We start from the raw sequence: 240,119 nt of genomic DNA on the forward strand, positions 1-240,119 counted from the left end.
GCCTTTTCATTTTGTCTTTCTTTCTGTGAACGTGGTTTTCGTTCCACAGACTGCAAGATGGTAGTTTTTCTTGCTTCTGCTGTCTGCCTTCTGGTGCTGAGGCTATCTAAGAGTGTTTTGCAAGCTTCCTGATGGGAGGGATTGGTGGTGGGTAGAGCTGAGTGTTGCTCGGTTAGGCAGAACTCAGTTAAACTTTAATCTGCTTGTCTGCTGATGGGTGGGGCTGAGTTCCCTCTCTGTTGGTTGTTTGGCCTGATGCAACCCAGAACTGGAGGCTACAGGCTCTTTGGTGGGACTAGTGATGGACTCTGGGAGAGTTCATAGCAAGGAGTACTTCCCAGAACTTCTGCTGCCAGTGTCCTTGTCCCCGTGGTGAGACACAGCCACCCCCCACCTCTGCAGGAGACCCTCCAACACTAGCAGGTAGGTCTGATTCAGTCTCCTGTGGGGTCACTGCTCCCTCCCCCTGGGTCCTGATGCGCACACTACTTGGTGTGTGCCCTCCAAGAGTAGAGTCTCTGTTTCCCTCAGTCCTGTTGAAGTCCTGCAATCAAATCCCGCTAGCCTTCAAAGTCTGATTCTCTGGGAATTCCTCCTCTCACTGCCGGACCCCCAGGTTGGGACGTCTGACATGGGGCTCAGACCTTCACTCCAGTGGGTGGACTTCTGTGGTATAAGTGTTCTCCAGTTTGTGAGTCACCCACCCAGCAGTTATGGGATTTGATTTTATCGTGATTGTGCCCCTCCTACCATCTCATTGTGGCTTCTCCTTTGTCTTTGGATGTGGGGTATCTTTTTTCGTGAGTTCCAGTGTCTTCCTGTTGATGATTGTTCAGCAGTTAGTTGTGATTCCGGTGCTCTTGCAAGAGGGAGTGAGCGCTCGTCCTTCTACTTAACCATCTTGAACCAATCTCCTATTAACTTCTGTTAAGATAATCCTTATATCCCTGAAGAAACTTAAAGTTTCCTATTAAAGCCGATTCTTTACTCTCCAGTTGGTTGAAGTTCAAAAAGATAAAAGTTGTGTGTAGTTATTTTATATTAGGGTTATGGCAGAGAATCTAATCTTCAATTACAACATTTTCTTTAAAGGAAATTTGATTGGTTTTGCATAATTTTGACTTATGGAAAAATGGCCAGTCCTAAATAAAAGCATCCTCTGTTCCTCTCATTAATTAATGTCACTCATTAATTTTTTAACATCTATTTATTGAGTGCCAGTTATATGCCAGACACTGTTCTAGTTAAGGCATGCTTCCTACTTTGAAAACAAAAGAGACCACCATAGTACATTTTCTTACTAAACAATCAAAATGAAGTGAAAAGATAATCAGAATAAGTAAATTAAGGTAGTTGACAGTTTCGATATCTTAATAGTTTACAAAGCAACTAAGTCTAAAAGGCTTCTGAGTGTGGGTCCTCTCAAGTTCTCTTTGGGACGGTCCCATCTCAGAGCAAAGTGCTTGTACTCACTGCTTCCACCTAGTGGCGGCCCTTCTTCTCCTGAGGCACTGCTGCATGTGGAGGGTGGGGCCATGAGTGACCTGTCCACCTCTAATCCTGTGTCCTATCTGCCTCCTGGCTTTCACCATATCTGGGTTTAGATTATTATAGCATTTACAAATTAATATCCTTGTGATTTTGGAATGAAGAATCAGAATTCTCAGGAATTCTTGAAATGACGTGATTATGTACTTCTAAAAAATTCTTTATTTGCATATTTTAAATTAGTAGTGAGTGACCATAATAATGAACAAAAGTCGTTTTTTTCTCACAGGGTTTTACTAAAAGTTCAGAGGTTTTCTTTATTATTATGAAACAATATATTGGAACAAAATTATATATTTTAATAGAATGATCTCTACCTGATATTGACATTTTATAATAGAATACACTGAAGTAAGAGAACATAAAAACAAAACAAATGTCAAATAAAAATTATTTCAAATGTAAGGATTATACTATATACATTTAATGTTTAAAAGTTAAAATTCTTGAATTTTAAGATTCAAAGCATTATCCAATGGTCTTGATCTTTGTTTCATGACAAAAATTGCTTTCATTCTGTATTGACGTTTGTTCACTTGTCCAAAACCATCTTCAAGCTGGGTGTTAGAATACATATTGCTTTCCGTAAGCTTATTTCCTTTTTAAACAATTTTGAGGTTTTTGTTGTTTTTGCTCATTCAGATTTTAGATCAGTTTCTGATTTCCTAAGGGTATATTCTCAATAATATTCACATATTCTACTCCTTGTATTTTTTCTTTTAAGGTATTTACAAGGAACTGTGGCCTACAGCAAATATTCAGACTCTGGAAAATGCTAGAAAATATTGAGTAACATAACATTAGAATCTGCTAGCAAGGGCCACAGTATTGCATAGAATCAGCAGTTGAAGCTGCTAATTTAAGGACTTAGTTTGCTTTCCAAATGTGTTAGTTCTCAGCATACCATTCAGAGAATTAGTTTAAAGCATGTATACTATGAGGATAAAATCACTGACATTTATATTATTTGCAAGAATAAGTCACTGTTAGCAGCAAACGGGGCCATGCACACCCATTTTACAACATGACAAATGATCAGATCATTCCTGCCTCTCTCCTCCAGGTTCCCAGAAACGCTGGTTTTAACCTTCAGGTCACAAATGTCTTGCTTTCAAGGAGATATCAGTGAACTCCTTGGAACCAGTAATGCCTCCATGTTGATTGTTAGCCTCACAGAAGAATTAGTTTTTCTCTTTTCCTTGATTTCTCAACTGATTTTTTTTTTGAGATTCTAAAATTTCTGAGACATATGGGAAATTTCCACACTGAAACACCAGTGCAGAATACCCTGGGTTCTGTTCCCACCATTTCTGCTAGAACTTTCCCACACATCTCTTATGTTATCAGTTTCCTCATAAATCCAACCTGTTGGTCTTTTGTATTTCCAGGATTTGTCACAACTTCCTATCTATTATATTTCTTTTTTTTGTTTTTCAGCATGGCTGAATATCCTTTAAAATGTGTTTTTTTACTTCTAGGGGTTTGGCGTGAGAGGGAAAGAGTGTGTCTTTTATACCATCCTGAAGTGAAAGTTTAGCATTTCCGTTTCTGAACTTCATCACGGCAGTGGTAAGTAGATCCCCTTTGTAAATACAGTGTTGGAAATGAAGAAGAGTTAGGATTCCCACTTGTTTGAGAGAGAAATTGTGCTGTACTGAGCTATATTAAGTTCCTGTAGCCTGTGCTGGGAAGTAAGTAATTTGATCAGCAGTGATTTGGTTCTTATTTTTTAATGTTTATTAAAATGAACCATTCTCATTGCAATAATTGCTTTAATATATTAATCAGTGCTTTCTGATAAATGCTATATTCCATTATATTGTGCTATTGGAATGACAGGCTCTATGATTACAGAGGTTTCCTCTAATGAGCAAATCTTGCTTCAGATGTGTTAACTGCTCACATCTGCCTTCCGCATGGCCTGGACTTCTCCAATTAACATGTGATTGTGAGGATATTCAACTTTGGCTTTGATCCTAATGATCTTTATGATGCCCATTTCTTTGTTATAATGTTTTTATTTGTGCAGTGAAGGCCTTACAGGTAAAAGAGCAGAGTTAGGGAGAGAGAGAAGAGAGTTTCCCTCCATGCCCCTGCCCCCTCCCCTCCATAACAGTTTCTATCAGCCTCAGTTTGCAGCCGGAGAAGGAGGAATTAACTAACTCCCTCATGAAGGAGGACTTGGGGCATCAGAAGTCATTGACCTTAGTATGTTCATAGTGGGATTTCATAAGTTTGAAAAATGAGCATTGCAAGCCATCAGTTTGTCATGCTGCCTGCAACCCAGCAATTTAACTTGACCCAGACAATACAGGTACCATGAGGATGAAACAATGAAAAAAACTATGGTATTTTAGTCTTATTTTATTAAAAATTACAAGTTAGAAAATTGAAAGGGAACAAGTAACATTACAATTGAGATAAAGATGGAGTTCTTTAAAGATACTTAAATGGTAAATCCTAATCTATTCATAGCTCTTCAGTGAGGTGTGTAATTGAGATGGATAAGAATATGTTCAAAATGGTGAAAAGTTTTATTGTAGCGGACATTTGTCACTTTTGGGTGTCTGGTATCCAAGTGTCCTGTTGTATTAATCTGTGTTCTCTGGAGAAACAGAACAGAACTGATAAGGGGTGCGTGTGTGTGTGTGTGTGTGTGTGTGTGTGTGTGTGTGTGTGTATGTGTATCTATATCTATATACACATACGTATTTATTCACTTATTGTAAGGAATTGGCTTATGTGATTATGGAGGCTGACCAGTCCCCAAAATCTCTAGCCGGCAAGCTGGAGATCTAGGAGGGCCAATGGTGTAGTTCCTGTCTAATAGCTGGCAGGCTTGAGACCCGGGAAGAGCCAATGTTTCAGTTCTAGTCTGAAGGCAGGAAAAACTGATATCCAAGCTCAAGGCAGTCAGGTAGGTGTAGTTGCCATTACTTGCAGGAGGGTCAGCCCTTTTCTTGTACTCAGACCTTCCACTGATTGGATGAGGCCCACTCACGATAAACGGGCCTCATCATCTGCATTGGATCCACTGGCAGGGATGGGAATGGTCTTTAAATGCTCATTAAATATATAAATTTCTGACCTCTACCTTTTAATTTTTTCAATCTTCATCTCTGCTGAGTGGAGCCCTAAAATCTATACTTTTAACAACCTCTCTAGGTATATTTGTGCCCAGAAACGTTCAATTACTCCTGTCTATTTAGACTAACAGGATGATGGATAAAATTAGGTGCCTGGAAAAGATGTGATCTCCACTGCCTCCCATCCCAAGGGGAGGTGGCCTTGGAGCATGAAATTGCTTGGACTGTTGAGTTTGTGTTAAGAATCTCAGTTGCCAGTACTGTTAAAGCTGTGTCAAATGATCTCTACCATCAAGGTCATAAAAGAACGTTTAACATTGTGAAGTACTGCAAGGACCCTCCTCCAGAGGGAAACTGCTGCATGACTGCAAATGTAGTCAGGATTTGAAAGTGGTAGCTGGGCTAGGCTGGAAGGTCCAAGATGGCCTCACTCTCGTGTTGGTGGTTGTCACTGGCCGGAATGCTTCATAATGTCTTTAAGTCTCTCTGAGCCTTATTTCATTGTGATTTCTACTCAGTATTTCTTTTCCCTTTCTTTTTTGTTTTCCCAAAGGCTGTTGTCACATCGACTTACATTTAACCATATGTACAAAACTTGTAAAAATATGATATATCAAAAGTAATAGGATCCTTGAAATTTGTGCTTGCTGTGAGCTAAAAACTGAAAGCAGAGTTTGTTTCCAGATTAATAAACATCACATTTTTCAAAATGTATATTGTTTGATTCCTGTAATTGAATATATAGTTAGAGGAAATAACATTTTAAAAAATGCAATAAATTCTGATGTAAATTTAAGGGCAATTTACAGAACCATATTTTACATAATTTGAGACGTGGAAAGGGGATGGAATTAACACTGCTACAATTTTGGTGTTATTTTCCTCCAATTTTTAATCCATGTGTTTTATAATGTTGTCATAATCGTTCCAAATGCTGCCTTTAAAATAAGCTTATGCCATAAATATCTTCTTTTCAAATTACTATATCATATTTTAAAATATTTTTAATAGAGGGTTAATTTTGTATCTAATGAATAAACTATAATTTATTTAACCAATTCCACATAAATGGACATGCAGGTTGTTTCCAATTTTGTTGTTGTTGTTTTGCTTCTTTTTCATTATTACTTGAGGCCAGATTCCTATAAGGGCAGTCAGAGCTTATGAACATGTTCATAAGACATTGCTAACTTCAGTTACAAAGAGTTGCATCAATTTACTTTCCCATCAATAATACATGAGCAATAGTTTCTGTCTTCCCTTTCCAGCATTTCCAGTATTCACAAAATGTTACCCTCTCGATAATTTATTCAAAAATATTTATTGAACACTTTACTATGTGCCAGAGTCTGTATATAAAAAGGACGATGCTTAAAGGAGTTTGTGATTAAGTAGGAGAGATGGATACTTTAAAAGTATATATTTCCAGTTCAATTTTAAAAGTCCAATAAGAGAGATTTTCAGTCAAGATGGCACTAGATAATCATGACGGTAATGCCCCATCTGCTTCACATATATAACAACGATAGGTAAAATGTAAAAATATAAAATTTAAAAGGCGTGGCTAGATGAAAAGCCAAATACAGCTGAAGTCACGAGCCTACTAGCCTCCTAGTCTTTGATAATTAAGTATCTATGGTGTTGGTGCTGGGGGAAACTAATGTGTTGACAAATCCTTTCCCCAACCCCAATGAATAATACATCCTCCTGTCAGTGCGTGACGTTTTACAGAGAGAGTCAAAGGTGTTAATAGGTCCTTTAGCTCCACAATGGAAAATGCAGCCTTTTCCTTTTATTTTGTTTAATGCTTAATTCATTAAATTTAAAACCATTTTGTTATAAACATTCACTTAAACACTGAACACTCACAATCTCTCTAAATATTTTATACTACTTACAAGGCTAATCCATCAATACTTACAGAGTTCAGTTAAAAATATCTCAAATATTTAAATGATTATGAATATATTTAATTTTACTCTTCTAAATATTTAGTTGAAATCAAAACATGAAATTTTCTTAAAGGCTTTAAACAATTTGAAGAGTGGAAAACCCACACATAAAATATCATACCAATTACAAATATTACAGTAAAATTAAAATAGTTGTAAAGGTAATGATGAAAACACATAACTACATTATTAATGATTTCATTTTATATTTATATTCTTGTTTTTAATCTTCTGTTTTGCTCTCCCAATACCACAGTAATTTTACCAGATGCTGATTTTTATACCTCCTTAAAGTGGGAAATATTCTGTCCAAACATCAAAGTAAAAGAATACTCAGACTTGTCAAGGTCTAGGGTTTACATTCTTGATACGTTGATTCTCAGTAGAGTTGCATAACCCAAGCAGTCCAAAGTGACGCAAAACTGAGCCACTTACTTGGGATGAGCCCTTTCTAATAATGAATCTGCCTTGTTTGGTTATAAGAACTTCAGTCCATGAATTTTATGAAATTTTGTGTTTTTGAAATTCTAGGAATAATGTACATTTTAAAATGAACAATAATACTAATTCACTGTCCTGTCATTATGAGATTTTTTTTTTGTCAAAAGCAGATTTACATAGACTTTTGTCTTCCCTCTCTATGGCTTGGAAAGACCTACTCTCCAAGATACCTTGTTCCTCTTCAATCCATAATAGTATTAAAGACCAAAAACTGGATTCTGGATACATCTGGGTGGTGGACATAGGAAAACATTAATTTAGCCTCTTTGAATTGGTTATACTCAGGTAACTCTATGCTAAGTAGCTGCTGGGAGCTGCAGCAACCCCTCTAAAGAAGTAAATGAAGGCAATGGTCTCACCAGACCCAAGATCATGGAGGAGGGCTGAGCCACTGTTGAAACCACAAATGAAGCACCACCTAAGACAGGTGCTGGGGCTGCTGAGAGGCTGATACGCAGCACGTGAGGAGACTCTTTACTGCAGGTGCCAGAAAGATGAGGATGGAGTGCTGGCTCTCTTGGCTGAATCTAGAACAGGAAGCAAATCCCCTTTCCCCACTCCTGCCTTTCAGATTTCTGTCAGTACTTCCCATGGGTAGAAACTAACCAGAAGCTCGCTGGCAAGTAACTGGGAAAATGGGATATGCAGGTCCCTGGACTCTTAAAATACATAGCGGAACGTAGAAGGGCAGAAATGGGAGCCAAGAGCAACAGGCAAATGATCGTTACAACCTATTTCTTCTCAGCGACTTTGAGTGGCTAAAACACATCCCAGGAGGTCATCTATTTGGCTTTTTGAGTATATGTCTTTTCTTTTTGAGAACTCAGATAGGTGTGGTACCTTTTTATCCTCCTTTGGATTGGTTTTTTTCCACAGGTTTCTGTATCTCCACCAGGTGGAGTTAGAGGCTAGTTTATTAAAGGGTTAAATTTAGGAAGTAAATTTGCTTGAGGGTTTCAGTTTCAGATGGGATAAAGCAAAGATAAACAATACGAAGGGGACTACTTCTTCCCTCTGATGTTCCCTTTTAGGATGTTACCTTGTTATTATCATATTCTCTTTGACTATTATGTCAATGTGCCCCATTCTCTGGCTGTGACTTAGGATACTCCTGCTGCAAGGAATAGAGGCTCATTCCAGCTGGCTCAAGAAAAAAGAATCCTATATAAATACACAAGAAGGAATATCACAGACATTTTTGGAAGAGAAACAAAACACAACCAAGGCGTACCAGGAGCAGAGGCTGCTCTTTGCTTCTTTTAGGGAACACACTGTCACTCTTGTGTCTGCTTCTCATTTATTCATTATTCATTCTTTGAATATGCACCGAGTCTCCACTCTGGTGCTGGGGACTTGAGATACAGAGGTGCATGAGGCATTAAATGGGAAGAGAGTCATTAAACAAATAAATACACATGCATACAATTACAAATTGCTATAAATATTATGAATAAAATAGGCAGCTTTAAAATAGAGTGTAACATGGGAACTTAATTACAATTAGGCGGCTAGGGGAAAAAAAATTTAAGTGGCATTTAAGTATAGACCTAAAAAGACAACTAAAGGTCAGCACAATTAGAGTGGAACAGGAAGTTTGCTCAGCTATAAAGTGTTTCAGGAAAAATTTAACCATTTCCTATTTATACAGGGGCACTGGGTGTATTCTTTAGCTTATTATTTTAATATGGGTAAACATATTTGTGGTGAATGAAGTCCTCTCAGAATTAGGGGAAACAGTTGTAGAAATCTGTGAAATATACATAATTCTCTTCCATTCAGATTGGTTCTTCATTTTATATTTGCTTTATGTAGAAATTGAAGGTAGAGATCATAAATTTGTTATCAGTACAATGTTTCCCAACATCTGCTGCTAATGTAATTTAAAAGTGCATGAAAATAACTTGCCTTGCATTTTAAGTTGGCCAAGCTCCCAGCTTCTTGGGGGAGTTTTATTACATTAGCTAGCAGATCTGGTTCTTTATCTCTCCACTGAAATGGCACAAAGGCAAACTTGAGCCAGGCACATAAACAATGTCCTTCCTACTGATGATTTTTCTTTTAAATCAAGTCGTTGAGAGCCCCAAGACACTACCTGACATGCATCTGTTATCGCTGTGTCCACTGATGTGGACTGGGCTGTCAGAGGTCTGACATACAGTCCTTGTCCTCTCTGACCCCTCACATGTAGCAGGCTAATTATGAATTAGTGGGTTGGCCACCCTGAGTCAGAATGTTACTGGTGGCTTTTTCCCCCCAGGTCCTGATTTCACAGACAACAGTCTCATTTAAATCCATTGATTTAATACACCTTCAGTGACAATTCTGATTCCTATGTTAATGTCCCTAGGAACATCTGCTTACTAGATTTGGGATAGTGACTGTAGATAAAAAGAAAAAAATTGAATAACAAGGAGCAGATCCTAAACGTCTACTGGAGTAAAAGAATGAATATAAAATGATCACTATTGTCTCCTAGCTATCTAAGCCTAGCAAATGGACTATTTAAAAACCCTTCCTTTAAAGGAACTATTCCACTTAAAATTTTCTGAGAAATACCTAGAAAATATAACTAATGTAAATTTACTTGCATTGTTTGAATGATAGAATTGAGAATGTAAATGAAAACTTTCTAGTAACCCTGAATGAAGATCTCTCACAGGTATTTATTTAAAGAAGAGGAGACTTCCAGGTTTGCTTTTTTGCCTGTTGTTAAGTCATTCCAATAAAAACAACTGGATGTATTTCGTCTCAGTCAATAGTATTTTATTATCTTTAGGGACTTTTTTTGGTCTCCACACAGTTAAAGGTTGGACTGCCAACAAGATAAACCAAGATATGAAACATTCTATTCTTCAGAATTAAAAATTATTTTCCCTAGATATATGGGCATGACTCCCAACTGAATCATCCAAAATAAACTAGATTAATTAGTTCCAGGATGGATAAGATAGATTATCCGCAAAAAGATTACACTTCATATAAGCTTATAAATATTCATTCTCTTATGTCAGTAGTTTCAAATTTAGTCTATGGGTGTGTAAAGAAAATGAGTGAGCCTAGTAAGACTTAAAAAATTCTGTTCATCTCAGTGCATTGATTAAGATGACAGGCCAGCATTCAAATTCCAGCATTACCACTCACTATTGTGCAGATTTGGGTCAATTACTATTTTTTTAAATTAAATTTTATTTTTTTTATACAGCAGGTTCTTATTAGTTATCTGTTTTATACATATTAGTGTATACATGTCAATCCCAATCTCCCAATTCATCCCACACTACCACCCCCACTACTTTCCCCCCTTGGTGTCCATAGGTTTGTTCTCTACATCTGTGTTGCTATTTCTGCCTTGCATACCGGTTCATCTGTGCCATTTTTCTGGATTTCCCATACATGTGTTAGCATACTGTATTTGTTTTTCTCTTTCTGACTTACTTCACTCTGTATGACAGTCTCTAGGTCCATCCACGTCTCTACAAATGACCCAGTTTCGTTCCTTTTTATGGCTGAGTAATATTCCATTGTATATATGTACCACATCTTCTTTATCCATTCATCTGTTGATGGGCATTTAGGTTGCTTCCATGACCTGGCTATTATAAATAGTGCTGCAATGAACATGGGGGTGCATGTGTCTTTTTGAGTTATGGTTTTATCTGGGTATATGCCCAGTAGTGGGATTGCTGGATCATATGGTAATTCTAGTTTTAGTTTTTTAAGGAACCTCCATACTGTTCTGCATACTGGCTCTATCAGTCTACATTCCCACCAACAGTGCAAGAGGGTTCCCTTTTCTCCACACCCTCTCCAGCATTTATTGTTTGTAGATTTTCTGATGATGCCCATTCTAACCAGTGTGACATGATACCTCATTGTAGTTTTGATTTGCATTTATCTAATAATTAGTGATGCTGAGCAGCTTTTCATGTGCCTCTTGCCATCTGTATGTCTTCTTTGGAGAAATGTCTATTTAGGTCTTCGACCCATTTTTGGATTAGGTTGTTTGGAGCTGCTCGTATATTTTGGAGATTAATCCTTTGTCTGTTGATTCATTTGCAAATATTTTCTCCCATTCTGAGGGTTGTCTTTTCGTATTGTTTGTAGTTTCCTTTGCTGTGCAAAAGCTTTTAAGTTTCATTAGGTCCCATTTGTTTATTTTCCTTTTTATTTCCATTACTCTAGGAGGTGAATCAAAAAATACCTTGCTGTGATTTATGTCAAAGAGTGTTCTTCCTCTGTTTTCCTCTAAGAGTTTTATAGTGTCCAGTTCTACATTTAAGTCTCTAATCCATTTTGAGTTTATTTTTGTGTATGGTGTTAGGGAGTGTTCTAATTTCATTCTCTTACATGTAGCTATCCAGTTTTCCCAGACCACTTATTGAAGAGACTGTCTTTTCTCCATTGTATATCCTTGCCTCCTTTGTCATAGATTAGTTGACCATAGGTATATGGGTTTACCTCTGGTCTTTCTATCCTGTTCCATTGATCTATATTTCTGTTTATGTGCCAGTACCATATTGTCTTAATTACTGTAGCTTTGTAATATAGTCTGAAGTCAGGGAGTCTGATTCCTCCAGCTCTGTTTTTTCCCCTCAAGACTGCTTTGGCTATTCGGGGTATTTTGTGTCTCCATAAAAATTTTAAGAATTTTTTGTTCTAGTTCTGTAAAAAATGCCATTGGTAATTTGATAGGGGTTGCATTGAATCTGTAGATTGCTTTGGGTGGTATAGTCATTTTCACAATATTGATTCTTCCAATCCAAGAATATGGTATATTTCTCCATCTGTTTGTGTCACCTTTGATTTATTTCATCAGTGTCTTATAGTTTTCTGAGTACAGGTCTTTTACCCCCTTTGGTAGGTTTATTCCTAGGTATTTTATTCTTTTTGTTTCAGTGGTGAATGGGATTGTTTCCTTAATCTCTCTGTCTGATCTTTCATTGTTAGTGTATAGGAATGCAAGAGATTTCTGTGCATTAATTTGTATCCTGCAAATTTACCAAATTCATTGATTAGCTCTAATAGTTTTCTAGTGGCATCTTTAGGATTCTCTATGTATAGTATCATGTCATCTGCAAACAGTGACAGTTTTACTTCTTCTTTTCCATTGTGTATTCCTTTTATTTCTTTTTCTTCTCTGATTGCCTTGGCTAGGACTTCCAAAACTATGTTGAATAATAGTGGTAAGAGTGGACATCCTTGTCTTGTTCCTGATCTGGGAGGAAATGCTTTCAGTTTTTCACCACTGAGGATGATGTTTGCTGTGGGTTTGTCATATATGGCCTTTATTATGTTGAGGTAGGTTCCCTCTATGCCCACACTCTGGAGAGTTTTTATCATAAATGGGTGTTGAATTTTGTCAAAAGCTTTTTCTGCATCTATTGAAATGATCATATGGTTTTTATTCTTCAATTTGTTAATATGGTGTATCACATTGATGGATTTGCATATATTGAAGAATCCTTGCATCCCTGGGATAAATCCCGCTTGATCATGGTGTATGATCCTTTTAATATGTTTTTGGATTCTGTTTGCTAGTATTTTGTTGAGGAATTTTGTATCTATATTCATGAGTGATATTGGTCTGTAGTTTTCTTTTTTGTAGTATCTTTGTGTGGTTTTGGTATCAGGGTGATGGTGGCCTCATAGAATGAGTTTGGGAGTGTTCCTTCCTCTGCAATTTTTTGGAAGCATTTGAATAGGATGGGTGTTTGTTCTTCTCTGAATGTTTGATAGAATTCAACTGTGAAGCCATCTGGTCCCATTTTGTTTGTTGGAAGATTTTTAATCACAGTTTCAATTTTATTACTTGTGATTGGTCTGTTCATATTTTCTATTTATTCCTGACTCAGCCTTGGAAGGTTATATCTTTCTAAGAATTTGTCCATTTCTTCCAGGTTGTCCATTTTATTGGCATAGAGTTGCTTGTAGTAGTCTCTTAGGATGCAATATTTTTGCAGTGTCCATTGTAAACTCTCCTTTTTTATTTCTAATTTTATTGATTTGAGTCCTCTCCCTCTTTTTCTTGATGAGTCTGGCTAAAGGTTTATCAAGTTGCTTATCTTCTCAGCGAACCATCTTTTAGTTTTATTGATCTTTGCTATTGTTTTCTTTGTTTCTATTTCATTGATTTCTGCTCTGATCTTTATGATTTCTTTCCTTCTACTAACTTTGGGTTTTGTTTGTCCTTCTTTCTCTAGTTCTTTCTTTAGGTGTAAGGTTAGATTGTTTATTTGAGATGTTTGTTGTTTCTCGAGGTAGTATTGTATTGCTATAAACTTGTCTCTTAGAACTGCTTTTGCTGCATCCCATAGATTTTGGATCATTGTGTTTTTGTTGTCATTTGTGTCTAAGTATTTTTTGATTTCCTCTTTGATTTCTTCAGTGATCTCTTGGTTATTTAGTAACGTCTTGTTTAGCCTCCATGTGTTTGTGTTTTCTACATTTTTTCCGTGTAATTGATTTCTAATCTCATAGCGTTGTGGTCGGAAAGGATGCTTGATACAATTTCAATTTTCTTAAATTTACTGAGGCTTGATTTGTGACCCAAGACGTGATCTATCCTGGGAAATGTTCCTTGTGCACTTGAGAAGAAAGTGTCATCTTCTGTTTTCAGATGGAATGTCCTATAAATATCAATTAAGTCTATCTGGTCTATTGTGTCATTTAAAGCTTGTGTTTCCTTATTAATTTTCTGTCTGGATGATCTGTCCATTGGTGTAAGTGAGGAATTTACGTCCCCCACTATTATTGTGCTACTGTCAATTTCTTCATTTATAGCTCTTAACATTTGCCTTATGTATTTAGGTGCTCCTATGTTGGGTGCATATCTATTTATAATTGTTATATCTTCTTCTTGGATTGATCTCTTTATCATTATGTAGTATCCTTCCTTGTCTCTTATAACATTCTTTATTTTAAAGTCTATGTTATCTGATATGAGTATTGCTACTCCAGCTTTCTTTGGATTTCCATTTGCATGGAATATCTTTTTCCATCCCCTCACTTTCAGTCTATATGTGTCCCTAGGTCTGAAGTGGGTCTCCTGTGGGTCTTGTGTTTGTATCCATTCAGCGAGCTTGTGTCTTTTGGTTGGAGCATCCATTCACATGTAAGGTAATTATCGATATGTATGTTCCTAGTACCATTTTCTTAATTGTTTTGGGTTTGTTTTTATAGGTCCTTTTCTCCTCTTGTGTTTCCACTTAGGGGAGTTCCTTTAGCATTTGTTTTAGAGCTGGTTTGGTGGTGCTCAACTCTCTTAGCTTTTGCTTGTCTGTAAAGCCTTTTATTTCTCGTCAAATCTGAATGAGATCCTGCTGAGTAGAATAATCATGGTTGTAGGTTCTTCCCTTTCATCACTTTAAATATGTCCTGCCACTCCCTTCTGGCTTGTAGAGTTTCCGCTGGGGAATCAGCTGTTAACCTTATGGGAGTTCCCATGTATGTTATTTGTTGCTTTTCCTTTGTTGCTTTTAATAATTTTTCTTTGTCTTTAATTTTTGTCTATTTGATTACTATGTGTCTCGGCATGTTTCTCCTTCGGTTTATCCTGCCTGGGACTCTCTGTGGTTCCTGGACTTGGGTGGCTATTTTCTTTCCCATGTTAGGGAAGTTTTTGACTATAATCTCTTCAAATATTTTCTCGGGTCCTTTCTCTCTCTCTTCTCCTTCTGGCATCCCTATAATGCAAATGTTGGTTCGATTCATGTTGTCCCAGAGGTCTCTTAGGCTGTCTTCATTTCTTTTCATTCTGTTTTCTTTATTCTGTTCCATGGCAATGCATGTGAGAAGCACCTGCTTTGTGTTACACTTTCTTAATGATGCCACCAATTTGCTCTTGGTGACCCTGAGGGTTTTTCAGAGTCTAACACATGGAGCATCCCTCAGGGACCCTGGCTGCCCAGGCAGCCATGACTGCCACAGAGCTTCCTGAGAGAAACTTTCTTTAAAAGACTTTGGGGCTCTAGAATCCAGTCCCTAGAAACCAATATTAAGACATTAACACAAAAGAGGGCCTATCTATATTACTCTGTTTTGCTTGGAGAAGACATCCAGTCCTTCTCAGATTCACCTGCACAGAATATGTTCTTGATAATTATCTGTTGAATGAAGGAAGATGGGGTGAAGCCTAAATCATGGCTCCAATTTGAGATGTGGCGTTGGGATGCAAGGGGTCCTGTAGAGTGCTGAGTCACACCACCGTGAACTGTCCGGCCTGTTTAAAGAGGCGTCAGGGGATCGATCCAGTCCAGAAGTATTCAACCTTTTTTCTAATCCTTTTTCAACTAAAAACCTGTTACATACTATGTGAACAGATGCAGAAGGAGATGCTCTGGTTGGAGCTGGAGGGGGCAGGGGGGTTCTCCAAAGCTCTGGAGCTGGCCCGTTATTGCCTTGCCTTGCCTCACAAACACCCCCTGCCCTGCTCCATCAAGAGGGCCTGTGAGGCAGTTTGCAGAAACCAGAACCAAGGCACTAAAAAGGGGGTTGTCACTTTAAAACAAGCCTCTATCCTATTGAGCCAAAGAATGATAACCCCTTAGAAGTCAGCACATCCAAATTGAGCTGTAAGAGGCATTATACTAAAAGAGCAAGACTGGTTGCACACAGGGTGAGCTGTCACCTTCAACTGGAGCAAAATTAAGCAGGTTGTTGGTGTGGGGACCTCGGCAATGGGAAAGGGGGTGAGGAGCCAGGCGCATGCAGTAAGCAGCTATACGGGCACATATGGCCTCATTAAGGCCGCGGGGAAGTAAGAGCCAGGCAGACAGCGTGGGGAAGTGTTAGCAGTTCCTGGGGCCTCGAAGGGACTCACTAGAAGGTCCTTGAAGGCTGAACACCCCTGACTCACTAAAGGGTCCTTGAAGGCTGAACACCCCTGACAGGTGCCCCAGACAGAAGAAGGAAGTGACGGGGGAGATTAAGAGGCATTTTCTTTGTATAGGAAACCTCACAAGAAGACAACAAGAAGGATGGGAGGGGCATGAGAAACCTTTGGGAACTGCTGCCAAAAACCCCTTTTTACTCTGGACATGATGCTCTAAAGGCTTCTTGCCTTCCCGGAAAGAACAAATCACTTTAGGGCAGCCGTCCAAATTGGATTTCATGACCCACGATGACAAACCTGGGAATGTTACCTGTTACCTCCTCCAGTGGCTTAAAAGGCTGGTCCTCCAATCCTCCCAGCTCAGGTTTGTTCCCACTTCTGACTTCTAAGAATGGAATAAGGTGTATGACTATAAAGGCTGCAAGACTTCAAGCCCCTTCCCTCATGAAAGTGTTCTGGGTTCTGCAGGCTAACAAACTTGTATGAAAGAATGAGTTTGGTCAGCAATTCATTAAACAAAATTGCTCCGTCAGATATATTCAGAGATTTTGGTAAGTCTTCCTCAAACAGGAAAAAAAGAGAGCAAGGAAGAATTGATACAAACTATGACTTTATTTTATGATAGAGATGATGAATTTCTCTCCTCTTCTCCACAGTGGGTCTGTCAGTTCTGGGTCCACGTGGGGAGACCTGTTCAGAGCAGCACTCACTGGGGACAGGTGTGTCAGCATCACTCTGTTCCTCACCCTGTATCCCCTCAAGAGTGACCCAATTGCTCCACAGTCACTCCTAGACATTTATCCTGCCTTATGTTTCTTAGCACTCATAACCAGCCAAAAAATATATACATATATATATATATATTTTTTTTTTGGTACGCGGGCCTCTCACTGCTGTGGCTTCTCCCATTGCGGAGCACAGCCTCCGGACGCGCAAGCTCAGCGGCCATGGCTCACGGGCCCAGCCACTCCGCGGCATGTGGGATCTTCCTGGACCGGGGCACGAACCCGCGTCCCCTGCATCGGCAGGCGGACTCCCAACCACTGCGCCACCAGGGAAGCCCCAGCCCAAATATTTTTTATTTATTTATTATCTCCCTCCCTCATTAGAGCATATGCTGAGTAAGAGCATGGAATTTCTCAGTGTTCTTTGCTGTGTCCCCCTCATCTGGAACCTTGGCCAGCATATGTCTTGCCATGTGTTCTAAGTGTTTCCCACGATCCTGTTTAACTTTCTCAAACAATGGGCTAGGTACCATCTTTATCCCTACATTCCAAGTGACAACTTTAAACTTAACTTGATCAAGGTCTCACAGTAAGAACTGGTGGAATGAGGATTTGAACTCACAGCTGCCTGGATTTAGAGCCTTCAGCTTTTAATCTTACGTTCTTCTCTGCAAAGTTCCAGTCGAATTAAAACCACTTTCTTGATGAGGAGATTCTTTTCAGGTGTTTCATTGCCAGTTGGTTTTGTGCCACTGTCTTGCCGTAAAACAAGTAGTGGTCCCAGTAACTGGGGGCCTGGGTGTGGTGGTGTAGGTCTGGGGTCCTCATGACTCAGAGGGCTGGGCCAGAAGATTCTTTTGAGCTCAGGAGTCCCTATGGGTGTGGAGGTTTGAAGAAGGAGCAGGTAAACAGAAGAGCATTCAGAAATAGGGCAAACAATAAGAGGAAAAAAAAGGTAAATTAACAAATGAATGAGTAAACAAACCCATGAATGAAGAAATGACTGAATTAATTGGTGGAGTGAAATCATGTAAGGACAGAGGGAGAGTACTGTTTTATTCTTAGTAATCTGGCTGGTTACTTACTCGGGGCTCTGATGACAGAATAGAAAAGCCTCAAGCCTCCTGTCCCCTCATTATTTATTTTTCAGTTTTATTGAGGTATAACTGACAAATAAAAATTGTATATATTTAAGGTGTGCAATGGGATGATTTGATATATGTACACATTGTGAAAAGACCACATTCAAGTGAATTAACACATCCATTACCTCACAGTTATCTTTTTTGGGGTGGGGGGTGGTGAGAACATTTAAGATCTACTCTGTTAGCAAATTTCAAGTGTACAATATAGTATTATTAATTATAGTCACCATGCTGTACATTAGATCTCCAGAACTTATTCATCTTACAACTGGAAGTTTGTACCCTTTGACCCATCTTCCCATTTTCCCACCCCTGGGCCTGGAAACTGCTATCCCACTCTCTGGTTCTTTGAGCCTCCCCACCTGCCTGCACCCCCATTCTCTTTGCTCACTTCTACCACAGGCTGGCTGTTCTAGATGGTTCAGGGTCAGACATGTCTATTTGGAACACTTTAAGAAGCTCTGGAGAAGGTCTTGTGTACCCTTTTTTAATCCGGTGAGGGCAACTCCCTTTGAACTCATCGCAATCAGAGTTTGAATGCCAGCTTCACAAGCAAATGGGCTTAGGATCTGGAAGAAATAACTTATCCTCTTTGTGCTTCAGTTTTTTTCATTACATAATGAAGATTCTTAATTCCCTTGTAACATCATCAGGATGATGAGAAATTGTATAGAATACACATCTACATATACACCTACACACACACACAAACACACACACACACAGCCTAGTGCCATTCCTATAGCTCAATAAATATAGCTGTCATTTATTATGGTTGAGAAGGCAAAAAACAAAAACAAAACCTGGGAGGGGGGATATGTCCCAATAGAATTGCCCTGATTAACATGATTAATGTAGGCGAATGATTTTCTGAGTAGCAGCTTGTCTTCCTCTTCCACTTATGTTCTAGAAAGACAGCTTCCCAACATCCTGTATTTTCTTACTGAAGGATGGGGCCATTTGATAACTTCTGTACTTCTTTTACCCTTGGGTTTTTCACAGTGCTTTGTTTCAATTAATATCTAGTTAGATAGTTATAGATTCTTCACTTTTTCCTGAACTAATTTAGAGGATTTAGAGAATCTTGTTTTTCTGACATATCGATGCTGGAGGTTGGAGTGGTTGTTCACAGATTTAGATGTTCTGTTTGGCAGTGAGGTGGTGGAAGCACACAGATGTCTCTGGGCTTAAGTGCAGTTTCCATACATGGAAACCAGGTATCCACAAGAAGAAGAAATGAATGCCTGATGAACTCTAAGTTAGACTCATCAAAAATTTTCCTCTTCTAGACCTTTTGATAATAACTCTCTGTTATGGGGTGTGCATTGCTATAGTGAGGGGAAGATTGGGAAATACACAGAAAAATGGCTGAGCTTATTTAATATTTGGAAAATGTACTCCTTTGAGGTGGCTTTGCAGTATAATGCATTTTCCTGTGATGGTGGCAAGGATTACAATGCTAATACAATTTCTTAAAGTTCTATAAACCAGATTATGTGTGTAATGCATCACTTCTGGGCTGAGGCAGTTGAAAGCTAGTGTGCCTTTTCCATCTACCTCTTCCCTTAAAGTGGCTACCTTGAAGGTCCTGTGTTCCAGATGGCAGAGCTGAAAGATGCAGGAAGGCTGCAGTACTCACATGAGACTTTATGAGAGTCTTCACTGTGCAAAGCCTTTGCGATTTGGAGGTTTATCTCTTATTGCAGCACATTATGGCCTATCCTGACTACCTCAGGGCAGTTAGGGAAATGCTCATGAGACAAAGCCATGGGAAAAGAAAAGGAAGTGCAAAAAGAAAGTCAGAATAAAGTCATGCAGAGATTGACCTGAGTTTGAGTCCAGCATCCGTCACAGCCTGTGACTTTACATACCACCGCTAAACCTTTTTTCTCATCCATAAAGTGGGAATAAAAATAGTATGTACTTCAGAAGGTTGTTGTAAGAATAAATGAGGTAATTCATGCAAAATCACAGTGTTTTGCATAGTTCCTGGCACATAATAAGCACTTTAAAAATGTTTGAAAACATCTGAGATTTGAAAATATAAAATAATACAAAAACTCATCCTGGCTTATGTAGGATGTCAGTTAATATTGTGAAAGCCAGTTCAGGCAAAGCGCCAAAAGACAGGTTCTTACATTATAAGACCTACAGATGGATTTCAGAAGGTAAATAAACCCCATGAAATTGTATGCAAAATTGTGTGTATAAGTAAATGTACTTTTATCTAAATGTAGTGAATCCCAAGTGAGATTTATTGAGAGCCTCACTTGGTGTAACAGACTATAGGAACAGAGAACTAAGTTTAGATATAAAAGATATTGCAGTGAAAATACTGACAGGAAATGAAGACTGATTAGATTATCGTGAAGCTCAAGGATTTGAAAGACTTAATCATCTTGGAGTCTGCCATGGTAAAAGCTCGCGACTTGGATCTGGTCAATTTGCCTCACTTGAGACTGCTTCAATCTCCATTCATCCCTCCTCAGTCAAACTTCCATGCCCAGAGGGACTCCGGAGCTCTAAGGAGTATTTCCACCCTGCCCTCTGAGTAATGAAAACTCTAGGCTCACCACCACTATACCCAGCTCCACAGCTACTGTGACCCTACTGGCAGATTTACGATAGGATGATGGGACTGAACCAACTGATAAGAAAATACTTGAAAATAAGACCCTAATCATTTGTTTTATTTCAGTTGAAGCTTTGGAAATGCAGAAGCAAGCAATGAGAATGCTTCAGAGAATGAGCTCTGTAGTTAGGTCACTTAACTGAAACGTCCAAAGGTAGTATCTATTCAGGTATGGCTAAATTCAAGAGTGCAAATGGTAATGTCAAGACTCTGTCCATCTACTGGTATTACTTTTCTTTGTGAGTTGACTTCATTACTATCTAGGTTTCTGCCATAGAGGGTGTGATTTTATATGTAGTTAAATAAAAGTTTCAGCTGAATCACTGAGGTTCAATATCTGTTGCCTTACAAAGGAAGTGCTAAACCATATACGAATTTGCAGAGTTAACCAAAGATGAAATATACAATGCTAAAAATAAATCACCTTTAACAAAAGGGTTGGCTTATGCAATATTAAGGAGGAATTAGGAGAAAGATTTCTTTGGAGAAAACTGTTTGTGAGAAGGTATGAGTGGGGAGCTTTAAAAAAATACTCTTGAGAGCTTGCTATGTGCCATCTACAATCAGTTTCCCCTTCAATTCACTACTATCTGACTCTCTCCTGAGGAATCTAGAGGATGAGAGAAAAGTTGACTAGCTTCTCTAGAAGTAGAATGAAGGAGAATTGCTGCTATGCTCAGCTTGCACTTCCAAAGTTTGACAGCAAGAGTGATGCAGAAGTGTCTCCCTTGGACTGTGTGTTAGTTTGCTAGGGCTGCCCTAACAAAACGCTATAGACTGGGAAGCTTAAACAACGGAAATTCATTTTCTCAGAGCTCTGGAGGCTGAAATCCATGATCAACCGTGTTGGCAGGTTTGGTTTCTTCCGAGGCCTCTCTCCTTGGCTTGCAGATGGCCACCTTCCTGCTGTGTCCTCACAAGGTCTTTCCTCTGTGTGTCCGTGTCCTAATCTCTCACTATAAGGAGACCAGTCATATTGGCTCACCCTAATGGCCTCATCTTAACTTTAACTGCCTCTTTAAAGTCCCTTTCTTCACATACAGTCACATTCTGAGATACTGGGGGGTTAGGACTTCCACATATGAATACGGAGTTGGGGGGCACAGTTTAGCCCATCACAGAACATGTCGGGGCTATTCATAGGAGAGGGTTGTCAGGGTAGCTATCAGATTCTGTCAAAAAGAAGCTTGACTTGCAGACATTTTGTGGCTGTGGTTAACCTGGATGAGGGCACGGATGATATGAGAACTCCAGCACTGGAGTTTTCCAAGAACCCGTGAAAATGCCCACTGGAGAAAGTCAGAAGCAGAGAGCACAAAACCAGGACACCACAGTACCAGGCACGTAAAACCTTTCCTGCCGCCATGCTGCTTCCTCCCCTTCATCCCTCCCTACCTCCATCTCAGATTTGACCCTAAAGGGTAAGAAAGCTGCTTAGCAAGTTGGGGAAGAAGGAGATAAAGGTGTAAACTGGGGGAAAAAAAGAAATAAGAAAAAAAGACCATGTCCTCACTCCTTTCCAGTCTGTAAGTTTTCATCAACCACAAGCTCTGGTTAGGGGAGGAGAAGTAATGATGACTTTGAGAAAAGGTAGACCTTTGACTAACAAGCAGGCCTTGACGTTCTAAATGCTGAATTACTTCTTAAAAATATAAAGAACTTTTTATTCTCCAAGAGCGAGAGAAATTCATCAGTCTATTGAAGTTCTCATGTAGGATTTGGAGAAATTCTCCTACTAAATATATTTTAAAAGGACAGTGGGAGATTAAAAAAAAAATGCCGTGTACCATTTAGATCCCTTAAGTCTCATTTATTCTATATGCCAGGTGTCTTAATAATCAGGCTCTGTATTTCCAACAATGGTCTCAGATAGTGTTCTGACTGGCTTAGCTGGGACCATGTGCATAACTGGACACCAATCCCCAAGCCCAGGAAGATAAAAACTCTGACCAGACTTGGATTAATGCCCATCCCTAAAGTTAGAGGAAGTGCATGGGTTCCCATTTTCCCAAACCATATGGAGTGAGAGTGGAGAAAAGCTGGTTCCTCAAACACATGCTAAGCTGGAAAAATGAAACAATGACCAATAACATGTGACCAGAAACTTTCAAGTCAATTCCAACCTGAAGATGCAAATATTTTATGTTTAGAAACATGACAGGTAGAATGATACTGGGAAATGTACCAGTGCACAAATTAGCAATCCTGGATTTTAGTCGTGATGCTGCCACTAACTAGCTGTGTGATAGCAGCCATCCCACTTAACATCTCTGAGCCTCAGTATCTTCAGCTACATAATGATAGGTGTGGGCTAGATCCTTTTCACTTATAACCCCATCTATGGAGGTATAGAAGGACTTTGTTTCTAGAGGGAGGAGCTTGACTTTGCAGTCTTTTTTTTCTTTTTGGCTGCACTGGGTCTTTGTTGCTGCGCACAGCCTTTCTCTAGTTGCGGCGAGCGGGGGTAACTCTTCGCTGCAGTGCGCGGGCTTCTCATTGTGGTGGCTTCTCTTGTTGCGGAGCGTGGGCTGTAGGCACGCGGGCTTCAGTAGCTGCGTCACGCGGGCTTGGTAGTTGTGGCGCATGGGCTTAGTTGCTCTGTCATGTGGGATTCTCCCAGACCAGAGATCGAACCCATGTCCCCTGCATTGGTAGGTGGATTCTTAACCACTGCACCACCAGGGAAGTCCCTGCAGTCATTTTATTCTGACTTCTTCCTCTAATCTATGGCAAACAATCTGTTACAACTTAAAAAACCCTGGAAAGTTAATTGAAATGTGGATGACTTACAGAAATGTAATTTCATTGCTTCCCTTTTACCCACTAGGTATAATCATGTCATAGCTGCCTACATTTCTGTGCTTCTAAAGCACCTTATAAACCAGGAGAATATCAGATGGGACTTTTATAAGCCCAGCAAAACCACTCTCTTTCTTTAAATTGCACCATCTACCTTATGGGAAAATCCTACCCAGTTTTCCTCCTCCAGAATGCAACTCAAAATGATTGGAGAAAATAAAGTGATACCACAACAATGGAGAGAATATCCTACAATTCTTTAATATCCTCTGCATAGTCATTTTCCACCTGTTCTTGCAGTTTGAGATCACAGGATTCTTGACAACCTAATAGCACTTCATGTCAATAAAGTCGAGACTGCCTTATGTTTGATGTTGTGCAGAACATGCAGTTATCCAACGGCAGGTTGTAGCTAAACATTTTTATCTACCCCAGCCCTTTCTGCCCGAGAGAGAGACTATGACAGACCTCTCAGTTTCAATTATATTAACTGGCCCGGAATTTGCAAGTTTTGGAGATTTTACCTTTCAGAATGCTGTATGCTATAAATCTTATTTGGAGGAGACTTTTTGGCTCTTTAATAGTGACCACTTTGCTTCCAATTATTATTTTTTTTGGATGAAAGATCTAGAAATTTCCATAGTGTCCCACCTCCATCACCATTCAGAATTTCTTTTGAAGCTTCTGTCCACCTTTTAGATATGAAGGGATTTGTGATCAGATTCTCAAGTCCTGAGAGAGCACTCTGTGGGATGGAGAGATGGCGCTCTCCAACCTGCTCCTTCCGTTCTTACACTGTCGCCACCTACCCTGCTCTCTGCTCTGCTTAGTGTTAGAAACACTAAGAGAACAAAGAAGAATTAGGAGGTCAGCCTTCTGAAGGGAAAACAAGCATCCGTTTGGGGGTGATGGTATGGGGTTGTCATTCCAGTGGCATTGAGCCCTGTATCCCTTACCTGCACCCCTTCCCCATGCAGAACTAACTCCATGCAGCTCTCCTTTGACATTCCTGGCCAATATGAAGGAGCAACGTCCCCAGGCCTCTGTGCGTAAGCACCACCTTCCTTCCTCCTTTCTACCCTTTCCCCAGCAGTGAACTACTGTTCTTTGCCATTGCTGCTTCACTGGCACCTCTGGCTTGAAAAGTACAGTGAGATCAAGAATGATTAAGGATGTGATGAGATCAAGAACGATTAAGGATGTGAGAGTGCTGTCTAGGAGCCTGGAGTAATAATATCAGAAGATTTCAGCATAGTCTTTGCACCATTGCACCTTACCTGTCTGAACTTGAGCAAGTCAGTAAATCTCTTAAAAGTTAAGATTTCTTATGTATCCAGTGGGATGACAGTTCCTTCCCAGCTCCCCTCAGGAGAGGTTACAAGAATCAAACACAATAATGTGCCATATAAAATGCAACAAAAATGTTAGCTGTCACGAAGGATTGTACCACTAATGATTTCACGGCCAACTTTTATGAATCACGGACCATGGGCTGTTCGTTACTTACATGGATTCATTCTCACAACCCTCTGAAGTTTTCACTGTTATGTCCCCATTTCACTCATGAGATGAAGAAAGTGAAACCTAGAGTGGTTATTTTACTCAAAGTAGCACAATTACTCACATCAGGTTTCAGAGCTGGCTCTTTGAAGCAAGTCTGCGTGATGCCAGCTTTCTTGTGCAAAATGTCTATGGTATTTCTTACAAGGATTAGCATGCCTGCCTGTGGTAAGGAGGGTGCATTTCTGATCTGCTTTTGTGATTCTTCTCCACCTGCAGCCTGTGCAATGGGCTCTGGTTCTGTTTTGGCCTCCATCCTCTGATCACCGGTGTTCATATCTTTCCATTATCCCCAGATTTAGGACAGGAGAGAGCAAATGGCAAAGTCCAGTTGTGGTAAATCCAACATATATGTTTTACATGTAAAAACAATTTTTTGAAGTGTAACCAGAGCTTGCAAAAGACCAGGAAGCTAAGCAGCGTACTGGATGGAGGAATGTAAAATAAAAGCACAATGTCAAATCTCAGGCTACCATTTCTCAGTCCAGTGTGAAGCAAGCAAGTAAACAGAGGGTTACAGTTGAGAACAATGCATTCTAGGTGAGAGATTCACTGACCGATTAACTGTAGGACAGATAGGAGAGCCAACTAAATAGAAAAGTGGTTGAGAAAAGTGTGTGGGAGGGAAGACTTCTGGATTGAGGTGACCCTGATCTAAGTCTTAAACAATCACCCAAGTTATCATTATAATATAATACAGTTATTCCTCCCTCTTCAGTGTCTGTGCCTACAATCTCCCTGGGCTTTCATTTCTTATTTCTCCAAATCTTCCCTTGATTTTTTTCCTTTAGCCATAATTTAACTATTAAAAACCTTAAATCTAAAGATTTCTTCTTCCGTCCTTTTTCCTTGAGACTTGATTTGCCTTAAAACTGGCACATCCTTTGTTGTTGGAGTAGATGAGTCCTAATAAAATTCTTTTATCTTTAAAAATCAGCTGAGAGTCGCTTAAAAGTCTTGAAACGTTATAGATGTACCATAATCACTTCACTTGGCCTAAGAAGACCTTGAACGCCAGACCATTGCTTTGACCATCATTGGGCAAAGAAATATTGGGGTAAATTTTTGGCTGGTAGGGCCAATGAATGAGAGAGATGACAGCTTCCCTAATGTGCTAATGATATTCTGTAATTTGTGATTGCTTGACTGGGCCTAATGCCTAGTTATTATGGTATATTGGTTCAGAATGAGGGGGATTAAGCAGTTAGACTGCCTGGCTTTGAATCTTCATACTACTACTTACTAGGTGTCTACTTTTTTCAAATTAGTTAAATTTTCTGAGTTTCGGTTTTCTCAACTACAAAATGAGGAAAGTAGTACTGGTCTCATATGACTGTTGAGAGGAGGAAATGAGATAATTTTCTGAGGGCACTTAGAATAGTGCCTGGTGTGAACAAAGTGTTCTGTGAGGGGTGCTGTATTCTGTGATGTTCCGTGATGTTCCTTGGTGTTCCGTGGTGTCCCGTGGTGTTCTGTGGTATCCAGTGATGTTTTGTGGTGTCTGGTGCTCTGTGGTATTCTGTGATATTCTGTGGTGTCTCAGTGTTCTGTGGTGTTCTGTTGTGTCTGTGGTGGTCTGCGGTGTCTGTGGTGCACTGTGGTGTACCATGATATTCTGTGGTGTCTCAGTGTTCTGTGGTGTCCTGTAGTGTCTTGGTGTTCTATGGTGTCTGTGGTATTCTCAGGTGTCTTGTGATGTTCTGTGGTGTCTTGGTGTTCTGTGGTGTCCAATGGTGTTCTGTGGTGTATTCTGATGTTCTGTGGTCTCTGTGGTGTTCTGTGATATTCTGTGGTGTCTCAGTGTTCTGTGGTATTCCATGGTATTTGGTGGTGTTCCTGGTGTTCTGTGTTGTTCAGTGGTATTTTGTGGTGTTCTGTGGTGTTCAGTGGTCCTGTGTGTGCTGTGGTGTTCTGTGACATTCTGTGGTGTCCTGGTGTTCTGTGTTGTACTGTGGTGTGTGTGATGTTCTGATGTGTTCTGTGGTGTCTGTGGTGTTCTGTCTTCTTCTGTAGTATTCTGTGATGTTCTGTGGTATCCCATGGTATTCTGTGGTGTCCCATCCTGTTCTGTGGTATTCCGTGATATTCTGTGGGGTTCCTGGTGTTCTGTGGTGTTCAGTAGTCCTGTGGTGTGCTGTGGTGTTCTGTGATATTCTGTGATGTCTGTGGTGTTTTGTGGTGTCATGTGATCTGTGGTGTTCTGTGATGTTCCATGGTGTTCCGTGGCAGCTGCTCCTGTCACTCTGCAGGGTGGGTCTGGAGAGCTTCTGAGTGCTGTGGTTGGCTTAGCCTAATTCAGCAGCTGTGGGGAGAAAGAGACAGGCTCAAGTGGAGACAACCCACCTTCTTCTGAGTGGGGGAGCAGCTGGAGTGGACCAGTCTTTTGGGCAATGTGAGGACCAGCACGTCAAAGTCCTGAGGCAGAAGCCCCATGTTTTCTACCGTAGCCTTTCTGGGGAGGAATCATGAGTGGAGATGTGTGAAGAAGACACAGGAGATTGACAATCTCCTGATCTGTTGTGCTTGCCTAAGAACCGAAGTCACATGCTCTCATATGGGGGTCCTGCTCTGTATTCTTCAAGGCTTTGTTTCATTTCTGACATGGGTACGGGAAGATTTGTCCCTTCTGCTTTCTCAAATCTAACTCAGAACTTCAGAGGAGATTCAACTACCTCTCTAGAAGTAGAAAAATGGAATATTCTATGTTTCTGCCAACAGATCTTCCTCCTGTTCTCCTGCCTTTTCATTGTCATTCTATATTCACACTTGGATGGGGCACAATAAGACACTTCAACTCTACTCAGAAGTTATTACAGAAAATATAATAATAACTCCCCCTTTAGAGACTTGTATCTTAAAACTTGCCAAGACAATTCCCATTAGAAGTGGTAAAATTCAATCATATATTTTACACGACTATAATTCAATACACACAATAACTTGGATAAATCTCCAGAGAATTGTGCTGGTTGAAAAAAAAAGCCAATCCCCAAAGATTGCATACTGTATGATTCTTGAAATGGCAAATTATAGAAATGGAGGACAGATTGCTAGGGGTTAAGGGAGAGGTGAAGGTGGGAGAGACATGGGTGTGACAATAAAAAACAACATAAGGGATCCACAAGATGACGAAAATGTTCCTTATCTTGGCTGTAATGGCATCAATGTTCTGGTTGTGATATTGTATTAGAATTTTGCAAGATGTTACCATTAGGGAAAAGTACATGTGATCTCTTTCTACTATTTCTTACAACTACATGTGAATCTACAATTATTTAAAAATTAAAAGTTTAATTGAAAAAATCTCAGTGAATTTACCATTCATTTTAAGATTTCTCTTTGTCACATTTTTATGACTTAAGTTGGAATTCAAGGTTTCCATGGTCTTGCCCCAAACTGCCTGTCTAGCTTTATCTCCCAACCAAGCAGGACTTCACTTTCCTGCTTCATCTGCACTTGTTCAGGTCCTCCTCTATGTCAGCCTGGGTCAGATGCTGTCTATTCCACAAAAGTCACTCCAGGGAGAGACCATTTTCCTCCCTCTAAACAACTGCAGATTTTTGCTATCTATCTTTGTATATTTTGTACATTCTTTTATTTCCATGATTTTGTGTATATTTCTCATTTCCTCTATCAGATGTAAGGATTGAGTGAGTAGGATCTTTCACTTTTATTTGAAGCAAATAACCTCTTAAGTCACTAGAATTGTTTTTTCACAGAACAAGGACTTAATAACCATTATTTCTTTTGCAGTCCTTAGTTATTTTGTACACAATAGACGTCCAATAACTGTTAAATCAATAAATGTGCCAAATTTTTGTTTTTGTAACTAAATCAAGGCACTTTGCTGTGTAAGTGATTGAAACTAACTTGCATTATTTGAAGACTTATTAAAAAGCTATCATTTAGAGTTTTTCCTTTATAGACAAAAGGAATAAATTCCAATAAATAAAATACATGCAAACAACATGTAACAATGGGTATTATATAGCTTCATTTTTTTTAGACATAAGGAATAAAATATAAAAAATAAAGTAAAATGATGGATGCTACATATTTAATCAAGTATCAGTTAAATATCTATAGTGCCACATGGGACCCAGGCAGTAGCACAGAACTAGGAGTTAGAATACAGAGGGCATTAGCCAGACTCTGCCAATGGTAATTTAGCGACCTTTCAAGTGTCTCGATTTTTCCATGCCTCTGTGAAATGAAGTTATTGGGCTAGAATAGAACACTAGGTTCTTTTCTAACTCTGACATTCTGTGGTTACATGAATTTGGGATGACTGAACATTGAACACAAATGCTAAGTCATGTGCTTTTAAGTCCACTAATCCTTCTCATTGAATTCATAGGGGCTGAGTCTCTGAATCAATCACTGGGTAACCAGTGTCATTGTGGGCTCCTGTGTGGTAGTCTGAAACCAGTCTCTTCTGTTTGTCTTTGCTTAGTCCCACTGTCCCTGACTATTAGCTTAAAGATTAATCATGATGACTGGCAACTCAGGGATGAAAGACAGTTGAGTTCATTTAATTAGAACTAATTCCACTTTGAAATTAAATATATTCAAATTTCCAACCTCAGCTTTAGAGCCAAGTTTTTGTTCACATTCTTCTCCATCCTCTTCTGACTTTGATGGTAAATGTTAACCTTTATATGAAGGGAATGATTTTTTTTTTTTAATTTGGTTGCTCTGGGTCTTAGTTGCAGCAGGTGGGCTCCTTAGTTGCGGCTCACCGGTTCCTTGGTTGTGGCATGCGAACTCTTAGCCGTGGCATATATGTGGGATCTAGTTCCCTGACCAGGGATCAAACTCAAGCCCCCTGCATTGGGAGCACAGAATCTTAACCACAGCACAGCCTGGGAAGTCCCGGGAATGATTTTTTTTTGGGATTGGCATATCACAATTATGGGGTCCTAAATGAAATTAGTTTAGCATCTAGGTCACTGGAAGACTGAGAAAAAGAGCGTAGGGAAAATACAAAGTCAAGATCAAGAGAAAGGTACTTTCTTTCCTGTCTAAAGACACTATTATTTTTGTTGACATCGTTATAATTAATCTAAGCTATCAGTAGATTAGTAATGTGTTCGGCGCTTGTTACATCCTAGGAACCCTGCAAACATTTTACAAACATTATTTCATTTAATAGAATAAAGCAATTAGGTAAGTACCATTATTTATCTTTCTTACAGATAAAGAAACTGCAGTTTAGAGAGGTTGGGTATCTTGTCCCAAATCTTAAGGCCAGTGAGTGCAGAACAGGGATTTGAAACCAGATTGCTGGGGTCCAAGGGCCTTGTGATTATGTAGAACATTATATTTCTTCCCAAATATCAATAGCCACCATTATCTCTTGAATGAATGCTAAATGAGAAAGGTTTAACAATTGACCTAGGATAATACCACTATTGAGCAATGGAACCAGAATTTAGAATCTTTTTTACTCCAAAGGTCAAGATCTTTATATCCCCATTGTACTTTGAAAGGAAAGTCATTTAATATGCTTCTATGTGGTTAGGGATTTGTAACTAGTTCAAATTGAAGTACCTCCCCAGATGTCATCAGAATGTAGGCAATCTGTTATTAAGAAAAAATATTCAATTAAGCTGGGAAATAAAATGAAAAAGGGCAATGTTGCAATAGTACAGACAAGGGACAGTCACTAATATCCTCAGGGGAACATATAGCTTTTCTTCAAAATTGTCCAAGAAAGAAGGTATATTTTCTAGTTTATAAATATCCTTGTCAGTTCATCATGGAGGATGGTAATTAATAATCAAATCTTGAAGTATTTATTCTTTAACACTATTCAACCTGCTTTTCTCTGATTCTTGTTAACTCAATAACTTTGAGTTTTGTGTGTCCTTTAGGATTCTCTCCAGGCCAACGACACAACCTGACTGAATATTAGGTGTGTGTATGAGGTATAAAGCCATTGTCAAGGAAGAGCAAACAAAAGGAAGCTATGGTAAGTAAATGCAATGCATGATCCTGAATTAAGTTTTGGATCATGGGGGGAAAATGCCATAAAGGACATTAGTGGGACAGTTAGAGAAAATTATATGTGAACTGTATATTAGATACTAGTATCTTGTCAATGTTAAATTTCCTGAATTAGATAATTATATTGTGGCTTTGTGAAAGAATTACATTATTTCCAGAAAAAGATACTGAAATATTTTGTGGTAAAGGGACATGATGGCTAAGAGTTATTCTTAAAAGTTTGTCTCAAGAAAAAAATGAATCTGTATAGAGAATTAGAATGAAAAAGTCAATGTGGGAAAATATTAAAAATTATTAAAATTATTAAAAATGATTACTCAGCCATTAAAAAGAATGAAATAATGCCACTTTTAGCAACATGGATGGACCTGGAGATTATTATACTGAGTGAAGTAAGTCAGAGAAAGACAAATATCATATAATATCAGTTATATGTGGAATCTAAAAAAAAAAGAAATACAAATGAACTTATTTACAAAACAGAAACAGACTCACAGACTTAGAGAACAAACTTATGGTTACCAGGGGGGAATGTTCGAGGGGAGGGATACATTGAGAGTTTGGGATTGACACGTACACATGGCTGTATTTAAAATAGATAACCAATAAGAACCTACTGTAAAAAAATTTTTTTTTAATTAGTGAATAAAAGATATATGAGAGTTCTTTGTGTTGCTGTAGCAGCTCCTCCAAAACTTTGAAATTATTTTAAAATAAAAAGCTTAAAAAAATAGTTGGCAGCCTAATCAGATTTGTAAAATATATTTTCCAAGGCCTGATGAATCTTTAAGTGACTCAACAAAAAATTAAAAAACCTAAAATCCTGAAACGCTAATGAAATCATTTCAGGATAGTGCCATGTCAGCCTCCTATGAACTTTTCTATAAAACTCAGAGATGTCCATTAAAACACAACTAAACTAAACAAAACAAAACTAAACCTAAATGCTCGTGAAACTAGTTGGCACATGACACTAAAGTAAATGTGCAAAAAAACATTGCAATACCTTTGCCATAGATAATCTACTAGGCAATAAAGTTGACTTTCTAGGGATTTTGGAATTATCGTAAGTGTTTATAGATGTTAATGGATGTGACTATTATCCCCTGGAATAAAACCACCACCCAGAATCTAAAGACTGATTTAAAGACATGGTCTAGAGCAATCTCAATCACCCCTGGTAATTTTGTGGCCTTGCCTTCGGAGAGAAATGCCATCTCTTCTCCCCTACAGTATGTCAAAGGGATAACTGAGCTATTTCCCTCTCATTTGTATCTTGACTCAGGATGATATCTTCCAGACTACCACAGTCCCAGCATGTTACAAGAGTGGGCTTCCATGCCCTCCTGGTAGTCACTGAATTTTGGTATCCAGGGAATTTAGCTATCTTCTCTTAATTCTCCTTCCTATATATTCTCTCAATATAAAAAAGGGAAGCCTCAAATCCATTTCCAGAGAGCATTAAAAAAAAAAATCCAAGGTGAATCAGCAAATCAAAGTCTAATTGGGAACTTATGCTTCATGTGAAAATGTAACCTAGTTGTTTGATATACCCTGCAAAAGTCACCAGAAGATAAGAGTTTCATTGATGGTACTTGCACACTTCTAAAAGTCCAAGTGAAATTAGATACTCAAAAAATTACATGCATTGCCCAGGGAAAGGTGTCTTTGGGGTCCATTATTCCCTCCTGAATTATGTGAAGAAATGACTAAAATTTCCTACTTTGAGTTAACTCTATTTTTAGTTGACCACAAGAATTTAAGAAAAATATTTTCTCGCTATTTCTCATTGGTTATTTCAAAATAAACCCAGAAACATGTATCCTAAAAAATGAAAAAAAAAAAGATGCTAGACATTTGAGAATCCATATCTGACCTCTGATATTGACCTCTGATATTGCCTCTGCCTAAACAGTTACCTCCAACTTTGGTGTTCCTAGAGGTGAAAATACTTCTGCCAGGTGGTTTGAGACAATGAGATCACATTTACAACTGCAGAACTGAATTCTTTATGATAAAATTCCTTATTGTACTTCCTGTAGTCATGGGCTAATAAGATACCCGTTAACTTTTCAAGGTTTTAAGAATTATTGCCAGTATGGCTTTAGAAATCGGAGAAGAAGGAACACAAATAATGTCTAGAGGGTCAGGATGAGCCAATATTAAACAGATTTTTTTTTGTTGTTTAATCCTGTAATGTCTTATTTATACCAGGAAGATTTAATTTTCAAATATTTAAACTTGCTTCTGGCTTTTGTCTTGTTTTGTGTTCATTCCTCTTTGTTCTACATTTTAAAATGTTCTGTTGGGTTGCCATTACAATATTAACTTGTCTACCTATTTATTTATGCATCTTTTCATAATGTAGACACTGTCTGGTTTTTGGAAAACACAACCTTCCTCTGTATTTGGCTTTTTTCCCTTCTCAGTGTCCTAACATCTTTCAGTTCTCCCTAGACTTTAATTCTTCCTGTTTTCAAAATGGTCATTATGTCCCAAATTGTATAAGATAGTCCAGATGGCAAATTTTATAGGCCCATACAAGTTAGAGAAGCTCTTGCAATTGGGGGTGAAATTATTTCAGGTCTAAGAAGCTAATAAATTTCATTCGTTCACACATTGTTGCACTTGACTATGACAGCTATTAGAATGTCCTAGTAACAGTGTCACTAACTAATCTGTTAATGTAAAATGACAAACTTAATCATTTATATAAAATCTGGATCTGAAAAAGAATGTTATCCTAAAGATTACTAGGCTTAAATTTTAAGCTGCTGAACTAACGGTTTTAGAATATGTATAGTAATATATAAAAAACATTATACTTGGGCTTAAGTCACTTCCCACATGGGAGCACAACAAGAAGAGGCTCTTTGTCTAGGGCACAAATATGTAAATATGGTCCAGTTAGTTTTACAGATGACATTTTCCCAGCTGCTTCCCTTTGATCCCCAGATCTCTGCTCAGAACACTCAGTGCTACCTCGTTGCATAGAACAGCATCTTCCAATGTGGGTTTCTTAATGTTAACTGGTATTAAATGAGGGTGAGGGGAAGGCAAGGCCTCTGGTTAAACAAATTTTGGGGAAAACTAAAACTAAACAGTTTGTAGGACTTCTCAGAACTTAGACTATGCCAATGTGCAATCTGCAACTCCAACAGGGGAAAATATTATATAGAATTTTTTTTGATGGAACATGTCCAGAGGGAATATTTTGTAGGACTTCTTTCCTCTTTATTCACTGCAAATCTGCTCATCAGGTTCATATCCAGTCAAATTTCCTTCATGAGGCCATTCCCAAGTCCGTCAGTTACTGGTATCACTACCCTTTGGCATATTACTATAATCTTATGGTTCTTCGAATTCTCATTTCCATCATATGCGCCATCATTTTTTTCAGACAGTGTCTTTGTTCTCCACATATTAAAGCATTTTGGATAATGGACCATTCACTATTCACCTATTTTCTATAACACCTACCATAGTGCCCAGAGCTTTGTAGGAACTCAATAAATGCTTGCTGAAGGACTGAAGCCATCTATCTCAAATGTTTGCTATTGATTGCAAGAATTCCTGCAGAAAATAAAATTTGTTTCTTTACCTATTTGAGAATAAGTAGATTAGACTTTTATTTTTAAATATATCTTTATTCTCAATTTAACACTGCTTTTGAGTGACAGGGAGAGTAAATAACCATAACCAAGACTCTATTTAAAAAATTCACACTGAACAAGAATCATGCAAGGTTGTTTTTATTAAGCTTTATGTTTAGATTACATCTAAGTATTTCAGGCATTACTTCATTTGACAAGCAGACATGACATTTTAGGAAACATTTCAACAAACTCCAAGGACTTCACAACTATGGGGAACAGAGCACATCTAGTCTGCAGGTAACAGGTATGGTAAGTACTTCAAGGGGTGGTCAAGGGAAAGAAGCTAGATGATAACTGGTCCTCTTTCATAAAATGTTTATCCTAGACAAGTAGCTACAAAGAAAAGCACATGACTGTTACAGAGCTAGAGAGATCTTGCATCCAAATCCATCATTTTCATTACGGGTAGGACTTGGGTGTCACATATCAGGAGACAGATGATTCCTTCAGAATAAGCTACATATCAAGTTTTCTATGTGTAGTATTAATGCTAATATGATTAGCTCATGTTTAAAAAATGAAAGAAAGAACAATTTTGCATTTAAAACCCACTATGATATATTAGCCACTGAAGGAGGTGCTTAGCCATTGAGGAGTCATCTCTGCACTCTTGTAGTTTATGAGTTCTTCTGAGAAATTTTGATTGTGACCGTCTTGACCTCTGTGTATTCATGGAGACCATATTCTCCTCTAGAGAGAGGGGGAAAAATGAACAGAATTTAGCAGAGCAGTACAAATATACTATGGTCAATGATAATCGAAGTTTGTTCCTGCTTATCTGGCTAGGGACAATGGAAAATATTTTCTGTGTACAGAACCATTTCAAATAGTAGCTAGCCAACCGTAAGATATCTGGTCTTATATAAATCCCCTTGTGGGAAAATAATTTTTTTGCATTTCTAAATGATCATGTACCCTCAGTAGACTTTCAAAGAAATTGTTCAATTTTGACATTTTTTCTGCTTGACTATAAAAGGGCTCAACACACACGCACACGCACACGCACACACACACACACAAATCGGCCCAACAAGAATTTTATCATATCTAGCTTAGGTTCAAATAAATAAGAAGGCTATATTACTATAGGAAAAGTAGTAATGTATAATTACTTGAGTAGTATAGAACAACTATAAATTCAAGTATAGCTCAGTTTAGTGTATTTACCATGTCCAGTTGGTCCAGAAATGAGGAAGGGGCTAAAAATGACCAGGCTTCTATTTTCACTCTAACTGGCCCTAATATGGCTTAAAACAAAATATTTTCTAGCTGTAGTTCTAATATCTTTTGTTCTTGATTCTTGGCAAAAACAAAAACAAAAACCCCCCAAAACCAAAAATCTGACCTTAACTGTTACAACTTTTTATTTGAGGGTGGGGTTGTTTTGTTTTGTTTTGTTTTAAGAGGGGGAGAGGGTTCATTGGCCTAAAATTCAGGGCTTTTGGGCTTTCTGTGGTTGTTGGATTTTTCTATTTATGCAACCTCTGTCATTTGCTTATATAACTCTTAAATCCAACCCAGATGATCAGGAATTAACTTGAGTCAGTCAATTAAAATCCTTGTATCTTGTTATCAGGTTTATTGAGACCTCCTATCAGTTTTGGAAACTGTGATGTACCCTTCATTAAAGAGATAACTAAAAAGATTAGGCTAAATTATTCTCTATATGGTTTTGATGAAAGGATTAAATTACATGTACATAAGAGTACTCTTAAAATCATTACACTCATGCACATGTAGGCTTACAGAGGAAAAAGATCTTGATCTTTTTCTACCCCTCTCCTTTGGTGAGGTAGACAGGTATGTAGAAGACATCTTTTTCTCCTGGGTAACCTAATCCTCTTACACTGATTATTTTCTTGGGCCATTAAGCTTCTGAAAATACCTTCTAAAAGCTTCAGTGAGCATGTTCTTCAAAGTAATTAAAGGGTTTAGCCTCAGTTGTCTGAAACCCATTAAAGGATAATATTTTAGTAAGTATTTTATCTCACAAAGTTAGATATATTAACCCATGATTTTTGCCAATAGGCTTTCCATTGTATTTTGGGTTACATGGACACTTGAAACTCTCAGGAGAGTACAAAGTGTGATAATTGTCTTACTCAAGTTGAAATAGGTCCTGCTTCTTAGTGTTCCGATGTATACAAATTCCTATGTCTATGATATAACACAAAAACATCTTTATATTTCTCTTTATGTCACTAGCCTATGAGTTATTGGTTCTGTGCTTCTAAAATTGTCAATGTACCAGTCACCCGGGACCTGATGCAAATGCTGATTCTATTTCAGCAGGTCTGGGGATAGGCCTGAGACTCTGCATTTCCAACATACTTTTACGTGATACCCAGGCTTCTCATCCAGGGTCCACACTGGAGTGATAAGATGCTAATAACAAGTTATGCCTGTTTTTCACTCTGTATCCAGAAATGAGCCTGGCACTAATTAAGTAGGCACAGGAAAATGTTTGCTGAACTGGTTTGGCAAATATAATCAAGCAAAAACTACTCACGTTAGCCCACCAGTTTATACCACTTTATCTCTCCCCATTTCTGAAGGGGACAGGAAGAAAGAAATATCTTGTGAGGTGTTGAGAGCCAATTAAGTTTGAAATGGCATACTAGTAAAGTCTCAAGTGATCTATGTTAATCTAAGTAAAAATTAGTGCAATTACACAGAGAGAGGGATTTCTACCATTTAACTCATTCCAGGGCCAGCACCATGACCTGAGATGCAAATCCTGGTTTGGGCACTCAGCATCACCACCACATTGGGCTGCGCATACTACTATTTTCAGCTCTTTGAGAACTCTTTCCAACTGATCAATTCTACCTTTCTATCTTTGAAGATAAACTGTAATTGAACTCTTGGGAGTCATTTGAGGTTATTGCTTCAGTAATTCTCTTTAAACATCTTGCAGCAAATGACTTATTTATTAAATTTGCCAAATTTGGTTTCAGATAGACATTAACACTAGCATCCTCAGCTGGAAGTTTTGAAGTAAAAATTACAGTATAACTTTTTCCTTTATATTTCAAAGAAGCAAATTATCTATACCCACAGTCCAGATTTTTAAGAAATTACTGATGGTTGATTCTTGTTTTCATCCCCCTCTTTATTTGCTTTCCATATGTCTAGAACATAAAGTTTGACTAAATTGTATTTAACAAAATTGATATGTTTAGTCTACTTTAATTATTTCATCCCTTCTGATTATTTTATCTATGACATTCCTAAGGAAGTGTATTAGATAGCTGGGCCAGCAGTAATCTGATCTTCAAAATAATCTAACTTTTGTTATAGCTCTTTGTACAAAGTAATTAGTGCTGCCAAGGGACTCCCCAATAATGGGTATTATAAAGACAAGGAGCTAGGGAAGGATGAAACCATTTGTTGAGTCCCCACTTTGTGACAGATACAGTGCTAGGGAATGAAGGCGTAGTATGTTTCCTAACTCTCACAACCATCTTAAGAGGAATATTAACATTTCCCTTTTAAATAGGAGAAAATAGATGTTCAGAAGTTAGGCAACTTGAACTGGACTCTGTGGCTAGCAAGAGGTGGAGTCAGAGTTCACAGGCAGGCTGGTTAGTCTCCAGTTATGTTTACTATGCCGTGTGCACCTTTGACAAATTGATCTTTTGGCCACTCCACCTCTCCATCAACATTCTAAAGCTATCTATCGCTTTCCCTGCTCCACTAATATATGTAAGCCGATTTTCTTGAATTCAAGTCTTCTTAATCTGTATTCTATTTAACTCTGAAATCACACTTCTCACCCCCATAAATCCCCACCTGTCAGGCAAATTCACTAACCCCTCAACATGCCACATAGAACATTCCTTCAAGAATGCCCTCTTATCTGCTTCCTAACATCCTACACTTGTTACATGCCCTAGATCAAGTCCTACCTTTTCTGTTAGGTCTTCTCTTATTCTATAAACGGTCTTTAAGTTTTTATCCGTTGCATTTTCACCGGGGTTAAAACCACAGAATCTCAAGCATGGAAAGGAGCTCAAAGACCTTTTACTTTCTTCTCCCACTCCTATCCCCACCACAAATGCTGAACTTGTCTGACAGATGGAAACAGTGAGAGTTAGCGAGGTGACGTGAATGTTATAGTCTGGTGGTGCCCAGATTTTCCGTCCTCTGATACTGCGCTCTGCATTTTAACTGCTTCTCTACCTTCGCGAGGCACGGACTCCCAGTCTGTTACTACTTATTTCATAGTGTGTGTTGGTTATTTTGCTCTCTCTGTATTTTTACATGTTCCTCCTGCCACCACGATTATATGGAAGGTGGAACGTGGTACCGTGTTTCTGGGGCTCCTAGGACCTCATATACATAGTAACTACTTAATGAAAGTATATTGAGAAGGAGAGTGGATCATTTTAACGTGCCCTCTTTTCACTGACTCCCCAATGGTAGTTGTTTCAATGTGATTTTGCTGATTTATTTAAATGACAAGTACCTGGCTCTTTAAGGCACTCATGACCTTTAGAAGCTGAGACTCACTTTTACTTGCTGTTTACAAAATGAGCAGCTTTACTATGTTTGATTCCATAAGGTTTGAATATAATGTGTCTTTTCCTGATGATTTTTTAAATTTATTGATAAACATGAGAAAATTTTAAGAAATAAAATGGTTAAAAGTGCTTGAACAAAATTGACCAAACACATTGCCACTACTTTCTGTGTGTAAATATGTGCATGTTTTTAAAAAGTCAATATTTCCTGGATTGAAAAGCAACTGAAGGCTCATAAATGCATTTGTATAATATATATATCCTCAATCTAGTCATGACTATAAAACATGTTTTCCTTAGTTAAATTTTCTTTCAGTTTAGATATTAGTACCAAAAATAACTCATTCAGGTTATTTTAGAGTCTACATCAAAAATATTACAACAAATGAGAATCATTACTCCTACATTGAAAAGTTTTTTGATATAAACACACCTAATTTACTTATGTAAGAGGCATATTCAAATAGCTAAACTCTTCTTATATTTGCACACTTCTTACAATCACCAATTTGTAGTTTCCACCTCCTTTCTGGAAATGTTTCCCCAATATATTACATTCATGTATACAGTAAACAATTCTAAAAGTAAGCAATATTTCAGTAACCAATGTAAAGTGCTTAGTATGATCCCTTGTGAATTGTAAGAGTTTAATAAATTGTATTTCCCTCTGCCATCACCTGTTTGCACTTTTTGGGGTAAATCCAGCATTTAAAAAGCTGTTTGACAGTATTAATCTCCAGGAAAGAACAGAGGCAGGTTTTAATCTGAGTAGTAACTAAGGATTAATTCCTTGAGAGTGAGAACCATTTTTATCAAGATAAGTATTTATCTTAATGAAAGTTAATCTTACAGTTCTCGACCATTTCCAGACATCTTGAATCCACCAAAGGGGCACTGGGCAGATACCACACTATAGCAGTTAACCCTGAAAAGAAAATAAGTACGTTATAGGTCATACTTAACCTATGAAATAACTCCTAAATTTGGAATTTTTGAAATTCAGCGAGTTCTTTAACAACTCCATTAATTTTAATATTACGTAGTCATTTTTGAGCAAAAGTAGCACTATAAATTAGAATGCAGGAGTATAAGTATATGTATATATACTGCCTAGGAATTTTAAAAAAATGGTACAACTCTATGTGTGGATAGCCATTTTGGCAGTACATCATGTCCCTGAGAAGTTATAGCTTGAATTATAAAAGATAGACTACCCAACGTACCATAAGAGGAAGGCTATGGTCTGTGAGAGACGAGTTTGTTGGATGGGTGTTCTTTACTGCCTATACTCGTAAGCTTTGTAGTTCTCTTGTGGGTTGTATACTTAACAGGCTAGAATTAATTTTCTTTTATAATTGTAATATGTCTCATATTACTTAGTTTACTTTTTTCATTAATTAATTCAAAAAATTGCTTAGACAGAGGGCTTGACAGGAGTTGGATTTCATTATTAATTTGCTTATCCCTTGCCATGTTTTAAAAAATGTTTCAAAATGCTTTTATGAACATATAATTATAAAAACATGAATAATTAGAATTTAAAAAAATTAAAAGACCTACATCCAGACTCAGTCACAGACACTGATATAATTGGTGGGTTTGACATACACCCTTCTCTACCCAAATCAGTGTAGATATTTTTAAAGCTCCCCAGACAACTCTACTGTACAGCCAGGGTTGAGAATCACTGCTTTAGAGTCTGAAATAGGTCTGAATCTCAGCTGTCATTTATTTCATGATCTCGATCAATTATGCAACCTCACTAAGCTTCTGTTTTTCCGTCCATAAATTTGCCATACCAATTAACAGTTGTAGCAAGGTAACATGAGATAATGAATGTGAAGACTGCCACGTGGTGCTTAGCGTAGAGTGCATACTGACTAAATCATGAATGTCCCTTTGCTTAAGAAAAAAGATTCTAGAGCTATCAAGAGGGGCAAGGATTTCTTGGCTGTCTCTCAAGGATAAATACTTTTCAATGTCCAGTGGATTTGGTTGTGACATTATTGGGAAGAAAATAATCTTGGGCTGTTGATGGGACTGAGGGGACAAAGTGAGGTCTGGTGGAAAAAAAATTAGTAACAAGGCAGTCCAGAGATGGGGGGCTGGGCGGGGGATGTGACAGTTTGAGAGGCATAGCCTTGGCACTTATATACTCTAAATTAAAGTGTAAACATCAGAGATATAAACCAGGTCAAAAATAAAACAGACATCTCAAAATGCAATATGTTCTTCCAATTTAAGACCTTCAGACATCTCTAATAGTCCCAGAGTAAAAAGCTGATGTAAGAACTAAATGCTTGTATACATAAGGGCACTGAATAAATACTGTCTTACTATCTGATTATCTTGATTAAACAGAACTTTTATCTCCCTTGTGTGTAGCATAGTGCCAAGTGCCTAGAAATTATTTATAATAATAATACATATTGTATTAGCCAAACATCAATAAAGTATTTTGGGCAAGTAATTTCAGAAGGCTGGATAGAGTTAAATATATATATGTGTCTGTGTGTATATATATAGATAGATAGATATAGATATGTGTGTATATATATATATATATATATATGCTATATCTATCTATCTATCTATCTTCTATGCTGTTCTAAAGTTCTTCCAATACAGCAGGATTTTTGTTTGTTTGTTTGTTTTATTTTCAAACAGAAGGCCATGTGATTCCAAACAAAAAATCAAAGTCAGAAAAAATTCAAAGTAGTCTGTTAATGTGGTTAACATTGAAAAGGTGGTATTACATAGGTTTGACTTACCACACTGTCCCGGCCTGCAGAGCAGAGGAGACTGTGATGGCTTTATCAATATCTTTGGTAAAAATTCCTGCTGATAAGCCATAGAAAGTATTGTTTGCTCTCTTGATTACATCATCTAAAGATTTAAACTTCATGATTTGCTGCACTGGTCCAAATATCTATACCACAAGAAATGAATGAAATAAATCAAAGTAATAGGTTACAACTAAATATTTATTTTGTATTATAGTTATAAATATAAATCTATTAATATATAAATAAAATATCTATATTTATTATATTTCATGTAAATATACTTATGTTTTATATTGACTATAAGGTACTTGGCACACAGTGAGCAGTCACTAAATGTTTTTTTATTATCAATAAAAACAATCAAAACTGCAGACCAATATCCCTTAAACCACAGGCCAATATCAACTACAGCAAATATTCCTTAAAAATATTAGCAAACAGTGTTCAACAATACCTACAAAGAATTGTACACCATCACCAAGTGAGGTTCATTCTAGAGATGCGAGGCTGGTTCAGTATTCAAAAATCAATCAATATAATACATCATATTAATAGAATGAAGGAAAAATATCATATAATCATCTCAATTGATGCAGAAAAAGCATTTGACAAAAATCCAACCTCTTTTCCCCCTTAACAGATTAAAAATAGAAAGGCACTTCTGAACCTGATCAAAGGCAGTTATGAAAAATCTTACAGTTAACATCATACTCAATGATATGATACTGAATGCTTTTCCCCTAAGATAGGGAGCAAAGCAAGATGTCCACTTTTACTACTCTTATTCAACATAGTGCTGGAATTCTAGCAAGTGAAAAAGGCAAGAAGAGGAAATAAAAGGCATATAGATTAGAAACAAAGGAATAAAATTGTCCCTATTTGTAGATGACATGATTGTCTACATATAAATTCCCAAGGAATATCCAAAAATCTTCTAGAATACCTGAGCTCAGTGATGTCACAGGATGCAAGAAAATATACAAAAATCAAATATACTTGTATATTTGTATATACTAGCAATGAACATGTGCATACTGAAATCAGAAATACCATTTACAATCACTCAGAAAATACTTAGGTAGAAATCCAATAAAACACATATAGGACTTGTTACCAGAAATTACAAAATGCTAATGAAAGAAATAAAGGAAGATATAAATAAATGGAGAGATCTACTATATTCAATAACTGGAAGATTTAGCACAATAAAAACATTAATTCTCCCCAAATTGATATATACACAATTTTAACACAACTCCTCTCAAAATTTCAGCAAGATTTTTTAGTATATATGGACAAGGTTATTCTAAAATTTATATGGAAGAGCAAAAGAATTAGTTAGATAAAACAATTTTGAAAAAGAAGAATAAAGTGAGAGGACTCAGTCTTTCCAATTTCAAGACTTCTCATACAGCTACCAAAATCAAAAGAGTATACTTAATATTTTGTAATAACCTATAAGGGAAAAGAATCTGAAAAAGAATATATATATATATATTCATATATATATGAATCACTTTGCTGTACACCTGAAGCTAACACAGCATTGTAAATCAACTATACTTCAATAAAAGTAAATAAATTTAAAAAGAGGGTATAAGTAGAGAAATAGACGCATAGATCAATTGAAGAGTAGAGAACCCAGAAATTGATACACACACAAATATGCACAACTGAACTTTCACAGTTGCAAAAGTAATGGAATGGAAGAAAAACACCTTTTCAACAAATGATGCTGAAGCAATTGAACATATCGGCAAAAACAAACGAACAAACAACCTTGACTTAAATCTCACACCTTGTATAAAAATTAACCTAAAATGGATCATAGACTTAAGTGTAAAACATAGACTATAAAGCTTTCAGAAAGAATAGAAAAATTACACGGAAAAAAGTATTTTTGGATTTAGGAGTAAACAAAGAGTAGTTCATAGAGTTGACACCAAAAATACTATCCATAAAAAGAAAAATGGATAAATTGGACTTCTGTAAAATTAAAAACTTCTGTTCTGAGAAAGACCCTGGTAAAGAAGATGAAAAGACAAGCTACAGCCTGGGAGGAAATATTTGTGAACCACACATCCAAAAAAAGATCAGTATCAAGAATGTATAAGGGGCTCTCGAAACTCAACAGTAAAAAGCACACAATCCAATTAGAACATGAGCAAAAAAAATGAAGAGACATTTCATCAAGGAAGTTATCAGATGGCAAATAAGCTCATTAAAGATGTTCAATATCACTAGCCACTAAGGAAATGCAAATTTAAACCTCAGTGAGCTATCACACCTATCAGAATGGCTAAAATAAAAAATAGTCACAACAAATGTTAGCAAGGATGCAAAGAAATTAGGATCATTCATACATTGCTAAGGAGAATGTGAAATCGTTCAGCCTCTCTGGAAAACAGTTTGGCAATTTCTTAAAAAGTTGCATCTACCATATGACCTAGCATTATACTCCTGGGCACTTATCCCAGAGAAATGAAGACTTACGTTCACACAAAAAACCTGTAATACTGATGTTTATAACAGCATTATTAAAAGTAGCCCCAAACTGGTAACAACCCAAAGTTCTTCAAAGGGTGAATTGTTAAACTATGGTGCACCCGTACTATGAAATACTACTCATCAATAAACAGGAACAAACTATCCTTACGTGCAACAACCTAGACGAATCTATAGAGAATTACGCTGAGTGAAAAAAAGCTAATCCCAAAAGATTGCAGGAAGTATGAATCCACTTATGTAACATTCTTGAAATGACAAAATTACAGAAATAAAGAAGAGATTAGTGGTTAAGAGAAAGCCAAGGGTTGAGGATGGGATGGTGTAGGAAGGATAATAGATTTGGCTATTAAAGGGAAACATGAGAGATTCACGTGGTGATGAAATGCTCTGTGTCTTGACTGTATCAGTGTTAACATATTTGCTGTGATATAGATTTGTAAGATGATATCAATGATGGAAACTGGATAAAGAGTACATGGGATCTTTCTATATTCTCACAATGGCAACTGAATCTACAATTATCTCAAAATAAGGACTTTAATTTAAAAAAAACAGCATATCACTTTATTCTTTTCTAATTATTTTCAAATATATTATTTCCAAAGGAGAAAAAGCAACAATGAACGTGGAATTGTATTTTCTATTACCTTAAATCTGTGAAGGAAGCACCTAGAAATTGCTAAGCATCCTGATCTGCAGTCGACTGGAAGTTCTTGGCTTGCCCAGTGAACTCCTGACTATTTTTAGTCTTAATCAAAAATAAATTAATCCTTTATCAGTATTAGAAATGAGAAGTAACATTTATTGGGAAAGGTGTTCAAAGAGCTGAGAATGTTACAGTAATACTTTGTATACATCCACACAGACAAAATACGGCAACAAAGGGAACAGAACAGAATGAAACCATTTACCTCCTCTTTGGCAATGCGCATCTCATCAGTAACATTAGAGAAAACCGTGGGCTGGATAAAGTAGCCTTTATTCCCCCATGGACCTCCGCCACACTCCAGTTTGGCCCCTTCCTTCTTCCCACTTTCAATGAGGTCAAGTATTTTTTCATATTGTTCCTTATCAATCTATTTGAAAAATATCACATGAAAAGGAAAAAAAATAGCAACTCGTAAAGATAATACTTTGCCCGGCCTGTAAATAAAGGTTTCAAAATGCTAGGCTATTGTTATTAAGTTAAATATTCAACCTAAACAGCTGACAGAGGCTCAGACTTATTGTTGGGTATATTTTATCTCAAGACTTTTCTGGAAAGAATCCTTGAAGATAAATATTTGTATTTAGTGTTTGTTTCACAGCCATGTAAGAGAAGTGTATTGGCACTGCAAACGTGTAAACCTTTTCACACAACTGTCATTTATTTACAGGAAGAAATGTCTGTTAATCATCAACCACACTTAACCTGGAAACTGTAATCCTAAATGAAATTAAAAGGTGAAAGAAGAAAAAGAAAACTTTGATACTGGGTTAATTAGACATGGCAGTTGGAAAGCAGATGCTTTGTGACTTTAGGAAGATTCCTCGACCTCTGCTTCTCTTCATCCTGACCATCCCCTTGTGGCAGGGTCCATGCTGACCACAGCCTGGTTATCCCACCCAGTTTAAGTCCCCCTGGGGCAGTGAGTAGGTCTGGTTCTAATTTCTGACCTGTCCCGATTGTTGCCAACCTGCTTTGTTAAATGGACCACATCTAAATATATTACAAGAACTACAGAACTTAAATGGTTTATTTTTACAAGGAAAAGAATGACTACAGAGTTCTAGCTGGGAACGTCAGGAGCCCATACCTCTCCTCCATACATTGGAATTGGGACTACCTATTGCCTCGGTTCCTATTTGGGGGGGTTGAAGGACTGGGTGATTCTTGGACTCCAAATCACTGGTGAAGACTGCCTTGTCTCAGATGTGGCTAGGGTTAGGTTTTAAAGGAAAAACATTGGAGATCCTGGAGTTAAGGTGTGAGCCTCTTGTCAATTTGCCTTGACTCTTCTGACTACTTAAAAACTGTTGTTCTTTATCGTCCTCTATGACTCTGTAATCTCCCCTATCTTCTAAATCCCAGGAAAAGTTTTCAAAGTTCTCACTGCACACAGTCCAGCTCCATATCCAATTAGATTAAATACTATTTATACATATAACAAATTCTTCCTTGGTAAAGTCCTTTTCCAATCTGATTTCAAAGACCAAAATATACATTTCCTTAAAAAGTTGGAAATAATCGGTATTTTCATTTGAAAAAGAAGTTATGATATCCACATATATATATAATTTTATATTATAAATTAGAATATATATTAAAGCTTAGTAAATGAGTGTCTCTTTCCATAAGCTCTTTCTTATAACAACAAGTGAGTATTTCAAAGGGTAAAGAAGCTTCAGGGGCTTTTTGGTCTTTTACTCAAAGTCCCAACGTATCTACTTTTTCTACTTATTTAGTGCAACCTGTGACAAAAATATGTTCACTTATCAAGTTTAAATTATTATGTTAAGTAGTTAGATCACTGGATTATTTACTTAAGAACGCTATGAATGGAAATTTTCTTAAAATGAAGCATTCTAGCTCAATTTTTGAGCCTCCGGTTGAATTGTGCAGATCCCCTGATGGGGGAAAATATTGCCCAACAATGTTTAATATTAAGTATCTTCTCTTCCCTTCCTCTCTCTTCTTTTCTTTCCTCTTCACATATATATTTCTTTCTATCTATCAATCTGTCTATCTATCATCTGTTTGATAGATGTGTATCGCAAATGGGAAACGTGCTTACTTTTACATAGATAGATAAATAGACAGATATTTAGAGAAAGAAACAATCACAGCTAAAACCTTAGAATCCCATCCTTTTTTAGAATGGGAGACCAAGTCAAAATTGAATTTAATACATGTCTTGGCATCCATTTGGAAAGTTACCCAATGTGATCAAAATTAGCAACTATTTCTATGTGGTTACTAAACACAAAGATAAATACAAAATATAACAAGATTAGACTTAACAAAACGTATTACTTCATTTACCAGTTAAGTTATTTTAGGGCTTTTAGATTTCAATATTTGGTATTGCCTAAGTCCTAAAATTTTCCTACTTGGGTATCTTGTCATGAGCAGGAAAATCCAAGGCAGCCTTTTAACTTTCTAGACTGTAAGCTCTATGAGATCAGGTAGAAACTCTGCTCTGGATCAAGACCTCAAAGGGCAGGGGTAAATTTAGAACCAAAGGTCCAGGAGCTTGAAAGCAGACAATGAACAGAGAACTGTGTAACGAAGAGGGAAGGATGAGCTTTGGATAAGAGAGACACTCTTGTTGACAGTGGTTCTAAGCAGACAGAAGAAAATGGGAACCCTAGGGGATCATTGAGCTTTAACAACTAAAATGGGAAGTTTGCCACAAAGCCAGGAACTCGGGACTTTTTAAGGCACTCATGCTATCTTTAGAAGGTCGAGTGACTAAAGACTTTGGAGAGAATTTATAGAGGTGTGCCAGCTGCCTGTATCTGGAATTGGAAGCTGAGAAAAAGGATTGATGCTGAGGAAAGAATAAATGATAGGATTGTTTAAGAACTTCCAAGTGGATAGGAACTGTAAATAGGGATTCAGAGGTGTACAGATTGAGGAAAACAAATTTACAGCATTCGTTATTTTTCCTCACATCTTTAATTTCCAACATATCTCTTCAACTGTTTCTGGATGTGATAACCGGGCAACACAAAACCAGGATACTTTCTTTACCATTGGGAGTTAGATTCATTATTTTTTTAATCACCAAACTGATACAGTATTGTCACCTGGGAAGATATGTGAATGGGAAGTAATTGTATTCAAGTAAAAGCAGGTCTAGAGAAGATACTTTATTCTTGTGCCTGGTGAACGCTGTTCCGTCTATTTTACACTCACCTGAGGGCCTTGATTGACTCCTGGGGTTAGAGGATTTCCAAGAACATACTTTCTAGCCTGCTCAACACTCTTTCGAACAAACTCATCATAAATTGATTCTTCTACAAAGAGCCGGGATGCAGCTATACAACATTGGCCCTGGTGGTAGAATACCCCGTGGTGTGCAAATGCAACAGCACTGTCCACTGCAAAGAAGACATTCATGTTAAAGAAGAGATGTTTTCTAAAGATTATATATTTTTATACATCTTTCTCAGAGGTGATATGGTGGTATAAAAAAATCATGAGTCATATAGTCATAGATTCAGTATATTCTTCCTCATTAGCCAGGTGACACATTAACCTTTCTAATCCTTTATTTGCTACTAAAATGATAGTAAAAATAGTAGACTCTGAAATAATAGTGGTTATTAATACAACTTTAATATGTGCAATTCCAAGAATGTGGAAACTATCCTAAGATCAAATCTCACTGCAAGTGATTTTTATAAATATCTCCATTTATAATTAGACGACTGTGAATATTTCTTTCAGGCCTCAGGTTTTAACTAATGACAAAGAAAATATAAAATATCCATTACAATAAATAAGAATTTTAAAACATTCTTAGATACCCTAATCAATAGAAAAAGTGATATTTCTGAAAACAAAAAAAACCCATAAAACCCCCCAAAACCTCCAAACAACTAATATTCAGAATTGCCCACCCACCTTACAACCCTATTCTATGAGAACATTTTTCCAAATTTATGTAAAGTGTGCCATGTTATTTCATATATGCCTATAAATTCTTCTTATCTGTTTATTTGAGATGGTTATGTGGGTCTTAAAAAGAGGAAATAGTTTGCTTCATTAGTAGATCCTAAACAACCAGAAGAAATTTTTCTTTGCATTTTAATTTTCTAAAGGCAGAAGGTTTAATTTAACATTGTAGCAACTGGATATTGTTATCTTTATTTTGTGAACTAATCACATCCGCTTAGCTGTAGTGAAAGCAGTTTACAGGAAGATTTGGTAAAATCAGAAATCTTGTCATGTCTGTAGAATGTATAAGATAGTGTGCTCTAAAAAGCTTCAGGTAAGATCACAGTAACAACATAAGTCATCTGTGTTGATTGCCTCAGACCAATAATGCAGCTCTTAAAGAGACAGATGAATGTTTGACCTTCTTTCTCTGCTGGAAATAATTGAGGGATTCTACTTGATAATATAATCAGGATGAACCTAGGAATATTGTATAATGGAGTCACATCATAATTAGAGATTTAATATATATAAATTCAACTACACCTGCTAGAAAAAAATGAGAGAAATTACTTAAATAGTAGGCATCCTTTTCCTCTTGCCATTTTATTCAATGAGCGTGTGACCCAGAGAGAAGGGAGACACAAATGTGCAACTTGCTGTCTCTCCAGCTGGTCTCAGTCCAACGTGTCTGAGGGTATCTCATCACGCTTAAGGTGATGCTAATATTTAAAGGTATGGAATTAAGAATATACATTACGGCCCCTAAATGCAAAATAGTTAGTTTCTCTAGAGTTCAGCTGAGAAAATAGCAATCTATTCCAAACCAAGAAATTGTGTCTGTGTTGGACTTATCTAGGCGTTATAACTTTAGGACAATTTAAGAGATTTTTAAGAGTAATTTTGGACTCTGGTTAATGCCTTACACCTTGACGTTAGAAGCAAACCCTTCACTGTATGGCATTACCAGACACCAAAAAGAAGGGTGAGAAGTGAGCAGAGTGACTTTTACTCACGGTCAGCATCAGCAAACACAATGCAAGGACTTTTTCCTCCGAGTTCCAGGGTCACCCTCTTCAGATTGCTTTTCCCAGCAGCTTCTTTGATCATTTTGCCAACCTGAAATGGAGCATTACAAAGGAGGAGGCTTAATCTGCTCTCATGAAGGCAGGTTTCTTTAGCGATTTAAATTTATACGATGTTTGTGCCACAGTTACGTTTCATTAGGGAGAAATGGCATTTTTGCAGATTTGGCACTTTCAGATACCAAAGACTTCTCCATCCAAACATAAACATATGATGGATCATGAAAACAGATATATTGAACGTGATAGCTGATCTTGATGTACATGATCTTGATGTACATGGCTAGACAGGTTATTTTTCATTTTAATCAGAACTTCATCATTCTTCTGATCAGTCTGACAAATCATGATCCAACCATAATTTATCTATTTTGACTTTTCATCCTTCTGTTGAAATCCAGAAAACTCTATCCAGACAAAGTGGCGTATTTACCAGCCTCGAATCTCTCTCTGCTTCTCATTTATAATGAGACCCAAAGGTCTTACCCCGACTTGGGCTGCCTCCATTCCTACCCTTTCTTAGGGTCCAGCTCGTATCTTAGCTCCTCTTTGAAGCCATCTATGACAACTCAAGGTGAACATGACCCTTTCTTTCTCTGATCTCCAATAAGTGCCCTCATGAGGACTCGTTTCAGAGTTTCTCTTGGATTGTATTATTTGTATAAATATCAGTTTCCCAAACAGATGTTGCCTCCCTGGTAGCAGTGACAATGTCCTATCATTGCATACCTTTTCTCAGCACTGTCTGTCAGAGTGGGCTCACTTAACTATTGATGAACTGATATCCCCTCTCCCCCATGGCTCTCGCTCTCACTTTCCCTCTTTCTCATGCTGTCCTCCACACCTTTGAAGAGTGGAGTTTGGAGAAAGAAATTGGGTCTGTGTTCTGTGCTGCTACTTCAGTTAGCTGGAATCCTACTGTTTTTTGTTTTTTTTCTTATTAATGCTAGTGGCCTCTCTTCAGAGAAAGAGTTTTCATTTTTTTTCTTTATGGATCACTTCCTATGAAAATTAGTTTTTGCATTCTTTATATTTTTCTCATTTTTAAACTCTGGCCTGTTTTATAATTATTTCTTCTTTCTTTCTTTAATATAACTATTTCTTCCTTATTATTTTTTATTGAAGTCTTAGAACACTAAAAGGATCTTTGCTTTTCTTTTTACAAGGTGATTCATTTTATCTTGCTTCTTTTATTTTCTGGATTTCTTTTCTTCCTCAACACATCAGATTTTAAGAAAAAGTTTCTATCTCAACTGAATAAAAGTTAAGTAGACGCTTGCTTGAATGTGTGTTTAAATTTTGACTGTTGAACTGACTCCTACTGTGCATTACAGAGTAGATCATTAATTAATCTGCTGATGTTTTCATCTTATTTAAAATCTTCATGCACTAAATCAAACCCTTAAATGTAGGTTAATAAAAATAAACTAAAAGTAGACTGGCAATGGAGAAACCCTGTTTGAAATTTCTCTTATATCCCATTTTGGTTCCACAACATATTTCTTATGACCACTCTCAAAAATTGAATTTTCATTTGAGGTGATTAAGAATTTTGTATTTTCTAGATAATAATCTTTGCCTTTCTCCCTTTGAATTCTCCAAATTCTTTCTCTGCATTTTTCTTTTATTTTCTGGGGTTTTGGGGTTTTTTTTTTGTTTTTAGCTTAGAAAGATTTGCTGGAGAAACTTTATTAAAGCAGATAATTTTTGTCCTGGGGAAGGGAGTAAGATCAGAGGCATTTTTCTAAAAGCTACAAATGTCAAAAGAACTAGCATGAAGAATGGTTAGAGGTACGAATGAGAAAGAAAGGTTACACTTTTACTTCGTGCAGTTTCAGATGGCAAATAAAAGGTTTGTTTGAGTTTTCCCAAAGGTCTAGCTAAAGTCAAAATAAGGAAACATCAGTTTTTGCCCCATGATTTTGTTCCCTCACTTGGAAAAAAGTAAAATGTTGTCATTTTTTCCTCAAAAAGGTCTACAATGAAGAGAGGATAAGGACTATTTAGGCTATGGTAAAAAGTATGTTCCATGATATTGTGGCGTTGCCCTTGTGGGGCAGAAGTAGCAAATGCTCAAAATAATGTTCTAACTTAGCACATCCTGCACAACGTGGGTTGGATTCTGTTTTAAATGAATCTAATGGGACATTAAAATTCTTACCATGCCAGAAACATTTTTATAATGAGCGTGACTGCTACAATGAACCACAACAACATAAAATCTATAGTTTGCCTCTTTCATGGCATTTGGCAAGTTCACTACTATCTTCAAAGCAACGAACTTGAAGCTAAAAGAGGACCCAGAAAGACTGATCTTTTGTGTGGCTTCTAAAATCATCTTAGTCACACTTAATTCTTTAATACTCAATCAGAAGTAGTTACTGTACTGGTTTCTGGAGATGAGAATGAATAAGATAGTCTTTGAGGATAGTCAGCAAAAGGGAGAGAGATACATAACAAAGCAAGGAGAACATGCTATCATAATTATATATCAGGGACAATGGGGGCACAGATGGAAAGTTTTTAAATTCAGGATGCTCCTGAGACTGCGGAGAAAGCCATAGAGGGCATGTGATGGGAGCCACATTATAGTAGGTGTGGCCACGCATGAGCAAACGCCTGCGGGAATGAAAAGATGCATGAAATAATCAGGAAGTGATGGGGCAGCGATGAAGAAATATTTTGTGGAGAAGGGACCTCTTCCCTCACACCTCATGAACTAGTGTGAGAAATTAAAGAGTGAGGGAAGGAACAAGGGAATGGAAATGACTCTAGAACACACAATAATCATGCCATTTAGTGACTACTCTGTAGGATGCTAAATGTTTTACTACTCATTAGCTTATTCAGTTTTATTTGGTATAACTCAATAAAGTAGATATTATTATTCCCATTTTACATATGAAGAAACTCAAGTTTAGTAAGGATACTTAACTTTTGGAAGACATACTGCTAGGAGGGGTAGACTTAGAATTTAAACCTAGATGTTTCCTAGTCTTCTCATATCAAAGTTTTCTGGGGGAGGGGGCAGATAAAGTACCCCTAAAGTGCTGTAGGGGTTCAGGGATGAGCCAAGACAAACAGGCAGTGATGCAGAGATGGCATCGTGGAACAGTAGCCTCTGGCTCAGACAAACTAGAGAAGCGTGTGGGATCTAGAGCAGAAGCTGTATGTGGCGTCCCTGTTGGGGAAGGTCTACCATGCTAGGCTGAGAAATTGGTACCTTCCTGCTTTACCTCCTCTGCTATGATTTCAACCTGTGACTTCATCACGTTTTAATTTATTGCTGTGTCTTGACCATTACCAATTGTTTTGTCCACAGACTCCTGATTGAAGAATTGGTTTTCCCCTACCTCAATTAGGAGTTTGTAGAATGTAAACTTTTTCTACTCTATGTCTAAAAAAAACAAGAAAAAATTATATATTGATATATCTAGTTTAAAAAAGATCAAGAAAAATAAAATTTTATTTTCTATCATTTTAGTTCTTTATGTAAACTACTCTTTGTATTGGAGTGGCTAATTAGGAGTATAAAATAATCAAATTAGCCTTTCCACACTATCTGGAATGTTCTTCCTGTTTCTCCAGAAAGTTAAAAAAGTAACCATTTTCAACACCCAGAACATTTAAAGAGCATTTAGCATCCCTCCTCTCCCCCATCCCTCTCCTCTGAAGTGCCCACGGCTGGGGTCCTGTTCTTTAATCTTCTGGATAGCCAAGCTGGAGCTACTGAGGCAGAAAAGTTAGGTTGGATCGGGAAGCTGAGCTGCTGACTCCTTTTCAGAATGTTCAGGGAAGAGAGAGCCCCAAATAAGGAGCTAAGGGTGAGGCTCTGCTCTTTGATTTCCCTGATCTACAGGATAAAATTACAATTCATTCATACAAATCACTGTGGTCTAATTTATATTTTTTATCATAAACCTTACTAATCATACGACAAGGTCTAAGCAGCCATATTTCTCGTCAGAGAAAGTAATAACATACTAAAAACAGTTTACTCCAGTCCTTCTGCTTTTGTAATAGGTATTTCGTTTCATCTCAACGACATCTGCTTATGTTCTATAAACATGTGTGAAGGCTAGAATAAGGAACAAATCATTAAAAGAACTTTTGTTTTAAGGAAATGTCAGCTTAAAAACAGTAACATAAAACATGCTTCCAACTGCTTCACTACTGGCCTCAGTAAATGATGTTACCTGTGTTGATCCTGTGAAGGCCACTTTGTCTACATCCATGTGAGAAGAAATGGCCGCCCCTGCAGTAGGCCCGTAACCAGGGACAATATTCACTACTCCAGGAGGAAACCCTGCCTAAAAGATAACAAGTAAAATAGTTAGAACAGAACTGATCATTTAATTCTACAGAAAAAAGAGGAGAGTATGGGATCAAAGCTGCCTCTTTATGCTAATCTTATGAGTTTCTCTCCAAAGAAAGATGCATATAGGTGGTTTTATTATTTATTATTATTCTTATTTCATTGTTAAGCCCACTTAAAATAACCTCAAGGGTTGCATTATTGAGGGACTATTTCTCCTCAGAGTAAGTCCATCTTTGACTTTCATGGATCATTTGCTCCAATGATGGCTGTCTCAAATTTTATAATAGTAACTCAAAAAGATAGTGTGTGTAAAAGTGGTTGGTAAATTACTCACAAAGAAGGAAAACAATGTGTTTATTATCCGTTCAGCAAAAATAAGAAGCTAAAGCGATCTTAACATTTTTAGTTTCTACCTGTTGATTGATCAGGGCATACCAACTAGGTTGCAAATTCCTATCAGCATTATTTAATCAGAAAAATGTTAGGTTAAAAATGGTCATCCCATTCATGATCAAGCTTCACAGATTGATTCCAATCCCAATTAAAGAATTATCAAGTATAGAGCAGTGTGGCAACTGAAACAACACATCGAAATTTCATGTTATTTGCATCAAAATGTCTCATTTTGACATCTCTTTTGCCTACTTTTAATTTGAAGTGAAGAATATTTTTAAGATATGGATTCAGATTTCCTGAATTTTAAATTTCTAGGGACTAAAGCTTATTTTTTAAATATTGGTATAATATAAAGGACAATAACTTGTTTGCAAGAAAAAATATATTAAAACAATCTAGATAGCTGATGAAAATAAATTCTATGTTCTCTTTTGTCAGTTTTTGAGCAGGAAGGTAAATGCAGAGGAAACCGTAATAGAAAAGAGAATATAAAGGTATTCCCTCATTGGTGAATGAGTTTAGAAATAATGTAGCCCAATGCCACAAGCAAGCATATTAACTCAGAAGCCTCCAACCGTCAGATAGACTAGTTTAAGCTAGTTTAAATTTGTAGAATTTCCAGGCTGTTAGTTGCAGTTATATACCAACTTACAGTTCAACATTTGAAAGAAAATCATAGCAATTTCAACATGAACTTGCATTCATGGGTGTTGGGCAAAAGAAATAAAAAAAGTGATCATAAGGTGGCAGCTGGACATGAAGCTTCTGGTCTGGCTTCCTGTCCTCCTTTGGGCAGAGGTTCATTTGGGTTGACTGCCAAAAGTCCCTGCCAGCAGCTATGCTTAATGCGTCCCCACTGGACAGGAGCCATTGGCAGATAATGTAATTTACAGTAGCAACAGATGAAGTCTTCCTACTGTAAATCAGGACTACTGATTTCTTGCACATACTTTTTTTTTTTTAAGATATTTGAAATACAACTTTATTCTGATTCTAAACGAAAAGAAATGGGAATGACAGTAACAAACAAGATTCCACCTCTCAATATCGTCATGTGACTGTAGCCGTCTTATATTTGAAACTCAAGGAGGAAACAGCTGTGTTCCAAAACAGCTAAATATGCAGGTCCAAAAAATAAAGGTTTTTTTTTTTAACGGCCACATTCACTCCAAAGCCCATCCATCTCCTTCAGCATCCAAAGATTAAACATATTTTGATTTAGGAAACGTACCTCTTTTATTAAAGATGCCATGTGAAGAGCAGTCAGAGGGGTTTGCTCTGCTGGTTTCACAACCACTGTGTTTCCGCAGCTGAGGGCAGGCCCTATTTTCCAAATGAGCATGACCAATGGGAAATTCCACTGGAAAGCAATATATAACAATAGATTCTTTGTATTGCTGAAAGCCACATTTGCTAATCTAACTTCCACATTATACACTCCCTGTAGACGTTAAACAAGAATTGTAGTAGTTTTGTTTAATCATCTGGCATATTCTAATTAAGTTCATTGCTCAAAGCAACTCATAAATGCAAAAAAAAAAAAAAACCCTCCAAACAAACTAGATACAGGAAGAGAGCAGGAGAAAGTCATAAAATTTTATCAAGTGCTGTTATTTTGAGTTCTTTTTCTACCAGGAAAAAAAATCACTGCATGGTTTAGAAATCAAGCCTTACTATTAAATATATTGTAAGTTACCTGTAAGGGTTTAAAAAATGTAATTATTCCTCCCTCCCTATAGGTCTTTAAATGTAACCATTTATCCAATAATAATATTTAGTAGTATTTAATTCCAAGACAAATATCTTGCTAAAGACACAGAAGTCTAGGGTTTGGAGGCTGACAGCTTGGTTCACATCAGCTCAATCACTGAGCAGCCATGTGAATTCAGACACGTTATATGCACTTTGTGTATGATTTCATCATCTGTAAGTGCTGAAAACAGTCCTCTCTACTTCAGAAGGTTGTACTGAGGATTCATAGAGAAAGTGGGCCAAATGTTTAATGCAGTGAATTGTTCATCACAGGCATACAGTAAATATTAACAATTCTTAGTATTCAGGATTATGTAGTTTTTACGGGTTTTATTGGGATTTTTGAACTAATGAGCAATTTCATTCAAAATGTTAATATGTGTACATTTCAATCTCATTGGAGCAGAAGATAAGTCATTGCCACTTCCTCTTCTAAGAACATCAGGACATTTTATCATCTTTTCGTTTGGCCTTTTTGGCCTTTCTGAATATGTCAGTCAAAGTGAAATCATTGATAGTCTCCTATTTGTTGGACATAAAAGGAGATCTTCATGATTCTGCATAAAATGATACTTTCTCTAAGAGGAATGTGGAGTATCAAAGCCTCTTATCTGAAGGTAGGATATATTCCATACTGTGCTCCAAATGCCTCTGGCACAGTTTCTTCCATTTAGTTAAGAAATTTCATTCAATTTGAACACTCTGGTTGCTACTATTCTCTATGTTGAGAAATCCCAATGAGGATATATTGATAGAAAGTGTTGGAGAGTGGTTGGCCATACTATACTTCACTGAAATGCTTGGCGTCTTGCACGATGACCACTTTGCTATGTACATGTAAAGCATGGGTCTTAAACAGAGTGCACAATACATCTTCTTAAAAACAAACCATAGAGTAAAAGGTTAAGGTTTGGTGATGCTGTATATGGAAACACACTCAAGAGATATGCCAGAATATAGATAGGTTTCCGGACTACTAGTTCGTATCCAAAGGGTACGGCCACAGAGAGACCCAAGTCCAACAATTACTATGTTTGCTCCACATTTAGCAAATATCTAAGCATTCATTTGTGCCCAAGAAATCTTCATTAACAAAAGAAATAGAATTGGAACTCACTTTTTTTTAACTGAAAATTGTATGAGGGCAACTTACAGGAATGATTTGGCCACACACACCAATAGGCTCATTTCTTGTATAAGTAAAAAAGTTTCCATCTGAAAAATAAAACACACAATCATTTATAGACAAATGTGCTTGATATTCACAGAACGGTGGTTTGGGGCTGATGTGAGAGGAAGGTAAAGACAATAATTTAAAAAAAAGAAAGAACATATCTCTGCTTATTTACAAAATGAAAAACTGAGCCCTCAAATAGTAATTTGAAATGAGAGGAACCATAAAACTGAGTTAGGTCAAAGCAAAGATGCACAATTGGAAAAGATCTGAACAATATTTATTCTATCTCTATCTTATAGGAGGGCTACTTTCTAAATCATACTTGTTCTCAGTTTCCTTTCTTTCATGATAAAGGAAATAAAAGGTGTGTAACTAAGAAAGAAACTGTTAGAGTTCTGTTTCTGACAGCTCTGAGTTCTACCAGTAATTTTTTAAGTGCATAATATAATTTAAAAAATAGTAAAATTAAAATATAGTAGAATTAAAAAAATATCTCCCTGTGAGTGACAAGCCTTTCCTACTGGCTTGTTCTAAAAAGTCCTCTTCTTTTTGCCTGCCGAACAATAAAAGCAAGCTCTCTTAATCTATGAAAAAAAATGCCGGAAGTAAAGGACATTTCCATCTGGATTTGATTGATTCATGTGCCTCCAAGTTTGATGTGGTCATCCTGAGGTTGCACTGTGCTTTGTGTTCGTTCTAGTTCCCACAAAAGCTTCCTGGCTATCATAGCAAGAAGGCTACTTAATCAAGATCGATTTGTACTTTAAATGGTTTCTCCCATTTTATCAAAGGGTAAAGTAAAAGTTTCTGAAATAACCACAGTTCTTGGTCCCATCATGGTCTCACTCTCCCCTTTCCACTTCCTGGCTCTCACATCTAACCAGCAGGATGCTCCAGTTAGATTGGAAATGCACTTCGGGGCCAGTCCTGGAGGGTGTTGTATTTCCATAGTCAATACGTTCATATGAATTAAATTCTACTTGTAATGTTTTCCGACTCGATGCCTTTTCATATTCCTATCCCGTTGTGTACATACTCTATTAAGATACTAAAATGCATACACATTCACTCACACAAATTCTTAAGCCGTAAACACAGACCCATCTTTCTTTGAAACTATTTGAAACAAATCAATGTGAATTAGTTTGTTTAATTAGTCTGCTCTAACTATACTGAGTTAGACCAGGCACAGATGACCATAGCTGACTCATACTGGAACGTACAAAGAGGCTTAAATAATTACATTATAGAAAGGGTATAAATGTCACCATTGGAATAAAACCCAAATAAATAATTTCAGAGGCCAGCTCTGAAAAGTTTGAGTCCTTAGAGAGACAACTGCTTAAATCAGTAATTGTGGGCATACGAATGTTCTTACTTTAATATTTTCTAAAGTATCTATAGTGTTATCTTCTGCATAATTATGTTGAAACAATTTTAAAACCCATATGATGAATCTTAGCAGAACGTCCAGGTTCAGAACTGCATTGTCTCAAAGTCAAGAAGAAAATAATTCTGCCCTACTTGGTTGACATCTTTAAAAGGGAGAGTTTGGAATTTTTCATCTCTACAATAATCTCCTCACCCCTACCGTCACCCACGGTGGTTTCCCAAAGCTACTTACCAATGGGTATCGTGCGGCCCTGGATCTTGTCAGCCCAGCCTGCACAGTAGCGTAATGTTTTTATACAGCCTCCTAAATCCATCAGATATGCATTGGAAAATAGTTTTCCACCATTCATTGACTCCATTGTCTGAAAAAGAGATCACACCCCAAATCTAAACTTCCACAGAAATTTTAGATTAAAAAAATAGTCAATATTTTGAGTAATCGTGTGCTAGAGAATTTTGAAAATACTAGAAGAAGTCCTGTAAGCAATCTTTTGTAACCTCCTCTTTTTAAAAAGGAGACTAAAAAAAGAGTTAAAAGGACTTGCTTAAGACCATACTTGCTTAAGGACATAGCAAGATCTGGGTAGAAAAGGTAGTGAGATTCTGGTTTCTAAACCCTCGTGCCCTTCTATCTCATTCTGAACGTCCGCCAGTGAACCAGCTTTCTAGGAATTGGTCACAATTTGATATACACACAGCTTGTGAGAGTGGCACTTAGTCTCCTTAGTCAGATCAGAGTTCCAACAAGATTTCACTTATTGTATGATACAACTGTGGGTGACAATTTACTGTCAGTGACCATTAATAATGCCTCAATAATCATTTTTAATTTTTACATCCCATCTGGATATTCACACAAACTTAAGTAACCCCTGGATTTTTTTTTAATCCATGAGTTTCCTTCAACAAAAGTTTAAATTGTGAAACTCTGAGTTTTGCCACTAATATCAAAATTATTGTTTGAATGGTCAGGCTGTAAGGTTCGACATTTTCTAGTCTAGTGCCCTAATGGTTTTAGGATGACCTATCTCTTCTTTTCCTCCTTTTCTTAAGCAGAACTGTAAAGACTTTGGGGCGTAATGTTCTGCTGGGGCAGGAGTGTACAGGTGATAAACTCTTAAATCAGTTCCTTATCTGTTGTACAGTCTTCTCTCTCTGCATTATATTGTATGCTACCTCAAAACTTTATCAAATATGATTTTTGTATGCTTACTCTTTCTTCCCCCTTTATGATCTTATGCTGACAGAGGCAGTCAGCATTCTGTAATTCACAGATCGGATAAATTAGGGAAGGCAAGTTTTAACAAATTCTGCTTTCTTCCTGCAGGATGTTTTGGTTATGGTTGTTGTATTGTGTATAACTTCTAATTCCATATTTTTACATACAGTGAATTATGCTGAATCTTTGATTGGATAATAAATGGCCCTTTGATTAACTATAATTGCTAATGTTGATTTTAAAAAACATAAGCCTTTCTGTTGCCGCCAGTTAAGATTCTAAAGGTAGTAAAAACCTACTCTGAAATCTGATGTTGCTGTTGCTTTGTGTTAAATTGGCTTCTCTAGGAAAAAACAAGGAAACACCTCCCCCACCCATTTTATGTGCTGATTCATATAACTGCTGAAATGTGTTTTAAAAAGCAGTATACATAAAAATAACATTTTTATAAACACATGAATGGATTTTTCTTTATTATTCGCTCTTTCACCTATAAAAAGAACATAATTTATTCAAGACCATTGTGAACATGTACATTTCAGGAAAGGAAAAAGTGGCCATTTTATTAACTGTCTTGGTGGGCTAGATTATGGAGAAATAAGGTTTATTTTAAAGAAATATCCTGGGCACCTTTAACAAACTCCATGAGATTTTTTCACTTGAGTTCAGTGGTCAAGTAAGTTCAAGAAAGCTGGTATATTATTCTAGGATCTTCATGCTGCATGTGACCTTATTTTATAAAGGCTCAGAAATTCTACAGTAAAGGAAAGAAACTTGTTTAATTTGATTTAACTCAGGGTCTGCCCTGGTGGTGCAGTGGTTAAGACTCCACGCTCCCAATGCAGGGGGCCTGGGTTTGATCCCTGGTCAGGGAACTAGATCCCACGTGCATGCCGCAACTAAGGAGCCCGCCTGCCACAACTAAGACCCAGTGCAACTAACTAACTAAATAAATAAAGCAAAAAAACCCAATGTTTAGACTGTAGACTCTATTCTGGGAGTAGACATTAACGTCATCTAAAACCAGAGTGCAGATTACTTACTATCCGAGAATAAGCTCAATGGTACCATTCATATACAAGAGCTGGTAGAAGTCTTTTTGTTTTATTTGTAGAGAGTATATAGTGAACACTAAAATTAAAACAACTCACCAATCCAAACAATGAACGCTTTCTAGAGATTTTGAGTTCTGCGTAGTTCGGTTAATACTCACTGCCAGAAGCAGACGATCTCTTTCGATTAAATCAGCCAACTTGTTTATTAGCCGTCCTCTCTCTGAAGCATCCATAGTACGCCATGGAGAGCCAATCTGAAAAGACTGTCTTGCGGCCTTCACTGCTTTGTCAACATCCTCCTGCAAGTCAAAGAATTCAGTTCGTGGGCTAAATATATTAGCAAATCCAGTGGCAATAACCCTATAAAATACACTAAAACTCCTCATAAGCTGTGTCTTCATCAGCCTAATTCCAGCATACTCTACAAACTCAACTACCATATATTGGAATTATACCTGCTGCCTACTCTTTGGGATGATGAGTACCACACACATAGCACATGCTTGATTTCCTAGAATAGAAATACTATATTTTAATAGTTCCTATTATTGGCATGCTTACCATATATCAGGTAATGTTCTAATTGCTTTATGAGTTAATTAAATTAACTCATTTAATTCTTTTTTTGTTTTTTTTTTTGTGTGTGTGGTACGTGGGCCTCTCACTGTTGTGGCCTCTCCCGTTGCGGAGCACAGGCTCCGGACGCGCAGGCTCAGCTGAGACAGATACGTTCCCCATTTTACAGATGAAGAAACTGAAGCAAAGAGAAAGAGGAGATTTGCCCAAGCTCAATAGCTGAAAGTGGCTGAACTGTGTTTTAAAAGGAGCCCAGCTGACTGTAGAGTCTTTGCTCTTCACCACTGCATTTTACTGCTTTGGTGATTGGTTTGTCAAGAGTTCCAGGGAAAGCTCAAGATCTAAAATAGTGAATATCTTCTTGGATCTCTGGTGACTTTATGGGCTGTGTACTCTTATGAAGAACCTACTGAAGGGTGAATAAGAACTGTGTTTTGCTGTTGAAGAGTAAACATTATAAACATGTGCTCATTCCTCTTGTTCAGAGGGAAAAAGGCACAGAGGCAGCAGGTCTGGTATAGAGAAAGGGCGGTACATTACAACCTCTCATTTCCCAACTAGGTACAAAGAGTTCCTTTCATTCCCTAACTAGGTAAAGAAATCAGTTTCTTATTATTAAGGCACTGCTTAAAATTACATTAATTCAAGCAAAAGTCAAATAATTGAGTCATTTCACACTCAGTCTTCTTGCCGTCTCTCATCTGTCCTCACTCATACTCTTTTTTCTGAACTGGGTTATTCCTCCTGTTCTTTCCTAGTCTGCCTCAGTTAAATACTTTCCCTGGCCACTCATTCCCATAGATCTTTGTTCAGATCCCATTTGAGCGCCTATAGAATACACCTACTACAAAAATCACTACCTCTTCCATTACTACTTTGTCTTTTTTCCTTCCTCCATCAAATCAGCTGCAAACACTTTAAAGGCATAGATTTTCCCAATCTTCTTTTGCTTATCAGTCTGGTCACTACATGGAGCTATATAAGCTCCACAAATCATGGTACCTCTTAGGCCAGTGGGTTGTCTTTTGTGCAGGAGCCATAGTTTCCTTAAAGAATCTGAAGGGAAAATTGTCCTAAATTTTTTTAAGTTGCTCAAATTAAGCTGAACCCATTTAACGATGATACCTCCCCCTTTGGGAGGCATGGATCTCAGATTAATATTCCCTGCCTTTGATTATATTCAGTCAAGAAGTCCCAAACTGGGAATTCCCTGGTGGTCCAGTGGTTAGGACTCCACACTTCCACTGCAGGGACATGGGTTTGAAGGGACATGTGTTTGATCCCTGGTTGGAGAATAAAGATTCCATGTAGTGCCACCAAAAAAAAAAAAAAAAAGAATCCCAAACTTACAAGTCTGCATATTAAAATACAAGAAAAGTAAATTATTTTTACATTATTTATCACCACACTAAGATGATCTTGGGCCAGAGGGACATTTTAGAAGTATAATTTGGTCTGATTAAGTGATAATATTATCACAGTACAGACTACAAGCAAACATTCTTTCACTGTAACCATCACACACTTGTGTATCTTTTCTTTTTTCAAAAATTTTTTAAATTTAATTTATTTTTTTATACAGCAGGTTCTTATTAGTCACTTGTGTATCTTACTGTCTAACTTTTGAGAGAATAGTGATTATGTACAGTAAAATACATGTATTCTTACTCTCCCTCCCTGAGAAATATATATACAGTCATATTTTGGGCATTCAGTTAATCACATTGATTGCTTATATTTGGACATTGTGTTATGCCATAGGTTCTCACCTTTTCCAAATTATATTGGAAGAGCACTGTTGAAAAAAATTAAAAAGCAAACCACAAGAATCTGAAATTGCCAGCATGACCTGTGGATACCACAGCTTATAAAATACATTCTGCTCTGTGTTTAAAAAGGTCTGTGTGACACAGCTTTCGTATGGATCCTTGTGCTCCGTGTTCCCTCATCAGCCTTAGCCAAATATGGTTTATCATAGGCATCCTGGCCTCTGAAAGGGATATGGAATAATTGGCTTCAAGACAAGGAACTCTGCCATGTGGAAAATATGTTCCTGGAGAATGCTGCTATAAATACAGACGTTTTTGTATCGTGCTTCTCCTTTTCTCGTATATTTTATCTTGCTGGCACAGAAATAGAATAATGGTAGGTAATATATAGGTCTGGAACAAAACAACCCTGATCTGAATTCTGGTTCCTCACCTATTAGCTATGTAAGCTTTGAAGCATCCATCTATTCATTCATCCATCTCTCTAAAGATTTGCTAAACACTCTATTCTGTAGCATTCTTATCATCAGGCTGCTAACGATAAACTAGTGAAGTAAAGAGACTGGCCTTTTGAAAATTCCAATTGTGTGGGAGAAACATACAACCAAATAATCACATCATTATTATAAACCATGAGAAATATTCTGAAGTGAACTATATTGTGATATGACTTCTCTCACCTTTGGTTTTCTTATCTTTAAAATAGGGATAATGTACCTCATGGAGTTGTGTTGAAGATTAAATAAGGTGACACTTGAAACACATTTTCTGTGACAGACATTATGTTAAGTGTTCATTAAATGGTAGTAAGTGCTATTGGAATCAGAGCAGTCAAAACAACCTTAAAATAACTCTCAGCAGTTGTAGTGTGTTTTAATCCTTCCTTTCAGTTTTCACTGCCCTGTATTATTTTAGGCTGTCATTATCTCGTATCGTTGCTAGCCTTCCTAAGTCCATTTTCTTCTCTCCCCAAACTGTCTTGCCTATTGCTACCAGGCTAATCTTCCTCAAATAATTTGACCTTATCACTTTCCCTTTCCAATATTTGCAAATGCCCCCTTAGCCCACAGTCCTTGGGTTAGACTTCTCTTTCTGATTTTCAAAGCCTAGCATTTTGGGGCCCCACTTCACCTACTCAAACTTGTGCTCACATTTTTTCTACTCTGTCTGGCCCAACTACTTCTCACCTTTGCTCCTATAATTCTCCTCGCCTAGAATGTTCTACCAGCACACCCCTTTCCTTTCAAAATCCTACATATTCTTTAAGACCCTGCTCAAATATCACAACCTACCTACACCCTTACCAGATTAATCCAGCTTGATAATAGCTACTAGTTAAGAGCTTACTAAGTTCCTGGCACTATGCTAAACCCTTTATAACCCCACAGTTATTGCTGTAGTTAAGCATCACAGACCTTGTTTTATAAGACCTGAAATCTAGCAGATAGTAGAACCAAAATTTAGTCCCAAATCTGACTCCAAAATCCAGTTGTATAGCTCTTCAAGGCTATCCTGATAATGATCTCATTTGCAATGAATACTCACTGCTATCTCTATTATAAGCTATAATACTTCTTACTATTTGGGTCTACAATAGGCAGGTTATAAATATTTAATAAGTTTATTATACATTTTATAAACTCATTATGTTACATTGATTTTATATAAGCATGCTCCTTATATAAATAATTTTCTTATATTGATATTTACAAAATAATTCATATCTTAATTGATTCCATTATATAACAAAGCTTTTACATTAACCAAAACTATTAGGCATAAGGGGTTTTTGTAAATTATTATTATTTTTTTTATTCCAAGACTACTATTTCTTGGATTTTTAATCCAGGACTAGCATTTCCAAGGACATAATTTTTTAACTAACTAGAAAACAATTTGATACCATTAACTCAGATTTTCTACCATCAATAATACTTTTACCTTATAGTGTTTAAAATGTTCCTTTTTGAACTAGGGACCACAAGTTGAAAAGATGAAATTAAGGAAAGACTGAACTCTTCCATCCCTCCCAGACCGTGCATTTCCATATGAAATTTGTTCAGATTTGGAGAAAGTAGTTATCAGACCAGTTTTACACCTGTCATAGGCATTTACTTTAATGGACATTTACTTTTATCCCCACCAATTATTTGTTAGGTCATGCTTTAGTATTAAAAGCAGTTTTCGGGATTAGTCAATATAGCCCAAAAGAGCCACTGAAGTGAAAAGAAAACAGTTCCCACCCCCATCTGTGCTTTTCTTTGTAACCTGCATTTGTTCTTGCCCTTCCTCCTTTCTTTATAGTACCATTGAAAGGCGGTATGTAGCCCATTGTTAGCTCTATTCTACTCATCAATTAAATCCTTAAAACCTCTTGGCTCATTATCTAAAGAGTCAGTTCCAGAATATTAGGTTTACTGTGACCATGTAATTTACTAGATTTGTACCTTTCACTAAGCAACGTTGGAAGTTACTATACATTTGTCAGCAAAATTGTGAGAACAGCAATAAAATTATTTTAAAGCAAATGCTGGTAGATCATTTCAAAAAAGAATATGACGACAAGAGCACTGGATCTTAAGCAAACAGTTGCTTACTATGGACAGTTTATACCATAAACAATCTAACTTGAGAGATAAGTATCCAGCCAACTCCATTAGCACAGTGACCTGATTTGAAGCTTTGCTGGACTTTAATGAATGTTTTTAAACCACATTTGCACAGACAGTTCTGCCCTAGTAAGAGCAGGAATAATTGTCAATAAGCAGAGAGCAAATAGATATCAAATATTTTTAAAGCTTCAGGTGTGATCATCAGCTTTCCCTCACTACACTTTAGGAAAAGGGTAAATCTCACCAATGATACCAAGAAAAGTCCTCAGATTGCCTGACAAGATTTCACCTGGAATTCCAGGCACAGATTTGTTTTACTGAGGAAATTAATCTCAGAAGCTAGTGGCAAAGCAAGATGTCCAAGGCCCAAGAGCTAAAGCATCAAGAATTGTTTTTTTCTTTCGTTAATGCAAACTGCACACAGTCTGCAGTCTCCCTCCTGAGTGGCATTTATACCTCTGGAGAGAAAGTGTAGGCAGCTGTCAGGGGCTCAACTCTGCCCTCATCTTGTCCTTTATTGCTTTTCCCACCTCTTCAGGGTTGTCAGAGCCACTCAAGCAACTAGAAGGACATTTGAGGTCACGTAATTCTGGGTAGACCTCTAGAAGTCTATGATAAAAACTATTCTTCTTTATTGAATGTGAAGAATCAATTTTTCTCTGATTTCTGGGAATGCCTAATAGGACCCAGGGTTCTGGGTTTCCTAGAGCACATTGCTAGGGATCATCAGTATTTTTCTGCCTAAGTTTGGTCTTGTGCCATTTCATAGAGATGCAGAGTGATTATCATAGCACAGTTTCCAATCATCAACTTTCTTACCTGTCAAAACCCATGCTTCCTCTTAAATGCTAACACCTGAGAGGAGATACAGCTTACAATTTAATACATTAGTTCAGTGGTTATCAAGGTGTATTCCCTACCCTCACCCCAAACAGCAGCATCAGCATCAGCTAAGAATTTGTCAGAAACACAAATTCTCAGGTCTCACTCTAGAATTATTGAAACAAACTCAGGGTGGGTGGGGTCCAGGGATCTGTGTTTAACAAGCCTTCCAAGAAGTTCTAAAGCAACCAAAATTTCAAGAATCACTGCTTTAGTCAGTAGTCATTTTAGTACTAGATTCCTAAGGTAAGGTGTATGAGGTATATGGAAACAAAGCTTGATGAAAGAGAAAATGATTTCATTTATCCATTATCTATAGGGTGTTAGATATCATGGGCATAAAGGTGAGATGTAATGTCAATCTCTACAAGAAGCATATTGTCTCAGACAAATTAACCAATAAGCAGTAAAACACAAGGGATAGAATATAAGTATAAGTGATGTTCTGTAATGACATAGAAGAGAGCAATTCTACCTGCAAAGGTTAGAGAAGGCTTTAAAGAAGTGTAATACCTATAATGATTGAGGCTACATTATATGCCTGCCACTGTTAAAACACTACGTATTTTCTTATTTAAGCTCCCCCAAGTTTTTCCTATCTCCCTGTTTTGCACAAAAAGGAACAGGAACTCAAAGAGGGTAAATGGTAAATGCAAATGTGGAACTTCTGTGTTCTTACCACAGATGGTGACTTGAACTAGGTCTCAAGGACTGCACTGTGGCTGTGGCCCAGAGGCAGCGATCAACATGCAATGTTTGGGGCATGGTACTGGGCACCGTAAGGTTGGAACTCTTACATTGATGAGGAAAAATGGAAGCCAGAAACAAAGGTTTCCCCCACGCCACCCAGAGGCAATGAGAAGCCCTTGAAGAATTTATGCACGGGTGAACTCTGGTACATAGAAAGTGAAATCTGAAAGCAGGTGACGTGTGTCTCCATTCTATGTTGCTTCTACTTCTCAAGCTGCTGACCCCTCTGTCTACACTCTGCATCCTTGCCCCTTGAGGCATGGGTCTTATTTCTTCTGATAACACTGCAACCTGAATCCAGGGCCTTTCCTAAATCCCAAAGAGCCCCTCAGGTCTATCACTATTTTCAAAAAGGTTTGCAAGGTGTAATACCTTGAGATTAGTTGATTGGGAAGAAGATAGCAAAAGAATGGAGACAGGACAGGAACACATGATTGCTACCATGAACTGAACATAGTGTCGGAAGTAGTATTATCCTTGGATTTTGCTGACTTCATCTTCCAATAAGTAGTCTTTTCATGCGGCAAAATATTTTACCTCTTTATATCTTATATAACAGAAATTAAAAGCTTGATAACATCTGGACAGCTAAAGACCAGAAAAATCATTTCAAATTAGACCATATGCTTTTTAAGGTATGTGTTCAGATAAAAATTCTGAAGGCTTTTATACTCTCTTCACTCCCTGGCCTATTTAATATTACCCTCTCTTTTATAATAATCACAAGGTAAGGCAGTAGCCCTGCCAGACAGAGGCTCCGGGGACAGAAGCACAGCAGCTGAATGCTGATTTCATTATTTATTAGCAATATCTTCTTGAGTAAATTACTCAACCTTTTCATTCTGCTGTTTCATCATCATTTGTAAAAGTGGCTAACAGCAGTATGTAGGGTTGCTTTGTGTATTAAATTTTTTTTTGACTTGTATTAAAAATTATCATTATAAAAGTTAATTTTTGTTGTTAGTATTATTAGCTAGCAAGCAACAACACTTAATTTGTGATTCAATTTAAGTCACTTTAAAATTCAATTTTTAAGGTACTGATCAATATAAATTCAATGATTTTTAATGAAATAACTTGGCAATGTATCATTACAAAAGCCCTATATTAAGATTTTTTAGTTTCCTTTTGCAACTTAAAAAATTTTGTATGAATAAAGGATTTCTCTGCTTTTTAAATGTATGACCACTCACTTCATATGCAGTCTATTTGTACAATAAATACAGACACTATTTCAATTGAAAAGCAAGGAAAATAATATGAAAAGGATCACCACACCCAGAAGCACAAGCACAGGCTCATCATCATTGCATGACTAGTGAGTACCCATTATGTACCAAGAACATTTCCCCAGATGACCTGGAAACCATGTTTTCATGACATGTCTGTTTGAACATGGAAGGAGATTGGGAGCTCAGAATGGTGGCATAAAATGGAACTAGTGTTATAAAACTTACCTTATCTCCTTCTTCTACCTCGCATAGTTTCTCCTCAGTTGCAGGATTAAAGACTGGAAATTTCTTGCCACTCACTGAACTATGCCATTCATTGTTTATGAATATCTGCAGAGAAGGAGAAAAGGTAAATAAAAAGGTATTTAAGGGCAGAGTCAAGATGGTGGTGTGGGAAGACATGGGGTTAGCATCTCCCCACAACTAGGGTGACTGCCAGCTGCTGGTGGGGGACTCTGATGCCCAAGGAGATGGGAGGAACCCCAGAGTGAACCGGTAGGATGTAGGGGGACTGAGCGGGGAGGGGAAGTGGAGGCCAGACAGGATCGGTGCCCCTGAGGCCGGGGAGATCAGGAGAGGCAGGTAGGAGAGACTCTCTGGGAAGAGCGGGAGAGGAGCGAAGGGAGATTGCCTGGCCCACTTAGGCACAGGGAGCCTGCTGAGCTCCTGGGTTGATCCCCTGCCCTCCAAAGCCCTCTCCAGGCCACATGGGTCCTGGGGGGCATAGGAGGGAGGCTCGGGGAGATCAGGAGAGGCAGGCGGGAGGGGCCCTCCCAGACCCCAGACCAGAGGAGCAGTAGAGGAGAGGAGGACATTTTCCCCGCCCACTCAAGCCCAGGAAGCCTGCTGGGCTCCCAGGTGAGGTCGCCTGCCCTCTGAGACCAGGGGTGGGGGGCACGCCTGTGCCCCTTCTGTTCCTTGAGCCTAAGCCCCACCCTCCCATGCCCCCAGGGCCTTTTCCAGCCCTGTGGGTCCTGAGCACTGGCCCCGCCCACCATTCAAACCTCACCCTTGCTTAGGCCCCACCCTCCACAGCCAAGGCCTTCCCCACCTTGTTTTTCTTTTCCCTCCTCCTCTTTTTTACTAGTGTGGCACTGATGTACCTTCCAGTTGTTGATTGATCTATATTTTTATTTTTACATTCTTTCTAACATATCTGGTACTTTCCTAGTCTAATTTTATTTTTTACTTTGTTATTGTTTTGGGTGGTTTTTTTTTTTTGCCACACCACACGGCTTGAGGGATCTTGGTTCACGGAGCCCAGGGTCGGGTGGAAGCTCCATGAACTTGGAGCTCCAAGTCCAACACACTGGACTAACAGAGAACCTCAGACCCCAGGGAATATATTCATCAGAGTGAAGTCTCACAGAGGTCCTCATCTCAGCACCAAGACCCAGCTCTACTCAATAGCCTACGAACTCCAGTGTTGGAAGCCTCAGGCCAAACAACCAGTAAAACAGGAACACAATCCCACTCATCAAAAAAAAAAGATGAGATGGCAAAATAATGTCACAGATGAAGGAACAAGGTGAAAACCTACAAGACTAAATAAATAAAGAGGAAAGAGGCAATCTACCTGAAAAAGAATTCAGAGTAATGATAGTAAAGATGATCCAGAATCTCAGAAATAGAATGGAGGCATGGACTGAGAAAATACAAGAAATGTTTAACAAAAGATCTAGAAGAACTAAAGAACAAACAAACAGAGATGAACAACACAATACCTGAAATGAAAAATACACTAGAAGGAATCAATAACAGAATAACTGAGGCAGAAGAACGAATAAGTGAGCTGGAAGACAAAATAGTGGAAATAACTGCCGAGGAGCAGAATAAAGAAAAAAGAATGAAAAGAATTGAAGACAATCTCAGACACCTCTGGGACAACACTAAATGCACCAACATTCAAATTATAGGGGTCCCAGAAGAAGAAGAGAAAAAGAAAGGGTCTGAGAAAATATTTGAAGAGATTATAGTGGAAAACTTCCCTAACATGGGAAAGGAAATAGTCACCCAAGTCCAGGAAGCACAGAGAGCCCCATACAGGATGAACCCTAGGAGAAACACACCAAGACACATATTAATCAAACTAACAAAAATTAAGTTCAAAGAAAAAATATTAAAAGCAGCAAGGGAAAACCAAAAAATAACATACAAAGGAATCCCCATAAGGTTATCAGCTGATTTTTCCGTGGAAACTCTGCAGGCCAGAAGGGAGTGGCAGGATATACTTAAAGTGATGAAAGCGGAAAAACCTGCAACCAAGATTACCCAGCAAGGATGTCATTCAGATTCGATGGAGAAGTTAAAAGCTTTTCAGACAAGCAAAAGCTGAGAGAATTCAGCACCACCAAACCAGCTTTACAACAAATGCTAAAGAAACTTCTCTAAGCAGTAAACACAAGAGAAGAACAAGACCCACAAAAACAAACCCAAAACAATTAAGAAAACGGTAATAGGAATATACATATCTATAATAACCTTGAATGTAAGTGGATTAAATGCTCCAACCAAAAGACACAGGCTCGCTGAATGGATACAAAAACAAGACCTATCTATATGCTGTCTACAAGAGACCCACTTCAGACCTAGGGACACATAGAGACTGAAAATGAGGGGATGGAAAAAGATATTCCATGCAAATGGAAATCAAAAGAAAGCTGGAGTAGCAATACTCGTATCAGATAAAATAGACTTTAAAATAAAGACTGTTACAAGAGGTAAGGAGGGACACTACATAATGATCAAAGGATCAATCCAAGAAGAAGATATAACAATTATAAATGTTTATGCACCCAACATAGGAGAAATTCAATACATAAAGAAAATGCTAACAACCATGAAAGGAGAAATCAACAGTAACAAAATAATAGTAGGGGACTTTAACACCCCAATTACACCAATGGACAGATCATCCAAACAGAAAATAAATAAGGAAACACAAGCTTTAAATGACACAAGACCAGATAGATCTAACTGATATTTATAAAACATTCCACCCAAAAGTGACAGAATACAGTTTCTTCTCAAGTGCACACAAACATTTTCCAGGATACATCACATCTTGGGTCACAAATCAAGCCTTGGAAAATTTAAGAAAATTGAAATTGTATCAAGCATCTATTCTGACCACAACGTTATGAGATTGGAAATCAATTACAGGGAAAAACACTGTAAGAAACAAAAATACATGGAGGCTAAAGAGTGTGCTACTAAATAATCAAGAGATCTCTGAAGAAATCAAAGAAGAAACAAAGAAATACATAGAAACAAGTGACAACAAAAACACGACGACCCAAAACCTATGGGATGAAGCAAAGGCAGTTCTAAGAGGGAAGTTTACAGCAATTCAGTCTCACCTCAAGAAACAAGAAAAATCCCAAATAAACAATCTAATGCTACACTTAAATCACTTGAGAAAGAAGAAGAGAACGCAAAGTCAGTAGAAGGAAAGAAATCATAAAGATCAGAGCAGAAATAAATGAAATAGAAATGAAGAAAACAATAGCAAAGATCAATAAAACTAAAAGCTGGTTCTTTGAGAAGATAAACAAAATTGATAAACCCTTAGCCAGACTCATCAAGAAAAAAAGGGAGAGGACGCAAATCACTAAAATTAGAAATGAAAAAGGAGAAATCACAACTGACACTGCAGAAATACAAAGGATTATAAGAGACTACTACATACAATTATATGCCAATAAAATGGAGAACCACAAAGAAATGGACAAATTCTTGGAAAGGTACAATTTTCCAAGACAGAACCAGGAAGAATTAGAAAATATAAACAACCTATCACAAGTAATGAAATTGAAACCATAATGAAAAATCTTCCAACAAACAAAAGTCTAGGACCAGATGGCTTCACAGGCGAATTCTATCAAACACTTAGAGAAAAGCTAGCACTGATCCTTCTCAAACTCTTCCAAAAAATTGCAGAGGGAGAAACACTCCCAAATTCATTCTACGAGGCCACCATCACCCTGATACCAAAAGCAGACAAAGATGTCACAAAGAAAGAAAACTACAGGCCAATATCACTGATGAACATAGATGCAAAAATCCTCAACAAAATACTAGCAAACAGAATCCAACAACACAGTAAAAGGATCATACACCATGATCAAATGGGATTTATCCCAGGGATGCACGGATTTGTCAATATATGCAAATCAATCAGTGTGATACAACATATGAACAAACTGCAGAATAAAAAATCATATGATCATCTCAATAGGTGCAGAAAAAGCTTTTGACAAAATCCAACACCCATTTATGATAAAAAAAACTCTCCAGATAGTGGGCATAGAGGGAAACTACCTCAACGTAATAAAGGCCATATGTGACAAACCCACAGCAAGCATCATACTCAATGGTGAAAAACTAAAAGCATTTCCACTAAGATCAGGAATAAGACAAGTATGTCCACTCTCACCACTCTTATTCAACAAGGTTTTGGAAGTCTTAGCCATGGCAATCAGAGAAGAAAAAGAAATAAAAGGAATACAAATTGGAAAAGAAGAAGTAAAATTGTCACTGTTTGCAGGTGACATGATACTATACATAGAAAATCCTAAAGACGCCAACAGAAAACTACTAGAACTAATGAATGAATTTGGTAAGCTTGTAGGATACAAAATTAATGCACAGAAATCTCTGGCTTTCCTATACACCAACAACAAAAACTCAGAAATAGAAATTAAGTAAACACTCCCATTTACCACTGCAACAAAAAGAATAAAATACTGAGGAATAAACCTGCCTAAGGAGGCAAAAGACTTACTCAGAAAACTACAAAACACTGATGAAAGAAATCAAAGGTGACATAAACAGATGGAGAAATATACCATGTTCTTGGATTGGAAGAATCAACACCGTGAAAATGTGTATACTACCCAAAGCAATCTACAGATTCAGTGCAATCCCTATCAAACTACCAGTGGCATTCTCCACAGAATTAGAACAAAAAATCTTACAATTCGTATGGAAACAAAAAAGACCCCGAATAGCCAAAGCAATCTTGAGAAAGAAAAACAGAGTTGAAGAAATCAGGCTCCCGGACTCCAAACTATACCACAAAGCTACAGTAATCAGGACAGTATGATACTGGCACAAAAACAGAAATATAGATCAGTAGTATGGGATAGAATGCCCAGAGATAAACCCACGCACATATGGGCACCTAATTTACGACAAAGGAGGCAAGAACATACAGTGGAGAAAAGACAGCCTCTTCAATAAGTGGTGCTGGGAAAACTGGACAGCTACATGTAAAAGAATGAAATTAGAACACTCCCTAACACCATACACAAAAATAAACTCCAAATGGATTAAAGACTCAAATGTAAAACAGACACTATAAAACTTTTAGAGGAAAACATAGGAAAAACACTCTTTGACATAAACCACAGCAAGATCTTTTTTGACCCACCTCCTAGAGTGACAGAAATAAAAAAAATTAATAAACAAATGGGACTTAAAAGCCTTTGCACAGCAGAGGAAACCATAAACAAAACAAAAAGACAACCCTCAGAATGGGAGAAAATATTGCAAATGAATCAACAGACAAAGGATTAATCTCCAAAATACACAAACAGCTCATGGAGCTCAATATCAAAAAGACAACCCAATCCAAAAATGGGTGGAAGATCTAAACAGACATTTGACCAAGGAAGATAAAGATGGCCAAGAGGCACATGAAAAAATGCTCAACATCACTAATTATTAGAGACATGCAAATCAAAACTACAATGAGGTATCACCTCACGCCAGTCAGAATGGCCATTATCAAAAAACCTAGAAACAATAAATTTTGGAAAGGGTGTGGTGAAAAGGGAACCCTCCTACACTGTTGGTGGGAATGTAAATTGATACAACCACTATGGAGAAGAGTATGGCGTTTCCTTAAAAAACTAAAAATAGATCTACCATATGACCCAGCACCCCACCACTGGTCATATACCCTGAGAAAACCATAATTCAAAAAGAGACATGCAGCACAATGTTCATTGCAGCACTCTTTACAATAGCCAGGACATGGAACCAACCTAAATGTCCATCAGCAGATGAATGGATAAAGAAGATATGGCACATATATACAATGGAATATTTCTTAGCCATAATAAGAAACAAAATTGAGTTATTTGTAGTGAGGTGGATGGACCTAGAGTCTCTCATGCAGAGTGAAGTAAGTCAGAAAGAAAAAAACAAATACCATGTGCTAACACATATACGTGGAATCTAAAAAAAAAAAAAAAATGGTACTGATGAACTTAGTTGCAGGGCAGGAATAAAGAGGTAGGCATAGAGAATGGACTTGAGGACATGGGGTGGGAGGGTGAAGCTGGGGTGAAGTGAGAGTAGCATCGACATATATACTCTGCCGAATGTAAAATAGTTGGCTGGTGGGAAGCAGCAGCATAGCACAGGGAGATCAGCTCGGTGCTTTGCGATGACCTAAAGGGGTGGCATAGGGAGGATGAGAGGGAAGCTCAAGAGGGAGGGGATATGGGGACATGTGTATGCATATGGCTGATTCGCTTTTTTGTGCAACAGAAACTAACATGATATTATGAAGCAATTATACTCCAATAAAGACCTATTTTTTAAAAAGGCATTTAAATAATGCAGCAAATTTTGGAAACTCTTTATAAACTTAAACTAAAGCACTACAGAATGCATAGGTGAAGCCAATATTACATCCTCACCTCCCTCACCTACCTGCCCCCTCCAAGAATATTTTAGCCGTTTAAGACATTTTACACACACATTCACAGATACACACACACGCATGCACACATACACACAGTAAGATAAGGTAATATTTTAAAATTTCACTAAGATATGAGGTCATTTAAAGAATAGAAAATACAGACTGGAGAAGACAATCTAGAAAAAGATGCTGTTAGCCATAAATTTGAGGTAAGAGCGAAGGCTTGAGTGGGGCTTGATCTTTATGAATCACTGTCTGTTTTCTACTTAAGATTCTGAACATGCTCATTTTGGGCTACTGGTGGTTTGGTATCATAAGTGACTATTTTTTGATCCTTTATTTTACTGTCTTGAAAGTAGCCTGAGGGAGGATTTTAAAAGAAGATTGCTTAGAAAAAAATTGGCTTAGTGACATTTTTTCATCGACTTTTTAAAGGCATAAGGGTTTCATTCTCCTTTTTAAAAGATTATCTAATAAATTATTTGAACTCATTTGAAATCAGGTACTAGATTTCTTAGTGCTATCTATGAGAAAGAGACCTGCATCTAAAGAAACAGAAGGATCTAGAAAATAATGGAATTTTGTTTTTTGTACACAATAAAAAGAATATTAAGAAGTGTTAGTATCATCATTTAAAAAGTCTGAGTTTCAACTTTTGCAGCCCTGAATTTGCATTTCATTATGGAAATTAATAGAGCTTTGATATTCATCTTTTCATAGAATAAAAACATTTGATGAGGCCAAATTAAGAAGTACCACTTATATGATGAATAAAGTTATGTTTGTCTGTTTTTCTGGTTTATCCTCAGAATAAAAAATTCCCAGCCAAAGTGTCCAAGGTGTGCAGCACAATCCCAGTCCTCAAGTGACCTTAACCTCAGTAAAGAACTCTTAAATAAATAACTTAAAATTGAATCAAAGAACCTAGAATCCAGTAGCTACGTATGAGTAATATCTATAATATTCTGCACATGAGTACACTCTGATATTTTGATTTGCTAAAAAACAAGGGGAAGGATAGTCTCCTCCTTTGCCTGTTCCTGCCAATATAACCTATGTATTTGGAGGCGTTCAAAAGAATTGTGATGCTAGCCTGGAACTGACAGGAAAAAGATGTGGGTGTGAATAAATAAAGGGGGAGGAGTACAAAGCAGTTCAGATAAAGAGACTAGATGTCCAAAGACACATATATGGAGGTTTGAGAAAGATAGAGGTATCAAGAAAATCCTTGTTTCTCTGATAGGGTAATGGAATACAGAGGAAGAGCATAAAACTCCTATTAGCCTCCAAAAAAAAAAAAAAATTGGCATCTTAGTTCAACTTGAAGAAAGATAAATTCAGATTAAAACTACTGACTTACTCAACGTCTCTTGGAGTGAATCAGCATTCTAGCTATCAAAAACGCATTTTATGGAATCCTGTAATTACTCTTAAAGAGTATTCTCTTTCATGCGTCTTTAGCCTTTACCTCTTATTTTTCTTCACATGGGATCGCTGGGAAGCACCTCAATCTAAGTGTCCCAAGTTCAGCTCACTGTCATCTCTAGCTTTATGCTGCTCTCACCTCAAACTAAGGTTCTAAAACTTGCTCTTGCATTCTCTCTCTCTTACATGCACACACACTTTCCCTCTTCTGTTAATGGCACACAAAATCCCTACTCATCCTTTTGTATCACTATGTTTTATACTATCATAAAAAAGCTTTCCCCTGTTCTCCCTGCCCCCACATCTGCCTAATTGAAATTTAATTTTCACCCTGTTAACATAACCTTCCTAAGCCAGGCCAGTTCAAATTTTGTCCCCTCCTCAGAACACTTTTAGGTGGTTCTCCATTCTCAAACTACTGAGCATGGCATTTGAGGTATCTTATGGTTTGGCCCCAATGTCCTTTTCCAACCTTTTATCCCACTCTTTCCTCAATTTACCCTTTATTTCAACCTCATTCTACTGTCTCAAATACCATGCATTTTTTTCTCCTCTATACCTTGATTCATGCTGTTCCTCAGACTGGAGTTTCACTATTTTCTTCTCTTCATACTTCAAACTCTTTTAAAATGTCATTTCCTCATGAAGATTTCACTAGTCTGTCCGATTGGATTTAACCTCTTTTTTTCTCTTTCCTAACATAGCATTTTAATATCCTACTATTAAATTACTTATTATGTTCTGTTTTGAATTAAAGCTAGCTATCTACATATCAGCTCATCAAATTATAAACAGAAAACTAAAGACATCATGGTACTTGCTCTAGATTCTTGAGCCAGCCTTGCAAAACTTGATTCAGATTCACTCACAGATGTCTAATTCTGCCTCTTCTTGCCCTAAAGATAGTATCCCCTCCTCCAACTTTATATCTCTAAACTAAGAGAGCACAAAGTCTCACCCTGTCAGAGATATGCCCAGAATTCCACCCTTCCACAGTATAATTTCACCAAAACTCTCATAAAAAGAAGAGACAGAATGTATTATATTTTGATAGGCCTGTGGTGAAGCTTTCCAGCTCCCACCTAAGTCCTCTCACCCTGATAATTTGTGGTTTCAACTTTTCAGTAATACACTCTCAATATATTATAACTTGTTTTAATCCCTTCATACAATCTCTTTTGGTGAAAGAACCATTACAATATGTATGTACCATCTATTTTTATTATCAGGCTCTTGCATTTAAACTGCACATAAAACTCCCCTTTCAGATTAAAGTCAGTGAATATTTTGTAAATGAACATTAAAGAACGCAAATTTATCTGTCAGCCTCCAGGCAACTGAAGAGATCAGTTGTGGATGATCCCAAATTACTAGCAACTACTCTGCGTTATTCAGTTTTAACCTTTAATAAAGGAAAACACAGTGAACTTAATTTTTGTTTGAATTTGTGCTTATACTCACATAATCCCAAATGGTCACTTTTCTTTGATCAGAAAAGTGTTTGTCAAATAATGTGTAGATAGCTGAGAAATGCTCTGTAAGGTCATATGGAAACATGGAAGATGAGTGAGCTCTGGCCCCTGCTTCCGAGTGGTTTATGATCTAAGAGGAGAGTATATTTATATCAAGATCAGCCAGTAAAGAATTAAAGATTGTAGAGTACAATGACCAAAGCAGTGCTTTAGTCAGTAAATTGCAGAGTGAAACTCATGGAAGAGAGGACCATGGGCTGGAAGAATGCAATCTGGAAGATAGGATTGGTAGAAAAAAAGGAAAACAAGGAGCAGAAGGAGGTAACCCTCTTGGGGTGTTTGGAACACGGTAGAGAGATCAGCCCCAAGCAGAGAGTTCCAGTGCAAACAAGTCTTAGATAAGTTCCAGCAGTGAAAATGAAGCCAGTTTGTGGTGGATCTTGATACCTGAGTGACTATTCTGGATGTCATAAGGGAGTGACAGGATCAAATGGATGTTTTAGAAATATTGATTTTACAGTACCCAAAATGGATTTGAGGAGCACAGACAGTCCAGGGGATTTGCCTGGAGACCATTCTAACATTCCAGGCATGACGTCTTAAGGCTTTAGAGGAGAATGACACAGCAGTATAGTCTGCAAATTATGAATGATACACATTCTCCCCCAAACAGTGGCCTTGCAGCGTGAAAACAAAACTCAGCACAGATAATGAGATGAGAGGCAAGCATTGTTCCATCTTTTTCTTACCCTGAGCTGTGGAGAAGTTATTGATAGGGACTATCTTAATCATCTTTTTTTCTGTTTTAATTGTATTGGGTTTATATTTGCCTTCCAGCTAACTGTGTGACTGAATGTTTTTGAATAACCATCCTTCCTGTAGTTATATAAAATGGTTCTATGGAGATGTGTAGGTTAATTAATGTTTATTATAATGATTATGAAACCTATTTTAGGCCTGTTGAAATGATCTATCATGGTTACAACCTCATTTTCCATTTGCTATTTGCCTTTAGCAAGTTTAGGGGGGAAAGGATCATGCTATAAAAGTAAAAAAAAAAATTATTGGATCCTATTTAACCATTATGTTAACTATATTCTAATTATGAATTTTGGACTCAGGATACTTTTGAATAATATATATGTGCAGTAGACTCAACTTAAAGTTCACAATATTGATGGGAAATCATAGATGCCTATTCATACTCTTAAACTTCAAGTGCTTCTTATTTGGGGAAACAATCAATGGAAATGTTGAAGCAACTTAAAAATTGATTTTTACTCTTTAAATTTTAGATATGTCAGATTTTAAGAGATGCAGTACATAACCTTTGATAAAAAAAACTGGCTGTTTCCTGAATGTAGTTTAGTGTCCAACAATAAATCATAATTTTGAAGGAAAAAAAGGCTTTCCTGAGGAAAAGTAATTATATCTTAGTGTGTTTAGTATAAAGCTACAATTCTAAATAAATAAGCACTTTCTTCAAAATATGTCTGGCTTAGATCAAGTTAGGTTTGACTAACAGGCAAATAAAACCTATTAGCCTTATCTGCTGATATGAGATTTTTGGAACCTGTTGGCTCCCTCTAACAGTCCCTCGGGGAGCCCTAAATTCACATTATCTCTTTAGGACTGCAACCTGGCCAGCGCCTCCAGATGCCGTAAGAGAAGCCAATGCTTTCTTGGTGGCAGAGAGATTTTAACAGATTTCACATTTTCAACGTACAAAGAATTTCTTTTAAGTCATGCCAAGAGTGAGGAAGTTTGGTGATATTCTCCATTTTATGTCACCTGTGTGAAATTCCAAACCTGAGAGCCTGGGTCTCGGGCATGTGAAGTGATGGGTACTGTTGTAAACGTATAGGAAGTGATGGATGCTGTAAATGTGTAAACTTTTCTCAGCATTAGGAACCTAAAAAGCACCAGAGACCGTGAGGGTGGGGGGTGAGGGCAGGGAGAAAGAACAAGATGGGGGTTCAATAATAAGAGAGAGAGACTGAACAGAAGTCAGGTGTTAAACATTTAAAAGAATCAAAGCTAGATCTCTAGCAAGTACTTTTAACCCCAATGCAACCCATTTTGCAAAGCAAAATGTTGAGACTCAAAAATGTCTAAAAGGAAATTAAGGAGGAAATAACAGATGGGAAGAAAATACTTAACTGCAGTCAAAAGAATGAAAACAAAATGAGGGGGTGACCAAAAGAAAAGTAAGAGAAATAAAATTTTCCTTTCATTTCTGTTTTATATTACAGTCTGAGTTCAATAACATGAGTGTATATTCTTTCTTGTTCTTTGAAAAACCTTTCAGCCTTTTCAATTCAATTAGGGGAAAAGAAAAGATGCTAAAGCATTTCTTTTTTGAGCCACAACTTCATTTTGTCCCATAAATGACAAAAACACTCGTCGATAATTTCCATACATCATATATACCCTATATCAAAGAGGTAAGATGCAGAAGCACTAGAAAGTTCTGTATATATTTAATATTTAACAATTATCAAGACCCAATAAGATAATTGCTCGCATATAAGCCTTCTTCCTTCTGAAGAAAGTGCCAAATGGAGAGCATGATTCAGTTGTTTGATATTTGCATTCCTTTGACTTCCGAAAAAGTATTGGGAGAGCAGTGGAAATAGTTAATGGGATCTGGGTGAGGGAGGTAGCTGTTCAGGCAAAATTTTAAGAACTGTGCTGTTTGTGCAGACCCCCAGCCAAGAAATATACATTAATAATTCCAACATTACAATAAAGGCATCAGGTAGAGATAACATCAGAAATCAAATATTAGCAACACTCTACATACCTTGCAAGCATCGCCAGTGTTTGTGGGAACTTTTGACAGACACACACACACACATACACATACATATGTACGTGTGTATACTCCAAATGAATCAGTGTGATGAAATCCAGTTTACACAAATATTTACTTTTCTGATTTGTAGATTAGCAGTGGCTCTTAATTAAATGTTTAATTATGAAGCAATTATTGCTCCTGTTCTTTTGAACATGGCTCTGTGTTGCCACTTAAATCTGGTAAATGTGTAATGGGTTTGACCACAATTATAATAGCATTATGAAAACACAAACCGCCACCACCACCCCCCCCCAAGCCATCTAATTGCTACCCTGAGACAGGTTTATGGCCATTTTATCAATGCCTGTATTCCCATGAGGGTTCTTTTTGGCTGATCTGGGTTATATCATCCCGTAGATTACCCATGCCATTTCAGAGGCACTAATCTAACTTTGGGTTGCTCTTCAAATGAGTTGTTTCTCATACTCTTCAAGAGTTTTTCTCACCCTGCCCCCTTAGTCTGAGAAGTAGTTAATGACAAATCCATTAGGTGAAGTCCAGTTTAAAGAAATCATGCGAACACTTGTAGTCCTGAGGGTCCTCATGAAATGGGAATAACACCCTCTTTTGGGTATGTGCTATTTACTTTAGGATTTTGTTGATTAGGTTTTCTTGAAGCCAGGCAGGTGCCAGAGAACAAAACAATTTGCCAAGACACTGTCTTCAGAGATAAGCTAAAATATTGCATTCTTAGAGAATGTTTATCTCCCAGGATCATAATCAATAGTTGGTTTCATCACTGGTTTGTGGCCATGATATAGTTCTTGCTGGACTCAGGCACTGAAAGAGAAAGTAAGCGCTTCTGACCTGGCTGGGTGTGAGTGAGTTTCTGGGAGAAATAGGAAGTCAAGTCCCTAAGTAATTAGATGGGGATCACTGTAGGTAAGTTATAAGGCTGACCCAAAACTTTTAGACAGTTGCTGCTGGTCAATGGACCATGCTTTGAGTAGCATCAGCAAAACCTTTAAGTCTGTTAGAGATGCAGAATTTCATACCTCACCTCATACCTACAGCATCAGAATCTGTGTTTCAACATGGTCTCTAACTGAGGCACTTACACAATCAAATTTGAGATATACTGCTCTAGAGTATCTTCTTTCTATTAGTCCACGTGTTTAGGGATCTAGTGTCCAAATTATCTCTCTTCTCTTATCATCCAAATTTCCATTCTCTCTATCGGATAAAGGAATGAATGATACAAATTAAATAACAGGTGAAAAAGCATTTGTTAGAGACGATCCAGTGAGATTCAAATACTACTATTTTTAATATTTAGGAAAAATATGAAATCATGTGGAAAAGAATCAGATCTGAAATAAGGTTCAGAATCCGGTTCATTCTGTGCTTGCCTCTTAAAAACTGTGACCTTGGGCAAGTCACTTAAGCTGAGCTCAGGTCCCTCAGCTCTAAAATGGGTCACAAGTAACATCTTCCCTAGCTCCTTCCCGGTGGTTAATTATGAACTTCAGATGAGACCAGCAGATGAAAGTAGTTTTGAACTTTGACAAGCAGTGCAAGTATTTGTTCCACTTACATTGGCAACTGAAAATTTTTAGAATTCTAGGAGTCATCTTGGGAAGGAGAGGGTTAAAGAGAGCCTGGACCAAGGAGCTAATAAGTGCTGGGCACTTTACACAAATTACCTCACTTAATTCTCACAGCCACTTTCCAAGGTAGTCATTATTATTCCCAATTTACAGACAAGGGAACTGAAACTCAAGGAGATTAGAAGCTTGGCCAAGGTCATATCATTAAATAAGTAGAAGAGCTAGAAATTGAAGCCGGGTTTATCTTGTTAAGCCACTGCACCTTGCAGCCATCCAGCTATTTGTTCAACTGCTTCCAAGCCAAAAGCAAACAAAATATTGCTTCAGTCAGAGGGGACTTAAAAAGATTTCCCAAATGAAAGCAGTGCCACGGCACAATCGTCTTTGTCTTCAACATAAGTCCTGTCCTGTTTTAAGCACCCCTCAGTGGTTTCCCTCAAATGAAATCCATCAGGCAGTCTGGCTGGAGGCTCCATCTCAAGTCTTACCTCTTCCATGCTCTCTCTTCCTCACTTTATTCCGGCTATGTTTGCCTTTTGATAGTTCTTTGAATATACCAAACTCTTGTCCGCAGACGTCCCTGCACGTGTTATCACCTCTGGATCTTTGTTTCCCCACGTTCCATGGCCACCTTATGCTCTGCATCCCTCAGGTTCCCCCTTCCCTGATACCTCATCCAAAGTAAGCTCTTCCCCTCATATTGTCTCAGCTTTGTTTTCTTCTTTTTAGCATTTAACACAATTTGTGATTAAAGTATTTACTTACTTGCTTCCTTCCTTCCCACCCCACACCCTGCAGGAATATAAGCTCCATGAGGCAAGAATCATACTAGCTTTCTTATATCATAAGACCTAGCACAGAACAGTCATTCAATGATTTGTTAAATAAAGGGAGGTAAAATGGGAGAGAGGAAGGGAAAAAGGGAGAAATGAGTGAAGAGAGTGGAGTATTTGGAACTGCATGTGGTCTGAATTTGTTTGTTGTAAGAATTTAAAAGGAGATAATAGTAGGGGAAGAAAACACTTTAAATTGTGCCTAGCACATAGTATTCAATGATTCATAACTCTTCTTTATCAAAAATATATCTTTAACCCACATGGGTTAAACAATAATACCAGAAATCTAGGAAAATATCTCCTCCTCTAACCAAAATGTATTATTATTCCCTATGGGTTGAAGAAATGCAGTCCACGTAGAAATTGCACACCTATGTCAAAGTCCTCTGCATCATGGTCTCTCCCAGCCCAAAGGCCACCTTTTCAATCAAAGCAGAGAGTCTGTTTATTTCCAACCTTCCTTATTGTTCTCCTCTTTTTCTAAGTTGGTGGCAAACTTCCTCCTGTTGGCCTGGGAACAGCAGAGCAACAGCTGGAAAGGCTCATGGGCATGGCCCCTCCAGTAATCAGGAATGGACAAATGAAAGACAGAATAAAGGTAGAATAGGATGTCAGCAACGCCATGTCCCAAAGTAGTGATATCGGTCTTAGACAAGTCACTTGTTGGTGTGAGGGCTGAGACTGCCAGCATTCCAAGTCTAGCTTTGTCATTTACTAGCTGTGTAACTTAAGCCAAGTTACTTAGCCACTCTGTTCTTCAGTGTCCTCATCTACAAAACAGGAATAGTAACGTCCTCATAGGGTTATTGTAAGGAGTAAATAAAATCATTGTAAAGGACTTAAACAGTCATTGGTACAGAGTAAACACAATGAAACTTAACTATGATATTTCATGTGTGTGTGGGTATGGGTGTGGGGGGGGGTGAAATGTCATTAGCTGATGAAGATCTTTTCCAGCATGAATAAATCATTATTCAATGAGTTACATTTAAGAGTCAAGTTAAATATTTTGGGGTTTGAATCCTGTCTGAGAAAGCTTTCCTCTTGAATTTTCTATTTGTCTTTTAAGGTAGAAAACAGTGTTACGAAGGGAGAATGGAAAACAAATTTACCAAATCCTATAAGAGAAAGTTCTTGATCCCTGAAATCCCAGATCAACCCCTGGAACTTCGCTCCAATGCGGTCCTGTCAGGTGGGGCATGACTGTGCAAGAAAGAGTGACAGAAAGCCTTGGAAAAGAGAATGAGATGAGAGGGACACTTGTGGGAAACAGGTCTAGGAAAGGCTGAGTAAAAGAAGGCTCTGGAAAATTGGAAGGAATTCAGAAAAATAAATAGGACTAGGATAGCTAATGTTAATCGATCACTTCCCAGGTGCCAAGCACTGTTTCAAGTGCCTTAAATGCATTAAACTCATTTAATGCTTTTTTCCACCTTAGGAATTCCTATTTTCCATGTAAGGAAACCAAGGCAGAGAGAGGTAATGTAGTTTGCCCAAAGATCACATAATTTCCGAAGAACCTCATCATTTAAAAGCTCAACAAAACAGATGAGTTGGCAGATGTAGGGTTTGTTTAGAATTGGAAAGGGGGAAAATGAGAATAGAGATGAAATCTGAGTTTATGTGCATTTATAATGATGTTATTGAGGTTTTAAGTTCTAAAAACTTTGGTATCATTTTAGAAAGTATTTCTTAAACTCTGATCTCTGTTTTATGCACCTTAAAAAATTAAACCGACTGTACTAGAAAATAAGTCATAAGAGACAGCGATGTCTTTTGTTTGGATGAGAGGCAGTCTCAAGCTTGAGAGGGCGTGTAGTTCTTCTACCATAGTTGTAATAGTTTTTGGTTACTCAATTTTGCTTGTCTCTTCCCTCCGCCTTGCCCCAATGACCAATATATTCTAGCGATAATAAAGACGGACACTAAAACAGTGGGAGAAAAATAATAGAGTTTAGGGGCTAGCTATAGAAGGTAATTTCTCAGACGCTATAAAATCCTTGCTTCTTTGGTTTGCAACCCGGAAACTTAGTTAATAACCATCATTTTCCAACTCCTCTTGCAAGTGCAAATCCAATACAATTCTTCAGTGAGGCACAGTAAAAAGAAAATGCAAAGGCATTTGAAAAAGCTCACCCATTTAGATTTAATTACATACATAACTGGTGTCCTCCCAAGTGTGAAAATGCTGTAACCAATAAATCAGACAATAAAATGGTATCTGAGCAGAACAGATTTGTAGAGAAGATGTGTGAGCAATCAAAATTCACTGACTTGCACTGGGCATTTTTACCCAGAAAAGTTCTTATATGCAAGAGTAAATTTCTGCTCTTGGAATCTTGCCTCCTTTTGAACACGAAGGTCAGTTAGTTTCCCTAGAGGGTGTTCTTGTGTAATGACTTTTAAGTGAACAGGAGACTTTAATCTTAAAATCATCTCTATGTGTTAAAGAATCACTAGATCTGTGTTTGTATGTTAGATTTTTTTTTTGTATGTTAGATTTTAAGGACCATCTCATTTGTCTACTACTGTTTCTCACATGTTTAATTAATAACTACTAAATGAAGCTTAATTCAGTAGAAAGAATATTTCATACTAGATGTCCCTGGAGATTCACATACAAGGAAGACTGCAAACTTCTGCAAACCAGATTTTAAAAAAAAGTGACATTCAGACTACCAAAATATCTTCCCAGGTAGTATAGAAAAAAAAAAAAAGACTCCTATAATAGTAAGGGTATAATTCAATCATTGCCAATGGTTTTGATCTTTATGAAGTGAATGCATTTTTAAATGTACTTACCTTGGATCGAAATTTCTTGTGAATAACAGAGTTAAGAAAGTTGGCAAAACTGGAGTCTTGTTATCTTTTGGGCATAACTTTGCCAAGTGCAAAATTTTTGGAGGGTATATATAGTGTCATCGCATTTTTCATATTCCCATTTGGAATAAAATCAAACCGACAAAAAATATTTTCCCTTTTAATAAAAGCTTGTGAAAATAATACTTTAATACACTTTGTAGCTGTTGGTCAACCATGTTAAAGGCACAATCTGATCTCTACAGGCACTTTCCTATGGAAAATAGTCAGTCAGCTGAATAACTTCCTCATTTGTTGTACTTATGAAAATGAAAATGTAACAGACTTTAGGATTTCAAAAGCATCCGTGGTCGCAAGTAAGGAAACAATTTAATAATAGCAGGACTTTATCATTAACGTATAATGCTCTTGGTTTTTCATTGGTTAATTCAGACAGGAGAATGGCTCTCCCTGAGTGGGAATAGTTCCTTTCTTACCTTCCTTTCTGCATCACACCACAAAGCTCACTTTTTAAATGATTTTGGTTAGATTGGTTTTGTTTGTTTTATTTGTTTTTCTGGGAGTTCTAGGCTCTGACTAGAAAGCAGGAATGTAACAGTGTGAAACAGGCAAAGTTCAGAGATACTCCTGATCGACTCAAATAGGATCCATTTCCTCCTTCTCTCTAGCTGTGGATTTTTAAATCTGGGTCTGGCTTCTGCTCTTGTTTCTGTAAATATTTATCAGCTAACAATTACATACTGGCTCCAATGGCAGCAAATTTGGCTGAAGAAATAAATAAGAATGCTTTCTTTCCCCAAATATGCTAAATAATGCAAGTCCCATGAATTTTTTTGTAACTGGAGTTTTCTTCATCCAGTTATCAGACTGAGGTCTTTCAATTTTGACACTCATTTGACATATATAAAAATCATGTTACTTCACTATGCTCTGTTTCTCTCTCTTTTTTTTTCCTTTTTAAAAAAACATTCCCATTTGTTTGTCTGTTTCCAGTAAGTTTCTCTAGTAAGTATTTGCCTCTCCTATCACACATGCTAGGCTCTGCTGAAAGTTAATAGAACTGCTTAGTAAAGTCCCCTGAATCCTGGCACAAGAACCTTTTACAACGAAGAGAATTCCTTTCACTCAGAAATATTTTAAGAAATAAATTTATGAAAAGTTGCCTGATACAATTTAGAATTCATTATTTGATCAAGACACTAAACCCAGACCGGCATTTTGCAAGCCTTTTATTTTTATATTTGCAAAGGGCTCTTTACACAAGTTTACTTAAATTGACCTTTTATGCTTTAAATAAACGTAGTTTTTATAAAACTGAGGCAAAACAGCAAATAGAAGTTGTACTAACCTTAGTATATTGAAACTTCAAATTGGTGAGTGGGACAGGTACATCTGGCATGGCAGAGGACGACATTTCTGGTTCAGCTCCTGGAACACAGGTGACAGGCTCAGCGATTTGGTTCTGATAGAGCACTTGGCTTTATTTGTTCCTTTTTATCTGCATGGGCTAAGGTTTATTTGCATACTGGGTTATGATTGGATGAACAAACTGGGAGCAAAAAGAAAACGACACTACTTATTTGTAACACCTAGGGCAGGAAGCCCTTGACTTTAAACTTAAATCCTTAAGAAACCAGTGCTACAGCATTGAAGCTGCATCTGGAGAGAGGGCACTATTTGCAGACGAATTAATTTACAAAGCCGAAACCTGTGATAAGGGTACGAAGCACAGCTGCTCTGGCCACTAAGGCCAGTTATTATGTTTTTGGCTTTTCATGCTTTTTATGCTGCTGTGAAACTTTCTGTTCTCTGACAGACTTGGAATCAGAGAATTCGAGGATTGAAAAATAATCTCAAAGGGCACTTGTTCTCAGCAGCGGCTGGTGTGTCGAGGACCCTGGCCAGGTATCTTTAGGACAGTGCAGTCAGAGAATCAGTCCATGTCCCAGAAAAGCAGGGTGCTGTTTGTGGAAGAAAGGCCCTCTATAGAGACCCTACCCCAAGTCAGCTTATAAAAAATCATACCAATCCAATGTATTTTCAGTGCTTGGTAAGTAGAACTACTAGGATTTCAGGAGCTCTAAATTTATCTTTACTTAAATTACCTTTATTTAAATTACCTTTATCTAAATTATCTTTTATATGTGGGAATAGAAAAGTTAGCAGGATATTTTTTAAAAACTCGGACTGTGCTGTCACACAGTCACCGCAGTAGCAATATGGCAATATCGTCTGCTAAAACTCATTTAAAATGAAAGTAACCTCTGGTTTTGGAAGTTGGCTGGTATTTATCAATCATTGATGCAGGCAATTGTACCAAGAGTGACTTTAAACAGGACTCCCAAGTAATACAAGTTCTTAAAATGAAATTAATGTTTCAAGTTGGGAACATTCAAAAAGGACAATTTTTAACTGTACTACTCCCATTTTAAGTACAATAGTTTATTTTATTGAAACTCTAGCAAAAGCTAGAGTCAGAACAAGATGGAAAACTTTGGATGCTCTTAACTGGTTACTAAGAATTAAGAACAACAATTATTTTTTCCAGTGAAAAATGCCAGCTCCCCCAAATATGAGATTTAGGTAGGGAAGCTAAGACTTACTGAGTAGTTACTCCAAATCAGGTGCAGAAGCCTTACTTTCTCTTTCCTTCCTCACTGGGTTTCCCATTTTACAGACATAGAGTAAGTAGCTTGCTTATGAACACAAATCTAATATGTACAAGAATTTCACTGGCCTGAATTTTATTTCAGGACAGTCGGATGCTAAAACCCTGGCTCTTATTCCAATTTATTCTCCTTGCCCTCCTCTCCATAAGAGAATTCCCAGATGGACTTGAGAATTGGCTGTTTTGGTTCTCTAAGTGAGTAGTCACTCCTCACAGGCACTCAAGCTTAGCCTTCTATTCACCTAAAATGGGGGTCAGCAAACTTTTTCTGTAAAGAGATAATATTTTCCACTTTCTAGGCCAGATAGTTTCTGTTGTAACTTACTCAACCCTGCATGAAACAAACTACAGGCAATCGATACATTAAGGGGTGTAGGGTGTTTTGCAATACAATTTTATTTACAAAAACAGGAGGCAGGCCAGATTTGACTCATAGGCAGGCCCCTAGATTCTAAGAGAACCATCCCCAAGGTCCTTGCCTTCCCTGCGCTTCACTCTTGAAGACCAGATGGAAACTTCTGTGCTATTTCACCATTTTTGTCTCTCTCTCCCTTTCTTTCTCTCACTCTCAATTTCATTCTTTTTGGAAAATCTAATTGTTTTCTCTCTTAAAAATGTGTTCCGAATTAAATGCACAATTACACAATAGCTGTTACGTAACTTGCAGAGTGGTGCTCTGGCCAGGCCCAGACAGCTGTGTTTTGCTACTTTCTTCTTCTCTCAGCTTTGCAGGTGTTTGTGGAGTCAGACACTTGTCCAGGCAGTGAAAGCTCAAAGCTTCATAACACATTTGGTGTGTCATCTCAATATTTTAAGCTCATCCTTAATCATATTCTATTGAATAATTACATAAGAACAGGTCCCTTTATGCCAGATATTACTGAATGTAGGTAAAAGGAACAGCTTTGGAAACAGGTTACCACACCTGCACATTAAATTTTAACAAATATTTACCAAGTATCTTCTATGAGTAAAGCATTGCGATTAGAGTATCAGGAACTCTCCAACCTTAATCTTACTTGAAGGGCAGATCTCTTCTGTCCAGAAACCACAGGCCCTGAGATTTCTATTTCTGAAGTAAGTATCATCCTGCCCCTGGAATTTGTCTCGTAGAATAGTATATTTTTAGGAGTGGTTGCATGGGTAAAAGGCCTAGGAGATCACTTTCCTCCCTTACAAAGTGGCTTTGGTGAGAACACAGGGCCCAAGAAGCCCCACTTCAAGACTAGACCCAATCGTGTGTATTTTTATATACAATATATATTTGTATATTTTGCCAGGATTATGCATCAGAGGAGGGGCTGGAACTTGAATTTGGGATTAATAGATGAAGGATGTTTAATCTTCCTTTCTTTCTTAGGGACAAGTTAAGTTACACACACACACACACACACACACACACACACACACACACACACACACACATGGCAGTGGGGGGATGGGGAAAGGAGCATAATTTATTTTTATTTTGAATCTGATTTCTTCCAGTCCTTTGTGAAAGCTGTCATTATACGAAGAAATATATAGACCAGGTCATCAACCATTGCTGAAACTGCTGTCTCATTTTATAAGGAATCTCTCTAAAACTCCATTCAAGCCATAGTCACTGAAAAGCTAATGGAACCTAACCTTCTCCCACCCACATGAGTAATTGAAATAAAAACCATTTATATTTAACAAACTTAATTGTATGGTAAAATAAAAAATAGCTGATTTTCACATTTTCTGATTTCAAAATCCAGGATCAATTTGTTGAACTTCTTTTGCTCAGTGACATCTGCCATCCCTGACACTTCATTGTCACCTTCAGCATGACTGGGTGAGTCTGCCAGGTGGTTAACCCAGCAATGGACATGTCCCTTTGCTTTTGATCACTGCAATTTCAACAGACACCACATGGGCTTATGTGCCTATTTGGGTTTTAATAATTTGGAAAAAGTGGATCTTGTATGTGATGAGAGAATATGTGCTCAGTTGGCAAGTTGCTATTAAAAATGGAGGTGGAGGGCTTCCCTGGTGGCGCAGTGGTTGAGAGTCCGCCTGCCGATGCAGGGGACGCGGGTTCGTGCCCCGGTCCGGGAAGATCCGCGGCTGGGCCCGTGAGCTATGGCTGCTGAGCCTGTGCGTCCGGAGCCTGTGCTTCGCAACAGGAGAGGCCACAGCAGTGAGAGGCCTGTGTACCGCAAAAAAAAAAAAAAAAAAAAATGGAGGTGGAAAGAGAATTCGAGTATGTGAACATATGTGTTTGTGGGCTAATTTCTGTTCATCTGACAATCTTTTCCAATTGGCGATATTTTTTTACCTCTGATTTCCCCTGCTCCTCACATATCCTATCATCGCTTTCTCTTTGTCCTGTGTTACTAAGATGGCAGATGTCCCTCTTACCTGATACAATGAGGACACTAATCAGTAGGGTCACTAAAAGAAATAGTAGATTAAATCCTCTATAAGACAGTTATTTCACTTTAAATAGGTTTTGCTAAACTTCATGGGCCAAAACCATTTCTTAGAACTGGGTCTGCTGCTAGAGTTTGAAATAACCTTGCATAAATAATGTTCACATTGTTGTTGTTTCCTCAGAGTGCAGAAAGAATTTTAAAGACATCTTTGAGGCAATCTGAATGTAGACTACTTTGAGATTTTTATGTATTTTTAATTTTTTTACAATTGTCTTATACACAGATTATTATTATTATGCCAGTGTGTTTAATAATTTGACAAGATTGTTTGCATAACACTCAGTTTTGTTTTCATAGAAATCACTTTCCCTTTCCTCCTAATAAATCAACAACTTGAATAACATTTAATTTAATCATGCGGTTGAACTTCTAGGTTCATGTGAATGATAAGATTTTGGAGCAGAGATTTGACTATTGCTAAGCAGACAAGATTGTGCCCAAAACTGAGTGTATGTAGACATGAGTGTCAGTACTAATTTTTTTCTCTTTTAATTTATTTTTTATTAAAAATTTTTTTAAGTCAAATACACCATGTATAGAAAAACTGCAAAAATCATAACTTTTTATTTATAACATCTCAACAAACAGTCATGAAAGGAACAAAACAAAATAACCACCACCGGGGTCAAAGAATTGAACAATATTAGAACCCCATAGCCCACTTTGTACATCCTCTCTGTCACTATCCCCTTCTTCCTCACCCCAGATGACCAGTATCCTAACTTCTAATGCCACACGTTCTTTTTTCCCTGATTTTGAACCTGTAAGCAAATCATACAGTCAGAATATTTTTACAAAGGAACTTCAGAGGTGCAAGTTAATCAGGCAAGTGAGTTAAATCGTGGTTGTAGGTAAAGAAAGTTTCTCAGGGAGTACTCTCCACCAAAATATCCTCCAATAAATTTAAATTATAAGTGCAAAATACGCAGCAACAAGTTAGCATTTTTAAGAGTCAAGGGGCACTTTTTTTATCCCAATCCCGGCACATGTAAGGGTGCGGAGAAATGACCCTTTTCCTGTAGCGTTTCTCAGAGCTTAATAACACTTGGCAAATTGTATTAAGATATTAAAAACATTTAACCCTTGATCTGGTTATTCTAATTCTAGAAATTTCTTTTAAGGAAACAAATAAATATGTGTAAATTATGAACAAGTATCTTTAAAAGAATATTATTTATGAAATTAAAAAAATACCAGATGGTTAGATAAATCATGGGTTAGTGAAAAAAGTAAACAAATACTTGAGGAACTTTTGTGATATATTGTAAATTAGTAAAAAAAAAAAAAAAAGTTATAAACCCGTGTGCCCTCTGTAGGCATGCTAAGAAATTGTGCTTCACTCTTAGTATTTGGCTGAAATCTGCAATTTGCCTTTGACCTTGGCCTCAGCATTTGGAAAGCTAAATAGCTGAATTTTGACTTCAGTGTCATTTTTGGCATTTTGAATTTATGCATGATAAAAACAATCATGTGATTTCTTTGGTTATATTTTATAGAATTTTCCCAGGCTGAATAATGATTCCTAAAGATATCTCTGGAAGCTGTGAATATTACCTTATATAGCAAAAGAAAGTTTGCAGATATGATTTAGTTAAGGATCATGAGATGAGAGATTATTTTGTATTATCAGGGTGGGCCTTAAATGTAATCACAAGTATCCTTGTAAGAGGGAGGCAAAGGAGATTTGACCACAGAAACAGAAGGCAGTTTGACCACTGAAGCAGCTAGCTTTGACAATCAAGGGGCTAGGAGCCAAGGAATGCAAGGAATGCAGCTCTAGAAACTGGAAAATACAAGGAAATGGATTCTCCCCCTGTGCCTCTGGAGGGAACTGGCTCTGCCCACCCCTTTGATATTGACCAGTGAAACTGATTTCAGCCCTATGACCTCTAGAATTGTAAGAATGAATGTGTGCTGTGTTAAACCACCAAGTTTATGGTAATTTGTTACATCAGTCATGGGCACCCAATACAATAATCAATCAATGTTAAGCAGGAGTTCAGGGTTGCCAAATAGTATCCGCTGTCATTGGTCATGCCCTCTGCATGTTTTTCTAGTTTATTGTTAAAATCTAAATATTCATGTTCAAATAAAGGGAAGCCTCCCTCCCATCTGTACCTGGAATAAAAACTTCTCAGGTGCTGACATTTTGAAATCCTTCCAGTTTCCGTTGTAGTATAAATGGATACTCATTCAATTGCAAAAGTAAGATACAATAGAAAATGATGTTTGTGAAAGCCTTTTTTTAAAATGATCGTTTCAGCTAGACAATATCAAACTTGGTTTGCATTTGCTTGCTTGGATTTTTCCCACACACATATGTACCCAGATCTATAACTACAATCCAAACTTATCTTCCAGGCTCTGGCTTAGGTTCCAGCTGCTTGTTCGGTACCTGAGCTACATGTCACATCTAGTCAGGTAGCTGGATTTGAAAATTGAGAGCTTGTATATTTGTTTACGTGGACCATGCAGTATGATTAAAAAAAAATAGAAACATTTACATAAAAACCCAGATTTTAACTTGACCATCAGAAGACTGGAAGAGTGTTTTAGCCTGCCTGCCCATTGGAATCACCTAGGGAATTCAAAACAAAACAAAACAAAAGAGATTCCGATTCAGTAACAGTGGTTTGAGCCCAGCTATTGGTATGCATTTTAAGTTCCTCAGGTAATTCTAATGTGTGGTCAGCTGTCAGAACCGCTGAAGCAGCTCTGGCTCTATTTCCTCATGGTGCTCAATGTTGGAGTGACATCCACATCACCTGGATATTTTAGAAATGCTAATTCTCAGGTTCCATCTCAGAACAACTGAATCAGAATCCTTGGAGCTAGGGCCCAGCAATCTGTGCTTTAAGGAACCCATCAGGTGATTCTGAGTCAAGGTCAAGTTTGAGGATCACTGCACTGAAACATAGACCCAACCTATCTCTAGTATTTAGTTCAGCCTATTTTCACTCAATTAGGTTAACCACCTAGTCTCTTAGTTCATATTTTAAGACCCTTGATTGAACTCAGTATCATTTTTCAAAATCAAACCTTTTTCTTGAATTTTCTCTTTCTGCTTATAACAAAACAACACCGACGAAAATTCAGGCATCTGTGATTCCTTGCCTTTTTCCTGTAAAACTATTAATTTTATTTATTGAAATAATTATTACTTTCAACTTTCCAGTGTCCTGACATTTTAGGTCAAGGTTTTAACGAGCACATAGCTGTCATATTTTTTTAATCCAATCTCAGAGTCTCTGCTTTTAACACGTACGTTTATTCCATTTCTGTCTATTTCTGATTATTGTGATGACTGATGTACTTTGTGCTTTCTGTTTGTCCTTATATCAGTTAGGATTAGGTTTGGTTGCCCATTAGGGAACATCCAAAATAAATGCTCAAAATGGAAATGGATTTCTCTTTCACATAAACAGACATCGTAAATTGCTCATCCAGGGAAGGCATGGTGGCAGAGTTGAAAGATACAGAGGGAATTCCTTTCAGCTTACTGCCCCAGCATCCCTGAACTATGACTCTTGGCTTCCTGGTAAGAGAAGGCTGCCAGAATTCCAACCATTGCATTCATATCCCAGGATTCAGAATGGAGAAAGGGGAGGAAAAATGACAAAGGACTAGGGTCCACTGCATTTTGAGGAGGTTTCCCTTGAAGCTTAGACCTCAGTGATCAGAGTTTAGTCACATATCCACACTTAGCTGTAAGGAAAAATAAAGACTGTACACTTTTTCTGGGCAACCAGGCTCATAGTTCAAAATCAGTAATTGTAGTAGTAAGAAGAGAGGACTATTGTAGAGGTAACTGCATACTCCTTTACTTCTTACCTCTCTTCTCTTGTAGTGATTGCAATTTCTCTGTTCCTCCATTTTCACCTCTTTTTTTGTTTGGAAGAAATGCTTTCTATTTTTATTAGTCAACCTATAAATTTTAATGCACTTCCCTCATTTAAAGCTCTAAATTTCCCTCTAAGCATGTCTTTAGAAGTGTCTACAAGTTTGGAAATAGTATTTTCATTTTCAGGCAATTAAAAATACTAATTTCCATTGTGATATCTTCCTTGATTCATGGTTTATTTTGGTGTGCATTTCTTAATTTTTCTATTGGTTGGCAATAAACAGCCCCCAAGTCTTTGCAGCTTACATTAGTAAGGCTATATTTTTATGTGCTTACAAATTTAGCCTTGATTTATCTTCCTTGTGAATTGAACTTTTTATCACTATAAGATGTCCCTGTTCATCTTTATGCTTTTTGCCTTTGTTTCCTTTGTCGGATAAATTATACCCACAGTAGCTTTTCTTTAGGTTGGAATTTGCATAATATATATTCTTCCATCTTCTTACTTACAATCTCTGTGTCTATATGTGTTGCACGTCTCTTTAAACGACCCATTGTTGGGGTTTCTTCATTTGTGCAATTTTACAGATTTTCTATTTTAATTGGATCATTTATTTTATTGACATGTAATATAATGTATTGATAAATTTATGTTTAAAAATTCTATCATCTTACTAAATACTTTTATTTGTTTTACTTGCTTGATTTTTCTTTTCTTACCTTTATAAAAAATTGATTTAAAATTAATTAAGATATTAGTTTTAAAATTAAACTAAACTATGTTAATTTTTCATTTAGTGTACATTCATTTAAATTAATTTAAAATTATTCTCTCTATTATTTGGGGAATTTTATATTGGGTTTATTATTTTAATAATAGTTCAAAGTCTAAAATTAATTTGTACCTTTACTCTTTTCCTTGGCCAATCTAAATACGTAGAACACTTTAAACTTGTTTACATCTCTCCCCATATACATGTCATTGCTGGTGGATGTTTATTTAAATATTTGTGTGTACATGTTAATATTACTGGATATTCTGTTTTCCACTTCAGATCCATTTCATCTCTTTGCCTTATGACACGGCTCTCTTGCCCTCTGGCTTCTGGTTTTGTTCAACCAATAGGAAAGGGAGGGAGGTGCTGACAGGAGAATGGAGTGTAGCAGGAGAGAAAGGCCAGGATACATGCTCCCTTGCTTCTCTCATGGCTGGCTGGCATTCTGGCAGGGTTCTGGCAGGGCTGACTCTTCCTCCTATGACTACGGACCTTGCTGAATGTCCCTCACTATAGAGTGTTGGCTTTATTCACTGAGCTCTGAAAATACCATTTCCACCTCCTGTCTCTTCAGGCTTTCAGGAGTGGTCACTGCTGCTCACCTGTGCAAGCTCTAGGTTCTTCAGTATTCCTTGTGGATTGTCTACCCTTCTGTAAAAAATTCCTTCATTATATCATTTACAAAACTCCAGCCAGGTGTGCCTTTTGTTTTTGCTGTGACCCTGATATTATTCCTTTAGATTTTCAGATACATCTTTTTGTTTTGTTTAATTGTATAATTAGTTATGTATAATAACATAATAAGCACTACCAAACCACTACACAAAACAAAGTAGTTTGAAGATAACCTACATGTATACTTGTGGTCCTTCATTCCATTGCTCTGTCCCCTCTCTCCTACCCGGATGAGAAAATTATGAAACCTGTGTTTATTATTCTCTTGGTTGACTTCCACTGTATCTCTGTGTATTCCAGAATATGGTATGCATGTGTTTGTGTGTGTGTATGTGTATACATTTTAGTTAGTTCTAACTTTATTTTTTTCTTATTTAAATGTTTTGTTTTGTTTTTTGGCCATGCTGCTTGTAGGATTGAACCCAGGCCACAGCGGTGAAAGCACCGAATCTTAACCACCAGACCACCGGGGAACTCCCTTAAATGTTATAGATAGGATTCATTCATATTGTTGCATGTCACGTAGTTTCTTTATTTTGACTGCTGGGTGATATACTTTTCTGATAATAGTTTATTCATCCAGTCTTTGATAATGGGTTTTGGGGGGCTTTGCTATTATGAGCAGTGCTTCTATGAACATTTTTTGTGTGTGTGTGGTACGCGGGCCTCTCACCGTTGTGGCCTCTCCCGCTGCGGAGCACAGGCTCCGGATGCGCAGGCTCAGCGTCCATGGCTCACGGGCCCAGCCGCTCTGCGGTATGTGGGATCTTCCCGGACCGGGGCACGAACCCGTGTCCCCTGCATCGGCAGGTGGACTCTCAACCACTGCGCCACCAGGGAAGCCCTCTATGAACATTTTTGTATACATGTTATTGGCTATATATCTAGAATCAAATTTGATATTTCTTAAGGAAGAGGAATGTTAAACTTTGGGATATAATGTCACAGTGATTGTATCAATTTGCACTTCTATCTCCAATGGAAAAATAACCCTGTGGATCCATATTCTTCAGCATTTGAGTATCAGGCTTTTTAATTTTTAATAATCAAAGAGATACAAGGTGGTATCGCACTGCATTCTTGATTTGTTCTTCTTTTGTCACTAAGTATCTCGAATACTTCATCATATGTTTATTGGTTAGTTTTGTTTTTGTAGAAGCCTATTCACGTGCTTTGCGCAGTTTTATTGTATTGTCTATGTATTTTTAAATTATTTTGTAATGTTTAAAAATATATACTTGATTCTAATCCTTAATCATATTACTAATGTCTTTTCTTAGTTTTGAATCTCTAAATTTTAATTTACATACAGTATATTTTTAATGATCAAAATATTCTTAATTTTAATGCAGTTAAATTTATCAGTCTTTTATTTTTACAGTCAATGTTGTTTTTTGTGCTTTTTAAAAGAAAACTAATCAAATAACACAGACCAAAGATATGCTGTCATCTTTTCCTACTAAGAACTTTAAATTGTATTTTTCCCTTTGAAGCTTATTTGGGAATGATTTTTGTGTATGGTGTGAAGTAAAGTTAGTGGGGTGTTGCAGCTGGCTCATCCTAGCTCAGGAAGCATGGCTGTTAATCTTTCAGGAATTTGAGAGTCAGGTGACTTTACACTGGTTACTTAAACTCAATCATGGGTGGAGTATTTGCATTACGGGAACTGTCAAGTGCTACAAACCAGTGCAAATCAGGGCCTTGTTTTGTTTTGTTTTGTTTTTTTAGAGAGTTGGTTTACCAGCAGAGCATTGAGTAGCAGTACTGATTAATCTTCTCTATGTGGATAAGCATTTTTTCAAGTTCCTTTTATTGAACATCTTGCTTTTCTCCAATAACTTGACATGATATCTTGTCATAGAATAACATTTTATACAAATATATGTGTGTTTTGCGGGGGAGTTCTTTATTTCTCTGGTCATTTTGCCCATCCAACTACTGATACCACATTGTCTTAATTAGTATGTCTAGCTTTGCCATTAGTAGAAAAAGATTATTCTCTCTGCTCTTTTTCTTTAGAAGAGTACCTGCTATTCTTGGCTTTATACTCTTCCATGTATATTTTAGAATCTTTTTTACTTTATGTTTCATGAAAAGCCATGTGTTGAGATATTGATTGGAATTTGGAAAGAATTGACATCTTCATTGTATAAACATTTCTATCCATGAAATGGCATAGTTCCCCAGTGTATTTAGCAAATCCTTAATATTTCCTAATAAAGTTTAAAAATTCCGTGTTGAGATTTGTACAGATTTTGTTAGAGTTATTCTTGAGTACTTGATTTTCAAATTTGTATTACACTGGCTAAAGCATCCAACACATTGTAGAATTTAAGTGATGTTAGTGGGCATCCTTCTCTATATCCTGATTTTAAAGGTAGCATTTCAAATGTTTTCCTGTTTAGATTGATTTTTGATAGTGGTTTGTTTGTTTATATTTAGAAACTCTTTATTAGTTTAAAGAAGGTTCTTTTTATTCCTACTTTATTTAGAGGTTTTGTTTTATTATGAATGTGTTGAATTTCATAAAATAATTTTTTTGTATTACCTTAGATTTTCTTTTTTTTTTTTTAATTCTGTATGTTGTCAGGTACATTTATGGATTTTTCTAATATTAAAAAACCTTTGCATACTGGAACTAAAGCTAAATTGGATTCGCATTTAATTACTTGCATTGCGAGTGAAAATATAGATACATCTAAAAATGTATGATAATAAAATTATCATATATTAACATCTGTTAGGCTCAGCAAAAACAGTACTTCAAGGGAAATTTTTATTCCTGAAACTTATATTGAAAAAATTCTTCAAATGAATGAAATAACTGCACATTTTAAGGAGGTAGGAAATCCATAACAGTATATATCTAAAGAAAGTAGAAAGAGGGAACTAATAAGAGTAAAAAAGGCATGAATTAAGTTTTTTTTAAAAGGCAAAATAGAGAAATTCAACAAAGCCAAAACTTGACTTTTTGAAAAATAGAAGATGGAGCATTTGAAAGACTGAGCAATAAAAGAGAAAAAGGATACAAAAATAGCTTGATAAAGTGGGACATGCTTGCAGATAATGTAATAATTAAAATGAAAATTAAGAAAAAACCCACTTTCAACAGCTATGTGTCAACCTATCCAATTGCTCCAACACCATTTGTTGAAAAGACTGTTCTTTTTCTACCAACTTGCCTTTGTGCCTTCTGTGGAAAGTCAATTGTTCATGTATATGTAGGTTTATTTCTGGACTCTATATTATTCCATTAATCTCTTTGTCTGTGTTTATATCAATACCACGCTGTTTTAATAGCTGTTACTTTATAATGAATCTTGAAATAAGGTAATGTTCATCCTCCAATGTTGTGTTTTTCAAAGTTTTTCGGTTTATTCTAGATCCTTTCTATTTCCATGTGAATTTTAGAATCAGTTTGCCAATTTCCACAAAAATGCCTTCTGGGATTTTAATTGGGATTGCATTGAATCTTCTCTCTTCTCCTTCAGGGACTCCAGCTATGTTTTATTAGATCATGTCTCTATTATTTAGTCATTTACTCACTCTTCTCTATTTTTTGTTAGTATTTTGTCTGTCTAGGCTTCACTATGGAGATTTTCTTCTATCCTAACTAGTTTACTAATTCTTCCTTCAACTGTGTCCAGTTGCTATTAAATAATTCATCTAGGCGGCATTTGATAATGGCCATTTTTAGTTCAAGTATTATTTTTTTGTTATTCTTTTTTCAGTTTTTGGATCTCTTCTGAAATTATTAGTCTTGTCTTTTAAATATAGATCTTTTAAAGTCTGTGTCTGATAATTCCAATATCCTAAGTCTCTGCATTGAGAAATCCATTTTGTCTGTTGATCCTTCTGGCTTTTGTTCATGCTGTCTTTTCTTCTTCTGACTGTGCTAGACATTATGTATTAGGCATTGGATTTAAAATTTTGTTTTCAAATAATTGAAGACTTATGATGATCCTATCTTCTTCTTAAAAATATTTATATTTGCTATGACCTTTATTTCTATTAGATATATATTGTACCTTCTCATTCTAACCTCTGTGTTCTTGAAAATCTGTTTCATAATCCCCATATCTTGATTTCTCTGTGCTGCATCCTAGATAATTCCTCAAATGTATACTCTATTTTACTTACTCTCTATTCAGCTATTTTCAATCTGTTGTTTAGAGCATCAGTTGAGTTTTTAATTTCAATGACTATGTTTTTTTCTTTCTGGAGTTTTGATTCTTTTTAAAATTATCATGGGTTTTTTTTTTGTATTATCTTGTGTTGATTTAAATAAGATGAATATTCTCAAACCTTCATTTAACTGAAGAATTCAACAGAATCACAGATATATTGTGTCTTTATAAACAAATGGTAAAAAAGGAAAGTTTAAAGTTCTTCTGGACTAACAACAAAACCTCAAATAATCTGTCAATTCAAATAGTATTTCTTGGGCAAACACGTAGAAGTTTGTTGAGGTTATATTTCACAAAACACAGCAACAACCGCCAAAATCTGAATGTCTTAAAAGGCTTATTTGTATAAATAACACTTCCAAGAATGTGTTATGAAATAGAACAGGATTATTCATTTTTATACAAATCTCCATACTGGGAAAGAGAATCATATTGAGATGTTTTTGTAAATGTTCTCAATTTACCACTTTATCAGAACTAAACTTAAGACATGAAATTGTATCTGCTCCTCTGTATTGTAAGGAGAAGAAGAAACATTTTATTATTATCTTTCTGATATTCCTTTCATTAGCATTTGGGAGGAACTGCAGTTTCAAGTCTAAGTGATGTAACACAAAGAGTAAACGCCTTTGTTTATGAAATCTCAAAGAAGGAAGAAATTTTTTTTACACCCACAGCCTAGACTAAGGAGCTGTTTGACCATGCTGTTGCCTCCCCATCCAGTGATTCAAAGGGCATATTTTTCTATTACATTCTTTAGTGAATGTAAGCCATTCAACCATGTGGGGTCTTAGTTCCTACCTCCTCTTCCTGCAACCTTGACTGCTCTCCTTACTTGGCTATTAAACCCTTTGGCTATCAAGGCAGCACATTCTCAAGAGCAGGAACAGTTTGTTTACCTCTCAATTTTAAGTTTCCTCTTTGTTCTTTTGGCTTCTGGAATTTTTTTTTTTTTACTTTCTTATTGAGCCAAGTATGCATTCGACAGTTACTTATTATATTTTTATCTTGCATTTTTAGTTGTGTTTTAGAAGGAGAATTTCCCCATGATCTAGCCTGCTATAATGAGTGAAATGGAAATTATTTTTCCAAAAAGAGCACAGTCATTTAAAAAAAAACTAGTTCATTCATAAGACTACTAGATTTTTACACTTGCTCATTTTTTGTTTGCACATAATTTTGAGAAACTTTTTTTAATAAATGGCAATCAATATAAGAAAATATTCATACTCTCTTATATATGGTATATATTGTTTATTATTACTTACAAGCATAAAGGTGTATGTGTATAGAAACCTCTTTCCTGATTTGGAGCTTTTTTTTTTCAGTTTTTCCCTTTTATAGAAAATTTTAGTCAATTTATATTAAAATTACAAAATCATACAAGATCATATTAGTTTGTTACCGCTCCAATACTAAGTTTAATACTTGTACTTAGAGTTCCAGGTTGAACCTAAACTCAAGCTAAAATCTACCAGTGTTGAGATATTTTGAATGTGTCCAGAATACTGATCATATTGACCCATCAGGAGCATTTTTAAAGGAAGGGCTAAGATCTTCCTGGGAATAACTCTAAGTGAGGATAGCACCAGAGAAACAAACTGAGGTCTATAGTAATGCTTTGATTGTCAGAGATGAGGGTTGATTCTGATCACAACTTGCCATTTGCTATTGCGATTTGCTCCTAACTCAGCACCCCTTCTCCCAAACATGGGTTTTCATCATAATGTAAGGAGAGAGTAGGCTGAAATTAATTAATAAAAAAATGTTAATTGGGGCTTCCCTCGTGGCACAGTGGTTGAGAGTCTGCCTGCCGATGCAGGGGACATGGGTTCGTGCCCCGGTCCGGGAAGATCCCACATGCCGCAGAGCGGCTGGGCCTGTGAGCCATGGCCGCTGAGCCTGCGCGTCCGGAGCCTGTGCTCCACAACAGGAGAGGCCACAGCAGTGAAAGGCCCACGTACCGCAAAAAAAAAAAAAAAAAAAAAAACTGTTAATTAATGAAAAGTCATTCTCCCACAGACACAAAGAAATTCCAGGGTTTTTTAATTTATCTGTTACTCACATGATAAAGAGAAATGCAAGAGTTAAGAGAGAGAGAAAGACTCTCCCACAGTGGCTTTGGTACATTAATGAACCCAGAAAATACATTATCACTGGTATTTTTGAAGACTCCACTATGTCAGTCATGGCAGCAGAGATGTAGAGCCCATGAAATGCCCAGGAGGTAGGGTAGCCATGGAGATAGGAGGGCATTCAGGCAGCAGAGGGTTGTTATTGGCAGCTTAGTGACCACCAAGAGAGAGATTGTGTCCTTGGCTCTAAGATCAGCTTTTCTTTAGCTGTAAATGGCTGCAGCCAGGTGCTCTCAGATGACTTTATGGACAGCAAAAGCCTGGTAAGAACACTCGCTAAAAGGAATAGATCACAAAACGGGAAACAGATGAGACAGAATGTGAACTGGTGGTTGCCAGGGCCTGAGGAGAAACTGATTAATGGGGAAGGAGTTTTACTTTGGAGTGATGGAAATGTTTTGGAACTAGATAAGGGTGGTGGCTGCACCACATGTGAATGGACTAAATGTCACTGAACTGTTTCCTTTAAAATGGTTAATTTCATGTTGTAAAAATTCACCTCAATAAATTATTTTAAAAATATAAAGAGGAAGCAGATAGAAACTTATTACTGACCACATGTGACAACCCAAGGACTATACCAGTTAATGTATGATTCTTTGATGAGGCTGTAGACCTTGCAATACCATGGATACTAAAAGCCTGAGAAACTGTTTTTATTACTTTCAAACTGACCCAGGAATGGCTGCCCTGGGGAAATATGAGTTTCATGCCATTTAAAATATTTTGCTCCCATGTCCTATTGTTTCAGTCTCAATTCTTAGATATTGTGACAACATAAATAATGATTAGCATGTATTGGATAACACTTCAAGAATATTCTAAAAGGATAAATTTGTATATTTTTCTTGTTGTTTCTGAAGGATAAAGAATGATTTGCCTCAAGTTCCCCCTCATTCAAAGAATAAAACAAGAGTCGGTATTAATCTAAAATCTTTCCTAAGTTGCTCTGATTAGTTTTGGAAAGGTTTGAGAATCGAGGATTCTTTTCTCTCTGAAGTCAGACTACTATGACTTTAAAGCACTGAAGAGCAATTTAGAATATGGAGTTTAAACATTTTAAAAATAAATGGTGTGTGAACACAGGAAATGGTTTCCCTCAGGCAATAGTGTCATGATTTGTCCTCAACCCAGATTTCAAAGCTTCCCTCTAAACCATTGGGGGTTGTTTCTCCCAGGATACAGCTTTCCTAGGCAAAAAAGCAATGGCACACTTCTCTCCCTCATGTTCCTGTATGAAGACTAATTTTTTAAGTAAGAGAGTCATGAACTCCCTAAGCAATTATAATCTCCTAACATTATATGTGGGCGATGCAAACTGTTTCTCAAAAAAAATGGACTTCAAAAGTTCAAAGTCCTGGGGCTTCCCTGGTGGCGCAGTGGTTGAGAGTCCGCCCGCCGATGCAGGGGACGAGGGTTCGTGCCCAGGTCCGGGAGAATCCCACATGCCGCGGAGCGGCTGGGCCCATGAGCCGTGGCCGCTAAGCCTGCGCGTCCGGAGCCTGTGCTCCGCAACGGGAGAGGCCACAACAGTGAGAGGCCCGCGTACCGCAAAAAAAAAAAAAAAAGAAGTACTAGCATACAGAGATTCCACTGTGTTCCATAGAATTGCAAGTTATTCATTCCTTACCACTTGACCCCAGTGTACCATTACACGGTATCAGAATTAACATTATGTAACTTTTTAATTTCAACTACCATATGAGTGAGGACTGACCTTATATTTTTTTATGTACCTCCATATATGGGCTATCACTGATATGTGCATGGACAAGTTCTTTTACCCCAGTCAACATATAGAAAGAGACTAGTGGCATTCTCCCTCAAAAGTGTAAAATAGGAAATTCATAAAACTGAGTAAATTAAATCCTTCTTTGTAAATGTAGACTCAAGGACACAGAAACCTTGGTGTATCAAAGTCTCTTTTAGGCAGCTGGCTTAGAAAGGCATTTTGCTTAGTAAATCCATACTAAATCCCACTGCAGTCTGGATTCATACCAATGAAGTATCCAGTAGCTGATGATTCCATCCCATCTGCCTAGAATTCTACACTCCAGTATTTTAAACTATTGGAATTCTGTTCATTATTCAAAATCAAACTTTCAGAAAATTACATTAGCCGAAACAAAAACAGCAACAATGACAACTGAAGTTATTATGAACCTAATTCTAAGTGCTTTATAAATCTGGATTGAAAGTACTATTCTCCCCATTGTATGGATGAAAAAACCAAGGTCTCGTGAGGTCAGTAATATCCTCAGAGTCCTACTGTCTTCCTAGTCCTTCCCAACTCACCATTCCAAATCAATTTAGTCCCTACCTTCTTTGACTTGCCACCTCCTATAGAAATGTGTTAATACCTTGATATATCTCTTAATTTAGCTCCCATACATATGCTTGCTCATTCTTCCAGCAGCTTATAAATTGAGGAAATGGCCCATCTCACTCAGCTTTGTATCAGATGTGGTTCAGAGGGAAGTGCCTTGCACATAATAAAATATTTCATAATCATTTTTAAAGTTTTGTAAATTATTGATATTGATGTTAGAGAAGTACTTAGATTTGGGTGTAGACCACCCAGTATTCATCCTCTGAACAGCTAATGTTTTATTGCTTCCAGATTACCTGAGCAATGGCTCAACGTGAGTTGCCATAGATAAAATATTCATATTATAGTTAAGAACCAGGGTCCCCAACCAGCACACCTGGTTCAAAGAATCTTCAGAAAGTCATCAGCACCATAGTTTCCATTCATGAGACTGTGGTTAACCCAGTTAATAAAACAAGAGACTTGGTGTTCCTCTTTGGTTAGTATAGGAGGATACTTCCCACGAAACTTTGTTTATTTGCCTTGAGAGGCAAGGAGACCATGACCATGTCACCGGGCCAGTATTCTTAATTTGTGGCAGCTTTGCATTGCCAGTTTTTGTTATCTTAGGTTGAGGTTAATTTGTTCTGTGACCACATTGTCTTTCTGCCAACTTTATTTTCATGTTCTGAATAACTAAATATATAGAAGTTTCAGTGCCTGGAAAAATATTACATTTCCTCCTCTCATCCCCAAGCGAAAGAGAGAAAAGATCTCTGCATATCTCTCATAATGCAGTTTAAAAGTAGAAAACCCTGAAGAATTTTTATGGATTTTTTTTTCAAGCAAATATTATGAATAGGTTACCTTATCATCTCCACATTTGGAATCATATTATTTACATCTCTGCTTAGCATCAATTGGGCTGGCATTCTTCTACTAGATAGAAAGCTACTATTCCTTGACAGAGAGAGAGAGAGGCTGCTACTTCTCTTCCAAAATCCATTATTCTCATCTTCCATAATAATAGGTTTGAGGCTGACATGTGAGTGCATGGCACAGTTCCAGAAGTTATATGTCTAGGTATAGGACTTCAGGCATCAAGTATACCTCTTCTATCTCCTCTTTCCTTTTCTACCAGCAGGAAGCTAGATGAGGTGGGAATTCAGTCCTGACCAGAGTGAAAGTGACAGTGACAGTGTCAACTGGTGATAGTGCCTAAGGGGTAGCATGACAATGACTTTTGGAATATGGCTTATGAATGACCTCAAGGAGTAGGGTTCCCCTGCAAACCTGAAGTGAACTCATAGGAACATTTATGGGAGAGGGACAAGGACAGTTTTTATCTGGATTTTTGGAAATCATTTATAATTGTTTAGTCTTGCCCTGACAAATACATCTGTGAGTGGATACCCCTGTTGTAAACTATTGTCATAACTACAGGAGTCATCAAAAGTAATTGAATACCCAAACACTCTAGTAGCAAAACTCAATCTCTCACCATTTATTTTTTGGTCTTTTTAATTGAGTCAGTTATATCTACATCCACATGATGTAGAATTTTGTCAATTCATAGGGAGTGTTTGGCCTTCTGTTCCAGATTTTCCACTGTGATTACTAGAGATCAAAAAGTCTGCTAAATTTAATCACAACTTGATATCAGATTGGCAACCACTGGCATGAACACACTCTGGACTTCGTTATCTTGCATTTTGGCTTTAACTTTACGTACATGAATTCTGTAATTCTCTTCCATGATAGAGATCAAGAATCTTTTCATTGTTTCATTAAAATTTTACCAAGCACTCTAATTTTTTTTTTTTTTTTTTTTTTTTTACTTTCCTAATGTTTTGGTCCAGGGGTTAGCAAAATGTTTCCGTAAGGGTGAGATAATAAATATTTTAGGCTTAACAGGCCATAGGCTTCCGCACAACTATTCACCTTCACTGTTGTAGAGCAAAAGGAGCTTATAGATTACACAGAAATGAAAGGATGTGACTGTGTTTCAGTAAAACTTTATTTACAAAAAAAGGTAGTCAAGCTGGATTTGGTCCACAGGTCATAGTATGCTGGCCTATGCCTTAGTCTATATACGAACAAGGATAGCCTGGATAATTATTTCAACTTCACCCTATCTGTGCCCTCCTGACCTTTAGCCCCATCTATCTTGACAGTTTTTTATCCTGTCTTGATCTGCTTTCCTCACTTTTGTTGCCAGGCTTCTAAAGACATCTGGGGAAAAAAATGTATCCGGATTAGAGCCATTTCACATTTTTATTTTTAATATCTGCTCATTTCTCTGTTTGTCACTGGTCAACACTCTTTCCCATTCCTACTCTAAACCTGCCATTAATTGTCCTAGATAATGACAAGCTGTTCTCCAAAGGGGTTGAACCAATTTACACGTCAGTAAGCAGTAACTGAGATTCTCATTGTTTCACATCCTTGCTGATGTGGCAGACTTTTGATTTTTTGCCAGTTTAGCGGTTGTGAAACAGAGCCAGTGCATTCCACAGCTTCAAGGGGATGACACTCATATTTGAGTTCATAAGGATGGTGCTCCCTGGAGTTGAGCAGTGGGTGATCCATGCAGCTATATATAGCAACGCTGGAATGAAGCATATCTCAGTGTGATTGTAATGTAAAATTGCTTGATTATTAATGAGTTTGTTTAATGGCTACTCATACTTCTTCATTTGTGAAGCATATATATTCATGACTTTCACCCAATTTTAAAATCTTCCTGTAGTCTGTATACTAGGGCTTTGTGGGTTATATGTGTTACATATATCTACTCTCAATTTGTGGCTTGTATTTTTACTCTTTTGAGGGTGTCTTTGGATGAACAGAAGTTTCTTATTTTCATGAAGTCAATTGTATCATTTTTCTTTTATGGTAAATGCTTTTCATGTATGATTTAAGGAGTTATTCCTTGTTCTGAAGCCAGAAAAAAATTCTCCTAGATTATCTTCTAAAAGTTTGAAAATTTTACCTTTCACATTAAAGTTTTTTAACTAGCTGGAATTGATTTTTGTCTGTGTGTCATACAGCATTATTTATTGAGTAGCTCCTTTTTTGTCCTTTTAATCTCAGTCATAAATTAAGTTTCAATACATGCATTACTTTGTTTCCATTTTCTTTGAGTCAACTTAGTCCTTGTCCAAATATACATTTTTCATTCACATAGTGTATGTTCAATTTTGAATACTGCTTCTTTATTTCAGAAGTTATCTTATTTTCAATATTTCCACATTGTTTTATAACATTGTGCCTATATACCTTTTTGCAGCATTTTTGTTTATCCATTCCCTGTTATTGGTCAGTTAAGCTTTTTCCAATATATTGATACTACAGAGAATGTTATAATGGACATTTTATGTGCATATCTTTTTCTTCTGCCGAATAATATCCTAAGGATATAATCCCAAGAGTAGGAATATTGAGTAAGAGTAATGATATTTTATGGTTTTAAATACCATAAGTTAAATATTGCCATACTCAATTCCAAAATCATGATTTCATTTTAACATTTTAATTTCCTGCCTCCAAGTTATTAGTAATGCAAAGGTACTTTGGTTTAGTTTCAGTAAGCATTTATTGGATTGCCCGTGAGGCTAAATAGGTTTCCTTGAGTCTGTGTATTGTGCATGTCTCTTCATGAGTGGGTCTCCCGCTCATTCTCTTTATATTGAAGTCTTGGTGCTTTACATAAAAATTTGAATGTGCTCTTTATAGGTTACAGATTTAGACTAGATACTGTATAACTTGATTTCTTTTTTAAAGTACTAACATTCTAAGCGCCTACTTAGTCTGTTTTTTTTTTTTTTCATTCCATCATATTGGACAAATCACACAAGATCCTCTTCCAGCTGCATTTTGGCACAGAAGTGGCATCATCTCTCTGAAACAACATCGCTTATACCTCTGGGAACTAGAGATTGAATTACAGCTCTGCTCAAGAGTTACCCGCAAAGACTGGCTTCAAAGATGAGGGTTTGAAGTTTCTATCTTATTCAGAGCAGTGGCAGGCATAGCAGCAGAGCACAGTGAGTCATCCTCATCCTTTCGTAGCACTCAGCTTAGCTGGCAGGTCACATCTGACAGTGCCCAGCTTTTAGATGAAGGAACATCAAGTGCTATGTTAGCTAATTACAATACACTAAGCTTGGAACCTGACTCCCAGAGTACTGAGGAGGAAATGCACACACAGCCTCTGTTTCTTCACACTGGCTATTCACCAGGGTGCAATAAACTATATAAATTTCCTTGGACTGAACCCCAAGGAAAACTAAAGCATATCCTGCTTCTTCAATCATTCATTTTAGTTAAGAATGGGACCTTTCACTTGCTTAGAAATTATGGTGGAGAGTGTTTCATAGATAACATCTGTCAGTCTTCGTTCTCCCTCTCCCCTTTCTCCTTAACACATCTAATAAGTCACTGAAGCGCGTCCATTCAGGATTCATACATTTGGATATAGCCTCTCTTCTTTAGCTCCATTGTCTTAGTTCAGGCCCTTATCATCACTCATGTAGATTACTTTAATTCCTATAAGTACATCTCTCTTCTTCCACTTTTATCTGACTTTTATCCTCTACATTAGTGAGAACATTTTCAACTACAAATACAGAAACCAAATTCAAATTATGTTTATGAAATAAACAACAAAATATAATTTACTAAATAAGAAAACTGAAGAAGAGAGTTGGTTTCAAGCATAGCTAGATACAGGTGTTCAAATGATGCCATCAGAATTCTGTCTCTCTTTCCATCCCTCAGCTCTGCTTTTTTCACCGTTGGCCTCCTTGGTCAGGTTCTGTCCACATAGTGACAAAGATAGCCAAGGAGCCACAGGCTCACATGAATAAGTCTTTTAGGTAGCACTTCCAGAGAAAAAAGCATGATGACCACTAGCATGTATGTCATCCACCCACCCCACCCCCAAAGATTTATATTAAGCTCTTATGGGTCAGGGTTCACTCCTGGGCCAGTTTGATTAGCCAGCTTGTGCCATGTGCCCAACCCCATGGTGGAGAGGTGGAAACCCTTGCTTACTACCCCACCAAAATTACAAGGAGCAAGGAAGGGGCAGTATTCCAAACTAAGGGTGGTAGGACCGACTGAAAACTAATAGATGTTCATTAAATATGGCCACCAGAATTATCTTTTTAAAGTAAAGTTATAATGATGTCTCTAGTTCCCTGCTCAAAAAACCTTCAAAGGCTTCCAGTTTCTCACGAGATGACGTCCAGCCTTCCTGCCTGGTACATAGGTACACCAGACTAAAGACTCATCCTACCTTCCCTGTCATCTTCCATACATTCTCTAACATTTCAAGTTGTAAATCATCCATGCCATATAAATCGTCATTGCCTTAATATTCTTAATATATTTTAATCTTTTAAGTTTCTATAATTTATAACGTTGCACCCTCTACCATGAAAGTCTTAATTCCTCTTCTCTGAATGGCTTAAATATTACCTTCAATTTCCAGCTTCAATTTTACTTCTTCAAGTCTTTCTAGGCTCCACCAGTCAGTTGCTAATCCTTCTATTACTAGAGCATCTTGCACTGATCTTGCTTATTATCTGAATCATATTGTTTTATGGTTGTGATTATCTATCTGTTTTCTGCCCTAGACTTTGGGCACCTGGAGGACAGGAGCTGTTTCTTAATTGTCTTTACTCTCTGTACTATACCCAGTCCTGTACCTCCTAGGAAATGTCTGAATAAACACATGCTGATTGACTGAAAGCATGCATGCAATGAGATCGCAGGTTTTTGTGTTAAAAGGTTATTGAAAGCATGATGTTTCCAACCAAGTGAATCTAGTCCCTCAAAAAATAATTGGTACTAAGGGAACTCATCTTATAATGCGGCTCAACAGGGTGGCAGATGTTGGCATAGTAACTTATTTGCAATGCTGAAGACATTCTGTGGTTTGGAAACGTTTCCAAATAGTGGAGTGAAATGTTACAAAACAATCCAAGAGATTATAGGCTTGAATAATTCAGTATATTAAAACTATTTCCTTCTGGACTTGGATCCCCTGGCTACTATGCAATACTCTACATTTCGACCTGCTAATAGAGGAACTGCTGTTTTAAGACTCACACATTTTAGATAAACTAGGGTATTATATGTTCGTGAAATAATATGCTTTAAATAACATTCTGATTTCTTTCATGTTTTCCTCTCATGAATATCCACAAAATAATTGTTAGAGAACAGAAGACAACCATTTTAGCAAGGCTTGAACTATTATTATCAAGCACATTCAGAAATTTTTCACAATGTGGCCTCTTTCTCAGAGCAAGCCCCCACTGGCTCCCTCAAATCTTTATGAAAGAGGTGATTATCTCCACTAAGGCCACAAAAGTCATAGAATTCTAGGAGGCACTGTTTACATATAAAATAATTGAGCACCATGGAATTCACTGTGTTTACTAGGTTCTGGGGTATATAAGTTAAGGTTGAATTTGAGTTTTTATGCAAACAGCGACACCTAGCCCAAAAGTGCTCTGTGGTTACCACCACAGTAACCAAATATAAACAAGACCTCAGGTGTACACACAGGGTGTATGCATTTTTACAAAAGACCGTATACAAGTGCTTTTGGGATTGTGATGAGATTCAAGGTTATGAGAATGCAAAGGGAAAAGATAAAGCTATGGGTTGCATAACAGCAAGTGTGGAAATTAGTTTACACTCCTTAGCAGCACCAAATAATGCTGACTCACTGTGCAAGAAATTAAAGGTCAAACCTTACATGTAGATTAAATCCAGGGAAAACTGCATTTTTCTCAGGTTAAAGTGGTCTTTGTCAACAGATGTTGTATAAGTCACATTCCCAATTGGGGCTTTTATTTAGCATATTAAATTATCCATCAAGACAGATAGATTCAGAAGTCTATGAGACCCATTTTGTGGTGCCATCTATCAGGAATGTCACAGTTAGGATGTGTTCTCTACCGACAAAATCTTTCCTTTTATTATATATATATATAATCAAGTGGGTGTATCCTTTCAAAAGGTTTGAACATACAAGGTCTTAAGGCTGGAAAGTGCCACAAAGAGCATTTTACCATTTTATTCTGCAAGTTAAAGAAGTAGTAAAGAACTATTCACTAGGTACCATAAACTGCCTGTAAAAGTACTGAGTTCCAATTATTTGGGCCAAACGGGAAACCAAGAATGGTTTGCCATTGAATCCAGTCTCCCTGCAGTGATAATGACCAAGATTATTGAACAGTTTTCAGAACTTCCTTGTTTTTCAGTTAGCACTTTAAATTTTCTATAGTGTTTTTATAATCTTCAGGAATGTGGGACAAATAATCAGCAACTTGGTGGGGGATGAGACAGTCTACAGGGACCCAAAATAGATACAATATTTGAATGTCCCATATTTTAGGGGTCTGCTTTGAACTATAGATTACTGCTTTCTTTTCTTGTACTTTTTCCTTTCTCACTTCACTGGAAAGATATTTTGCCCATTTTCTTCTGCTTCATATCCTGAGTTAATCTGAAAGAAGATTCTGATCTACATTTTTGGCTCCTTAACGACTAGATTTCTTGATATAGTCTCAAGTGTTAGTTCTTTGATCTTCCACGGAAGACTGCTACTCACAGAGGGAGTTATTGTGTGTGCTGGAGTTTGGGGGAAAGTGTGCTTGGAATAAGCCTACCTCTGTTCTATGTTACTGCTCAGATCTTTATCTTTTGTCTCTTAGTATTCTGTAAGCCTGTTTCAGCTGTTGCCAGCATTACTCGCTGATAGCTTAAACACATTTAGAGAGACGTGTTGATGAATAATGGAGAGTGTCATTCATTCATCTTTCAGTTCTTTGTGATAAACAACTGATTTTCCTAATAGTTAACATGCTTGAAAAGGCTTATACTAAGATTATAATGTAGGATTAAGGGAATGCCAACTCTCTCAAACAAAATCCAGAACCTCAAAAAGATTTTTTTTACTGGAAGCAAAGTCTCCATAGAGAGGTCCATTTTGAACCAAGTGGCTCCAGATTTGTTCTCTCAAGTTTCCCCTTTCCAGTGACGCTGGTTTTTCCTGATACTATAGGTTCCTCTCACTACAACAAAGCCAGGCTAGATTTTCAGACTTTTAATAAGTACGTAGAAAGAGCAAAAGAGAAATAAATACAGAAAACGTAAGATTTGTTTTCTTCCAGGGAAAGATGTGTGGATCTCTTTTAAGACCGGGAACTAGCCTTATTTCCTTAAATCTCTGACACTTAACACAGTCTTGACAGATAGTAATTGTTTTATACATCTTAAATGAATGAATACATGAGTGACTAAAATACTAAGTAATTTGGATAACAAAGTACACATGACTATCATGCAAGTAGATTCTATAGCTTGAAGTTTCTAAACTCCAGCTCCAAAAGACTGGACTGATTTCATAATCCCCTTGCTTTAGTTCCTTATTTTCTTGGTCTGTCTTGGTCTGACTGCTGCTCACGTGGAAATCACCATCTAAAACCCTAGCCTTCCAATTGTTCCCAGGACATCTGGGCCAAGTCATGACAAGGAGAGGCAGATGCCCCTCTGCTACTCAGTGAAGTTCCAGGCTCTTGTACAGATGGTTGACACCTGGGATGTCTCCATCCCCTCCAAGTCATGCTCCATGGCACAGGCAGAATTTTCTTTTAAAATACCAAAAGGAGAAGTAGAGACTAGAATGGTAGTTACCAGGGGCCGGCGGGGAGGTGAGGGGAGATGTTGGTCAAAGAGTACAAACTTCCAGTTATAAGATGAATAAGTTCTGGGGACCTAATGTACACCATAGTGACTATAGTTAGTTATATTGTATTGTATACTTGAAAGTTGATAAGAGTAGATCTTAAATGCTCCCAACACAAAAAAGAAATGGTAATTATATTACTTGATGGAGGTGTTGGCTAACACTATAATGGTAATCATTTGCAATATATTCATGTATCAAATGAATATGTCATACACCTTAAACTTACACAATGTTATATGTTAATTATATTTTAATAAAGCTGGAAAAAAGTGGGGTGATGTTTCTGATCATAGGTAGTTTGAGGTCACTGTTTTTGTGATGAGAAATATTTAGATCAGATTTTACAATAATTTCCATCAGACTATTTATAGTGAGAAAATTAATTTAAATGTCATCTGTTTAATTATTGTTTGTTACCCTTAATTAAAATGTTAATTGAGCACAAAATAAAATAAGATACCAAAGGATCACACTCCATTTCTTTGTTAAAAACTCTTAAACAGCTTCAAAATCCCCCAATCATTTTCAAGGCTTACAAATCATTTTTAAATGGCTTTCCAATTTTAATATGGCTTGAAACAGTATTTTTCAAATGACAAATCAAATAATAAGCCAAATTAATTGTCCAACTAAAATGTAAATGATATCAATTTAGTGGGTTAAGATAAGCATTTTTATTACCGTGTCCAAGCTTGTACTGCTCGCCGCACAACAGGCCACTAAGTCAGGAAACAAGGTGTTGGGACAAGGAATGGAGACTATTCAGAAAGCCAGCAGACTGAGAAAATGATGGACGAGTGTCCCAAAGAACCATCTTACCTGAGTTAGAGTTCATGCCTCTTTTACACTAAAAGGGGAGGTGGTGTGGTTGGCTGTTGCAAACTTCCTGGTGCTGACCAGACCCCCCAAGGGATTGTGATAATCCTTTGCTCTTGCAGCTGTCCACGTAGGTCTAGTCACGATGTTCCTGTAAACTCTTAGCAAGACGAACGCTATTCTCTGTTCTGCATTTTTTTAAATCTCTGTGTGAATGAAAAGTGTTATACCTCTAAAGGTCAAGCCTGGGAGGCAGAGCCTTGAGGATGGGCTATCATGTTTATTTCAGGCAAACATTCTTTTACAAAGGTGCAAAGCCATTATAACTAAGCACAGGCAACAGAGCACGAAGGTTAGAGCTAAAAGAATAGATCCAATATGGAGTTAGATTTGTACTTCTCTGTTAAATTTTTAAAAATAAAATTCAGTAGGATATAATATATTAGAGTGTACTGCATGTAGTGAGGGTCAGTATTATTTCAAGAAAATTTTCAGTTATCCCTATATGATATAAAATATATACTATATTAAATATGATATATGAAAAATATCCTATCACATCATACATTAGCTCAATAAGTATTTTCTGGGAAAAAAATGAATGTTGCTGAAAGAAATCATCTCTGAGAAATAACTGTCATGGCAATAGGCATACAATAGTAGATTCTTGAAAAAGAAGCAGCATGACTAAGTCAGAGAACAACTTTTAAGGAGGAATGCCAGGGCTCTGTTATCATCAGCAGGGTGCTCTTCTCAGATATCTTTCCAAACCTGGCTGTAATGGCGTGGTTGGATAATGATGCTTTAGGTCCATCAGTCTTAAGGTGAAAGTTCTTAATAAGGAGGATTCTCAGTATAATTGTGATTTCTTAGGAATAGTCCCAAGTTCAGAATCACAAGCCCTTTTCAATTCTTTGCACCTGTGTACTTCATAGTGATGTAGTAGAGGATCTACTGTTAGGTATCTTTTTCCCAGGCTCCTGTATGATGTTAGAAGATCCATTGGCCTAGTTTTTGCTCTATATTTTAGGAGACTGTGTACCATAAATTATATTGCCTGAGCCTGTTCTGAACCAAGTCATTCTATTAAGAGAAAAAGGCTTTGAGAGAAAAAATAATTCGTCCCTAATTTAGATACCTTCTATAGGTCAGGAAATGACAGAATAGACAACCTGGGTTAATATATCACAGGAATTACCAACTAACCAAACAATCTTTAAAAGCTAGTCAATGATTACTTTAAGGATTATCCTCAAAACCTTTCGAGAAAAGGGTTAATTTGAGTATATGTACCTACTAGGGAACACAAACCATACATCAAATTCACATGCATTTGTGAAATTTTAGCTAATTACTGGCAGTAGGAAACAAAAAACAGGTTAATAAACTATCCTCCACAGAGGTCAATGACTCTAATAGGTAATCAAAATGTAAAGATATTCATTGCAAATGACTTTTTAATTTTTCTTCAGAAGTTCACAATGTATTAATCACTCCAATTTGGAAAATCCTAACATGGAATTGAGATACAGTTCACAATCTAGTAATTGCCCCAACTGGGAAAATCTTAAACAAAAAATTGAAATGCTAGATCAAGGGAAGATAACCCTGATTTGATTTGGGAGACCAGAGCCCCCATTCCAGCCCTCCAAAAATCAGCAATGGGACCCTGAACAGGTGCAGGCTTTTGGGCTCTCAAGTCCTCTCTGTCTCCAGCTGGGAAACAATGCTTTGGACTAGATGGGCCTTCCTTTCAGTCTTCATCATGCATAATTCTATGTGCACTTTATACTCCCAAGGTGCTCATTAAGGTACTGATTTGCCATGGATGATAACAATCTGACTCAAGTGACATATCTAAAGAGAGCAAATGAAACATTAACATGAGTTTTCCCTACTTAAAAAAAATAATTTTCTATGCAAGTGTTTAAGGAATTACTGACTAAAGTTTTCTCCGTTAAATATAATGTGAATAGACAAATAGATCCCCATCTTCCTACCAGGTTGCAGATTAAATCCTTAATCATCAGCTTGTATTGCTGAAAGCAGTTGGTATTAAGCAACTTTCAACTTTCCCTGAAGCAATCTTGGTTTCAAAGTCAAGATGCAGACAGCCTCTTTGTTTTGTTTGTTTTTTTTGGCTGCGTTGGGTCTTCATTGCTGTGCGCAGGATTTCTCTAGTTGCAGTGAGCGGGGGCTACTCTTTGTTGCGGTGCGAGGGCTTCTCATTGCAGTGGCTTCTCTTGTTGCAGAGCACGGGCTCTAGGTGCGCAGGCTTCAGTAGTTGTGGCACGCAGGCTTAATAGTTGTGGCTCGCGGGCTCTAGAGCGCAGGCTCAGTAGATGTGGCACACGGGCTTAGTTGCTCCGCGGCATGTGGGATCTTCCCGGACCAGGGATCGAACCCATGTCTCCTGCATTGGCAGGCAGATTTTTAACCACTGTGCTACCAGGGAAGTCCCAGACAGCCTCTTGATTTTTACATATTTGATATGTAAGCAGTAAATCTGTAGATATATATTTTTGCAATTAGGCATCACATTAATGACACTGCATTTTGAGGCAGGTAAAGAGGAGGACTGATTCCATAAATGTGGTGATATATGATAACAAGGAATAGTTGCTTAATGGTGAAACACTTTCTCCTGTATAACACTGGGAAAGGCATGTCCGAAGTGCTTTGTCATTATATGATGACTGGGGTTAAATTAGTTTGATGTTAACGTTCATACTTAAGATAAAGGTTACTGTTTAAAACACTCCCTCCTCCACACCCCAGCACCCTGGGGTTGAATGCTTAGTGGTAGGATATTACCGGTGTGACTGAGTTTTCTAAGGAAAACCTTTTACCCTTAAGAGAAAGCTAACGATACATGCAGAAATTTTCTAGAAAAAAGATTTGATTGTTTTCCTATATTCATACTAGACTATATAAGGGGAGATTATTTTAAATAATATTTCATCAGATATTTACTGAGCATCTACAATATTCCAGACACTATGCTGTGGGGTTATTTATAAGGGCAAGAAAATGCAGGAAAAGGTCCACTCAGGGAGTTGGCAAAATACTAGAGAAATAATGGTTAGGTAAATGTTCTTGACTTTTAAGACCCTGGTTTGTTTTGAAGGCAGCTATTAGACCTAATGACCTTAGCGATTTGTTGCCATATAATTATAAAATTGTGCTCTAAGTTATGTTTCGAAGATAATTTCCTCTCTTCCGGCTCTCTTTCTTTGCTTGATTAATTACTACTTCAGGTCTTAGTAATACTCGGACTTTATTCTGGGAAACCTTCCCCAACCCTTAAGACTATTTGGGCTCTTAAAGCGCCCAATGCCTTTTAACCATAGAACTTACCACGCACTAGGGTGTCTATGAATCTGTGAGATGCACTTGGATATTACACAGCTGTGTTTTGCTAGCACTGTGTCCCCAGACACTAGTACAGCACATGGCTTAAAGTTGGTGTATTCAATGAATAATTATTCATTACATGAATGAACATTTATCATGATCCTGGGGAAGGGGGATAGTGATGTAAGAAACCATTCCTTTTGTATACTAGGCACATAACAGATTTTTTAAAAAATTATTATGAAGACAGTACACACTGAATTCAGAAGCCTGAAGTTTGCTCCAAGAAAGCTGTGAGCAGCAAACTATGGGACAATTTAGAACCTCCCAGGTAGCATCAGAAGTGTGTGGAGATTTGCTTAACATAACAATGTGGAGTAGGTCCCCTTGAGTAACAGGACTATAAAAAGGAACTGCTTCCATTTTTAGATACCTCGCTTGAGTCCAACGAGCTGTCAGGTGCATGCTGCCTCTTGCTTTGCAGCCTGGGATAGAGTTACACCCTCTGCATTGCATTTCATTCCCTTGATTATTTACATAATCCCTCTGGCTGTGCCTATCAATTTACAGACCGAAAGGAATCCCGTCATAAGCGCAGTAAGTTATATACTTGGCTGCATCTTACAAATGTGTTTTACCTGGATTATATTTGGCAGGGCAAACCCCTGAGTGATGATAATTTCATTGTATTTAACATAAAGTCTCCCTCGAGGTGGTGGGTGGGAATACCTGAGGTATAGGGAAACCAAACCCGTTAAGCATAATCACTCCAGATAGCTTGTCTTCTTTCCACAACTTGCGACTTTAGAAATAGATTACACAGTGTCTTTAAAGCTGTATTGTAATGAAAAAGTTCCTGTAGCAGCCCCCTTTGAAAACTTCATGCTTATACCAAGCTATGATCGTTTGTGAAATATTAACTTTGAGAGGAAAGATGATTCATTCTTTCCCCAAATAATGGAGTTTGTTAGATCCCTAAATATTTTGAAGGGTAAGATAGACCGCCAGGCTAACATTTTTAAATATATAAAATGAAAATACATAGATATTACCAAAAGTAAATTGAGAAAGAATCTGTTTTATGACTAGAGGGATGGAGAGTAAATCTTAGCTGCAAACAATAAAACAATTATGATGATGCCAATAGTTTATTTATGTGTTTACAAATTTATAGACTAATAAAATGAGACAGTACTAAAGCATTAGAATGTCTCAAAGCGCCAAGAGAACTGAATACCATTTCACTGGTGTACTTCAGATGAATTTTCTGATACCAAGATGAAGAAAAGTAAGAAAGGTATCTTGAGTACATCAGTGTGGTTTAATACATCAATGTTGTCCTACAAAAGATTCACTTCACAAACAGAAGCACTGAAGCAGACTTCACAAAGATTTTGTTGAGCACTTTGAAATATTCAGTTTCCCAATTGTAGGAGAATATTCCTAGAAACAGAAATGGTTAAGTCTGATCAGAGAGCCATTATATCCAATAGGATCACCAAAGTCAAGAAATATTTAATAAAAGTATACATTACTCATAATATTCTCATTTAGTTTTTGTGGTATTAAAATATAAAAAAATCCACACTGTCATTAATTCCTTCAATTAAAGTCCTGGAAAAGTTCTGTTTCAAAAATTATCCAAGTCATCCTTAAAGACAAATGCAAGAAGAACCTGATAGTCATACATACACAGAGTCTTGGGCAAGTGGATTTCAGCTGGGAGTCAGGGCACATGCTTTCTTGTCTCTTGGTTCTACCTCTGGCTATGTGACTTTGGACGATTGTGTCTTGCCTTTCACTATGCCAGTGGTTAAAACTCAGAATTGCCTGGAGGATTTGTTAAAACACAAGTTGGAGTTTCTAACTTAGTAGGTTGGGGTGAGACCCAAGAATTTGTATTTCCTACCAAGTCCCCAGGTATTTCTTATGCTTCTGGCATGGGACAGGCTTTGAGGACCACTGCAATCAATACACATATCTCCCAATCTAATCTGTTTCTCTTTACTTAGGAGCGAAGCACGTGTTAACCATGAAATGCGGGATGGCAGAACATGTTATGGTCTTTACATGACACTGCAGGAGTGGTGTACTTTACTGGGCATCGAGGCAGGAAAGGAGGGAGGAAGAAGCACACATTTGTACCCAGTTCCCAATATTTTCAGTCTCTCGATTTCATCAACAAGGAGACAAGCCTAGCATTTGCAAGCAAAGAACCCAGAGTAGTTTAGGGGAAAAATAAACAATGTTCCCAAAAATTCCAAGTACATTCTCCAGCTCTCCATCTTTGCCCTTGCTCATACTATATCCTGGGGCTCAAAAATCCAAAATGATACATAAATGTAAAGGGGTAAAGCTGACCAGCAGTCATCCTGCTGGTAGAAATATGTAGATCTTTCCTTACATGCAAAGTGACAACTCATAACAGATTTATGTTCAGAAAAGAACACGGTTGGGTGTATTTTTTAAGTAAAGATCATGAAGAATTATTATGCTTTAACTAGAATATTTTTTACACCTAAACAGAAGTAGACATGTTCTTTGTGATGCATATGAATAAATGTTCACATTTATATAGCTAAATATGGCATTATGCATTGATGAAAAACATTTTCCAGTAGGCACACCAAAATATGAAAAAGATTTAGTTAACTCAGATTTGCAAAGAATATCAAGATGGAGTTTCCTTTTATATGCTGGAACTCAAAAAGTCCATTTAAACTACTGATGTTAAAATAAAATATGTGAAACAGTGTGTTTTTCTATACCCTAACTGCTGTATTACTTATTATAAGCAGCATTACAGACAATAAAATGTTAGTATAAAAATTGTCAGGTGTATTAACAAACTATCTGCAATGGGATTTGTCTTGTAAAAGCTGTTTTCCTTTAGAAATAAGGCTGCATGCTTTTCTTATTTGCACATTATTCTCTGCATAGAACACTGCTTTATCACTGCAATTCATTGCCTCTCAGAGCATGGAGTTACTAGACAGTGCAGCGTATTTATAGTGACATGAATTACATTGCTGAAATAAATATTACAATGCTTCTCTATTCAGAGGACATCATGAACAGGAACATAACACGACATTTGCTTTCTCTCAGGGAAATTACATGAGCCCTCTGTGTAATTTTCAACGGAAGGGAGAACAATTTGTGAACGTAGAACCAGTTTGTGTCTTGTACCCATAGAAGTCATTCAAGTTCATCACAAGTCAAGTCCAGATACAGAGTTGTTTATACAACTGAATAGATTTTGCAAAACGCAAAGATTCAGTAAAGGAAGACTTAAAATTTTAATGGTTAATTGCGCCCAATATTTTGGACACTTTTTCACTGACTGGTTTTGGGTAGTAAATTCATATAGAACAATGAAGTCTTGCTCTGTGATTTTTTTTTCAGTATGTAATTTTAAAACACCATAACCACTTTTGAGGAAAATGATTTTATGCAATCGTCTATTATAAAATTTCGGTCTTTTTCATCTTATCAAAGTGTCAAACACAAGGATGTTACTTCAGGATACTTTTAGAAAACTGAAATATAGATATTTTCAATAAATAGAATTATAAAAAATGAAAATATTTAATTTCTAAAACGTTTATTAGGTGTGCAGATTTAACATATATTTTTACAATGGAATTAATGAAAACTTCCAAGCTCAGTTAAGCAAAAACACATAAAAAATCTGAATGATATTTATCCATTTACTTGGAGAGGGGAAGATTATTACATTCAAATTTGCTTTCCTATAGAGAACATATATTCAAGAGTTTCATATCATTAGTTGAAGGTGACTAAGGTGGTACAAAATAATTAGAATAGAACACATCCTCAAGGATCTTTTCCCCACCAGAATAATAAAACATATCTCTAAAAAGTGGACATTCTCCAGAACATATAAGAAGGATGTAAAAGTAGAAAAAAATCGTGCAATAAAACTTTGCAATAAACATTAATTTTTTAAATGCTTGGTAGCTCTTTGCAATTCTTGCATTGTCCCAGGGACTAGGAATGTGAGTAGTTGAGTGTGAATATTGAGAATTTTGTTCATAATTTCATTTTCCAAGTTGCAACTTAAAAAAAACCAGTAATATAAAGCATCAAACATATTCTCCAAATTCTTCTTCTGTGCTGAAAGGGTAAGAAATAAATTGAGTTTTCCCCTTCCTTCCTTGAAAGTAAACAGTACAAAGTTCAATTAAGTTAGAAGTTGCATAGGAGGAGATGCTTTGTTTTAATTGAGGCAACATTTGAGTTAACTTTTAGACAGAAAATTATGAATGTGACTATTACAGATATAAAAGTCATTTTATGAAAAAAGATTGCAATCCACAGAGTAAGTTAATAAGCAAGTATAGGAAATTAATATTTCAACCAAGTAGACATTTATTACTCTGCAAAATCTTTTATATAAACCTATGTATTTTGTTAAAATATTACTTTTTGGAATTTGATTAATAATTTACTTCTATATTTGAACATCATTTTAAAAAAATTATTAAATTTTCTGGTGCCATCCCTTAAAAAATTCCAAAGCACATCTGATGATTAGTAAAGACTTAGTATGAAAAATAAAGGAGAAAAACAAAACTAAAGTAATGAATTCTCTATTTTTTACATGTTGGATCAATATTTTGGATATATTGGGTTATACAAAATATAATACTGAAAAATTTTAAATATACTTGTTTTAATATTTTTTAATGTGGCTACTAGACAATTTTAAATGACAAATATAGCTTGCATGTATTTTCAGTGGAACAGCCCTGATCTACACTGTAAATAGAAGTTAAAACTTAAATTTTGCACTTTAGGAAATTTGTGGCCATTGTTACCACATGTATTTTAGAGAGTATTCATTCTGTATAGCCACAGCTAATCTAACCACATATGACATAACTTTCCCCTTGGTTGTGAGACCATTTCAGTTGTTAGTAAATGTTCACAGCCCATATTAGATTGATATTTTAGTGAAAATCTGAGTTTTTAAATTAAAGCATGTTTGCTGAGTCACAGTGTACAGTTATAAACGTTGTTTACAACACAAGGGTTCCTAAGTAAACCCAACCTGTACCCCACTCACCAAGTCATCGTCCTGGCAAGGGCATTCATTTGTCTGGAGGAGGAGGTTCTTTTTTCCTAGTTAGCACAAAAGCAGCACATGGGCTAGCCAACTCTGCATGTTTGCATCAAGATGTAATATTGCAATATTATAAAAAGCACTCTCAGAACATTATTTTCTGCTCCAATCATCCAGATAGAGTGCATTGATATTTCTACATGATATGCAGTAAAAATTCTGGTATCACCTTTCATTTGCCAAAGGTTTTATTATTCTCCCAGCTTTCACACATATTTTATCAGTATTCTCATAGTAATACTAGGAGATAAGTAAAGCAGGTATTGTCCTCATTTTACAACTGAGAAAATGGAATTGAATTTCCTCTTTGGATCGGAATAGAACACAGAATTACCACATTTTCCCTTTGCAAATAAAATTACAACTCATAACTTGTGAGGCAGCCCTATAGGCATATACATTGCAACTAAAAGTTAATGTAACATTTATAGGCTAAAAACAGGTTATAATAAAAGGAAATAATTCAACCATATTTTGGGCTTCTAAAATTCAATCAAAATTTTGTTTTCTAATAAAAATATTTAATCATGTTTTGTTATTTAATTTATATGTTTTAAAAGAGTGAAAAAAGTAGTGGCTAGGTAGTGTTCCCCAAATCTAATTTATTTATTAGAATTTTTGTTCTCACAACTTATCTAAGTGAGCCTACGGAAAAAAAGTTCTCCCTTGAAAATATTCCTGAAAATAACAGCTACCTTTGAGAAACAACTTTGCATTAGAGTCAATTAAAATCTATTTTTAGTTAATAATAAACACTGTTTTCACTCTATATACTTTACTTAAACTAAGGAAAAAACAACTTAGCTAGTGCTTTTATGAATCTAGAGGGCTCTGAGGAGAATATCTTTAAGATAATTCCTTAATATCCCTTTTGGAAGAGTATTAGTAGTTTCTTATTCAATGTAGATTTCTTAAGTAGCTGACATTTATTTTGTTTCCTACCACCTGATCTTGGTACCTTAAAATCTGTTTTTCATTTGTTTTACATTTATTCATGTTCTAATGGCTCTTGGTGATTTTCAACTAGAATTTTCTTAAGGAGTGAAATTTAAGATCTTTCTACATTTACAATGAATATTGTTTGTCCCTATGTGTTTTTTAAGAAAAACCCTCTATTTGTTAAACATTAATGACTCATTCATATTGATTATATTCTTAACAGTTACTAATTTCCAGTCATTGGATTGGGTCTTAGAGTTCACTTGATTATAGTAATTGGCATGTATATTTAATTATATCAAATAGTATGCCTTTCTTTTGATGTTTTTATAAATAGCACGTTTGTTCATTGAAATTCAGACCATGCCTAAACCACATAGATTTTGAAGAATGGAGTGTCTTACCTTTACAATAAAAGTTGGCTTCATAACCTATACTCAAAAGCAAAGTTTCATCTTGGGGTATCAAACCACACCACAACTGCCAGATTATCAAGGAATTGGAGGTAATAGATTCACAACGTTTTATATTTGTTTCAATCTCATTTTTATCCAACCGCTATTGTCATCAAAAGAGATTATTTAGGCACATGCTTCATCCATACTGATTTGAAGGGGGATTTAATGAAACATGACAAAAAGGGAATTTATTTTAAAAGTAAAAACATGAATTCACCCCAGACTATCACACATACTACTCATTCTGTAAATCATGTAATGGACATTGTCATTTTGACATGTAGAACATTTCTCTTCTTCCATCACCTTTGAATTAATTGGATTGTAAGGGGTAGGGCAAGGGAAAGAGGGATGGAATTTGGAAAGTGCAATGGCTCCCATTGCTGTTGTACCATTGGAACATTTTGAAGTCAGGTAGATATTAACCTAATAAGGGAAGCCCCACTGGCTTTCTGTCTCCTCCAGACAATAAAAAAAACATAATTGTGTCTGTGCCTCTCTTTTCAATTGTTCTACTATAACACAGATTGAGAAGTAATACAGATTCTAATTAACTCAAATTAGACTAATGAGAGAGATGATAAGTACTACAACATGAAGATTAAGAAATTAATCCTAATTTCCAACCTCAAAGATTTTGGGTACAAAGGAAATAAATGTTAAAGGAACAAATTGGGCACTAACTGCTTCACAGGTATTGGAAGCTAGTGCTAACCAGTTAGTGGCTTTAACCCATTTGGATGCAATCTCCTGAATTTCTACAAAAAAAGAATTTCAGCACCTAAAGGACAATAGCCTAAGTTTCAAAGTGATATTAAGTCTTTTCTTGCACTTCTTGCACTTGATTCTGCATTTATCATTAGCTTGGGGCTGAGAAGGGTGGAAGTGGTTGGGATAGGAAAATATTTTATCAATTAAAAAATAATTTATTGATTTAAAAACTTGCTTAGCAAGTTTTTTCAAAGTTTAGAAAATTTATAAAGACTAAGTATTACAACATAGTATTAAAGACATTTTAAAAGATGTATAATGAGAACTTTTATTCTAATTTTGTTTGAGAAAGCCATTTATTATAGATGTGCATTAATAAAATTCCTTATTAAAAATGTGCACAGCATTCTATTTTTCCATAATTTGCAACTCATTAAAAATTTTACTTTTATACTGATGCTTCTAATATTCAGTCATTTCTCTAAGTTTTTAGTGTGAAAATAAGCTTGTAGAGAAAAGGTAATCTTTTTTACTATTGTAGGATTTTCTTACAGCAGTCCATAATTATAAATTATGGATTTATAATATTGTAAATTCATATTATATGATAAATTTATTTGTAAGTATGTTTTTAATTCTAATCCTTTTTACATATAGGACTTAAGATAAAAAATGAAATAAATAGCCATTAGAATAATAAAATGTAGAGCAATTTGCCTAAAATTTAAAAAATCAAAACCACGTAAAGGAAGAAAACAAAAATGTAGGCTGTTTGGATCATCCCAGAGGACTTCCAATCAAATATCAAACCAAACTTAGAGTTTTCTGCAAACCAAAGTAAAAAGGGAGATAAAGTAGGCTCCATGAGTCTCTTATTAAAAAAGATGGAATCACATTAATTCCTCAAAAATTCTTTGAAGTCTTTAAAATAGGAACTCACATTGTGGCTCTCCAAGTAATAATCTCCTTAACAAGTTTGCAACATGCCAAGTGGTACATTACAACAAAATCAAGTCACAGACACAGGTGGCATAAACAAATTTATTACCAAGAAGGTACAAAAACATTCAAACAACGTGTTCTTTAAACTAGGTGAAATTTTAGCTCTCTGTCCTTCAGTCATTGACCTTTCATGAAAGGTTCTTTGGAGGCCCATGTGACAGTAGTCTTGAGGATCAGCTAGTCATCTGGTTAAAATTAGGTGAGTCCTTTATTTTGCTTTGGGGCCCTGGGAAAGAACAGGAGTCCTAGGACTAGGGCATGCTTTGAAGGATAGTGCGCGCTGGCTCACCAAGTTCTCAAATCACCTTTACAATGGGGGAAAAGTATCTCAAGTATCTCTTCTGTTCTATTGCAGTTGGGGATGTCATAATTAGAAGTCATTGTTATTGGAAGATACACAACACTGATTAGAGTCTTTCAAATGCTATCTAATTATCCTAACTAGAATACTTTCAACGTTAATAATCCATTCTAGCATGTAGATTATAGTTAAATTATACCCACTTTATTACACTATCTATGCCTAGATATTTAAAATGAATTGTAGGCAACATAACAAGAGTCGTTACAATCTACTCAGGAGAGGACTCATGGTTTTCCTAAGATGTCTATATCAGCTCTTTCCCTTGAAGATCTGCTAATACAAACCTTCTTCTTTATTAATATGCACAAAATATTTAATTTGTAATAATAAATACATTCTTCATTTCAGTACTTTATGCATAGTGTTTTATGTTTCAAATTATTCCCCATATATCATTTAATTTATGCACTGGAACCTTGTAAATTGGAACAAAATAGGACCATTTTCTTCATTACACCAAAGAAAGCAGAAGGGCTCTCTTTTACCTGATTTCACTTTCTCTAATTATTCAGGAAAATGATTTTAAGCATTCTCTTTGGCTGGGTAAGAGTATGCTTTTAAGTTCTCTGATGATTCTTGAAAAAAAAAAAAAAAAACCACCAACTTCTTCAATACGGAATTAACTGTAAATTGAACTCTGTTCTTATTTAGCAAAGTTCAAATGGTAGTCTGTGCTTCACAAAAGTTACAAAATATTTACCACATAAACCTAATTTAAAATATAAATGGAAATTTTTGTCCGCTTATTTTGTACAGAGGAGTTGGAAAATTGGAGTATTTCAGACTAAATTCTTAAACTTATTTTGGCTCTCTGGCTTATAATTAAAGTGATCTCATCTTATAATTCACTTCTTCTCCACTATCAATATTGTCTTCAAAATGGAATTAACTCCTTCTAAGGAAATAACATTGCTTCATGAAAAGAGCACTAAATGTGAATCAGACAGAATGAGTTTGCTTTGTCCCATTTCTGCCAATTATTTGCTAAGTGACGTTGCCTAGTTCCCATAACTACATTAAACCTGGATTGAAACATCTGAAGAGAAGCAGTGATATGAATAAGAACCTCTAAGGGTTTTATGAAATTACAAAATAAGGGCAAAATATGTCAGGGTTTTTTGTTTTCCTGGCAGACTCTTACTTCTCTTCATACTTCACCTCAGGCATCACCTCCTTGGAGCATCCAGCCCTTGTATATACCCTCTTATCTCACCTCATTGGATATACTCTCCTTTGCTTATCTCTGTCATTGCATTTACTCTATGTAGTATCTGCCTAATTCTGTGCCTCTCCTAGACAGGTAGTCTCTGGAAAGTAAGGACAACATTTCATCAGTCTTTTTATTTTAGCTCTAATCCAAGAGCAGTACCAAATAGAGTAGATTCTTTAAAAAAAAAAAAAAAAAGTTAAGTGAATGAATAGATGAATAAATGAATGGAATGCAATGCAATGGAAGAATATTTACCCATCTATCTCGCAAGGTTGTTGTGAAGATCAAAACTGGTAATGAGTGATAAGTTAAACTTTTAAAACTTACGTGTCATGTGCAGTTTCCCTCAGCTTGCATAGCTTTAATAAATGATTGGGAAGTTGAATTAAACAAAACTAAAACTTTTAAAAAATTTACCATGGATTTGTATCTAACCCTATGCAGTTTGTAAATGGTGACCTTGTGCAGATTAAATCTAAAGGCCCTTGAGTGGAGTTGTCTATCCTATATCCGCCCTCCTTGGCATGGCCCTGGCTGAGGTTGAGAACTACGGGTGTCTCAGACTGCCAAAACATAAGGCGATATGACAGGTAACCAAACGGGAGACTGCTGGCTGCCTTGGGCTCACTGAGATTTATGTCTAACAAGGCAGACTTGTCACTGGGCCCTTTGGAGGGGAAATAAAGTGATGAACTAATGCTAGGCATAGGAGGCGCCAGGCCCTGACAGGCTAAGGTGTGACCTGCTGAATCCTAACCATCCCAGACATCTTTAGAAGAACAAGTGAGCTGGGAGATGGCCAGGGGCAAGCAAGGTTGCAGGGGAAAGGAGGTGTGTACAGAGCCCACAGAGAGTAGAAAAAGAAAGGGCAAGTGAGATTACTGGTCATCTGGTGTCTTTGATCCCACGAAAAGCAAACTTCAAGCACAACAGCAAACACAACCTTTGAGCATTACTGTCTTCAAAGAGTATTTACCAAGTGCTATCTGGCTTGATCTCCCAGGCTTGGTTAAATATGCATTTTCTCAATGTTGTGTTTCTGACTTTCTTTTCTTTCCCTTTTTGTTATTGTTGTTATTATTTCTATTTTTTTTTAAATATCTTTTAACACCTCATTTGCTTTAACACTATGACTGACACTGAGGAGAGAAGGAAATAAAAGAAGAGTGAGAAAGAGGAGAAAATTCCACAAAGAGCATTTTTTAAAAAGCCTTTCCAATAGAAAAAAAATGGAATCTAACATTTATAATTATATTATTAAATATATTATTAAATATAATATATGATTCATTGATCATATTATTAAATATAATACGTACATATGATTCTATAAATGTTATTCTTCATTTAAAATCACTAATATTTCAAAATTAGCAGGCAATACATTCAACTCATACCATTTTTATAAGCTACCTTTCCTTAAAATAGGAAACAAGATCAACAGTAATATTAAAATACATTTTATTTGGTGGCTAGAAGTGTACAAACTTTACAAAGCATTTAAATATATCATTGTACTTTATTATATTAAGGGGAAATGGGGAAAATGGGAAGTTATAAATGAGGTAAAAGTTTTTGTATGCCTTTATGTGTGGCCATTTCATTACATTTTATCACAGTTCTTTGTTTATATGACAGTGTACCAACCAAATCCAGGATCTAGGGAAATGGTAACTATGTTTTGTTCATCCTTGAATTTTCAGCACTTAGCAAAATGCTTGGAGCATAATAGGTTCTTAAAGATATTTAATAAGTAAAAAATGAAAGAACTAAGACCTCACATAATATATCACACTGTTTTAACAATATAATTTTAAAATAATAGCAATTTTTTAACATACAACGTACCTCTCATTTTTCACACATTGAAATGTGTCATAGAAGTATAAAATATATGAAAAGATAAATTTTCTAATGGGTTCATCACTGGGTTCCAATGAATATTTAACTGATCACATTATATTTTCAACTCTATGAGAATTAGAAAGTAACAAAAGAAGATATTTATTATGTGAACATTCTCCACTAAATCGAATAGTAGAAAGCACCCTATTTGAAATACATAATGTACTTTTGTTTTATTTGGTATTTAGAGTATATGGAGCAGTAAGAAGAGGACACATTTTTCCTTTTTGAAACACACAATGTTCTAGATCCTTTAGACTTTTAATAGAAGTGGTTTAATTTGACTTATAATGTTTCAGAATGTAATATATGTAACAAATGTAAATTTTCACTCCTTTTGTTTTCTACATTTGTACATTAAAAAATCTCATTAATAGTTAGATCAACTAATACAGCACACACCCAGAGAATCCAATTCATCACTTCTGAAGGACAGACATAGTTTTCACCACAAAGATAAGGAAACAACAGCAAGGATTCACTTGTGTCCAGGCGGTACCTGCTCAATCTCAACAACCTTAGCTGCACACAACACAGAAAGAAAAGCCATCTCTCCTCCCTCCCCCAGACCTTGAGAAACCACTGCAACTAGTACATATCAGGAGCATCAAGTCAGTCATGAGCATCAGTCACCAAAGCAGCAACAGATCATTGGAGATGACTTGTTTTCCACACTACGAGGGTGTGGCAGTAACAGCAAAAAAATGCAGCAGATATTTAAAACAGTCGTGGCTGGATGTGACATGGTGTTCCATGTGGTTCTCAAATCTTCCAGACTTGAGGGATTTTTAAAAATATAGACTTCTAACCTCCAGCTCCAGAGATTCTGATTCATTATGCTTGGTATGGACCTCACGCTGTGGGAGTCTGTTGACCATCAGATTGGAGAACATCTAATCTAGTCCGGGCCACTTAACAGATCAGAAACTCCAGGCCCAGAAATGAGAAGGCCCTGAGACCACATAAGACATGAATGCTAGAGCAAGAAACGCATACTGGATCTCAGTGGTTCCATTTTCATGATGCCACACCCTTGACTTGAGCGAGAGAACTAGGGTTAGAGATTTTGAAAACCAATGTCTGTGAGTTACACACATCTCTTCCTCATGTGGGATTTATACTATTAATTAGATGGAAACTTTTATTTCCAGTCTAGCAAAGGTAATATTCAATCCCAGATATTTTCCAAAGTATTTTTATTTCTGAACCTACAAATTAACAAAGGTATTCCAGGTTAAATGCCTTTAAAAATAACAATAACAAAATATTGCTTATGTTATCTATTTTCCCCATTGAAAACAGTGCTATCACTTTTTCTGATTATGTAAATAGTGCATAACCTTTGTAAAACTTTAAAGAATACCATAAATTATAGGGAAAAATGAAAATATCCTCTGAGATCCTGCTACCCTCATGTATCCATTTGCGTCGTTTTGGTTAAATTCATTTATTCATCTTCATGCAATCACAGATATTTATTCTGTATATAAAATGGCATAAATGGGACAATGTAATACATGCTGGGTCAGTTGTTTTTATGAACTGACATCTCCTTTCCCTCTACTCCATTCTCCTCTCCCCACCTCATCTCCTCTTCACCCACTATAGAGTCAAAAATTACAGGGCTTCCCTGGTGGCACGGTGGTTGAGAGTCCGCCTGCCGATGCAGGAGACACAGGTTCGTGCCCCGGTCCGGGAAGATCCCACATGCCGCAGAGCGGCTGGGCCCGTGAGCCATGGCCGCTGAGCCTGCGCGTCCGGAGCCTGTGCTCCGCAACGGGAGAGGCCATAGCAGTGAGAGGCCTGCGTACCGCAAAAAAAAAAAAAAAAATTACCTACCTCCTGATGTAGATGATTTCTATACCTTTCCCCATGTATATGGAATCATACATGCATATATGCAAAAACATATGGCACATATAAAACACATTTTGCCACTTTGTTTTACATAATTGGAATGGTGCATATATTTCTCTGAATTTTGTTTTTGTCCCTTAGCTGTATATCATGGACATATTTCTAGGGAAATATATATAGATCTAATTCATTCCTTTTAATGGCTAAATAATATTGTATGAAACTATCACAACATATTAAATTAGTCCTCAATTGTTTCTGAAGCTGTAAAATATATCTTTGTTACTATTCCGTATGCACTAGTACTTTTATTTCTATGGGCTAGAATACAAGGAGTGGGATTGCTGAATAAAAGGATATGCAGATTATTAATTTTAATATAGAGTGCCAGAATGCTTTCCTAAACGGCCGTCACTATTTATACTTCCACCAGTAAGGTATGAGAGTTCTCTTCCTCACTTGTTACCACTCCAGTGTTTGCCAGTCTGAGGGTGTGACGTGATAGCTTACTGTTAAATTTATTTACATTCTCTCAGTGAAGTAGAGCATCTTTTTTATATTATTAGCCATTCATACTTCCTCTTTTGTGAAATGCCCTCCTACTCTCTTTTTTTAGTCCAGGATCAAAAATACTGTGCAAAATCTCAGAGATCAACATGGCAACACCATGAAAAATTAAAGCCCTCTCTCTGTGTGAATGCCTTTCGTGGAAAAAACACATACAAGCACACATGCAAAATAGTGGTTTACACACAAAATGCTATTCTCTGAAATCATTTCAGGCTGATTAACAAAAAGATAAAATAATTATTTTCCTGGAGTAAAACTAATGAAGCTATTCATCCCCATGTTTCATTATTTGGGTTTGTTTTGTTTTGTTTTTTGTGGTACGCGGGCCTCTCACTGTTGTGGCCTCTCCCGTTACAGAGCACAGGCTCTGGACGCACAGGCTCAGCGGCCATGGCTCACGGGCCCAGCCACTCCGTGGCATGTGGGACCTTCCCAGACCAGGGCACAAACCCGTGTCCCCTGCATCGGCAGGCGGACTCTCATCCACTGCGCCATCAGGGAAGCCCATTATTTGGTTTTAAATACAATTTTTGGAACAGTTTTCTTGAGATAAAATTTACATACCATAAAATCGATCCATCCTTTTCAAGTTTATGATTCAGTGGGTTTTGGTATATTCATCACCACTATCTAATATGAGAAGATTTTCATCATTCCAAAACGAAACCCCATACTCATTAGCAGTCACTCCTAATTGCTTCTGCCCCCAGGCCCTGGCAAACACTATTCTATTTACTATCTCTAAAGATTTTCCGATTGTGGACATTTCACACTGGCAAGATCATGCAGTATGTTGCCTTTTTGGTCTGGCTTCTTTCACATAATGATTTCAAGGTTCATTCATGTTGTAGCATGCATAAATACTCCATTCCTTTTTTATTACTCAATAATATTCCATTGTAGGTTATACCAAATTTTATGTATCCATTCATCAGTTGGTGGACATTTGGGTTAGCCTGTTCTGGGTTCAAATCCAGGTTTTGACAGTCATTTCCTTTGTGACCATAGAAAGAGAAACAAAGCTTAACTTCAGTTTCCTTAGCCCCAGTACCCTGGATTCTAGTATATTCTGGACAGGGTTGTTGAGAAGACTAGGTAAAACAATGGATCTGAGACAGAGTACCTGATGATTATCAGGGAATCAGAAACCACAGTACTTATTTTAACAAAGAGACATGAAAACGGAGAGTGACTAAAAAAGGTAAAAAGAGGAACATTGAGGAAACAGAGAAATTAACTGCAGGAAGCAGTTACACCTGTAGGGCTGGGAGAAAACAGGAAATTTTTGGAGTGGGTTATCCAAGCCCTGGGAGGAGGGTCTACAGAGCTGAGATCTAGCCGGCTGGGGAGACAGTTTGGCTTGTCTTGTGCTCTTAAGGGGCTGTTTCCGCTGCTGCCATGGAAAAAGGCTATTGGCAGGAAGATGTTGAAGAAGAGTAAGGAAATAGCATGAGCTTGTCTTTCCTCCTTCATTCTGCCTTCCATTTTCCCTCTAGTGCCTCCTACTGGTCGTCTAGAAAGACTCAATCTGGCCAAGGGGAAGTGCAGATTGCAGTCTCAGCTGAGTACAGAGCAAAGAGTCTGGAGTTGAAAAGAAATAGCTTAATGAACTGGCATCGTTCACTCGTTGACTACTCTGTATTATACCCATTTTTGAATTTCCAAAAAAGCAAAAACTATGCTTTTGCCTAGAAAGATAGTCCTTTGCTCTCCCCTCTTTCTGGAAAAAGGTAGACACAGAATCCCAACTGGGGTGTTCATCTCTGGAAAGAGTCATGGTATCCATCGCTGAGTGATGTTAATTACTCCTCAAATTCTGTGACAGTCTCACCTGGAGACTAATCTGCAGTCTAAATTGTAGTAGAACCACCACCCAATAAATCTTATATAAAATAATAAGAGAAAGAGAAACGATAAAAATAAATGAATGAGTATATAATAATACAAATATGAATACACATAACAAGCAAGGAAGAAAGCATGCGTACCTTCTATAGTCCTTATTTATAAAACTAATCATGAGTTGATGGTTAATATTTGTCATTTTCTTTTTTCATGTTCCGTTTGAACGACTGGGTTTCTTTACCAGTGGGCTTATCTCAGTTTTTATTTCTGAAGGATCTGAATCCTCAGTAACCTGCCTTTTTATGGTTGCTGTAGTTTTCTATTAACTTCTATTATTGGACATGAAAGTATTAATAGGTGCTCAGAGAATCCTGTCAGTGTGCTCCCTACTTCCCTTCCTGTTTAGAAGCTACTCAAGTCCCTTTGATCATCGACACCAACTTCCCCAGCCTGTGCAGCTACCTCCTTTTCTGAGTGTTAGTTCAGTGCCGTAAGGAGCCCGAAGTGACCAGGCAATAGTTTCAGCTTCCAGTTTAATGAAACTTCTGGTGTCCATTAGAGCCTAAATTGTGTTAGAGCCACCTTCCTCAGGATCTAACCATCTGGAAACAGCTCAAGTTGTTTTCCTCCGTCATAAGAAAATCTCTTGGATCAAAGCAGAAGAGACACCAGAGCAGGAGTCGGTATCAAAGAAGTATATCAAAATACAAGTGAAGGCCTCAAGCCACCTTCTCATGTGCATCAAGTATCCACTTGATGATTAATTACTTGCCCAAACTCCTGGCTTGGTGAACCATGTAATACCTAGTTCATGAGGGGCAGTTCAGGTTGGATGGTCATTTTCGTGTCCTGTGAGTGAAAATATGTCACCTGTCATATCAGTGAACAAAGGACATTGCAGCCATCAAGCCCTCAGCCGCTACAGCCACCCCCGATGGTGCACCCTAAGGAGACTCAGGATGGGAAAACACAGGATACTGGCCCCAGATAGCTGAGGTGCGCATCAAATGAATGATTTCAGTGAGCCCAGACTTTTGCATCTTCCCATACATAGAAAAGCGCTAAATTCATTAACTTGAGATGTCTATTTTTCTAATTAATTAACAGTAATCTTTTGAAGCTCTGACTACCTAGTCTTTGTTGCAAAAACTCCTCTGTATCCCGGCTCCTCCCTTACCTCGTCTGAGCCATCCCTCAGAGCTATATGAGAGGCTGCGTCCCCGACTGAAGTCCTCAGTTTTGTCCACCAAATAAAACATAACTCTCAACTTTTAGGTTGTGCATTATTTTTTTTTTCAGTCGACAGTCCCATGGTCAGGATTTCAGTCTCTATAAGGGTCAAAAGCACTCCAAGGGCTTCCCTGGTGGCGCAGTGGTTGGGAGTCCGCCTGCCGATGCAGGGGACATGGGTTCGTACCCCGGTCCGGGAAGATCCCACGTGCCGCGGAGCGGCTGGGCCCGTGAGCCATGGCCGCTGAGCCTGCGCGTCCGGAGCCTGTGCTCCGCAACGGGAGAGGCCACAACAGTGAGAGGCCCGCATACCGCAAAAAAAAAAAAAACACACACAAAAAACCCAAAAAACAAAAAAAGCACTCCAAGAACCATTTCTCAAAAGAAGAAAAGAATGTATCGGAGAGAGCATAGATTTGCTCCCGAGCCCTAGAGGCCTTCACGGTGGTCCTCCTCTTGGGTCCTTCCGGAGTCTCCTTGCAGCACCCCTGTTTACCCAGACTCTTAGGATCTTAGGATCTGCCACTATGAGTCTACAAGTGGCCAGGCAGGACCACTGGACTTGCAGCAGAGCCTTCTCTTGCTTTTTTTTTAATCACCCATTTCTTGTTGTTGCTGATGGTGGTCACAGCTCATTCTTAATTTATTTCTAAACTCTTAAAAACCTACCCACATTATACAGGAAAATTTCACAGTTCATCAGTGCAAAAATTTTATTTCTCCTTTGTTTTCCCTTCCCCCGCACTTTAGAGGATCTGAAATTTTACTTAATCCACAGCATTCTTTTCATCATCTGTACTCAGTCATGTAAAATGTAAGAAAAAAAACACTAGTCAATTTAAAATCTCAGCCTCTTACCCCACTGTTACAGCAAATTTAGGGTAAGTCTACAGCATTCCCTTATTTTAGCTGGTTCTAATACTGAGGCATATTTTTTTATTTGAAAATCAATGCCTAAAGACTTGGCTAATTGTACTGCATTTGAATCATCACTGATAAGTGTCCCAAGAGCCACAAGAAGTCTAAAAGTAGCTGCCAGGTCTTGTACAACTTCCAAGACTTGCTAATTACTGACAAGCCTTAAGCTTTCCCTTCAATGTTATGGTCTTTATGAAAAGAGAATAGTTCACGGTCAGTGTAGCCAGAGCAATGTGAATGTTCTTACTACTCCCTGATTTCAGTTCTATTGCATAGGACAGTAGTGATTCCCTCCGGGACATCATGAGCTTTTTCCCTACCTGGCCAACAAAAAAAAGCCCATGTACTCAGTTGTGGAACTCCTAGCCCTGGCCTGTGACTCCCCAGCTGGCTGCTGCCCAGGTGTCAGAATCCAGGCAGAGTTCAAACAGGGTCTGTCCCAGCAGGCCCTGGGCAAGGCCACCAACCTTTGTCCTCAGTTACTGTGCATTTCAACTCCTGGACTTGAACTCTACTGTATCGTAAGTGTTTTTAAAGAGAACAGCTGTACAAGACGATTGACTGCCCTGCCAATCAGGTGGGCCTGCCACATCTGTGAATCTCGAGAGTGGTGCCGTCCACCCCATACCTCTGCCGCCCGCCCTGCCATCGGGGTGCCTACCGCCTTCACTGCACGGGGTGCAGCCAAATGTGTGAGCTCGGTGTTGATATGGGGAAGGGGAGCCTTCTCTTGCTTTGCTTCCACTCAAACGTGTTAGTTTTAGAAGTGATTCAGTAAGGGCGGTTAGTAGTTGGGAGAGGACACGGCCCGTTTTATGCTAGTACTACCAAGGGGGTGCGGTGAGGCTTGTTCTGGGAGTGCTGAAATGAGCTCGCGAGTGAAACAAATTGTGCTGTGACAGGCCATTGCTGGGATGACACCCACAGAAAGAGGCAAATAGGAAGAGCATATCCCTTCTCTGTGTGTTTGCCTCTCAGTCTCCCAGGAGTGCCCCCATTGGTAGAATCTAACAGGAAACCTGCTAGAAAGCAGAAAGATTATTTGCAAAATTGAAACCTCAGCATGACAGAGCAGAGCATAGAAGAATGGGTTTGGAGATGATATACAGTAGGTTAATAACCAGCGCAGCACGAAACTGATCGTCAACTTAGTCTACTGCACAACATGTATAAAAGTAACTTGAACTGGCTTACTTTCCATATTAAAAAGCAGTACGTATTTATTGAGTAAAACAGTAAAACAATATAATAAAAATCTCTTATAATCCTACAATTTAAAAAGAATTGGTGTATCTTTTGCTCTTACTACACACACACACACATTTTTTAAAATTGAAGTATAGTTGATTTACAATACTGTGTTAGTTTCATGTGTACAGCAGAGTGATTTGGTTATACATATATATATTTTTTTCAATTCTTCTCAAGATATCGACTATAGTTACCTGTGCTATACACAGGTAATCCTTGTGGTTTATCTATTTTATATGTAGTAGTGTGTATCTGTTGATCCCATATTCATAATTTATCCCTCCTCCCCTTCCCCTTTGGTAACCATAGGTTTGTTTTCTATGTCCACACACACATCTTTATATTTGCAGAAACTGGGGTCATATTCTACAGGCAATTTTTTAAACCCTCTTTTATGCATAATAATCTAATATACAGTTAGCATCTTTATTTGTCATTAAATAATCCACAATCACAATGTTATTGTCCACATAAGGTCTTAGTATATCTCTGTACTGCATAGATATACTAATATATCATAAATCATTCCCTCATTTTTGGATGTGTTAAATAATTTGTATTAATACATTATGCTGTGATAAATATCTTTGTTTTAGATTCTTTACAAACATTTGTTGTTAGCTAAATTTTGGAGAAATGTTCACTCTGTTCTTATTACATTGTTTGAATCTTAATGATAATTACTGTGTATATAAGTCCCTTTGAAAATAGTTTGTCACAATCAGAAAAGCAATTTCTCGAATGGCAATTCAGATGCAAATTCCCTTTCTTTTTCCTTCCCTCCTTTCCTCCCTCCCTCTCTGTTTCTTTCCTTCTTTCCTCCTTTCTTTCTTTCTTTCCTTCTTCTTCTCCTCCCCCTCCCTCTTCCTCCTCCTACTTCTTCTTTCTCTCTCTTTCTTAGTTACCCCCCTCCCCACTCTCTTTTGCCAATTACGCTACGATGCTAGGCTGAGGCGTTATTTGAATTACTGCACATTCCTTTCTAGAGCAGAAAATATGACTAAAAATGTATATAAGAGAGATTTTTTGAGTGTGGGTAGTGATGAGAACAGCTGGGGTGGAGACTGAAAGAAATGACAGGGACATTTCATGTAGATATAAGTGGAATTGCTTAGCACAAAACATAGATTTTCTTGTGGTAGGAGAATAAATTAGAATAGAGTATATTTTTTCCTTATAAATATAAAATGCTAAATCTTAAAGCCATCTGTGCTCTTTCTGAAAGTTTATAATTTGAATTTAGGTAAGTCAAAGTGAAAACGTTCATGTGTCAACAAGCAATGTAGCTAATCTAGGATCTCATAATCAAGTGCCATAAAAAATGTTGGCTACAGTAAGTGTGTCCCCAAAGCCACTGAGTCAGCGTCAGCTATTTCAGGAGGAGTTTTCAGGGAGCCCAAAAGAGTCCCCAATGAGGGTAAAATTGTCTTCAAGCCGTTTTGCCTTTCTTTTGCAATGCAGATCCTGGTACCCCAACTCACTGGTTCCCAAATCAGATATAGTCAAGGAGATAAAATGTATTCTGTTCCATCCCATGTAGGTACTTCCAGTGAAATGAGAGGATCACCTCAATATGCAGACACTAGGAGCCCATACCCTTATTCAGAGGACAGAAGCCCATTGCTAGAGTCAACTTAACTGGGAAATAGATTTAGACCCAGTAGTGAAGCTCTGTTAACCTACCCAAAATTTTAAAGTGGAAAATACTTTGGGGTTTTAGTCTTTCAGAAGGTAGCTCCCTCAAATTTTAATTATTCTTGTTAAGATAATTGTAATTGTTTATGTCAATAAGTTATGTTATTTTGTCTATTTATTATAAATATGGGTGTGTGCATTGTTTACATAGATTAGGTGAATTTTATTAACATGTTACTATTTGTTACTGTTACATCAAATTATGGAAATGATACAGTACTCCAGTGATTTGTTCCTGTGTCATTTGAGACATGATTTGATATATTTTTTTAATTTGATAGAAATGTTTCACTACTGTCTCTACGAAATTATTATTTATGTTACTAAGATGCTGAACTGACTAATGCCATTTTAATGCGAAACTGACTACTAACCTTGAAATTACAAGGGTTGCAATTTTCAGATCATATAGGAGTTACATTTACTATTTTAAATTGCTAATCCTCTCAAATAATTATTTGCTTCTTTTTCTGGAAGAATTTTTAATGATTTAAAAGTAATACCCAGCTGATTCTAAAAAATAGGGAAACACAAGAAATAAGAAGAAAAAACCTTTCTGCATTCTTAGCATTCAAAAATTATTGGTTGATTTCCTTCCAGTTCTTAACTTTTTCTAACCCTTTCTGTCATGATAAAATGTCCTTCCTTAGTCTCTAGTAACAATTTTTGATATTCTCTCTGTTTTATATTCTATGATAACTATATATTTCCATGTAGGATATGTATATATATGTGTGTGTATATATGCACACACATATATAGTATATTTCTATGCAAATATATATACATATATAATATATATATCTCCTGTATATGAAATACTATATATATATATTTAATTCTTTGGATAAGAACCTAATCTTATTTTAAATTTAAAGACGTAGTGATTCATGTCCTCATGTGATTCCAATGCCTTATTCATAGATCTGCTTGTAATGATTTAATAAGTCTTAAACAATGAAGCATGTATTCTGGTAGCTATTATGTATTTTTGTCCCATTATAGATGGAATCATCTAAAAAAGGAATCTAAAGATATCTCTTAGTGCTGCATGTGTATATGTGGTTCTACAAAATTTGTCATTGTGGTTATTACTTTTAAACACTTGTTTCTTTTTCTTTGGAAATTATTATTTTCATTTCATGGTACAGTTGTAGTCAAGAATATGGGCAAAATTGCAAGTTTTGCACTTGAAATTTGCAGTTAATCAACGCTTATTTTCTTTTCTTCTGAAATATGGAATTAATACCCTGTAAGAAATAAAAGAAATATATATGGTTTAAAAAATTATATATCTGAGGAAGAATCATCATCATTTTTGATAAATAGTCATTCCTGGTTTGGGGAGTTTATTTTGGCAACTATACTTTAAAAATATTAATGCTTCTAAATTCATGATTGGGATGTCACATTATCTAATTCACGTTAACAAGGAGAGGGAGGCCAGAGCAACCAGGGTTGCCAGTGAGTGAGAGGGGAATGCCAGAAAAGCAGTAGAAATTGCCCATGCCTGGAAATCAGGAATCCTATGTTCTCAGGTGTGCCTGCCACAAAATATTCAGTGTAAACGTCATTCGTTGTTGAGCTCAATAATGCTTTGGTTTCTTAAATGATGTAAAGGTTTCCAAACTAAAAACACAAAACAAAACACAAGTGTATTAGAATAAAGATAAATTATGCACTCAAATCTAACAAGCCAATGAAATACCTGACTTGAAATATGAAATGGTTAAAAAATATTAGAGCATGATTTTTTAGGTTTATCAGTTCTTCTAAAGATAGAACATACTGTAGTGTTTAATTATGGAGAATCGCTTTGCTAATTAAGGTTTTAGTAGACAGAAAAGGATGTTACAACTTAGTCATTAACTTAAATTTTCTTGAAAGAAGTGTAATTCTAAAGACAGAAGAACACAGCTTGGCAGCTTTATAGGTCATATGAATAAAGCCAACATTTGAGTTCTGGTTTTTCTTGGCAAAATACAACTTTCTACCTCAAAGAAATAGTGTTGACAAAAGCTTATTCTTAAAAAGTTTCCTTAAACATCAAATGTCTCTTACAAAGCAATTTGTATACTAAAGTGTAAATTAATCTGATACCGTAATACTGAATTTCCATTTTGAAAATTTATACAAGACTTGAAAAGTGAAGACTTTGAGTTCAATAGCTTAAAAGAAAAAAAGAGTGTTGCAGATTTGTACTGTATTGTACTGTGTTGTATTGCATTATGTTATATTATTATTCTATTCTATTCTAGCCTAACCCCCCTGAAGAACATGACTACTTATGGTCTATCAGGAAATTAGCTGATAGACCATAAGCAGTCTATTAGGACCCACATTTTCAATGTTCTCTTTTACAGGTAATCAGACACAGGCCAATATTTACACATCTGTAGATTGTTTAATATAATTGAATGATAATTAATATGATACTAATATGAATTTATCATATGTGTGTGGTTCTTGAAATTTACAAAGTTATTTCAAATTCAACACCACCTCCCCCAACCAAGAAGTTGTATGTCCAACCAGTGACTTGGTGTTTTGCTTCTGTTCAGCCTTGATAACTGCCTTTGCATAACCTCAGATACGATCAAAACTCTTCTCCCAGAAATATGTACTGAACAGAGACTTCCAGAAACTTTCATAATTTGTGCTTCACTGATCTCAGAGGGATTTGGGTGAATCAGGTTTTCTACTCCTATCAGCCAATGCAATCTTATGCAACTCTTGTTTCAAGAACCATCTAATATTAATATGAAACCTCAAACTCTGTATACAGGATGCAGATCCTTCCTTATCACAGTCCTCAGGCTGCACCTTACACTTGGCTTCTTTTCATAAATCCTTTTCACATGTCATACCCAGGGCCAATGGCTGCAGTTAATAATTAATGCTAGTGGGCTGGCTCTTTTCCAGAATTCAGTTGTTTGTCTTCTCAGTCAATATCATATGGACAATCTTTGCAAAATTACTCAAGAGATTTTTTAAAAATTGTGTACTGGAGAGAGATAATTGAGAGCTGTTGTACTTTCAAATTCTTATCTGTGATTATAATAGTGAGTACAGGCCAAAGGATTCCATGCATTTTTCATTAAGTGAGGAATTTTATTTGTCTAACTTCATAACTTAATGTGACTCTTCAACTAGGACACAATGAAAAATGATAAACAGAAGTATTCAGTCTTGAAATTCTAATCCATGCTAGCCAAGGTCAGCCTGCCTGCACAGACTACCAGGCACAGAATGAGGCATAGAGAACCTTCGTATGTGTGGACACCCTTCATGTATACCCACTCCTCCATCAGAGGACTCACTCCGAGAGAAAGATCAGCAGCTTCTGAAAGCCAGGGACTCCCTGGCACTACAAGAAGGCCTTGTGCTGCTAGGAGCTGGCCTGCCACTCACAGCTAAGCCATGGTATTCTCTTATTGAATGGAAATAATTTCAGAGAATGCCAAAACCAGACAAGGCCACACTGTGATTTTGTTGGATCAAGGCAAAAACAAGAACCTCCTGTAATTATGTGTTAGACAAAAACAAGGACATTACCCAAGTGATAAAAAAGACTAGATGTTACCCTTATCTGGCTACTATAAGTAACTATTGCCTTTTGACCAATTACAGTTTTAGCTGTATACCATTCCTCTCTACTGCCTAGAAAATAATTTTTAAGATGCCCAAAGAATTATCTTTAATTTTTGATAGCAGCAATCAATCCAGAGCAAAAGGCCTACTTCCTTGAACTCTTCCTAAGATCACCAAACGTATGTCCAAATCTTCTAAGTCGCTTCTTACACCCTTTCACTGAGATGCCTCCAAGGTTTCTCAAAGGGCGTGTTCTTCCTCATTATAACAAGTGAATAAAAGCAACCGTGTTATACTACAAATGTGTTCTGGGAGGTTTTTGGCTGGAGAAATTTGACAAATCTGTGGCATGAGCATTTGGGGATCAAAGGAAAGCTAGAAGAACACTCACCAGAAAAGACAGATATATGTAAAGGACAGAGAGATAAATTAACAGCAATAGAAATTCTTCCAAGTGTGCAGAAAAAAGGGAGATTGATACGGAAAGAGGGAGAGAGAGAGACATTGCTAGAGACAATTTATGAAGAGAGGACTTGAGAAAATAGACACAGGTCACCATGGGATATTGGAAGCTAGTGGTGGTGAGAGTGGAAATAATTCATCCATGCCTCCATTCACTTATTTAGTCCACCAGCAAGAATTTACTGAGCACTAACTATGTGCTGGGCACCGGGGCCTGGGGATGCAATGATAAACAAGAGGAAAATACTATCCCTGCCTTTCTGGATCTCACAGTTGGTGGTAGGGAGTGGAAGTTATCTGACGTTGAGATAACAAGCATTACTCGGATAATTGCAGAAATAAGAATTGCCCTTGACAAGTGCTCTGGAGGAAGGATCTAGGAGGCTCTGAGAGACTCTACAAAGACGGGGAGGCCACAGGTGGCTTCTTTGGGCCAAGATCTGAAGAAGGAATAAGAGCTAACCAGGTGAAGAGATGATGGAAGAACAACCCAGGCAGAGAGAAGGACATCGGTGAAAGCCTTGTGGTGGGAAAGAATATGTTAAGTATAAAAGCATGAAATAAGCACTGGAGGGCTTCCCTGGTGGCGCAGTGGTTGAGAGTCCGCCTGCCGACGCAGGGGACACGGGTTCGTGCCGCGGTCCGGGAAGATCCCACATGCCGCTGAGCGGCTGGGCCCATGAGCCATGGCCACTGAGCCTGCGCGTCCGGAGCCTGTGCTCCGCAACGGGAGAGGCCACAGCAGTGAGAGGCCCGCGTACCGCAAAAAAAAAAAAAAAAAAAATAAGCACTGGAATGGCAATAACAGTAGGATATTCTGTATGAGAGAATAGAGAGGTAATTAGGGGTGCAATATGCAGAACATTTTAGGACAAGGACTGGCAAATTAGAGCCTGTGTGTCAAACCCAGCCTGTTGCTTGATTATATGTGAAGTTTTATTGGACCACAGCCCCCTATTTGTTTATTGTTTGTGGCTGTTTTTCATTATAATAACAGTGTTGAAAAGTTGCGACAGAGACTGTATGGGCAGGAAATCCTAAAATATTTATTATATAGTCCCTTAGAGGAAAAAGTTTGCTGACCCCTGTTACAGGTTTTGCCAGGAGTTTTGTCTTTATTGAAAGAGAAATAGAATGCTATCAATGGTGTGGAAAAAATGTCTCAGGCTATGACATGGTGAGTTCAATGAACAGAGCCCAGAGGACATGTGGGTAGACAAATTATGAGGCAATGGTGGTAGTTCAGGTGAGAGATGAGGTTGTTTAAGAATAGGGAGGAGGTGGTGGAGATGGAGGGAAATGTGATGAATTGGATATGTGAAATATGTGAAATGGAGAAGAGAAATCAGGGAAGACTTCTGGCTTCTGGCTTGTATAGCTAGAGAGAAGATAATGGCATTTGCTGAGCTAAGGGATGCTCCAAAGAGAACCAGCATTTTGTTAATTTATTTTTACACAAGCGAGAAGATTATGAGTTAAGTTTGGGTGTTCAATTTTGAGGTCACTCTGAGATGCCCAAGAGAAGATACACATTAGACAGGTGGATATACAGTTCTGGAGCTCAGGGAAGAGTACGAGTTGCATACAAATCTTCCCCTATGTTTATAAACAATTTGGAACTAACCCAAGGAGATAAGTGGGGATCAAAGTCCAGAATCAGATTCTAAAAATATTGAACTTGAGTGCATTGTAGGGCTTCCTCTCACTGGGATTTGATCTCCTCAATCTAGAGAATGGCAGACATGCCCTACAGGAAGGGACCAAATGGACACAAAAGAGCTGGAGGAGGAAAGTATGTGCCACTTGAGAACAGAACACTCCAAAAGGAAAACAACAATAGACAAGAGGTGGGGTCACTCATGGACAAGGCCTTCAACACCAATTATCTCAGCCAGTAGAGAAAGATGGCACAGATGAAGGCCACATTCTAACTGAAGTCACCACTCTGATAAGCTACTTCTTCATCCAAAAGAGAAATGGCCAGATAGAGAGAGGAGCTAGAAGTATTTGTTCTAATACTCCTCTAAGTCAGAGAGTTGAGACTGAGAACCATTTCCATTATGGCAATGTGAGGAGTCGGGGAGGGGCATGGATACACGTTTCCTTTTAAGAAAAGATTCCGAAATCATATAGAGGACAAGAGACATATAAGAGGTTCAAAATTTATGTTGTTACGTCCTAATTTGAGGAAAGGAGAAACTATGGAGCTGTATTTAAATAAAAGAAACTCATTAACATAATTGTATTTTAGTAAACAAAGCGGACTGGGGATTAGTGGACATAAGGAGACACTAGTAAGACGTCTATAGAGGGCTGCCTGGAAGTAGCTTTCCAGGGCTTGGCCATTCTCACTGGCCAAGTATTAGTGGAGGGTGAAAAAATTCTGACCCTGAACTTTGAGCACTAATAAAGCCTAGATGTCTTTACCGCTTCAAGACATTCACTGTGGTGAATAGGAGATTTAATGTAGTTGATGTACTAGGAAGTAGCTCCTAAGAATTTTTTAATCAGTCCTGCAAAACAAGTCCATTCTTTGTTAGTCGTAACTCAGTATGGAGCCACCATTAGGACTGAATTTTGAGCTCTTATTATTATGCTGGTTAATCACTGACTATGTTTTCAGTGGGAAAATAAAGGATGTCTTTGTTTTTTAATCAAATTCAATGGCCTTTCATAAAAGTAAAATTTTCTTCTCATAATAATGTTAATGCAGTGTTTCCTTTTATATATTTAATTTTTGCCTTTTAAATGCTCATAAACTCAGAAGTTATACATGCTTGTTGCAAAAACTCTAATATTATGGAAATAAATGCAGTGTAAAATGCCTCCCTGAAAGGCATTTACCTGCTCCCTTCTCTCTCCCTAGAGTAAGTATCAGGGTTAACAATTTTGACTGTATACACTTACAGAACTTTATCCATGCATTTACGTATATAGTTTTCTTTATAAAAATCACACTACATAATATTATTATTGTTATTATTTCTATTGTTATTAATATTATTTATCTTGGTTTCCTCACTCAATTGGAACCTCAAACCAGTACCAACAGATCTACTTGAGTAACTTTAACTGCAAGGTAACACACTATGTGTGGATGTAAGGTGTTTTGTGTATTCAGAACCCAAAGCAACATTTTTATAATGATCCTTAGCATGATATTGTCAGATTAGTAAAAGAACTATTTCATCTCTATGTTTAAACTATAGACCAGGTTTTACATTATGATCAAAAGAGAGACAACGGAGCTTCATGGAATGAGCTCTTGAACTAGTTCAGCTCATCATTTGATTTTTCTATGATTTAAAGTCCTTATTTGTAATGAGGTTTGGGTCCAGTTTATTTCTAATATTCCTGCTAACTCTAGAATTGTATATGTGTCGAGTATTGGAATATCCAGTTTTAAGACGCTTTAAGAGCTTTTCCTATTTGTCAATATTAAACACCTATCTGCACTCGATACTTTAGGTAAGCTGAGGGACAAAAATACATGCTACCTGTCGTCCATGTCAGATATTGATTGAAAGATAATTTTTCATTTGCCCTTGAATTGTTGTTTCCAACAGTACTATTTTCCAGAAGTGCTGAGAAGTTCTATGAAAGTAAGGAATTAAGAATCCGAATGGAAATTAAACCCTTAATAGCTAGAGAAATGGAATCAAGAAAACTAAAATAAAATTTCTTAAGGTGAAGAAGAAGTTTCCTTTCGGTTGTGAGAAATACCTTCAGGAGAAAAAGCAAAAAGAGAAACATGTATGGGACCAAGTATGGGCAAAAGCAGAACATTGGGGTGGCTTAACTATAGAAGAATGAAAAGTGTGGAGTCATTCTGGTCCCTGGAAAAGAACTGCTGCTCCCCCTTGTGGCCAGTGTAGAGAGCTAACACCCTGATAAAGCAAGGCCTTTCATTCTAGACACAAAATGATGTAAGATCTGTTTGGATTACAGTGATATACTGCTTTTAAGGGGAAAATAAAAGGCATATTCAAATGGAAACTTCAAGTGATGGTTCTGTCTCAGGTATAGGCTTCATGTCACCAAGGGCAGATGATGTGAGGCTGTGCCCACTTGGAGCCACAGATGCTGACTGTGGTCAACTCATGTAGTTGGTTGGTCGACACTTACTTAACAAACATGTGTTTGTTTGCCAACCACTTTGTAAAGTACTAAGAAGAGTGTAAAGTAATATAATACAGTCATCTTTCAAAAGTACGCCATCCACCTAGGAATATATAATATAAACACAAGGAGACAGCTCATTATGAGGTGGTGGATTGCTGTCATACTGGGTGACCTAGAGCAGGGAGAAGGGAGAGGGGCTTTTTTGCACTGGGACCTGAAGGGTAGGGGTGCTTCAGAGAGGCTTAGGATGGTAATAAGCCAATCAAGTAGCAAAGCATAAAGCCAGGAAGTTAACCAAGTTTTGTGTTTATCCACTAAAGGCAAGAAAGAATATTTGGGACCAGATTAAGTAATCCTGAGCTAACCACTTTGGACTATATCCCACTTGTTTTATAGATAAATAACTGTTAAATGTGTTTGCGTAGAGAAGTGGCATGATGTGACATGTTTCAGGAAGTTTAATATGGGAAACTATATGCAATAAGTGTCCTTTAGTTGCATATGAATTTAAACATTAAAAGAATTACAATTATTTTTTTTAAAGTTGTACCTCTCTAATCCATTATTCCCTATCCTCATATGAGCTATTTTTTCATGTAATGTATTACTATTTGACATTATATGATTATATACGTGTTTGTTTGTTTGCTGTATCCCTCACTGATTACAAATCCATGAAAGCCACAACTCTCACTTTTGTTTACTGCTGTATCCCTAACTCCTCAGACAGCAGTGGACACTGGCTAAATATTCATTGCTATTATAAATAAATCTACATGGAAAGGCAAAAGGCTTGAGGTAAGGAGAGCAATTAAGTGTTTATCAAGATGATGAAACTTGACCTTGAACAGAGGAAGGAGAAGAGAAAAAAAAGAGACATTCAATATTTTGAAGAATGAGTAAACTAGATTTGATAACTCGCTGAATGTGACTGGCGAGGGAGGAAAAAGGAAGTTAAAATTGCTGAGGCTTCAAGGTTATGTGCATGGTAGGATGATGGTAGCGTTAAAACAAATCAGGGCCATCGGTTGGAAAGTATGTTTTGGCTGGATAACAGAGTAAGCTTGTGACACAGTCTGAGAGGGACAGTTAGTGATTTCTGGTTAGAATCCAAGAAGCAGGCCAGGCTTGCAGATTCAGCTTTATGGCAGAAAGGAGAGCTGAACCATGAGCTAAGATTTGATTTCTGTGGGACGAACTCTAGATGCTGTGAGGAGGAGAGGAGAGAACTGAACCTTATAGTTATATAAGCCGTCTTCAAAACTGATCTTAAGCACTGTGACCCACTCCTAATTTATGCCTTCATGCTACATATTGAGCCCTGACTAAACAAAACATGATAGGAGGATTCTGGGGAACTCATAGTCTTGTTAAGGGAGGGAAACCTGAAGAAAAGATGTATACACATGACTCATCAAAATGAATCAGCTACCCCAGCTCCAGCCGACTGTAGACCTGGCATCGTCAGATCTTATGGTCTTTCAAGACAGGCTGAGTTTTTATGTGAGAATTTCTACCATCTAAATATAGGACATTGATTAAAATGTGTGGGCCAAATCATTTTTGCTGACTGGATTTATTTTTTAATTTATTTTATTGAAGTATAGTTGATTTACAATGTTATGTTAATTTCTGCTGTACAGCAAAGTGATTCAGTTACACATATTCTTTTTCATATTCTTTTCCATTATGGTTTATCACAGGATATTGAACATAGTTCCCTGTGCTATACAGTAGAACCTTGTCGTTTATCCATTCTATATATAATAGTTTGCATCTGCTAATCCCAGACTTCCAAGCTGGCTGGATTTAATCTGCAGCCAGCCCTATTATAATCTCAATCAAGAAGAGAGTCCTCCACAGATGTAGAGAATGGACTTGAGGACGCGGGGTGGGGGAAGGGTAAACTGGGGCGAAGTGAGAGAGTGGTATGGACATATATACACTACCAAATGTAAAACAGCTAGTGGGAAGCAGCCGCATAGCACAGGGAGACCAGCTCTGTGCTTTTCATCCACCTAGAGGGGTGGAATAGGGAGGGTGGGAGGGAGACGCAAGAGGGAGGAGATATGGGGATGTATATATATGTATAGCTGATTCACTTTGTTATAAAGCAGAAACTAACACACCACTGTAAAGCAATTATACTTCAATAAAGATGTTTAAAAAAAAAAAGGATAAAGACAAAAAAAAAAAAAGAAGAGTCCTCTATCTCCCTTACCCCTTTAATTGTGTAATCTAGGGGAGGATGCTTTAAGAGTCCTGTGAGAATCAGATTAAACAGTCTGGTAGGGAGGGGTGTTTTAGAAAGGCCACTGTGTACTGGTAGATAGGATCACTCTCACACATAGGTCTGTGTGAGGTAAATGAATAACTCATTCTGTTATTTATTTAAGAAATAACTCATTCTGTTATTTATTTAATAAATAACTCATTCAGTTATTTATTTAATAAATACTTACAGAGCCCATATCATGGAGTAGGAACTCAGTATGTAAGGGTGAGCAAATTAGACAAATTGACATTTTGTTGAGGCAAATTTCATCAGTTAAGAGACTAAAGATTATTGCCAATGAGAAGAAGAGAACTCTTAACATCTACAATATGTATCTACCTGGTGTGCTGGCTGAAACTGCTTTAATTTTTATGAGAAAGCTGGAGTGGAAGGTGAGGAACATTTCTAGGTGAAGTGTTTATCTGTGTGAATTGCTGGGGGAGGGTAGGTAAGGGCTGTGAAAAAGGCCCTAGAAATGTCAAGTACAGGCAAGACAAAAGAAAGTTAATGAAGAATGAAATACGTCACATTTGTTACCTATAGGAATAACAGCGAAAAATGAGTTGATTTGAATTCTGATTAAACCAGTGGCTTCCAAGCTTTCTTTGGTTGTGTCACAGTAAATAAACTATTTTTCCTTTCCACACACTATACAAAAGATGCACATATACTAAAACAAAAGTTTCACATATTAATATTTACATTTACCATATGACATATTGAGAAATTCTCCATTGTTTTATTTTGTTTTTTTAAAACACTGGTCATGACCTACTAATAAGCTAAACCCACATCCTTGAAAACACTGGATTAAATAAAATAGTCACTTGTCCTTGTGTATCAGTCATTATTTCTTCTCAATGGGCCATGGATTTTCTAGGACTTTGGTTCTGAAAGTGTATGGTGATATCTGAGACACAGTACTGTTAAGTTAATAGAAGTACACCATTTAATTATTTGTGTTCTTAGATGTACTACCAGTTTATATTGAGAAGCTATGTTTGTTTTCAGGGACTTTTTACTTTTACTAATAGAAATCAAGTTAATCGTGATTTTGAAAGAGTATGTAAACTGACATTTTAAAATAAAGGGTAGCCAGGAAATTTAAATTTTTATTTGTAGAACTTGTTTGCTTTTAAAGATACTCATGACCAAAATGTTAGTGATAATTGAGTATTGAGTATTGCTTAAATTTACAACATAGTAATGACATTAGAAAAATTAGCCCAAGATGTATAGCGTTTTGGAAATAGGGAAGTTTATTTATTTATTTTTTTTTTTTTTTAATTTTTTTTATTTTTTTTCTTTTTGCCGTACGCGGACCTCTCACCGCTGTGGCCTCTCCCGTTGCGGAACACAGGCTCCGGACGCGCAGGCTCAGCGGCCATGGCTCACGGGCCCAGCCGCTCCGCGGCATGTGGGATCCTCCCGGACCGGGGCACGAACCCGTGTCCCCTGCATCGGCAGGCAGACTCTCAACCACTGCGCCACCAGGGAAGCCCAAGTTTATTTATTAATATTGACTCATGCTACTATTTTTTTATCGACTTTTCTAACGTGTTGGATATTGAAATAATTAAAAGAGCAAGATATTATATAGAAATCATTACCTGTGTACAAAGCTTTTAGGAGTTGAATTTCTGGAATGTGGTGCAGTTTATTTATAATGTTTATATTATGTTTTTTAGAAAATGACTAGTGTATATTGAAGTACTATAGAATTACACTGACATTTTCTATCATGTAACAATTTTTTAGGATAAGAAAAGAAGACAGAAGCCAAATAAGCAAGTAAAGTAAGGAACCATAAAATTGATAATCCAAGACATACAGAATACAGTAAAGTTTTATATTAATCCAAATTTTTGAATAGCATTCCCCAAGTAATAGATAATAAACATGTACTTCCTGTAATAGGTTCTATACCATCATACCATTTGATTTTCCTGCCTTCACATTTTATAATATGGCAGATGCAAGAGTAAATCTTTGTGATATTTATAGAGGTCATTATCCTTTGTTAAAGAGATTGTATGAGAAATTCTGTAATTATTCATGATGTTACAAATGGAGGTTGAGAATGTAGCTTTTGGATTCTCACTCAAATTCAAATCCTGGCCTCAAATTTAATTAGCTGTGTAACTTTAATTGTGCTACAAATGACCATTGGACCTTTCAGGCAAAAATGCATAATTTGAACATAGTCCTAAGGAAACATCAGACAAACTTACATTTAACAACATTCTAGCAAAGACTAGACCGCACTGTTCTAAAGTGTTAAAGTCGTGGAAAACTGTGGAATGACTATGTTGAAGGAGCTTAAAACAACATGGCAACTATAGACAATATATTTTCTTCTGCTATAAAGAACATTATCAGGCAATTTGAATATGATAATATTAGTGTATTAACGTTAATTTCCTGGTTTTATTCCAACTGTAGTTATTGAAGAGAAAAAGAGAATGATAGATAATGTAATAAAGTGTTACTATTTCAGGAGATTGTTTGAAGACTATATGGGAGTTCTTTGTACTATCCTTGAAAAAAATACCACTGAACCATAGTTAAATGGGTGTAATTATACCAAATTCAAAAAGCTCTTATTAAGGATTAAATGAGACAATTTGTGTAAAACTCCAAATAATCCTCAAAAAATGATAGGTGTTAGATGTTTTTGCTACAACACAATATATCTGTTCCAGAAATACCAGGATTTCTTTTTTTTTTTTAACATCTTTATTGGAGTATAATTGCTTTACAATGGTGTGTTAGTTTCTGCTGTATAACAAAGTGAATCAGCTATACATTTACATACATCCCCATATCTCCTTCCTCTTGCATCTCCCTCCCACCCTCCCTATTCCACCCCTCTAATTGGACACAAAGCACTGAGCTGATCTCCCTGTGCTATGTGGCTGCTTCCCACTAACTATCTATTTTACATTTGGTAGTGTATATATATGTCTATGCCACTCTCTCACTTCATCCCAGCTTACCCTTCCCCCTCCCCATGTCCTCAAGTCCATTCTCTATGTCTGTGTCTTTATTCCTGTCCTGCCCCTAGGTTCTTCAGAACCATTTTTTTTTTTAGATTCCATATATATGTGTTAGCATACGGTATTTGTTTTTCTCTTTCTGACTTACTTCACTCTGTAGGGCAGTCTCTAGGTCCATCCACCTCACTACAAATAACTCAATTTCGTTTCTTTTTATGGCTGACTAATATTCCATCGTATACATCTGCTGAAGAATTCTCCAGTAGAAGGTGGTATAATCAGAGGCTATGGGCACAGTACTAGAGTTATATTATTTGAGTTGAAAACTTTTTTTACACCATTTGCATTCTGTTAGCCTGAGCAATTTTTCTAATTTCTTGGTGCCTCAAAATTTATCAGGGATAAACAGGGAAAAAATAGCAGTTCTTTTAGAAGTTGGATATAAGAAATAACTGAAATAATATGTAAAGTACTTTCAAATGCTTATTCCTTGGAAGCACACAATAAACATTAGCTATCACAATTAATATTTTGGAACGGATTTTCCTCTTAACCAATGGGAATGCAAGGCAATTCTCATTATCATCTCCTAACAAGGCTTTTAAATAACACATTGCCAAGCAATTATTATCAATTGTCTATAACATGGGTACATGCACGAGGAACTTGATATGGCTATGTAATGTCTATACATTAATCCAATGTGGAGTTAGTTGTATTAAGAAGGTAATACTTAAAGAAAAACATTAGTAATAAAAAAAATTTTTTTTTCGGTAGCTAAGTATGAAATGACTAAATGCTGGTTAGGAAAATTCTGCCCCTGGGTCAGAAAGTCCCTATGGTTTGGAGTCAGATTTTTTTGGCCATATGATTTCAAGAGTTTTGATATTGAGAAATCCACAATGTTTTGTGAATATGACACAGTAGTTCAGGGCCTGAAGGTTACCTCTGAGGAAATATCTGAGGTTTAACACTCTCTTTGGGGGCTTGCTTTCTTTACCACGTGAGAAAGTACCAGCTACCAGCGATCCTTCTTGGACAGTCTCATTAAAAGCTGAGTTGAAACCTAGAATAATTACGGAGCCAAAGACTCCAAAGCTTTAAAGAAAAGTTTATTATGTAATAACTTACAGACACCTTGAAAGGATGATGTCACCAAACCACCCGGCATTTCCCTAATAACAGGTAGAAAAACTAGACTTCACACACTGTAGAGGTAGAAAAATTGGTGTTTACACGGGTCAAACAAAAGTGCCTTGACGCCAGTAAGAATATTGTCTCAAATCAAAGCTGTGAATATCATACTCAGAATTAACTGCTCTAGTTGTGGAAATACAAATCTGTCTGGTTGATGAAGACTCCCAAGAAGCTACCAAACCCTCCTGACAAAGGCAACCTGAGTTTCCTGGATTTTTTATTTCGTCCATCTTCCTGCCACTGTGCTTGGCTGCCCAGAGGGCTGCGTGCATGTCCCTGGTTTCCTGAAATTCACAGCAAAGCAATACCTCTGCACCATCGGTACATTTCCTTCTTGCTCTTTGCTTCCTTGCTGCCTATCTTTCGACCCTAATTCTGCTTGTCACCAGCAATTTTAAAAGGATTAGTCTTTGCAGCCTCCCTTTCCTGCCCTGCTTTTTTCCAAGATCAATTTCCATCCTACAGTCTTCTTCCCACGCCTAGCTCCAGATGTGGTCCCTCTCCCTCCACTCATGCTGGAATTTCCCAGCTTCCAGGGCCCAATTCTGGCTGCAGAGGCCTCTCCATTCCTGTTTCTAGCTCTCAAATACCCTAATCCAGCTCCAAACTCCTCCCCACACAGGTCCAAAGTCCACCCCTCATTCTCTATTCCCAGAATGTTCTCTCCCAGCCTTTCCCCAGGCCTGCTGCTGCTGTGACCACACTGTTCCTGTTTCCTAGGATGCACGCAACTTTCTAGAAAACCTTCTTTGCTGTTAGATCCCTCCGCCAGATTCCTCGCACTGACTGCAAGATTTCTGGACACGGGTGAGCCTCCCAAGCTTCATTGTAATTTGGCTGAATGGATTTGTTGATCTCATAGCAGGTTGTTTTCTCCCCAAAAAGGTCCTCAACTTGGAATGGCCCTTAGTCATATTGGGGAGCTTTTTAACATGCATCCACCCCTAGAGATTTGGATAACTGGTCCGTTTGGGACGTGGGTATTACAATGGTTTCACAGCTTCCGAGGGAGGTCTGATGTGTGTGTCTAGGTTTGAGAACCAAAACAAAAGCCTTCAACCTACTTGTGCTTTTTTCACCTGCTTCTTCTCTTAAGGGGTTAGAGTTCACCTTGAATTTTTGACGATGCTGCAGCCCACACTTAGGGAGCTGTATACCCTGTTTCAGCCCTAGCTCACTCCAAAACAACAGGAACAGAATTTGCCTTCAGAGCTTTCCAAGAAAGTTGCCGGGAAAGTTGGCAATGCGCCTGGGTCTGGTAAACTGCCAAAGAGAATTTAATTACAGACTAGAAGGGCCCAAGTTGAAAAAGAATCCAGGGTGATCACACAGTTACTTACATTTGTGGAACTGCTAACTGCTCTGGAAACTCTGGCAACACAGTATAGCCAGGCAATTAACCCTGGACATCACACTCAGGCTTCTGCCCACTTTTTCCTGCTAACTTTGATTACTGAAGGCTGGAGCTGGCCTTCAAAGTCTACTAGTCTGGAGGGACCATTTTACAGATGAGAAAACTGAGGCCAAAAGACACTATAATTTAATAGAGTTCCCACATCTGAATAGGGAAAGAGATAGGCGGGGGAAACCCAGTCATCTTTGTGGGAGTCAAACCACACCTACTTCTAGCCACACCCACTCACTTCTCATCTATTTAGTTGTCTGCTTTGGAAACGCCTCTGATAATTGTCAATGTGCATTTGTCAAATTGGAAGTTTGGTGAATGCCCAAGAGAAATGGAATTTTATGAAAAGGCAAGTGCTAGAAGTAATTGGTGATTCATTATTAAGCTCAAAAACCATGGGAAATAAATGAGGAAAATGACTTTATCTCGCGAAGCCTCCCCATAACAGGATGATACATTACCTCATAGAGGTATGAGCTTTGAAAGTGTGGATTTAGTGCTTAGTTCTGGATCTGGTAAGAGAGCAATAAATGGTCATAGAAGCGAGAGAGGTTTCGCAAAATCAGTATGCTGCAAAGCCTCAGTGCAATGACATTGTCACTGTTTTCTTCCTGAACTGAGAGAAAAGGGAAGTTTTGCACATTGTAGCTGTTGCATTGATTAGGGACTCAGTTTTTCTTTTTAGTTTAAATGCACAATTTTCCCCCTATAAAAACAAGTTGATCTTTCACTTTTAACTCCAAAGTTAATTCCTTAGAAAACAGTGCCAACCAAGTTGGTGTAATTAGCCACATTTTATCTGTGAACTTGGAAAGGTAAAACAATCAACTAAAATAGAAGACAAGGGTTTTCTTGCGTATTCAGAGTGGGGGCCATAAGATACACATTTCTTTCATCCTTGGTGCTTTTTAAAAGTAGAACATAAGCGTAGTGCTTTTTACCACCCTGTCATTTTCTTCTGAACTGGAAAACAAATTCATTGCTGCTTGCAAGAATGCTTCCCAATATGAATGTGTATATATATATATATATATATATATATATGAAATCAAGTGTTGGCCTACTCAAAAACTCAAAAAGAACTGGATATTTACACTGGCAAATGAGTATACTGCCCACCAATGTTAACTTGTCTCAGGAAGTAATTTGAGAATTGTGAAATTTAGTTGTATTCTTTCAAGGGAGAGAAAGTTTTGTATTCTTTCTATAGTTACTATAAAATGCAATAGCTAACAAAAAATATTCTTCATGTGTATTAAACCTTATTTTGCGGGGGTGGGGGAAGGAGGGGTGGGTAGGACTCCCTTGGTTTCAAGTAACAGAAACCAATTCTAGCTAGTTTAAGCAGGAAAGAATTCAATCCAAGGACAAGATCTCAGGAAGGTACTAGAAACAGTGAATGCAAGGTCACGAGGTCTCTCTCTGTTTCTTTTCCTTTCTACTTTATTTATTTTTCAGACGTGCTTTCACAGTTTCTTAGGTCCTCCTGGTAGGTGAAAGGTCCCCAAATCATATTTTCAGATTTATATCTTATAGATCTAGCTGCCCAATGAGAAGATGAACTTTCACAGCCCTAATTCCATATTCATAAAGAAGGTTCATCTTGGGTCAAGGGCTTATCCTTGGATCAATCATCCATGACTATGTGGGCAGGTTTCAAAACAGTAGAACTGCTTCAGAAAGTCACTTTTACAAGCAGGCCGAGAAGTTCAAGAACAGACTAGGCAGTCAGCCAACTAGATATCCACTAAATGGCTTGTAATTCACCAAGTACTTTTTATTAATGATTTCATTTCATCCTCAAACAATGACAGACCACTCTATTCACAGTTCTCTATACACTTTTCACTTTGTAATCTTATTTTTGTTTATCTAGTTTCCTGATTAGTCTATGAAATTTTGTTTTGTATTTTTTGTTGTTGTTGTTGTTCGGTACGCGGCCCTCTCACTGTTGTGGCCTCTCCCGTTGCGGAGCACAGGGTCCGGACGCGCAGGCTCAGCGGCCATGACTCACAGGTCCAGCTGCTCCACGGCATGTGGGATCTTCCCGGACCGGGGCAAGAACCTGCATCCCCTGCATCGGCAGGCGGACTCTCAACCACTGCGCCACCAGGGAAGCCCCTGTTTTGTATTTTTAGTGCCTGACACTGGGGTGTTCAATAAATATTTGCTGAAAGAATGTATGACTAATTCTGTTAGGTAGGACACTTAGATGAGACAACTGGCATACACTTAGATTAAGTGACAGATTGAAGATCCCGCGGGTAATGAGTATGAACTCAGCTTCCATAGCCTCAATCCCTTTCCTACCTGCCAGGCTGCTTTCTACATTGAGTTGTCCTCTTCTTCTGACGCCATAGGGTGTCAACAACTGACATGAAAGGATTTGGTCTGGTGGTTAGAATCATGAAAGTAATAGAATTGAGATAAAGGTACAGTGCATTTTACAAGAATTTAATTTTACCCTCTTGGTGCATTGTTTAATAATAGCTTTTAACTAAATACAAAGGGTCTGTACTTTTCTTTTAAATGTTTACATGGAGAAAGATTACTCTTAGTCTATGCTTAGAATGGCAAAAATAAGGGTTACGTATTTCTATTTTAGTGTTTTATTCCTGAAAATGATATTCGGCATGGCAGTCACTCCTGGAGAGGTGACCACTTCTCTCATAATTTGGGGGATGGTTTTTGTTTTTGTAAGAGCCCTAAGGAGCAAAGGGAGAAAGCGGGTGTCTCCTCCTGGCCCGTGGTCCTTCCCCATCATAGGAAATCTTCTTCAGCTTGGAGACCATCCGTACCTTACATTCATGGAGACGAGGAAGAAATACGGAAATGTCTTTCTCATCAGACTTGGCACGGTGCCTGTCCTGGTGGTGAATGGGATGGAAATGGTGAAACAAGTACTACTCAAAGTTGGAGAGGGCTTCCCTGGTGGCGCAGTGGTTGAGAGTACGCCTGCCGATGCAGGGGACACGGGTTTGTGCCCCAGTCCGGGAAGATCCCACATGCCGCGGGGCAGCTGGGCCCGTGAGCCATGGCCGCTGAGCCTGCGCGTCCGGAGCCTGTGCTCCGCAACGCGAAAGGCCACAGCAGTGAGAGGCCCACGTACCTCCAAAAAAAAAAAAAAAAGATGGAGAGCATTTTTCAGTCCGACCTAACGTGCATACATTTTCTTTCCTGGCAGAAGGAAAGAGTCTTACGTTTTCGGTCAATTATGGAGAGAGTTGGAAGCTTCATAAGAAAACTGCTTCCAATGCTTTACAACATTTTCTAAAGCAGAAGCAAAATCCTCCACTTGCTTTTGCTTACTTGAGAAACATGTCATTGAGGAAGTTTCTGAGCTGGTAAAAGTCTCTGCAGAGTTGACTTCCAAGAATGGCAGCTTTGACCCCAGAGGTGCTATTACGTGTGCAGTGGCCAACGTTGTCTGTGCCCTTTGTTTGGGCAAGAGATGTGACCACAGTGATGAGGAGTTTCTTAGAATAGTTAAAGAGAATGATGACTTACTCAAGCCTCCAACGCTGCTAATCCTGCCGATTTCGTACTGTGTTTCTGCTACCTTCCACTGCGAATTATCAATTCTCCCCAGGAGTTTTATCAGGCCCTGAATCAGTTTATTGCTCTACATGTACAAGATCATCTTACAACATATGATAAGGTAAGGGTTTAAATTCATGCCAGGACTGGGGATTTGGTGAGAAGTGAAAAAAAAAAAAAAGGGTGAGATGCATTAAGAACTCAGACAACTTTATGTACTTCCTTGGTTCTTTCACTGTAATTTTTCCATAATGAACCTTACCCAAACTATTGGTAAATGTGAAGTCCAATCAGAGCAATTATAGGGCAGTATTACTTAGTTCTCATGTAGGGACCATAAGAAGAGCTTTGAATTTTTTGAGACCTCAGAAATTTCCCTATTGTGCTGATAAGGCACATACTTGAATTATGAATCTGTAATTGACTGATAAATGATGACTAACATGTAGGTGAGCCTCCTGAAGAAATGACCCAATAATTTTGTTTCTCTAATTTTTCATCTGAAACTATCAGGTCTTAAAATTATCAGCATATTTTTTTTCAGAAAGTGTTTTGAATAATTATAAAGAATATTCTATAGGAACCTTCCAATTTACCCTCATATCCTACTTGAGTTTCTTTCCTATGAAGAAATGAACTTTGAGGTCATAACACATGTAGAAATGTTATCCATGTGACAGGAGCAAACCTTCTTATGAGGCCATTGAGATGTTTTTGGCCCAATTTGATGGTCCACAAAAGAGTAAATTTCTCTCTTGAAGTATGTATGTACTAGAAAGAATCCTAGTTCTTGGGGACCAATTTGCTGAGAGGAGGGCATCGGGAAAAAAAAAACATGAAAATGTGAGTAATTGAGCAAATGAAGAGATGTGAGGATTTAAGTCCCCTCCCATGAGAAGGAAGAGGCAGAAAACAATGTGTCTCAGGGTACCAGCAGGGAATTCTAGATCAGTTACAGTAAGTAAAAGAGTTTGTGAAATTCACAAATTTTGCTTCCTACTCCCTAACCTACCCTAGCCCCACTTCCTCTTCATGGTGATTATAGTAAAATCCTCACAATAGGTTTGAAAACCTCTTATTGTATTTATTGCTTAGCAATTTCTCTGTAATAAGTTAACCTCTGACTTTTCTAAGTGTGCTTCCAGACATAGGTATATTCTTTATTGATTGAAAAAAACTTTTAAGAAGAAATTTGAGTTTGGTACCTTGATTTTCTATTCTACATTCTTTTTTTTTTTTCTTTTTTGCGGTATGCTGGCCTCTCACTGTTGTGGCCTCTCCCGTTGCGGAGCACAGGCTCCAGACGCGCAGGCTCAGCGACCATGGCTCACGGGCCCAACCGCTCCGCAGCATGTGGGATCTTCCCGGACCGGGGCATGAACCCGTGTCCCCTGTATCGGCAGGCGGACTCTCAACCACTGCGCCACCAGGGAAGCCCTCTACATTCTTTTAAGATCGAACATTGCCTTAAGATTAAGCATTAAGAAGCAAAACTGGTTGCAAGATTTAAAATGATCTACCTATATTCTTTATATTCCTAAGCTAATTGGGTTCATTTCAAGGCTTTTCTTGCATGAGAGTCATATATGCTGTAAAATGTAGTTAGGGATGACTAATCATGTTAAGGTTTATATCCTCAGGACTATATCCAAGATAGCACTGATGCTCTGATTAATACATGCCACAACAAATATGCTGCTACCAAAACAGCCACCTTAAATGATGATGAAATCATAAGCACTGTGAATGACCTCTTTGGAGCTGGTATGTGAAAGTATTTATCAATATTTAAGGTGGGGCTTCCCTGGTGGCGCAGTGGTTGAGAGTCCGCCTGCCGATGGAGGGGACATGGGTTCGTGCCCCGGTCTGGGAAGATCCCACGTGCCGCGGAGCGGCTGGGCCTGTGAGCCATGGCCGCTGAGCCTGTGCGTCCGGAGCCTGTGCTCCACAACGGGAGAGGCCACAACAGTGAGAGGCCCGCGTACCGCAAAAAATATATATATATATATTTAAGGTGAATCAAGATTAATTGCAATTTTCTGTTTTCTACTGTTTACATTTTAGAGTCTTTCCCTCTTTTGATATCAGCCATTTACTACTTTGATCCCTACATCCCACTCCCAGTACCTTTCCCAACCCATTGACATTTACTCTTAATTTGTTTAAGTGCTGTTTTTTTGTTTCATGTATTCTTATAAAATGGGCTTTATATTTTCATATATTAGCGTGTATTCTAATATTATCATGAATTTTAATATATGTAAATTACCATTGTTATTTACATCTCAACTTATTTCTAACTTTTTTCATGAAGCCCTATATTTTTAAGGTTCAATCATGGTTGTCAGGTGTATTTCTAATTTGCTTCTTCTAATGGTTGCATAGTACTCCATGGCCAGTACCCCCTACATTTTACTAGTCTGCTGTCTCAGTAATGCAGATATTGGCAATGCTAAGATGACTATCTTTGTGCATCAGTTTTCCCTCCTTTTTCATTATGGTCTTACGTTAAGAAGCAGAATTTCTGGGTCACCTAATAAAAGGATTCTTGAGTTTTTCATACAGATTACCAAAATCCTTTTCAGAAAGACAATTTATACTGCCACCACACTACTATCATTCTTACATTTCATAGTTTTTTTCTAAATCACTTTTACCTATTGATGGAAGAAATTTTCACATATTGAGGTATGGGGAAGTCATCACGGTGGATATGTGATTTGGCTTGAGCTTTATGCTAACTAGTATGGCCTGTCAAACATGCATTGTACATCTGCTTAACCATTAAAAAAAAAAGAAGAATGCATTTATCAGATTGTTCGGAATGTCTACTTTGAAGATAGATATAATATATATGTCATCCCCCCTTCCTATGACACCAATGCTAGTACTCCTTTGAAGATGAAGTTTCCTTCTCAGACACCAAGGTCATGCTGACTCACTGTAAATATACTAACCTGTCTTTTTTGAAACCTTGAAGGAATGTACCCCTGTCATGTTTGATGTTTTTGTTCTGACAAAATATAAAACTGTGGTTCAGGCAACCATAATGGAGCTGGATGGCCATTGTGGATGTGATTTCAGACACGTCCCTGCATCACTGAGAACTTGAATTTTCTGTGCTGTATCAAACTCAAGGACAACACCAGCCATTTTTAAAACAATATCTGCTAGTAGCTGCAAGCTGCAATATTATGGTTAGAAGGTTTCCCCTTGTAACTAAGCAACCATTTCAGACCCCAGCCAACCCTTGTTGAACAACCACACTTACTTCTTGCCAGCTCCAACCATAATTCTTGACAGACAACCTATGTAACTTTGCAGTTTTTGCCTATACAAACCTTCCCCATTTTGTATTCTGGGGAAACACAATTCAAGTGCTTCTTGAATCTGTGTCTCCTGGGCTATAGTCCTCAGTTTAGTTCGAATAAAACTCTCTTCTATACCTATTATAGATTGTTTTTTATTTGTGTTGACACTATCAAATTTCTTATAGTTCCTGTAAGATATTAGACTGCAGAAAGAAAATTCCCTTAGTGTAACAACAAAACAACAAAATTCTAAAGGTGTTTTAGTAGTTTCATTTTACGTGGAATATTCTTCAGACTTGTTTTTTCATTTCTTCTTTATGCGATAGTTATTGGCAATTGGGTTCACTTTTTTCTAGGATCTATGTATTTGTGTTCCTGAATTTTCTTTGCAAACAGAGGCATTTGTTTGGGTTTATATTATTTTTCCTCATGCAAATACCTCTGCTCCCCCTCCCCACACATTTATATATATTTGTTATTTTGATCATGATTTAAATCTGATGGATGCAGGGGTTATTTATCATACGAATTTGATCATGCTGTACTTAGCATTTCTTCTGCCAGCTATCTGATGCTAAATACTATCGTTAGAATTTGTGAGGACATTTTTTTAAAGCCTGAACACCACTGAGTACTAAAGACTGGGTGTGTATGGGTGTGATTAACACAACAAGTGGGCTTTATTTTCATTGGAATTCCATGAGATATCTAATAAATTTATTTCAGAAATATACAGTACGCCGAGATCCTGAAGTAATCAACAAATACAAAATTACGGCAAATAACTAAAATGATTAGAATATAGAAGAGTGCCACCAGATGTGCACAATCCAGTTAAACATAGTTTAGATAAAATGTGTGAAAAATAAGTAATATTCAATGTAACACATTATTTATTTAAGCATTTATTAATGCAACAAACCTGGCTGAAATAATTTCATTTTGAATTCAAATAAGAGTAATAAAGAAAATTAATTTAAAAACTTCTACATGTGTCTGCTACCGCTCTAGTGGTACATGATAGAATACTTTATTAGAAGAAAATAGTGAGTGCTAAACCACATATTTTATTTTATTTTTATTTTTTTGCGGTACGCGGGCCTCTCACTGCTGCAGCCTCTCCCGTTGCGGAGCACACGCTTCGGACGCATAGGCTCAGCGGCCATGGCTCACAGGCCCAGCCGCTCCACGGCATGTGGGATCTTCCCGGACCGGGGCACGAGCCCGCGTCCCCTGCGTCGGCAGGCGGACTCTCAACCACTGTGCCACCAGGGAAGCCCTAAACCACATATTTTAGTGGATAAAATTTTTGAGCACACTGTTTCATCTGATCTGCTGTATTATTAACATTTATATTCCATATTTGACTCTTCAAATTGATCATAGGGATAATTTAGTTTCTCCTTTGGCTATAGTCAGTCTCTCCCAAAATAATTTATTATAAGCTCGATTGTTAGATAATCTGCCAAGATAAATAATAGGTTGCTTAAACCTTGATATAAACAGAAATTTTATGATGATCCAAATATGAATCCTATTATTTATCCAGATAGACCTAGGTCTTGGATATAATGTCCATGGCTCTACAATGTGCAAAATCAGTGTCTTTCGTGCAGCATTCATGACTTGTTTCGTTTGTCTTTTGATAGTGAATAGAGTCAATATATTCTGAATAGAAGTCCATTTTCTCACACCATACTGCACATTACTACAAACACCATTGTTGGCAACTGCATTTGGACAACTTACTTTTAGGATAATTCCTTGCACTGTGAAGTCATGTTAGAAATTTTGTGGCATGAGAACTGTTGAATCTACTGGCTCACTGTAAGAGATTGCCCTATTCAAAAAATGTAAAACCAAGTCTTGAGAAGAAATGATTGGGAAGGATTTTACTTTGCTCTGTAGCTACATTTGGGTGCAAATGAACCCGCGTCCCCTGCATCGGCAGGAGGACTCTCAACCACTGCGCCACCAGGGAAGCCCTGATCACATTCTTTGATGTAGTATAAAGTCATCCTTGAGAAAAAGATGAAGTTTTACATAGAGTTTCTGGCTTTTATTTTCAATAATGAAAAACAGCTTACCAATGTATAGATAATATCAAAAGTGAAGATACCTTGTTTAAAGGATGAATTTTAAAACAAAGCAAGTACACTAAAAATCAGTATTTAAAAAAATTGAATGTACTCAACCTTCCATTATGCACTTATACAAACTTATGGCCTTGAAGCCAGATAAGTCCAAGTTTAAGTCCTGACTCTGTCTCTTCTGAGTTGTCACCTTGAGCAAGGTTCATAATGCCCTTGAAGCACAGTTTTCTCTTCAATAAAATGAGCATAGAACAGAAAAAGCATTCAATAGCTATGTATGATTTATGATATTAATTATTATTATACATAGATCATAGCCATTATTATTGTAACAATGGTTTATTTTATAGTGAAATATTTCCAGTGTTTTCATTTGCCTTATAGATAATACCTATATATTTAAAACTTTTATTTTATTTTTTCTTGTGGTTGCAAACACGTAACATTAAATTTACTACATTAAACATTTTTACATGTACAATTCAGTGGTGGTGTGTATATTCACATTGTTGTGTAACAGATCTTTAGAACTTTTTCATCTTGCAAAAATTATAACTCTATGCCCATTAAACCCACCTCTGTACTCCCAGCCCTAGGCAACTACCTTTCTAATTTATGTTTTTACGATTTTGACTACTTTAGATACCTTATATGCATGAAATCAGACAGTATTTTTCCTTTTGTGACTGGTTTGTTTCATATAGCATAATGTCCTTGAGGCTCATCCATATTGTAGCAAGTGACAGGATCTCCTTCTTTTTAAGGCTGCATAATATTCCATTGCATGCATATACCACATTTTGTTTATCCATTCATTCATCGATGTACATGTGGGTTGTTTCCGCCTCTTGGCTATTGTGAATAATGCTACCATGAACATGGTGGTACATATATCTTTTTAAATCCATGCTTTCAGCTCTTTTGAATTAATGGATCACTTGGTAATTCTTTTTTAAATATTGTGAGGACCCTTTATATTGTTTTCCATAGTGACTGCACCATTTTACATTTCTACCAGCAATGCATTAGAGTTCCAATTTTTCCACATTCTCATCAACATTTGCTGTTTTTCTGCTTATTGGTAGTGGCTGTTCTAATGGGTAAGAGGTTAAGCCTATATTTTGAAATAAACGTTAAAGTATAATAATTGTATTATTAATTGGTATTCATATTTAGATTATTTTCCCTGCATTCTTAGTGTTCAAATACAAAGTAACTTGAGGATCCAATTTTACTAATACTTTTTTCCAAGACACTTTTTCTCTCTTTTTTCTTTCAGAGTTTGAAACAATATCAACATGTCTATATTGGAGCTTTCTTTATTTGATACACTATCCAGAAATTCAAGCCAAAATTCAAGAAGAAATTGGTAACATGCTTTCAGATGAAAAGTATAATTCTTATAAGAATATATTTTCATTTTTAAATTAAATTTTTTAAAAAACCTTTTTTTTTACCCAGATGGAAACATTGGGATGAAATCAACCAGGTTTGGAGACAGGAAAATTTTACCCTCCACAGAAGCTTTCATAAATGAAATATTCAGACATGCCTCCTTTCTTCCTGTTACTGTTCTTCATTGGTAAGGATATGCTGCTCCTTTGGGACAACAACTCTCCCAAAGGTGGTGTGGGGGAGGAGTGAGGAATCTCAGGCATTAGACTGAATACTTTAAGTGCTTTAAAATCTATAGTATGTTAATGTTATTTTAATATTATTTAAAATCATTTTATTTTCTTTTGAAACCTTTAATGAAATTTTAACATAGAGCAAGGCAAATTTTGTAAATATTTTTATAACTAAACTATGATGCCATTAACTTTCATCTTATATTTAAAAATTAAGGGGAGAGAAGGATATAGAAATTTGGAACAATTGATAATCCAACCACAATATATGTTTGGCTGTTAAGCGTTGTACAAACTCACTTAACTTCCCCTTACAAGTAGCGTTAGCCGCCTGCGAATGTGATGTGGCTTCATTTTCAGTAGCTAAGAATTTTACTGAACAGTAGACCGAGGAAGCTAGTTGCCACAAACAGATTAAACAGAGTCTACATTTATAGATATTTGAAAGTTTACTGAACCTTATGCCAGATTCTCCAGATCCCAAATGCATGCAAGTATAGACTAAGTAGATAGGCTTTATTAAATATGTATGTGAGCAACCAAAGTTCTGGTGGTTTGAACTGTTTCCATTCCACACAACTAAAATAAAAAATTAAATTCTCCGTGCTTTTTCTCTTCCCATCTTTATATAGCGAAGGAGGGGGAATGTCTCTCACGCCATGTGGTAATCGGCAGAGCAGAATGCAGTGCCTCAGCCCAGGTATCTCCAAGGGCCAGACCACTAGCTGAGCAGAGTCAAGCCCAGACAGTAAGCCACTCAGTCCCCTGTATTTTGCCTCTCTCATTTGCTCTCCATATTCACACATGATGCTATCTATTCACTGTGATCCCTTTTCTTCAGATCCCCTTTCTGGTTGAAGTAGACTTCATCTTTAACCTAAGTTTATAAAAAGCATCCTACATTTAAATATGCAGCTCTTCTGTCCCAAAGCCTTCTGTAGGGTGACTTTGGGTGCTTCATAAAAGAGTACGACCTACAAGCTTTACTAAGAAATCAGGAACAGAGAGACCTGCCAAGTTTACAGGCATTATTTGGGATGAAATGAAAGTGATCATAATCTTTGGGATCCTGAAAACACATCTGAGAGCCTCACTAATAGGGAGAAATATATTTTAGGAAATAGGTATTCATTATATTATTAGAAGTGAAGAAATAAACTAATATATCAACTATAAAGATCAGAGGCATCGGCCAATGAGAGTAGTGTGATATAAACGAAGAATTTTAGCACAAACGTAAAAGGCATCTTATATATTGATATGTTGTTTGGGGCTAATCTGTTCTCCACTTGGAGGTTTACCATTTTCCATTTAAAAGGACAAGGGATTAAAGAGCAGAAAATGGTTAAAATGAAATGAATTTTAAAAAGATAAATGGAAGAATCTTAGGTAAAGGGGGCAAAAGTTTTGCTATTATATATAACGTATGTACACACATACACGAAAGACCAAACAGTACCCTAATTAATATTTATTGCATGTATGCTCTTTAAAAGTTACGTGGAAAGGCATTTTTATATATGCAGTTTCAGAAGTATATATTTAGAAAGAGAGACCCTACAATGAATAAATTTATATATTGAGTCCTTCTTTAGAATATATAGTCACTCATAGTTTAATATTAGTGAAATCAAATTTTACATGCTAGGTTTCCATAGGGTGGGAGCATGTGGTTTTTATGCAGAGTAGAATTTGAGCAGCTGAATCCACAGAGGGAGTGTGGACAGGAATGTACTGAGAAAGGCAAGTGGCTATACCAGGAGCTGGTAATCCTTCCAACAAATGGCTCCATCCCTTTTTTGACCTTCTCCTTTGTTGGGTTTTGAGGGCACCCGATGAATAATACCCATATTATTTGCCAAAGTTCAGTACCAGCTGCAAGATGAAAGTAAGTCAGAGAGAGTTTCAGATATTAACTTTTTTAATGATCAGAGCTAGTTTGCACAGTTTGGCTTACAGCTAGACCAAGGAGGCTTACTCATACTTTTTACCTGAATTAGACATACTTCTCCACTCAGACTCTGGCAAAGTTGGACGACAGCAGTCTCCTCTGTACGAAACCTGCTCTTCAGCTCAGCCCATTAATAACTATAGATGAGATGTATTACCTTCTCTATAGGTTGGCTAATCAGAAAAGAGAACCCAGAAGTGGCTAAGACAAATGTGTCCAGTGACTGCTCTTAAACTCATCACATTGAAATGTCACTGCTTCTCTGGGGAGAAGTGAGTGTGAGGGCCATCTCAGAAGTTAGGGAGTGCCATATGGAAATATAACATGGCGTAATCTAAACTGTGCATAATTACAGAGGTATAAAAGGGAAAAATGTACAGTATACATAATGAAGTCTGAGTATGGGACTAGAAAAATAGAATACTTGTTCTAGAAGCAGCTTAGAGACCATCCAATACAACCAATATCATTTCACAGCTAGGAAATGAAACCATAGAGTAGATATGAGATTTGCCCAACATCTCACTGAGACCAGTATCTAGAGTTCAGATTTCCTAGTTCCAATTCCATTCCAATTCCTAGTTCCTCCCATCAAGTACTAAATGATGTTATGTTTTGTTTTTCTAATCTACTAATAGAAGCCAAAAACACATGGGGTACAAAGAAAATGTTTTATAATGTCCTTAATAGTTTCTGGTTGTATTCGAATGTGTCTACTTATGACCAACTCTGTCATAGAAATACTGAGATAATTTTCTAGAGATTTTAACTCATAGCAATGCCTGCTTAACAAATACAAGAAAAAGAATAAATTAGTGATTTGACAATAGGTAGAAGATATATCAATTAATGAACAAAGGGAGATTTATAAAGATGTCACATCATTATTGCAGTAAAAAATAACACTAACAAAAAATAGTCCATGCATCATGGGAGGCAGCTTAGGGATGGGTTATTTGAATTTACAGGATGCGTTGTAATGCTGCCTTTCTCTTTCCTACAGTAGTACATCAGATACTACTCTGAATGGTTATTTCATTCCCAGGAAATCATGCACCTTTATTAACATGTATCAAGTAAATCATGATGAGGAAGCCACCAAAATTATTTCCTGAGATAAAATTTGCTTGGTTATTTGTTTGCTATTTATTAATCTGGGAAAAATTTACATTCTTCTTAACCAAACTTCATTCCCTCTGTTTCTCTTGAAAGAAGTTGGAAATAAATTCAGTTTTCTTTCCTCACAGATAATAGGAAGGATGAAATCTTAATACAGATTCATTCAGGGTAAATCGAATTTCAAAAGTGGGCTCACTGGGGGAGTTGTGAGCAAAGGACTTCGTGGGCTCACCCCCTGCATGTGTATGACCAGCTGATATTTGAAAAGCAGCCGAAACCCCCCACTGGAGTGTAAGCCACCAAGCAGGGATTTGTTTTTTCTCTCCCTTTTTGTTTGTTTGCTTCTTCCTCAACCCCAGTACCTAGATCAGTGCCTGGCACATAGTAGGCACTCAGTAAATATTTGTGAATAAAATGCAACTAGAGGCTTGCCCATATCAACTACGGAAGGGCAGTCTGAGCCAAAGGTACCTCAGGCAGTGAAAAGTGGGGGTGATGAGTGGTGATGGCACTGGTGGGAATAATGGTGAGTACAGTTAATCTTTATAGACTCCCACTGTGTGCTGGGCACAAAAGCTCAGATGTATCTCCTCTGACCTCAACAGTAATCCTATATAGTGGTGCTAGCATGACCCCAGTTTTACTGATGAAGAAACTTTCAGCCAGATTGAACAAATTACTTACGATCACATGTTCAGCAGGTAAGAGAAGCAGGACTCACATCCAGTGTAAATCCTGTTTAATATGTAGATCTTGTTTAATGGAAATTATATGCTCCATGTGGTGAGGGCTTGATGTCGCCAGTAAACTGGTAAAGATTGCAATTTGGCCACCACACGGCTTGCGGGATCTTAGTTCCCAACCAGGGATCAAACCTGGGCCTTGGCAGTGAAAGCACCAAGTCCTAACCACTGGACCACCAGGGAATTCCCAAGATGGCATTCTTATACACTCAGCGGTTGTATGTACAGTACTCTGTACAGCTTCTCCGTCTTCACCCAACATCTCATCTGACTGATGGCTTAGGCTTCAGGCTCTTAGGGAGGGAGGTGATTATCCTGTGTACCTAACAGCACCTTCACAATCTCTGTAACTAGCAAAATGGTAGAATACACTGCACAGACCATCCCACTGGAACACTGATTGTCAGAAAGATTGATACATCCATTCTCCACCCAGTGATCATATTGGATAAACCTAAGCATTTTTAAACCCATTGTAAGAAGAAATACAGTCAGTGTAAATTGAATGGCATTTATTTTCAGTTGGTACAACCCCAAGTATCCCAAGTATTCTAGTATCCTAAGAACTTGTGATTATATTGAATATTGAGTAATGATCAAACAAACTGAGTTAACACAGGTGCTGGTAAAGAAATACTATTTGTATGGAGGCACTTGTTTAAGTAAATGAATATGTAATTCAGGACTTGATATTATGGGAAAATTATTCATGTTGAATCTAAAAGGTCACAAACTCAAGCACCCACTGAGCAGTGGAAAATACCAAAAATGAAAGAATTGTACTTTGTTGAAGCAGTGGCAAGAGGTCATCTGCTGCATCTAATTCAACCCAGTAAACTGTTGGCGAGCAGGGCATTGTCCCACTGTTATCAGCTCTTTCAGTTATAAAAAAAAAAGAACGTGAAAATGTAGATTTTCATGTGGAATCTTCTGATTTTTAAATGTCAGCAACAATTAACTATTTTTAAAAGATTATGAGAGCAAAACGAAGTTTCTTGGAGGACTGAGTATGACTTGTAAGTCCCCAGGTTCATGACCTCTGGGACAGAGAGAAAACAAATTTTTCTCCTAGACAGAGGGTGACATCTATAGGCAAAGAGACCCAGTTCTTTATGAAGTCAGGTGAGTCCCTGATGTATGGCTTAAGATGTAGGCAACTCACAAACATTAGTTGTCGTAGACGAGCCAGATGTGGTGCCTGTAACAAAAAAAAGGTGGAGGGAGAAGAGAGAACCAAATGCACAACAATTTGGGAACTGTGGGCAACCCCCTCAATCAGGGCTGCTTTCAGGAGACCTGGCTCCTCCTGTGATGATGTATGAAGGCTATTTCCTAAACATAGTGAGAGAGCACCAGAGTGAGAGGTGTGTCTCAGTCTCATCATTCCTGCTTATTTTGCTTAAAGCAAAGGAGATTGAATATTTATTACCTTATTTATGCCACAATTTTGGAATATTCTAATGAGAATTTTGTGGAATTATTCATTTAAGATAAAAAATTTAAATATATTTCATGTATTTTATTCACTACTTAACGAACCAGAAGTCATTTTAGTGAAAAATAATTGTATTAAATTTTTTTTTTTTTTTTTTTTTGCCTCTCCCGTTGCGGAGCACAGGCTCCGGACGCGCAGGCTCAGCGGCCATGGCTCACGGGCCCAGCCGCTCCATGGCATGTGGGATCTTCCCGGACCGGGGCACGAACCCGTGTCCTCTGCATCGGCAGACGGACTCTCAACCACTGCACCACCAGGGAAGCCCTGTATTAAATTTTTATGATAACTAAACCTGTCAACATATTAAAGGAAAGAATGACATATATATCTGTAATAATTATATAATTACATAGCTCCATAACTATATACATATATGTATATATAATTTATAAAGGATGTTCTGAACTTGAACAGAACACTTTATGCAAAACAAAATTATTATGGAACAGTTGGCAACAAAGGTAAAAGTGATAAAATGATTCCTTTAAGGGCTTCCCTGGTGGCGCAGTGTTAAGAATCTGTCTGCCAATGCAGGGGACACAGGTTCAAGCCCTGATCTGGGAAGATCCCACATGCTGCGGAGCAGCTAAGCCCACATGCCACAACTACTGAGCCTGTGCTCTAGAGCCCGTGTGCCACAGCTACTGAAGCCCATGTGCCTAGAGCCCGTGCTCCGCAACAAGAGAAGCCATCGCAATGAGAAGACCGTGCACTGCAACGAAGAGTAGCCCCTGCTCACCGCAACTAGGGAAAGCCTGTGCACAGCAACAAAAGACCCAACACAGCCTAAATAAATAAATAAATAATAAAATAAATAAATTTATTAAAAAAAATGATTCCTTTAAATTTTTTTATTTTTGTCTATTTTATACAGAACTATTTGGGATAATCCCAATTTATTTAGACCTGAGAGATTTCTATATGAAAACATGGAACTGAATAGAACTTTGTTGAGAAGGTGTTGACTTTTGGAATGGGAATCCGGAAGTGTCTCAGAGAAGATGTTGCACAAAATGAGATATTCATTTTCTTCACCACAGTTCTGCAGCAGCTCAAGCTGGAGAAGTGCCCAGAAGCCGAGCTCGACCTGACACCCATGTATGGGTTAGCCATGAAGCCAACACCGTACCAACTTCAAGTAGAGACCCGCTGCACAGGTAGTTCCTGTTCATCGATTCTCAGACTGGGTGGAGGGTTTCTTGTTTAATTCAGAAAAATTATGGGCTTCAAATTCATTTAACAAGAAATTTAGAATTCATACCCCTATGCTGTGCTGTTCAGTTCATTGTATGCCATCCTAGTGTAGGAGTTGATTTCTGAGTGTATGGGGTTTTAAACCCATGTCTCACGTGATGGTGTCCCAGGTGTCACTGTGTCACTGTGAATATGGAAGAAGGGAACGAGGACTGCTGGATGGAGTGAGCAGGAAAAGGAGTTCTATCTTCCTTCCCTTAACGCCAGCTACAATAGACAGGTGTACTGATATTTGTTTTAAATATTGGGTTCAGAATAAGAACAAGGTTCTGATTTTAAATATATTTCTTTCCACTGGACTAGGTACTAGGTATTCAAGAGGTCCAAAGAAGGGAGCTAGAGTCACCCAGATTAGCAGAGAACATTCATGGTGATAATAGGTGGACTGAGCCAGATTTAGAGAGGCAGGGAATGGGACTTGAAGCGGGGGTGGGTTTCTTCAAAATCTATTTTTATGTCTGCTCTTATGTTTTCTGGATTATGAATTTAACTTCAGAGCAAATTGGTGTTTTTACAATGTTACTAATTCCTTTTGATACCTACTAGATATACGTGTGTATTAGTTTGCAAGGGCTGCCATAACAAAATACCACAGCCTGAGTGGCTTTAACAACAGAAATTTGTTTTCTCACAGTTCTGGAGGCTGGAAGTGTAAGATCAAGGTGTCAGCAGTGTTGGTTCCTCCTGAAGGCTCTTTCCTGGGTTTGTAGATGGGCTGTCCTCACATGGCCTTCTCTCAATGGCCACCCATCCCTGTGTCTCTCCTTTTTGTTGTAAGGACAACAGTTATATTCGATTAAAGCCTCATCCTAACAGCCTCATTTTAGCTTAACTATTGGGTTGGCCAAAAAGTTCGTTTGGGTTTTTCCATAAGATGTTACTGGAAAACCCAAACAAACTTTTTGGCCAACCCAATACCTCTTTAAAGACCTTATCTCCCAATACAATTACATTCTGAAGTACTGGGGTTTGGGATTTCAACATATGAGTTTGCGGCGGGGCGGGGGGGAGATACAGTTCAGCCCATAATAACATGTTATGAGAAAAAAAAAAGACAGCAATTAAAAAGTTTTTCAGTATAGTACCCAGCACTAAGTATGTGCTTCTTTAATTGAACTTGTTAATGAGCTAAGGCATATAAGGGACATAAAATGGACAGTGAAAAACTAAGAATTTCAGATTGAAGCTTTAAGGGGAGTTGCATTATAAAGGGCTTGAAATCCAGGCGGAAGTTGAGAGCATGTCTGGAGTCTAATTCAAATGGAGAGAGCACTTAGGGATAATGACCTAAGACCATCTGGATGATGACCATCTTGACCAGGATGTTGCAGTGGAAGCCGAGAAGTTAAACAACTGACAGACATTGAGGATTAAAGTCAGGACTTTGTCTTTCTTTCCAAGTACAAATAAATTCAGCATAATCCTTGGGAATAAACAAATTGGATTGCCTGTCCTTTTTTGTAAAAGCTTTTGAAATTATTTGTATTATCCACGTGACAGTGTGTCAAACTGAAACTATCCTTACATTTTTTTCTGTAAAAAACTATCAAATCTTCTGTATATGCACTAATAATGGGGAGGACAGGAACACTATAGGAATCTTGTTATCTGTTTATCTGGTATTTTCTTTAAGGAATTGTGTTTTTCTAAAACTCTTATTTTGTTTTTTTTTTTAAACAGTAAGCAAATAAGATTCTATACATTTATTTTAACACATTGTATTGTAAAATGCTAATTTTCACTTTAACTCTGCTCCTAAGGCATAATTAGTGTACTGTTGGGCTTTTTGTATAATTCATAAGTTTGCAGTTTATGTAATTTTAGAAACATGGATAAGAATAAGACAGGGAAAAGAACATTTAAAAGCAAAATAGAAGTAACTTTTCTTTTTCATTTAATTTCATTTTCATTTAATATGTAACGATGAGCTATTTTTAATTATATGTATTTACTTATCTGGAAATAATTTATTTTATGAAATATAATTAGACGCAACACAGTGTACCAACATTTTATATTGAAATAACTTATAACATAAACACTCTAAATAATCAACTGGAGACTACACACAGAATTCATTATGACGATGGAGCAATTTCTGCATCAGTGGTAATCCAAGACGAGTGAAGTGCTTAAAGCCATTATACATGAAGTAAAAAGAGTAATAGATATTAGATATCCTGCTATACAAAGGTACATATGAATGCTTACCACACTGTGCCCCCCTTGTAGCTACAGCCCCCCTGGGGCTTTTGGTAACACCATGAAGATGAAGGTCAGACTAGAAACTATCCACTGCATGATGCAAGTGAGCACAGAATGTGTCTGGTCCCAAGTGTTTTTCAGAGACGAAAACTTGCACCAAAATTTATAAAGACATTTATATATTCCCACATTGAAATTCTCTAATTCCTTCCCAGTTAAACCTATAACTCAGATGTGATATCAACCCACATGACAGGGTAAGAAATCAGAACCATTTTTGAGAGGTAGAAGGGGTCTTTGGGGATTTTACTCTCTAAATAATTATTAATTAGGCTGTAAAATCTACAGATCCTTCCAGGCTTCCAAGTGTGTGGACACATGATTTGATGTTTCAGATTCACACAGGACGTCCCCACAAAATCCAAGATTCATACTTTAAACAAAAGGCACCGTACTATGTACACCTTAAATCAGAAATAGCTAAAGGGAGGTGTTTTACAGCTTAACAGGCTATAAAAAACAAATGCCCTATGAGGAATGCACCGTTGGCTTCCCCTTCAGATAAGAATAAAAGCAGGATGCAGGCAACTGATTCTCTATGACACACATTTTTAGCAGTAGGAGAGCTAAAACAAATAAAAATTATAAAAGTTTATACGTCTTTTCTGTCCTTCAAGTTATTCACAGAGAATAGTTTACCTTAATTCAACATCACTATCAAGCCCCATCAACCATAAACTATACACATACAGGCAATACTGTTGCCTTTATCTCTACCCCTGTGGATGGAAGCATGTTGCATGAATGAATTTTCCAGCTAAGTGTGATGACCAAGTTCCAAAATGCTCATTTGAATGGATCTTAATTACTGTCTTTCTGATGTCTTAAAATGCATTTACTAAATATAGTTTTATCTTTTTCAGACTTTATATTGACATTTATTTCTAAGGGTAATGCACTGGGCTATAGTCATTTGATGCACTCCTGATCAATCCTCCATCCCTGCCTCAATACCTGCCTTCATTCATTACCTTAATGCTGATCTCCCCAGCTCCCTGCAAGCTCCACAAATGCAGGGCCAAGTCTGCTTGGCTTCCATTGTACCTCCAGTGTCCAGCACTGTTTCAGGCACATAGCAGACAATCGATAACTAGTTGTTCAGTGAATGCGGGAATGAATTAATGATTAAATGAATGAATCTAACGGAGTAGCAAAAGGAAGTATCTGAGATTTTCTAGTATGGGTAGTATTTCTGGCATCTCTGCTCCTATTTTAATTTCTACCTGTTGCCTCAGTCTCAAAATCTGTTCAGTGCTCTCACACCTGTTTAAGCTATAAGGTCCAGATCTCATCAAATACACCCTTAGTTCTTTTTTTTTTAACTCACATTTTTATGACATCAGATCCCAGCTGGATATCATTAGCCTTCCCCCATCCCCACAGGACCACTGTCAAAGTGTGTCCTAGCACTTAGGAAACTATCCAAAAGTAACATCTCAGATGTGCTCCAGAAAAGTCAATGTTTCTCCCGCTCCAACATCTTCATCTTGCCAACACACACGCATACAGATAGGCAGCTGACCATTCATTAACTTCACCAGACACATTTGTTGTCTAATGGCATCTGTCACTTCTCCTGCACACTCTGATGGAGAGAAGGGGTCACTGCTTTCTCCCTGTAATGTTTACACCCAAGGATGGGTGTTGGAGTTTACTTATTTTTCAGTGGCTTAACTGAGAGTTAGGAGTAATTCTGAAGAAAGCTTACTTGAGGTTTGGGAATATTGGAAGGAATGACATAAACATACACACAAAATTATGTCCTATGCCCTACTGCTTAAGCCTAGGACTAGATTGTTCCTAGCACCTCATCCTGCACCAGTTCCCTGCTCTCTTTGCTCCCTGTGGACAAGAGAAGTTCCCTGATCCTCTACCTACCCTGCCCCCAGATTCCCATAGGCTTTGTATTTTGTGCTTTCTTTCTCTCTCTCTCTTTCTCTTTTTAGTTAGTTTAGGTAGAGGTTTATCAATTTTATTGATCTTTTCAAAGAACCAGCTTTTGGTGTCATTTATTTTCTCTCTAGTAATTTCTTGTATTCAATTCCATTAATTTCTCCTCTAATTTATATTTCTTTTCTTTGGCTTACTTTGGATTTACTTTGCTCCTATTTTTCTAGTTTTCTAAGGTGGAAACTTAGTTTATTGATTTTAGATCCTTTTTTCTTTTCTAATATATGTATTCAGTGTTCTAAATTTTCCTCTAATATGACCCAGAATGTGGTCTATCTTTGTGAATATTCCATATAAGCTTGAGAAGAATGTGCATTCTGCTGTTGTGGGATGAAGAAGTCTACAAGATGTCCCTTACTATTTAGTTGATTGATGGTGGAATTAAGTTCAACTGTCTTTACTGATTTTCTGCCTACTGGACCTGTTCATTTCTGATTCCAAACTAAAATTTAAAACTAAATAATATGTGAAACATGCATGCAAACAGTTAATATTTCTAGCTACTGAATTATTGTGGAAGTTTATTTATTGGCATGGAGAGGTGATATATTTTAAAAAGCTAATGTGAAATATTGCATGTAACTATTAATTATTTTGTGTATATATACACACGGAAAGTGTAAGATGTGACATGCAAATAGAATGCCAACAAAAATATGATTTTTTTTTCTATTTCAGCTTATGCTCTAAATATAGTATTGCATTTATTTGAGATTATAAATTTCCTCTACTTCTGTGAATTCACATAGGGGTGAAGAAAGGTTTCAGGGTAGCAAGTACCTATCACAAAATTCATGTGTTTGGTCTAGAGAGGGGGATGAATCTTCAGACTAGATGCGTGAACTGTGAATTAAAACACCAGGTTATAGAAGTTTTGCATTAATTAAATTAAAACAAAAGCTGGCATCTGAGAATAAAGAAAGAGACACACACTGTTAGTATAAAACCTCAAAAGTCTGGGATCATTCATTGATCAATTAAGAAGCTCTACACACCTACATAACTAGATAAACTAACTTCATTTAGTTTTTAATGTGTGTTTTTAGGTGCCTACTTTAAGCCAGGCTCTTTAGATGCCAGGCATAATAAAAGATGACTAAAATATGATCTATAACTTCAGAAGCTCTTTAAGATAGAGGTGAATGATAAGTGTGTGTGTGTGTGTGTGTGTGTATGTGCATAGATAGCATATGTGTGTGTATATATACACAATGATATAGTTAAATGTACATATCTTAATTGTTCTTTCTAAGACTAGTCATAAAAATTCAAGCTTTCTTGTTCCCTCTTCATGCATTCAATGGGGGCGTGTGTTTGAAAATTTCTTTGCAACTTTCTCTTTTTGTGAAGAGTCCTTGACAGGGTGAATGCCCTTTGTTGATCAAGGAGCTTCGTATGGTTCTGCCAACTTACCTCTTTGCACAGCTGGTCACTCTTCTAAGGAGTCTTCATTCTTTGATTCCTTTGTGCCAGCTTGGCCTATTTTATACTATTTCCTAGCATTCCATACTCAGTGGTCCTCACTGGGTTTCACCATGCCTCTCACTATTCTGCTTGGCATTTTGATTTTCATCTATCTATTTAGAATTGCCAACAGGTTTTACCATCTCACAGTAGGTGAGAACAGAGCGGTTTAGAAATTCAGCACCTTGGGATGAGAGTTTAACACAGCTGGAGGGCAGAACTTCACCTACCATCTTAGCAGTGCTTGCTTAGCTTAATGTCTGGAACATAAAGGCCTTCAACATGTATTCAGAGGAATCACTCCCATTCAAGTGTTTATTGACAATGCACTTCATTGGGCCTCTGTGGGCCAGGGAATAGTACTGTGTGAAAAGGCTCTCCAAAGGTAAAACTGCTGTGGGCAGTGAAGTGATTTACAGGATGTTATCTCTTTGGTTAACAATATTCTTACTCTACATGTTTCAGAAAATTGGGAAATGAAGACAAGTATATGAAAACTATTCTTTGGAGCAGGAGCAATAATAGCTTCGGGTTTTGAAATAAGAATCAAAGGTGGTGGGGGGGTTCCCCGGTGGCACAGTGGTTGAGAGTCTGCCTGCCAGTGCAGGGGACACGGGTTCGAGCCCTGGTCTGGGAGGATCCCACATGCCGCGGAGCAACTAAGCCCGTGAGCCACAATTGCTGAGCCTGCGCGTCTGAAGCCTGTGCTCCGCAACGGGAGAGGCCGCGATAGTGAAAGGCCCGTGCACCGCGGTGAAGAGTGGCCCCCGCTCGCCGCAACTAGAAAAAGCCCTCGCACAGAAACGAAGACCCAACACAGCCAAAAATAAATAAATAAATGAAATTTTTTTAAAAAAGAATCAAAGGTGGTGTTTTCCCCAGATTTGGGGGCAAGATAGATTCGAACCCAGGTACTCTATATATGGAAAGCTGCTGTTTGCTTTTTAGTTAAGATTTTTAAACAATTTCCCCCATTTAAAGAAAGTTAAGTTACTCACTTCTCCTCCCCACTGCTTCTTGCTCTATACAACAAATGCAAGTTTGATGAGGAAATTTTTATTAAGGTATCCATACAGAAAAGTGCACAAAATGTAAGTTTAAAGCTTGGTGAATTTTTACAAACTGACCACCACCAGCATTCCACAGCCCCCCAGCCTTTCATTCCTCCTTAGTCTCCAATCTCTGTGCCTCAAGGATAACCCTTATCCTGACTTCCAATGCCATAGTTCTGTTTGTCTGTTTTTGAATTGTACATTAAGGGAATGAAACAAAATGTGCCCTTTTGTGCTTGACTTCTTTTGTACCACATTGTGCTTGCAAGATTCATCCATGTTCTATTTGAAAGATTAATCAAGTTGTGTGTAGTTGTATTTCATTCATTCTCATTGTTCATTGCTATCGATTGTTCCATTAGGTGACTATACCAAAATTTATGAATGTATTTTATTGATAGAAGCCACTTGGGTAATTTCTATTTTGGGTCATTATGAAGAGTGCTGCTATGAACATTCCTGTGCACAGTTTTTGGTGAATATATGTAAACTTTTTCGTTGGCGCATATAAATGTAGGACTGGAATTGCTGAGTCATAAAGCATTTGTTTTTTTAATTGAGAAATTCGGACTAATATTTCAGCATGGTTGTACCAATTTATACTCCCACCAGCAAGCTGAAAAAGTTCTCTGGTTGTTCCACATCCTTTTCAACAGTTGATATTTTCTGTCTTATTTTCTGTATTTTTGGTTTAGCCACAATGACGGCAAACATACCTTTATTAAAGAGACAGATGGTCAGATAAATCCCTGGCCTGTTACCTTACGTGAACTTGATTTTGGCAATGTTAGCTAGTTCATTCTCTCTTAATGAAATGAATCTAGGACAGATTGAGTGCATTCATCCACTGAAGTCTTTCAAAAGTGAATGATCATCCAACCCCCTGCCACCGCCCCCCTCCCCCAAACACAAATGATCTTAGCTCACAGTTACCAGGGCCTCCTGAGAAAGCAGTTTTTGCCAAGACTGTCTTTTTCCAATTTCTTTGGGAAGAGATTTTACAGGATTTCCCCCATTAATCAAAACAATTTCTGCCTTTAAAATGTATCTCAGTTATTATAATGTCTATGTTTAGTTTATAATTTCAGGGTAATCTAGAAGTGGTTATTTATATCTGTTTATTTTGTAGCATATGCCTTTTATATTTTTCAGAATTCTACTTTTCGCTGAAAGAGTCGGTACTGAAAAAACAGGATGTTCTATCAACTCACATTCCTAGAATTCCTTTTTGGTCAGAAGTGTAAGTCTGTTGACCCTTCCAAATTTTGTCTCTCTGACAAGAAAAGAAAATCCAGAAGAGAACATTTTGAGATCATATTTTCCATTGCCCTTGTGTTTGTTTTGCTCTGTTTCACTCTATTATCCAACTAATACCATTCTGCCTATTATTTACCTATTTTAAAATAAAGACTTGGAGTAATTTTTCATATTTTTCTAGAAGTCTCCCTTGATTAGAAAGGTATTTCTGGGCAATAAAACTTAAGTTTTGACTGTGAAATTCTGTCAATAATTTGAGAAAGTTTGAAATTTCTTTCTGTTGTATGTACAGTAGGTGATCTTATGAATTCCACATGGATTTTATATGCAACGATCCATCAGTAACTAGTTTCTAAGAAAAATAGAACCTTTTCCATACTTAATTTACAGACCTAGCTTTCAATTTCCTCTTCATTTTGTTTATGGTAAGTTTTGCCATGAAAACATAAGTGATTTTAAAATAGCCAAATATATCTAGTTGTTTCTTTATGGTTTTTGAGATTCCTATCATACTTAGGAAAGCCTTCTCCACCCCAAATTTATACAAATAGCCTCCTACCATTCCTTCCAATATTTTTCTTTAAAAAAAAAAAAAAAAAAGGTAGGCATCCAATTCTGGATTATCAATCATGTCAGCAGCATTTATTAAATTAGGCACTCTTTCTCACTAAGTTAGATAAAAACCACATATATACTTATCTTTCTGTGGATGCTCGACCATATCTGACTAATATATTTATATACTTATGTGCCAATATTACATGTTTTTGATTACAGTGACTTTATAGTTATCTTAGTATCTGAAATTCTCTCACTTTGCCTTACTTGTTCTTATTCAGTATTCATAAATTTCTTGGCTACTTTTAGAGATTTATTTTTGCATTACACATTCCAGAATTATTTTATATAGTTCCACAGAAAAGCTCATTGAGATTATAATTTGAGTTGTGCAAAATTTATGTATTAATTTTAGAAATACCAACATTTCTATGACAGTTCTTATTCTGGTTGTTTTATGTCCTGCATTTGCATTTCAAATTTTAATTTTTATGTCTTAAACTATTCTTGCTATACTTAGGTCTAAGAATTTTATTGTTTTGTCCATATTATACATGTATATTATTTTTCACTTTAGTTTCAAACATTATTGTTAGGACTGAGAAAAAGTTATTGAGTCTCATGAAGTGTCCAGTCAGAGTTAATCTTGGGACTTTTTCAGGAGCTGCTAGAAGGAGATACTCAAAATGAAAAACATCTTGTCATGAGGAACCTGGGAAACAACTCAACATGAAGGAAAATAGAATCTAGAGGTGGAGACATAGTAAGTACTAGAGCTATTATTTGAATTTCTGGAACAAGCCATATCTGAAACCATTATCATTTGTCCTTTTCAATTACTCAAGCCAATAAGCTTCCCCTATTTCCATTTGATTTAAGCAAGTTTAAGTAGGTCTTATTTTTCTTTGCTTATCAAATAAGGTATGTATAGACATTTGAACTTGACTCTTCCAGATGACTTTGTTGCTGGGAATCTTCAGAAAACTGCCAAGTTACACTCTACTACTGTCATGGAAAAAAATAATTTAATGGTAGTAGAGCTGAACTTAACAGAGGTGTTGAAATGTTAGCAGAGATGTGTAGGATGAAACTGAGATTGCTTCCTTAGAGCCCAGTTTTAAGAGGTACTGATACAATAAAAAGTATGGGGGATTACAAATACAAAACTGTAAAAATAAAGCAAATCAGTTGTGTGAAAGGATGATGAAGGACGCTTATCTTCTATTGCCTGTACAATATAAATTTGATACATTAATATTTCCTTTCTAATGGAGAGTTTAGGACTTCATTTGACAATCATTATTTTATTCAAGGCATTTTTATTAATTAAAAAACAAACGTTAATTGTAAGTAGCACAATTATGTTCTTTTGTGTGTGTGTGTGGTACGCGGGCCTCTCACTGTTGTGGCCTCTCCCGTTGCGGAGCACAGGCTCCAGACGCACAGGCTCAGCGGCCATGGCTCACGGGCCCAGCCGCTCCGCGGCATGTGGGATCTTCCCGGACCGGGGCACGAACCCATGTCCCCTGAATCGGCAGGCGGACTCTCAACCACTGCACCACCAGGGAAGCCCTAATTATGTTCTTTTACTCGAAGAAAATAGAGCTTGAACTCACTATGATGTTCTGAAGTTTCTTTTGTGCCCACCTGTTTATCCAGCAAGCTGGTTTCTTCATTATTGGCTTCCTTACAACCCGTCGCACAACTCTGATTTTGTTTGTGTTTCAGCTTTAAAGTCATACTGAGGCCAATCAACAGCTTTCAAATATTTGATCATGTCTAAGATTATATTTAGGGAACTCCTTTGCTTCCTGTTGAAAAATAGTTGAGGCTCAAATAGGATTTGGAATGACCACTTATCACTCAGGGTTTCAAAACGTAACTTTTGTATCAGTTGATAATTCACTTATTCATTCTTTCATTTCACTCCACATATGTTTAAGTGGGTATGACTATAATCCAGGCACTTTTCTAGGCACAGCATAAACATCACCGGAAAACAAAGATCTTGCTCTCGTGGAACTTAGATTCCAAAAAGGACAGAGCAAATAAACCTATAAGCAAAATATAAATTATGTCAAGTGGTGGTAAGTACTATGAATTAATGTGAAGTAGAGTAAGGATAGAGAATGCAGGTGGAGAGGGGTGACGATCCCCTTTCATATGATAGTGAGGAAAGTTCCCTTTGATAAGGTGACCTTTATGCAAAGAGTTGTAGTGAAGTAAGTACTAAATGGATATCTAAGGAAAGCACATTTCGGACAAGTTAAGAGACTCCGAGACACGAGTATGCTAAGCATATTTAAAAAGTAGCAAGAACATCTAAACGGCTGGACTAGATTGAGGATCCAGGAGAAACAGACAGCACATGGAGGGGGGCTTGATCATAAGGGATATGATATTTGTTCTAGAAGATTGCTGTTTGTATATGAGAATAGACTGTAGAAGGGCAAGTGTAGAGAGCTACTACACACCTGCAAGATGGTTGCTAAGAAATGACATTAAATTTTTCACCGTGGAGGTCATTAATGACCTTGACAAGATTAGTGTAGAAAAAATAAATTTTATGTTTCAAAATTATACATTTTCTTATAACATTTCTTACATAGAAAAGTTACACATTTTCTATAGCACCCTCTTCTGGGCTTTCAGTGAAGCGGCTATTACAGTAACACAGAAAAGAGATGATGGTGCTTGGACAGGGAACGCTAAGTGAGACATGGTCAAATTTGATACATTTTGAAAATAGATGAAGAGAATTTGCTGGATGTGAAACAGAGGGCTTGTATCAATGTTCTATCAGAAAAGATATGGCACATTTAATTAAGATAACTAGCGAGGTGTTTAATAAAGGAATTATTTAGAAAGATGTGAGCAGGGTATAGAGGAACACAAGGAATAGTACAATGCCCTGAAGAATGAATATAAAAACCTGTGTTAAGTGGAATTTTAACAGACTTGCCTTAAGGAAAACACCCAGCTCAAAATTGCCCCATGAGGATATAGATGAAGGAATCAGTACTTTGACCTGCCTCCACAGGAGCAAAGGTTCCCATTGACTAAAACCAATTGCAAAACAAAGGACAAGGGAGAAGCTTGATTTAGCTCCTACAGGTCAGCTTTCAGTGTCATGAATCAGGGTGTGGAAGGGTGGAGAATGAACCTGGAGAGACAAATGGAAGATATCCAGGATGACTCTATGCACTTGGCTCGAGTAACTAGAACTGCATGAGGATCAGTGTGTGTGTGTGTGTGTGTGTGTGTGTGCATGTGTGTGTGTGTATGTGTTAAAAAAAGATCGAAAGAAATTGAAGTAGAATTTTGTATAACACAGTTTTAAGATGGCAACATGACAGTAAATTTTTAAAAAGCGTGTCCAGACTTCCCAGAAGAAGTTAAGATTGAAGATATAATATTAGGAATTTTAAGTCTATAGCTGGTATTTAAACCCCCAGAACTGGATGAAATCACCTAGGCAATGAGTACAGATGGAGAAGAGTTTATGAAAATAATCCAGAGGAACAGACAAAGGGGACAGCAAAAACATTTTTTTCAAAAAGGAAGAAGTCATTAGTTATGTCAAAAGATGTTAATAGCTAGAGCAAAATAATTTCTGAGAAATGACGTTAAATTTTTCAGTGTAGAGGTCGTTAATGTTAAATTTTTCAGTGTAGAGGTCGTTAATGACCTTGACAAGATTAGTGTAGATAAAAATTTTGTGTTTCAGTAGAAACTATGCTTTTTCTGACAACCCTTCTGGGTTATCAGATTGGAGCCCAGTTCATTGCCTTTGAGCTATTTTGCAACTCTTTGTAAATGTGGGTAACTGATAGTAAATTCTGACTTGTCTGATAGTATTTAATGAACATTTTCTATCCAGTTTGGTAGTGACTTGATTGGCTTGGAAAAACCACAGTTTTGTCTCCATTTGCAGTTCATTTCAATATTCCTTCAATCCATATGAATTTGTACTGTTTTGAGTTTTCCTTTGAACCGGTTATAGCATGGGCCTGGTTCTATTCATAAGAATAAAAGAATTTCTTTAACACACGTCCATTTTTCATCTATATTAAAATCATGATTTTTACCTTTTTCTGAAAATTATCTTTTAACATTAGTTTTGGTGTAGTGATGTGGGCAAAAAATTGACTCAAATATATTTAATAGAAAACGGGGTCAAGATAGCTGATTTGATATTCAGAAAAATCTTTTTTGGTAAAGCACATTGAAAAATTTCAATACAATTTAACTATCACTTTTTTAAAGCTTGGTGGGAAAGCAGAGACCTGAAATGAAAAGAAAGCCATGAAAAGGGGGTGAGTAAGTACTAGATGTGCCCTTGAGACAGGAAACGAAGCTTGGGACCAGAGCTGAGTAGGAGGTAGGATCCCTGGCATAAGCTGGGATTCTTCAAAGGGCAAAATCTCGCAGGAAAAAGCTGCTTTCCATTACATGGAAATGGTGAAAGTATTTGCCTTCTTTCGTCTTAGCCCTAGTTGAGGTAGGATAAAAGAAGAAAAATTATCCCTGAGAATTCTAACCACAAGCTAGCACACACCTTGTTTGTTTGAGGAACTGGAAAAAGGCAGGTTTAAAGACAACGGAATGAACTCTTGTCTAGTTTCATGTCTGTCACCTCCTTGTTACCCTAATGTTGCCAACGATAACTTCTCAATTTCATTAGATAACTCAGCCATGAGGGTGTCTCTTGATTCACATTATGAAAGCCCAAACACGATTCTTTTGTTGCAGTGTACACATGCAGGTAACAGGCTATTAAAATCTACAGATTCCACCCTTCTGATCCCCATATCACAAGAATTGATTTCTTACATTATAATGATATTTACTTGAGTTTTTATTTTGTCATTTGATCCTCCAGTTAATGTATTTACTCAGGCAAAAACATTAAAAAACGAAAAAGTTGTTCTCAAGTAATTTCCTCCTCTCTCCTCACATTTTTTATTTTCTTTGGAACCAACACTATTTTCCTTGGCTGAGATGGACAGTTAGTTAAAATGATATTTCCTAGGGAAAAAAAAATTCTCAGAATGAGAAACTAAACTTGAACTAAATTGTAAATGTCTTAGTCCAAAATCTCAGAAAGAGCGTGTATTTTTAAAATAAACTTGGACCTTTCTCTGAGCTCCACTCCCATAATAATTCAATTTGAACCTACTTAGGTGCTCTCTCACTCACATCCATCTGATGAGAAGCAAAGCATTTGGGGGAAGTCCTTTGGTCTCGTGCCCATTTGGTTACCTCTAGATGCCTTGTCTTAGCTCATATAGGCTACTGAAATCTGAGAGCCTTGGGTTTCTGTCCCATCTGGAAGCCCAGCAAATTTTGCAGAGGCTATGAACCTGAGCCCAGACTCCAGCCTCTCAAGCGTACCATGCAGCCATCCCATTCCCGCCTAACCAAAAACTCTTCTCACTTCCTGGGATACTGGGAGGAAGCCAGCTGCAGATTCCAATTGAGAACTTCCAGATCTCCCTTCACATCCTCAACTTCTGGAGGGCACATCCTCTTCTTCTTCCTCTTTTCCAGGAGATACTTGTCTCCCTTTCCCTTCCTGGGCATAATCCTTTCAAGTACTAGGAAGACAATTATCCTTTGATTCCTACAGCAAAACCTCCTATAAGCCAAGAAAGCATGAAAGGACTGACTACCTTCTTGGAGTGGATGGGAGTGGGAAAAAGTGCATCAAGGAAAAAGCACAAGTTAATATCTCAGTCAATTATACTGTCTCACAACTTTTGCGGGAGTACCCTCCCCTCATAACCTGAAATACCTGATAAAAGAAGGCAAGGCCCATCACTAACATGCCGTTCAATTTGTGAGTGTTTGAAGGAGTGCCCTAAACCTCCATCAGTGGCCTAGCCTTTATAATCTGATTACACTCACCATTTTTTTATTCCTGAGATCTGAAACCAGGAGGAAGGAAACTTAAATTAAAAATGTCACCACTCATTTATTTAAAAGTTATGTCATTCTACATATGAGGATGCATTATATTCTCTTGCAGTTTATCTAAACGCTTTACACTAGCTGTACCCTTCAGGACATTAAAGAAATGGAATCATCTCTTGACTGCCCATGGGCAGATGAGACTGAGGTGGAAAGACTTTGCCAGGAATAATAGATGAATGTTGCTTTTGGTAAGAGACCAATGGAGATATGTTTCCTTTTTATAAAAGGCTTGTCAAATATTCATTTATAATTAAATTAAAGATATTGTTGCACTGAAAATGAGGAATAATCATTCCTCAACATACTAGAAAGCTATCTTGGAGCATAAGGGCTCACAGACAGATGACACTTCAATGAACATGTGTTTGTAGGAGGCTGACCTGGGCCAGGAATGAACGATTGTTAGCTTTAGTTTCTTGGGGATGTGTTAATTGATTGAGAAATTTAAAAGTTGGATTTTTGTGATTGCTTTTTTAACCTGTCAGTGTGTTCTTAACTAAAATCGTATTATATTGACATTTTACTCTTCTCACTCATTATTTCAGTGTGAGAAATAGGCCAGGGAAGTAAGCATCTGTAAATGTCCTTTTACATCACATTTACTGTGTGGAACTGGGAATCTCTAAAGTTCCAGTGACTTTGTACTTATGAAGGGGCCACGGAAGACATCTGTGAAAACCAGAAGAAAACCTCACAGGAAAAGTGCTGAATAAAGGATGGCCATGTGTGTTGGTGTGCCAGCACTTCTTCGTAACAGCACCACATTTCCAATAGTCTCCTGTTTCATTATATGACTGAAAATATAATTTTATTTAAAGTTGGCATCACTAACAAATAGTCAAATCTCAATTCCCAATGTTTGATTGGTTGTGTGCTTTTCTGTTTTGTTTTCTTTTTGTATGTGGGAGGCAAGGGACCCAGCCAGCCTTTCTGGATGTTAGAATGTATATACTCTAGCACCACCTACTGGGCATTAGTTTGCAGTGCCCCAAATTACAAAAAACTAAACCCCCAAATCTGATTCTTTCCCCAAACTTTCATTTTCTTGCTTTTTCTCCTCCCTACCTTTTTATTTCCTGTTGCTTCTGTATTCAATGTTCTTTATTTCCTTCTACCTATTAGAAATATTCTTTTTCAATATAATTCTCATACGCAGTTTTCTCAAACAAATACTTTTACGACATGTGGACAAATTGAAGATGAGGAAAGAAAAGGTTCTTGCCAGGTCTTTACCTTAAAATGATAACTAATGGCAAATTAGATTCAGAAAGGCATTATTTTATATATTAAATATTAACATTAATATTTAGCATTTCTACGCCTAGACTCCTTTGAATCCCAACTTTTCCACTAACTAGCTGTGAGGCTGCACAACCGCCCCAAATCTCTATTTTCTCAGTTGAAAAAAAAAGCATATGTATTATGCTAATAATACATAACTCAGAGCAATGCTGTGAGAACTGAATGATATGTATGCACACAAACTCTTTGACAGGGCACCTTCTCATGCGGCAAATGTGCAAAAAAGATTTTCCATTATTATTACCTTTCTGAAGACAGAGTCCATATTTTCATTCATCTCTATCAGCTTAGAGTGCATAGCAGGGGGCTTATACATGGTAGAAACTTAATAAATGCTTTTTGAATTAACTATCTGGAAAACATGAAATTGTTTGCAAATAGTGATACTGTTCCCATCCTTGAAATTCTAATGTTTTTCTTTAGAAAGCTATTTGAAAACATTTAATCACTTTTTCCTGTCTGAATACATAGCAGAATATCTACTGTGTGTAGTATAGCAGGAAAAAAACATATTATTACCATGGCTATGAGCCAACCACTCTGCTAATCACCTTGTAGATATTATTTTATTTCCTGGACAGAGGGTCCAGAATCTTGATTTTACTCTCAGTTTTATTATTAACTTTCTAAGTAAAATTTGAGCACTAGAGCTTAGTTTCCTTGAGAGAAGGGTGGGCTATACTGTGTCTAAAGTTTCTTTCAGCTCTGTTATCCTTGCTAGGATTCTGCCAGCCATATAAATTAGGGTTGAAATAGAATAATTCAGCATTTATACTGGCAGTCATTCTGTTTGCCTCTATTCTAAAATGAAAGGAACAAGTGAGATGGAATTATAGATAATTAGAGCCAAGAGATCAGAGGTCATATAGCCAACCCTCTACCCATATTTAATTAAACACACACACACACAGAGAAAGAGAGAGAGAGAAAGAGAGAAAGCGAAGTATTCTGCCCAAGATCATAACAATAGATGAAGCAATATTAAGAGTTTATTCCAGAAGATTTGGTGGAAATGGCAGATCAGACTTTTGTATACTTTAGCCTCTCCATGATAGGAACAAAAGAAAATGCAGTGTGGGAGCAAAGGTTTGTAAGTTAGCCTAAAATGTAGTTGTGATATTTTTAGATGGCCATTTGTGAAATGTTTACCTGAGCAAATCTAAAAACACAGAGACCATCTAATTTATGATATGTATCTTCAGAAAGATTCTGAGGTATACTACACTGAGGCAATTTATGAAATAAGAAACCCTTTCTTTAAATTTAAATTACATTGTAGACAGTTTGGAAGGAATACTATAAAGTCACCCATATTTACATGGCTCCAAACAATCATTTACATAGTTTTAAATTTTTTTCCTATGCATATATTGTAATCATAGTGTTCATAAAACAGTTCTGTTATTTGATTGTAATTTTTGCCATAGTGTTACATAGTCTCTTAGGTATCAAATGCTTGCAAAGTATTTTAGCAAATGACCATATCATAATTTATGTTAACATCCCCCTATATTTCTGAGCATTAAATTGTTTGCCTTTCTTTCTTTCTTCTTTTCTCTTCTCCCTCCCTCCCTCCTTCCCTCACTTCCTCCCTCCCCACCTTTCTAGAATTTTAAATAATGCATTGCAATCATGGCTTTCTCTGATTTTTCTATTGAAAAACTATCAGAGTGGTTGTCAAATTGCTGTGTCAATTTGCCAAATTTCCTTCTACCAAAGTGTGTCACATTTAACAATGCCACCAGTAATATAAAGTCACACAAGTTTTGCTCTTCTCTCAAATGCAATGGGAATGACCATAACCATTTTAGTTTATATACAAGTATTTTCATTACTAATATATTTGGATTTATTTTTATTATGAGAGGTCTGTGAGAGGGCCACATGGCAAGGAACTGCAAGCAGCCTCTAATAGTTGAGCTCAGTTCCTGGCTAACAGCCAGCAAGAAAATGGGGACTTCAGTCCTAACACCACATGGAACTAATTTCTGCCAACAGTCACATGAACTTAGAAGAGGACTCCAAGCTCCAGAAAGAAACACAGCCTGACCAACATCTTAATTACAACTTTGTGGGATCCTGAGCAGATGACCAAGTTAAGTTGTATCTAGACTCATGGCTCACAGAAACTGAGATATTATATGTTGTTTAAATTGAGTTTGTGGTAACTTGTTATAAAGCAATAGAAAATTAATATACCTTGTATTTCAATTCAATTTTAAAATATCAAAGCTGTATGATTTTTATGTAAATCCAGTTAAGTCTGCACATAAGTTTGATGAGAGAATTAAATCTTGACTATTTTTTTTCACCACGGCTGCATTTTTGGAGCTTAAAACAACATTTGGAAGTTAAACACAAGTTAGCAATTCTACTTGTATGTATTTACCCAAGAGAAATAAAAATGTATGTCCATATAAAGATATATTCATAAATATTCATAACACTTTGTTCATAATAGCTTAAAACTGGAAACAGGCAAAACAGTCTAACAACAGGTAAATAGGGAAACAAATTCTGGCCTATCCATACAGTAGGAGTACTCAGCAACAGTAAGGAATGCACTACTGAAATACAAAAATATGGGTGATTCTCAAAAACATTATGCTGAGTAAAAATGAAAAAGCTGGATATAAAACAGTACCTACTGAACAATTCCACTTATATAAAATTCTAGAATAGGCAAGACTGATGTATGGTAGAAAGATCAAAGGCTGCCGATTTGAGGAAATGGGGATAAGGAACATTTTAGAGTGATGAAATGTTTATATCCTGATCATGGATTGCTTACACAGGTATATACATTTGTTAAAACTCACTGAGTATACACTTATTGAGTTCATTTTAGTGAAGAGTTCATTTCAGTGAAATTATACCACAATAAGGCTGATTAATGAAAATAGCATCTGGTCATAGTAAAACATTCAATACATATTTGTGAATGGATAAAACTTTACTTAAAGGCAATTTTATTCTTTAAATAATTTGCAAATTTAGGAAAAAATTATTTTCCATAATAGCCCATATGGGCCAGTGTGTAAACAGATATAACAGTATGGGCTTTGAAAGTGCACGAATGTCACTAGTTATTAATCTCACCTGTCTGCAATGGCGAGTTATTTGTAATAAATAATTTGAGAAGTTTGTCATTTCAGAGCAATCCAGTGTTACTTTCTTTAGGTCTTGAGGATTCACATGAGTTTTGTTCATCATAAGATTTCTGAAAAGATTTGTCATAAATTGATCAACTACACAGTTTAGAAAGTCATAAAGACATTGAGAATTATAACAATACATTTTGATACTGGAATTAATGCAGCCAGAATAACAGTAACATATTGTGTTAAGTAAAATGGCTTAAAAAATTGGGGGTCCCATTATTCCTTAGGAAATAATACAATGCTTTCATGTCTTTAGACATATTAAGATAGGGTGATTCTTTTACTAGGCATGAGTTTAAAATGACAGATTTTAAAAAATAAAATCACAACATTGAGAAAGTTAATATTCACATAGAATCAAAACAGATATACTAAGATATTTTGTAGGAAATTTGGCAATGCATATTAAAAGGCAGAGGAATATAACTGAGGTCTCAAACTATTTTTCTTCTCCTTGCTTTGCTTTCAGGTGTTTCATGAGATTGTATTCTTTATCCAAATCTCCAATAAGGTAGGATTGGTTAAAAGCTATGACTCCACATTGAAAGCAGTGATTTTATTAACTAATGGTTGATATAAAAAATAAAATCCAAGAATATGTCTCATAAATTCATAAGATCTCAAAGTACCTTTCGAGATCCTCTGGTACATCCTTCCAAATGCTTTATGGTACCAGGTTTTCGTCGCCCATATGCAATGATCTGTTTTCTTGTGCTCAAACATCTAAGGATCGGGCTTCCCTGGTGGCGCAGTGGTTGAGAGTCCGCCTGCCGATGCAGGGGACGTGGGATCGTGCCCTGGCCCGGGAAGATCCCACATGCCGCGGAGCGGCTGGGCCCGTGAGCCATGGCCGCTGAGCCTGCGCGTCCGTAGCCTGTGCTCCGCAACGGGAGAGGCCACAACGGTGAGAGGCCCGCGTACCGCAAAAAAACAAACAAACAAAATCTAAGGATCATTTTTTGTGTACATGAGCAGGTAGTGGATTCTTTGCTATGCAGCTAGGATATCACAGTATATAACATGGACCTGATAAAAATAGATATGATCATTTTTTGACAGAGACTTTAAACTTTCTCTTTAGCACTATTCAACTATTCTCTTCCACCATAACAGACATGTGGACAAAGTTTAAATGGGCAATAGGCTGGGAAGTTATGAGAAGGATTCAAGAATCAGGAGGGTCAATGGATCAGATGTCATTTGAAGTTCATTATGGCTCCAAGATTCTATGATTCTGCGACTTTACTGATGCATTTTTATTCTCTCCCCCAAAATTCAAACAAGTGAGCTGGGACTGTGTGTGTTTAGTGCAACACAGTGGTTTTTGCATGTCTCTGTGTTATAGGAACACCAAGTCTTTTTTGTAACTCACCCTGTGTAACTTGAGGGAACTGCTGTGTTTTGTTTCAATATAGTTCTGCACTGTTGTAACACAATTTTTATTTCCATGACTTTTTTGAGCAAAATATTATTCACATTTTGTGAATACTCAAAACCTTTTCTCCAATTTTATGTTTTCTTTTTTCAAGGCTGTAAAAGTTTGTATTGTGTACTAAAACTGCCTGCTTTCTCTGTTACGACTTAATGGATAATTTTTGAAATTACATATAGACGTATTATCCTTTAACAAATCATTCAATTGTTTTATATTAAGGTATGCCCTATTGTTGAGATTTTCCATTAAATGTCATTTTGTCTATGGATGTTCTCTAAGCTTCGACCATTTAAATTATTCAGGCTCTATACCTCACCACTCCTGTACTTAGATAATTATTTATAAATACTAACTCTGAGAACAAAGTTGATCATTAACCTGGCATTAAGCTGTACAGCTTTAACCATTGACAAGAAAAAAAGGAAACAAAACAAAAACAGGCATAAAATTTAAAACAGAATTGTGACATTTAAATGTTTATTAAGACATTCATATTAATAATAGGATACTTTATAAATACTTTATATATAAAGTTGATAGTGACCATCATAACTCCAGCATCGGTTTTTACTAGGCTTTCAAGGTTTAAGATACCAATACATCAACATTTTCTTGCCTTTAGCATTTGAAAGCTAATTAGGTGCTTCAATTAAAGGTCAATGACAAGAAAGAAGAGATATGGGGATATATGTATATGTAAAACTGATTCACTTTGTTATAAAGCAGAAAATAACACACCATTGTAAAGCAATTATACTCCAATAAAGATGCTAAGAGTCCCTCCCATCAGGAAACTTGCACAAGCCTCTTGGATAGCCTCATCCACCAGAGGGCAGACAGCAGAAGCAAGAAGAACTACAATCCTGCAGCCTGTGGAACAAAAACCACATTCACAGAAAGATAGACAAGATGAAAAGGCAGAAGGCTATGTACCAGATGAAGGAACAAGATAAAACCCCAGAAAAACAACTAAATGAAGTGGAGACAGTCAACCTTCCAGAAAAAGAACTCAGAATAATGAGAGTGAAGATGATCCAGGACCTCGGAAAAACAATGGAGGCAAAGATTGAGAATATGCAAGAAATGTTTAACAAAGACCTAGAAGAATTAAAGAACAAACAAGATTATCAATCACAGTTTCATTACCTGTGATTGGTCTGTTCATAATTTCTGTTTCTTCCTGGTTTAGTCTTGGAAGATTATACCTTTCTAAGAATTTGTCCATTTCTTCCAGGTTGTGAGGGATTTATACCATGCAGCCCACATAGAAATCAAACCTATGATTAACCCAATGTTCTAATCAACTGCTCTACAGACATAAACTACAGTCTTGATGATGGTAAACAGCACAAGAAAAAGTCTATATTAAAATACCACCATGTTACCTTTTACCACATTACTGAGCATCCTTTCAAATAAATAGAATATATTAGCAAACAGTATTATGTCATCATGTGCTAAAAAGCAGCAATAAAATGTACTTATAAAAAGCAAAGAATCCTGTATGAAATAACATATACTTTAAATTTTGAGATATGTGTTTTGAAAATATTTTTTTTAATGTTCCAGAAATTTGTGGAAAATTGTTTAAAACTGTATAAATTAAGGGGTTTGTTGCTGTTGCAGTTAAGTCTTTTCAAGTAACTGACTGCTTATTTGAGGGGAGAAAAACAGCTCTAAGAACAACTTATAGGGCTTCCCTGGTGGCGCAGTGGTTGAGAGTCCGCCTGCCGATGCAGGGGACGCGGGTTCGTGCCCTGGTCCGGGAAGATCCTACATGCCGTGGAGCGGCTGTGCCCATGAGCCATGGCCGCTGAGCCTGCACGTCCAGAGCCTGTGCTCCGCAACGGGAGAGGCCACAACAGTGAGAGGCCCACGTACCACAAAAAAAAAAAAAAAAAAGAATAACTTATAAAACTCAATACCAGACTTTTAAAGGCTATTTGTTTTTTTTCTTTTGTTTTTTTTAATACCAGACTTTTAAAGGCTATTTGTAAATATGTTTCACAGAAAGTTTCTACCTGTACTCTAAACGGGCAAGAAACAGAATGGGTAAGTATAAAAAGAACATTTTATTAACTGAAGTATCTCTAGAGGATAGCCAACATTAACTTAATAAATAAATGTGGAATGAATGGATATGTAATCATGTGTAGTGTTTTAAATCTTAAAAATGTCTTTAAAAATTTTGTATTTTCAATCATAATTCTAAGATACTTTTCCACTATATTCTTTCCCTGGATCTTGACTATCCACAATTATCATGAAAGAAAAATATACACCATATCTACCACTGAGTTATCCATTTGTCTTCTGGAAATAAAGTCATTCTCCCATAAAGAACACGTAATTAATTATTTTAAATAATGGTCTAAATGTTAGGGGTATATCACTATAAATTTTAGTTGTATAAACTCTTAAAAAGTTCTAGTTTTTCGGCAATTAATGTTATAGCCAGTGGGAGTCATATTTTTACATATCCTCTAAGTCAAAATTTATATTTACAGTTGATATTTTGTTACCATTAAGTTCAAATGATCTCAGCCAACTATCCTCTTGTTTAATTTGCTATGATGGCATGAAATATCAGTGCTTTAAAGAAGTGTGGAATGAGAGTATGAGTTTGAGGTGATAAAAATAAGTTAAATTAAAACTCATGTTTATAATTGCATACTATTTTAGTTTAATTTTTGTCATAAAATTAATTCTCTTCCAAGGCTTGCAAAGTCAAAAGTTAAGTGTTCCTCAACATTTTCATGGGTTTCTTGAGCTTTGAACCTAGCTTACTAACTCATTAATTTTCAAGTCATCTTGAAATATTTCCTATGGAATCCACGGTGATTTATCAGGTGCTATAAAGTTTAAAAAAGCAGAGAAATATTTAATTTATTTGAAGATGCGTTTGTGGGATACTATACATCTTTTTGGAAACATTATTCAGTTATAATGTGATTACTTTCATAAAACTTCTACCTCTTTTAAAGTTCTTTTCATGTTCTCTCTTGTATCAGAGATAAGTATGTACAGTTCCAGGATAAACATTCTTAACAGTTAAGGTTATAACTAAGATGTTGCTTACAGATGGGAATATTGCAGACAAGGAAGTAAATCTGAAATGTTTGTGATAGTAAGAATAAAATAAATATTCATTATATTGAAATGAATTTAAAATTTTAAATATAGCAAGGGAACTAATAGCAATTTGTGAGACAACTAATGATTACATTTCACCACTGAAAATGAATAATTACATTAGTAATTGAAGATCAATTTTAACACCAGTCATTGTGGGGGGGAAAAAAGAAAAGAATGCAAATGAACTGTCTTCCCAGTTTTTCTGTAGTCTTAAAGAATAATCTTGATTAAGAAGATTACTGTCTCTGGCTTGGCTGGCTCTATCATTCTGATTTTGTCCAGTGCAACAGGGAGTAAACATAATTGTGTGTTTATTTTTATTTCTTTCTTAGACCTAAGGCAGTGTTCTGTTTTTCAACAAAAGTATCTTAGTAAGCTAAAAGGGTTTTTTTTCCTTTTCCTTTTAATCCTAAGAAGGTCTGTTTGAGATATATGCTTCTTACTTATATGTAAATTTTACCAATTTTTTTCTAAATAAAAAAGTGAAAAGAAAACATCTCTCATGTGAACTTAGGTATAGGAAACATCTTGTTCTACCTGAAAAATAATTTAGATGCTGTGGTTGTGAGCCTAGTGGGAGTCTGCCTTATGTAACTGCTGTGTGTCTGACTCTAAGCTACCAGATGCTGGAAAGAAAGGAAAATGAAAACTATAATCTTAGACAACTAAATCCTTATTTCCAGCCTAGGAAGACATGAGTGTGTAGTGTGTAGTGTGTGTGTGTGTGTGTGTGTGTCTTAGTTATAACCTGTGATTTGGTAGATAACCAGTGATTTGTTAGAACTCTAAATTAAAAGATACACATCTGGCTGTTTCCTACAAAAGTCAGAAAGAATAAATCTTCACTTTTAAAGATATAGTTTTGAAGATTCTCAACTGTGGTACAGTATGAATTTAGTCACTTAGCTAGATAATGCACTTTACCTAAAAGCCAGAACCTACCTCTCAACATGACGTTGTGATTTTTTAAAAGTCTTTTGAGAGAAAAAAAAAAGTAGACGTCTAAAAGAAAATGGCATATATACATTTGGGTATCCATGAAATAAATGCCTTCAAATGTATTCCTTCTGGATGTCAAGCAACATGATGTTTTCAATTTTTTTATACACTGTCTTGCATTACAAATTTAAATATCGGAAGGATATTTACTTGAAGGTCACCAAATTAATGTTGTTAAAAATTATTTTAGTTATTCTAAAGCCGTGAGAAAGGATTACATTTCCAAGCTTGTTTATACTCTCTTGTTCTGTGTCTACATCCAAATCCCAGGAAATCATCTTCCCTGGGGACACTGTTGCATTTGGATGGCCATGTGCAAGTTTCAGATTTTTCTGGACTTTTTCCCAGCTCCACTCTGATTTCTTGCAATTCATGGGCAGCTGAAGAAAGAGGAAGAATAAGGAAGAAACTTACAAGAAATTATCATTAAAATCACTGCAGATATTTCATTAATGAAAAACTTTAGAAAAATGCACTGATGAGATAGTGTCTGGTAGAGTTTATTATACATTCTAGTGAGGGAGAAAAGAAGCAAAATGCTAAACACATGCATTAACATCATCAAAGACTGTAGTAAATACCAATAAAGAAGTAAATAGGGAGCTATGGTAATGAGTTTTGATTACATAAGGCTGGTTAGGGATGATTTCTCAGAGGGGATGGTTTGTGAAGTGTATCTTGAAGAGTGGAAAGAAGTTGACCATGGTGACAAGGAGACGCTTAGAGTTCCTGCTACACTAGGGGCTTCCTCACATTTCTTTTCATGGTTTTCCTTGAGCGTGGAATGTGTGCTCCACTTCTACCCTGTATGCTTTAGTACTCAGTGCAGGCATTTATCTGCTTGGAAGTTATTCCTGAATCTGTCTTTGTTTTTCTTCTCCAGGATGTGTTAGATACACTTTCTTAGTGCTCCCTTAAATAATCCACAAATATCTCTCTTAACATACTTCCCTTACTGCACTGAAACTGTATGTCTTTATGCCTTCACCCTGTCTCGTTCCTCTTTACAATCCTAGAATCTAGCACTTTGCTTCATAAATTGTGATTGAAAAACTGATGGGTTATTATTCACAAAAACTGCAAATGAAACTTTGAGCCATGACAGAGCAAGGATACAATAAAAGCTTCGAACTGAAACTCCATCAGGCCCAAACTATGAATGGTAAAGTACACTTGTTCAACCTACCTTTTCTCTCTCCTATTTTTCCATTTTCTTTGCTTGCTGAAGGAAATGTTCTTTCTTTCCATAAATTTGTCATTTTTCTTCATCAGAGCCTATATACGTTGGAAGAAGCTAAAAGGAGAAGGGCAGAACAATGGATTTTCTGTTATTTAAACATTGTTATCTTTATATATGATTGTTTTTGAGACAAAAAAAAGATACTTCAAAATCAGTTATAGTCTCAAAAATTTTTAAGTGAATTTCTAGAGAATATTATTAAAATTATGTCTGAATGCTAGAATATAAATTGAGTGAATTAACAGAGAGAGGATCCATTCAGCTGTAGTATTTGGTCAGTTAGTAGGTGACCAAAGTAAGCTATTAAATCACCCCATAATCTGGAGGTGAGGTTGAAAGTTTTAATTCAAGTTTCACTATATGTGTTTATCAACTGACTTTTTATTATGAAATTAAATACTTCTCACCTACTGTCTCTGTGGTAGGCAGAATAGTGGCATCTGAAAGATGTCCTCCCATTGGATGTCCTAATCCCCCAGACCTGTGAATATGTTAGGTTTCAAGGCAAAGGAGAACTAAAGTTGCAGATAAAATTAAGGTTGCTGATCAGTTGCTTAAATTAAGGAGATTTTCCTGGACTATCTGTGTGGGTCTAATGCCATCACAAGAGTTTGTTTTTTTAAGATTTTTTAAAATAAATTTTTCTTTATCATTGTGTTCTGAATTCAAAACATTTTAAAATTTTTATTTATTTTTAATTTTATTTATTTTTGACCACGTTGGGTCTTCGTTGCTGAGTGGGCTTTCTCTAGTTGTGACGAGCAGGGGCTACTCTTCCTTGTGGTGTGCAGGCTTCTCATTGCGGTGGCTTCTCTTGTTGCAGAGCACGGGCTGTAGGAATGTGGGCTTCAGTAGTTGTGGCACATGGGCTCTAGAGCACAGGCTCAGTAGTTGTGGCTCACGGGCTTAGTTGCTCCGCGGCATGTGGGATCTTCCCAGACCAGGGATCAAACCCATGGTTTGATCTTCCCAGACCAGGGATCAAACCCCGTGCCAATGCAGGGGGATTCTTAACCACTGCGCCACCAGGGAAGTCCCTTTAAGATTTTTGTGTGTGTGGACCATTTTTAAAGTCATTATTGAATTTGTACAATATTGCCTCTGTTTTTTTAATGTTTTGGTTTTTTGGCCACAAGCCATGTGGGATCTTAGCTCCCCGACCAGGGATTGAACCCACAACCCCCTATTGGGAGGCAAAGTCTTAACCACGGGATGGCCAGGGAAGTCCCCTAATAAGGGTTTTTAAAAGTGGAAGAAAGAGGCAGAAGAGGAAAGTCAGAGACAAGAGACGTGACAGATGTGACAACAGAAGCAGTGTCAGAGAGATACTATATTGCTGGCTTCAAAGATGGAGGAAGAATTTAGAGCAGCAGCTAGCGTAATGGTACCATGGAGTCAAATAAAATACGTGCTATGATGGCAGCCTGCAACATTCAGAGACATTTGCAATGTTAATGCATTTGAATTATTAATCTTGCCCACTCAGCATCTTATTAGGTTTTTTTGTTTTTTTGTTTTTGTTTTTGTTTCTTTGCGGTACGGTACGCGGGCCTCTCACTGCTGTGGCCTCTCCCGTTGCGGAGCACAGGCTCCGGACGCGCAGGCTCAGCGGCCATGGCTCACGGGCCCAGCCGCTCCGCGGCATGTGGGATCCTCCCAGACCGGGGCACGAACCCGTGTCCCCTGCATCAGCAGGCGGACTCTCAACCACTGCGCCACCAGCGAAGCCCTTATTAGGTTTTAAATGGTCAATATTTAGCATCACATTTCTGGAGAGAAAATGAATCCCTGTCATATACTAAATTTAAAATAAAAGGCTTACACTTGGTGACAAAAGAAAAAAAAGTTGGCGGAAGAAGCACAAACCAAGCAATACGGGCAGCTTTAGAAGCTGGAAAAAGCAGGAAATGAATTTTCCCCTAGAGCTTACCCACCTCTATTTTAGCCCAGTGAGAGCTGTTTGGGACCTGTGACCAGCAGAATAAGGTAATAAATTTGTGTATTTTTAAGCCACTAAATTTGTGGTTATTTGTTAAAACTACAATAGCAAATGAATACAGTCTTCACTCCCCAAAACTGAAGTTTCAAAAGCAACTCAAGAGAAAAATAACTTTGCTTTTTAGTCAAGTACACTGTTAATTTTGTAATTGTATGAGAAACATTTTAAATTAAGATTACAGTTAAGGAGAAAAACTTCTTGTACTGACTCAGGTGAGAAAACCAAGAACTAGTCAGCCGATTCCCCGAGGTCCAACCTTCTAATTTTCCCCTCGTGTTTCTCATGGTGTGTCCTAAGTCTCAGAGTGTGAAGAAGTTTCCAAAGTGAGTTGGGGCTGTGAAAGCTCTGTTTCCTCTTCCAAGGGACCAAATATCAACGTTGACACTTGAAAGGATACAGAATTCTACAAATTATCTACAACTCCATTTCAGACTTTTAAAAATGTAAATACATGATTAAATACATGATTGCAGTAGTTTTCTGCAAACAAAAAAAAAAGTGGAGTAACTGCAGGCCAATCATTATTCTTTAGCGCAATTTATCCATTGCATTTTACCTTACTTAAAGAAGATGGCTGCAACTAGTTTTGAACCATTTCCGTTCTACCAACCAAGAATACAAACAGCAGAAGGAAGAAGAGAAGAAATGTGTGGATAATAGCAGGAAAGATGTTTAATATTAAAAAGGAGCTGTTTGCTCTCCAGTACTAGCTAGAATTATCTCTATAGGTCTATTTAGTATTTTATATAGAATTACATTTCTAGGGAACAGTTTACATTCCGACATTACCTTCACTGGACCTTACCAGTGTTTGTTCTTCTGTACTACTTGGTCATGACCTGCTTCAAATATTTCTTTGGTATCTTTATTTTCCTCTCATGGTCATTCTATAGAGACATGAGAAAGAATCCCTTAAAGTGCATTAACTAAATGTAATCTCTTCTCCTTACTACTCAGGCACATTCTACAGGATAAAACCTCAACAAACCCCTTACTGTAGAGAGAGACAGTAATGGTCAAGGCCACCCACCTCGCACTGTGCTGGTATTAGGAACAAGAAGAGTAGCTGGGAACTCTGGATCACATGCTTCCCCTGCACTTGGGCATGGTTAGCAAGTCACTTTTCAGCCCAGTGATAATCAACACCAGCCTGGAGCTAAAAGGTAACGCAACTGTCTTCTGTGGCCAAGTCTTGACTTAATAAACGTATCAGTCTTGAAAGGTTACCTTTTGGCTTCAACAAGCTAATCTGAGTAGCTTAAAAACAGAGCTTTAACAGAAGGTAACCTTAAACGTGAACCCCACTCAGGTCTGTACACAGGCATTTTTGTTTTGATGATCTTTCCTGCTCTTTCAAAGCTTATGGGGATTTTGCAAATCATGCTTTATTTAGCGTTTCTGTAGCTCCCTGTAAATGAGAAGAATGATAAATTTAGTGATAGAGATGGCTTATATTTTGGGACACTGGAAAAAGATCAAGGTCTTAAAGAAATAGTAGTAAGTTCTTTTATGCACGCACATCTCCCACTGAGTTCCATATCGTAAGCACCACTGATTTCACATTTTTTATTTCACAATATCTGATTTTCACAAGGTGTCTATCTATTAGCATTTTGGGGCCCATTTAAAAACATCAGCAACAAACTAGAAATAGAGCCAGAAGTTTATTAAAGAACAGGCCGACTACAGTGTCTAGGCCATCATAAGACAATCAAAACTCACATTTCCAAACTTCATTAAGGGAATGATGAATACTCACTGTTACTTATATGAAACATTTTATACACTGAAGACAGAGACTGAGTGTGAATTACTGAGGACATTCATTTCTCCCCACTAGAATGTAATCTCCATGAAGGAAGAGATTTTGTTTGGTTGGCTCATTGCTGCATACCCAGCACTTAGCATACTGCCTGGCCCAGAGTCAACGTCTAATGAACATTGATTGAATAGTTCAATAAATTAAAAAGAGTCTGACACAGTTAGAAACTAATAAAAGAATATGAAAAAAATAGTTAAACTTAATGCAGGCATCATTGATTCCTGAGTACCTCATAACTGGATGAAATTAAAATACTGTCTGATGTACTGATCTGCTGATGTACATGCCTTTGCTGCTGTGGATCAAAATCAAGAGAACTGTGGAGATAAACTTTATTGTATAAGCAGAAAATTAATTTCATACTAGAAATGGATGGATGATGCAAGTTGAAATGGACTGTCCATTGATGTTCCTAATGTGGTAGCAGAAAAAAAAAATGGTGTCTTAAGTGCTTAGTGTTTGATGTCATTAATAGTTTTGTAAAACTCTACAGTGTAGAAAGGTTTTGATACTAAACTGTGCATTGTACATAGCTCTAATGCATTTTATTGCCCACCAGTACTTCTGTAATGGTAGATGGTTTGTGCATTCAGACTCTGAGGCATTAAACATAAATGACTTATAAATAAATAATGTCTTGGTGCCTGGGATGCAGGTTTACATAGCTGTTATTAAATGCCTACATTAGTCCACCTGGATTGCACTCCTGCTATGCACAAAAAGAAGATGCCGTTCAATTCTGTCAACTGGTTCTCCATATGGTCAGCGTTTGTCAAGCCTATGCATATGGGACAGGAGTGAAAACGTGAATTTTGTGTGTGTGCGTGCATGCAGATAGCGTTTTTGTGTGTGTGCTTGCATGCATATGTGTGTGTGTATTTGTCTAGATGTCTTCCCACCTATAGACCCATAAATTAAGTTCTTAGTAGCTTTTAGCGTATGCACATATGACCAGATGTGCATAGTTTCCTCTTCACTGTTGGTCAGTAGGGGGAGCTGTCACCTGCCTCTGCAGCATGAGGGTGCAAAGGCAAATTCATTTTCTGTGAGGACCTGTACATCAGTGGTATCTTTTCTCAAAATAAAAACTATAGATTTTGATTGCTAAATATGTCAGTACATCAATCAGATAAATTAATACCTAAGAAAGAGTACCATAAGACATGTGATAGTGCATATTATTATAATTTTTTAACAGAAAATGGGTTATAATGCAAGAAAATAAATTAGGTCAATGGTAGATTATTAGCACTTACGTACCATAGCATAGCTATGATAGAAAATGTGTACATCCTTCATCTTCTCTTCTTTTCTCCTAAGCCCCATTTGTTTGATTATTTGTCTTTATGTTGCATTTGGTGCACATCCTTTGTCATCTGCAAAAATTGAGAGAAAAATGGAAAAATTAAAAAGTAGGAGAAGAAAGGCCTATATGACATATAAACCAACTTTTAAAAATTTAACATGATGTTTTCAGGATTCATCTAAAAATTTTTATCATCTACTACATACAGGCCCTATATTAAACACTTAGACATATTCTTATTTAATTCTCAAAAATTATCTTCACAGTTGGTTTTATTAATCAAATTTTACTGGTGTAGGAATCATTACCTAGGGAAGATGGGAGACTTCTTCAGGCTCACACTACTAAAAGGTGGTTAATTTGACATTTGAACCCAAGTTTTTGACTCTAATTCCCGTGTAATTTTCTCTTCTCCTAAACTACTCCTCCAATCAGCTGTTTGCCCAGTGGCTGGTATCCGCCAAGTACGTGGGATTATTCTCTTCTCAGAGATAAGTTTCCTTTTCCTCATTCTCATGGTCTGCACTTGAGAACAAAATCTTGCCTAATTTCACCATGTGCTAAAGGCGCTGATGTCATTCAAAGAATCTGTTATTTTTATGTTAAGAAGAGCCTGCCATTCTTCTCTGACCTGGTTGGGCCTGGCCTACAGCAGAATGTTCTGGGAGCCTTAGGTAGTGGTCTTGTCACCTGTCTAGAATATCAGGAAACGCACAGAGATTAAGAGGTTGAATCATTAAGAAGCTGACTGGGGAATAAACAGAATCTGTCCACATATCCCCGCTGTGGCTTTGATATCGATTCTGCATTTACTACGATGTCTGACACAATTATAGTGCCTTATAATTGCATTTTGAGGTATAAAGAAAGATGCCTTAAACCTAAACCTTTTATTAATCAAGATAACCAGCAGTATATGTTGTTTAAAAGCTAAGTTGGGTCTTATTTGCTAACACTCTGCTATCAAAAAGGAAGGTGAGTTATTGAATAATTTCATTTAATTCTTTAAAATTGCATGCAAAATACATTTTAATAAGAAACATGTAACAGAAGCATAAGCTCTGTTTAAATGGAGTCATTATTCATAAGTTTTTTGTATGTGTATTGATATAATTATTTGCTAAAAACTCATTCTATGATAATGAACTTATCTTAAAGATATTATTAATATTATTGGCAACTCCTACACTTTGATTTTGTTTATTATAGGTGGGATCTTGTCCTAATTTTACCATGTAACCTCCAAATCAATACTAAGATTTTTGTTCAACAACTTTTGCTTAACCTGAGCCATATCATGTCAAACAGGGACTTCCCTGGCAGTCCAGTGGTTAAGACCCTGCACTTCCACTGCAGGGGATACGGGTTTGACCCTGGTTGGGGAACTAAGATCCCTCAAGCCTCGCAGGGCAGCAAAAAATAGTTAAATACTATTATAGTAATTTTATTATTTGTTTAAAACTGCAAAACACCTAACCTTTAATCACAAAGACCACCACCACCACCAATCCGCATGCTTGGATTGTCGGCCTCGCCTTTGACGTAGTAGGCAGAAATATGAGACTGGGAATTGAAAGAATAAAGATCTGATCTAACAGATTGTGTCAGTAATGCTTGAGACCTCAGGTGAGGTTTGAATATAGATTAGATAATCCTTAAAATCCTACAGAGGCAGTGTAGTGCACTGTTGAAGAGCACAGAGCTCAGAGATATCTGGCTTGAGTTCAAATCCCAGTTCCAACATTTACTAGCTGTGTGACCTTGGGCAGGTTGCTTAAAGCCTCTGGTTCCTCACCTATCAAATGGGAATAAAAACAACACCTACTTTATAAGGTTGACAAGTATAAGTGAGTTCATATGAGAAGGGCACCTAGAACTTGGCCTGGTACAAAAGATATATATCTGTACTTGCCATTGTTACCTAATTTGACTTAAATATTTAGAACTTTGTAAAATTCTGAGAAGCTCAAATATTCACTCAACATTTACACTTTGAGTCATGCCAGCTGCTACACTAGATTTGAGGGCTATATCCATGAACCAAAGATTCCTGCCTTGAGTTTTTACTCATACCAATGTGCTATAATTATAGCCTCCCCAAAATTCCTGTTTATAAAAAAAGTTATTAGCTAGTTCAAGGTTTTGCTTTTTAGTCTTAGTTACTAATGTGTTTAGTTGTAGAAATTTGTTATGTCTCTAAACCCGATGATCTTTGCCTCACTTCATACCATTTTTAAGTCAAGTACAGTGTCTAACATATACCAAAGGTTTACTTGATATAATATTTCATATGTTATAAAAAATTATGTCTCATAACCTGCACTAAATATTTGCATAGATTACAAGGTGCATCCCAATTTCAAAAAAGTTAAAATGTGAAAGAGAAAAGCTACCTTAGCACTGAGAAAATATCTTATTTCTATTTTTAGTATTAATGATTACATCATCAACTTCGTTTAATATATTCTCTCACAATGTAATACAAAGCAAAGAATTCATTGTTATCTACAATCAGAGATCTTCAATATGATAATTTATAAGATATGTCATAATATTTTTATTAGTCTCATAATATATAAGAAATGAAAATATTTAAACTAACTTGGAAATTTTAAATATAATTTATAATTCAACATCAAAAAAACAAACAACCTGATTAAAAAACAGGCAGAAGAACTGAATAGACATTTTTCCAAACAGGAAGTGCAGATGGCCAACAGGCACATGAAAAGATACTCAACATCGCTAATCATCAGGGAAATGCAAATCACAACCACAATGAGATGTCACCTCACATCTGTCAGAATGGCTATTGTCAAAAAGAACATAAATAGCAAATACTGGGGCGGATGTGGAGAAAAGGGCACCGTCATACACTGTTGGTGGGAATGTAAATCGGTGCAGCCACTGTGAAAAACAGTATGGAGGTTTCTCAAAAAACTAAAAATGGAACTACCATATGACCCAACAATCCTACTCCTGGGTATATAGCTGAAAAAGAACAAAAGCACTAATTCAAAAAGATATATGCACCCCAATGTTCATAGCAGCATTGTTTACAATTGCCAAGGCATGGAAGCAACCTAAGTGTCCATCAACAGATGAATGGATAAAAAAGCTGTGGTACATGCACACACACACACATACAGACACACACACACACACACACACACACACAATGGAATACTACTAAGCCATAAAAAAGAAGAAAATTTTGCCATTTGCAGCAACATGGATGGACTTGGAGGACATTATGCTGAGTGAAATAAGTCAGAGAAAGATAAATACTATATGATATTGCTTATGTGTAGAATCTAAAAAATACAACAAACTAGTGAATTTAACAAAAAAGAAGCAGACTCACAGATACAGAGACAAACTAGTGGTTATCAGTGGGGAGGGAGGAGGGGCAATATAGGGGTGGGGGAGTGGGAAGTACAAACTACTGGGTGTAAGATAGGCTCCAGGTTGTATTGTACAACACAGAGAATGTAGCCAATATTTTGTAATAACTGTAAATGGAAAGTAACTTTTAAAAATTGTATAAAATTTTAATAAATAAATAAAAATAAATCAGTCCATCTAAGAAAAAGAAGACAATTAGCCTTTATATCTATTTTTGATCCATTGTCCACATATAAAACAGTGAAAGCCCTGTGTGATATCTTAAAATGCCTTGTATATACTTCACCCTCATAAATGTTTTTCTTTTATTTATACATCTCTAAATCTCTAGCCACAGAAGTAGAGTTATTGTTTATTGCTGTGGATCACCTATCTTTTTTACAATGAGCTTTTAAAATTCATCATCCTACTATAAGCATTTTTACTTACTGATACACTCTTCATTAATTTTAATGACTTCAAAATTTTTTCTATTATGAATAATGCTGAAATATGCCTGCATATATATACATATAAATGCAGGTATATATGCATATTTGTTCTTTTTTTAAGTATTTTCTTTGGATACATTCTAAAGTTTGAGAGACAAAAAAAAAATAGGTGTTAAATAATTATACTTTGAAGTATTGAAAACCTGAGTTTCATTCCTAGTTCTACAACATTCAATGAGTTTGACCTGAGGCAAACTATCACTCCTTTCAGAGTAAAAGAAATGCCTATGTCTTAAAGTTGGTGTGGGGATTAAATGGGCTAATGTAAAATTGAAATTTATATGAGGAAACTTTGGATAGTGATGGATATGTTTATGGCATAGATTGTGGTGATGTTTTCACAAGTGAAAACTTATTCCCAAACTCATCAAGTTGTATGCATTAAATATCTACAGCTTTTTGTATGACGATCATACCTAAATAAAGTGGTTTTAAAAAATAAATAAAATTCATGTCATTAGATATTTATTAAGCCATTTAATAAAAAGTAGCTATTATTATTACCTTCATCCTCATCATTATCAATAATAAATAAAAGAATATATACATTTTTGGAAAACATTATATTCTGTTGGCTTAATATATTAGAACACCTCTTTGTATATGATTTATTCCTATTCTTACCATTTTTGGATTATAGCAATTCTTGTCATCTTTCAATTTTATCAGTATAGCACCAAAAACTTTTTTTTACCCTCTGTAATGATAAGGAAATGGAAACACATTCTTTATGGTGCTAGAATTAGTAGGAAGAATAGGCTATGTGTATGTTATTCTTCTTGGTTTGGGGTGTGTTTTATCAAACCTGTTCTACAAGGTAATATAAATATTTGCATATTGTATAACAAAATACCTTTTTCCACAGTTGTATTCTTTTCTTTCCTTACAGTGCACCACCTGAAAAAACAGCTTTTTGTTGATGCCAAATCTATCCATCCAGGGCACTCCCAGCTCTTCAACTTCAAAAGAGACAAGTAAACTCAGGTGAAAAACGTTCATGGGAAGGTATCTGGAAGTGATCAAAGTCTACTCTCAGACCAACCCTAAATGAGAGATCAGTAATAAATCCCACACAGTAAGGAAAATAAAAACACTTCTAATGAATACTTCCTCATTATGGCCCAGGGTTGTAATGTCTCAGAGAAAAGATGCTCATATTCATTGAACAGGGGCTGACTAGAGCCACTCCAGCCACCAAAACAGCACATAAAGGTGGTGCTGCACAAAATGAGGGATGCTGGAAGCTATACTCTATTGCATTATTTCAAACATGCTTGAAGGCACATTTAAGTAGGTGGCATAAGTTATGTTGACTTTATTCTGATGGAAATCTGTCAAGTTTTCAAATCTCCATCCAGGTGGAAATGTAAAAGTTTTGAGTCATGACCCACATTAAACTCTAGCTTTCCCTACAAAACTTCCTTTTCGGGGCTTCCCTGGTGGTGCAGTGGTTGAGAGTCCGCCTGCCGATGCAGGGGACACAGGTTTGTGCCCTGGTCTGGGAAGATCCCACGTGCCACGGAGCGGCTAGGCCCGTGAGCCATGGCCGCTGAGCCTGCGCGTCCGGAGCCTGTGCTCCGCAACGGGAGAGGCCACAACAGTGAGAGGCCCGCGTACCGCAAAAAAAAAAGCCAAACAAACAAACAGAAAACCTTCCTTTTCTTTCCGTTGTTAGAGATTTTAAGATTATAAAATATACCAGCTACTTCATACAGCCAATAGAGTCCTTGATGATACAACTTTCCCCTCTGTTACTATCCAAAAGGCAGCTCATTTTTAGAATTAAAGAACCTGAGATTTTTAGTGGTACAAATATATGCCAAATTGCTTATATCGATACTGCTTTGTGAAACGATTTTTACGGAAGACGGTGGATAGAAGGAGTAAGTTATGCCTCAGAGCCCAGATACATCCTTATTTCCTGACTCTGGTTTCAATCTGGTATTAACCAGACTAATTGGAAATATCTGAATAGTGAGGATAGTCACAGGAGAATCATTAAAAAACAAAAATATTGCTCTCTGTGGGACACCCCTAGAAATCAAACTTGAAGTAGGTAACACTGAACTACACAAAAGCCTTTCTGCTGTCTTCCCCAAGCCTCCTTTTTGGGGCCACTCTACTTCCTATGTCATCCTCTTTCTTTGCCATAAGCTAGAAGGATCAAACCAGTTTTTCTCTCATCTCAAGGACCTGCCACTGTTAAGTGGCAGACACATTTCAATCTTGAAAAGTAAAGAAAGTAACAGAGGTGTTAGGTCTGCCATCATAGAGCTGCTGAACAAATGCCAACAGAGGCTTATTTTCAGATTTCTTGTGATGTAAGAAAAGCATCCCACCATTGTTAAGCTCCTGTTAGACATGCTTTCTGATACTTCTAAGTGGAAGCATTCCTCGCTGAAATATATGTTCTGATCCCAGTCTGTTATTTTGAGAATTTTCTTTAAGTGATTGACCACATTGATCAATCATTATTTGTTGTTTTCTTATTGGCTTTGTATAGCAAAATGATGTCTGGTTAACTTTTTTTTTCTAGATAATTAAAATACCTTGTTAAAAGTCAGAACAACCTATGAAGCTGGTCACTCTTTGGCCCATTTCAGCATTTTATTGAGAAAAATCATCTCTAATTGGGAAAGAGATTCTTTAATTTTTACTGAATCCTCTGGAAGAGAAGATTTCCATTCATAACACAAAACCCAACATAAAAATCCTCTTCATCTATCTTTCAATCACCCCAAAGACCCACTCATCACAGTATGGCAACTTAATCCCAATCTTCTCCCTCTATTTCTAAAGTCTTTAAAAATTTTCCTTTAACCCAACCTCTTGTCACTCCTGTCTCTGCCCTTTCACTCTTTCTTTACAAAAGAATAACTCCCAGCCCTGAGCAGTGAAGATCAATCGAATGGGTTTCAGCTTACTGTTCTTTTTTTTTTAAGCATCTTTATTGGGGTATAATTGCTTTACAATGGTGTGTTAGTTTCTGCTTTATAACAAAGTGAATCAGTTATACATATACATATGTTCCCGTAACTCTTCCCTCTTGCGGCTCCCTCCCTCCCACCCTCCCTATCCCACCCCTCTAGGTGGTCACAAAGCACCGAGCTGATCTCCCTGTGCTATGCGGCTGCTTCCCACTAGCTATCTACTTTACGTTTGGTAGTGTATATATGTCCATGCCTCTCTCTTGCTTTGTCACAGCTCACCCTTCCCCCTCCCTAAATCCTCAAGTCCATTCTCTAGTAGGTTTGTGTCTTTATTCCTGTCTTACCCCTAGGTTCTTCATGACGTTTTTTTTTTCTTAAATTCCATATATATGTGTTAGCATACGGTATTTGTCTTTCTCTTTCTGACTTACTTCACTCTGAATGACAGACTCTAGGTCTGTTTACTGTTCTTACTGTCTCGTCCTTCACCCCCTATTCCAGGCTGCCCAACAAAGCCCCAGATTATGGAAACAAAGAAAAAAAAATCCTCCTGGTATGTGAGAGATACAAGAGATTCTGAAAATTCACCTGTAATTTTTTTTCCTGTACTGTAACAAAGGGTGACATGTTTAAAAGAATAATATATATAAAATAAATTATTAAAGAAATACTATAAGCAAGGGGAGAAATTTTTTATTACTAATCACTTCATAACATGACTGATTTTCCATTTCTTCTATAAGAGATATCTTTAAGACTTCTTTTTTATGTTGTTTTGAGTGTTAAAAAAAAATTCCTAGGTTTATAATAGTTCTATAAATTTAAAGTAGTACTTGGACATTTTGTTTCCTGCTATTGTCTTTAAAAGAGAGAAGAGATATGGGAACATATGTATATGTATAACTGATTCACTTTGTTATAAAGCAGAAACTAACACACCATTGTAAAGTAATTATACTCCAATAAAGATGTAAAAAAAAAAAAAAAAAGAGTATTTGACCGCTTAGCAATTCTCTCTCTGATATGCTGAGCTCTAGCTAACTGCCTATTGCCTCCGATTCATTGCATGAGAGGGAAGAAGTGGCTTTCTTAGTCATAAACCTGACTTCATATACCTTGACTGAAACCAAAGGATTCAAAACTCAAAGCAAAATTTAAAATGTACTTTCATGGTTTCTCTGGCTGTACATTTCCCAGTCATGAGGTTTGGCCCAACCAAGAGGCAAGGATGTCTGTTTCCCATTAAGTAATTTCAAACTATGTACAACTTATATTTAAACTAAAATCTGCAAAGTTAGTAAAAATAATTTTATAGCCTTGTTTCTCTTAGGACCATCTAACATGAATTGTTTCCAATTTTAGAGAGGGTCAGGCCCTTTCTACTTCCAAATATAAAAAAAAAATCTGAAGCCAACACATTAAAAATATTAATAGTATCTTTTATATAGGGAGTGAGATTATGAGTCTACAGTTTCTGTAATCTATATCATGCTCAATTAAAAAATACTTGAAATTATTTTTGATAGGTGAGAAAAGGCAATTGGGAAGACCTATTTTAATAAGAGAACTGGATACCTGAAAATTTATTATCCTTTACTGTGAGGAAATGGTCACTCAGGTCTGTTATGAAAACATTTGTTGGCCATCAGTTAAAAAACCCTTAGTCAGATTATTTTAGATTCTGAAAAGAAAGTGAAAAAAAAAATGGTTAGGGGTAAGATAAAATCTGTTCTTGGGAGAACTAGCTGTTATATTTAAAATATATCACTGCTTCTAAACTGGATAGATGCATTTCTTGCCATATAACTTTATCCCTGTTCATGCAATGCTGTTAACTTTGAGTTGTAATATTCATCTTTCAACAGTAGTAGGATTCTAGGAAACCGAGCTCATTATAACTTTCTCCACTGAAGAGCTGAGTTCTGAAGTATTCATCTTCACTGGGGTATCAGTAAAGATAGGCTGGGTTATGTTGTGAAAGCAATTCCAAATCTTAAGGCTTAGCACGTACAACTTTACTCTGCTCTTGCCTACACAAAGCCATCTGTAGGTCCAGTAGCTCTCTAGGGCAGCTCCCTTCTAAACAGTGACTTAGGGATCAGGTTCTTTTTTTTTTTTTTCTTTTTCCTTTTAAATCTTGTAGCTCTACCATTTGGAACTGCAGTCCCATGGCAGGGGGAGAGAAAGCTTGAAGAACGTAAGTGCCTCATTCCAGAGATGACATGCCATTTCCGCTCATAGCCTATTGGCTGGAAGTAGTCTTATTGTCCAGAACTAACTATATAGAGACTGGAAGATGTAAGAGAGCACATGGAATATTTGATGAGTTTTATGGTCTGTGCCTTAGAACACATGCGACTTTTAAGTCTCAGCAGTGAGAGTCTAGACAATCCTCAGCTCTCTTTTCCCCCAACATAGCCACCCTGGAAAACGAGAATTTCTGATGGTGGCCCCAGAAGATGAAAAGAACCTGGGTATCTGTGGGACTACTGGGAAGGGCACTGCTCTGGAGAGCTATCAAACTATAGCTGACTTTGGGTAAACAAGACGTACACTTTTATATATTAAGCTGGTGAGGTTTCAGGGGTCATTTTATTAATACGATATAGCCTATCCCATCCTGAATAATGCAATTTGATTGGAAATGTCTTCTGCCTTGCTTTTTTATCTTTTTTGCTCTTATTTGGGTTTATTCCCCATTTTAATCACATTATTTTTTAACTAAATTTAAATATGGAGCTACAAGATCACATTTTTAGAGTCATTAGGTAAGATAGTAGAAATTATATCATAAGGAGAGGAAATATAACGCTTACCCAGTTGAATACATAGGCTGTACAAACTATACAGTCATTGGGAAACAATGAAATGACCCAGTATTTCCTTCCCCCATTTTCACAAGTCAGGCATGTCACATGACCTTTCTCCTAGTCTCTGGTTGCAAGTCTGGGCAAGGATGTCCTCTTTCTCACTCTCAAGACTGTGTTGGCCTTGGAGCAGGCACTGTAGCTGGATGACTGACTCAGGATGGTCCGGAGCATAGAGGGTTAGAGTCTGAAATGTTTCCTGGTTAATTCCTGATTGGAATTATTCCAATTGTTGGTTTTCTGAGAATAAGTGAGTAGGGAAATATTTTTCCAGAAACTCTTCAGCCAAATAATGTGAAACTCAAGATCCTGCTAACATGAGAGTAGATTTTCTAACACCTCCCTACTTTAAACCAAAATTATGTCACCAGATATTCACCGTAATGTAACTGAACCTAGAAAGAGTGTTTGTGGAGTAGAACCTATTTGTTTCAATTCATCACTGTATATTTAATACCCTGATAAAATTGCTGTATTCTTCTTACACCAATATGCATCAAAAATATTTTTACATATATTACAGTGTCCTCAATGTTCCTCCATTATCTTTGATTTTTCTCTTTGTATGTCAAGTGAAATTATGCATTCAGAAAAAAATTACTGAACTCTGACAAGATTTCATAAAATTATAGGTGAGATAGATGTACAATAATTAAGGTCAAGTAAACCACTACTTTTCGCAGAATGATTCGTAGGTTTCTTGTTTTTTTATAGTTGAAACAACATAAGTATATGATTTATTAATATACCAAATAGAAATACTTTTAGTGAGAAGAACATTAAACTCCATGGGCTATGACAGTTTAATTGGCATAGCAGCCAGGATTCCAGCAGAATAAGGAATGGCATACTCAAACTGGATAATTGATGAGATTTTAATAGAAAGGATTTTTTTTAAAAGGTACAGGGTGAGGTTTTAGGAAAACAGTGAGGGATGGTGCTGTATCCTGACACTAGCAACAGCAGGGAGCTGTTTCTAACCCTAGAACAAGGGACACAGGAGAGAACAGTTATGAGAACCTAGGGAGAGCGGCTATATAGAAAAGACCATCCAAGCTTCAGATCTCCTGCTAGTGTCTTCCTTTGGCCAAACTCAACAGGAGGTGAGGAGGAAAGGGAACCATTGAGGTAGTCCCTATGTATTAATTTCCCACAACAAAGAGCAGAGTGAAAAAGCATGAAGAGTAAATCTGGGAAATGGAGCAAAAGAGATATGTATAGCACAATTGGTGCATGACTTTAAAAAATAAGTTTAAATGGCATGCTTACTTTTTGGCTAAGTTGGACTCCATCTGCCCCTCCTGTCATCAGACAACATTACTTCTCTCTCCTTTCCCATAGTTTCATATATTCATATATATATATATATATATATATATATATATATATATATATATGCGCCTTTGGGGAAGAAGAACCACATTTTGGTAGTTGGCATGAGGCCCTTAAGGGGTAAAACAAATCAGAGAAGGGTTGGAATACCATCTATCTCCTACACTGTTTGTTGGATTCATTTTGAGACACCACAGAGAAGTCAATAAAATAGACCAAGAAACCATGGGAATACTAAGAGTTTTTAGAGCCTAGGTGACAAAAATGAAGAGTTGAGGTAGGAGATTCTTCTTCCCATCTTTGCATGGAATCCACGAATGTTCTGGCAATCCCAAGATTGGAAGCCTTTGTTGCATCTGGCAACAATACTATTGACATTACTGTTGAACTCACGGTAAGCGGTGGCAATGGTGGGGCTTTTCCAAATGGCTTCATGAGCAGTGGAATTAAGCCACAAATGAGAGCTGTTGGAAAGAAAGACCAGAGCAAACCTGGTGGTGTGCTGGTAATATTTGACAACCAGCTCTCCAGGGAGGATTAAAAAGCCCTGGTTTATAGTCTTTTCCATCATAGCCAATTTAAAGCTATCAACATAAATTCACTAAACATGGATTTGGGAGAAATGTGCACAGCTGGCTCTTGTGAGCTCATGGTCACCCTTCCAGCACAGCAATGGCCACAGACCCTGTATCCTGATGGTAGCTGAAAACTGACTTGGGAAGCGTGTGAGACACCTTAGATGACGTTACACTTTCGTGGTCATTACGTTCTACCAATCAAATGAGGGGACTGTTGCCATCATGATTTAGGAATACAAAGAAAGAACTACTTAATTCTTTTCCCTGTGGTCTTACTTAGGTCAGTGAACTCTGGGATATCAGGGCAGCATGAATAATATGTCATAATTACAAAAATTCCAGAAGGTATGCTAAAGACCTTTATGTATGGAATAAGCAAGAATATGAGTGGGATGGAGCAATGCGGTGTCTAACACAAGATCATGTGGATCCTATTCATGCATTTTCTTTGCCACTGTGAGACCATCAGTATTTCTCCTGGTTTGACATGGGTTGTTTCCCTTTCCAGCCTGCTTTAGTGACTCTCTCTTCCTACCTCAACATAATTGTTTCCCTGGCTTTTCTTCATTTTCCCAGGGTACCATATAACTGCTCAAGTCTGGTTTGACTCAGCAGGTCTGATTTGTATGGGTGAGGCAACATGCATTGCTCAAGTCCCATCTTCTATTTCCTGGTCCTGCCACTCCCAGGTTCAAATCGACTCTTGTCTGCTCTTGTACTCCTTCAAATTATGTAGAGATTCAGCTATACCCTCTGACTGCCCCTCTGGCAGGTTCTTGGAACTTGCGGGTAGTCTGCCTCATGTTGGGCAAGTTATGACACATTCCACTGAAAAATTAGATCACTGCCAGATACTAAAACAGGATCATCTATTTCAAAAGTTCAATGTAGGCAGTACATCTTCTGTACCGTTCCATCTCCACCTTCAGTGACATTTGACCCTTCCTTGTCTCTTTCATGTCCAGTAACCTAAAAAGCAACTTTATTTAGTAACTGTGTGTATCTTGAAACCTAAACTGACCTAAAACCATTAAGAGAACTAAGAAAATCACTTCTATTGGCTTTCTACTGGTAGAATATTGGGCACTGGAAGTTATTTTGAGGCAGGGTGATCTCTTTTGTTCTGAAGAGATCATATCACAAATTAAGTCAGCACTCCTCTGGTTAAGAAAGCAGCCTTATAGTAAAATATTATTTGTATTTGATGTTTAACTTTCTCACTTTTCTGGGCTTCATGCCTCAGCTCAGGTAGTCAAATAACAAGGTTCTTTGCTCACTGGATCATCCATAATTTATATCTTTCTTTATATTCCATCATGTCAACAAAGGCAATTTATAGCACAAGATCTGATTAAAGTATATGCTTTCTTCCATGAGCTTGATTTCTGTCTACACAAGGATCCTTGCTCAATCTGATTGGGATTTATAATTCTCTTTTAAAGAAAGCTAATTTTATCTTAAGACAGATAAATAAATATATATATATATATTTTATATATATTCTCTTGTATATATGTTCATACACACACACAGCCACTGGTAAGCAATATTATCATCCCCATTTTATAGGTTAAAAAAAGTCTGAGGCTTAGTAGGTTAAATAACTGGTTAAATAACTAACTCAAGTTTGCACAGTAAGATTCAGGATTTAAGATCATTATTTATTTTTAATTCATTTATGTCTATCACTTGAGTAAAAATATAACCTTGATGAAGACAGGTATATGGACTTCTGATCACTTCTATATCTTCAGTCCCTAAAATATTGCCTGGCTTGATTGATATTGGTTGAGATGAGAAGGCAGGTAGGATATCCTCCAGCTAACTATTCTCAGTCACTGGGCAAGGGATGATGAATAAGGAAGAGGTTCTGCAGGTTAGAGGAAACAAGGAGGATGGTAGAGACATGAGTAAGTGTAGGTTTAATTGAGATAATATTAGAATGTGTACTGATTTGTGTTTTCATAAAATGTTTCCACCATTGGTTCCTAACTTGTCCAATTATGCAAGAATTAAGCAATTTTTGTTTTGTTTTTCATCATGATCTGATGATCTGTAAGCATGGAGTTATTCAGTTTTAAGAATTTTGTTTAATCTACTTTTTCATGCATGTGTTAATTAGAGGTTGGCTGAAATGGAAGGTTAATATTTTTGTCTATATTCTGTTTCTAAGTTTGAATACTGACTTAACTTGGTTCCCTGGGAAGAAAATTGTCTCCATTTGTATTAGAACATGAGATTCTGCTGGGTTTTTTTGTTTTCTGTTTGCGGTACACAGGCCTCTCACTGTTGTGGCCTCTCCCATTGTGGAGCACAGGCTCCGGACGCTCAGGCTCAGTGGCCATGGCTCACGGGCCTAGCCGCTCAGCGGCATGTGGGATCTTCCCGGACCGGGGCACAAACCCGTGTCCCCTGCATCGGCAGGCGGACTCTCAACCACTGCGCCACCAGGGAAGCCCAGATTCTGCTGTTTTAATTAGTAGCTTTAAAAGTTAATTAACACTGGGTGTGAAAATAACATTTGTGAAACTAATATCAAAATAATTATTCGTATAGAACATAATGCAAGATTTATTTAGATGTTTATTTTAGCTCTGAGAAAAATGTTGAAGATTATTCTATCATAGGTTGAATTGTTTTTGGAATATTTTCCATTCTATGACTATAAACAATGACTAAATGGATTCATCCCTGCAGTTAACCTATAATTTTCTTATATCACTTAGAGTCACATGCAAAAATTTTAATTTACATTATTAAAAATTCTACTAAGTGATTTCACATTCATTGTTATGCTTGACAGAATCAAAATTATAATAACCTGACATGTATATATTACACAAAATATTCCTAATTGGAAAAAAAATTGTAATATCACATTTATCATGTTGCTCCTTTTTCTAAAATAAGAACTGCATCTCTACATTTTATTCTTAAATGTTTGAGAGTTGAAGTATCATTATTGTGATTTTTTTCTTTAAATACGTAACAAGAAAAATATTTGAAATACTAATTTTTGAGTTACAGATCCACAGTAAATTATTTCTGTAGAAAATGAATACAAAAAATTATAACTCCAACTAAAGATAAAAATTATGCAAACAATACAGTTATGATTAGGAATGACTAAAGTAAGATCAACCTTAATATTGCATTATATTGTAGAATGCCATTTCAATTAGACATTATACTGATTAGATTTGGAAACATAAAAGCATACAAAAACAGATTTAACCTAATGGATGATAACATGAGTCTTAGACCTAGTCCTTTATAGAAGCAAAGAGGTTCTGCCATTTGTGCGATTGTTTACTATATTTCCCCAACCGCATACACCAATTCCTCAAACTTGGCTATGAACTGTACTTTTTGGGACTGTGATGTAAGTCCCTTGTGTATGCAGATATGAAAATAGAATTTAGATATACTGAACTAAGCAGAATTTTCAATACCAACCAATCAACTAAGGGCTCTTTTCACTCCTCCATTAAGTATTCAAGATGTTCCCATGCTTGGTTAAAATTGTACCTGGTCTAGGTTGATCACTTTGTGGAGTGACCCGTTTCCTCAACCTTGAATGGCCCATGCTCTCTCGGTACCTTGCACTCATCCGACTGCAGTTGCTGCATTAACCCGCTCATTTTTGTCATCAGGTGTAGAAATATCAAGATGCATCTAAAGGAATCTCCTGAGGTCCATACATACACTTGTTTCTGTCTCCATTGTATAAAAACAAGCCTGGGTAATTTTTCAGAGGCTACACTGACAAGGTTTGAGTTTCAGGTTTCAGTAGAACCCTTATTACATCCTTTCTGGAAACCAGAATGTCTAATAGAGCAAAGATTGACATTGTGGAGACAAGAAGCACACCTTCCTGAAATGGTTTACTGGGAGTTTCAAGGGTTAAGGTCAGAGCAGACACCATGAGTGCTCTTCCCACATCCCCTCAGATTCTTCTTCCACTCCATGCACACGTGCCCCCAGTGTGAGCTCAACTTTCGCAAACCAGCACCTGTATGTTTGTCAATGGCTACTGTATTACTTTTCTGAGGCTGCCATAACAAAATACCACAGACTGGGTGGCTTAAACAACGGAAATTAATTTTCTCACAGTTCTGGAGGCTGGAAGTCCAAGACCAAGGTGTTGACAGGTTTGGCTTCTTCTGAGGCCTCTCTCCTTGCCTGGTAGATGGTCACTTTCTTTCTGTGTCCTCACATGGTCGTCCCTCTGTGTGTTGTCTGTGTACTAATCTCTTCTTATAAGGACATCGGTCATAATGGATTAGTGTCTACCCATATGATCTCATTTTACCTTAATTACATCCTTAAAGACCCTATCTTCAAATACAGTCACATTCTGAGCTACTGGGTGTTAAGACTTAAACATATGAGTTTTGGGGGACACAATTCAGTCCATAACAGTTATCTTCTGTCTGTTACAATCACTTTTGCCATACAAGCAGGAATGAAATATGCCTGGGAATTTATGTTCCCCCAGCCATTGCTCTGAATCAATGGGTACAGAGGTGAGACTAATCTAACTTCTTTGCCTCTGAGGACCAATTCAGAGTTGTGGCCTACACTGTCCCCAGAACTCCATGACTGGAGTGAGCAAAAGTTCTCCTCAGTTGAATGCGGCTTATTAACGTATCCTTGACTGGTCTTCTTCCCTTACCATTCCCATTTCCTCACCCGCCTACGGTATTTTCTTGGGAATATATCCTAATAAATCACTTACACACAAATTCCCATGACAGGATTTTTCTTTGTCTTTGGGACTGTTATGAGTTGAATTGTGACTCCCCCAAAGATATGTTGAAATCCTAATGTGTAAATGTGACCTTATTTGGAAATAGGGTCTTTGTAGGTGTGCTTAAGTCAAGACGATGCCATACTGTCCAGTATTAGTCCTAAATCCAATATGACTGGTGTCCTTATAAGAAGAGGGAAACTTGAACAGAGAGACAGAGACACACAGGGAGAATGTCATGTGACCACAGAAATAAAAGGAGAGAACCGCCTGTGAGGACAGATGTAGAGGTTGGAGTGATGTATCTATAAACCAAGGAATGCCAAAAATTTCTAATTAATCACCAGAAGCCAAGAGAGAGGCGCGGAACAGATTCTCCCTCAGAGTGCCTAGAAGGAACCAACCGTGCCAACACTTTGGTTTTGGATTTCTAAACTCTGGAAGTGTAAGACAATAAATTTCTGTTGTTTTATGCCACAAACTTTGTGAGACTTTGTTATGGTAGCCCTAGGAAACCAATGCAGAAACCCAAGTGAAAATAAGTAATTTCAGAAGTGGTCCCAGATAGCATACTCTTGGATGTGATTTTGGAATTAGATCACTTGCCAGCTGTATAGCAATAAAGATCCCATTGTAAGAGATAAACTGTGTTAAAAACCTGCTACTCGCTCTAGCATTATAACTGCTATAATTTTCACCAGTGGTGAGTTGGGATGGGATACAGGTGAGAAGAGATGCAATGACTTGCACAATACTAAGCATTTGAGAAATATGGAGGGATTTGTCAATTACCAACCTGGTGTACTGTGTGAAAGAAAGTTAGAAAGCCTCCATGGAAGCATTTAAAGAGATCCACTATTTCTGTAGCTAGAAAGCAGATGGAACTGAAGATTGGATGATGAACTATATGGAAAAAACTCACTTCCTCCTCTGTGTCTCTTTTGTTCTCACACTACTACCATAGTCACAACATTTCCAACACCAGATGTGTGGGTGTTTTTCCACACCAAGAAATTCTGACACCAGCTGGATGTGATACAATTTATCTCAGTTCTGACACTGTTTACCTGGAGATGGCATCAGATCCTACAAGGTAAGTGTTCAGTCCCACAAGACTTCTCCCCACTTCAGATGCCAATCACATGTAGTAGTTGCCCACAACTTCCATTTGACTAGGCTATAAATCAGAGGTTCCCATGGCCTCCTCCCCCTTGGATTTGATAATTTGCTCACAAAGCAGTTCACAGAACATAGGGAAACACTTATACTTAATAGTTTATTATATAATAAAGAATATGATAAAAGGTGCAGATGAACATCTAGATGAAAAACGTATAGGACAAGGTATATGGGAAGGAGTGCAGAGCTTCCATGCCTTCTCTGGGTACATCACGTTACTCTCCCAGCAACTCCATGTGTTTGACCGCTGGGAAGCTCTCCAAACCCCATACTATAGGGATCTTTATGGAGGCTTCATCATATAGGCATGATTGATCATAAACTCCATTTCTAGCCCTTCTCCCCTCTCTGGAGAATGGGTAGTGGGGCTAAAAAATTCCAAGGTTCTCATCATGGCTTGTTCTTTTTGGTGACCAGCCCCCATCAAAGAGCCCACCAAGGGTCTCCTCATTAGAACAAAGGACACTACTATCACCCAGTAAATTCCAAGGGATTTAGGAGTTCCACGTCAGGAACAAGGGTCAAAAGCCAAATATTAGAACAAAAGATACCCCTAATACTCTTCTCACTCAGGAAATTACAAGGCTTTAGGAACTCTGTGCCAAGAACTGGGGGCAGAAGACAATATATAAATTTTCTATTATTTCATAAGCACTTTTTTATTGTAAAAATAGTAGACAAATAATGATTACTGAATCCACAGCCTGGCAAGTTTTTTTATGCTAAAATCAAAGCCCTGATAGGAAAGGAGTGGGGTTCTAAGACATTGAATGGAGACATATGGGTAGATGTGTTCAGAACATGGGACCCCTGATTCCTCTGAACCCCTGGGCCTGCAAGCACAGCCTACTTTGTTTTGCTGAAGAATAGCAGCCTTCTCTTGCCTGAAGACCATACCAAAACCTCAACTGAGTTGGATGCTTTGGAGGATAGTAATTGTTCTCTTCAGGATCTGACCCCACTCCCCCTCCTTGTCCTCTAGTTCTTTAACAAGTCTCAGCATGGGCCAACTAGGGAAGTACTTCCTTGCTAGAGGCAAAAAGGAATTATTTACCAAAGGAACTTCAGGACATAATTAATTGTAGCAAAAGAAATCCGGGGTGGGGGTGGGAGAGAGCAGGCCAGGAAATAGATCTTGATAGCATTGGATTTGGGTAGGGGTTAGGGATGGTGAAAGATAAGCTCCGTAAGGGAGAACTGTCCAATAAGGGAGCATTCTCCCATGACTGAAAACTCCCTGGCAAGAACACCTGGAAATGGTCCTAAAATATTGTTGGGATGGTTACTGGAGGCTTGCGGGGACAAAAGGCTCCTATTAAATTAAGGGCAAACGACAGAATTCCCCTGGCAGAGCTTTGAGGAAGAAATCAAAAGGCTCAGGGAAGTAAGCTTGTTAGAATGGCTCTATTGTATAACGGTTAAGAACCCACCAGCTGGCTAACCATTCTTTGGAAGGGCCAGAAAATGCTCTCATCACTAAGCTTATGAAGAATAAGCTAGTGATGGAGGTACTGGCATGTCTGGCAAGCTCAGTGGTGACTGCACCAGGGTTGATGATAGGCAATACTATTAGAGAACCAGGTTCCCTGCTGTCAGTGGGAATGATATGATTCCAGAATAGCAGAGGTCAAGTGGCAATACTCAGCCACTAGGGATCTATGGTGATGGCTAATATGCCAAGATGTTGCTAAAGGAAAAATAGATGGACAGATGACAAGAGCATGGCTCGATATACATAATGAAAAATTATTAGAATTGGATGGCATAAGGCTGATTTCATCAGTGCCCATGGAATACTTCCTCATCCAGTTTAAAAACCGAGCCAGTCCTCACACCCACAGAAGGGCCCTACAATGCCACAAGTATATACTGTAGACTTTTCTGCGATTTAATTTGTCATATTTTGCATATAATTCACTTCTAATTTGAAATTAGTCAGCAAGTCCACTATGTACATTCTAGTCTCTTTATACTGGCTAATGACGCCTCTCATGTCCGGAATACACTTTTGCACCTTCTCTGTGTGAGTGCTACCCTGTTTTAAGTCTTCAGTAAAGTCTCTCTCAATGACCTCCATGTCTTGGTAGCCTCCCCTTCCTCTAAACAGCTATCCTGTTCATTTAATATTTACTATATTCAGCCTTGATTAGTTGTTGAAATTTTTATATGTACAGAAAAGTCCTGGGAATTCCCTGGCGATTGAGTGGTTAGGACTTTGTGCTTTCACTGCCGAGAGCGTGGATTCAATCCCTAGTCAGGGAACTAAGATCCCGCCAGGAGCGCAGCACAACCAAAAAGAAAAAAAGAAAGAAAAGTCCATTTTTCCAACTCGATTCTTAGACCCTTGCAAACAGGATCAATCTTATATGCCAGTACTTATTACAGTGCTCTCTTGCTTAACAAAATCTTAATTAGAATTTTCCATTTAGCATTTTAATCCCTTTCATTCTTTGAACTAGAAATGGAGCTGTTTATCACTGCTTATAAGAATGCAAATATTATTACATCCATACATTTATCTTAGATTCTTAATTGGCAGAATTGCTTGAAATCCTGGAGATAAACTTAAATAGGAGTATTTAATATGGAATGATTAACCTGGGTATTCAGGTAGATTAAATTCAGGGTTTTTTTTTTTTCAAGCTGGAATTATGTTTTCAACATCAGATGAGTCAAAGGAAATAATAGCCGCTGTAGAACAGGTACATGGTCTTACAATTTAGGCCCTTTTATAACTCTGTCATCTATTACTTCATATTGACTACAAAGCCACAATCGCTATCATTGTATCCTTCCATAAATTATCATGCCAAAATGGGAAATGTGACTGTTTCCTAAATGCTGAAAATTATCAAAGTGTCTTCGCCCAGAGAGACTTGAAGAAGATGCTGGGACCACTCTATTCAATATCAAAACTTGTTATGCAATTTTAGAAATTAAGATACTGTGGTACTGGTTAAGAGAAAGACTAAAAGATAGATAGAACAGAATAGAAATAATACCTATCTATCTATCTATCTGCCTATCATCTATCTATCTATCTACCTTTATAGATGCACACACAAATATACACATGCACACATTTATAGCTTATAAAATCTTCTTTATATATGATAAATCTCACAAGAAAAAAATTTAAAAAGAAAGAAGGATTCAAAGTTAATATGGTGATAGCAAAAAAATAGCTTTGAGTTTTTGAGTATTTTTTTCAAGGTAGTCACATCCTAGCATATAACCACAAACTTAAAAAAGAGACCATTTACAGGATGATATAATCCTTTCAAAAATATACTTATCCTCAGTTTCTTGATTAAATCAGATATTCTTCCACTTGACAGAAGCCCTTGGTTCCCATTTTTGTTAGCATTTGTTGATTACTCTGAGGACTTCATCCAGTACCTCGCACTTAACTGTTTTGTGCTGAAATGAAATACTTCATTAAACTATGAAACTCATATTTCTTAATTTTCAATTCAAGCAATGATGCTTTTTGCTTTTAATTTTATTTCCTTTTTAATCCTAAGGATATTAGAGCAAACACACAAAGATGACAGCGTTTCTACTTTAACATCCATCTGCTTTGAATTCTCAACGTCCTGTACTATAATTATTTCTATAGCAACCAGCTAAGGAAGTGCCTTGACAGCCACAGACTCAAAAGAAGAACATGCTGTGACAGGCTTAGCACTCGGCCATAGGGCTTTGTATCTCCTTGAGTTTCCAGTATTAAACATTACAGCTTCAGAAGCCCATACCTTTCCCTCCTCCTTGGTTTCTAGTATCAGTAATATTTCTGCTCCTACAGCATCATTGGCATCTTTTTCTAACATGCTGCTGCTTTTTCTTCAGAGCTTTTCATTAAATTGCTTATAAAACTCCCCTCATTCCTGTTTTATGACATGTAGTATTCTGATAATAAAATGATAAACATTTTGTTTGTTCTGAATGGAAGCTCATAAACACAGTCAGGAGAAATGCAATCATCAATAATTCACCTGTTTTCTTTCAGCTTCTTAAGATCTCTTCTAATCTATTTTCCTTAAGTGATGAACTCTTAGGAAAATTGGATCATGTGTCTTTAAAAACACAGAAGTTCAGAGAACATCAAAAAAGTACAAAAAATGAATTCATTCTCCAAAATAACTTCACTTTTATCCTGAAAAAATGCAGAATGGTAAAACAACTATTTACAAAAGAAAACCTAAACTTGTCTTATTTTAAAACTCCATTTTATCTTGGAAAATTATCTTCCCTAATTAGGGACCAGCTTTGTTCTTATTTTTATGGTCTAGTCTTTAGTTTATTTGTTGTGAGGAACAAAATAAATCTTTATTGAGAAATGTCTATGTATCACATACTGTGCTAAGATTTCTACAGAGATTTTCCTCATAATCAACTAGCAACTATATGGAATACTAATTGTTATGTATATTTTACAGATGGGAAATTGAGGCACAGAAAGATTAAGAAACTTTTAAAAAGTTATATAGCTAGTCAGTAGCAAATCAAATTTGTTCTGCTATAATTAGATTCCAGAATCTCTGCTGTTAGCTCTCATGTTACAAAGTTTCTCATCATCTTACCACTCTTTTTTTTTTTTAACATCTTTATTGGAGTGTAATTGCTTTATAATGCTTTGTTAGTTTCTGCTGTATAACAAAATGAATCAGCTATACTTATACACATATCCCCATATCCCCTCCCTTTTGTGTCTCCCTCCTTATCCCACCCCTCTATGTGGTCACAAAGCACGGAGCTGATCCCCCTGTGCTATGTGGCTGCTTCCCACTAGCTAGCTGTTTTACATTTGGTAGTGTATATATGTCAATGCTACTCTCTCACTTCATCCCAGCTTACCGTTCCCCCTCCCCGTGTCCCCAAGTCCATTCTCTACTTCTGCGTCTTTATTCCTATCCTGCCCCTAGGTTCATCAGAACCTTTTTTTTTTTTTTTTTTTAGATTCCATATATATGTGTTAGAATACGGTATTTGTTTTTCTCTTTCTGACTTACTTCACTCTGTATGACAGACTCTAGGTCCACCCACCTCACTACAAATACCTCAATTTCGTTTCTTTTTATGGCGACCAATATTCCATTGTATATATGTGCCACATCTTCTTTCTCCATTCATCTGTCGATGGACACTTAAGTCACTTCCATGTCCTCACAATTGTCAAGAGTGCTGCAATGAACATTTTGGTACATGACTCTTTTTGAATTATGGTTTTCTCAGGGTATATGCCCAGTCGTAGGATTGCTGGGTCATGTGGTAGTTCTATTTTTAGTTTTTTAAGGAACCTCCATACTGTTCTGCATACTGGCTGTATCAGTTTACATTCCCACCAACAGTGCAGGAGGGCTACATTTTCTCCACACCCTCTGCAGCATTTACTGTTTGTAGATTTTTTTTTTTTTTTTTTTTTGCAGTACTCGGACCTCTCACTGTTGTGGCCTCTCCCATTGCGGAGCACAGGCTCCGGACGCGCAGGCTCAGCGGCCATGGCTCACGGGAGCAGCCGCTCTGCGGCATGTGGGATCTTCCCGGACCGGGGCACGAACCCGTATTCCCTGCATCGGCAGGCGGACTCTCAACCACTGCGCCACCAGGGAAGCCCTGTTTGTAGATTTTTTGATGATGGTCATTCTGACTGGTGTGAGGTGATACCTCATTGTAGTTTTGTTTTGTTTTGTTTTTTAACATCTTTATTGGAGTATAATTGCTTTACAATGGTGTGTTAGTTTCTGCTTTATAACAAAGTGAATCAGTTATACATATGTCCCCATATCTCTTCCCTCTTGCGTCTCCCTCCCCCCCACCCCTCTAGGTGGTCACAAAGCACAGAGCTGATCTCCCTGTGCTATGCGGCTGCTTCCCACTAGCTATCTATTTTACGTTTGGTAGTGTATATATGTCCATGCCACTCTCTCACTTTGTCCCAGCTTACCCTTCCCCCTCCCCGTATCCACAAGTCCATTCTCTAGTAGGTCTGCATCTTTATTACCGTCTTGCTCCTAGGTTCTTCATGACCATTTTTTTTTTCAGATTCCATATATATGTGTTAGCATATGGTATTTGTTTTTCTCTTTCTGACTTACTTCACTCTGTAGGACAGTCTCTAGGTCCATCCACCTCACTACAAATAACTCAGTTTCGTTCCTTTTTATAGCTGAGTAATATTCCATTGTATATGTGCCACATCTTCTTTATCCATTTATCTGTTGATGGACACTTAGGTTGCTTCCATGTCCTGGCTATTGTAAATGGAGCTACAATGAATATTTTGGTACATGACTCTTTTTGAATTGTGGTTTTCTCAGGGTATATGCCCAGTAGTGGGATTGCTGGTTCATACGGTAGTTCTATTTTTAGTTTTTTAAGGAACGTCTATACTGTTCTCCTTAGTGGCTGTATCAATTTACATTCTCACCAACAGTGCAGGAGGGTTCCCTTCTCTCCACACCCTCTCCAGCATTTATTGTTTGTAGATTTTTTGATGATGGCCTTTCTAACTGGTGTGAGATGATATCTCATTGTAGTTTTGATTTGCATTTCTCTAATGATTAATGATGTTGAGCATTCTTTCATGTGTTTGTTGGCAGTCTGTGTATCTTCTTTGGAGAAATGTCTTAGGTCTTTTTCCCATTTTTGCATTGGGTTGTTTGTTTTTTGATATTGAGCTACATGAGCCGCTTGTACATTTTAGAGATTAATCCTTTGTCAGTTGCTTTGTCGGCAAAAATTTTCTCCCATTCTGAGGGTTGTCTTTCCATCTTGTTTATGGTTTCCTTTGCTGTTCAAAAGCTTTTAAGTTTCATTAGGTTCCATTTGTTTATTTTTGGTTTAGTTTCCATTTCTCTAGGAGGTGGGTCAAAAAGGATCTCGCTGTGATGTATGTCATAGAGTGTTCTGCCTATGTTTTCCTCTAAGAGTTTTATAGTGTCTGGCCTTACATTTAGGTCTTTAATCCATTTTGAGTTTACTTTTGTGTATGGAGTTAGGGAGTGTTCTAGATTCATTCTTTTACATGTAGCTGTCCAGTTTTCCCAGCACCACTTATTGAAGAAACTGTCTTTTCTCCACTGTATACTCTCGCCTCCATTCTTAACTATACATCACCATTTTTTCACATCATGTCCATGGATACATAAAGTAAATGACATTGACACCATCCTTCTTTTATAGATGAGAGAAATGACATAAAGTCACTCCCCCCAAAAACTTCTTTAAGAATGGTAAAAAACAAATAAGCAAACCAAAAAAAAAAATTGTGTGTGTGTGTGTGTGTGTGTGTGTGTGTGTGTGTGTGTGTGTATGTGTGTGAAACGAAGTTTTACTCCTCTGGCTTAGTTCATTTTCTCATAACTTTCGAAGTTCATGCAACACTAAACTGTATTAAAATTAAAATTAAAGTTCTATAAGAAAGAGGCTTGCACTTGGATTGCTTGTGGTATAGCTTTTCAGAGCCTGGTCTTTAGAGAATAATTGCCCCCTGTTTAAGTTCAAGTTCTCTCACATATAGACTGTGGGCAAGTTATCTAACCAATGTGAGGCCTCTTGTAAGGTAAGGATAATAATGGTATCTGGTTCACTGACTGTTACAAGAATTATCTCCAGTAATACATGGTACAAAGTTTTTGCATAATGCTCTACAGTGTGTATGTGTGCAATAAATATTATCTTTTGCCTTTAAAAGATGGGCTGAAGCAAAATTGGAAGGCAGAAAAAAGATGAAAGATGATTTTGGATGGAAAAGAGGATTTCTCTGTGGAAAATGTTCAGATTCTACATATAAGACATATAGGAAATACAGAGTGAAAAATAAATGGGTATGATTGGAAGTAGTTTAATTAATTCTAGCTTTAAAGCTTCACCTAATGCCACTGCTTTATTCTGTAACTTGTAGATTTACTTTGTAATGACTGATTCTGTAAAACTGGATTATGGTTTTATTTTTGTGAAAGATTCTTTTTGTCTTCCTTACTATTTCTAGTTTTTATCTAATGTTTTAAATTATAGCTTAAATAAAATAGTTTAATTAAAAGACCTTCATAACTCAATGTTTCATCACACTGGATTTCAGGTAAAGTTAATTACTGGATGTGTGAGTTTTTCCAATCCCATTAAGAAAATAGTAAAAATAGAATAGCCTTTATACTTGGAACTCTATCAGTAATAAATGACCCACAAAGTGTCCATAAAAATTAGCTATCCTGATGAGCATTTGTGATTCACATTGTATACTCTATGGTGAGCCAAGGTATCTATTTCTTAATAATCTTACTAAGGGCTCTGTCAGGACTCTGGCCAACAACTGGCTTGATGTTTGCATTTTGTGTGTGATGTAGTTTTTTCCTTGGTTGACTCTTATGGCCCCACCCTGATGAACCAGTTGTAGCAAGCCTCAGCATTTGTACGTAGAATACATTCTGCCTCTTGCTCACCGAAGTAGCTTTCTGTGTACCTGACACCTGAGGTAACCATCCATAATCCAAATACCTTCAAGAGGTACTTTTAGATTGATACTCCCTGTTTTTCCATATGTCTTGTCATATTCTCAGAGAAGTAATGTCATCCTAGCATCAACTGTGTATCATGTGAAATAGCACAGAATATTTCCTGGAACATTTCTTAATTGCGTTGCTCCTCTACCCAAAATTGTGCTGAAATATTAGCCAATGGCCACAGTTTTAGGGGAAAAGTATCTACTGATGTCCCATCAAAAGTTTCCAAATCTCCTCTCATTTGAAAGTGATGAACTCGTGGTAGACTGGTTGATTTTTTTCTTTCCCAAATTTATTTCCTTAAGAAGAAATACAAGGTTTCCTAAACTTTTTTTCTTAAAAATCATTCCTATATTTTTAGCCCAGAATCTGTAGAAAGTGTAAGGTTTTCTTGGGGGGTGAGGGTGGGAAAGTCATCATCTTGATGATATTTTTTAAAAATCTAAGATGGGTAGTTTGAGAATGATGAAAATGATATAATTTATCTTTTGCTCTTCAATAATTAGCAAGGTCTTTAAGTTGAAATTTTTAATACTTCTCCCAAATTATATCATTCATGTCATTGATGGAAGCAGAATACTTTACATCATAAAATTTTCTAAATTTCTAGAAAGATGAATAAAACAAGAATTCCAATCAATAGTACCATCAATTATTTAAATACATCACACATACAGAGTGGCAGAGTATTTTGAAGTTTATTTAATTGGATTGTTCTTCAACACGTGAGATCAAAGTAAACCATGATATCTATGTATTTGACTTAGTTCATGCTTTGGTAGTTTTCTAGTTGGTTTGTTTTGAAGGTGGAATAATGGTATTTTGTATTACATTTCCTGTAATCAATAAAACTTATTCTTGGCAATTTTATAGGGATTATAAGTTATTTGAAATCAAAAATACAAATAAGGTTGTCTGGAGAGTCAACTATTTATTTTCTAAAGAACTCTAAGAAAATTGGAACCTAAGTATTTCAGTGATTTCAGGGAATAGAAGGAAAGACATAATGAAAGAAGATTTCAACATAAAAACTGAAAGGTAAGAGGTAATTCAAGGATAAAAGAACTTCAGAGACTAAGTCAAAGAAAATCATGAAAAACAGTAGAGTTCAAGAGCAATCAACCCAGAGAAAAGGTTTTGAGCGGACAAAAACTAGGCATGCATGATGCCTTTTCATTGCATTCCATTCATTATAAAGACAATGAATTAATCAAACCATCTCATTATTTCATCACCTAGCTTTGTCTCGTGTCAAGCATGAAAAATGACTGAGAAGAACAAGTTTCAAAAAGAAAGAAAACTTTGAAGAGTATGAACACACGGTGAGTGCTAACTCCCAAAGACCTGGTTTTTCAAGAATCGTACAGGAAATTAAATAATGATGTAGTAGTTAGAAATATGGGTGTGCTTTTGAGGTTCCCACACCCTCCTAAAGAGGGGAAACAAAATGGATGCCTGTGGTTCTATCAGTATTAAATGGTAAGTGTATGTGTAGGTTTGTAGTCACTACAAACCTCACATTCTGGTCTTATGTTTTGATTTTACCATCAAGTAATAATTTTCTTTCTATAATTTATGTCAATCTGTAATTTAGAACTTTAGATAATTTTATGCCTCCAAATGTCTAAGTTAAAGGGGGCACCATGGTCTGCACTCAAAGAAAGTATAAGGTCTAGATTCCTCACTCTCCTATTTACTAATTACTCACCTTAACTAAATCTCAACTTCAGTGCATTTCAGTTTTGAAATATGTACAATGATAATATCACCTGCCCTACCTTTCCCACAATATAATTGTGAGGATGGAATAAATACATGTGACAAAAGTTTTGTAAGCCCTAAAGTGTAAAACCAATAGAAAGTTTCACCCCTCATGAATGTAGCAGATAGGACTTCACTTCTATCTCTCATTTTAAAGACTTTGTAGTTACATATTTGAGAAGAAAACACTAGGCACTTTTTTTTTTTTTTTGCGGTACGCGGGCCTCTCACTGTTGTGGCCTCTCCCGTTGCGGAGCACAGGCTCCAGACGCACAGGCTCAGCGGCCATGGCTCACGGGCCCAGCCGCTCCGCGGCATGTGGGATCTTCCCGGACCGGGGCACGAACCCATGTCCCCTGCATCGGCAGGCGGACTCTCAACCACTGCGCCACCAGGGAAGCCCACTAGCCACTTTTTAATGTCCCTGACTGCACGGTGGTTTTGTCAAGAATCAGGCAGTCAGAAGATAAAATTCCAGGTGATCAATCATATACTTCATTCGAACAGTAACATGATTATTGGCAAGAAGACAACTTTATCATCTATACTCAAAAATAAGCAAACATTATATATATAAGTATATAATGTATACATAATATAAAGTATACATATTTATAAGTATTTTAAATATTCCACTCAAACCAATAAAGTGGTTTGAAGCACTCTGAGATGTCTTATAAATATAGTGAATTATTAATGTTTCTGGTCTTAGTAAGTACAGTTCTAATGTATTTTTCTAAATAAAATGGCCTTAAATTGAAAAATGACCATGAGTAAACGTACCTTTCTGAATCAATATTTGCCTTATTATTCTTGGGAAAATCTACGCAATGTTGTTCAGCAAAGTGCCAATGAAGCTTCTATGCAGGAATCAGAGTAAGATGAATATAACGTGATGACTGTGGTCCCCTTTGAGTCAGATTCTATAGCAGAGTCCACTTTCCTAGTGTGTTTAAACTTTTCCAAAGGAAATGCTGTCCATTATCACCTGTTCAAAAATATTGAGAAAATTTAAGTTACTGCAATTCAGGAACCTTGACATTGAGTAAATGTTGCACACACAGGCAGACACACACACACACATTTGTATTACAGCAGAACAGAACCAATTCAGTTTTATAACTTAAATGATAAAGCATTGCTATAGGAGGTAAAACATTTCTACTGGGGCTGCAACACCCCTCTCCACGCTCCTTGGTTTGCATTTGCTCTTTTGAGGAAAGCTTAAGCTTGTCTCCAGAATCTCAAATATGTGCCTGAGTGTGTCCTACAGGGTGGAATCTGTTGAGTTTCAGTCTTAAACCACAAGGGATCAGCTAGTTAACCATAAATAAACAGTTGCATCATTACCTTCCCACCTGCTCACCCAGGCACAATGCCCTGTAAAGCTTTCTGTTTCAGAGTTCAGAATCATGGGTAGATAAAGCCTGTTGATTGGTTGGAGATGTACTTTATATCAGCAGTAGCTACAGCATTAAAGAAACAAAGAGTCTTAATTCAGGTTTACCATGATGGATTGAATTGCCTCCTTACTCAGTTTCAAATAACTCTGCACTGGTCCCATGTAAAGGATTTATTTACTCGGGAACTTATCCAAGTCAGGCAGGTATTAACAGTGCTTCTTTTATCCTCGCTTCTCTCAGTTAGTTTCACCCTTAAAATGTTCCTCTCCACTCTCCTCTACCTGCCAGTCCTGTTTTTAAAAATTATATCCAAATATTTTTTTCCTTACAATGATATTCTTCTAAATCCCATTCTGGTCACTCCAAATTTTGTTAGTTAATAATGTGTCCACAATGGGTTATTAAACAAGAAAGCCATTTTTCATTACTGTCATCGTATCATTAATTAACTAAAGAATTTCATTTTAAAATGAAGAAAGGGAGAAAAAAGAATGTTATAATGCAGAAACTGAAACTAGAATTGATTTCACAGATATAAATTTTCCGTATCTGTTGCTCAGTCACAGGACCTGTGTTGTATTATGTAACAGCCAGTATTGGCTCATCTTTATTCTGTCCAAGCACTGCTAGTAGATTTCCTTTGAGCCTAAAAGATTATCGAGGGCTTCCCTGGTGGCACAGTGGTTGAGAGTCTGCCTGCCAATGCAGGGGACACGGGTTCGAGCCCCAGTCTGGGAAGATCCCACATGCTGCGGAGCAACTAGGCCCGTGAGCCACAGCTGCCGAGCCTGCGTGTCTGGAGCCTGTGCTCCGCAACAAGAGAGGCTGCGATAGTGAGAGGCCCGCGCACCGCAATGAAGAGTGGCTCCAGCTTGCCACAACTAGAGAAAGCCCTCGCACAGAAACGAAGACTCAATACAGCAAAAATAAATTAATTAATTAATAAAAATTCCTGTCCCCAACATCTTCTTAAAAAAAAAAAAAAAGAATATTATCGGGGGGCTTCCCTGGTGGCGCAGTGGTTGAGAGTCTGCCTGCCGATGCAGGGGACACGGGTTCGTGCCCCAGTCCGGGAAGATCCCACATGCTGCGGAGCGGCTGGGTCCGTGAGCTATGGCCACTGAGCCTGCACATCCGGAGCCTGTGCTCCGCAACGGGAGAGGCCACAACAGTGAGAGGCCGCATACCGCAAAAAAAAAAAAAAAAAAAAAAAAGAATATTATCGGCTTCCCAGTCATGGAAAGTAAACCAGATTGTTCTATTTGATTCCTTATTAAAGAATTCCTCAGACAAATGATCTCATTCTAATATAGAGATATCTCATCATTCATTATTCATTTAACAAGTACTAAGTGCCTACTATGTTTCAGGCACTGTGCTAGGGAATGGAACTAATAAGAAATAAATCAAAGAACTTATAGTCTGTTGGGGGAAATAGATATCAAACACATAACTACATAGAAAACTACACAAGAAACTATATATTCACATCAAATTCATTAAAAAGGAGTTCAGTTCCTCTTAAGTCATAATTAGACTAATTGTTTCCTTCTAATCCTGAAAGGGAATGTATGAAAAACAATTAATCCAAACACCTACTATATTTTGAGCTCTGCTCTATGTGGTAGACAAGAATGTCATTTGTAGTCAAACTGACCTGAGTTCAAATATTGTCACTTAATTCACTTTTCCTTTAGGAGAAAAAAATAATCTGAAATTCTGTGAACCTCACCTCATTTTTATCAACAGAAAAATGGAGATGGTAGCAATTTCTAACAGGATCTTTTTAAGGTTTAAATTAAAGAAGCATTAAAAACTCAGTGGGTGCTCTAAAGAAGTTTCTAAGACTATGGAACTATTAAGTACTAATGTAAACAAGAATTTGATTACTCAAAGGAATGAATTGGAAAGTTCAGGAGTACATACTGTAGGTTGCAGCTGCACTTTAAAGAATGCAAAGATTTATGGGAAAAAAAGGGAGTGTCTTTACTGGGAACAGGATGAGCAAATGTGCACAAGTGGGAACAGAGATTATTTGGGAAATGGTAGAGAAATTAGTCTTGTTTGGTTGAGGGTACATGTGAAGCTGAGGACATAGAATGGGAGAGGAAGAGGCAAGCCCTCAGGGTTTAGCTCTTGACTGCAGAGGAGAAGGTAAAAAACAAAATAAAATAAAGCAAACAAAAATAATATTTAGCCATTGCATTATCTTCCCATTTTTAGGTATTTTTAGAGATTAAAGCAGAGATGAAACTCTTACATTTTTACTTTATAAAACATGTTCTGTGTTTTTCTCGAGAAATGATATTGAGGGAAAAAGTTTCTCCCTGAGCCTGTGAACTAAGATTTCATTTGAAGGACAGGTACAGAACCAGGGCAACAACAGGCTCTTAATGAACATGGCAATTGTTTAAACTTGTCAATTAGAAATATAAATTATTGTATTATTTCACTTCACATATTTTTATATGTATTCTCAGCATTGATGGAATACATATATCAGAATATATATTATATATATATACACACACATCTATTTTCTTCCACAGATTTCTACCTGAAATCATCATTTTCCTTTATAATAGTGCAATTATAATCTCTGAATGTATATGAAAGTAGATCATTACCTTCAGGCATCAAAAAAGCAACATGAAAATATCAACCATTAGGAGAAAAAGAAGATTAAAAATGAGAGATGTTGGTTAATGTTCTCAATAATATATATAAAAAAAGAAAAGCAAGGTGCCAATCTTTATAAAAAGATTGCTTTCTTTTTTTAGTAAAATAAATATTTTTGATTTAGACTTTTTCTTTTAAAGGAAATTTAAATGTTATATTGCACACCAATCTTCCAAGGCTTTGGGCATTTGCTTTCTATTCTCCAGAACCTGAATCAAACATTCTTCTGGAGCTATCAATGACATATACATTATTTAGAGTTATAACTACAAAATGATTTGAATTAGTACCTTTGGGAAATTCACCCTTGACTTAGTGTGTATTCTAAGAACTGATCTGAACCTAAATCTCACATTCCACATGAAAAGTTGTGCTTTTCCTAAGTGCAAAATGGTGGACATTCCTAAGTACTCTTTGTCTCCATCTTTAGAATGAATCTTCTAGAATTTGGGGTAGACTGTAAACCTTAATTGGATACTTCTTGTCCTCCTGACTACAAATGGACCTCTTAGCTAAGCAGTAAACTGGCAGCAATTGGGAGCCTTACAAACCAGTCATGAAATTCCCAACAAAAAACATACTTTTAATAAGCTCTCATTACCTCAAATTTGCTACCTTTGAGGGCTATCCAGTTGAATGTACATGTTATGAAAAGTCATGAAAATTCAGTTCTACTCTTCATCTTATTTCTGTCTATACCTAAATGACAATGCATATCTTATTCAGTCAGTCAATCTCTAGCCCAAAGGCTTTTTTATGTTACATTGGAATGGGCTGAGCCAAGAAAGAACATGGCAGTCAACCATGATAAAATGAGAGAATCATATAACGGGACTTTGCAAATAGTGATGTACTGTATAAACTAAAGGCTTGTGATCAGAGTAGCAAAAATGTAAAAACAACAAAAAGATCATGTTGGTGGTTGTACATTGATAAGGACTATATTTTCCCCACCTTCACAATATTTCACTACGATAAAGAATAAATGAAATGAGGTTCTGTGACAATTGTAAAAAGAAAGTAGGCCTTATCTGTTCATGGCAAGTGGTTACAAATTTATAACACATTTGCAAAAACAGCAAATGCATAAATAATTAAACCGATTAACTTTGATGCTACTTATACGGAAAGTAGGATTTGATTGTTTTTTCACATTAAGTCAGTATCAAAGGGAGAATTTATTCTTTGCCTGTTGTTCATGATGGAAGCAATGTACAAAAATTTTCCTTACTTTTTTTTTAATGTAAAGATAGAATTTATTAGAGGGAAGGGTTGCTGCCAGAACAGTGGGCCGAATTCCTGGTAGTCTGGGAGAGTCGAGCCTTTCCTTACTTTTAAAATTTCCTATTATCCATAAATCACTGTATAGAATGTAGATGACTTTTTTCCAGCTATACCAAGGGGAAAATAAAGGCAATGCATTGTAGGCTGAGAGTTAAGGATTTTAAACCTTTCCAGGCAATAAAAGTGGAGATACTAAGGAAGACAGTGGATTCCGTCCCTGAAAGAATGTTGCAGACGTTTGTTGCTTGTTCTGAGAAACATTCTTATTGATGTTAAGAATAACCCTACCTTCTTTTGTGTAAAACCAACCAACCATTTCTGGTAAAGTCCTCCAGTCATAGTACATCAGCTCTCCGTCCCCAGTGGATGGTTTAAGGTATAAGGTATCGGCCAAGCTAGGACAATTGGAACCCTTCCAGGATTTTTTTTTTCCCAGACAGGGGAAGGAGCAATGCTCCTCTGATAGAGAAGTGATGAGAAGTGTGAAGGACAAGAATTTTATCTGTTAAGTTTCCCACCATTAGGAGAAAAACTAGTCTGATTAATGCAGAGATAAGAGAAAGAGACAGAAACTTCAAACAACATGCAAATTCCTAGCTCTAAGAGTCTGAGGGCTAGATCTGTACTTGAGTTACAAAAAAGACCTCTAGTCCTGTTCTCCTCTATTTCCCCCTTTCTGACTGAGCTTGTTGGAGTTCAGTTTCTGCATTAGCAATCCTGACTAATCCAGGGAACTTACATTTGACAGCACAAATCAACAATACCACAGATATTATTTACATTAAGAAGAGGTTAATTTACTTGTAAAATGATGACAAGCTAGTTGAAAAGCTTCCCTTACTTCTAATGCTATCTTCCCCGGGTGAGTTGCTGAGGCTCCCACAAGGCTTAACTTGCCAAAACCTTCTCTCTGTGTCTTGAATCTAGTCCTCTACCCTCCTCCCTAGTAAAGCCTACTTGCCATTACCTAGCCCACTGCAAAAGCTCAGTAAGTATTAGTAATTCCTTAATACCATCTGACCTGTTCTGGCCCTTTACATAGACTTTGAACAGTCTGGCCTTTTGCCCCTCTACTGTTGAGAGCTACTACAGTTAGCTGTAGTTGATTTGTCTTTTTTTTTTTTTTTAATTAATTTTTATTGGAGTAGATTTGTCTTCTGATCCTCCTCTGTGTGTTCCTGCTTCTATTGGCCAATGTGGGATAAGCTATTCCTCCTGAATTTGACTTTCACTTTTGGACACAATGCCAATCCTGGATTTTTCAAGGTTCTCTTTTCTCACAACCCTTTCTGATCCATATTATGGAGGGATAGATGGGATTTCTTCACAGTATGTCCACAAGGGGCAAAGAATTGAATTTAGATGCTTTCAAAGGTTAAATTTTTACTGCCTTATGTTATCAACTTACTCTGGTTCTTCTTCCTTTTTTTTTAATCAAAGATATTGGCTATGATTATAAGAGAATGACCTAAACTATCAGACAATCTTCCATTTATGATCTATTGGCTGCAATTACCTCATAAGGCAAAAGTGCAATTTCAAAGTCTATACTCTAATGAGTAGATTATTTAAAAATTCCATAGGGACAAAAAGTGTAAGTTTTTTGTTTTTTTTTGGAGTGGGCTCTCTGACATAATACAACTTGTGTCATTAAAATGTAAGTTCTGTGAGGGTCATAGATTTTTGTCTTGTTTTTCACCAAGTCCCCAGTGCTTGGAAGAGGACCTAGTACATGTGATTGCTAACATTTGTTGGAGAGCTCACACATAGTGACTGTAGAGCTGAATTAGTTTGCTAAATAATTGAATAAATGTTTGCTTTTCAGTGTGTGTGCCCCTACAACTTGCACAGCCCTGTGGACAATTAGAGAACGAATAAGAGTGCATCCTGCAGAAACTTGATCTAGTAGGGGAGAGCAACAGTATAAAAATAGGTACGCTAAACATTCAAGTGAAATGATTCTGTATTCAAGATCCAACCAGTGTGCTGTTTGCTTTCCTGAGAAGTAACACTCCTTTCTGTAGAGATTTGAAGTTATGCTATAGAGGATTGGCTTTTGAGCTGTGTCTTAAAATATGAATAGAATTTCCGCAGAGAGAAGCTCAAAGGCAGAGAATGCCTTGCCCTAGAAATCAGTCCTAAAATCTTTTCTGAGCCTTCATGAGACCAGCAGAAATAAAGAATAGTATGTTTCAGTAGCTGAAATAACTTTACTGTAATTTGGTAAGCACTACAGCTTCTTCAAGACACAAGTATTTAAGCACTTCCGAGTGCCCTCCCATGGAAAAAAATGTGGCCTTTCTACCATTTTTCCTTAAAGTGAAATGAGTAACTTGAAAAAAGCTTCTTCTGTTTTTATTTTTAAGAGTTTATGTTTCAGTTTGAAGCATGTGTCACATTAAACTCGAATTGCCTCGTAAAGAAAAATACAAGTAATTCAAGGAAAGGAAAGGCATTTTCTTTTCCTTACTTAAGTTTCGGCAGGATCGTGCAATCCCCGGCAAGTCTCCCTCCCCCTCTTCCTCACCCTGTGGCAAATTTTAAAGTCATGATTCATCAAACCACAGTTAGACATTCTGAACTGCGCTGACTCCTTCTGCAAAACAGGTTTGTTCACAAAATGGATTCTTCATTAATTCTTCTCAGCAAATCTCTTGTATGGTAGTGACATTCACGATACAATAGTTCTCTTCAATGCGGTACTAGTTTTCACAAAACCCCATCTATAGAGTTTTAAAAAATACCTTATAGTGATAGTAAATTTAGTACACTCAAGCTACATAGAAATGTAACTTAGATGTTTTTGTTTAAAGGAACTTTAGGAGACACTGCGTTTTAAGAGGTCCAAGAGTCAGTTCTTCTGATCTGCATTTCATTTCCGTATTGCAAATATCAAATGCTACAAAGAATATTTGTCTAACCCATCATTTCTAATCCCAGTGAGTTTTTGTGCTCTCTCTTTACTCAACTAAGCCTTTATTCTCTTTAC

The 240,119-nt window shown here is 37.1% G+C and overlaps 2 protein-coding genes and 1 long non-coding RNA gene across 3 annotated transcripts; 1 reads left to right on the forward strand and 2 right to left on the reverse strand.

Moving 5' to 3' along the window:
• The first annotated feature begins 203 nt into the window (after positions 1-203).
• On the forward strand, positions 204-169,677 carry LOC117203868 (cytochrome P450 1A5-like). The gene is made up of 7 exons (XM_049710783.1): positions 204-423; positions 3,027-3,117; positions 30,652-30,749; positions 155,234-155,320; positions 166,139-166,228; positions 166,321-166,441; positions 167,120-169,677. The coding sequence occupies exons 3-7, from the start codon at positions 30,701-30,703 to the stop codon at positions 167,214-167,216; spliced, it is 444 nt and encodes a 147-aa protein (XP_049566740.1). The 5' UTR covers positions 204-423; positions 3,027-3,117; positions 30,652-30,700; the 3' UTR covers positions 167,217-169,677.
• ALDH1A1 (aldehyde dehydrogenase 1 family member A1) lies at positions 34,521-88,287 on the reverse strand. The gene is made up of 13 exons (XM_004276385.3): positions 88,132-88,287; positions 69,340-69,444; positions 61,452-61,592; positions 59,252-59,381; positions 57,604-57,665; positions 55,930-56,058; positions 54,181-54,294; positions 49,916-50,018; positions 48,156-48,340; positions 45,169-45,333; positions 41,735-41,892; positions 39,814-39,888; positions 34,521-35,130 (listed from the first exon to the last, which is right to left on the reverse strand). The coding sequence occupies exons 1-13, from the start codon at positions 88,195-88,197 to the stop codon at positions 35,058-35,060; spliced, it is 1,506 nt and encodes a 501-aa protein (XP_004276433.1). The 5' UTR covers positions 88,198-88,287; the 3' UTR covers positions 34,521-35,057.
• A 27,232-nt stretch (positions 169,678-196,909) lies between the features above and the next one.
• On the reverse strand, positions 196,910-232,750 carry LOC117203869 (uncharacterized). Its single transcript, XR_004486807.2, has 6 exons — positions 232,548-232,750; positions 208,717-208,822; positions 203,922-204,037; positions 201,645-201,726; positions 198,787-198,894; positions 196,910-197,980 (listed from the first exon to the last, which is right to left on the reverse strand). It is a non-coding gene; the product is annotated as an uncharacterized LOC117203869 (long non-coding RNA).
• Between the last annotated feature and the right edge of the window lie 7,369 nt (positions 232,751-240,119).

The sequence above is a fragment of the Orcinus orca genome, chromosome 6 (genome assembly GCF_937001465.1).
Source record: "Orcinus orca chromosome 6, mOrcOrc1.1, whole genome shotgun sequence".
NCBI lineage: Eukaryota > Metazoa > Chordata > Mammalia > Artiodactyla > Delphinidae > Orcinus > Orcinus orca.

Coding starts and splice junctions, on each gene's coding strand:
- LOC117203868 (XM_049710783.1), top strand. CDS start 30,701: ATGAGGTATAAAGCCATTGTCAAGGAAGAGCAAACAAAAGGAAGCTAT. Junction 30,750..155,233: donor GCAAACAAAAGGAAGCTATG/GTAAGTAAATGC, acceptor CCTGTTTCCTAG/GATGCACGCAACTTTCTAGA. Junction 166,229..166,320: donor CAAAATTCAAGAAGAAATTG/GTAACATGCTTT, acceptor TTTTTTACCCAG/ATGGAAACATTGGGATGAAA.
- ALDH1A1 (XM_004276385.3), bottom strand. CDS start 88,197: ATGTCGTCCTCTGCCATGCCAGATGTACCTGTCCCACTCACCAATTTG. Junction 39,889..41,734: donor CTGCAGGCCGGGACAGTGTG/GTAAGTCAAACC, acceptor TTTTCTTTTCAG/GGTTAACTGCTATAGTGTGG. Junction 35,131..39,813: donor TCTGGAAATGGTCGAGAACT/GTAAGATTAACT, acceptor CCCTCTCTCTAG/AGGAGAATATGGTCTCCATG.